The sequence below is a fragment of the Loxodonta africana genome, chromosome 18, assembly GCF_030014295.1.
Source record: "Loxodonta africana isolate mLoxAfr1 chromosome 18, mLoxAfr1.hap2, whole genome shotgun sequence".
Taxonomy (NCBI): Eukaryota; Metazoa; Chordata; class Mammalia; order Proboscidea; family Elephantidae; genus Loxodonta; species Loxodonta africana.
In genome coordinates, this window is record NC_087359.1 from 66620798 (window position 1) to 66872455 (window position 251658).

The following is a 251658-nucleotide window of genomic DNA, read 5'->3' on the forward strand; positions in this document are numbered from 1 at the left end:
TGATTGATTTTTGTGTTTTGATCTCACTAAACTCTAAATGATTCTAATTTTGGATTTTTAGATTTTTAATTATTTTTCGATATAAACGGTAATATCATTTCAAGTAATAGTATTTGTACTTCTTTTGAGACATCGTTTCTCTTTCTTGCCTCACTGTGCTGGAGAGGCTGTCTGGCAGAGCTGCCTAAAAGAGGCAGTAGTGGTCACCCTTGTCTTTTTCTGTTCTTAAAGGGACTGTTTTCTATGTTTCGCTAGTAAGTTTCATGCTGTAGAATTTTTAGTAGATGCCCTTCAACAGGTTAAGGAAGTCCCCATCTACTCCGAGCTTATTATGACTGACTTTTTTATAATCATTCACAAATCTTTAACTCCACCCCAGATCTTTCACCAGAGGTTCAGGTCTCCACATCCAACAGTCTAACTCTGTTTTTATTTATTTAACAAATGTTTATTAAGCACCTGCTAAGTTGTAAGAGCTAGAGGTGATTCTAGGACATGATGTCCAGGAGTATACTAGAAAGACCAGGTCCCAGCCCTCACAGCACTGGTATCCACTGGGAGGGTACCCACAAAAAAAAAAAAAAAAGAAGGGTACAGTCACTAAAAAAAAAAATTTTTTTTAATTTTTTTAAATGAGACAGCATTGGGTTATAAGTCACATGATGGAAATAAATAGGGTGAGTGAATAACTGAGGAATAAGATCAACTCTAGATAAGGTAGTCAGGTGTAAAAACGGCATGGGGGTGGTGACTGACCTCCTCTCTCTTCACAAAGGGAAAGAAGAATCAAGATCAACAGCCCAAGACTGATTCCTATGAAGTAGAAGTCAGATATGCCTCCTCCCTCTGCCATCTTTACCAATTCTGACACCAACCATCCCTCCCACAGCACTCTCTACTTTTCTGCTGGGTTCGATAATTCATTGCAATAGCCACACAGAACTGACAGGCAATACTCACGATTATGGAGTTTATAAGGGAAGTAACAGGTTACGATTCAGGTTGAGGAACGCTCAGGATACAGTTCTTCCATCAGGACTGCTGCTTCTCAGCAGGGCCTGCAAGCACGCCTCTTTTCAGCCCTCGCCCTCTGCCCTGCTCCAGCAAGTGTTACAAAGCTCTTTTAGCTCTGCCAATAAGTGCCCAGAGGCACCCCTCTTCCCAAGGTGCCCAGCTCTAGCTCTGTGGGGCAGCAGACCTAGCTCCACCAAGTACCTGGAGGCACCCTACTCCTCCAGCAATCCTCCTGCCCAAAAGCACTCAGCTTTCTCACTCCATGGACTGGGAAGCCCACCATACTTTCTGCTGCTGCCGGTCTCTGCTGCCAGTCTTCCCTGCTGCTATTTCTCTGTCATCACTTGTCATCTTCAGTGTTACTGCTCTCTCTCTCTATCTCTTGGTTCCAGGAGCTTCTCAACACAGGGATCCCAGGACCAAAGGACGTGCTTTGCTCTTGATCCTTCTTCCTTGGTGGTGGTGAGATCCCCTCTCTACTCTGGAATTGGCTTTCTTTTAAGCCTAGCAGGATGGGAAAACTGACCAATCCCATGGGTGGGCCACAATTACAAGACCATGGTGAGAAAGGCCATACAAAAAAGCAATCTATTGCACCACATCAGGGAAGAGTTGAAGACCTTATTTGGGCTGAGAAATGAATTATTAACAGGAGATGCCATTTGTGGATTCTGGAAGAGTATTCTAGTCAGAGGAAATGGCTACTGCTGAGGCTCTGAGATATGAAAGTTCAACTTGTCCAAAGGCTAGAAAGGAGATCAGCATGCGTGGACCAACTCCACTGTTGCCTAATGAAAAAGGGGCCATGAGAGAAGGCTGGAGAGGCGGGCAGGGCCGTCACACAATGTGGGGCCATGAGAGAAGGCTGGAGAGGCGGGCAGGGCCATCACACAATGCGGGGCCTTGTTGACTACAGCAAAGAGTATGGCATTTAGTTGCAGTAGAAGCCTTGGGAGGGATATGATCTAATTTACTTTTTTTAAAGCTCACTTTGGTGCTATCTGGAAAAGAGACTGCTACCAGCCCAATCACAAGGCTATTGCAGAAGATAAAGTAAGAGATAGTGATGGCTTGAACCAGGATGGAAGCGGGGATGGGGAAAGGAGAATGGGAATGAATCTGGGATAAATTTTGGAAGCAACACAGAAAGGGCTTACTGATGGATTAAATGTGCGTAAAGGGGAAAGAGAAGAATCAAGGATGATGCCTTGGTTTATAACTCTTGGAACAAGTGGCTGGATTTCAAAATGGTGAAGGGAACAGGTTTGGGGGGGATCAAGCAGAAATGTCAAATGAGCATCTGAATACATAAAGTTGCAGCTCTGAGAAGAGGCCAAAGCTATAGACGTAAATTTGGAGAGATCAGCATTAGGGAGAGAGGGTATAGAGATTTAAAAGGGTGAAAATGAACCCTGAAGCACCCAGACATTTGGAGGTCAGTTAGAGGAGGAGGAGCAAGTCATGAAGGCTGAGAAAGGGTGGACAAAAAGGACAAAAATCAATGTTGGCTTCCCAAAAGTCAAGACAAAAAAATGTTCCCAGGTGGAAGGAATAGTCAAACGCCACATGCTACTGAGAGGTAAAGACAGGAGAGGGCAGGGAAGTGTGCACTGAATATGGAAACAGAGAAGCTGTTGTTGACTTTGATGGAAAGAGTTTGACAGCAGTGCTGACAGCAGGCAGACCAGAGCGCTCTGAACGCAGAATGCAAAGCGAGAAGTGTAGATCTCAACGCTGAGTGCCTATTTGAGGTTTGTGGTTGTGAATAGTAGAACCAGTAAGTCCAGTTGAGTAATTTTTTCCGGTAATGTTCAGCTACTCAGGTGCAGGCACAGAAAAGGCTGACAGTTGAGCTCATTCAGGGTTGAGGGTTAGTCAAGTAAAATGGAGAGATGGAGATAGAGAGGAAAATGAAAACAACAGGGAGCCAATGAATAGTAAAAAAATGGTACAAATAATGGAGTCTTGATGAGGTTGAAGAATTGTGTAACATGGACACTAAAGCAAGTGAGATGGAAGGATAGGAAGTGGTGGTGGTTGGAGGTGGCATGAAACCCAGAATTTGGGTGTGGTGTGGTTATGGGTGATGAGGCTGTCTCATGTGACCATAAGAGAGGCTGGCTGGTAGGGAGAAAATCATTGGGGGAGGAAGTCAAGGAGGTGACAGGCAGGGGTGCTGAATGGGTCATGCACATGGGTAGTTAAGTCCCCAAGAGGAAAGGCCTGGAATAGGATGAAGAGGAAGGCTGTGCATCAGGAGCCAAAGTAATCGGCTAAATGGGTCATCAGATAACAGCAACAAAGGGGAGTAGCAAGTGGCATAGCAGGATGGCATTAACTTAAAAGAGCTAGGATTTATTAAGGGAAAAGGAGAAAAGATTGGGAATCAGCAAAGGGAAACAAGAATACCATATGCTAAGCCTTGCTAGCCCTGAGAACCGTGGGGTGAGGGAGAAAAGATAGCCTTCCCTTGAGATGGCTGAGGAAGGTGAGTCCTTAGAAGACAGCCAGGTTCAGGTAAGGCAAGGAGATGGAGAAGTCTCCCACGGGCCCCTCAAACTGCCCAGATCTGAACTCCCTAGACCTGCTCTGCCAGTAATGGTCAGAAACAGGAGAGTCAGCCTTGGTGCTCCCCTTTCCTCACCCCTAAATCTGATTGCTCATCAAGACCTAAAGTTTATTGACTTAGATCCCTCATTTGTGTTCCCAAGGACACTTCTTATCCAAGCCTAGACTGCCACACCTCCTTAAGAGTCCCTTGGCCACTAGTCTTGGTCTATTTTCTGCAGTCAAAGCAAAGCATCCAAAATGCAAACCTGCTGTTGTCCCATCCATGCTTAAAACTCATCAATGGCCCCTGAAGTTCTTATAAAAGAGGCACGGGCAGACATATGCACACCTATGTTCACTACCACATTATTCACAGTAACAAAAAGATGGAAACAAGCACCCAACAACAGATTGATGGATAAATAAAATGTGGTACATACATACCATGGAATACTACCAGCCATGGAGAATAATGATGAGTCCTAGTCATAGTGTATGTTCTACATCCTAGTGTGGTGAGTATATCTGGGGTCTTAAAAGCTTGCAAGCAGTCATCTAAGATGCAACTGTTGGTCTGTACTCATCCAGAACAAGTGAGAAAGAAGGAAACCAAAGACTCAGAGAAGAAAGTAACCTACAGGACTAATAATCTACATGAACCATGGCCTCATCTATCCTGAGACCAGAAGTAGGTTGTGCCTGGCTACCATGTTCTGATCAGGGCCAAAATAGGTGGATTCTAATGGAACGGGAGGAAAATGTGAAACAGAACTCAAACTCTTAAAAAGTCCAGACTTACCTGACAGGTTGAAACCAGAGGACTCCCCAAGACTATTGCCCTGAGATATTCTTTAAACCTTAAACCGAAATTATTCCTTGAGTTCACCTTTTAGCTAAATAACAGGGTGGCTCATAAAACGAAGAATATCACCCATGAGTAATGAGCTCTTTTAAAAAATCATCGAAATGAGACCCAATGGTCAAAAATTACTCTAAATCAAAGATGAGAAGGTAAAGGGCAGGGAAACTAAAGTACTGGAAATGGTACAACCAGAATGAGGATGACACGTTATAAAAAAGGTGACTAATATCACTGAATAATTTGTGTAGAATTGTTAAATAGGAACCTAATTTGCTGTGTAAACTTTTACCCTAAACACAATAAATTATTATTTAAAAAAAAAAAGAGAGATTAAGAAAACAAGGCGGGATTGTAAGCAACTTTGGCCAAAACCAGAGTGCAGTGGCAAAGAACAAATGAGCAACAAGAACTGGAGGAGGTGAGTCAACAAATATTTACAAGGACCTACCACGTGGTTCGGAAACCCTGGTGTCATAGTGGGTAAGAGCTACAGCTGCTAATCAAAAGGTTAGCCATTTGAATCTACCAGGCGCTCCTTGGAAATCCTGTAGGGCAGTTGTACTCTGTCCAATAGGGTCACAACAGGTTTTTGTTTTTGTTTTTTAACTATGTGGTTCAGGAGTCCCTGGGTGGTACAAATGGTTAAGTGCTTGATGACTTGCCGAAAGGTTGGTAGTTTGAACCAACCCAGAGGCGACTCAGAAGAAAAGCCTGGCAATCTGCTTCTGAAAGGGCACAGCCTTGAAAACACTATGGAGCATTTCTACTCTGTAATGCTTGGGGTCTCTGTAAGTCAGAATCAACCTGATGGTAACTGGTTTGGTTTGATTTTTACTAGGTAGTGGAATTCTCTTGCACCATGTGGAAGACCCAGGTTCAATTCCAGGCCAATGCGCCTCGCACATAGCTACCACCCACCTGTCAGTGGAGGCTTGTATACTGCTATGATGCTGAACAGGTTTTAGCAAAGCTTCCAGACTAAGATGGATTAGGAAGAAAGACCTGGATATCTACTTCTGAAAATCAGTCAATGAAAGCCCTATGGATCACAAAAGTCCAATCCCCACCGACCACGGCAATGGCTCAGGACCAGGCAAATTTTGTTCTGTTATGTACGTGAGTTGGGGGCCAATCTGACAGCAACTAACAACAACAACCTTCAATAAATTCCTCTCCTGCTTGAATCTGGCTGAGTGAACATGAAATTAGAGAGTGGAAAGGAGTGTGCTTCTCATTAGGGGGAGAACAACTAGGAGTACATAGAAAGGTGTATATAAATTTTTATATGAGAGACTGACTTGATTTGTAAACTTTCACTTAAACACAGAAAACCCAGTGCCATCGAGTCGATTCCGACTTTCACTTAAGGCACAATAAAAATTAAAAAAAAAAAAAAATTCCTCTCCTGCTTAAACATATTAGGAGAAATTCTGTTCTTTACAACTAAAGATCATTTTGCAATGCTAACCACAATCAAGAATGTAAGCTCCATAAGGGTAGGACATCACCTCTCTTGTTCACTATATATCCCCAGGGCCTGGAACAATGCCTAGTTCTCACTATTTGAATATTGGTTGAATGAATAAATAAAAAAATGAAATGAATGAATAAATGAGAAAAATGTCCTTCCCCAAGAAGTCTCCTGCTATGAATTCTTGACCCAAGCTTCTTTGACAAATTGCCTGGTAGTTGGTATAGCCTTTTATGGCTTTTTCAATATCAGAACCAACTCTAGGGCAGCAGACATGCTTTCAGGCACGGCCTTGGTGGCAACAGTTTCTGGTATGCTGTGGGTGACATGGCAAGAAAACAGGATTTCTCCATAAAAGACAGGCTCTGTGAGCAGATGACTGAAGCTGATGGCTCATAAGAGGCTTGGATTCTCTGCCCGTGAAGGGCATGTGGGTAACTGAGATGACTGTATGGTGGGAATGGCGGGCCCGTCTGGGACTTTACATGGTTCATAGCTCAGGGCATTGGCATAGGATGCCATTCCTCAAACTTGTGGATCGGCTGTAGACACTGGAGTGAGCAGAAATGCTCACTGCTGTTTGGACTAAGAGAACCACCCAGACTTCTGGATTCTGCACAGTTGTGGAAGCCCAGGAAGTAGCAGTGTTGTTCCTGGCTGCTGTGCTTCCTCGTCGCTCTTGCAGGAGAGGTTTCTCCTGATGCTTCCAGATTACTGCTGTTTTAGTGACTGGCTTGCCCAGCACTGTCCAGTGAAATGCGGCGCTTGTGCTGAAATTGCCCAACTGGTAGTGCTGGCTCTGAACGGTTGACCCCTTCACTCCCTGCCCATCAATACTGTTTTTTCAACTAATAAAAAGGGAACACAGCCTCATAGAATTACTGTGCAGATGAAATGTGAAAATGTAGGTAAAGGCTCAGCATGGTGTTTGGTATGCTGTCATAGTTCGTTGCTATGGAGTCGGCTCCAATTCATGGCGACCCCATGCACAATAGAATGAAACATTGCTCAGTCCTGCACCATCTTATCAAACATACTCTGTTTTGATCCATTAGCTAAGTTTTGAAGTAGATCTCCAGGCCTTTCTTCCTAGTCTGTCTTAGTCTGGAAGCTCCACTGAAACCTGGCCACCATGCATGACCCTGGTGGTGGTATAGCTTCCAGCATCACAGCAATACGCAAGCCACCCCAATACGACAAACTGACAGATGGGTGGTGGTTATACATGTTAGATGCTCAGAAACCCTGTTTACTTTGGCCTTCAAGGCCTAACACAAACGTTATCTTCTATGTTAAATTTCCCTAATACCTCTCTCCCACCTGGACACAAACTCAATCCTTCTCTGGAATCCCAAAGCCTTTTGCCCATTCTTTATAATGGCGTGTGTATGCATGTGCACACGCGTGAGCACACACGCGCGCACACATACACATAACATACGAAGAATAAAGGAAACCGTTTCATAGCTGTGAAGAGGCTGTGAGCTGATTTCTCAATGGTTCAGATCCTGAGGGCTGTGGCCACTGAACTTCACGTTTCTGAATCGCAGGTCCTGTTTTAAAAAAAAATCGTTTATATCAGAGGCATCAGAGGAGGCTCATGTATGATGACTCGGTTATATTATTGACACAGTTAAATACTCACTTACTCACTCCTTTAGACAATCATTATTGCATTCATTCACTTAGTTCTCACTCATTCATTCTGCAGGTGTGTGCAAATGAGAACAGGCAGGGATAAAAGGCAATCTGGGAGCATTCAGTACCTAACTGGTACTCTAACACAGATGTAAATCTTGCCCTTAAGAGGCTCTTACTCTCAAAGAAAATCAAAGGCATTTAACCCCACGCTTTAACTATTCTAACTTAGAACATGTACTTTACTTCTTTAGCAGAACTCATCGGGAATGGCGTTCCCCCACAGCACAGCTCCTGACTCTGGGAGGTGCGTGTTGAATTGCATGAGAAGAGCAAGCCCACATTTTTGAAAAAACAAAACAAACAAACCATTGCCATCAAGGCCATTTCAACTCTTAGCAACCCTATGGGGCAGAGTGGGACTGCCCCATAAAATTTCTAAGGAGCAGCTGGTGGATTTGAACTGCTAACCTTTTGGTTAGCAGCCAAACGCTTAACCACTGTGCCACCAGGGCTCCTACCTTTGACAAAACCCCCTATGAATGCTCTGTGTACGAAAGCCCCCACACCCAAAAAAAACAACATAACTACACCTCGTTATCCTATTTAGCTATCCTTTGAAAATGTGTATGTTGATATAATTATAGGATCAACATCAATAACAGTAACTTTTCAAAGGAACTGCAGCAAATGCTACTACCATGGCCCCTTGGGCTTCCCAAGGTGGTGCACAGTGCGCACCACCCCCTGCATCTCTTTGTAGGAGGGCTTCCTAGGGCCGGAGTCTGCTCTGCCAGCATGGTGGGCCAAAGGGACTAAGAACTAACACATCCTTCCTGCACGCCGACCCCCCAGCAGTTCTTAGTAGTGATTGATGGGAGTTGGTTACTTACCCCAGCTTTTTTTCTTATCACCCTTCAGGCAGGAAAATTCTGTGAGCTGGTTCCCAGAGGTCCCCTGAGTAATTAAACCCCATTGCCTACAGAGGAAATCAGCCTGACAAAGCTCTCCTTACTGGCTTTCTTCCTTGTTTCATATTCCCACAACCCTACAGATGTTTCCTGGGATCACCTCCCAAATAAACTTTTTGCATTCAAATCTTTCTTTCAGGGTCTGCGTCTGGGAGAACCCAAACTAAGACGGGGCACATTGCCAAGCATCAACAAAGGGCTCCTGGAAATCCAACCGTTACTCATTTTATCAGAAGCAATCTTTCTCTTACCCCATGAAAGTACTCAGCCTCGAGGAAAATTCTGAGGAATTTTTCACCCACTCGGTGGAATGGAGTGAGGGAATGGTAGGGCAAACTTAAGAAACCCATTGCTGTTGAGTAGATTCCGACTCACGGCAACCCCATAGGTTACAGAATAAAACTGCTCCATAGGGTCTTCTTGGCTGTAATCTTTATGGAAGCAGATCACCAGGCCGTTCTGAGTTACTTCTGGGTGGGTTCAAATTGCCAGTCTTTTGGCTGGCAGCTGAACATGTTAACCATTTGCACCACCCAGGGACCCTAGAGCCAGAGAACTTGGCTGCAAATAACAGAATCTATGTTAACTGGCTTAAGCAGAAAAGGAATGTAAAGATATGAATAGCTCACACAGTCTCTAAAAAGGTTAGAGAATTGAGTTTGGAGGCTATATAGCCAGGAACAGTATCCAAATTTTACTCCTGGACTATTATCAGTAGGGTCTGCTATGTCTACTCTGTCATATTGCAGCTCTCATTAGGGAAGAAGGGACTGTACTACTAAGACCTTCACTCCCACTGCCTCCTAAGGCTCTGTGTCTCTGCCACTCTGCAGCATCTTTTTCCTCATGTAGCTCTCTTCTGAGTCAAAGTCAACTGCACCTGATTGAATGAACCTGGACCACATGCCTGTGCTACAGCTGCAAGGGGAGGCTAGGCAGGCGATTCTATCTTCTACCTTGGGAGGCAGAGCTCATGATATGAGAAATAGTCTTGGCATAGGATGGGCAACCACAAACATGAAAAAAAGCCCACTATAAACCCTATTTAGTAGAGCTTATTTTTTTGGATAGTGAGGAAACTGAGACTCAAAGAAGTTAAACTACTTATGCATGATCACGCAGCTGAGACTTGCCCTAGGAGTCCGTCCAACAAGGTCTTCTGTCCGCATAGCTTGAGCATAGGTAGTTAAGAGGAGTGGAGAAAGCTTGTGTCCCCACCATCATCTGCCCCTTTCACATTAAGACCTGGCTTCCCCTTTGACCCACAGTCATGTCTCAGCACCCCAGAAAGAAAACACTGTAACAATCAGGAAGATGCTATTTCACAGCGCAGGAGAGCCTGAAAAATCAGCCACAGAAGTTATAAAAGGAAAGTCGCAAATTCTGTTTGTCCCACGACAGTGTAAACATCACAGCTTTTTCATCAAGTTAAAGACTAGAAGATAAAGAAAAACCAGACTGATGTACCTCTTGATGAAAGTACCTGACACCACATATGAAGTAGTCTCAGAAAAAAATCAAACCTGAGTCTGAACGAATCTCTAGATCTGACCACCACCTAATAGAAAACAAGAAAAGAAGGTGTTAAATGACACCACGATGATGCGATCAGTAAAATCCAGATCTTAGAAAACTAGAAAGGAACAAATGACGAGGTTTCTTCAACAAATAAATTGCAAGGAAAGGAAAAAAAGAGAGAGAGAGAGTAATGGTGGGGGAAACTATAGATTAAAAGAACAAGACTTAAGAGCCATATCCACCATCAAAAGATATGTGCTCAAAGCATGCTCATTCATAATCACCTTTTTAAAAATTATAGTATAATTGGAGTATAATAAACTGTACATATTTAGAGTGTACAATTTTATGATCTTTAATATATGTCAACACCCATGAGACTATCACAGCAATCAAGATAGTGAACGTATTCATCACCCCTAAATGTTTTCTTAGGCCTCTCGGTAATCTCTCCCTTTTCCCTTCCATCTCAGCTCCTAGCAACCACTGATCTGGTTTCTGTCACTATAGATTGTTTTGCATTTTCTCTAAATGAAATCAAACAGTACGTACTGTTTTTTTTTTTTCTGCTTCCTTCACTCAGCATAATTATTTTGAGACTCATCCATGTTGTAAATATCAATAGATTGTTCTTTTTTATTGCTGAGTAGCCTTATATCGTATGGATATACCACAATTTGTTGATTTATTCATCCACAAATATTGATAGATATTTGGGTTGTTTCCAGTTTGGGGCTATTATCTATAAAGTGGCTATAAACATTCTTGTAAAGTCTTTGTGTGGACGTGGTGTGGTTATGTGGTACGTTTTTAACTTTTTCAGAAAGTGTCGAACTGTTTTCCAGTGGTCGTCATTTTACGTTCTCACGAGCAATATATAAGTGCTCCAGTTGCTCCACATTCTCACCAACACTTGGTATTGTCTTTTTTTCTTTTTTAAGACACTCTAGTGGTATTTCATTGTGATTTTAATTTGCCCTTTCCTAATGACTAATGAGTAGTTTAATGACTAATGATGTTGAATATCTTTTTCAAGTGCTTATTTCTCATCTTTCCATCCTCTTCAATGAAGTATCTACTCAAATCTTTTGCCTACTTTTTAAATTAGGTTGTTTGTCTTCTTAATATTGTGCTGTAAAAGTTCTTTGTATATTCTAGATACAAGTCCTTTGTCAGACACGTGTTTTACAAATATTTTCTCCCAGTCTGTGGCTCATCTTTCCATTTTCATAACACTGTCTTTTGAAGAAGAAATTTTTTATTTTGATGTTCGATTTTACCTATTTTTTCTTTTATAGCTTGTATTTTTTATGTCATATTTAAGAAAGCTTTGTCAAACCCAAGTGTCTTAGTCATCTAGTGCTGCCGTAACAGAAATACCACAGGTAGATGGCTTTAACAAAGAGACATTTATTTTCTCACGGTCCAGTAGGCTAGAACTCCTAATTCAGGGCTCCGGCTCCAGGGGGAAGCTTTCTCTCTCTGCTGGCTCTGGAGGGAGGTCTTTGTCATCAGTCTTCCCTTGGTCTGGGAGCATCTCAGCACAGGAACCTCAGGTCCAAAGGATGCTCTCTGCTTCTGGCACTGCTTTCTGGTGGTGTGAGGTTCCCCTGTCTCTCTGCCCACTTCTCTTTCATATCTCAAAAGAGATTGGCTTAAGACACTGTCTAATCTTGTAGATCTCAACAATATAACTGCCACTAATCCATCTCATTACATCATAGTGATAAGAATTTACGACACATAGGGAAATCACATCAGATGACAAAATGGTAGACATTCATACAATACTGGAAAACGTGACTCAGCCAAGTTGACAAATACTTTTGGGGGATACAATTCAATCCATGACATTTTACCCTTTGGCCCTCCAAAAATTCATGTCCTTGCCACATGTGAAACATATTTACCCCATCATATCATAGCAAAAGTATTAATTCAATTTCAAGTCCAAAATCCAAAAATTCTTCCTTATCTGTGAAATCTAAAATACAAGTTACCTGCTTCCACAAGTACAATGGCACAACAGGCATGAGCTAGACATTACAAATGGGAGAAATTGGAGGGAAAGAAGGCATAACAGGCACCAAGCGAGTCAGCAGAACACATTATATCAGCTCTCAAGGCTCTGAAAATAATCCTCTGTTCTCTGAGACAATTTACACAATAGCCCTGCCCTCCAGACTCTAGGTATTGTCCACACTCTCTGAGTTCTGAGTGGAGATCCCTCAGCCCTGGGCTTCAGCTCCACCTTCCAGGCCCACTGGGACAGCAACTCTGCTCCCTGGGCTTTAGGCGCACCGTTCTCCTAGTCCAGCTGAGTGGCAACTCCACCCTTAGAAACACCAGAGGCCATGGCTCCACCCTTTGAAACCCCAGAGGTCTAGGCCATACCTTTTGAAACGGAGGCAGCTCGGCTTCCTGTGTTCTTGTCTCTTCAGCTTCTGCTTCCTGGTTTCTTGGCTTCTCGGCTCCTTGGGCCACACACCTGCATCTGCCTTGCTGGGGCAAGTGTTCCAAAGCTCTGTAGCTCTACTGATAAGTGCCCAGAGGCACCCTACTCCACCAGGAAGCCTCCTGTACACAGGCACTCAGCTCTGTTGCTCCATGGGTCAGCTCCAGCGCTGTCTCACGCTGGTCTCCTGGTTCTGCTGCTGCTGGTTCTCTGCTGATGCCACTTCTCTGCTACGGTCTGTCTTCTGCCACTGCCGCTTCTCTGCCACTGCTGGTCCTCTGCTGCTGCCAGTCCTCTATCCATTCACAGTTTCAAAACTGCATCCACATTTTAGGTACCTGTTAGAGCAGCACCCCACTCTCGGTATCAAATTCTGTCTTACTTATTTAGTGCTGCTATAACAGAAATACCACAAGCAGATGGCTTTAACAAAGAGAAATCTATCCTCTCACAGTCCAGTAGGCTAGAAATCTGAATTCAGGGTGCTGGCTCCAGGGGAAGGTGTTCTCTCTCTGTCTGGTCTGAAGGAAGGTCCTTATCATCAGTCTTCCCTTGGTCTGGGAGCATCTCAGAGCAGGAACCTCAGGTCCAGAGGACGTGCTCTGTTTCCAGCATGGCTTTCTTGGCATGTGAGTTTCTCCTGTCTCTCTGCTCACTTCTCTCTTTTATATCTCAAAAGAGATTGGCTTAAGACACTATCTAATCTTATAGCTCTCATCAATATAACTGCCACTAATCTATCTCATTATATCGTAGTGATAGGATCTACAACACATAGGGAAATCCCATCAGATGACAAAATGGTAGACAATCATACAATACTGGGCATCATGACCTAGCCAAGTTGACAGATATTTTTGGGGGACACAATTCAATCCATGGCACCAAGATAACTAACATTTTCCCACGTTTTATTCCAGAAATGTTATTGTTTTAGCTCTTACATTTAGGTCTGTGATTCATTTTGACTTAATTTTTGCATGTAGGATGAGGTAAAGTTCAAGATTCACTTACCACAGCAAATATTTACTGATCACTATTACTTGGGTTACAGCCCTGGTGGCTCGGTGGTTGAGAGCTACGGCACGCTACAGCTGCTAACCAAAAGGTTGGCAGTTTGCATCTACCAGCCGCTCCTTAGAAACCCTATGGAGCAGTTCTACTCTGTATTATAGGGTCACTAAACGGTCACTCATAGCGACCCTATAGGACAGAGTAGAACTGCTCCATAGTTTCCAAGGATCGCCTGGCAGATTTGAACTGCCGACCCTTTGGTTAGCAGCTGTAGCACTTAACCACTACGCCACCAAAGTTTTGCTGTGAGTCAGAATCGACTTGACGGCACTGGGTTTGTTTTTTTTTTTTTTTTTTTGGTTATATGGTCACTATGAGTTGGGATCCACTCAACGGCAACAGGTTTGGTTTTTATTACTTGTGTTGGAGCCCTGGTGGTACAGTGATTAAGAGCTTGGCTCCTAACCAAAAGGTTGGCAGTTCAAATCCACCAGCTGCTCCATGGAAACTCTATGGGGCAGTTCTACTCCGTCCTGTAGGGTCGCTGCGAGTACAAATTGCCTTGACAGCAACAGGTTTTGATTTTTTTTTTATTACTTGGGTTGGAGCCCTGGTGGCACAGGGGTTAAAAGTTCAGGCTACTAACCAAAAGGTCACAGTTAGGCGGTTGGAATCCACCATTCACTCCTTGAAAACCCTCTGGGGCAGTTCTACTCTATCCTATAGGGTCACTATAGAGTAGGAATCGATGCAATAGGTTTTTAGGTTTATTATTTGTGTTATCTGACTTAGTACTGACACAATTTTTTTAAATAATTTTTATTGTGCTTTAAGTGAAAGTTTACAAATCAAGTCAGTCTGTCACATATAAGCTTATATACACCTTACTACATATTCCCATTTACTCTCTCCCCAGTGAGTCAGCCCGCTCCCTTCTTCCAGTCTCTCCTTTCATGACTGTTTTGCCAGTTTCTAACCCTCTCTACCCTTCCATCTCCCCTCCAGACAGGAGATGCCAACACAGTCTCAAGTGTCCACCTGATACAAGTAGCTCACTCTTCATCGGCATCTCTCTCCAGCCCATTGTCCAGTCCCTTCCATGTGTGATGAGTTGTCTTCGGGAATGGTTCCCGTTCTGGGCCAACAGATGGTTTGGGGATCATGATAGCTGGGATTCTTCTAGGCTCAGTTAGACCATTAAGTCTGGTCTTTTTTTGAGAATTTGGGGTCTGAATCCCACTGTTCTCCTGCTCCCTCAGGAGTTCTCTGTTGTGTTCCCAATTTTTTGAAGTAGGCATTATTTCACCCATTTTACAGATGAAGAAATGGAGGATCAGAGAGGCTAAACACTTGGTTGAAGGCCCCCTTCCCAAGTTGTTTTGATAAGAATTTGCATGATTCTCCCTACTGTATAATCCTCACCATCTTTCTGTTGATAAAAATGTGAAGATAATTGTGTATCCATTAGGATTCTTTGGTTGTAAACAACAGAATCACCCAACATTAACCCTACTGCCTAAAACAAGCAGAGGATATACACGGTCCCCTGGCCCCAAGGGTAAGACTGATTGTGTAGTAACTGGGGCGCAGGAGTTGTCTCCAGGCCTGGCAGGTCTCCACCTCCCTCTGCTTGGCTCTGCTGCCTTCCTATCATTGGCTTCCTTCTTAGACTTCAGGTAGAAGCTGAATGATGGCAGCAGCTTGCAGAGGGAAGGCCCGCCAAGAGGAGCATCTGCCTTGTTCCCAGAAGCCCCAGACTCCTGCTTGGTCAACTCCGATCCTCAGCTTTTGGGTGGGTAACTCAGGAAGAACGTAAGATAAAACCCTCTTTCCACAAATGTACCAGAGGGCTACTTCTCAAAGCTGGTCAATGGCCACCTGCATCAGGACCACCTGAGGGTACCTGTTAATATGCAGCTTTTTGGAGCCCAAGTCCCCCTTTTAGAGGGGACTAAGACTAATCTAGGACTGAAACTCCAGTCCTCTAGTTCCAAAACCCAGGGAGGAAAGGAGAGTGAATGAAGAGCACGATGTGTATCCAAGTACTGATCCCTCTGATTCCCAGTTTGCTTTGGTGCCAGACATTTGAAGAGCTCCGTGCTGACCCTGGCTGGAGCCTTTGGAGGAGGTAGCCTCCTGCACTGGCCAAGCCTCTGTATGTGCGCAGAGGCTCAGGTTGCTCCGGGAGGCTCTGTGTGGCCGGCAGGGATCAGGTCTCCCAGCCTGTGGCACAGACAGCGTCTGTTAACGGAGGAGGCCCGGCTGGGGGAAGGGCCGGCTGGGTGTGACAGCCTCCTCGCTCAGCACAGTGAGGGCAGGTGGGAGGAGAGTCAAGGCAGAAAGGCAAGCTAGGCAGAGCCTGATTAGATAGGCAAAGAGTCAGAGGGAGGCCAGAACGTCAGCCAAAAAGAAGGACGTTTCACCAAAAACTCAATAAAAGATTAAAAAAAATACATAAAGATGGTTAAGAAATAAAATATTTGTATATATATAAAAAAAAAAAAGGAACGACATGTCTCCTCCCTTTGTCCGGCAGAATCGTGTCCACTGCTGTCCTCAGCTCGTCCCCTGGGCCAGCCAAAGGCCTCAGCGGGCAGAGGCAGGGAGAAGATGCCAAGCCCCTGAGAGCTGACATCTGCAAGACCTTACAGGGTCCCAGCAGGCTCCCCCAGTCCAGGCAGATGCAGCTTTGCCTGTGGTGACCTGCTCAGGGGCCAGGAAAGTGACCTGTCAGTCAGGTGATAGGCTCTGTGTCCTACTTTCATCAATACTCCACCCCCTCCCATCAAATGTCACCTTATGGCCACTAAATTGGTACTCAAGTTTGGTTAGCTGTACAATTTGGGAATAGTTCAGGAATGCAATCTTCTGATGCAAAATTCCCATTGTGCAGATGGAAAACTGAGGCCCAGAACGGGGCAGGGCTTGGCCCAGGGCCATGCAGCCATCGAATACGTTGGTCACCTTCTCTCATGGAGCACTGGAGTAAAAAAGTTACTTTAAAAAAAAAAATTTACACACGCGAAATACATATATATGTTATATACATATATATGAAATTCCATGAGTCAGAGTAGAAATGTGCTCCATGGGTTTTCAGTGGCTGATTTTTTGGAAGTAGATCTCCAGACCTTTCTTTCAAGGTGCCTCTGGATGGACTTGAACCTCCAACCTTTCTGTTAGCAGCTGAGCTCATTAACCATTTGCACCACTCAGGGACTTCCATAAGTTGGAGCTGACTCAACGGCAGCTAGCTTTTTTTTTTTTTAATGAAACATATGCACAAGATACAAAATTCAAAAGACACAAAAAACTACCTCTCCCTCCCACTGCAATCCCCATTCTCCCAGCACCCCACAGGAGGATACCATTGTTATCTGTTTCTTATTTCTCCTTCTGGGGACTTTTTCTACATATCAAACACATACATGTTTTAAATTATAAACTTTATACACTGTACTTGCTGTTCTGCCCTTCGCTTTTGCAAATACTAATAGATCTTGGCCGTCAGCCAATTTTAGTACCTTGCTGTCTCATTCTTTCTTTTTTTTTTGCCTCATTTTTTTTTTTTAATAGTGACATAATATTTAATTGCATGGCTATAGCATAATTTATCTAACCAGCCCCCTATTTAGGATTTAAACTTTAGCTACAAAAACAATACTGCAATGAAAATCCTGGGACACATTATATACCCTTAAGCGCTTATATACCTGTAGGGGGGAAACCCTGGTGGCTCAGCAGTTAACAGTTTGGCTGCTAAACCAAAAGGTGGGCAGTTCGAATCCACCAGGCACTCCTCAGAAACCCTATGGGGCAATTCTACTCTGTCCTATAGGGTCACTATAAGTCAATCGACTCGACAGCAGTGTTTTTTTTTTTTTTTTAATACCTGTAGGAACCCTGGTGGTGCAGTGGTTAAGGGCTTGGATGCTAACCAAAAGGGTGGCAGTTCGAATCCATCAGCCACTCCTTGGAAACCCTGTGAGGCAGTTCTACCCTGTCCTACAGGGTTACTCTGAGTCAGAATTGACTCGAAGGCAATGTTTTTTTTTGTTTTTTTAATACCAGTAGAAGAAATTTCTGAAGGTGGAATTGCTGGGACACACAGTTTGTGTATTTAATTCCTTGATAAAAATTTGCCAATTTGCCCTCCAAAGGGGTTTTACCAATTAACTTTTCCAACATCAACGTGTAACAGCGCCTGTTTCCGACACTTTCACCGGCCAGCATGGGTTAGTTTTGTTTGTTTATTGTGTCAATCTGGTAGGTGAAAAACGGTATCTCTAAGTTTTAATTTACATTTCTTATATTATGAATGAGACTGAACCCCTGAGATAGAAACCCAGAGGACAGTTTGCTCCAGGAGTCCTAGCCCCCCACCCCCGACTCCCCCAGAAAGAGACTGCCTGGCAGCTACCGCCCTCAGCTCTCCCAAGAGCACCCTCCCCCACTCTCTCACCTGGGATGAGTAACAATTTCCCCGGGTGACTGGAAGAGGCATGTTTTATTCAGGTATCCTGGTCTGTCCAGCTTTTCTGTCCATGAGGGCTGGGACTTGGGCTCTGAGATGCAAAACAAAAGGATTTGCAGCTGGGGACTGACAAGATGAGACCTGCTTTTATTGGAAGAAAGAGTGTAGATGGAAACCCTGGTGGCATAGTGGTTAAGAGCTATGTCTGCTCACCAAAAGGTTGGCAGTTCAAATCCTCTAAGTGCTCCTTGGAAACTCTGTGGGGCAGTTCTACTCTGTTAGGGTCACTATGAGTCAGAGTTGAGTCGGTATGAGTCGGAGTCGAGTTGACCACAACGGGTTTTTTGGTTTTAGAGCATGCATAGGTGGGAAGGGGATAGGGGCTCAGGCGATCACTGATGAGGTCTGAGCCAAGCAGAGGGGGCAGACCCTGAGCTATGACAGAGGTGGCCGCCTGACTGGTGGTTGACCAGGCAGCTGATGAGGTGGGGTTGGGGGAGGGAGAGAGGCAGACAAGTGACCTCCAGGAGAGGAGGAGGGGCTTGGGAGGGAAGATGAGTTGAGTTGGGGGTGCCTTTTGGGATGGACAAAGGAGAAATGCTTGTTAAATCAATGTCCTCCCAGAGGCCATAGGAATGGAGCGGTCACATGTCCAACTGAGGGACAGTGAATGCCAGTCTGTCCAGCCACAGCAAGTTAAACCACCTCTGGGTGTGTCCTGGCTTTCTGCAATGACACAATCTGGTTTCCTGGAAGATAATTAACAAAGAGCTGAAGGGACAGAACCTTTCTTAGCTTTGCTCCTTTCTCTGCCTCCTTCTTCTGTCCCTCTGGATTAAGGGTGGGTAGGTTGGAGTGAGTAGGGGTGGGGGTGTCTTAGGCTGTTGGTCAGAGAGGGTGGGGGGAGGAGCTGGAAGAGGCAGCAAGGAAGCTGAAGGTAGGAACAGGCACTTGGATCCAACTCAGCACCCACCCAAGCTTCCAGGGTGTTTGCTGCTGGCCTGAGAGCAGGAGGTCAGCCAGACCTGGAGGCCATTGCTCTTTCCAAACCTCTGTGTTCTCGAGCCTTCTCCTACTTAGGCCTACATTTCCTCCAGTGACTCTTGCCCTGTCTCTCCTAGTGCTCCCACTCCCAAATGAAGACGTCTCTCAAGTGCCAGCAAGAACACTCATGATAAGCTCTTCAGTTTCTCTGGTAGGTTTGCCAGATAAAGTACAGGACACACAGACGGGAACTTCACAGGAATAGTGAACACTTTTTTAGTGTACGTGAATCTCAAATATTGTATGGGACACACTTATACTAAAAAAAAAATTTTTACTGTTTATCTGAAATTCCAATTTAAACAGCACTCTCTGCTTTTATTTGCAAAATCTGGCAATCCTACCTCTCTGGGAGAGAGCTGCCCGAGACAGCCATCACCTCCTGATGCACTTACGGACCTGACCCTTTAGAGAGTTGGCACAACCACCACCCTTATGGAGCTTTACCAGAGTCTCTGGGTGGTGCAAACAATTAACATGCTCAGCTACTCACTGAAAGGTTGGAGGTTGGAGTCCACTCAGAGGTTCCTCAGAAGAAAGCATGGTGATTACTTTGGAAAAATTGGCCACTGAAAACTCCTTGGAGCACAGTTCTACTCTGATACACACGGGGTCTCTGCGAGCTGGAGTCCACTCAGCAATGGCAACTGGCTTTGGTTTACCTTCCTTAGCTCAGCAGATGGTCACCATGACAACATCCCCAGGGGGCGGTCAGTCCCCTTTTGCTGGTGAGAAAACTGAAGCTCTAAGGGGTGAAATGACTTGCCTAAAGTCAGACGGCAAATAAGGAGGGAAGGAAGAGTCCAGCCCTTGCCACACTGACTCCAAAGTTCGAGCGCTTTGCATACCCCACGGAGCTTGGCAAGTCATCCACTCTCCCTCCGAGCAGGAAGGCCTTAGTAGTCCAAGGGGTTCTCTTCAATTCACACAGGACGAAAACGGCAAAACGGGACGAAAACGGCAAAACGGGGTAGAGGCCCCAGGAAGTCAGGTGCGGAACAGACGGGATTTGGTGATAGAATATTCAAAGTGATTTTGAAACCAAGCACCTCTTAGTAATAACAATACTAACCCCAGTCATTTACATAGCTGTGGGCAGTTAACAAAGGATGTCCACAGCAGTAAATTAGAATAACAAAGAATGCAGATGGGCGAGAGAGCCGCCTGGAGACCTCTCCAAGGCCGTGGGACGTTTCTGTGTTCTCACTGGGCTTGGGGGGGGGTGGGGTGCAGCCCCTCTGGGCCGACTTTCAGGAGCTTCCAGGTTAGGAACCTGGACGCACAGGCTCGGAGGAGTGTGAACGTGTGAACGGGTTACAGTTCCTGACACTTCCTGCTGGATAGTATTCCAGACCGCGGCGACCAATCTATGCCCCCAGCGCGCATCTGAAAGCTGGCTGGAGCGGACTTTGATGCTCGGAAACGCGGAGCCCAGGCCTGGGGCTAGAAAGCCGAAGATGAGGGGATAGCCGGAGGGGAGGGGTTTGGGGGCACCTGCAAGTGAAGACGTTGGAGAAAATTTCATCAAAATGAGACTTATGCAAATCTAATCTTATTTCCCTCTTGACACACGGGATCCTTTACATTTCGGATCCTTTCTTTACCTCCCATTCTCAGCTCTGCAGTTGGCAGAGGCTGCTAAATACTTGAGTTCGAGTTTCTCTTCCCCTTTTCACGTGCCATATGGGGCAGGGGGCGGGGCGGAGCGAGGAGGGCACTTTAGGCCACCGGGGTTCAAGAAGCTCCAGGAAGCTGCTAATGGAAAGGTTGGTGGTTCGAACCCACTCAGCGGCTCTCTGGGGGAAAGTCCTGATGATCTGTTCCCATAAAGATTAAAAAAAAAAAGATTACAGCCTAGGAAACCCTATGAAGCAGTTCTGCTCTGTTACAAGGAGTCGCCGTGAGTCAATCGACTGATGGCACCTAACAATAGGAACCTGCTAAAGGAACTTTAGGAAATCTTTCGAAAGAACGTTAAAAAAAAAAAAAAAAAAAGCGAATAGGCTAGCCCTCGCCACACAGTTTAATTTTAAATTTTCTTTTAAAAATAATTAATTGAGGTGAAATTTTCATACCGTAAAATTCACTGTTTTACAGTGAACAAATTCAGGGCACATAGTACATTCACTGCATCGTCCAACCACCATCTCTATTTAGTTCCAAAACATTTCCCTCACTCCAGGGTGAGACCCTTTGGCCATTAAGTGGTTTCTTCCCATTCCCTCCTCCTTCCCCCAGCTCCTGGCAACCACCGGTCTGCATTCTGTCTCTGTAGATTTATCTATTCTGGACATATTATCTAATATGTGACCTTTGGTGCCTGGCTTCTTTCAGTTAGCATAACGTTTTAGAGTTTCCACACAATTTCTTTTTTGTTATATTTAGGTCCTTTCTTACCCAGTTTCTTCCTAGAAGTGGCTCTGTCTGAAAGTGTAGTCGTGTTAAAACTGCGGAAAAGACGTGAGAAGGCATGCTGATATGACCACAAGTTACAGCTTTATCTCAAACTCTGTACAAAGAAGATACCTTGGAAAAATCCAGTGCAAAGATTTTCTCTGGGTAGAAACATTTGATACAAAAAAAAAATTATTAGATAACCATTGTCAAACTGGATTAAAAAATTTGGATAAAGATCATTGGACTGTTTGAAAGATGGAAGGTTAGTTGTGTGTGCAGATCTAACTTTCAGAGGTCTTAATCTCTAAAATATAATTAAAACTACTCAAGTATTTATTTTATGAGGAATGCTAATTAATTCCCAGAGGGTTAAAGAATTACATCAGACAAAAAATTTCTGTCTCAGATGAAGTTTGGGACAATTGCCACGTTGAGGTCCCAATCCAGGCAGGCAGGCCCCTGGTTCTTATCTCTAAAAAAGGCCTGAAATATAGATAGGAAGCCACTGGAACACCTACATAGGGAGATGGGGTATATACAGTGGGACAACCACTTTGGAAAGCATTTGGCAATTTCTGCAAAAGTTAAACATAACCTGCCCTGTAACTCAGCAATTGTTTTCCTAAGAACACACCCAAGAGAACCAAGTGCATATGTCCGCTAAAGACATGGGCAGAAATATTTAGAATAGCAGCTTTATTTAATGGCCACAAACTGGAAATAGCTCAGCAGGAGAGTCCAATCCCATCAACAGGAGAAAGTATAAATGCATTATGGCGTATTTATATCCTGGAATACCACTTAGAATGTTCTGTACCTTGATGTGGGTGGTGGTTATACAGTATAGTCGGCTGAATAAGGGCCCCCAGTATTATCAGGTCCTAGTCTCTGAAACCTGTGCCTGTTACTGTCTATGGGAAAAAGGATCTTTGCAGATAGGATTTAATTAAGGATCTTGAGATGGGAAGGTTGTTCTGGATTATCCTGGTGGGTGCTAAATGCAATCATAAGTGGCCTTATATAAAAGAGGCTTGCTCCCTAGGTGGTGCGAACAGTTAACACACTCCACTGCTAACTGAAGGTTGGAGTCCACCCAGAGGCACCTTGGAAGAAAGGCTGGTGATCTACTTCGGCCACTGAAAACTCTATGAAGCACAGTTTTGCTTTGACACACAAGGAGTCATCATGAGTTGGAATCAACTCTACAGCAACTGTGTGTGTGTATGTGTGTGTGTGTGTGTGTGTGTGCTGTAGAGTTAATTACTACCATCTGCCCCTTCTAGCCATATAGCCCAATCACAAAATGATTGGGTGGGACTGTGCTGCAAATAAGGTGCTTGTGTCCCGCCAAGAGGATTGCACAGCCTGCTAATAATGCAAATAAGGTGCATGGCACCCTTGTGGGGGTAAGACCATGCAAATAAGGTGTATGGAACCCTAACCAGGGGATTGGTCAGTTCTGCCATCTTGCTAGGCTTAAAATGAGCCATCCCAGAGGCTAGGAAGGGGGACCTCACTACCATCAAGAAGAATAGCCAAGAGTGGAGCACGTCCTCTGGACCTAGGGTCCTTGTGCTGAGAGCCTCCTAGACCCAGGGGACAGGGAGAGTGGTAAAACCAGAGATGGCCAGAAGAGACGGCAAACATGGCAGAGTTGAATGGCAGAGAAATGGCAGCAGCAGAAACAGGAGACCAATGTGAGATGGCTATGATGGGCTTCCTGGCCCATGGAGCTAGGCAGCTACAGTGGGCATGTCAACACACAGAGCAAGAGAGCTTGAGCACCTTCAGGCAGGAGGCTTGCTGGTAGAGTGGGGTACTTCCAGCTACTTATTGGCATAGCTAAATAAAGAGCTATAACACTTGCCCGAGCAGGGCAGAGGACAAGCTGAGGGGCTGAGGGGCTGAAGGGCCGAGAGAGAGGTCTGCCTGAGGGCACAGCTGAGAAGCTGTCCTGACTGAAGAACTGTGTCCTGAGTTGTTCCTGATCCTGAATTGGGACCTGTTATTTTCCTAATAAACCCCATAACTGGAGTATAGTCTGTGAGTTCTCTGTGGCCATTGCAATGAATTATCAAGCCCAGCAGAGAAGTAAACAGTGCTGTGGGAGGGACAGCTGATATTGGAATTGGTAAAAAGACTGGAGAATAGAGATTTGTTTGACCTCCACCTCATAGGAATCAGCCTTGGGCTGATGCTGATCTTGATTGTCCTCCCCCCATGTGAAGTTGAATGAGGAGGTCTGATGCTGCCATGCCATTTTTACTCTGTGTGTGTGTGTGTGTGTGTGTGTGTGTGTGTGTGTAGTACCCTCCTACAGTGGAAGTGACTTACGTAATCAATAGGATATTGTAGAAATGTCAGTGTATGACTTCTGAGCCTAGGTCATAAAAGACATTGTGCTTTTTTTGCTTTGTTTTCTTGGCTCACTCAACGCTGGGCGAAGCCAGCCACCGTGTTGTGAGGACACTCAAGCAGCCCTTTGGAGAGGTCCACGTGGGAAGGAACTGAGGCCTCCTGCCAAAAGCCAGCGCCAATTTACCAGGCATGTGAGTGAGCCACCTTGCAAGCAGATCCTTCAGCTCCAGTCAAGCTTTCTGATCACTGCAACCCCAGCTGACATCTTAAATAGAACCTCATGAGAGACCCTGAACCATACCCACCCAGCTAAGTCACTCCTGAATTCCTCATTCACAGAAACTGTGTGAGACAATAAATGTGTATAGTGCTTTAAGCTGCTGAATTTTGGAGTAATTTGTATGCAGCAATAGACCATACACTCTTCTCTTTAAAACTTGACTTTAACTTTTATCCAATGATTAAGATAAAAACATCTAGTGTCCTTTATTGCTTTGAGTTATTTATTGTGTATGTGCCCAAATTAGAGCTTCATAAAAATGGCCAATTTTCACCCAAGTCTTGTTGAGTTGGAGTTCCCAACCTCTTTAGAGAAAACACAGGGACAGAAGAACCAGTTAAATGACATTACAAGGAAACAAGAAAGATTTGGTACATTCTATAAGATCTCTTTGAATAGCCAACATCTTGAAAAAAAGTGGGTAAATAGATTAAAAGAGACTAACGAGATAGAACAACCAAATGAATCTTGATTCAAGCCTGCTTTGAAAAAATTGTGAACCTTGATGGGATTCTGCTTTGAAAAGACCAGCTACAAAAGGTGTTTTTGCAGTAATTGCAGAAATTTGAACATTATTTGATATGAGATGACATTAGTAAGTTCTTGTTAATTTTGTTGAATGTGATAATGGTAATGGGATAGTATAGGAGTGTGTTCTTATAATTGGGAGATACCTGTTGAGAGGTTACATTTCATGACGTCTGCAATTGAGGTTGACTTTCAAATGGTTCAGGCTCCCCCCCAATACACACACACTCTAGATAGATGAAATGAATACAGCAAAACATGAACAAATACTGAGTCAACATGGTGGGAATACAAGTGATCTTTGCATTAAATTTTCAACTTCTCTGTACATTTGAAATTTTCTCAATGAAAAATTAGAAAAAAATGAAAACAAAGGTTTCAGCCTTAGTCCTGAGATGGGGTCATTCATCCCTGAATCAGGGAATTCTCCGGCGTGACTATAAGGAGGGGCTGCAGCTAGCTGTTCCTTCTTCTCCTTGCCTTCTCCAGGACGGCAAGGCCACTGTAGGCCTCCCTGTCTCTTGGTGGGAGAAAAGAGGGCTCTACAGTTCCCTTTCTCCCCAACAAGGGGCTTATAGAACAGGATCGGCCCAGCAGAGGCAGCTGAGCGTGGGCTTGGAGGGTTGGGAAGAGAGTCCGTATACAGAGACTCACACGGTGGTATACATACACAGGTATGTTCACGCACATACAGGTGCACGGGGTTGCATGCACTACAGGCACCCATGAGCACTCAGGTACACCTATGTACCTAGTTGCAAAGAGATCCTCTGGTAGAACTGTGACCAGACCAGCGATGGACTTAGTGGGGCTGGGCAGGGAGGCTGGGAGAGAGAGGAGAGCAGAAAGGAAGAGAGGGAGGTCATCCTGGGGACCAGATGGGTGGGGAGGCTGGACTACACTTGGGTGTCCTAGGAGGGACAGTGGCTCCAGTTCCCTTTCTGGGAACGCAGTCTTTCCCTGGCAGCTAGAGACGAGCCTCTCCCCTGGGCTCTGCCTACCAACGAAGGCATCTGGAACCAAGAAAATGCCATTCTTTTTGAGTGATGGGGTCAGCTGAGAGTTGGCAGGCCCCTGGGGCGATTTAGACACGTGTCCATCCACTCAGACCCAGACCGTGCTCTGGCCTACACAGGCCTGTGCAGTGGGGCCAACAGTGCATGAAGGCAGAGAGAGAAGGAACCCTTCCACCGGTTTGATCTTTCTCCTTCCTGACAACCTCTGTCCACTTGGGCTCCACTCACTCTTAGCCTGACTCCTGCTGATGGCTGGCCCCACCCGCTTGGCTTCCTCCTGCTCGCTTTTCTTCTTGGCCTTGATTCCTGCTCACCTGAGGATTCGGTTATATTCTAGAACTCTCACTTGGGCTAGCCTACCCCTAGGAGCTGGTTTCTAGGTTTGTCTTGGGCCCTGTGTGGCACCCACATGGTAGAAATTCACATGTCCAAGTGGGGACAAAGGGAAGGAAAGGGCTCAGAAGACCTGAGGTAGGGAGACCAGTTGCTGTGGAGTCGATTCCGACTCATGACGACCCCATGTGTTTCAGGGTAGAACTGCGCTCCGTGGGGTTTTCAACGGCTGTAACTTTTTAGAAGTAGATCACCAGGCCTTTCTTCCGAGGTGCCTCTGGGTAGCTTTGAACCACCAACCTTTCAGTTTGTAGCCTAGTGCTTAACTGTTTGTGCCACCCAGGGACTCCTGAGGCAGGGTGAAGCCATTTATAATGAATAGCTTAGGGCATAGCAATGGGTATAAATAATACATGGACGCATTTTTTTTTAAGCATCACATTTTAAAGATCACCACTTATGGCCAATGTCTAATTCAACCTCAAGAACAGCCCCCAGAATTCTACCTCTGTTGTCTCCAGCAACTCATTGGTCAACTTCAAATGCTTTCTTCTGACCTCAGTTTCCCCAACTCTGAAAGACTGTATCTCTGTGTCTCTCCCTGAAGGGGAGAGACGTTCAGCTGAACTCGAGGAAGAGAAAGAAAGGCGAGAAGTGTCTGTGCCCCACTGGGAAGCACAGCCTCCAGAAGCTGTCCCACCCTCCATCTCACAAGGGCCTCCAGGAGGGAGCAGGTATGGTTGGCGGTGTGCTGGAGTTGGCTCGTCCCCATTTGCGTAGGTATCTTCCCAACTCTGTTTAGTGATGTCATGTTGAGAGCTTGGCCATGGTGGGAATATTTACGCCATGGACATATGCAAGTGCTACAAATGGGATATTAAACATCTACCTGTACACCACTGAACAGGTCACCTTGTTTCTCAGACTCCTGCTGAAGCTCTTAGCTTGACCCCATTGTGCCCAGGCTCGGTGGGCAGGATAGAAGTGTCACATGCAGGAGAAATGTGGGGGTGGGGAGTAAAGTAGGAGGTGGGCGTGAGTGTGGGGAACAGACTTCTAGACCTGTGGGTGGGCTGAGTTAAGTGGAACAGGGACCCTAACTTCTTGACCTTGATGCACCTTGGCACCAGGTGTGACTGTTTTCTTTGCCTGGAAATCCTTTTCCTTTTTTACCTACGACAACCTGGCCTTGACAGTCTAGCTGAATTTCTGCCCTCATTGGGAGGGTTCCTGGATGCCCTTGCAGTGTTGGGGGGTGCCACCTGCAGCCACCCAGACCCCCAACTGTGCCACTCACTAGCTGCGTGATGTTGGGTGACTTAATTGTGCAGAACCTGGGGCCCCTCCTCTGTAAAACAGGGTAATGATATTTATGTCAGTACAGTGGGGGCTTTGGGCAAAATGGCCTGCGTGACTTACACAGCACAGGGCCAGACCAGAACCAATAACTGATAAATGGCAGTTCCTTTTTCCTCCTCGTGCTTGGCCGTCCTCTGGATTGCGGGCCCCTCTGATTAGCCTGAGTCACAATTGTAAAGGTATCAACCTGGCCAGAGAAGCTGTCGGATTGGATTGAAAAATCCAAACCCATATTCATGCTGTTTACAAAAGACACACCTCAAAAAGAATGATACAAAAGGTCGAAAGTAAACGGGTGGAAAATACTAACTGAAAGAAAGCTGCTGTATCTATACAAATATCAAACCAAGTAGTATTTGAGGCAAAAGGTATTTATGAGGGACAGCAAGGGTGTCTACGTCATGATTGTGGGAACAACCCACTAAGATGAAAAAATTCTCCAGTTGTTACCTAATAGTATATCCTCAGCGTACGTAAAGCGAACAGTTAACTGTGATGGTTAAACAACATAATGAACAGAATTAATGTCACTGAACTGTACATGGGACGGTTGTTGAAATGGGAAATGTTTTATTACCTACATATTCACCACAATAAAAAAAAAAGTAGCTTGCCTCAAATAACAATCAAGAAAGGGAGGAGAATATATTTGCAAATTAGATATTTGATAGGGAACTTGTGCCTAGAATATGTAAGAACGCTAATGACTCGGAAACACTGGTGACGTGGTGGTTAAGAGCTATGGCTGCTAACCAAAAGGCTGGCAGTTCGAATCTACCAGGCGCTCCTTGGAAACCACATGGGGCAGCTCTACTCTGTCCTTTAGGGTCGCTATGAGTTGGAATCGACTTGACAGCAGTGGGTTTGGTTTTTGGTTTGGGTTTGTTTAGAAAAACCCATTTCTCTCCTCCTCTAGTTGCACCCCAGCCCTTGCAATAGGGATTCTGTGGAATAGGATTGTTTTTACCTCATTACAGGTGAAATGCTACACTTGGTCTGAGATGAGTTCTTGGTGGATGTGTGGCCACCACGTGCACATTCAGGGTCCCTGTCCCAAAGGAAGGGTCTCTGGGAGCAAAAGAGAAAGGAAAGGAAGGGGAGCCTTTTCCTCTTTTCCATCATCCTTCCTCCATTCCCATTTCTGACACAGAGGAAGGGTACAGGAAACTGGAAGATAAGTCTACACCCAATGGACAGATGGGAAGACTGAGGCCCAGAGACAACCCAGGGTCCAAGCCTAGTTTATGTTCCTGGTTGGCTGAGTCACCACTTTAGAAGGTGTGTGCTGACTCAAAGGGTTCTGTAGACCCTGTCTGGTGAGCACATCCGCTGGACACTTGGGCCCTGCCACGGATGTACCCTAAGGCTTAGCGAAGGTTCTCGTCTTAGTCTTTAGCGACACCTAGTGGCCACTGACCATCATAGCTCTGACTCGCCTAAAGGTAGATCCTTAGAAGTAAAGTGCTTATGCAGGCCCATGACTTCATTTCATAGAGAAGGTTCAGCTACCATAGTCAAGCAGAAATTCATTCCTTTGTTTTCTCTAAGCATTGCCTAGAACTCTCTCACTAGCCTTCTCAGAGGCCTGCTCTCTTAGGCAGCTGTGATGCCCTCTTCTCTCCAGTGGCTTGGTGCCGGGGTGTCTCACTTGGAGCTGGGGGCTGGAGGCTCTTTCTTCTCTCTGGTGGCCTGGGTGTTACAGCTGGAGCAAGGGGCATCTGGAGGCAGAGCTGGGACTAGAAGCTGAGCCTCCTCTCCCCTGGCTCTCCAAATGCTTTAATTGTTAGTGAGCATTCTAGTTTGAGCCTCAGCTATATTCTCCTGTGGCTTTCAGTGGTGTTTAGGTACCTGTGAAACATGAGTGTTGTCCATTTGCGTGAAGGCGCAGGTTGCCTCCTGAAAAAAATTCACCCTAAATAAAGAGTCAGGCCCTCAAACTTGGTCTGGAGAAGCCGCTGGTGCTGGAGGGGGGCGGGGAGGTGATGCCAGGTGCAGCATGGCCTATTGCTCAGGTGTTCTCTGCCCCCTAAACTCCAGTCCAGGCTGAAAGGTGGGAGGCTGTGAACATGACTGCAGGAGTGGCTTCTCTACCACCCTGAGAGACTCTGGAGGCCCCACATGGCTCTCTGGGGGGCTTTTCCCCAGAAAATGATGCAAAAGTGGGTGCAGAGAGATGCCCTGGTGTACAAGGCACATCTCAGTCCAGGCCTATTGCTCATCAGTGCTAGGTTCCTATTAACTGCTGGTTTCTATATTCATGGATTCCAAGGGAAAGAAAGAATTTTCAAAACTACTAAATCAGGAGAGTGCAGGTAAAGAAGGGAGTGGGCCTTGTAGGCACCAATTCCTGACCTTTTTGGTGTAGTTATAATACTCAATGATGCTGGAAGCTATGCCAGCACGGTCACCCATGGTGGACAGGTTTCAGTGGAGCTTCCAGACTAAGATAGACTAGGAAGAAGGACCTGGCAATCTACTTCTAAAAAAATTGGCCAGTGAAAACCTTAGGAATAGGAGCGGAACATTGTCTGATACAGTACCAGAAGATGAGCCCTTCAGCTTGCAAGGCAATCAAAATACGACTGGGGAAGAGCTGCCTCCTCAAAGTATAGTCCACTTTAATGATGTGGATGGAGTAAAGCTTTTGCAACCTTTATTTGCTGATGTGGCATGACTCAAAATGAGAAGAAACAGCTGCAAACATCCATTAATAACTGGAATGTGGAATATAAGAAATATGAACCTAGGAAAATTGGAATTTGTAAAAAATGAAATGAACCACATAAAGACGAATACCCTAGGCATTAGTGAGCTGAAATGGACTGGTAGGCATTTTGAATTGGACAATCACGTGATCTAGAACGACGAATTGAGGAGGAATGGCGTCACATTCATCGTCAAAAACAACATTTCAAGATCCGTCCTGAGGTACAATGCTATCAGTGATAGGATAATATCTCTATACCTGTAAGGAACACCAGTTAATACGACTATTATTCAAATTTACACACCAACAACTAATGCCAAAGACGAAGAAATTGAAGATTTTTACCAACTTCTACAGTCTGAAATTAATCAAACATGCAATCAGGATGCGTTGATAATTACTGGTGATTGAAATTTGAAAGTTGGCAACAAAGAAGGATGAGTAGTTGGAAAATGTGGCCTTGGTGATTAGAAATGACACCGGAGATTGCATAATAGAATTTTTTAAGATGAACGATCTATTTATTGGAAATACCTTCTTTCAACAACATAAACAGTGACTATATGTGTGGACCTTGCCGGATAGAATACACAGGAATCAAATCGACTACATCTGTGGAAAGAGATAATGGAAAAGTTCAATATCATCAGTCAGAACAAGGCCAGGGGCTGACTATGGAGCAGTTCATGAATTGCTCATACGGAAGTTCAAGCTGAAGCTGAGGAAAATTAACACAAATCCATGAGAGTCAAAGTACGATCTTGAGTATATCCCACTTGAATTTATAGACCGTCTCAAGAATAAATTTAACTCATTGAACCTCACTATCGAAGGCCAGACGTGTTGTGGGATGACGTCAAGGACATCATACGTGAAAAAGCAAGAGGTCATTAAAAAGGCAGGAAAGAAAGAAAAGACCAAAATGGATGTCAGAAGAGACTCTCAAAGCTGTTCTTGAACGTGGGATAGCGAAAGCAAAAGGAAGAAACAATCGCATAAAAAAGCTGCACAGAAAATTTCAAAGGGAGGCTCAAGAAGATAAAGTATAATGAAATGTGCAAAGACCTGCAGTTAGAATACTGAAGGAAAGAACATTTCTCAAACTGAAAAAACTGAAGGAAAAATTTAAGCCTCGAGTTGCAATGCTGAAGAATTCTATGGCAAAAAAGAGGAAGATTGCAAAGAAGAGGAAGACCCTCAACAAGGTGGATGGACACAGTGGCTGCAACAAGGGGCTCAAACATAGCAATGATTGTGAGGATGGCATAGAATCGGGCAGTGTTTCGTTCTGTTGTACATAGGGTCACTATGAGTTGGAACCGACTCAACAGCACCTAAAAACAACAGGGGCAAAATATTGAATGACGCACGAAGCATCAAAAGAAGATGGAAAGAATGTATAGCCACTGTACAAAAAAGAAATGGTTGACATCCAACCATTTCAGGAGGTAGCATATGATCAAGAACTGATGGTACTGAAGGGAGAAGTCCAAGCTGCATTGAAGGCATTGGTAAAAAACAAGGCTTCAGGAATTGACGGAATACTAACTGAGATGTTTCAACAAATGTATGCAGTTTTGGAAGTACCCACTTGTCTATGCCAGGAAATTTGGAAGACAGCTACCTGGCCAACAGATTGGAAGAGATCCATATTTGTGCCCATTCCAAAGAAAGGTGATCCAACAGAATGCAGAAATTATTGAACAATATCACACGCAAGTAAATTTTTGCTGAAGATAATTCAAAAATGGTTGCAGCAGTACATTGACAGTGAGTTGCTAGAAATTCAAGCTGGATTCAGAAGAGGATGTGGAGCCAGGGATATCATTGCTGATGTCAGATGGATCTTGGCTGAAAGCAGAGAATACCAAAAAGATGTTTACCTGTGTTTTATTGACTGTGCAAAGGCATTCGACTGTGTGGATCATAACCAACTTATGGATAACATTGCAAAGAATGGGAATTCTAGAACACTAAACTGTGCTCATGTGGAACCTATACATAGACTAAGAGTCAGTCTTTCAAACAGAACAAGGGGAAAGTGAGTGGTTTAAAATCAGAAAAGGTGTTTTGTTCTGTTGTACGTAGGGTCGCTATGAGTTGGAACCGACTCCGTGGCGCTTAACAACAATATACTCAATGAGATGGATTGACACATAGCTACAACGATGGACTCAAACGTATCATGTCAACGAACTGAAGATGGCGCAAGACCGTACAACGTTTCATTCTGTTATACGTAAGGTCACCACGAGCCTGAGCCAACGTGATGGCAGCTAACAACAACGACATACGCACGTGTCATTGGCAGCCCTGATCTGCAGTCACATGTACAACACACATTCATATATGTTATTTTGTAACATTATTTTTTGTGATTATAAAAGCTATACGTGCTGCTACTTTTTCTTACGTTGTTATGTAAGTAAGACAGAAGGTAATACAGCACAGAGGGTAAAAATACAGAGTTCTGAGCCAGTGGAACAGTTATTTACTCCTTTTGTGCCTCAGTTTCCTCATCTGAAAAATAGGTTTAATGATTATATCCACTTCACAGATAGGTATGAGTGCTGAGTGAGTAAGGCCCACCCAGCACATGGTAAGTGCTATATTAGTGTTTGCTATTATTCTTATTGGTAAGTAAAGAAGGAAAAAATAAAGAAAAATATCAACTATAATGCCACGATCCTGAAGTATTTCTAACCTGCGATGGTTAAGGTTGTGTATCAACTTGTCTGGGCCATGATTCTCAGTGGTTTGGCAGTTATGATGTAGTTTGTTGGTCGTAAGATGCGATCGCCTCCGTGATGAGATTAAATATAATGTGATCACCTCCGTGATGAGATTTAATATAATGTGATCACCTCCGTGCTAGAATCTGTTGTGAGTAGCCAATCAGTTGAAAGGGAGTTTCCTTGGGCATGTGGCATGCATCCAATATAAGTGGACATTCTGGCAAGGTTTGGGAGCTTTTGCTCATTCTGGATCCCGCAGCTGGCTCCTGATATCTGACTTCTGGTTCTTGGGACTTGAGCTAGCAGCTTACCTGCTGTCTTGCCTGGAATTCATCGGTTTTCGCACTCTATGAGGAAGAGCCCTGCTGTCTGCCCTGCCTAGCTTGGGCTCGCCAGGCCCTGCAGCTACATGAGTGAGAAGAAGCCTCTAGCTTGACCCACGGACTTGGGATGTTCCAGCCTCTACAACCGCATGAGCCATTTCCTCGATATAAATCTCTGTCTATACATATTTATACACTTCACTGGTTTTGCTTCGCTAGAGAACCCAGCCTAAGATATAACCCGTTGGGATATACACTATACATACATATACACTATTCAGGGGCAGTGGTGGTTCCGTGGCAGGATTCTTGCCTTCCATGCGGTTCAATTCCCAGCCAATGCAGCTTAGGCGCAGCCACCACTCATCTGCCAGCGGAGGCTTGCCTGTTGCTGTGATGCTGGGCAGGTTTCAGTGGAGCTTCCAGACTAAGACAACTAGGAAGAAAGGCCTGGCTATCTACTTCTGAAAATCAGCTAATGAGAATCCCATGGATCACAACAGTCTGGTCTGCAACCAGTTATGGGCATGGTGCAGGCCCAGGCAGTATTTTGTTTCATTGTGCATGGGGTCACCATGAGTTGGAGCCAACTCCATGAGAGCTAACAACAACATATCCTATATACGTATGGTCAACTCCAGGAGCCCTGGTGGTGCAGTGGTTAAGAGCTCGGCTGCTAACCGAAAGGTCTGCTAACTGAAAGGTTGATGGTTTGAACCCACCAGCTGCTCTGAGGGAGAAGGATGTGGCTGCCTGCTTCCATAAAGATTTGTTTCTGTTTTTGTGTGCCGTTAAATCAGTTTTGACTCATAACGGCCCTATAGGACAAAATAGAACTTCCCCATAGGGTTTTCTAGGCTGTAATATTTATGGGAATGATGGCCAGGTTTTTTCTCCCGCGCGTCCCTGGTGGGTTTGAACCACCAACCTTTCAGTTGGCAGCCAAGTGCTTTAACTGTTGTGCAACAAGGGCTCCTTCCATAAAGATTACAGCCTTGGGAACCCTATGGGGCAGTTCTACTCTGTCCTATAGTGTTGCTATGAGTTGGGCTTGACTTGATGTCAGTGGGTTTGGTTTTGGTTTATGGTCAACTCTACAGCTTGGTATATAATATAGTCACAACTCCTATTTGCCCAGTTAATTGTACGTGCCTTTTTAGCACAAAATCTAAGACCTTGAGATAACCCTGAATTATCCAGGAACTTTGACTGTTTATACTGTGCCAAGTTTCCAAGCCAGGAATAATTCATGACAGCATGACTCCTGTTGGTTCTTGTGACCACATGGTGTCGCTATTGAAGCCTAGTACTATACGATCCTCAAGATATGCTGGTGAATGAGGTTATATCTTTTTGAAAACTTTTTTTAACTCTGCTAAGGGGCTTCACACTTGAAATCCCAAGTTTGTGTTTTTCACTGCTCAGCGGCTCTCTTTTCTGTACACTGTTCTCGTTTCGTTTCAGGAGTCCTCGGTTAGGACAGCTTCTGGGTCTGCCCCCTCCTAGATCCAGAACCTCAATTTTCCTTCCTCCTTAGGAATCTACACTGGAGGTGGTTTAAACCCTCCAAACATAAGAGGTCAAATTACACCCCCTTTTCCGGGGAATGTGGTTGCTTACTCACTCTTATAAGGGAGGCAGCCCTCTCAGAGTCTGAAGCGGTTAGCTACCTGTGGAAGTCGTTGTGGGCTCACCAACGGCCGCTTTCCTTCCCCTTCTTCCTCACTGACAGGGCAGCCTCTTGTGATACTCTTCTTCCTGGCTTCCCTTGCATCTGGGGTATGGAAGTGTGACCCAATCCTGGCCCCGTGGGCCCTGAGGGAATGCCAGCTGGAGGTTCTAGGAATCTTTTCCTCCCTAACAAAGACATGTGAATATGTTTTAGAAGAAACCCCCTCCCTTCTTTTCAATAAGACAACCAGCTTCCAGACGAAGGCTGTGGTAACCAGCCTCCAAGACGATCCTCAGTGAGCTTTGCCTTCTGGTATTTATGCCCTGTGTAGTCCCCTCCCACAGTGACCAATGGAATATGGCAGAAGTAGTAGTGGATGATTTTCAAGGTGAGGTCTCTCTTGGATCGCTCACTCCAGGGGGAGCCAGCCGCCATATTGTGAGGGCACTCAAGCAACCCTGTGGAGAGGCCTATGTGGAGAGGAGCCAACAGCCAGCACCAACTTGCCAGACGTGTGAGCGAACCACTTTGACAATGGACCCTCTAACTCCAGATGGGCCTTCAAATGACTGCAGCCCCAGCTGAAGTGACACATTAGAGATCCTGAGCTAGAACCACCCAACTAAGCTGCTTCTGAATTCCTGACCCACTGAAACCATAAGAGATAATAAATGATTATTGTGGTTTAAAACCATAAGTTTTGGGAGAATTCGTTATGCAGCAATAGATAAGTAGTCAAAGGTCAACAGTATAAAGATTGTAGAGACAAAATATAGAAAGTGCTGAAGTCTTTAATAATGTCACAGGTGCCACTGAATTGACCAGCCCTGAAACCACCCACTTCCTGATTTCTTATCATGTGGGATAATTAATGTCCTTGTTCAGCTGCTGTTAGGGCTTCGGTTACTTGCAGCCAAAAACATCCTTACTGATTCATCCTCTAAAAAAAGACTCCCTGAAGAATGATTCCAGGTGATTTCTGGTCACTTCCTATTCTGGAAATTTCTCTGTTTTAAAAAAGGACACAAATTCAAACTGTGGTGGGAGTCCCTCTGCAGGGGTCGCCACTAAAAATAATCTTAAATGAACTTCTGTGTTAGAGCTCAGGGGGGCAAGCAGCCAAGTGAGTTCTGATTGGTCGGTTTTTCTTCTTTTTTGTTTTATTGTGTTTACGTAAATAGGATCATCCTGTACGTGCATTTTGTAAACTTTTTTAAAAATAATTTTTATTGTGCTTTAAGTGAAAGTTTACAAATCAAGTCAGTCTCTCTCACAAAAACCCATATACACCTTGCTACACACTCCCAATTACTCTCCCCCTAATGAGACAGCTTGCTCTCTCCCTCCACTCTCTCTTTTCATGTCCATTTTGCCAGCTTCTAACCCCCTCCACCCTCTCATCTCCCCTCCAGGCAGGCAACGCCAACATAGTCTCAAGTGTCCACCTGATTCAAGAAGCTCACTCCTCACCAGCATTCCTCTCCAACCCATTGTCCAGTCCAATCCATGTCTGAAGAGCTGGCTTCGGGAATGGTTCCTGTCCTGGGCCAACAGAAGGTCTGGGGGCCATGACCACCGGGGTCCTTCCTGTCTCAGTCAGACCATTAAGTCTGGTCTTAAGAGAATTTGGGGTCTGCATCCCACTGCTCTCCTGCTCCCTCAGGGGTTCTCTGTTGTGTTCCTTGTCAGGGCAGTCATCAGTTGTAGCCAGGCACCATCTAGTTCTTCTGGTCTCAGGATGATGTAGTCGCTGGTTCATGTGGCCCTTTCTGCCTCTTGGGCTCGTAATCACCTTATGTCCTTGGTGTTCTTCATTCTCCCTTGATCCAGGTCGGTTGAGACCAATTGATGCATCTTAGATGGCTGCTTGCTAGCATTTAAGACCCCAGACGCCACTCTTCAAAGTGGGATGCAGAACGTTTTCTTAATAGGTTTTGTTATGCCAATTGACTTAGATGTCCCCCGAAACCATGGTCCCCAGACCCCTGCCCCTGCTACACTGGCCTTCGAAGCATTCAGTTTATTCAGGAAACTTTTTGCTTTTGGTTTTGTCCAGTTGTGCTGACTTCCCCTGTATTGTAGGCTGTCTTTCCCTTCACCTAAAGTGGTTCTTATCTACTATCTAATTAGTGAATGCCCCTCTCCCACCTTCCCTCCCTCCCCCCTCTCGTAACCACGAAAGAATGTTTTCTTCTCAGTTTGAACTATTTCTCAAGTTCTTATAATAGTGGTCTTATACAATACTTGTCCTTTTGCAATTGACTAATTTCACTCAGCATCATGCCATCCAGGTTCCTCCATGTTATGAAATGTTTCACAGATTCCTCACTGTTCTTTATCGATGTGTAGTATTCCATTGTGTGAATATGCCATAATTTATTTATCCTTTCATCCGTTGATGGGCACCTTGGTTGCTTCCATCTTTTTGCTATTGTAAACAGTGCTGCAATAAACATGGGTGTGCATATATCTGTTCGTGTAAAGGCTCTTATTTCTCTAGGATATATTCCAAGGAGTGGGATCCCTGGATCGTATGGTAGTTCTATTTCTAGCTTTTTAAGGAAGCGCCAAATCGATTTCCAAAGTGGTTGTACCATTTGACATTCCCACCAGCAGTGTAGAAGTGTTCCAATCTCTCCACAACCTCTCCAACATTTATTATTTCGTGTTTTTTGGATTAATGCCAGCCTTGTTGGAGTGAGATGAAATCTCATTGTAGTTTTGATCTGCATGTCTCTAATGGGTAATGATTGCGAACATTTCCTCATATATCTGTTAGCTACCTGAATGTCTTCTTTAGTGAAGTGTCTATTCATATCTTTTGCCCATTTTTTAATTGGGTTATTTGTCTTTTTGCAGTTGAGTTTTTTTCAGTATCATGTAAATTTTAGAGATAAGGCGCTGATCAGAAATGTCATAGCTAAAAACTTTTTCCCAGTCTGTAGGTAGTCTTTTTACTCTTTTGGTGAGGTCTTTGGATGAGCATAGGTGTTTGATTTTTAGGAGCTCTCAGTTATCTAGTTTTTCTTCTACATTCTTTATAATGTTTTGTATACAGTTTATGTCATGTATTAGGGCTCCTAACGTTGTCCCTATTTTTTCTTCCATGATCTTTATCGTTTTAGATTTTATATTTAGGTCTTTGATCCATTTTGAGTTAGTTTTTGTGCATGGAGTGAGGTATGGGTCTTGTTTCATTTTTTTTGCAGATGGATATCCAGTTATGCCAGTACCATTTGTTAAAAGACTGTCTTTCCCTCATTTAACTGTTTTGGGGCCTTTGTCAAATATCAACTGCTCATATGTGGATGGATTTATGTCTGGATTCTCAATTCTGTTCCTTTAGTCCACGTATCTGTTGTTGTACCAGTACCAGGCTGTTTTGACTACAGCGGCGGTATAATAGGTTCTAAAATCAGGTAAAGTAAGGCCTCCAACTATGTTCTTCTTTTTCAGTAATGCCTTATTTGTCTGGGGCCTGTTTCCCTTCCATATGAAATTGGTGATTTTTTTCTCCATCTCATTAAAGAATGTCCTTGGGATTTGGATCAGAATTGCGTTAAATGTATAGATCGCTTTTGGTAGAATAGACATTTTTATAATGTTAAGTCTTCCTATCCACGAGCAAGGTATGTTCTTCCACTTATGTAAGTCTCTTTTGGTTTCTTGCAGAAGTGTACTGTAGTTTTCTTTGTATAAGACTTTTACATCTCTGGTATGATTTATTCCTACGTATTTTGTCTTCTTGGGGGCTGCTATAAATGGCATTGAATGGGGGGTTTCCTCTTCGATGTTCTTTTTGTTGGTGTAGAGGAATCCAACTGATTTTTGTATGTTTATCTTGTATCCCAATACTCTGCTGAACTCTTCTGTTAGTTTCAGTAGTTTTCTGGAGGATTCCTTAGGGTTTTCTGTGTATAAGATCATGTCATCTGCAAATAAAGATACCTTTACTTCTTCCTTGCTAATCTGGATGCCCTTTATTTCTTTATCTAGCCTAATTGCTCTGGCTAGGACTTCCAGCACAATGTTGAATAAGAGCGGTGATAAAGGGGATCCTTGTCTGGTTCCCGATCTCAGTGGGAATGTTTTCAGGCTCTCTCCATTTAGGGTGATGTTGGCTGTTGGCTTTGTATAAATGCCCTTTATTATGTTGAGAAATTTTCCTTCTATTCCTATTTTGCTGAGAGTTTTTATCATGAATGAGTGTTGAACTTTGTCAAATGCTTTTTCTGTGTCAATTGATAAAATCATGTGATTCTTGTCTTTTGTTTTATTTATGTGGTGGATTACATTAATTGTTTTTCTAATGTTGAACCATCCCTGCATACCTGGTATGAATCCCACTTGGTCATGGTGAATTATTTTTTTGATATGTTGTTGAATTCTATTGGCTAGAATTTTGTTGAGGATTTTTGCATCTACATTCATGAGGGATATAGGTCTATAGTTTTCTTTTCTTTTGGTGTCTTTACCTGGTTTTGGTATCAGAGATATGGTGGCTTCATAGAATGAGTTTGGGAGTATTCCGTCCTGTTCTATGCTCTGAAATACCTTTAGTAGTAGTGGTGTTAACTCTTCTCTGAAAGTTTGATAGAACTCTGCAGTGAAACCGTCTGGACCAGGGCTTTTTTTTTGTTGGGAGTTTTTTGATTACTTTTTCAATCTCTTCTTTTGTTATGGGTCTATTTAGTTGTTCTACCTCTGTTTGTGTTAGTTTAGGTAGGTAGTGTGTTTCTAGGAATTCATCCATTTTTTCTAGGTTTTCAAATTTGTTTGAGTATAGTTTTTCATAGTAATCTGATATGATTCTTTTAATTTCAGTTGGGTCTGTTGTAATACCGCCCCTCTCATTTCTTATTCTTGTTATTTGCTTCCTCTCCTGTTTTTCTTTTGTCAGTTTGGCCAGTGCTTTATCAATTTTGTTGAGTTTTTCAAAAAAACAGCTTTTGGTCTTGTTAATTCTTTCAATTGTTTTTCAGTTTTCTATTTCATTTAGTTCAGCTCTAATTTTTATTGTTTTCTTCTATTGTTGCTCTCTTTCTATTTGTTCAAGTTTAGGGATAATTCTTTGATTTTGGCCCTTTCTTCTTTTTGGATGTGTGCATTTATTGACATAAATTGGCCTCTGAGCACCGCTTTTGCTGTGTCCCAAAGGTTCTGATAGGAAGTATTTTCGTTCTCATTGGAGTCTATGAATTTCTTTATTCCATCCTTAATGTCTTCTATAATCCAGTCTTTTTTGAGCAGGGTATTGTTCAGTTTCCAAGTGTTTGATTTCTTTTCTCTGCTTTTCCTGTTATTGATTTCCACTTATATGGCCTTATGATCAGAGAAGATGCTTTGTAATATTTCAATGTTTTGGATTCTGCTAAGGCTTGCTTTATGACCTAATATGTGGCCTATTCTAGAGAATGTTCCATGTACACTAGAAAAGAAAGTATAGTTGGTTGCCGTTGGGTGGAGTGTTCTGTATATGTCTACGAGGTCAAGTTGGTTGATTGTGGCATTTAGATCTTCCGTGTCTTTATTGAGCTTCTTTCTGGATGTCCTGTCCTTCACCGAAAGTGGTGTGTTGAAGTCTCCTGCTATTATCATGGAGCTGTCTATCTCACTTTTCAATGCGGATAGAGTTTGTTTTATGTATCTTGCAGCCCTGTCATTGGGTGCATAAATATTTAATATGGTTATATCTTCTTGGTGTATTGTCCCTTTAATCATTATATAGTGTCCTTCCTTATCCTTTCTGATGGATTTAACTTTAAAGTCTATTTTGTCAGAAATTAATATTGCCACTCCTGCTCTTTTTAGATTATTGTTTGCTCGATATATTTTTTTATTCATCCTTTGAGTTTTAGTTTGTGTCTCTTGTAGGCAGCATATAGATAGATCTTATTTTTTAATCCATTCTGCCACTCTCTGTCTCTTTATTGGTGCATTTAGTCCGTTTACATTCAGGGTAATTATGAATAGGTATGAATTTAGTGCTATCATTTTGATGTCTTTTTTTGTGTGTTGACAGTTTCTTTTTCCCACTTGATTTTATGTGCTGAGTAGATTTTCTTAATATGTTGTCCTTTCCTCATATTTGTTGTTGTTGATTTTGTTTCTGCTGAGTCTGTATTTTTCCCTTGTATTTTATTTTGATGAGTAGGATAGTTTGTCTCCTTTGTGGTTACCTTATTATTTACCCCTATTTTTCTAAATTTAAAACTAACTTTTATTTCTTTGTATCGCTGTATCTTCCTCTCCATATGGAAGGTGTATGATTACATTTCTTAGTCCCTCTTTATTATTTTAATGTTGTCTTCTTTTATATAATAACATTGCCATTACCCTGTGTTGGGCTTTTTTTTTTCTTTTAATCTTGCTTTGTTTTTTGGATTTCTCTACCTGCGTTGACTTCTGATTGCTCTGCCCAGTGTTCTATCTTGGATTGATACCTGATATTATTGATTTTCTAACCAAAGAACTCCCTTTAGTATTTCTTGTAGTTTTGGTTTGGTTTTTATGAATTCTCTCAACTTGTGTTTATCTGGAAATGTCTTAATTTCACCTTCATATTTAAGAGACAGTTTTGATGGATATATGATTCTTGGCAGGCAATTTTTTTCCTTCAATTTTTTAAATATGTCATCCCATTGCCTTCTTGCCTGTACTGTTTCTGCCAAGTAGTCCGAGCTTATTCTTATTGGCTCTCCTTTGTAGGTGACTTTTCTTTTAACCCTTGCTGCTCTTATAATCGTCTCTTTATCTTTGGTTTTGGCAAGCTTGATTATATTACGTCTTAGTGACTTTCTTTTAAGATCTACCTTATGTGGAGTTCGATGAGCATCTTGGAGAGATATCTTCTCATCTTTCACAATATCAGGGAAGTTTTCTGCCAACAAATCCTCAACAATTTTCTCTGTGTTTTCTGTTATCCCTCCCTGTTCTGGTACTCCAATCACTCGTAGGTTATTTCTCTTGAAAGAGTCCCACATGATTCTTAAGGTTTCTTCATTTTTTAAAATTCTTTTATCTGATTTTCTTTCAAACATATTACTGCCAAGTGATTTATCTTCGAGTTCAGAAATTCTAGCTTCTACTTGCTCAATTCTGCTCCTCTGACTTTCTATTGAGTTATCTAATTCTGTAATTTTATTGTTAATCTTCTGAATTTCTGATTGCTGTCTATGGATTTTTCCAGCTTATTAAACTTTTCATTATGTTCCTGAATAATCTTTCTGATTTCTTCAGTTGCTTTATCTGTGTGTTCCTTGACTTGTTCTGTGTATTGCCTCATTTCCTTCCTGATGTCTTGAAGGGTTCTGTACATTAAACTTTCGTATTCTGTATCTGGTAATTCCAGGAATGCACTTTCATGTAGAAGATCCCTGGATTCTTTGTTGTGAGAGCCTGTTGAGGTGATAATGGTCTGTTTCTTTATGTGACTTGATATTGACTGTTGTCTCCAAGCCATCTATAAGTTATTGTATTAGTTTATGCTTGCTTACTGTGTCATAGCTGCTTGCTTTGTTTTGTTTTGGTATACCCCTATGGGTTGCTTGAGTGAGCTAGCTTGATTATTTTTGTCTTCGGAGCTCTGGTGTGCTGTCCCCAGCTGGCTAGAGCTGTTATCAGGTATATTAGTCTAGGAGTCCATTCAGTTTTCTTGTATGAATTCAGCTTAGGTTTCCAGGTAGCTGATATCAAGTGTATGGTACAGGCTCTGTCCTACAGTCTTAGAGGGGCGGGGTGATTGGCATATGTAGTGGTACCTGATTGCAGCAGGGGGGTCATGCTCTGAACAAGGCAGGGGGCTGAGAACCGAGTCCCAAGTGTCTCTGAGGAAAACACGTCTCTGTTCCCTACAGAGTGCTGGTGGGTGGGTTCTGCAGAGGGACCATGGGCGCCCAAAGTTTTTGTCATAAGGACTGGAAGGTACCAGTTATCTTTGGACCCCTGTCACGGGTGGCTTGGTGACCTGAGTGGAGCTACCAGCCCTTAGGTCCCTGTTGTGGGTAGGTGAGAACCTTGTTTAATAGGCAAAGCAATGTCAAACATCCAACGCCCACCTCTCCACCGCACAGCTGAAATGGTTGGAGTTTGCCAGCAAGGGCCTATTCTCCCGAAATAGGCCCACACAGGTCCATGCAGAACAGAAAGGTGCTCAAGGTCCATGGACTGTTTATGCCTGGACAGGAGCCGCTTCTGTCCTGAGCTCCCCTGGTTAATGGAGCTAGCAAATTATCTTTTCCCCCCAGTTGCAAATTTTTTCCTTTCCCGAGGCTGGGAGGACGGTTCCAGGTGCTCACCAGTGTCTATCTCAGGCCTAGGGATTCAGCCGCTGAAGCCGGCTTGGGGGGGCGGGGGGCGCGGTAACGTATACGCAAGTACTTAGCTTTTGCTGAGAGCGCCCTTCTGGTCAGGTTCCGGAGGCGTGAGCGGGCTGTGTGCCTGCTGCTTCTTCCTGAGGAAACTGCGGCTGAACTCTAGTGGCAGCCCGCCGAGCTGCCGCCGCTGCTCTGGAAATGGTGCCTGAGGGCTCCCCGATATTCAGGTCCGGTAACTCCTCTAGGCTTCTGAACGGCCTCTTCCTCCCCCGCCCCTCAGTTTGTGGTCTAAGCTTGCCTTTGATGCTCAGGGCTCCCAACTTGTCACAAATATACTCGTTTCACTTGTTTTTTCAGGTCTTTGTTGTAAAGAGGGCTTGACGGAAGCGTGTGTCTATACCACCGTCTTTCACAGAGGAACACATTTTGTAAACTTTTATTTGCACTTCCCATACCTGGAACATCTTTCAGATCAACATTGACCACCAACATGTAAAGAACTGTCTGGTGCTTCATTGTACAGAGGTACCATTATTGATTTGACCATTTCTCTGGAATTGGAAATCTAGAATGTTGCTTTTTTTTAAACATTTTTATTGTGCTTTAAGTGAAAGTTTACAAATCAAGTCAGTCTCTCATACAAAAATTTATATATACCTTGCTACATACTCTTAGCTACTCTCCTCCTAATGAGACAACACACTCCTTCCCTCTACTCTCTCTTTTCGTTTCTATTCAACCAACTTCTGACCACCTCTGCCCGCTCATCTCTCCTCCAGACAGGAGCTGCCTACGTAGTCTCATGTGTTTACTTGATCCAAGAAGCTCACTCTTCACCAGTATCATTTTCTATCCCATAGTCCAGTCCAATCCCTGTCTGAAGACTTGGCTTTGGGAATGGTTTCTGTCTTGGGCTAACAGAAGGTCTGGGGACCATGACCTCTGGGGTCCTTCTAGTCTCAGACTGTTAAGTCTGGTCTTTTTACAAGAATTTGAGGTCTGCATCCCACTGCTTTCTTGCTCCCTCAGGGGTTCTCTGTTGTGTTCCCTGTCAGGGCAGTCATCGGTTGTAGCTGGGCACCATCTAGTTCTTCTGGTCTCAGGCTAATGTAGTCTCTGATTTATGTGGCCCTTTCTGTCTCTTGCGCTCATTATTACCTTGTGTTCTTGGTGTTCTTCATTCTCCTTTGATCTAGGTGGGTTGAGACCAACTGATGCATCTTAGATGGCTGCTTGCTAGCGTTTAAGACCCCAGATACCACCCTCCAAAGTGGGATGCAAAATGTTTTCTTAATAGATTTTATTATGCCAACTGATTTAGATGTCCCCTGAAACCATGGTCCCCAAATCCCCACCGCTGCTGCGCTGGCCTTTGAAGCATTCACTTTATTCAGGAAACTTCTTTGCTTTTGTTTTAGTCCAGTTGTGCTGACCTCTCCTGTATTGTGTGTTGTCTTTCCCTTCACCTAAAATGGCTCTTATCTACTATCTAATTAGTGAAAACCCCTCTCCTTCCCTCCCTCCCTCCCTCCCTCCCAGTCTCGTAACCATCAAAAAATCTTTTCTTCTCTGTTTAAACTATTTTTCTAGTTCTTATAATAGTGGTCTCATACAATATTTGTCCTTTGGCAACTGACTAATTTCACGCAGCATCATGCCTTCCAGATTCCTTCATGTTATGAAATGTTTCACAGATTCATCATTGTTCTTTATTGATGCATAGTGTTGCATTGTATGAATATACCATAATTTATTTACCCACTCATCTGTCGATGGGCACCTTGGTTGCTGCGACTTTTTTTTTTTTTTTTGATATTACAAACACCACATTTACTTTTAAGGGAATGTGATTTTGAAAATGTCATGCCCCAATTTATGAAAATTGCAGCCTCTGCAGTGCCAGCCAGTCTGGGTCTTGCTATGGCTGGGAGGGGACTGTTACATGTGATAAAGGATTTATAACCAGCACGAGGCAGCCCATCCACTTCCCACTTTCTCCTTCAGGAACACAGTTTCTGACTCCAACTTGGAAGATCGGGGTGGCTTATTTTCTTCTGCCCTGTCATTTCTGGAAAAATGAATGAGATATACTTCCTGGGCTCCGCATGGGAGTTGCAGGAGGATGCCTACCCTCGAGGGGTAGAACTTCTAGGACCACCTGATCCCTCTGCCACCAGGACCACCAATGTTTGAATGGGGAAACTGAGGCCCAGAAAGAGAAAGGGTCCTGTTGGCATCTCTCGGTGTCAGAACTAGACTCCAGGCTTCCTACCCGCCCATCCATGACTCTGTGACCCCCCTCTGCTGGCCTCCTGGGAAGTGATGTTCTTCAGCTTAACTCCCAAGATGCCTCTGGTTAAAAGCCTCTTCATCCAGAAGCCCTCTGGGGGTCAAATCCCTGAGTCGCTGATGGGGAACCTGTGCTTGGAAGCCAAGGAGTCTGGGAACAGTTGGTCATAGTCCAGTGCTGCTCTCCTAACCAATACCCAGCCTCCATGACAAGCCTCTCCCTTATCAATTTTATTAATGATCCAATAATTTTCATTTCCGCCCCAGCAGAGGAGCCATCAAGGATCCTGGGTTGTACTTAATTGCCATATCTCTTTTGTCTCCTTTAATCTGAATGAGTTTCTCAGTCTTTCTCAGCCTTTTATGACTTTGACATTTTTGAATAATACAGTACCTTAAAAAACAGTGCTCTTCATTTGGGGTTTGTCAGATATTTCCTCATGGTTAGATTCAGGTTACGCATTCCTGGCTGGAAAACCGCACAGACGATGCTGTGACCTTCTCAGGGCATCACACCTGGAGGCACACACAGCCCATCTGCCCCTTGCTGGTAATTTATTTTAGTCACTTGGTCAAGATGTTTGATTTCTCTACTGTACAGCTATTCTTTTTTGCTCTTGCTATTGATAAAGGAGCCCTGGTGGTGCAATGGTTAAGTGGATGGCAGCTAACTCAAAGGTTGGTGGTTCAGTCCCACCAGTTGCTCAGCAGGAGAAAAAGCCTGACAATCTGCTCCCGTAAAGATTACAGTTTAGGAAACCCTATGGGACAGTTCTACTCTGTCCTATAGGGTTGCTAAGAGTCAAAATCGACTCGATGGCACACAATAGCAGCAACAACAACTAATGAACAATCTGTGAAGAGACACTTTGAGGCATTGATAGTTCAGTGGTAGAATTCCTGCCTTCCATGTGGGGGACCTGGATTCCATTCCCAGCCAATGCCACATCATGCACTGCCACCGCCTGCCTGTCAGTGGGGGCTTGTGTGTTGCTAGGATGCTGAACAGATTTCAGCGAAGCTTCCAGACTAAGACAGACCAGGGAGGAAGTCCTGGCAAGCTACTTCAGAAAATCAGCCAGTGAAAACCCTATGGATCACAATGGTCTGATCCACAACTGATCATGGGGATGGCACAGGACCAGGCAATGTTTTGTCCCATTGTGCATGGGGTCACCATGAGTCAGGGGCCGACTAAATGGCCAACAACAATAAAGAGCCACTTTAAGATCACACCAATATGCTGCCCTTCATAAAAAATTTCCCCCTGGACTTAGTGTCCATTGATGAGTTTTGCCCAAAAGCTCTCTTTTTTTCTCCAGATAGGGCATCAGGCCTTGAATAAGTGTCAGCCTTGACTAACAATCCTATTCTAGTCCTGCTCTCCTGGCCACCCCATGCCTCCCAGATTTGACCCGGGGTTCAAGCCCCTTGTTCACAGTCTATCTTTAGTGTAGGCTGCCAGCCCGCCTCACAAGGAGCAGGATTCATGGCGACATCTCATTTCCTGTCCCGTGAAGCTTCTTGTTCTTTCTGTAGCCACTGGCTAAACCGAGGGGATCACAGAGTTGTCCAGCCGCCAAGGGTCGGGGTGCAAGGAGACTCAGAGCTGAGGGTGATGAAACCTTGCTAGCGAGCGAGGCTGCGGTGGGCTCTGCTGGAACCTGTGATAAGATGTGCAGCTGTTACTTTGAGGTTGGGAGGCTGGAAGCCCACAGGAAGTGACTCGGTACAGAGCTGATGAGTCTTCATACCGGCACCCGTCCTGGGAGAGGAGCTGCAGGCTGGTGTGGCTGTGGGGATGTCCATGGGGCACTCAGAGCCTCGGCCGGAGGGACAGGGCCGGCACTATGGGGCTCTGGCCTCAGACCAGCGATCCACTGCGACGGCGCCTGCTCCCTGGAGCCTGCCCCGCAGGAGAGCTTACGTGGCAGCTGCAGTGCTTTGCTACATCAACCTCCTGAACTACATGAACTGGTTCATCATTGCGGGTGAGGATGGGTGGTCTGCTGCTCTGCCCACTGGCTGCCCAGCCACCAGCTGGGGGCTACGTTTCCCACAGTGGCCTTCCATCTGGTATCCTTTCTTCTCTTCCAACATGTCTCTGGTGTTCTCTCCTCTGGAGGTGGTTTTCAACCATGCCTGAATGTGGGGGGTGGGCAATTGGAGGTCCCAATCCAGCCCTAAACTAGTAGGGTGTGCAGTGAGTGTAGGGGGAGAGGACACGGTGGGGTGTGCATGGATGAAGACAGCAGAGAGAATGAGTCCTTCAGACAAAGGCCTGGAGGCTCTGGACGGATCTGCCAGGGTGAGGTTGTGGAGGATAGGTGTGCTCCCAGGTAAGAAATTGCCCTTGCTGAGCTGTTTCTGGGGCCGCAGGCTGCGTGCAAATCCTGCACGTTCTGCCTGCCTTCCTGTAGAGGAGGGCTTTGCCTGCTTCTGTCTTCTTGGCATTCACTCATTCATCCATTTACTCAAGACTGGGGCTCAACCTGCGTCTGTCCTCTCGTCACTCACTCATTCATTCATTCAAGATCAATGGGAACTCAGCCTGCTTTTCTCTTCTTGTCATTCATTCACTTATTCATTCAAGACTGACTGAGCATTGAGAATGGAAAGGACCCTCTGGTAGGCCCTGGAGACCCAGGGCGAAGTCAGATTTGTAGGTCCTGCCTCATTTCAGGAATGACCCTTCTGTGGGGCCGAGGGAGAAGCTCATTCAAGGAATCCTTCCAGGCAGAGAGATGCTGCCAGAGGAGGGAGGCTCAGGCCAGGCTGGGGTGCTCAGACGGACTGCAGCGGTCTGGCCTCTCTGAGGCCAGGACAGCGATTCATTGCTGAAGAGGGGCTGTGAATAAATGGAACCCTAGGCTGCAGACATTACCGGACCTGGTTTCTGTCTTCGAGAAGCTCAGTGGGACACAGAATACCTGTCCTAGTAGCTCTGATACAGGACAGAGGGGGGTGAGTGGCAGCCGGGTGGAGCCCAAGGACAGGTGACTGAGAGGTCAGACAGAACACACAAAGGAGGGGGTGTTTAGTTGAGGCCTTTATGGCGCAGAAGATTGGAAAGGTGGGGTATGGGGTGAGGGGAGAGTGTTCAGAGCGGACAGCGTGCGCCAAGGCACAGGGAGTTAAAAGGTGTGTTCCGAGCGGGGATGGAGGGAGGGGATAAAGGAGGAAATTACTCAAAAGAGGGTGTTTGGGCCCAGATCATGGGCTTCTTGGATACTAGGATGGGAGCTTGGTCTTTCTTCTGTGGGCAATGGGGTGGCATAGAAAGTTTTTTTTTAAGTGGGGGGATAGCATCAGGTTTGAGGCCCTGATTGAGGCAAGGTGAGGCAGACAGGTCTGCTCAGTGGTGATGGCAATGGATTAGGCCAGAGTGAGGAGGCCTGAGGAGGAGTTTGGGGGGCAGGGGAGACTGAAGCTGGGGGAACATCGGTACAGAGGTACCAGCTGTCCCTGCCACTCGCCCTGGAGGGCCCCTGGTTGGGGCCTCAGCCCCCGAGTCCTGCTTTCCTGAGGCCCTTCTGTTCACTTCCCCTGGTCTTGGGAGAAGCGAGGCTGTGGTTGCCATTCGGGTGATGGCAGTCCAGAGAAGTGAAACCATGGAAAGGGCCTTAGTGACTGTTGCGGGCAGGTAGCTCACACGCAGAGCAGCTAAAATTCCCTCTTGCAAAACAGCCTTTTGGGGGGAGCAAAAGTGACCAGCACATATAAAAGCAAGGCTGGGTACACACCTGGCCCTGGGGCACCCCTAGAGTGCCATGGGGCTGGGAGGAGCCCAGGAGGACAAGACGAGGGATGAGCCCCATACCTAAAAATGGAAGATGAATGCCATCAGAGAGGATTTTTATCTAGCAATGTATTAGCAAAATACCTGTGTTGTCTATTTTGCATCTGTAAGGAATATGTCTTATTTGTATAATTAAAAAACATTAAAAGAGGAAAAAAGACATAGAGGTTTGTAGTCCTGGGCACCGGGGCTGCAGGGCTCGAATTAAATGTCTAAACAAAAATCCCTTATTTCATTTCTCTTTCTTCCACAGCTGGCAGGTCTTGCGGGTGTGGATGTGGAGATTCCTTCCCCACTGGGGGTTTCTGGCTCCCTCATGAGCCCAGACAGGAGGGTGGGGTGCCTCCAGCTGGGATTTGAGTTCCAGCTCCCTCAGTCCCAGGCATACAGCCTTGCACTGGCTGGAGCCTCTGTTTTCCCATCTGTAAAATGGGAACAATGCTGGTCCCTACCTTTAAGGGTAACAATTGCAAGTGTCTGGTGCAGCCTGGCTCTCAGCCATCTCCAGGTAAAAAGGAAATGATGAGACTTCTTGGTAATAATGGTGGAGCTAGAGCCTCATGGCCCAGAAAAGCAGGTGCCACAGCCCCTGACTAGTCCTTTCTGAACTACCACCAAGGGGCCGAGAGGATTTCAGGAAACAGAGCCCAGCATCTGGGAGCCTGCTTCCTGTGTCTGCATTAGACTCAGTGCCCACTGCGTCAGCCCATGGGTTAGCAAAAATTTGGAGGCTTCAGAGCCCTGGCTGGTGCCAAGCAGGGGCCTGCACCCTCAGGAAGCTGGGGCCAAGGAGGGACCTACGTGGGACCTAAGTCTCTGAATCTATGTGTACACTCACATGTGTGCTCATGTCTCTGGTAAAACATGCTTCTGTGTGCACGTGGGCAGGCCATAGCACACCTGTCTTTGCATGTACACAGTCCTGGGGGAACATGCATGTCTTCTGTGCAGGTCTGGGTGTCTGTGCAGAAGCAGGGCTGCTGTGCTGCACGACTCTGGAGACTTCCATTTACACTATAGTCTAAGTGACTGGCTGCGCACTGTGCAGCGAAGTGAACAGCAGCCCTGCACACGTGCATGTGTGCACGTGCCTGTAGCTGGGTCTTCCTGTGTACATTCCAGTGTATATGTATATGAGTGTCTGGCTGTATAAGACTGGGCTACATATCTGTGAGACAGGCTCCTGTATGTGTATGTTTATTTGTGCCTGGGAGTATTTCTCTGGGAATACTTATTTACAGGCATATTTTTACCTATGTGTGTGTGCACGTCTGTGTCTCTGTGACTATGTGCCGATGACTGTGAGAGTGTGCCTGTGTGTAAGTGTGTGTCTATCTGTGCGTTTGGTCCCTGTGCTGTGCTGGTCAGCTGTGGCCCTGTCCCAAATGCAGGGACAGCTGCCGTTAGAGACCCGCCCGGCTGGAAGACTGCCCATTCCTGAGCATGGCTCCTCTGTCCACAGGAGTGCTGCTGGACGTGCAGAAGTTTTTTCAGATCAGAGACAGTAACGTGGGCTTGCTTCAGACTGGTAAGCAGCGAGTCCCTAGCCCTGGAGCTGGGGCCCTGGGCTCATGCTGGGTGGGGTCTTTCAGCGGGCTCTGCTCTGTGTCCAGCTTCAGCTCTTGGGAAATCAGGTCCCGGCGGAGCACCATGAAGCCTGAGAAGGAGGCATGGAGGATGGTGGGGTTTGGCCATGAAGGGTAGGCTGGGTAGGAGGAGGAGCCAGCACGAGCCAACAGAGGAGGGTGCTGTAGGCAGAGCACAGGAGTGGGCTGGACAAGGTGCTTGAGGGTAAGTCATGGCTCTGGAGTCAAGACCTGCGTTCAGTTAGCGTTTGTTGAGCTCAACTGTGCACAGGAGGCTAGAAATTCTGACCCGTGCCTTCCTTCACAGACCTGAAAAATCTGACTACAGGACATACAGACACACAGACACATCCCCCACACCAGCTTAGGTGGGATCTGGGCCCACAGGGAGCTTACAGCATGCCCCATTACAAGGTGGGGATTGTTGGGGTCACGAGGCACTCACTTTTCTCCTGTGGGTGCCTGGATGGTGACACACTGTCTGCGTTATCTAGTGCTGCTGTAACAGAAATACCACGAGTGGGTGGCGTTAACAAAAGGAAAGCTATTTTCTCACTGCTTTTTTTTTATTTTATTTTAGAAGGCTGGAAGTCCAAATTCAGGGCGCTGGCTCCAGGGGAAGGCTCCCTCTCTGTGTCAGCTCTGAGGGAAGACCCTTGTCTCCTCAGCTTCTATTCTTTGGTTCCTTGCTGACCTTCAGGTGGTGTGGTCTCTGTCTTCCCCCACCTCTGCTTCTCTCACTTGCTTGCTTAATCTCCTTTACATCTTAGAAGAGGTTGTTTAAGGTACACCCTAACCTAATCCTGTCTCATTAACATAAGAACACCCATTCCCAAATGGGATTATAACCACAGATATAAGGATTAGGATTTACAACACACATTTTGGGGGGACACGATTCAATCCATAACATGCACGTACCCACATGCGTATGCACACCATCACAACACATGACACATACGTGTGCACACACCAGCCTGTAACTAGCACACACATGGGTTCCTCTCTGCTGATCCCTGCTTTCTCCTAATAGTCCACCATCTCAAAGCTCTAGAAGGGGACACAGAAACTTTGCAGGTGGTATGTGAGCACAGAGAGTTTTGAGAGAATACATGTTTCTTTCCTACAATGGATCTGCCTGAGAACAAGCCTGTGAGCTGCTGGGAGTTTCCTTTCTCGCTTCCCCTTAATGAGCTCCTTTCCACCATTTTTGCAAATGGCTAACGCGCTCAGCTGCTAACTAAAAGCCTGGCAGCTTGAGTCTACACAGAGGTGACTTGGAAGAAAGGCCTGGCAATCTCCTTCAGAAAAATCAGCTATCGAAAGCCCTGTGGAACACAATTCTACTCTAAAACACATGGAGTTGCCACGAGTCAGGATTGACTCCATGGCAACTGGTTATTTTCCTCCATTTTAAGCCGAAAGATCCATCTCTACCCTGAAATGGATTTTACTATGGTGCCAAACAGAGGGATCTCTGGTGGGCACTTTACCTCTGCTGGGGAGACCTGGAAGCAAGGCCAGGAGAATATCAAGGCCAGGCTGCTTCCTCCTGGCCACAAACCCATGGCGAGACACCAGCTGTTATCTAGCTGACCAGCTGTGTGACTACCTGCTATTTATCTCTGAAGTAAGATTCAGAAGAAAGATGGTTGTCTCAGGGATGGGTCTTAACACATTTATTTCGATGAAAAAATGAAGCCCTACATTTTTCTCACGGAAGGTCAGTTTGATTTGGCCGTTTGATTTGACAAAGGAGAACTGGCTTTGCTTATTAGACTCCAGGGTGGACATTTCCCATAAACGGAATGAACTCCATCTTCAGGACTAAGGAATGAATGAAAAAGTACATTTAAAACATATACAGTAATTCCAGAAATCATATCCTTTGGAACCATTTAAATTTCTGAGGAAAATATTTCAAATGTCAGCTGAAAGCGTGGGAGGGGTACATAGGTCTCTCTTAAGAGTCACATGACCAGAAGTTAGAAGACCACTGCTTTAGACGATGGGTTCTTTTCAGTTGTTCCTCAGTCTCAGGGCTGAGAGGCCGGGCAGCTGGCCGCCGCCTGGAGATACCTTCTAGTCCTATTTGTAGCCAAAGTGAGAACACTCAGCTGAATAGCCACAACCTTCTTGATTAGACAGATAATGGCAATTGAGTAAACTTTGCCCCTACCCTGGTTCTTACCATGGTGAACAGGATTGTTACTACAAGGCCCTTGATAAATGAGACACTGTGGAGGGACAAGTTTGTGTGTGAGGGTGTGAGTTAGTTGTACATGAAGGTGTGTGTCAGTGTGTGTGCATCCATGTGTTAAGGTGTGTTAGTGTGCATGGGTGTATGCGTGTGAGTGTTAATGTGTGTGAGAATGTCGCATGAAGGTGTGTGTGTGGGGTAGAGATGTGTGTGAGTGTGTTACTGTGTTAGTGTATGTATGGCTATGTGTGAGTGTGCTAATGTGTGTGAGTTAGTGCGTGCATGGATGTGTGTGTGTGAGTGTTTGGGATAGATATGTGTGTGACTGTGTTAATGTGTGCTAGTGTATGTATGTGTGTGTGAATGTGTGGGATGGGGATGTGTGTGAGTGTGCTAATGTGTATGAGTCAGTGTGTGGATGTGTGTGTGTGAGTGTGTATTTGTGAGTGGCTGAGGAGAAGGGCCGGCTTTGTCAAAGCCGTCCAAGAAAGTGCTTAGAAAGGGCAGTGGGCCTGGAGGCCTGGTGGCCAGACTTGTCCCAAGCCTAATCACCGTGTGACCTCAGGTGAGTCTCTTCACCTTCAGGGGTTGCTGTGCAATGGCCCTAGGCGCCCCCTGCTACCTGTTCACAGGGCTGCAGGAGGGAGGAAATAACTGAGAGAGAGCTTGGTCAGCTGTAAGGGCAAGGGTAGGGGTGGGGGAAACAACGGTCAGACCTCCCTCCGTGGGAAAGAGAGGCTGTTGAGTGGAGCTAGTTAATTAATTAATAGTATTTAAAACAAACTCTGACACCATGTTCCAGGTACTCTTCTAAGTGCTTTATGGTATAAACTCCTAATCTCCACAACAACCTCATGAGGCAGGCATTATGATTGTCATCTCCCTTTTACAGACCGTGAACCTGAGGTACAGAGAGGTTATGGAGCTTGCTGAAGGCCACACAGCTAGTAAAGGGCAGAGCTGGGATTGGAACCCTGGCAATCTGCCTCCAGAATCCATCTCTTAAACTTTGTGCTCATTAATTACTCTGCCTTGCCACAGAAATGATTTCAAAGGGGATGCTAGGCATGAGGAGGCCTGCCTTCTCCTTGGGGGGAGGTCTCTCCATCCAGAGCATCTGCGTTTGTGTCTTTAAGGGATCTGCGTCGCCCAAAACTGGAAAAGTATTAGAAGATTTGGGGAAATATTTTCTATAACTTTTGGGTAAAGAAGAGACGCATAAAACAAGGCGTGGAACACAATCCACCTAAAGGAATAGTGATACATTTGGCTACATCAGGACAAAACACTCCTGTGCGATGGTGATTGAAACTATAAATGCACTTAATAATAGTAATAAATAACATTTATTGAGCATATACATAAAGCCATTTACTGCCCTTTATTTTATTCAATGCTCTCTGCTGGGAGGCGCAAGTGGTTCATGTGCTTGGCTGTTAATCGAAAGGTTGGAGGGTCGAGCTCACCCAGAGGCACCTCGGAAGAAAGGCCTGGCGATCTACTTCTCAAAGATCAGCCACTAAAAGCCCTATGGAGCACGGTTCTACTCGGACACACACGGGGTCGCCAGGATTTGGAGCCAGCTCCAAGGCAACTGGTTTTCCTGGTTAGTCTAGTCCCAGAACTTGCATTTTTTGACTCTTAAATACAAAGTTCTGAGAAAAAACGATTTCCGAAATGTATTTAAAAAGTCAAACAACAGCCCAATAGAAAAATGGGCATAGGACGCGAACAGAAGAACACTTATTCAAAAACTGGCTGGGAATAATGCAAACTAAAACATCAGTGAGATCCTATTTGCTTTTCAATCATTAAAATAAAATGATCGATCATATCGAGTGTGAGCAAAGGCGCTGGCATCGCCTATTGTAGTGTAAATTGCTACAGCCTTTTTGGGGGCTTCTTCTGGCAGTAGCTATTAAAATGTTAAATGCCATTGGTACCAAAGATCACCCTCTGTGGAAGTAATAGGTTGAACTGTATTAAATCACTATTTTTCTAGGTCAAAATTGCCCTAGTTTTGGCGACTACATAGAGCTCAGCCCAATATTAGAGCGGGTCACGAGGGAGTGGGCGGGGCTGGAACCTGAGCTGGGAAGAATCCGGTCATTCATTGGGCTCAGGGGCTGTCAATCATTTGTGCCCTACAGATGAATGGAGACCCAGGTGCTGGGCGTCTCCATGCCCTGGGACTGGGGTCGCTGGTATGGGAGGGTCCAGACCTTCCCTTTTGCATCTTTGGCTGTTGCTGGCTCTTCACAGCCCGACCCAGGCAGCGGTCCACTATGATGCTCGGCTCGGAGGCAGCGAGCCCACCATCCCCGGAGTTTGGAGGCGATTGTTTTTAAAGAACAGAAGCTTTGTATGCAGACCAAACCCGTTGCCATCAAGTCGATTCTTAATCATAGCGACTCTATAGAACTGCCCCATAGGGTTTCCAAGGAGCGGCTGGTGGATTCGAACTACTGATCTTTTGGTTAGCAGCCTGAGCTCTTAACCACTGTACAAGGTATCCATGTATTAAAGAGTTGTTGCTGAGTCGACTTTCAGTCATGTTGACCCGGTGTGTGTCACCATAGAATTGTGCTCCGTAGGATTTTCCATGGCTCATTTTTCAAAATAACCACTCGGCCTTTGTTCTGAGGCGCCTGTGGGGGTGGACTCCATCCACTAACCTTTTGGTTAGCAGCGAGTGCCTCGACCGTTTGTCACCCAGGGACTCCACGATTACAGCCAAGCAAAAATGTGGCAATTTCTTTGTCTTTACTAAATAGCAAATCGCATTCGTTAATTCAGCAGGTAATATTAATAAGAGTTTAATTTTAAAATTGATTTTATAAATACAACTGTCAGTGTCAGGGGAATGTTTTACCTACTGATGGAAAGCAGCTGTTTGCCAGCCTCCTGGGTCTGTAATCAGGGTGCTCATTCCTGCACTCATCTGCTGTGAAGCAGGCCCCAGGCAGAGACTTTCCTTCCCTCCTTTTTTGTCAGCACCCCCACCCCGGCAGGTGGTGTTGTTGATGTTAGCTGTTGTCGAGTAGCCCCTACCTCATGGTCACCCCATGTACAACAGAACGTTGCGGATTGGACCATTGTCATCTATAGGGTTTCCACTGGTCGATTTTCAGAAAGTAGATGGCCAGGCCTTTCTTCTTAGTCCTTCTTAGTCTGGAAGCTCTACTGAAGCCTGCTCAGTGTCACAGCAACACACCAGCCTCCACCGACAGACGGGTGGTAGCTGTACGTGAGGTGCACTGACCGGGAATTGAACCCAGGTCTCCCGCATGGAAGGCGAGAATGCTATTACTGAACCACCAATACCCCCTAACAACAGGTGTGTGAGTGATAAATCAGACCAACCCCAATACCTAGAAAGGGCAGGGGCGCTTTAGGGCCCCCAGGCTTCCCGGGGTCAGAAGTTCTAGTAAAGATAGGAAACTAGTGTCTACCAAACACGTGAGGCTCTGTGCCAGGACTCTCCCTCCTTCTTTCATCTCATCCCTACCCAGCCTCAGAGGGGGATGTTGACGTCTTTACTGTTGAGATGATGCTCAGAGAGGTGGACTTAGTCACCTAAAGCCACATGTAAGCAAGTGGCAGAGCTGGGATTCGAACCTGGGCCCTGGATCCCCACATACTTCTTAGTTACCCCCACTCTGGGCTGAGTGTTGGGAGGGGATTGGGAGAATCACCTCATCTTTTCTTTCTCATGCCTGGACTCACTACCCTGGTGCCAGCTTGTGGCATCTGGGCCAGCCCTTTCCCTGGGCCTGCTGGGCTGTCTAGGGGGAGAACTCATGGTGACCCTTGCACATCTCCTCCAGTCTTCATCGGCTGCCTGCTGCTGTCTGCACCCGTGTTTGGCTACCTGGGCGACCGACACAGCCGCAAGGCCACGCTGACCTTCGGGATCCTGCTGTGGTCAGGAGCTGGCCTCTCCAGCTCCTTCATCTCCCGCCGGGTACCTTCCCCCACCTGCTTCCTCCCTGATCCAGAACCATGGGAGTTGGGGTGGTGATGGTTCTACTCCATTCCAGGATCCGGGCTTGTGGCTCCCCCTCCAGGGCTAAGAGAGGAGGTGCAGGCTCAGCCTAGGCCCCAGCCTGGTCAGGGGCCAGAGACTGTTAGCCTTTCCTGACAGAAGGCTTCCTCTCTTGCACCTCTGCTGCTGCCTGTGGCTTCACTTCTGCCTGACTCTACTGGGGATGTGGGTGTGGGGTGTCAGCTATTGTTCTGGGGAGCTGGCCTAGTTAGCAAAGGCAGGGACCTGGAGAAGGGCTCCTCTGAATGTGGAGGGAGGTAGTGGCTGCAGGCTGCAGGCACCAGCAGGGGGCACTTGGGTGATTTTGGGAACCTGCGTTTGCCCAGGATGGTGAGATGTCTATAGCCCTGATCCCCTCTTCCTCCCCTGGGGGCCCGTCTCACGAGGTTTCCTAGCCCCCTCTGACAAATCTTTGGGTTCCTTGGCCCCTGGGTGATTTCTGGAACTCACCACGGTCCTGTGCCTGGCCCGCCCAGCATTCCTGGCTCTTCTTTCTGTCCCGGGGCATTGTGGGCACTGGCACAGCCAGCTACTCTACCATCGCGCCCACCATCCTGGGCGACCTCTTCGTGAGGGACCAGTGGACCCGGGTACTGGCTGTCTTCTACATCTTCATCCCTGTTGGAAGGTTGGTATCAACCCTGGGTCCACTTCCCCAGGTGGTAAAACTGAGGCCCAAAGGAAGTCAGAACAGGGGGGCTGAGGGTAGGAGAAATCAAACTAGGAGAGTTGGGATTGAAATCCCAGTCCTACCCCTTTGTGACCATATCACGCTACCTCTGTAAGCCTCAGTTTTCCTCATCTGTAAATGGGGGCCATAACCCCCACCAGTGGGCTGTGGTGAGGGTGAGGCATAGTAAGGATGCTCCACATTGATTTGTTCCCTCCCAGAAGTGGGGAGAAGGGCAGTATGGCATGGGGACTGCTCAGGGTGTGGCCGCTCTGGGGGTGATACAAGGAAGCATGTTTGGGCAGGCCTACACCCCAAAGAGGGTGGGACAGAGTGGGATTTGCAGCCAGATTCCTGAGCTCTGACCCAGGTTTCCTGAAATCGCGTGAGTCAGGCAGGGCTGAGCCTCGGGTGGGGAGTTCTCATGTGGGGAGATAGTGGTATGGGGGGTGGGCTGGGAGCCAAAGGTTACTGGTGAATTGACCAAGGGCAGTGGACATCTGGGCCTTGTGTGGCTTACTTTTCTGGTTTTCTGAAGACTGTGAGTCTGCTGAGGGCCGACTCCTGGGGGTGGGGGGGTACCATGATCAAACTGGCCTTGGGCTGCCTGCCTACCGTTCCTCACTGCCCATTTCCCTTGTTCCTCTGTCGCAGTGGTCTGGGCTACGTGCTGGGGTCGGTTGTGACGGAGCTGACTGGGAACTGGCTTTGGGCCCTCCGCGTGAGTCCAGCTTCCTTTTCTCCCCTCTGCTCCCCCGCACTCCGCCCTGGGCTGGCAGGGACTTTCCAGCCTTGGGTGGCCTTAGCCATTTGGCACAATAACTGGCGCCAAGGGGGTGGTCGGATGTCTGCAGCTTTGGGCATTTGGGGCTCCATCTGGAGAGTGGGTTATGGAAGCTATGACCCTGGGTTCAAATCCTGGCTGCTCAGTTTACTAGCTATGTGACCTCAACAAAGTTGCCTCACTCTTCAAAGCCTCAGTTTGCCTACTGGTAAAAAAAAAAAAAAAAAAAAAGTGGGGGTAATAAATGCCACCTTATAGAATCTTCAGGATTAATAAGACAAAAAAAAGATGGAAAATTCCTGGTCCAGGGCCAGGGCACATAGTAGGTCCTTAAGGATTGGCAGCTAGGGTTACTCAGGTAGTGGACCCAGGATACCTGGGAAAATACTGGGTCAACCCTGTTGAGGGTGCAGTACTGTTGGATCAGACTCGGGCAGGGATATGACCAATCAGAAGAGGAAGGAATTCAATGCCGGGTTGGGGGGTTGGCTGGGGGCTTGGTCCTGGAAGAAGCAAACTAGGAAGTGGTTTCTGGGTGCAGATCTCTGCGGAGCCATCCGGTCCTGAGGGAGCTGGCCTGTATGAGGCTGCAGAAGGCAGAGTCAGGCCTTGGGGTGGGGTGGGGTGGGCTTCCAGGAGGCGGGCCTGAGCTTGGCCTGAATAAGAACTTTCTCATGGTGTGAGCTGTTTGTTTAAAGGCTGCCCTAAGGCTTTTTTTTTTTTTCTAAGGCAGGTAGTAAACTGCCCGTCCTTGGGAGTATGAGCAGGGGGACTGCTAGGAGAGGACACTAGGGCAGGACTGGTGTGGCAGATGGAGGCACAGGTCAAGAAAAGAGACAGTTCTTGGGGCAGCCAGGGTCAGTGTACCCAACAGTTGGGGTCAGCATAGTTGGGCTCCAGCTCCCAACCAGCTTGGCCCATTGAGCCAGATAGACCAGCATCGGCACTGGACAGACAGGTATGAAATCACAGCTGAGCTCTACAGGGGTGAGGGGTGAGAAACAGCACTCAGAAAATGAGCTGTGTCCAGGGTAGAGTGTGTCCCAAGAGCCTGGACCACAGAGTTCCAACACTGTGGCTTGTACAGTGGCTGGTCTCCTGGCTTGGGAGCATGTAGCCCTGAGCTTCCCAGGCCCTTCTGTCTCCAGGTCATGCCCTGCCTGGAGGCCGTGGCCTTGGTCCTGTTCATTTTGCTGGTTCCAGACCCACCCCGGGGAGCTGCTGAGAAGCAGGGGGAGGCGACCACGAAGCGCCCAAGGAGTACCTGGTGTGAGGACGTCAGATACCTGGCAAGAAAGTAAGTGTCCCTGGTCTCTGCTGCATGGTACAGAAAAGCCCCATCTGCTCCAGTAGCACCTTCCTCTGCCACCAGGAACCCTCCCTGATAGTTCCAGCATTCACAGCCCTCCTTCTCTGAGCTCTCACCTTGCTATCTGGGCATGCCCGGGGCTAACAGAAATATGGGCTGTGAGGGAGGCAGGTGGGATGGGCTCCAGTCTTGGCTCTGCCCCCACCTCACCCAAGGGGTCCTGAGATTCAGAGACTCACTTTCCTCGTCTATTCCGTGGATGTAATCTCCAGCCTGCCCACTGCTGGGGGCTGCTGGGAGGGGCTGGGAGCTGATCAATCGCCCCTCCAAGCTCCACAGGACTGTGTCATCCTCTATCCCAGGCACCGCGGGGAGGTGGACAGGAGTCAGCTGGACTATCAGTCCTCATGATTCACCGAGATGTGGGGCACGGGCAGGGCAGAGCTCTCGTTGTTACAGGGCCATGAGACCAGCTGAGGGGACTCAGAGGAAGATGGGGCAGGGGTGGCTTCCAGGAGAATGTGATGGTGGCTGTGGGCATTTCAAGTGGGGAGGTTTGGTCTTGCAGAGAGGAGGGAGGAGGATATGACCCAAGCAAAGGTGTGTAGCTGGGGTGTACAGGTGTTCTCAGGGGATGCCCAGAGGCTGGAGCTCGGAGCCTGGAGCCCTGCAGTGCTGATGGTGATCTGTCTGGCTCAGTGGGCCAAGCTGGTTGAGGGAAGAGGTGCAGACCTCCCCTGGCTTCAGCCAGGCCACCTTCTCTTGCAGCTGGAGTTTTGTATGGTCGACCTTTGGAGTGACAGCCACGGCTTTTGTGACTGGAGCCCTGGGCTTCTGGATCCCCAAGTTTCTGTTCGAGGCCCGTGTGGTCCATGGACAGCAGCTTCCCTGCCTCCGGGAGCCGTGCAACAGCCAGGACAGGTGAGGGGCCTTTGGGAGCCCTGGGCTCCTGGCCTAGGTGAGGGGATTCACGGTGAGGAAGTTCTCTGAAGATTTGGAGCCCCAAAGCTCAGTCTCTCTGGGCAACAGTGCTCTAGAGATGGCAGGGCCTGAGAACTGCCCAGCAGACAGGAGACCTGGCTCTTACTCTGGCTCGGTCCTTGCTGCCCTGGGTCGTTATGGGTAGCTTCCTTGCCCTCTTCGGGCCCCAGTCCTTCTCTTCTCCCTCTTGGGGCAGCTGTGGCAGTCCAGAAGGCAGTGGGCGGGAGGTGAGGGTTTTCTGTGGGGCCTGGGGGGTGATGGCAGTCCTGGGCAACCTTCCTTCAGAGGAGCCCATAGTGTCTTCTGTCAGGCCATCCTATTTTACAGATGGTGAACTGAGGCCCTGAGAAGCACAGCTCACGACCATGACTAAGCTGGTTTAGAGATTTCATGCGTGCATTCATTCATTCTCTGCCTCATTGGAGGCACTGAGAGTCCTGGGAAAGCATGAGCACTCCTCCCTTAGGGGTGCCCTCCCCCACTCCCACCCAGCTGCCCCCACACATTTGACTCCATTCTCCAAAGACACCAATGACTTCCTTGATGTTGAGTCACGGGGCCCTTTTATCTTTTTCTCACTTGTCTTCTCCTCCCTGAAATCCTCACTCGAGCGCCATCCTCTCTGAGGTCCAGGCTTTTTAGTTTCCTTGTGGTTCCCTCTTCCTCTCTGATCCTGCTCTGGAAGGTTCCTCAGAGTTGTGTTATGTACAACACAACATTTGCCGGTTCAACATTTTTCACACGTACAATTCGGTGACATTCTTCATGTTGTGCAACCGTCACCCGTATCCACTGCCAAATTATCCACCAGCGTAAACAGAAACTCACTGCTTCCTGAGCCATGATTTCCCCTCTCTCCCTCCCTCCAGCCCCTGGTAACAGCTAATGAACTTTTGTCTTTATGCAAATGCCTATTCCAGATGTTTCAGGTCAGTGGGCTCACAAAACATTTGTCCTTCTGTAACTGACTTATTTCATTCAGTGTAATGTTTTCAAGGTTCGTCCACGTTGTAGCATGAGCCGGGGCTTCCTTTTTTTTATGGCCGAGTAATAAATATTCCAGTGTATGAATATACCATATTTTGTTGATGCATTCATCCTTTGATGGACATTTAGGTTGTTTCCACCTGTTAGCTGTTGTGAATGGTGCCGCAATGGACATTGGTTCACATGTCTGTTTGAGTGCCTGCTTTCAAGTCCCTTGGGTATATACCTAGGAGTGGAATTGCCGGGTCATACAGGGTGCATCTTGGTGGGGCAAGCTCTTAGGAGCTCAACTGCTAACCAAAAAGTTGGTGGTTTGAACTCATCCAGTGTCTCCGTGGGAGAAAAGACTTGGCGATCTGCTTCCCAAAAGATGACAGCCAAGAAAACCCTGTGGGGCAGTTCTACCCTGTCACAGGAGTTGCTGTGAATTGAAATAGACAACTAAGAACAAAGGGCTCCATGATCATCCTGGAGCTCCATCCTTCCCCAAGGCTTCTCTGATTCTGGCGCTTTGCTGGCAGCTCCTACTTCTAACCCCTTCTGTGCAGCCTCCTCTCTTGCTTCTCTCCTGTTTCCCTGATGTCCAGACACACCTTCATGTATTTTCCAGAATCTCCCATGCACTATTACCTGTCTCTTTGCTCAACCTGTGTCTTCTGCCTGTACCTCCCTCCACTTTTCTCATCATTATTTATTAAACCCTTACTTTTGTTCAGCCTTTACGTTAAGCATTTAACATCAATACATCTGAGGAAGGCTTTCTTATTATTCCTATGAGACCTGGGAACTCAGAGAGGTTGAGTAACTTGTCCAAAGCCACACAGCTAACGAGTGGCAGAGGCAGGATTCAAAACCATCTGACTTCAAAGCCTGTGCCCTTAAGCTCTGCGTCCTGTTGCCTCTGGAGACTGCCTGTTCCTGTTAACTAACGTGAACACCTCTCCACGTCGCCAGGACTGCTTTCTGGCACACAGTAGGTACTCAGGGAAAGCTCGTGAGCAAATGCATTGAGTGTATGGGTATGAGGAAGCGGTGTTTGTCTTGGCTCCTCAGCTTGTTTTCTCCTGGAGGCAAAAACTGAGCACTAAAAGCCCCACAGCAACTCGAATAAGCAGAGGGAAAACAGGGCCCAAGCCCACAGCAGGTACTCACTGGCTTTGACGTTTTGGGCAAGTCACTTCCCCTTTCCTCAGCTTCACCCCCCTCCCTCTAACTCAGCTCCTTCACAGAAACTTTGTGAGAAGCCCACATGGAAGTGCACATGGAAGTGCGTATTCATTTCCTGTGACTTCCTTAACAAATTACCACCAACTTGGTGGCTTAAAACAACAAAAATTTATTCTCTCACAGTTCTGGAGGCTGGAAGTTCAAAATGGTTTCACGAGGCCAAAAGTAAGGTGTCAGCAGGACCCTGCTCCTTCTGCAGGCTCTAGGGGGGAATCTGTGCCTTGCCTCTTCAAGCTTCTGGTGACGGCCAGCGTTCCTTGTCTTGTGGCCAGATCACTCCAATCTCTGCCTCTGTGGTCACATTGCCTTTGTCTCTTCTTCTGTCTCAGATCTTCCTCTGCTTCTCTCTTAGGAGGACATTTGTGGTTGCATTTAAGGTCCACCTGGATAATCCAAGATAATCTTCCTGTCTCAAGATCCTTAATGTCACATCAGCAAAGTCTGAAGGTCTTGGGACATAGACATCCTGGGGGCCATTCTTCAGCCTATTGCACAGTGGGTGGGAGGTCCCGATGTGGGGTTCTGCACAGACCTCAGCTATTAATACACTCTCTCTGGTTAGGATAAGCCCCAGGATGAGGGTGGGGCAGGGCAGGGAGCTGCAGGACACGGGATTCCAGCTCAGTCTGAGGAGGATCTTTGGACACTCAGAGCTAGCCCAGATGAAAGGCGTTGCATTGCGGGTAGTGAGCTTTCCATTCCTGGGGATGTGTAAGTAGGGCTTGGACAGCTGTTTTTCAGGATCATTGTATAGGGGGTTAGAATAAGATTTGCAGGCCTTTAAGGGCCCTCTTGGCTCTGAGGGTCTGTGATTCTGGAAAGGGCTTGTGGGCATGGGGTGGACATTTCAAAAGTCTCTTTCAAACGTGGCTGGGGTGTGTGCCGTTTGACTGCACCTCCTGTTCAGGGTCTGATGAGGGGTCCTTGTCTAGGCTACCTATCTGAATAGCAATCCCAAACCTCACAAAGGTCAGGAGAACATGGCAAAGCTGGCTCTGACCAGGGCTCAGAGGCAGATGCCATTCGTTTGGGATTCGGGGTCACTTGACTGGGCTGAACCAGAAACTTGCACAGCCTGAAAGGCTGGGAGGGTTCCAGGAGCACCTTTAAGCTGCCTAAGGACCCACGTGCTTCTGTCTGGTAGGCAGAGGGCCTAGAGGGCCTGGCTCTGCCCCTGAGGGGCTATGTGACCTTGGGCAAGTTCCTGCCCTCTCTGGGCTCCTTGCTCCCCCCTATGCACTGAGGAGACGGGGCGGGGAAATGAACCCACTAGTCCTCAGCCCATGGGTTAGACATTTCACAGAAGTTGTTTAGGGGAGAGGTGGTTTGTGGTACGCAATACATCAGTAACCATTGTCCTGTGCCTGTTACCCTTACATCTTAGCAGGAACCACAGAGGTAGTAGCAGGGCACCTGTGCCATCCCACGCCATTCTGGAAAGGTTTGGGTCTGGGAGGGGACACTGGTCCAGTGGGGAAGGGTAGGTGTGAGGGGACAGTGCGCCAGGCCAAGGAGCCTGCAAGCATGAGTGAGTTTAGAGAATTCCCAATCATTTGTGCAGGGTGAGGAGGGAAGGGGTAGGGAAAGACGTGGAGGTCAGCAGAGGCCAGTCCTGTAGGGCCTTGAATGCCGGCCAGAGAGCTTGCCCAGAGGCCAAAGAGGAGCATTCAGGGGCCTGAAGCAGGAAAGGGTCGTGGTTAGACTGTGTTTTCAAGAGTTTGTGCTGGTCACAGTCTTAGCTTGAGCTCAGCACTTGGGCTCTTTTAAGACGGAGCTTGGGAGAGCAGGATAGACCAGGAGGGCAAAGATGTGTCATTTAAGAGCTGAACAGTCTTAGTCTTAACCTTTCTCAACCTTGCCTTCCTCATCTGTTCCACCTGGGAATTCTGGGCGGTATCAATGAGCTCATTTGCTCAACACATATGTTTTGTGCGTCAGGCTCTGTGTTCCCAGGAATTCAAAGACTAATGAATGACCCTGATGTTAGAGACACAGAAAGTGCTATGGGAGCTGATGGGAGTGAAGATGGCAGTAAGGGGGCAGGGGAAGGTATCTCCCAAAAGAGGACATTTATGATGGGTCTTGAAGGATGAGTAGGAGTTTGGTAGATGGAAAAACTAGGGAAGAGTGTTCCAGATGCGGGAATGAAAGTATGAGGTGGTGGTGGGTTGGGGTGAGGACAAGAACTAGTCTGGGAACAGAAGAGGATGGAGCTGGGGACTGGAGTTGAGGTCAACCAGGGTCCAACCATAAAAGGCCAAGCATACCGTGATAAGGAGTTGGGACCGAACCCAGTAGGTGCTTAGGAGCCACTGGAGGATTTTAGGGAGAGGATGGGCAAGGACATTAGCATCTGAGAAAGCGCCCTCTGGGGGCCTGTATGGAGGCTGCCCTGGAAGGCAGGTCTCTGCAGGAAGGGGACACTAGGGCAAGCCAAGTGGGGTTGAAGCGGGCTCAGGAGTAGTTGGGAAGGTAGTGAAGTCAAGAGGGGGCTGCTTAAGGCATGTTCACAGATGGGGAATGGAAGGATGTGATTAAAGGAGGGAGTGTGTGTACACTGCCCAGACAAGGACCAGGTATCACACAAACAAACTCATTGCTGTCAAGTCAATTCCAACTCATGGCGACCCTACAGGATAGAGTAGAACTGCCCCATAGGGTTTCTTCCAAGGCTGTAATCTTTATAGAAGCAGACTGCCACATTTTTCTCCTGTTAGTGGATTCAAACCATCAACCTTTTAGTTGGCAGCTGAGTGCTTAACCACTGTGCCATCAGAGTTCAATAGATAAATGTGCATTTATCCCCTTCCTTTAGTGTTCAGGGCTAGGAGGAGAGGAGGTTAGGGCTAGAGTGGGATGCTAGAACGAAGATTTCTGAGTGGGGCAGTTTTGGGTGGTGAGCAGTAGAGTAGGTCACTGGAGATGAGGCAGGCTGGGAAGTGGGGCGCTGGAGTGCTGGGTAGTCACCCACATGGCTGGCGACATTCCCAGCATGAGGCAGGAAAGGGGACGGGGAGGACACAGGCCCCCAATCAGGGTCCTGAGGCCCCAGGAAAGGTCGGGAGGGAGGGGAAGGGGTAGGTCAGGTCAGGGGCACATGCCTGTAGAAACCAGATCATATACCTAGGTCAAGTGGCTGGACCCAGAGGTGGGGTGGGTGAGAGGGACCAAGGGCTTCTATCCTGACCCTTCCCCCACCAGCTGACCTACCCCTTTCCACTCTCTTTCCATCAGCCTGATTTTTGGGTCACTGACCATCATGACTGGCATCATTGGGGTTGTCCTGGGGGCAGAGGCTTCAAGAAGGTACAAGAAAGTCAATCCGAGGGCTGAGCCCCTCATCTGTGCCTCCAGCCTGCTTGCCACAGCCCTCTGCCTCTACCTGGCTCTCGTCCTGGCCCCGACCACCCTCTTGGGCTTCTACGTAAGTGAGGGCTCCTTCGGGAGTAGGGGTGGGAGTGGGGTGGGTGGGGAGCTAAACCGGGTCTTTATGCGCATTATGTTTACTCCTTCCAGGGAGAGCTTGTTATCCCCACTTTACAGATGAGTAAATTGAGGCTCCGGTGGGAGGAAATAACTTACATAGAGTTACACAGCCGGGAAACGGCAGAGCTGGGATTTGAACCCAAGTCTTCCCAGCTGTGAAGTGTATCTTCTGAGCTCCTGGTTAACACTTTGAACTGAGACAACGGGACTCATCTATTCCCAGGACATTCTTGGTTGTCAGCTCGAGAAGCAATAGTGCAATTCTCCCCAGGCTATGGATGAGGAAAGTGAGGCCCAGATTGGTCATAGCCAATGTGGACACTGCTTTAAAGGTGGTGATGTGATGATATCACATTTTCCAGACCCACATTCCATTTCATCCTTTCCTGTGCCCCACACTCTGGCTGTTCCTGCAATTAGTTGCTCACTTCCCAGTGTTTGCTGTGTCCACTTCCTCCATTAGGGGCACTGTTTCCTTCTTCTGTGCACCTTGAAATCCTTTTCCTGCAAGACACAACTCAATGGCCACCTCCTTCACAGAGACTTCCTGGACCACTCTGTGTTCACATCAGAATATGCCATGCCTTTCTGGGCTCAGTGTGCATTTGGCCCCCATTAGGACCCATGGTGTATGCTTTATCCACAGACAGGGAGCCCAAAGGCAGGGACCAGATCCTGCCCCTCCCTGTGTGCAGCAAAACGTCCCTGGCTCCCCCAGCCCCCACCCTGCCTGTCTCCCCAAATGAGAAGAGGCAGTCACTTCTGGGAAGAAGGCACCAGCCCAGACCCAGCCAGACAGGCTGGAACCCCTCCCCTCCCCAGGCCCATGACCTTGCTTGCCAGCCCAGGGGACCCACCCACTGGTGGACCTGAGCCTGGGAGGGCCTATCTCTGTGGATGCTGATGCCTGTGCACATGGGTTCCCTGAGTGGGCTGGGCGCAGAGACAAATCAGCACACAACTTGATTGCTCTCCCACCTGTTCTTGTGGGTCTCCCACCCATGGCCATGTCCCACGACTTTTGCAGGCATGGTCATGAATCTACAAGTCCAGTCCGACTTTGCTCATACTTACAAATGAAGCTGCTATCCAGACCCAGAACGTTCCATTGGGAAGAGGAAGAGCTCTAGCCTTGCGTCATTCTCCTTGTTCCACGTTGTGTCCCTCATCTGTGGCGCTGTCCTTGCCTGCCTCCCCATTCTGACTTCCCCAGGGTTGGGCAGGTGAGGAAGGATGGCAGGAAACGGGCAAAATATCACCTGTGTCTGGAGTTGTTCTTGCTGTCAGTGCCGTCCGTGGAGCAGACACCTTATTCTGGCTTGCCCCTCTTTTGGGCACTTTGGTGGGTTTTTTTTGGGGGGGGAATCTGTCCCTGGCTGTTTTATTAATGTGGTGTATTGCATTGACTGATTTCCCTTGCATTCCTGGGATAAATCCCATTTGGTATCACGGTGTGTAATCCTTTTGCCATGCTGTGGGATTTGGCTCGCTAGTATTTTGTTGAAGATTTCTGCATCTGTATTCTTAAGGGATATTGGTCGGTAGTTTTCTTTTCTTGGGTGTGGCCCTGGCTTTTCCATTGCGTAGTTCCTCTATGCAGGTGACATAACCGCCCATGGTCCTCTCATAGCTTCCCCTCTGCTCCTGTTCATGTGTTGCCCTTCCAGCCCCTTCCTGCTGGACCCTCTTGGCCTGGCAGCCAGCCCTGTGGGGAGCTCCCCTCTCATGACCACTCCAGCCTGTCTCCCCTCCATGGTGCCCATTTGACCCCTGGGTAAGCTCCAAAAGTACAGCTGCCCTCTCACCTCACCCACCCCTGCAGGCTGCTCCATGTGGCACCCCGCCCTCACACTTCCCCAGGCCCCAGCGTCCAGGCCCTCCGAACTCCAGGTGATGTGCGTTGGGTACCCTGAGGATACCTTCTGTGCACGCCCCTCAGGTGGCCCTTGTGCAGGAGGCCAGCATTAGTCAGCATCTGACCAGGGAGGAAGGGCAGTTTCCCTCCTGGCAGGCACTGGCCTCTCCCGGTGGTTCCCCAGAAGCCCCTCCCTCAGAAGGGGACTCTCCCGCCGGAGTCTCTACAAGCTGGTGGGAGCACATAAGACTGTTTCTTTTCTCTCAAGTCCTGCAGACCCTCTGCCACATCTTTTAAGGTGTGGGCACTTCTCACCTGTTGTCATCAGCCTTGGGCTTCAGCCAACATTTCTGGAGTGTAGCAAGCTCCTCTTATCATTTCCTTCTCCATAGGCTTTTACCAAGTCCTCATAACACCCTTGTGGGGAAGGCTTTTACTCATCCCCACTTGACAGATTGGAAAACTGAGGCTCAGAGGCAACAACAGACAAATAACAGGACAAATAAACTCAAACTCGGCTACTCAGACTCCAAAGCCTGTGTCCTTCCTGCCGCACTATCCCTTTCCACCCCTGTGGAGAGAAATAAACCCTGGGATACACTAGATCAGTTGACTCCAGCTCATTGCAACCCCATGTGTGTCACAGCAGAACTGTGCTCCATTGGGTTTTCAAGGGCTGATTTTTTTAAAAAATAGATGACCAGGCCTTTCTTCCGAGGCACCTCTGGGTGGATTTGAACCTCCAGCCTTCTGATTTGCAGCAGACCATGTTAATGGTTTGTACCGCCCAGGGACTCCTGGCATACATTAACCAGAAAAACCAAACCCATTGCCTCAAGTTGATTCTGACTCATAACGACCTTATAGGACAGAGTAGAACTACCCCATAGGGTTTCCGAAGAACGGCCAGTGGATTTGAACTGCGGACCTTTTGGTTAGCAGCCATAGCTCTTAACCACTGCTCCAACTAAGTAAATACATTACTGCACATTGCCTGATGGAGTGGGAGAGGGACCCTCATCCCTGGCTGGTGGGGGCTGACGGGGCCTGCCTGAGGCCTGGGAGACTGAGGCCTGGGCAGATGGAGGCCCCATCAATGGCCTGTCCCTGCATTGGCTGGGACCTGAGACCCCCTGCCAGAGCTATTTCTGCCACTGTCTTGGCTGGTTCTAGCAGGCAGCTCCTTGGCTGTGTGTCGGGGACACAGCTGCTCCCCTCCACCCCTGCGGCCTGGCGCATCTCCAGAGCTGGATGGGCTCATCTAGAAATGACATTGCATCTTGGCAGACAAAGCCAGTTGGAGAAACTCTCCTTTTGGCCTGTCCCAGGGGAGGTGGAAGGTGAGGGCAGGAAGGCGGGCAGGGCCAGGCTTCATCCATCCTTCTGCACTGGGAGCCTGCTCTTCCCTGTGGTCTGGACCTGGGTGCTGGGTCTCTTTGTCAAAACTCCAACCCGAACATCCCCCTCCAGAAGTGAAGCAGTTCCTCCATTTCCTGGCCTGGCCCACCCCATGGCTCCATCTGTGCCCTGAACTCCACTTGGATGTCCTGTCTTGAGATTCAGGCTCCTGCTCCCCAACCACCACCCACCACCCCTCCCCGCCCCCGCCACTGTCAGGAAATGCTGAACACCCCCCAAATCTCCCATCACCATTCCTTCTGCTCTGCCCTGGCTCATGCCTTGCCATCTTTCCCCAGAACCGTCCCTGGAGCCACCTTCCTGGTCTCCTTGCCTTCGTGCTCACCCCTTGCCATCTGTTCTTCCCACTCAGCCAGAGTTAGCTTTCTGACACCACAGACCTTACTGCTCAAAAACCTCACATGGCTCCCTGGTGCCTCTGGAACCAAGTCCAGCTCTTCCTTCTGGGATTCAAAGCCCCTCATGAACTTTCCTGGCAGACTAAGTAGCCTTATCCTTCCACTGTATTCTGCCACACAGGGCCCCCTGTGCTTCCCACCCCTACTCTTCCTCTCCTTCCCACTCCAACCCCTTCTCCACATCCCCAAATCATTCTGGGCCTTCAAGGGCCAGCTTAAATACCATCTTCTCTATGGAGCCTTCTCTGATTGCCAGGCCTGACCTTCTCTCCCAGTCCTTAGAGCTCCTTAGTATTGCCTTCCTTGATGTCAAAAAACCCAAACCAAACCTGTTGCCTTCCAGTTGATTCTGACTCATAATGACCATATAGGACAGAGTAGAGCTGCTCCATAGGGTTTCCAAGGCTGTAATATTTTTTTTGTGTGTGTGCTTTAGGTGAAACCTTACAGAGAAAATTAGTTTCCCATTCAACAATTTATAAAAAAAATTATTTTTGTGAGATTGGTTGCAATCCCTGTGATGTGTCAGCACTCCCTCCTTCCACACCCTAATTCCCCATCTCCATCTGTCCATTTTTCCTGTTCCTTCCCACCTTCTTGCCTTTGCTTTTGGGCAGAGGTTGCCCTTTTGTTCTCTTATATGTGGTTGAACTAAGAAGCGTCTTCCTCACACGTGGTGGTGTTTGTTTTATAGACCTGAAGGGTAAACTTTGGGAGTGGCTTCAGTTCTGAGTAAAAAGGGTATCTAGGGGCCGTAGTCTCAGGGGTTCCTCCAGCTCTGTCAGACCGGTAAGTCTGGTCTTTTTTTTGTGTGTATGTGAAGTTGAATTTTGTTCTACCTTTTTCTCCTGCTCTATCTGGGACCTTCTATTATGATCCCTGTCAGAGCAGTCGGTGGTGGTAGCCAGGCACCATCTAGTTTCTTCTGGGCTCAGGCTGGTGGAGGCTGTGATCCTCGTGGTCCATTGGTCCTTTCGACTAATATTTCCCTTGTATCTTTTCTTGTTTCTCCTTTGCTCAGGAAGCAGACTGCCACATCTTTCCCCCATAGAGTGGCTGGTGAGTTTAAACCGCCCACCTTTCAGTTAGCAGCCTAGCACTTAACTGTGCAACCAGGGTTTCTTGTTGTTAGCTGCCATCAAGCTGGCCTCATGGTGACCACATGCACAACAGGACAGAACACTGCCTGGTCATGTGCCATCCCCATGATCTGTTGTGGATTGTACCGTTGTGATCCATAGGATTTTCAGTGGTTGATTTTTGGAAGTGGATTGCCAGGCCTTTCTTCCTAGTCTGTCTTAGTTTGGAAGCTTCACTAAAACCTGTCCAGCATCATAGCAAAACACAAGTCTCCACATACAGATGAGTGGTGGCTGTGCATGGGGTATATTGATCGGGAATCAAACCTGGGTCTCTAGCATGGAAGGCAAAAATTCTACCAATGAACCACCATTGCCCCCATTGTCTTCCCTGGGCCATGATCATTTATGCTGTGACTTCTCTCCCAGCCCAGTCTGTGAACTTTAGCAGGACCCAAGTGTGGTTCCAATCGCTCTCAACACTCCAGCCCTCGGCGTAGTGTCAGGCATATGGCGAGGTGAGGTGGTCACTGTTTGCTGAGTGAATGGTTGAGTAATAATGAGCTGTTTGCACTCAGTTATATATTCAACAAATCCTTATCGAGTGCCTGTTCAGTGGCATGCCAGTTTCAATGCTGTGGATTTTAAGCAGTGAATTAAACTGACCAAAATATCTCTGTCACTATGGAGCTTATATTCTAGTTGGGGGTGAGAGACAACAAACAAGATAAATAAGTAAAATTCTCAATATTTCAGATAATAAATGCTTAGGAGAAACAGAGGGGGAAGAGAGGGAGTGTGTGTGTGTGTGTGTGTGTACGCGCGTGTGTTGAGGGAGGCTGCAATTTTACGCATTGTGGTTAGAGAGGCCTCATTGATAATATGATTCTGAGTGAAGACCTACAGTAGGTGAAGGAGTGAATTCTGTGGATGTTTGAAGAACAGTATTCCAGGCAGAGGGAATAGCAGCTGCAAAGGCCCTGAGGCACAAGCATACCTGGTAGATCTGAGGAATAGCAAGCGGGTCACTGTAGTTAGTGTGGAGAGAATGAAGGCAGAGAGGCAGAAGAAGGCCGGGAGGTGATGGGGCCCATTCAGGTACTGCCTTCTGGGATCAGGAGGACCTTGGCTTTTACTGGGAGTGAGATGGGGCTTTGTGCAGAGGAGGAGTGGGAGATCTCAGCTGTTTTCTGCATCTATTGAGATGTTCATGTGGTTTTTTCTTTATTCTGTTGCTATAGTGTATTACATTGATTGATATTTGTATGTTGAACTAACCTTGCATTCTGGGATAAATCCGTTTGGTCATGGTATAATCCTTTTCACGTGCTGCTGGATTTGGCCTGCTAGTGTTTTGTTGAGGATTTTTGTGTCTATATTCATAAAGGATATTGGTCTGTTGTTGAAAACAATGTAAATGGCAACTATACACATACATCTAATTGCAAGGAATACACAGAAATCAAATCGACTACATCTGTGGAAAGAGATTATGGAGAAGCTCAATATCGTCAGTCAGAATAAGGCCAGGGACTGACTACAGAACAGACCATCAACTGCTCATATGCAAATTCAAGATGAAGCTGAAGAAAATTAAAACAAGCCTGCCAGACCCAGGTATGACCTTGAGTATAGCCCACCTGAATTTAGAGACCATCTCAAGAATAGATTTGACATGTTGAAGACTAATGACTAAAGACCAGATGAGTTGTGGGATGACATCAAGGGCATCATACATGAAGAAAGCAAAAGACCATTAAAAAGACAGGAGAGAAAGAAAAGACCAAGATGGATGTCAGAAGAGATTCTGAAACTTGCTCTTGAACACTGAGCAGCTAAAGTAAATGGAAGAAATTATGAAGTAAAAGAGCTGAACAGAAGATTTCAAAGGCCGGCTGGAGAAGACAGAGTGAAGTATTATAATGAAATGTACAAAGACCTGGAGTTAGAAAACCAAAAGGGAAGAACACGCTTGACACTTCTCAAGCTGAAAGAACTGAAGAAAAAAATTCAAGCCTTGAGTTGCAGTATTGAAAGATTCTATGGGCAAATTGAGTGACACAGGAAACATCAAAAGAAGGTGGAAGGAATACACACTGTACCAAAAAGAACTGGTCGACTTTTAACCATTTCAAGAGGTAGCACGTGATCAAGAACCAATGGCACTGAAGGGAGAAGTCCAAACTGGACTGAAGGCACTGGTGAAAAACAAGGCTCCAGGAACTGATGGAACACAAATTAAGATGTTTCAACAAAACAGATATGGCACTGCAGGTGCTCACTCGTGTATTCGGAAGATAGCGACTTGGCCAAGTGAGTGGAAGAGATTCATATTTGTTCCCATTCCAAAGAAAGGTGACCCAACAGAATGCAGAAATTATGGAACAATATCATTAATAGGACACCAAGTAAAATTTTGCTGAAGATGATTCAAAAGCGGTTGCAGCAGTGCGTTGACAGGGAATTGGCAGAAATCCAAGCCAGATTCAGAAGAGGGCATGGAACAAAGGATATCATTGTTGATGTCAGATGGATCTTGGCTGAAAGCAGAGAATACCAGAAAGGTGTTTACCTATGTTTTATTGACTACGCAAAGGCATTCAGTTGTGTGGATCGTAACAAATTATGGATAACATTGCGAAGAATTAAGAACACTTAATTGTGCTCATGAGGAACCTAAACAGAGACCAAGAGGCAGTTGTTCTAACAGAACAAGGGGATACTGTGTGGTTTGCAATCAGGAAAGATGTGTGTCAGGGTTGTATCCTTTCACCATATTTATTCAGTCTGTATGCTGAGCAAATAATGCGAGAAGATAGACTATATGAAGAAGAACAACATGGCATTAGGATTGGAGGAAAACTCATAACAACCTGCCATATGCATATGACACAACCTTGCTTGCTAAAAGCTAAGAGGACTTGAGGCACTTAATGATGAAGATCAAAGACTACAGCTTCTGTATGGATTACACCTCAACATAAGGAAAACAAAAATTCTCACAACTGGACAAATAAGCAACATCGTGATAAACGGAGAAAATTTTGAAGTTGTCACGGTTTCATTTTACTTGAATCCACAATCAACACCCATGGAAGCAGCAGTCAGAAAATCAAATGACGTATTACATTGGGCAAATCTGCTGAAAAAGACTCAAGTGTTAAAAAACAAAGGCGTCACTTTGAGGACTAAGGTGCACCTAACCTAAGCCATGGTATTTTCAGTCGCCTCATATGCATGCGAAAGCTGGACAATGAATAAGGAAGAACAAAGAAGAACTGATGCCTTTGAATTATGGTGTTGCTGAAGAATATCGAATATACCATGGACTGCCAGAAGAATGAACAAATCTGTCTTGGAAGAAGTACAGAAAGAATGCTCCTTAGAAGCAAGAATGGAGAGAATTTTCTCACGGACTTTGGGCATGTTATTAGGAGGAGTCAGTCCCTGGAGAAGGACATCATGCTTGGTAAAGGAAAGGGCCAGCTAAAGAGAGAAAGACCCTCAACAAAATGAATTGACACAGTGGCTGCAACAATGAGGTCAAACATAGCAATGATTGTAAGGATAGCACATGTCTTAGTCATCTAGTGCTGCTATAACAGAAATACCACAAGTAGATGGCTTTAATGAAGAGAAATCTATTCTCTCACAGTCTAGGAGGCTAGAAGTCCAAATTCAGGGTATCAGCTCCAGGGGAAGGCTTTCTTTGTCTGTCGGCTCTGGAGGAAGGTCCTTGTCCTTAATCTTCCCTGGTCAAGGATTATCTCTGGCATAGGGACCCCAGGTCCAAAGGACATGCTCTGCTCCCAGTGCTGCTTTCTTGATGGTATGAGGTCCCCCTTTCTCTCTGCTCGCTTCTCTCTTTTGTATCTCAAGAGATTGCCTCAAGACACAATCCAGTCTTGTAGATTGAGTCCTGCCTCACTAACACAACTGCTGCCCGTCTTCCCTTATCAACATCATAGAGGCAGGATTTACGACATATAGGAAAACCACACAATACCCAGAATCATGGCCTAGCCAAATTGATATACACATTTTTGGGGGGACATAATTCAATCCATGACAGCATAGGACTGGGCAGTATCTCCTTCTGTTGCACAATGAGACGGCACCTAACAACAACATTGGCCTGTAGTTTTCTTTTTTGTGGTATCTTTGTCTGGTTTTGGTATCAGGGTAGTGGCCTCATAGAATGAGTTAGGAAGTATTCTTTCCTCTTCTAGTTTTTGGAAGAGTTTGTCAAGGATGGGTGTTAATTCTTATTTAAAAGTTTGATAGAATTCACCACTGAAGCCATCTGGTCCTGGGCTTTTCTTTGTGGGAAGTGTTTTGATTATTAATTCAATCTCTTCGTTTGTTATAGGCCTGTTCAGATTTGCTATTTCTTCTTGAATCAATTTTAGAAGTTTGTGTATATTTAGGGCTTTGTCTAGTTCATCTAGGTTATCTAATTTGTTGACATACCATTGTTCATAGTAGTCCCTTATAATCCATTTAATTTCTATATGATTGGTAGCAATGTCTCTTCTTTCATTCCTGATTTTAGTAATTTGAATTTTCTCCCTTTTTTTTCTTGGTCGATCTAACTAAAAGTTTGTCAATTTTGTTGATCTTTTTGAAGAACAAATGTTTGGTTTCATCAGTTTCCTGTATTGTTTTTCTATTATTGCTTATGTTTAGTAGAATAACTCTGGCACCTCTGTGGAGAATAGTCTTGGGGGACAAGAACAGAAACAGAGAGAAGGGTTAGGAGGCTACTGCCATGATCCAGTTGAGAGACGATCGTGGCTTGGACCACAGTGGCAGCAATGGTGAGAAGTGGTTGGATTACAGATGTGTTTTAAAGGCAGAGCTATCAGAATTTCCTGATGGATTCTCTGTGGGGTGTGAGAGAGAAAAAAGTCAAAGATGAATTCTAGCATATTGATCTGAGAAGCTGGAAGGAGGGAAAAGCCCCTAACTGAGATGAGGAAGTGAACAAGAGCAATGGGTTTTTGGGGGAAGATCAACATCTTGGTTTTGTACATCCTGAGTCTGCAGTGGGAAGTTAACATGCAGGTGGAAGTATTGAGTAGTAGACAGTTGCATACAGGAATCTGGAGTCCGGGGGACATGGCATCACCTTAATATCTCCATGGGTAGGAGCCGGCTGCAAACCACTATGAAGAATGTCATTATATCTTGGGGACTTGTGAGAGTCAGTATCAGAAAGGATGCTCAAAGGAAGCTGAGAAATTAGCTTCTGTTGGCTTCAATTTAGGAAGAGTTACTTTAGCCCCTTCCATCCCTCCCTCCCTCTATCCATCCATCCATCCGTCCCTCCGTCCCTCCATCCCTCCGTCCCCCCATCCCTCCGTCCCTCCGTCCTTCCGTCCATCCCATCCATCCGTCCATCCATCTGTCCATCCATCCACGAATGCATGCATCTATCTATTCATCCATCACTTTCTCAAATACCAGGAATCAAAGTCTTTCCTGTACTATCTTTGCTGCTGCAGAAGCAAGGCCTGGCAAGATTGGTAGGCTCGAAGATCTTCTTGGGAAGGGCCCATAGGAATGCAAGCACATATGTGAATGTGCGTGTGTGCTAGTGTGTGTACGCATCTAAGTGTGAATGTATTCAGGTCTGTGAATATGAGTGCTCATGTATATGTGTGTATTTGTGAATGTGAGTGTGTATGCGTACACATTCATGGTAATTTGTGTGTGTATATGTGTAAGTGGGCACATAAATGTGCGCTGTAGTGTGTATGATGCTTCCACCCATGCTATTATATACATGCGTGTACATGAGTGTGCATGAGTACCAGGGTGTGCAGATAATTGTGTGGGAAGTGTGCGTACATGTGTGTCTACAGCAGAGCAGAGCTTCTCTCACTGCTTTTGTGACTGTAACTACGTTGCACAGGAAGGAGGCATTCTTGGTGGCACCATGTACCTGCCTCCAAATTTCCTGAAGTAAGGGTCAAGTTGTGCAGCATGTTTCATGGAAATAAGGTCCCTGTGCATACAAAGTCTGGCCTGAGGCCTTCCCTGGGGGAGCCCATGCCCCATGGCCCACCTGTAGGTGCAGAGGGTTCCATTTCTTTCCTCCTTGTAGTCCCCTTGGCAGAGGAAGTGGACTTTCTGGCTGTTAATTGGGATCCAGACATGCACAGTAGGTCTTGGCTCATACCTCCTTCCTTGGCCTTCTTCCCAGAGCCGCTGCCCTTCAGAGGAGAAGAGGTTTGTGCTCAGAGAAGGGACCGAGCCTGAGACAGGGGCTCCAAAGAGCAAAGCTTCTCCATTATCATTAGCCTAGTAGTTGCAGGACATGACTGGACTTAGGCACTCTCCCCTTGGGTGGACTTTGTGGTCAAGATAGAGAACTGGGGGGTCAAGATGGAGAGCCGGGAGGTCAAGATGGAGAGCTGGGGCAGGGGGTGTCAAGATGGACAGCTGGGGAAGGGGCAGGGGTTGGGAGAGAGCCCACATCGAAGTGTCTAAAAGACCTGAAAGTCATTCCCGCTTTTTCACCCAGAGCTGTGTGGCCTGGGGCAAGATCTTGAGCTCGCTGAGCCTCAATTTTCCCATCTACAAAATGGGAGTTCTAGCACTTACCTCTTGGTTTAATTGAGGGGATAAATGAACTTTGGTGCCTGTTCTAGTTTACTATGTATATGTAACAAAATCTAGTGGTGTGAAACAACAAAAACATTTATTTCAAAATTGCAATTTGGGCAAGGCTTGGTGAGGATAATTTATCTCTGTTACTCTTAGCCTTAGCTGACCTGTCTGGCGGCTAATGCTGGCTATTGGCTGAGACCTTAGCAGGGGCTGGAAAACCTACCTGTGTGTGGCCTCTCCATGTGGCCTGGGCGTCCTCACAACATGGTGGTTGGGTTCCAAGGACTAGCATCCTGAGAGAGACAGAGCCAGCTGAAGCCGTATTGCCTTTTATGATCTAGCCTTGAAAGTTTCACAGCATCACGTCTGCTGCATTCTCTTCTTCGAAGCAGCTGTAAATTCCTGCCCAGATTCAAGGGGAGAGAAATTGGTCTTTTGGTGGGGAATGTCAGTGATCTGAAAGAGCATGTGGGACTGGGAATAATGCAGTGGCCAGCTTTGGAAAATACAATCGGCCATGTTGCTATGATGTGGAACATGTTTGTATCAGTTATGCCCTGATGCTTAACAAATCACTCCAAAACTTAGTAGCTTAAAACAAGTGATTTATTATTTCCTATGATTCTGTGGGTCATCTGGGCGTTTCATCTACTGGTTTTACCTGGGCTCACTCAGGTGGCTGCCTTCACCTGGAAGATCGACTGGGCTGGAATGTCCAAGCTGGCCTTACTCACATGTCTGTCTGTTGGCTGTTGCTCCTCGGTTCCTCTCCATATGGCCTCTCATCCTCTGATGGCATTTTTTATATGGTGGTCTCGGGGCAGCGTTCCAAGAAAGCGAAAGTGGGTGCTGCAAAGTCTCTTAAGGCCTAGGCCAGGAGCTGACACAGCATCACCTCTGCTTTATTTTATCGATCAAAGCAAGTTGTTAAGTCCAGTCCAGATTCATGGCAGGAGGGGACTCTACAAGGATGTGAATACTGAGAAAACCAAAAAACCAAACCACTGCTGCTGAATCACAGTTCCAACTCATGGCCACCCTATGTGTTTCAGACCACTAGGGTCGTCAATAGCCCTGACCTTTCGGCAGTAATCACCGGGCCTTTCTTCTGAGGCACCTCCGGGTGAATTTGTACCACCCATTTTTTGGCTGATAATAGCAGGGCGCTTAACCTTTCACACCACCCAGGGACTCTTGTGAATACTGGGAAGTATGACTAATTCGGGGCCATTTTGTAACTTATTTACTGCATGTTAACAGAATCTCTCTGGCTGCTGTGTTGAGGATAGAAGGAAAGTACAAACAAAGGCAGAAACTGGGAGACCAATTAGGAGGGTTTTCAAGAACACAGGCAAGAGACACTGTGGCTTGGACCAGGGTAGTTAGGAAGGAAGTGTGGAAAAGTGGTCAGGTTCTGGATATATTTTGGGTGTCAAATCAACAGGATGTCCTGATGGCTTAGGCGTAAAGTATGAGAGAAAGAAAGGAGTCTAGAGTGACTTCAGGTATTTGGGCCTGAGCAACTAGAAGAATGGAGTTGCCGTTTACTGAGGTGGGGAAGACTAGGGGAGAAGCAGGTTTGTTTTTTTGGAGGTAGAAGATTAGGAGTTCAATTTTAGATATGTTAAATTTGAGATGCTCAGGACAATCAAGTGGCAATATTAAGTGGCAGTTGGATATATGAGTCTGGAGCTAAGGAGAGAGGTCTGGGCTGGTTATTTAAAGCCATGAGACCGAGTACGCTCATCAAGAGAGTGAGCACAGAGAGAAAAGAGAAGAGGACCCAGGGATTGGGCTCTGGGGCACTGTACATGTCAAGGGTGTGGGCATGTGATACTGCCAGGGCAAAGTCAAGAGTTGGGGCCAATAATTCACTCTACACACTGGGGCAGATGACCTTGATGTTTTTATTTGGGAGAAATTAAAAAAACAAAACTAAAACAGAAAAGCGCAAAGAAAATAGGAATTATTCATCTCTTCATTGCCCAGAATTAACTACTCTTCACATCTTGGCCTATTGGCTTCCACTTTTTCAATTTAATTGAGTCAGCAGCATTCTACATGTCTCTCTCTGCACAAGTACACAATTTTATGGCGAGTTAGAAACAAATTCTTTGTTTTGTTCTTTTTTCCTTCCTCCCTTCTCTCTTTCTTTCTTTCTTGTAGTGCACATGTTGAATGCTTTACCCTAACCTGGACAGAGATTGAGGGTTCTTTTCCCTCCCTCCCTCCCTCCCTCCCTCCCTTCCTCCCTTCCTTCCTTCCTCTTTCTCTCTCTCTTCCCCCTTCTCTCACTCCCCTCCCTTCCCCTCCCTCCCTTCTCCTCCCCTCTCCTCCTTCCTGTAGTGTGTTTGTATAGTGCGCACGTTGAATGGCTTTCCCTAGCCTGGGCGTGTTCAGCTCAGCTGAGAGATTGGATTTGCTTTGATGTAGAGTGGATAACTCCTTGTTCCTGACTCTCCTCCAGCCTTTTCTCTGACCCTTCTCTTCTCCAAAGGGACTGCCCTTTGAGAGTGGTGCCTTTGGTTTCTGCAGACTTTTCTGTCGCCTGAGGAGATTGCAGGGCTCAGAGGAGGCAGCGATGAGTCTTTGTTGGAACACCTGGGCTCTGCTCTCTCTCCTGGGATTTAGGCAAATGTTCTATAACAGGCTTCGTTCTGCTAAATTGCTGGGTGCGTCCCCCTCCTGGGATGGAAGGTGCCCTCAGGTCTTGATGGAGTCAGTGACTGGAGTCATTGTTCACTTTCTCCACGTTTCCCCCTTTCTCCCAGCAGCTTCTAAAAGTGAGAACTAAGGACACCCTCTCAGTTTATTTTCCTCTAGATATGGGGATTTGGGGAATAGCTTTGGGGCAGAGGAGCCAAGAGGGTTGTACTCTCTATTCCAGAATCATCTGCTTTTTTCTTTGGCTGCCAATATTTAATGTTTATTTCATTAGGTTTTATTAATCTTTGGTAAAAAGCAAATTTTTTTCTGACTTTTATCATTTTTTTTGCACCTGGCGGAAAGGAAAGTCTATGATGCAATTTCAACCCCCCATGTTTACCCAGAAGTGGCCCCAGATGACCTTGAAGGTCCTTTCCAGCCCAAACTTGATCATAACTCTGAGCTCCCTACTTGCTGGGGGAGAGGTGTGGCCACCACCACACTGAGCAGAGCCAGCTGTCACCACAGCCTTTACATCTGCCACCGAGAGGGCGTACCATCCTTCTCAGCCTTGAGGACTCCTGAGCAAGGACCGAGACTGGAGCCCAGTGCCTGCCCAGTCTCGTACCCACAGGGGAGCCTTGGGTGTGCGGCAGGGAACAGCAAGGATGTGTGCCCAGCATCTCTGAACCCAGGGCCAGCCACGGATTCCAGGGTGGCTATGGGATCGGCTCTCTGGCCCCTGGGGTGGCTCAGACAGCTGGGCTGTGAGGCTGCTCCAGCTCTGGGGAGCTCTCCCCCCACTTCCCAGACTAGGCCCTGGGTTGGGAGAGGGCCTTCTAGGATAAGACCTTTTCCTCTTGCTTCCTTGGCTAGATGGTGCAAACTGTTAGGTGTTCAACAACTAGCCGAAAGGTTGGTGGTTTGAACCCACCCAGAGCGCCTCGGAAGACAGGCCTGGTGATCTGCTTCCAAAAGGTCACAGCCTTGAAAACCCTATGGAGCAGTTTTACTCTGCGTGTATGGGGTCACCATGAATCAGAATCAACTTGACTGCAACTATCAACAACAACAGCAACCAGGGGTTGCCTCAGAGGGGCGGAGAGAGGCCCATCTGCTCTTCCTCTGAGGCCCTTACTTTCCTGCCAGGATCTAGCAGGTGTCTCTTCTTGGATGGGCAGCCCAGCCCCCAGGAGGGTCCACAATCTCAAATTCTCTAGGGAAGATATTGAGCTTTGCTCCTTTCACTGTCTGCCTCCCCACCTGCCCGACTGCCAGGTTGCTGGGCTGCAGCCGGCCCCTGGAGACCAGGCGGTACCCTTGTGCCCCAATGCCAGTCCCTAAAATTACAGGTTGGCAGGCCCAGGGGCAAAGTGTGCCAGCCGGCATGGCAGCTTGCAGGTGGCCAGGCTGTGCCCTGCGGCCTGTCTTGATGGCTCAGCCACCCCGGGTGAGGAGTTGATCTGTGAGTGGGGCAGATCGGGTCTCAGCTGCCCCAGTCTCCATGACCCGCCCGGGGATGTTTGCTCTCTCCCTTCGTGGCTGGGACCTTCAGTCCATCTTTGCAGTTCAGAGATCAGTCACTGACCATTGGAAGGCTGGGCTGGACCCAGGTGAAGATGCTGAGTAAGGTCTGCTTTCTCCACCGCACGGGGGCTGACCCTTCCTTGGGGCTGGTGCTCCATCTTCCCTCCTTTCTCCCTCTCTGTGCCTACCTGTGTGTGCAGATGCGTGTGAGGAGAGGTGTGTATGTAGGTGTTAAGTTATGAGAGAGTGCATGTGTAAAAATGGCGTGGTGGTGGGGGCGTCTGACTTCCTCTAACTTCACAAGGGGGATGAAGAATAAAGATCAACAGCCCGAAGCTTATTCCTATGAGGTGGAGGTCAGGCATAGCTCCTCTCTCCACCATCTTTACCAATTCTGATACCAACTGTCCCTCCTACGGCACTCTCTACTTCTCTGCTGGGTTCAATAATTTGTTGCAGCGGCCACACAGAACTCACAATCATACTCACAGTTTTGGGGTTCATCAGGGAAGTAACAGGTTGCAATTCAGGATCAGGAATGAGTCAGGGTACAGCTCTTCAATCAGGACAGCTTCTTCTCAGGTGTGCTTGCAGGCAGGCTTCTCTTTGGCCCTTGGCCCCTCGGCCCCTTGGCCTGGCCTCTGCCCTGCTCGGGGAGGTGTTACAAAGCTCTTTAGCTCCACCAGTAAGTGCCCTGGGACACCCCATTCCATGGAGAAGCCTCCTGTCCTAAGGCACTCAGCTCCGTTGCTCCGAGGGTGGGCACACTCACTGTAACCGTCTTACTCTGTGGGCTGGGGAGCTCACCGTGCTGTCTCATGCCGGTCTCCTGGTTCTGCTGCCACAGCTCCTCTAACACCACTTCTCTGCTGCTGCTTCTTGCCTGTCTTGCGCCATCTCTGGTGTTACAGCTCTCTGCCTGTCTCCTGGGTCTAGGGGCTTCTCAGTGCAGGAACCCCAGGTCCAAAAGGTGTGCTCCACTTCCGTTTCTTCTTCTTGGTGGCAGTGAGGTCCCCCCTTCCTGCCTCTGGGATGGCTCATTTTAAGCCTAGCGGGCTGGCAAAACAGACCAATCCCCATGTTAAGTTTCAATACTTGTTATTTGCATGGTCCCGCACCCACAAAGATGCCACACGCCTTATGTGCATTATTAGCAGGTTGCCCGATCTCCTTAGTGGGCCACAAGCACTTTATTTGCATAGCCCCACCCAATCATTTGGTAGGAGTTACAAGACCATGGTAAGAAAGGCCATATAAAAGCAACCCATCCCACCACAGCATGAATGTGCTCAAGCATGTGTGTGCATGTATATGCGCGTACACACGTGATTGTGTTTCTGTGATTGTATGTGCATACGTTTCTGTGCACATGTACATGCTAGACTGTTATTCAGCAAGCACGCACCAGCAAGCCCTCTGTCTGATTTGTGCCCTTGCCACACACATTTTGATATGCTGAATACTGTATCATTCTCCTTACCTACATCTGGAGTCCCTGGTGGTGTAAACAGTTAACGTGTTTGGCCACTAATAAAAAGATCAGAGGTTTGAGTCCACCGAAAGGCTCCTCAGAAGAAGGGTCGGGAGAGCGACTTCCAAAAATCACCCACTGGAACTCTCACTCTGACACACGTGGGGGCACCATGAGTTGGGGTCAACTTGACAGTAGCCGGTCTTACTAGTTTTTTACCTGCAATGTGAGTGAGTCCACATATGTGTGAGGACTTGAGGTATGTGAGTTTTTGTGTGTGTGTGTGTGTCCCGGGTTGTGAGTGTCCTCGTGTGTCTGTGCATATGCGTGAGTGTGCACATGTTGAGGCTCCTGTGCACACGTGTGAGGTCCTGAGTATGCATGTGTCTGCATGCTCGTGTGGTTGCACACGTAGGTGATTGTGTGTGCATGCTTGATAGTGTGAGTGTGCATGTGTGCTGGCCAGCGATGTTCTTCATTGCTGCCCCAGCTCCAGGGAGAAATTCTCCTTGCGTCTGAGATAGACGAGGCCAGGGGCTTGGGGCTCTGTGTTTCTCAGGCCCCAGGCAGCTTTCCCAGGCCCTATCACCCAAGAGGGACTAAGTCAGGGTGCAGGGAGCATGGCCAGGCTCTGAGGAGACAAGGCAGTCAGATTCCCTTTTGGAAGTCCCCTCGGGCTGGTGGGGAGGAATGGTGGAGCCTGGGAAACTTGTGAGGAGAGGAGAGAGGGTGAGGTCTGGGCCAGGCCAGCTGCAGTGGGCAGCAGGAGGGAGCAGATTTGAAGGGCATTAGGATGAAGAATGGACAGGAGTCAGTGATCTGAGGAGGAGTGAGGGTGAGGAAGACATACAGGAGAATCCCGCCTTCTGGCCTGGGTGAAGGCCGCTTCCTAACCCTGAGGTGGGAGCCAGAGGGGAAGCAGCTTCAGCAGCTTGCTGGCGGCCAGTCGTGATTGGAGTCTGAGTCCTCCCTGGTTCAGCCACACTGGGTGAGGAGGTGATCCCTGAGGGGAGGTCGAGGGGAGAGAATGAGTTTGGTCAGTGGGAGGCTCCTTCGGCCACCCAGGAGTAGCCTGGGACTGCAGGGCTGAGATACGTGGGAGTAGCTTTGAACAACAACAACAAAAAAGTTGCCGTTGAGTCGATTGTGACTCATGGTGACCCGTGTGTGCAGAGTAGAACTGCTCCATAGGGTTTTCAGGGCTGCGACCTTCCAGAAGCAGATTGCCAGGCCTTTCTTCTAAGGAGCCTCCAGGCAGGTTCAAACGAACAAACCTTCAGTTAGTAGTCAAGGTTTGACCATTTGCACTGCCCAGGGACTCCTTAGCTTCGAGCAAGTGCCAAATTCTTCATAATGACCTTATTCTAAACCAGGGTGTTTTTGTTTGTTTGTGTTTTTTAGCTGTGGAACCCATGTCCGAATTGGTCATGCGAGCCACTTAAACCTGAGACCCAGTTTGTACCTGGCCTGTGCGATGGGGTCACCAGCTTTAGAAGCATAGGTTGCTGGTGCTGGAGGAGCGTGTTGGTGCACTTGGGCCACCCCTGCCCTTGTACAATTGGGGAAACCAAGGCCCAGAAGGCAGTGACATTTCCAGGGTTACCCAGCGAGGTAGGGTGGGGCTGGGGTCTGTCCACCTGGAAGCCCTCTGCTGGAGAGCCCCTCCTTTTACTGAGGAGGCCCGGGAGGCTGCCTCAGGAGACTCTGTAATTATGGGATTAGGAGGTGGCCTCTCCCCAGCTCGGCCCTTTGCCCCTCAAAGCCGCAGGGTGGAGACCAGAGTTGGCGGAGCAGAGCCGGTTTCCAGGTGTGTCTGAGGAAACCTGGCATCCGCGGGCAGCTCCTTCAGCCTGAAAGGCCCCATTGTGGCTGCAGCCTCCCTCCATTGGCTCTATTTTGGGGTCTGGATCCACCCTGCTCCAGTTGGAGGAAGGAAAAGTGTATTTCAGTATGTCCTATGGGTGTGGGGGGCAGTGGAGAGACAAAAGGGGAGGTTGCAGCATAAGCAGCATGTGAATAGCTCAGTGGCTGGGGCCTGGATTGTGTGGAGAACTGGCAATGGAGGCTGAAAGCTAGAGGTGTGAGGGGAGGAGCAGCCTGGAGTTCCAGGTGGAGGTGGCCTAGAAGTCGGAGGGGTGGGGGGTGGTGTGAGCCGGGCTGGGCTCTCATGTGGCTCCAGGAGGCCTCTTGGCTGACCCTGCCACACTGGAATGTGGGTCTGCGGCCTGTCTGGCACCCTGCCCAAGACCTGCCTGCCAGGACTTCCCAATTCTCAACCCTGTGGGGGCCTAGCCCTATGCCCTGGAGGGAGACCAGCCCTGTCCTGCAGGGTCTCCCAGGACAGGTATGGAGGGCCTGGGGCTGCAGCTGCAGGGAACACAAGCAGCTCTTCTTCCTTTGGGTCTGTTCTGCCCAGGCTCCACCCCACGGGGCCATATTTGCCCACTCGCCCTCACCAGCATGGCAGGTGCAGCCTGGCCTCTGGGCCTCTGCTCACCTGGTTCTCAGCCTGGCCTGGCCTGGCCACTCCTCCTGGCCTGCCTTATCCTGCCCACCCTTCAGGGCTCTGCTCACTGCCACCTCCATCACCACCCCAGGCTTTCCTCTGATTTCCCTCGTGCCAGCCTTGCCAGGCTCGCAGAGCTCTTCCCCCCAGCAGCCTCCTCACCTCTGCCTTGCACAGGGCCAGCCACAAGGGTAAGGGACTCACCAGGAAGGAGGGGGCTTGATGTGTGCCCTTGGGCCTAAGCCTCCTTGCCTGTGAAATGGGATCGTGAAGTTTGCCTACCAGGTGGCTGACAGATTAGCTGGGGTAATAGGAATGAACATGCCTGGCACATAGTAGGGGCTCAGGCAGTGGTCCTTCAGCCCCTCTGGCCTGGGTGCTTGCAGGGATCTGAACATCAGGCCCCAGGAGCCAGAGCCTGGGCTGCCTAGCCACTGCCCCGTGACTCTAGGAATGACTAATTCCACTCCAGCAATAAGCTCTTGGAAGCTCTGAGAAATGAGATTTTTTTCCCCCTCCTTCTTCTTGTTGCCTCATTAAACTCCTCTTGAGTGAAGGGAATGGGGATTGTCTTGATCCCTTGGCCCGCGGTGGGGGTGGGGTTCAGAAAGCTGGGCAAGATGGGTCTGCAGTGGCCTGCAGTCACGGGAGGACATTGGGAGCAGGCAGGGTGGGCACATAAGGCTGCACCAGCTACACCGTGCCCAGGTAAGGGGCTTGGTGCTGGACAGGAGCTGGAAGTCTTGTGTTTCTGGCTAGCTTTGCCCTGGGCCAGCTGGTGGCCTCAAATAAGCCTTGGCCCAGGCTGGGGCTCAGTCTCACTGTCTGCATAATGGCTGTTACAGGCCCTACTCACCTCTTTGTGCTGCTCTGGGTGGAGGATGGCCTGCGGGGCTGTGCTTGGGGAGGTTCTATTGATGGGGTGTCTGGGCCAGGCACACGGTAGGCACCTAGCAGGGGCAGGGTGGCACAGGCTCTGAGCAGTCCCTTGGCCTTTCTGCTTTTAGAGTCTGTTTCTCCATCTATCACATGGGCCTGGGAGCTCTGGCTCCCTCCTGCTGGAGCTTGGGTGACTCTGAGGGCCAGACTATAAGGGCCTTTCATTAGGGAAAGTGCTGTTCCTAGGCCCGGGCCCGGCACTTTCCTCTGGGTCATGGATGTGGCCTGACCCGGATGGGAATGTCCACCTGCCCTCGAGGCTGCTGGAACTGGAAAAACAATCCCAGACCTGGCCCACCCCAGTATTTCTTTATGGTGCCTTCCTCTGTGGAGCCTCAGTTTCTCCTCTCCAAGGTGGGACAAGACTCCAAGCAATGGGCACAGCTGAGATGGATGGGTGACTGGGGTCTGGGAGCCTCACCCGGACCACCCTCTGTCCACAGGTGTTCCTGGCCCTTGGAGAGCTGCTGCTATCCTGCAACTGGGCAGTGGTTGCTGACATCTTGCTGGTAAGTATGGGGATCAGGGTGGGGGCTGGTCCTGAGGCCTCTTGAGCAAGGAGCTGGGGTCTGTCCAGCTCAGAGCTGGACCTCTGCTGTTGAGCTGCCTGGGGGTGGGGAGGGGCTTCGGAGGCTATAGGGTAGGGAGCCAAGGTCACTGAGTAGTTAGTTACCTTGGTCTACTGATACTCCTCAAACAGCATCTCCTCTGACTATCATCCTCATTTTGCAGATGAGCAAATGGTGGCTCAGAGAGGGCATGTGCCTGGACCAAGGTCACATAGCATGCCAAGGCACTGAGGCAGGACTGGAGCTTAGGCTTTTTGACTCCAGGGCCCTTTTTCATCAAGCCTCCACTCTGGGGTGTGTGGATACAGGGATGCAGGACTTCAGGGCTGCAGCCGCTGAGCCCACATGGATCCGGGCTGCCCCAGGTCCTGTGTCACCAGCTGCAGCACAGGGAGGTTGGATCAGGTGAGAAGGAGGCCTGATGCTGTCCCGAATATATGACTCTGCTAAGTGCAGAGTCCACCACAGCATCTCCCTGAGCCTCACTCTCCTCCCTGTCTCCTATGGGAAGACTTTGATCACTGTGAAGGAAGAGCTGTGCCCTGTGGATAACACAGGGTCCCAGACCTAGGAGCACCGGAGACGCCTCTTCTTGCTTCCTTGTGGAAGGTGCTGGCACAGCCCAGTACTGGGCATGTGGGAACTGAAGCAGCCTGACATTTGGTAGATAGCTGTCCTGAAAGCCGTCCAGTGCAGGGGCACAAAGCTGGGCTCAGGAAACAGGCCTGGGTTTCAGCTCTGTTTCTGCAGCTCACTAGCCATGTGACCTTAGGCTAGTCACTTTGTGTCTCTGAGCCTCAGTTTTCCAATGTGGAAAATGGGGATGATAATTGTACCTACCTCATGGTTGTTGGGAAGCCCGGGTGGTGTAGTGGTTAAGTGCTACGGCTGCTAACCAAAGGGTTGGCAGTTCGAATCCACCAGGCACTCCTTGGGAACTGTATGGGGAACTCTTGGGAACTACTCGGTCCTACAGGGTCGCTATGAGTCGGAACTGACTCGACGGCACTGGGTTTGGTTTTTTTTTTTTGGTTTTTCACGGTTGTTGTGAGGTTGAAATGAGATTATTGGTATGAAACTTTTGTCCAGTGCCTGGCACAGAGTGGGTCCTCTGCTGGCTGGGATTCTGATAGCAATTCTACGTCCTCATCTTCTGTCACCCAAAGGGAATCCTTGAGTGGTGAAACTGAAAGTTCAGAGGTTCAAGTCTACCCAGAGGTGCATCAGAAGAAAGGCCTGGAGATCTAGTTCCAAAAAATATGGGTCGTTGAAATCTGATTTTACTCTGACACACGTGAGGTTGCCATGAGTCAGAGCTGGCTTGGCGGCAACTGGTTTTATTCCCCCAAAGAAATTCTGGAGTCCTGGAATCTAAGTTTGAAAAGCTTTGGGAATCAGGAGTCGTTTAACAAGTCGACCAGTCCTGCTTGAATGCTGCTGTTGATGGGACACTCACTCCCTGTAGAGGTGATCTGCCCCCTTCCCAGGCAGCCCTTATGATCCCCTCCGGGGGGATCCGGCTCACAAGTGTGGACAGGGCTGCACTGCTGTGGCTCCTGGGTGGGGCTATTTGCTGTAGGACTGGTGGGTCTTCTCCACCCCGCCCTCCAGACAAGAGACTTGGGCTCCAGCCCTGACTCAGCCACAGACCTGCCGTGTGGCTTTGGGCCTCAGTTTCCTTGTCCATAAAAAGGGATGATCATAGCCTGCCTGGCAGGGAGAACCAGCCTTTGTGTGGGGAAGCCCTCAGTCAATGGGACCTCGTGGGCACACTTTGTGTGGTTGTCCACTTTTAAGCCCCCTCCTTCCCCCGCTTCCCCCCACCCCTCACCCCCCACATAGCTTGTTCTCTCTCAGGCAGTTCAGCTGGTGCTGGAACTTGCCCCCTGCAGCTTCCACCCGGCCCCCTACCGAGCTGCTCCCTTTGCTGCATGACAGCCCCACAGGTATGTGAAGACCCTGCCTGTGGCCCCCCATGTCTGTGTGTGCAAGAATGATTAACCGGGCAGAGCTGTGAGGGGTGCTGAGGTGGGGGAGGGGCTACAGGGCTGGCCAGCCGTGTTTGGCTGATCTGGCTCTGCTGGGGAGCTGGCTGGACATGATCTCGTTCACCCCAGTGCACCCCACAGTCCCACCTTGGCTGGAGGCTTCCAGACCCCATGCTTAGGAAGGTCTACCACCCCAGGAAGGCTTCTTGGCCACCTCTACCTTCCCACCTTCCTGAAGCCCCTCTGTCCAAGGTTGCCTTTCTGCTCTTCAGCACTCAGAGCTAGACCAAACCTTGCAGCCCATGGAGTTTGGCTCCCCCATGTTGCTGTTTTCCTGGCAAAGAAAGTGGAAGAGGCAGGAAGGCTGGTTGGTTGGGGACCCGGTCTGTAGAGCAGAGGGGCAGACGCCACATTGGAGTGGGCTGAGGACAGGGTGGGAGGGTGAAGAAGGAGGATCGGAGTGTAGTCAAGCCCCTCAAGAAGCTGCATTGAGAGGAGAGGAGAGGAGAGAGAGGGTGGTCTCTGGGGTGGGCAGAGGGTCAGGGGAGGCTGGTGGTGCTCTTCCAGAGGCCAAGCAGCAGCAAGCCCCCAGAGAAGGGAGGGAATGGCTGAAAGGGAGTCCCTGCAGAAAGGGTGAGCAGGGAGTGGGACCCAGAGCTGAGGGGGGAACTAGCCTCAGAGAGGAGGCCTGAAGCTCTTGCACAGAGGCAGCAGGGTAGGGACTGTTTGGGGGCAGGAAGTATGTGGGAAAGGGGGTGGGTGACGGGAAGTGGAGAGAGGTCCCACCTGCTGGCCTGACCTTGAGGAGCTGAGCTTCTCATCCGGCAGGGCCCTGAGGAGAGCAAGAAGGACCCGGAGAGTATGTGTGTATGTATATGTGTGTAGAGAGAGAACAGAAGCTGAGAGAAGAGGGATATTCAGGTGAACAACTCCAGGCTGGAAAGGAAGCCAAGGGTCTGACAGGAAAACAGGTGGAGAGGCTATAGGTCTCTGGAAGGTGGGGAGCCTATGGGTGGGATCAGAGGGTGAGAGGGTAGCATAGCCCAGGAGCTAAGACTCTGGAGCTGACCACTTGTTCATTTCCCATACCTGCCACTCACTAGCTGTGTGACCCTGGCCAAGTGACTTAACCTCTCTGGGCCTCCCCATCCTCAGCTGTAAAATAGGTAGGATGGCTAAAAGAAACAGTTGCCGTTCAATCAGCCCTGACTCATGGGACTCCATGTGTGTCAGAGTAGAACTGTGCTCTATAGGGTTTTCAATGGCTGTTTTTTCTGGAAGTAGATTGCCAGGCTTTTCTTCCGAGGTGCCTCTGGATACACTCAAGGGCATGGCTCTTTTTCGATCCACTTATCCACAGGGAGGAGAATCTAGATTCTCTCTGAGGAAGGGATCTCATGGGCTCGCTGTCCAGTGATTCTCAAACTTCACCGTGCATTAGAGTACCTGGGGTTGTGGGTTGTTGTTAAATGTTGTCGAGTTGGTTCCAACTCATAGCAGCCCTATGCACAACAGAATGAAACACTGCCCAATCCTGTGCTATCCTCACAATTGTTGCTATGTTCGAGCCCATTGTTGCAGCCACTGTTTGTCAGTCCCTCTCGCTGAGGGCCTTCCCCTTTTTTGCTGACACTCTACCAAGAATGATGTTCTTCTCCAGGGACTGGTCCCTCCTGAGAACATGTCCAAAGTATGTGAGACATAGTCTCGTCATCCTTGCATCTCAAGAGCATTCTGGCTGTACTTCCAGGACAGACTTGTTTGTTCTTCTGGCAGTCCATGATATCTTCAATATTCTTTGCCAACACCATAATTCAAAGGCATCAATTCTTCTTTGGTCTTCCTTATTCATTGTCCAGTTTTTGCGTGCATATGAGGTGACTGAAAACACCATGGCTTGGGTCAGGCGCACCTTAGTCTTCAAAGTGACATCTTTGCTTTTTAACACTTGAAAGAGGTCTTTTGCAGAAGATTTGCCCAACGCAATTAGTCCTTTGATTTTTTGACTGCTGCTTCCCTGGTTCGTTCTTTTGGCAGTCCACGGTATATTCAATGAGGTGGATTGACACAGTGGCTGCAACAAGGAGCTCAGGCATAACAACAATTGTGAGGATAGCACAGGATTGGGCAGTGTTTCGTTTTGTTGTGCATAGGGTCGCTATGAGTCGGAACCAACTCGACAGCACCGAACAACAACAACAACAACAACAAGCTTCCGTGGTGTTGTCTGTGGATATAGTAAAATGAAATCCTTAACAACGTCAATCTCTTTTCCCTTTATCGTGTCGTTTTGCATTGGTCCAGTTGTGAGGATTTTAGTTTCCTTATGGTGAGGCGTAATCCTTACTGAAGGCTGTAGTCTTTGATCTTCATCAGTAAGCGTTTCAAGTCTTCTTGGCTTTCAGCAGGCCAGGTTGTGTCGTCTGTATATGGCAGGTTGTTAATGAGTCTTCCTTCAATCTGGATGCCATGTTCTTCTTGTTACAAATTCAGATTCCAGGCTGTCTGTCCTCAGAGTCTGATTCAGTGGGTCTATGAGGGGTCCAGGGATCTGCATTTCAACTTCCCAAATGATTCTGATGTAGGTGTGCCTCAGAGCACACTTTGAGAAACACTGGTCTTTCTCAGCCAGCTCCCCAAGTCCACAAATTCTCCTCAAAATTCCAATGAGTGCAGTTCTGCTTTTGTTTACATACTCCTCTGATGGGGAGCTCACTCCCTGCACCCCGGGCAGCCTCTGCACACTGGCAGCTCTGTTGACAAAAATGATCTAGTTCGGTCACAGCTAAGACAATCTCCCCTGCCCCAGCTTAGCCCTTGGACTCGAAGGGACTGGCTCCCTGGCACACTGATATTGTCTGCCATGCCAGCTTCTCCCTAGGCTGAGCACCCTGCCTCCCCAAACCAACTGATGGAGTCCCCAGTTCCCTCCCAACCCACCTGTCTGTCTGGACCCTGCACCCTTGGGGTGGCCCAGAGCCAGCTTAGGCCACTGCCCCCCTCCCCCCAGCAATGCAGAGCAGAGAGAGAAAGCGTGCCCCCTCTTTCCCAGGCCTGTCGTCTGGGTGTCTGGAATCCAGCCACAAGGCTCAGCTCCTACCTCCTCAGCAGATTTTCCCAAATCCCCCTGGAGGGCTATCACCCCCTGTGCTCCCTCTGCCCCACGTCACCATGTGTCCCTGCTCAGCCTCTGCCCCCAGGGGCTGTCTGCTCACTTGTCTGTCTCATCTCCTAGGGGTGTAGGGGTGTGAGGCTGCGTGGAGAGCAGGAGGCAGGCTGCCAGGTAGTCTGCACCTGGTGGTTGCCGCTCTGACTTTCTGTAGGCCCGTCGGTGGTGCTGGTTTTGCCCCACAGTATAAAGGGAACAGCTCTTCTAAGAAGGGAGAGCCAAAAACAGAGATGTGTTTGCCTCAGAATAGAGTGAGCCTAGAGTTTTGGGAACCCAAAAGCCTCTTACTTCTAAAATTACTCCCTGGGTTGTCTAGCTCCTGGTGGGGGCCAGCCTTGGCCCCCTGGCTGTATGGAGAAATCAGGACACAGAACAGGTTGCGGGGGACCTACCTGTCCCACAACTGGCAGCAGCAGCCAGTCTGGGTCCATCAGGTTGAGGTTTCTGGGAGGAGAGGAAGAGACCGAGGGTCCGAGAAGCCTTGGCCCCCACCGTGGACTTTTTTGGACATCTAGGGCCCACCCTCTAGGAGGCACTGCCCTTCTCCCCAGAACCACCAGTGAGTAATCACATAATTATGGGGTGAGAAGGAAGCACGGGTGGAAGGTGCAAAGCTGCGGTCGATTCCTTCTCAGCCTGTTGGCAGGTCCCAGCGATGGGCGGAGGCTCAACTTTCCTCAGGGCCTGGACAGGGCGGCTCAGGGCCAGCACCCACGGTGACTCCTGCCCCTCTGCCCTGCCCACCCCTCTCACCGGACCCCTGCAGCTCCCAGCCCCTGGGTTACTGCCTCCACACCTTTGTCCCTGCCTGGCCCCTGCCTGAAATGTCCTTCCCCTCCCTCTGCCCGTTGCTGTCCTGTCTACCTACAGGGTGAGGGAGGAGCTTGTCTGCTTTCTCCTTCTCTCCATTTTCCAAGTGTTCTAAACAAACATAGAAACATTTCTGAAAAAGCTCTTCCTTCCCTGTGACACTAGAGTGGTCAAAAGGCCAGGTCCTGGATCAATCTCAGTCATGCTATTTCCTGGCTGGATGACCCTGGACGTATTACTTAATCTCCCCGTGGCCTCAATTTCCTCATCTGTAAAGTTGAGATAGTAATTATATCTCCTTCATGGGTTGTTTGAGCTGATATATCGAATGCATACAGGAAGTACTCAATAAGTGATAGCAAGTATTACTATTATCCTTGTTATTGTTCTCTGAAGGGTTCAGATTTAAGGACACCTAGGCCTTGGGGACGAGCCCTGGTGGCACAGCCAGTTGCTAACCAAAAGGTTGGTAGTTCGAACACACCGGCCGCTCCATGGTAGAAAAGATGTGGCAGTCTGCTCCATTTACAGCCTTGGAAACCCTATGGGGGCAGTTCTACTCTGTCCTATAGGGTCACTGTGAGTGGAATTGACTTAATGGCAAGGTTTTTTTTTTTTTTTTTAGGCCTTGGGGATGGAGCTCTAGGATTGAAGCTCCTCGGTGGCTGCCCTGCGGCCTGTGTCCCAAGGAACCTCCTTCTCTCCCCTCCCCTCCCCCGCTACAGCCCTGGGTTGAGGCAGGGAATTCTCCTGGGACCAGCCTCCAAGATGGTTCTACTTGGTTGCTTTGATTTGCAACCCTTCTGCTAATCCCTCTGTGCCTGGTACCCCGCTGGACCCCAGGGACCTGAGGGGAATTAGACAAGGGGCTTGCGATTGAGGACCTGACTAGAAAGTGCTGGGAGTAAGGGGGACAGACAAAGAAAGGAAACCACCCAGCTCTGAGTGACGTGCGCTCATGCTTGTGGGTGCTCAGGGCAAGCATCTGAACTCTGAGACAGCGTCACAGAGGAAGTGACTCCAGAGCTATGTCCTGAAGGACAAGTAGGGATGCTCAGCTGGACCGAGAGGGGAAGGTGTTCTGGGCGGAAGTCTCCAAAACCCAAACCAAAACAAATGAACAAATAAGCCAACCAAATCAATTGCTGTCGAGTTGATTCGAACTCATAGCAACCCCATCCGTGTGTGTCAGAGTAGCGCTGTGCTCCATAGGGTTTTCAATGGCTGTAATCTTTGGAAGTAGATCACCAGACCTTTTTTTCTGAGGCAACCCTGGGTGGATTTGAATGTCCAACCTTTCAATTAGTAGCTAAGTGCTTAGTCATCTGAGCCACCCAGAAGTCCCAGTGTGCTCAAATGCCTGGAAGCATTCTGCCTCCCAAAGTCATAGGGTGTTATTTCAGTATGATGTCAACCTGAAGCCTTCGGGTACCAGATTAAAAATAATAACATAACCCTGGAGGTAGGTAGTATTATTACTCTCATTTGGGAGTGAGGAGACTGAGGCACAGAAAGGTGAAGTAACTTTCCCAAAGCTACACAGCTAGTGAGTGGGGGGATCTGGGTTTGGAACTCAGACTGACTCCAGAATTCATATTCCTAACGGCCGCCTCCCAGGTAACTGGCCCCATGGAGTGTATGAGAGGGTGGAAGTCCCCGCCTCACCCTCTTCCATGGAGTCATCTGGGCCTCTCCAGCCAGGCTTTTTTGGTCACTGCCCAGCTGGGCTGGAACTTTCTGATAGAACGGCTGAGCCCTCTGCACCGTGCCTGCCCAATGGCCACGCATGCAGACACGTGGCTGTGCGTGGCTTCTTACTCCGCCAGCCTGCACTGCTGCCTCCTGGACCCCTGAGCTGGGCTGCCCTATGACTCCCGTCACAGCCATGCCTGGTCCCTGCCCAGGCTTTTTTGTGTGCGTGTGTGATAAAATGCATAAAACATAAAACTTCGTGTGTTAACCACAAGTGTACAATTCAGTGGCGTTAGTTACATCCACAATGCTGTGCAACCATCACAGCTATTTGTTTCCAAAACTTTTGTGTCATCCCAAACAGAAACTTTGTTTGCATTAAGCATTAACTCCTCTCCCCCTCCCCCTGGCAACCGCTAATCCACCATCTGTCCCTGTGCATGTCCCTGGATGTTTCATGTAGGTGGGACTGTACAGTATTTCTTCTTTTGTGTCTGATTTATTCCAGCATAATGTTTTCAAGGTTTATCCACGTAGTCGTATTGGAATTTCCTTTCTCTTTATGGTTGAATAATATTCCATTGCACGTATACGCCACCCTTCATTCTTCCGTTCATCAGCTGGTGGACACTTGGCCCCTTCCCAATTTGAGAGCAAAACCTTAAGAGGGGGCCTTGGCACCCCATCCCAGGGCACAGGACTGGTGTTCTAATGGTGGCCACTCACTTGGCCAACCTGTCTCACGTCCAGGCCATTGTCCTTGGCAGGTGGGAAACAGGAGGTGGGTGTGAGGGGTCTCCACTGTCTGCTCTGGCTTGGGGAGCTTCCCTGGTGTCCTGTGTGTTTGCAGTCTGTGGTGGTGCCCAGGTGCCGGGGGACAGCAGAGGCGCTGCAGATCACAGTGGGCCATGTCCTGGGAGACGCCTGCAGCCCCTACCTCACCGGACTTGTAAGGCCTGAGTGTGGGACCAGTGGGTGGGAAAAGTCTTGGGGAGGAATGGCATGTGGGAAGGCCTGGAGGGTGGCCTGGTGGGCCTGGCAGAGCCAGTCTCTCTCCTCTGCAGATCTCCAGCGCCCTGCGGGCCAGGCGCCCTAACTCCTACCTGCAGCGCTTCCTCAGTCTGCAACAGAGCTTCCTGTGCTGCGTCTTTGTCGTCGCCCTGGGCGGCGGCTGCTTCCTGCTGACTGCCCTGTACCTAGAGAGAGACCAGACCCAGGCCCAGGAGTCTCGTACAGGTACCCACATCCCCCCCACCCATGTCAGGTTCATGGCTGAACTTCACAAGGCAGGAAGCACCGGCCAGCCCCTGGGCCTCTGACCAGTTTGTCCATTCTTTCATTCAAAAATATCCATTACACTCCTACTAAGTGCCAGGCAGGAGATCCTGAGTGATACAAATGGTTAACACACTTGGCTGCTAACCAAAAGGGTGGTGGTTTGAGTCTACCCAGAGGTACCTTGGAAGAAAGGCCGGGTGATCTACTTGCAAAAAATCAACGATTGAGAATCCTATGGAGCACAGTTCTACTCTGATACACACGAGGTCGCCATGATTCAGAATTTACTTGACGGCAACTGATTTAAGTACCAGGCAAGTTTGCAGATGATGGGGAGTGAACGAATTAGGCCAAGTCCAAGCCCTTGTGGAACTGACCCTCCAGTGGGTAGAGACAGAGGAGAAACATACAGAAAGAGCAAAAAATCTAGTATGTTTGAGGTCATAAGTGCTATGGAGAGACCAAACAGGAAAGGGGGTAGGGGGCAGGTGGGGGCAGGTTGGGATTTTTGACAGAGTGGTCAAGGAGGTTCTTACCACACGAGTGACATTGGAGGAGTGAGGGAGTGAGCCACGCAGAAAGAACAGCCTGTGCAAAGGCCCTGAGGCCCTCTGTGCCTGAGGTGTGTGAGGACCAGTGTGGCAGGGGCAGGAGTGAGGAGAAGAGTGGTAGAGGGTGAGGGCAGCCGTAACCAGGCAGGAGGAGCCTGGTGGGCCCTTGTAAAGACTGTGGCCTTAACTCTGAGTGAGCTGGGAGCCTCTGTAGGGTGCCCAGGGGAGGAGCAGGAGGCAGTTGGCTTTATATTGTAAGAGCGTCACTGGCTGCGGTGTTGAGAGCAGACGGTGAGGGGTGAGAGTTGAAGCAGAGAGGCCCTAGGAGGCGCTCCGTGGTCTAGGACAGCGAAGATGGCGGTAAGACCATGGAGGTGGCAGAGAAGATGGTGAGAAAGGAGCGGACTGGGAATTTACCTTGCAATCAGAATTTAGACAATTTCCAGACGGATTGTGCCCAGGCCTGGTCCCAAAGCAGCGCCTGCCTCCTCTGAGGCTGGCTGAGTGTCTTTCCTCCCACAGGGACCTCGGACAGCAAGGATGTGGAGAGCCAAGCTGTGCTTTCTGGTGGGAAAAACCGTCCAGAGGGCCCCTGAGGCCCCTGACTGCAGCAAGGAGGCCCTGGCCACCCTGCCCGCCCACCCAGCCCTCCTGCTGGCCTCCACAGTAGCAGAGCCTCTGAGACCTTTGGCTGTGGCTCAGAGACCCCGGCCGAGCTGCACCTGCCACTTCCTGGATCCTGATCCCCTGCTCAAGAGCTGGCAGGCCCATCGGCTTGGCTAGAAATTGAGCTGTCAGCACACTCCGCAGGGGGCCTGGGCCTGTCTGCCTGAGGTCCTCGGCCTGGCTGCCGAGGGGCCCTGATTAAAGTGTGGCCAGCACAAAGCCCATGGAGCTCAGGCCTTTTGGACCAGCATGTTATTTCTAGCCTCAGGTGCCATAGCTGGGAACGTGAGGGGGTGAGGTGGGCAATCCAAGGCAAGGGTGCAGGGCTGCCCCCTGAAGTGGGGATGCTGGGGGGCTGCTCGGCATGGGTCTTTCAGTGTCCCCACCCCTGGGCCTCCCAGCTCATGAGACCCACTCTGACCCAGCTTCCCCACTCTGCAGGGTCAGGAGGGCACGGGACACCCCTCTGGGTGAATTCACCATTTGAACAAAAGGTGGGAGCCGAATGGTAGTCTGGGAGGTGGGTTTCCCCTAGGATGCTGGGGTGGGGTGTGTCTCCAAGCTCCACAGACCACACAGAGCAGCTCCCAGGCCTGCAGCTTCACAGGCACAGCTGCCCACAGGGTCATGCTGACGCGCTCACCTGCTGCTTAGCCATACTCCGGGCTGTGCACCCCCTCCCCACCCACGCTCTGACCCCAGCACAGTCCGTGGGGAGGGTTGGCTCTCTGAGACCCACACTTGCCACTGGGTTCAGAGCAGCTGGGCTCAGCAGGCCCCGCAGGAGATCAACAGCTTCCAGACAGGCAGCGATGGGGAGGCCATGTTCTGTCCGCCTGTGAGCAGGAGCTGCTCTCCCCTCCCCTGGTGCCTGGCCAGGGGATGGCTTATTCATTTGCTGATTGTCACCTTGGCTGTGCCAGGCTGTGCCTGCCTCCCAAAGGCTGTGGAGGAGCAGTGACCCAACCCTATGCATACCTCTCAAACTTTGCTTGCTCCAGCCCTGCCTCCGAGTGTCCTCCCTGACCCTGGCGGTTGGATGTGATAGGCTCCAGGGGTTGGGCTCTGCAGCTCAGCCCACGCCTGCCCCCAGTCTCAGCCCTCCCTCTGGAACTGGCATCACAAGCTGTCTAACCCCTTGACCCATAGTTCCATGCTTGGAGTGCCTGAGCTGGGCCACCACTGTAATTACAAGGGAAAGGGTCCATGAGGATATTTGGTTTCTCTTGAGAAGGAAGCATGCAGTTGGGGCTAGAGCCAGGACGCCCTCAGCATCCCCTGGCTGTGTGACCTTGGCCACTTCTGTCCCTCTCTGTGCCGTAGACTCCCCAACTCTACACAAGAGGTGTGTTTTATGTGGCTTTTCTGGCCCACACCTCCTGTGGTTGCCACAGAAGTCCAACTCCAGGCTCTGAACCTTCCTCCCAGAAGTCCTGGGGGGAGAACCTCTGTGAGGCTTATTCCCAGATAAAAATCCAGTGCCATCAAATCGATTCCGACTCATAGTGACCCTATAGGACAGAGTAGAACTGCTCCATAGAGTTTCCAAGGAGCACCTGGGGGGTTTAAACTGCCAACCCTTTGGTTAGCAGTTGTAGCATTTAACCACTATGCCACCAGGGTTTCCAAGATATTCCCAGATAGTTCGGCCAAAATGGTCAAGGGCTTCTCAAGAGTTAAACATCACCCCTCCCCCACCAGAGTCCAGTGGCTGGGGAGGAAAATCAAAAGGCTCCTTCATGTCAGTTCCACAAACATGCACTGGTATCACTGGGTGCCCATCTTGGTGTCAGCAGTGACTCAGACTCCACCCCGCCCCCCCATGTACCTCACAATGCAAGAGAGTAGAGGGAAACACTCAGCTAAGCCGAGTGAAAGGTCCCTGGGAGGTGCAAATGGTTTGTGCTATGCTGCTAACCTAAAGGTTGGTGGTTCGAACTTACCCAGCAGTGACATGTAAGAAAGGCCTGGCAATCTGCTTTCGTTAAGATTATGGCCAAGAAAACCCTATGGAGCCATTCTACTCTGTAACACGTGGGGTTGCCATGACTCAGAATCAACGTCAACTGACAACAACAACAAGCCAAGTGAGGTTCTTGCTGAAGGAGGCACACCTGTAGGCAGAGGAAGGAATTATATCCCAGCCTGAAAAAAAAAAAAACAACCCAAACACATTGCATCAGACTCATAGCAACCCTATAGGACAGGGTGGAACTGCCTCATAGGGCTTTCAAGGAGCAGCTGGTGGCTTTGAACCACCAACCTCTTGGTTAGCAGCTGAGCTCTTAACTACTTTACCACCAGGGCTCCACATCCCAGCCTAGGAGTTGCTAAATAGCAGGAGAAGGTGTCGGGGAGGGACTTTCAGGTGGAGGGAATAGGGCAGGCAAAGGTGGGTAATGAATCAGGAAGGGGTGTAGTGTGGCTGGAGAGGAGGGTGTGAGTGTTGTTGGGGGAGGGAGAGGAGGCAGGAGAGACTGGCTGTGACCACAGTGTCTACCAAAGCCAGGCCCAGGAGCTGGGGCTTTAATCCCATAATCAGGGTTGTTTCTTCTGGTTCAAGTGCATTCTGGTGGTTTGGGTTGCTAGGGAAGGTGGGGTGATGTTTCTTGGGACTGAGCTGGACAAGATGCTCAGCCAGGACTTTGCAGGATATTATGACCCTGGATGGTGCAATTGGTTAAACACTTGACTGCTAAACTAAAGGCTGACAGTTTGAACTCACCCAGTGATGCCACGAAAGAAAGGCCTGGCGATCTGTTTCCGTAAAGATTATAGCCAAGAAAACCCTATGAGAGCACAGTTCTATTCTGTAACACATGGGGTCACCATGAGTCAGAATCAACTGACAGTGGTAGGTTTAGTTTTTTTTTTTAGTCTTCTGAAGTGGGGGCTCTGGGGCTGGTGGATCTTGTGGGGTGATAGAGACCAGCATCTCCTCTGCAGGCAACCCAGGTCCCAGCTTTATCTCGACTCCCACCTCCTGCCTCACTGGAGCCAGTCATGCTAGGCTAAGGTCACAGATGTGGGTCTATGAGCACCTGGGAAACCTGGCCACCCAGGCAACTGGTAAATAAAAACACAACTTCTTGGTCTAAAGGGCAGCTTCTGGGCAATCCCAGTCACTAAGACTTGAGACTTATTTGTTCGGAATGTAAAGGGGGAGAAAACGCTGCTCAGCAGGATGAGGCCCTCAAGCCTGACCCTCTTGCTGAATGTGTTAATTACTCTCCTGGGACATAAGCTGCATTCCAGCTCTCAGGTGTCACCCTGGCATGCAGGTGTCTGTCAGTGTGTGTGCCTGCTCATCTCTCTGCTGGTGTGTGAGCATGGGAGGATGCTGATAAAAGTTCCCCTTCAAACTTGACCTTAGACTTGGAGGTCGAGCATGTGCAGACAGCTGGTTCCCCAACCCTGGCTTGTTCTCCTGCAACACCAGTCATTGGTCTACCTGCTTCATTCCTTGAAGTGTTCCTTTCCTCCAGGCCTGGGTGGGCCTGTTGGTCTAAAGCAGACTCTAAAGACAGAGCTGGCAGGAGGCAGCCAGAAGTTGCTGGAGTCATGCTTCATCCCACCCACAGGCAGGTGGTGTGACTGCGCATGCTCCCTCTACGTGACTACAGCAGTCAGGGTTGTAGGGTTGTATGCAACAGAAACTGACTGTCTTAGGCACGAAAGGAATTTGTCAAAAGCTTATCAGGAGCTCACAGAATAGATGGGAAGGTTGGAGATTCAGGAGCCGCTCCTGGGTCATCTTATCTGGGGAACTTCCCCAGAACTCCAAACTTTATTGCCCTATTCTTTATGCCACTCTGCTCTGGATTTAAAACACTGACCAAAAGAGTTCAGTTGAGCTAGCTTGGATCCTATGCCCATGCCTTGATTTATTGCTCCATTAAAATCAGGAAACCAGGGTGCTCTTAGGAAGAGAAATGGACTCAGAGCAAGAAAACAAAAATGAAAGAAAAACAAAACAACAAAAAGAGTGTCCACTACAGTGATCTTGGGCAGGCTACTTACTGCCCCCTCTCAAAGATGTAGCCTTCCCATGAGACAGGGAAGATGCTGGACTCCATGTTCTTCCAAGGGATTCTTTATTTCTGATAGTCTCCGTGTCCATGTGCAAAGGAGACTGAAGCTGCTGTAATTCAGGAAAATGTTAAAAATATGCAAATGACAGGACAGGAATTTCTGCATTAGTGGGGACCCAGAACCATCTGTTCTGAGCAGGAGAGAGAGGCAGAGACAAAGTGTTCTGAGCAGATCTTGTGAGGCAGACCCAGGCTGGGACCTTCTTTCCACGGTGGGCAGTGACTTGTGGGTAAGGCTAATAAAAGGGTGGAGGAAAATGGCAGGTGGAAGCTAATGGAGGATGGAGTCAATCAGGGAGAAAATAAATGCCTTTTCTAGAAGGACCAGAAGACTCTGCCTGGTTCTGAGTCACTCAGAGCAACAGAGACGTGTTGCAAATCAACAGCCTTTCCTGAGCACCTGCTAAATGTTATTTACTCATTCGATCAACAAACATTCTCTGAGCACCTCCTCTGTACTGGATCAGAGATGAATCGGACTGGGTATAGGCCCTCAAGTCTCATGGTCTGTTGTGGGAAGTGGGTGGTGCACTCATGTACAAACATAATCAGCATAATGAGTCTGGTATGATGGAGGGAGACACAAGTTACTCAAGTAGCCTAGGAGGAAATGACTGTCCAGGTGGGTCAGGGAAGGCTTCCTGGAAGAAGTCATGTCTGCCTGGGTTTCTGAAGGACAAGTAGGAGGAGGGAGCTGGGCAGACAGTATAGACAGAGCTTGACTAAATGGTGCGGGGAGGGGGTTTGTGCATGTGACGCTCTCCGTGGTCCTGAATCACCATTGCATTATTAGGACAAGGGCTTTTCTGTTGAGGGGAGGGCAAGGACAAATGCCCCCAATTCCTGTTACTCCCCCAGGCTCCAGGAAGACTTGAGGGCCTATACCCATGGATACTGTACATGAGTTCAGGGAGGTCCATGTTCAGTGCAGTGAGAGTGTAATTTCCAGAGATGGACAAAAGGATCTGAGGCTGGAGATTGGTATGGGTCTTGAAGGGTCTTAGAAGCCATGCTAAGGAACTTAGATATTTTTTATCCTATAGGCAACGGGGAGATATGAGAAGGTTTTGAGCAAGATAGTGATGGGGTCATATGTGTAATTTAGAAAACTACCCTGGCAAGAAATATGAAGAAAAGACTGGAAGGGGATTCTCATGGAATGAATTATTCCCCCCCACCCCGCAAAATGTGTGTATCAACTTGGTTAGGCCGTGATTCCCAGAATTCTGTGGTTGTCCTCCATTCTGTGATTGTTGTTTTATGTTGAGGGGATTAGGATGGGATTGTAACACCACCCTTATTCAGGTCACCTCCCCGATCCAAGGTAAAGGGAGTTCCCCTGGGGTGTGGCCTGTACCATATTTTTTATCTCTCAAGAGATAAAAGGAAAGGGAAGCAAGCAGAGTTGGGGACCTCATACCAACAAGAAAGCAGCATCAGGAGCAGAGGGCGTCCTTTGGACATGGGGTCCCTGTGCCTGAGAAGCTCTTCGACCTAGGGAAGATTGAGGACAAGGACCTTCCTCCAGAGCCAACAGAGAAAGCCTTCCTCTAGAGCTAACACTTTGAATTTGGACTTTTAGTCTACATTCCTGTGAGGAAATAAATTTCTCTTTGTTAAAGCCATCCACTTGTGGCATTTCTGTTATCGCAGCACTAGATGACTAAGTCAGGGATGCTGGAGTAGGCAGTGTTGAGATTTACCAGGGTCCAGGTGAGAGATGGAGAGGTTTCAGCTAAGTCAATGGGCAAATTAAAAAAAAAAGGGGGGGGGGATATTAGAAGATATTAAAGAGAAAAAATAGGCAGGTCCTAGATGTGGTCATTGATGGAGAAGGAGGAGTCCTGAATGGCTCCTAGGTTTCCTGCTCGGTGACAATGTGGCTGATGGGATCATTTATGAAGAGATAAATGATACCAGGCATGGAAGTAGATCTGGGGGGAAGATGATGAGTGCAGTTTTGGTTGTGCTGAGCTTAAGATGCCTGTGGGATGTCTAGGGAGAAATGTGCAGGAGGCCGTTGGACATGTGGGTCTGGTGCTTAGAGATGAGCTTAGGTCTAGAGACGGAAGCTGGGGTGTCATGAGCATGGGGGTTGGGTGTCATGAGCATGGGGACGATTGTCGAAGCCTAGGCATGGGCGAGAGACTGCCAAGGGAGGCTGTGCCAGGTGAGAAGGGAAGGGACCAGGGCCTGAGCTTTGAGACACTCCCATGTAGGGGTATGGGCAGAGGAGAGGTGGACTGAGCTCCCAGGTACCAGCCCTGGAGGAGCCATTGCATTGCAGGCCAGTGTTTCTCACAGTGTTTTCAGCAGAGCTCTAGTCTTATGACATATTCTGTGGCCAGATTCACGTGGGCAGCATATACCTCTCCCTGAGCGACTCACAGTACACACTCTTATATTAAAGGCTCTGAAAAGTCCCTCAGTAAGGAAACCTGCTTCTCTGTGTTTACTCCACCATTTCCCAAATATCCTTGCCCTTAGAATCATGACCGTTAATGTTCTGTGTCCCATTTGCTTTGAAATCACGGTCTAGACCTAATGAATAAAGCTGAAGACCCTTTAGCTATTGAGTTTAGTCTCCCATTATATAGATGAGGACACTGAGTTCTGAAGAAACTAAGAGCAGCATTGTGGTACAGTAGAGGAAGCACTGGAGGTAGACACACCCCAGTTTAGTCTAGGCTCCATCATTTACTAGGCATGTGACCTTAAGCACATTACTTCTTTTCCCTGGGCCCCAGTTTCTTCATCTGTGAAATGGAAATAAGAACCCTATCAGTCCTACTCTGTGATGGTCACATGATATTACCAGAGGCTTTCAAGAAGACTACTGTGATTTGCCCAGGACCACCCAGCCAGACACGGCTACTGTCCTTCCTATCACTCTGCCTTTGGTAGCCCCTCATCCCACACAAGTACCTGCCCTAGAGGTTGCCTTTGAGTTAAAACCCCAGCAAAACCCACACAGAGGAAATAGCTGGTTTGCTTGGTGGCAGCTCAGAGGTCCTCCAAATTTGAAGAGTTCAAAATTCTGCCCTTTTCCCTTGCTCTGGCCATGGGGACTCCTTGGGCAAGGATGTGGGTGAAAGGATGAGGAGTTCTGGCTCAGAGGGGAGCTTGGGGTTGGCCTTAGAGCCATGGCTGAGCCTCCTTCAGAGCTGGGCATAGGGCCCCAACTGGGCAGCATCCCACAGCCAAGCTGGATGCTGTCCTCTAGCTGGCAACCTCCCACTGTTATGAGGGTCCTTGCTGGGGCCTAGGCCCAGTCCCATCAAGCTCCCAGGTCTGTCCTTGCCTGGCAATCACCTGCCACCCCCCAGCCACCCAGTGGAATCTCCCCCATCCACTTTGCAGGCCTGAGTGCAGCAAGCTGGAAAGAGGCAGTAAGGCAACTTTCAGAATGAAATGTTTTCCTAACCCTCCTGTCACAGTCATTCATACCTAACACGCTGAAGCATATTTTTAGGCACTTTGCAGAATTTAAAATACACCTTGAAGGAGCCAAGAAACACCGGCTTGGGGATTAACTCTGCTCCCAAGAGACGGTGGGGGGGGGTGCTTGTGCTGCATCACCCCTAGGCTATGTCATGACTCACTGCAGCCGACACCTTCAGGAGATGCACCTGCCCATGGACGTGGGGCCTGGAAGCAGCCTGCAGTGGGCACCAAGCTCCTAGCCCAAGGGGCTGGTGTCAGAGTCCTGGGTTAGCCCCAACCCTGCCACTGCATGTTTGTGGTGGGGTCACTTCTGTGCCCTGTGACACAGAAGGGAATGTGACACACAGGGAATAATTATCTGGTTTCTGAGGCTCTGTCCAGCTCTAACATTCTGTCCTCTGAGCTTTGTAAAGATTTTAATTTCAATCAAAGTCCCAAATATGAATGGAGGAGGGTTGGGGGGAGGGCTTCACAGAGCCACAGCACCTCTGAGCTGGGTCAGGTTGGTGATGGTGGCCCTGAACACAGAAGGTATCCACCCACTCACCACAGGAGACAGGACTTTCACTGATTTGGGAGGGGGGGCGCTGCATGTGAACACTCGTAGTGTAAACCCCACCCTGCTCTCTACCCCCAGATGGAGGGACCGAGACCTAGACAGAGAATGAGTCTTGCCCAGGGACCTGCCACACACCAGAGAGGTGGCAAAGCTGAGCAGAAGACAGGAAGCTGGGTCCTGGTGCACAGATGGAAGTCTGAAGCTTGGGATGCTGTGCCCTCGGGAGAGGAGGCCTCTTCTATTGCCCTGTCCTTGGATGGCCCAGTAGGAACTCTCCTTTCCCTGCCCAGGGCTGCCTCTGCGGGGCAGAGGGCGGGCATACAAGAATGCGCCCAGGGGGAGTTTGGGGACTGTCTGGGTTTCACTGGAGAGGTGAGCAACACGGCCTTCTGTGCCAGGCAGAGGCCTGGGTCCTGGGCCAAGACCCCACCTGCCATGCTTCTTGGATCTACGCTGCCCTCTCTGAACTGATAAAATCAGGGTCGGTGGGTAGCTGCTGGAGCCGCCACTGGCTATCCAAAAGGCGTCCCTAACTTAACCGTCTGAGACCCTCTCCAAGATGTCCAAATGCCCTGGGCTTGAGTCCTCAGTCCTCTCCTGGAGTCTCACCAGCAGCCCACTCCCATGGGGGGTGGAGAACATTGAGCAGGTGCTAGGGGTCCTTCCCCTCGCACCCCACTCCCAGCTCTGGGGCTTACCGCAGGCCCCCTCTGGATCCTCACCGGCCTTGGCAGACGCGCGTCTCCGGCGTGACTGCGCCCCCGTCGGGCAGGAGGGGCTCTGCGGCCCGACTCCCTCCCCGCCCCCCGGGGCAGCACGTGCGGGGCGGGGCTGTGGCCCTTAGCGTGGAGCTGATTGGGCGCAGGCCTGGTGGGCGGGCTCGGGCAGCAGCTGTCAGGGACTCGGCGGCGACAGCGGCGCATCGGGTTGAACCGTGGCAGCGCCGCAGCCGGAGCCCAGGAGCCGACGGGGCCGGGTCGGGATGGTGCAGCGGCGGCTCCGTGGCGCACGCACGCACTGAGTGGGCCCGAGCTGGGCCTCGCGCCCCCCGCGCCCCCCGCCGCCCCGACCCCGGCCGGCATGATGTGCCTGGAATGCGCCTCGGCGGCGGCGGGCGGCGCGGAGGAGGAGGAGGCGGACGCGGAGCGGCGGCGCCGGCGCCGGGGGGCGCAGCGAGGGGCTGGCGGTGGCGGCTGCTGCGGGGCGCGGGGCGCGGGCGGCGCTGGAGTCGCGACCGCAGACGATGAGGTGCAGACGCTGTCGGGCAGCGTGAGGCGGACCCCGCCCGGACCCTCTGGAACTCCCGGCACCCCCGGCTGCGCAGCTGCTGCCAAGGGCCCCGGCGCGCAGCCGCCCAAACCGGCCAGTTTGGGCCGCGGGCGGGGGGCAGCCGCAGCCATCCTCAGCTTGGGCAACGTGCTCAACTACCTGGACAGGTACACCGTGGCAGGTGAGCGAGTGCCCTACCCAGGCCAAGAACCAGGGCCCCTGCATCGAGGTAGTCCAGAGAGCCTTTGGTCCCGGTCCCCTATATGCAAGCCCTACCTGGGATCTCTAAGGGACCTTCAGCTAAGGCACAACTGGGCTCCACGGGTCCAATCCAGGCACCCTTTCCCAGCCCAGGGCTAGGGGCTAGTGGAGTCCCCACCCCTGGAACAGCCCGCGCGCCCTCTCTGGCCCTTGACGTCCCAGCCGTTGTCCTCTTCTCCGAGTCTCCCCTGCCTTTCTGCGTTCTAGCCTCCGCGCCCTCTCCTCCTCAGCCGTAGGTTCCCAGGCCTCTCTCCCCCTCCCCCAGCCCAGGCAGTCTGTCCGTCGGTGGCCCGTCAGTTCCTTCCTTCCTCCGCCGCCTCCCCATCCCCTGCGTGCGGGCGGCGAGTGCGCGCGCCCCTTGCGGGTGTGCGCCAGGGAGACCGAGTGTGTGCGCGCGTGGCGGCGCGGATGTGTGTGTGAGCCGGTGGCTGACAAAGGCTCGGGGCTGCGGGAGCAGAGGGAGGGGCGGGGCGGGTCCGCGGCGCCTGGGGACCCACGATGCGGTTTGCAGCTGGCCCCGGCTAGAGGCCTGAAGACGCCGCCCCCGCCCCTGCTCCCTGGTGCTGGGGCCTAGGGTAGGCCACTGGGGCAAGAGGGGGGTGGCCTCATGCTCTCTGAGCATCTCTGGGGACTAACCTTGGGGATGGAGCGGGAGTGTATAGAACAACTGGGCTCCAACCCCCCATTTACCCCTAATAAGCTTGGTGTGTGACCTTGGTCCAGTCTTAGCTCGTGTTTATGTCTGTTTCCCCATTTGTGAGGTGGCTGATCCCTAGGCCCGTTGGGGATGGACAGGATTCTGGAATTCTGTTATGCTTTCTCCCCTCCCCCACGTCTCAGGGGCCTGGGGGTAGGGACTTGCCCTAGATTGAGCAGCCCCTGTGTGGGAATGGTACAAGCCTGAGAGAAAGGGACTCTGGCCAGGCTGGCCTAGTGGGGGCTCCCTGTGGAAGAAGAGAAGTGACTGTGTACCTGGCATGCTGACCCAGAACTTGCCCAACTACAGCTTACTAAAATCTAGAGCTACAAAAAAAAGAAAAGAAAAGAAAAGAAAAAGACAACTACCAAAGAAATTTTTCTTTATGGATGACTTTAAAGGGAACTTTGTGGCACAGGACGGAGGTGAGCCCTAGCATAATGGCTACTTGGGTGGCCACCTAGCACATGCCACCTAGGTCCTCTTCTCTGAGCCTCAGTCTCCCCATGGGTTGAATGGGGCTTTGTGTCATAAGGAAGGGGGGAACCCTCGTGGGAGAGCAGATGCTGCCCCCTGGACCCTGGCTTGGAAAACCTCTTGGTTCTCCCCTTCCTCCACTGGAAGGAGTTGGAGGCGGGTACCAGTGGCACCTGTTTCTGGGTCTGGTTGTTCCCAAGAGACTCTTGAAGAGCAGGCACCCAAATGCACCAACCCCTGTCATGTATGTGTGTGCACCATGGTGCCTGGGATGTGGCAGCTCAGGTACCACCCTGTGGGGAAAAGTCACAGAACACAGGAGACCTGCAGGCAGATCAAGATGGACTTCTGTAGACAGGTGGGGAAACTAAGGCCGCTCATGTCCCTCATCCAAAATAACTCCAAGAGTGGACGAGAGAGTTGGCATGAGGTCTACCTGTGTGCCTCTGCCTGGGAAGAGGCTTTCCTGCCCTTACTCGGCTGGGAACGAATGGTGCCATTACTGGCACCATCACACTCCCCAGCTTGTTTTTTCCAGCCCAGACCAGCCCCTCTGACATTCTTGAGGGAACTGACTCTGGCAGGGGAGAGGGGGAGATCAGGGAGTCTGGTGCTTATCTGCCTCCACCCCTACGTGGGTCCCCAAGTCAGACTGTTGGAATGGGGGAACAAGATAGGACATTTCTGGTGAGAGGGGAGGACAGTGGCTAAGAGAGGAGTGGGGCAATAGGGAGGAAGGCCCGGAAACCCCTGTGCAAACACGGCCCCAGGCTGGGCCTCCCTCCCTGTCCTAGCAGTGCAGGGGCTCCTGTGCCGCCCCGCCCCCCAACACACAACGCACACAGATTTCCTCTCCGGATAAGCCTGGCTCCATCTCTCTCTCTCTTTATGGTAGACTTCCGCGCCCTCTGCTCCCCAAAGTGCAGGAAGATTTACTGTCTCTATAGCAACTGCTATGGTTTGATGTGTCTTGTGGCGGGGGCGGGGGGGAGGGCGGAGGCTGCAGCCAGGGCAATGGCCATCCCAGGTCTGAGTCCACCTGTGGCTGGCTGGCCCAGCAGGGACAGAGGAGGGGATGTGGACACACTGCTGCTCAGTCACCTTCATGTCTGCCCCACTTGGCCTCTGAGACCCTCACAATATGACCCCAGCTCCTCCAACAAAGGATGGCATGAGTTCCCAGTGTCCTCCCTTAAATCCACCCTGCACCTGTTCAGTCCTCATGGAATAGACCAGCTCTGTCCAGGAGGAATATGCTGCAAGCCACATATAGAGTTGAAAATTTTATAGTAGCAACATTAAAAAAAGCAAAGAGAAACAAGTGAAGTTAGTTAATACTATATTTTATTTAACCCAATATAGCCAACCACGCAATCAATACACAAAATTGTTAGTGGGGTGTTTTGCATTCTTTTTCATACGTCATCTTTGAAATCTGGTGTGTGCTTTATGTTTACGGCTCAAGTCGGTTTGGACCACCTGCACTGCAGGTGTTCACTAGCCACACTGGCTAGAGGTCGCTGTAGTGGACAGCACCAGTCTAGAGTATGATGCCGGAATTTGAGTCCAGGCACCTGAACATACCAGCTGTGTGACCTTGAGGATGTCACCTAAGCCTTCTGTGTGATAATTTCCTCCTCCCTACCTCCCAGGTTGTGTGGAGTAAATGAGAATGCATCTGAAGCACCTGGTCCGAGGCCAGACCGGAGAGGGGAAGCCTCCCAAATGTCAGCTGTCTTCTCTGCCGCCTTGGCCACTATGCCCTTCCCAGTTTTTGTTTATGACAGTCTCTTTCAGGACAACTTTGCACATCCCCCCCCTCTCCACCAGGGCTGGGCTCCGTCCTGGGAACTCAGGTAGCTTCTGCCCCTGCCCTAGCATTCCTGGAGCCACCCGGTGATCCAGTTAATTAGGGCCTCTCTTCCTCCCCATGAGAAACCCCTGAGGGTAGCAGGCCTCAAAACCCGGTGATGAGGGCCAGGCTCCCTCTCCTGCCTTTCTTGCTGAGCACGGCTTCAGGTGGCTGAAATGGAGGCAGCCCAGGAATCTCATCTAAGCCCTTCCCTCCACCACCTTAGACAGACGAGGACACTGATGCCCAGAGAGTGTGGACACTTATCCAAGGTCACACAGCAGGCAGAGTAAGACTAGGCTCTCCCCTACCACCACCCAGTGCAGCCTTCTCTCCAGCCCAGGAGCCTTGGGTGGAGGTAGGCCACGCCTTCTGCTTCTGGCCTGGAAACACAGACACTATGTTGGCTGGGGCTGGAGCCCTTTCAGGCAGATGAATTTCAGTTCAACTTAGCTGCGGCAGTGTGGGGGAGCAGGGCACATGGATCCTGCTTCTGTGGCCTTGACCAGCTAGTAGCCCCCCACTCTTCATTCTAAGCCCACCCGTGGCTGCTGGGTCAGGCGAAGGAGGCAGCCCTTCTGGTGAGGGTCTTGGGTCCCCTCTTCCTAGCTCTGCTTCCTGGTGCCACAGCTGCCTCTGCCCCTGGGCTTCCGTACTTCCACCTAGGGTTGTAGATGGCAGTTTTCTGCTCCCCGAGCTGGGCCCAGCAACGGGGAGCTGGCCCAGGCCCTGCTTGGTGAATGACTATTTGAAAACTGAGATCCTTCCCCAACTTCTCTATAGGCACCTGTTCCCCTCCCGAGACCTATTTTTCCTCCACTTGACCCTGCCCATGGTCGATTGGGCATTTGGAGTTGGGGAGGGGATGGTGAGGAGAGTCAGGGCCCTGCCCTGGAGGAGTCCTTTTCTGCCAAAGAAGCTGAGACTGGTATCCATGGCAACCGCTCACTAACACCAACCTGGGAGTAGAGACTAGTACACAGGGACCCAGCTGGGAATACAGGCCTGGCGGGACTTGGGGGCTTCCCCAAACAGCTAAACTGGGTGCAGAAGGAGAGGCCGCCAGTCACGTTTTGTGCCAGGCTGAGCTCACTTTCCTTTTAGCCCTTCTTTATCTACCAGGTTGAGTCTGTCCAGAGCTGACAGGTGAAGAAACTAAGTAAGACCCAGGACTTTCTGCAGGGTCCCTTGGGTAGGTAGAGGCCCATCTATTTATAGCTATCTCTGAGGATGAGATTAGTTTACTAACACTCCCTGCCTTCCTTCCCCCCTCAGGTGGCCTTGCTGGGGCTGTTGCCACCTTGTCACCGTGGGGAAATCCCTAGCTAAAGTCTGAGGGGTGGAGCGTCCAGGGCTGCATTCCAGAGCATGCCTGGCAGGGTTAGCGCCCAGGTGAACCGCCTGGCTGGCCTGGAATGCCAGCGCCCCAGTGACTAACCACCAGCTGCCCATTTCCTTCCTCTTTCCTCCTCCTAAGGCATCTTCTGGCTGCTTCTGCCAGCATTTTTTCTGTGCTTTTGATCTGGCATAGGACGTGCCTTGAAACTCACTCCCTTGGTCTGGGACCCAGGGTCAGTTACCGGTCTGGGCTGTACCTCAGTTTCCCATTTTGTAAGTTGGGCCAGAGGCTGCAGGGCTGCAGTTTACAGCCTGGTCTGAGAGTGAGGCTGCCCCCAACAGAGGCACTCAGAGAGAGGGAGCTGCCGTCCCTTCCCCAGACAGGAAGTGGCTTTTGTTTCTGCCTGGCTGTGAGGACCTGAATCCTGAGAGTAGAAGAGGGATGGGAATGAGGAAGGCAAAGGGGAGACAGGCCTGATCCCCAGGCTCCCAGGGCTGGGCCCCCTGTTGAGCCCTCAAGGTCTCCTGGGCTGAGCTTCCTGCTCCTGGCTTTGCCAGACTTGCTGTGTGACCTGAGGCAGGTCCCAACCCTCTCTGGGCCCTGAACCCCTGAGAGATGGTGTTCGCCTTCCCTTGCTCTGATCAAGGCCTCACTCCCAAGGTAGCCTGGGGCACTTGGTCTCAGGAACTCTGCTTGCATCTCCCTCCCCCACGATATCCAGGTCTGTTCTCCACGAGCTTCAGCAGCTGGCCTCGCTTTCCCTACTGGGTCTCAGCAATGCTTCTGTCCTCCTTCAGGGAAGTCTTCCCTGACTCTCTTAGTTGAATCAACTGCCTGACTCCTGGCTTTCAAACACACTCTGGTCCTCATCCATCACAGAACCTATTCCCAGTCAGGGAGACCATCTCCCTCCAGCCTGGAGGGGCTGAGCCTAGTCACTAGCATGCATGCATGGTGTGGGTGGCACAGGCCCAGGCCGTATTGACTGACTGAGTGGCAGAGTTGAGACTGACCCAGCTCTGCCTGACCAAAAGCCTATCCTTCTGGACTGAAGAAGCATTGGTAGACTTGGACAGCCCTGGATCAAGACCAGCCCCTCCACGCTCCCTTGCTGAGGCTGGAGCTTCTCTGATGGTGGCTAGTGCTGCCCTTTTGTCCTGGGCAGGGCACACAATGAGCACAGGGCCTTGCGTCTCTGGGAGGAAAATGAGAGGAAGTAATCAGCAGTTGTCTCTGTCTGTCTGCCCAGTCCTAGGTGCTGACAGTGTGGCCCCCGCCCTCTCGCCTAAGCTGGGCAGAGCAACTTCTATACACTCAGGAGGGCACTGGGGTGGCTTTGCTGTCTCTTCTGGAGATAGGACATCAAGGTACAAGACTGAGCCCAGGTTACATGGTAAGGAGGTGGAAAGCCTAGCGCTGGTCTCCCCTGGGCCTAGCCATCTCATGGTGGCTGGGAGTTGGTGAAAGGCGTCTTGAAGGAGATATGGTGACAGGAGAAGTGTTTATATCAGAGCAAGAAATAAGCAGGAACAATGCACTGGCCAGAGCCCGGAGCTAGGAACAGGGTCCTGGCCTCCCTGCCTTCCCTCAGTCCTTCGCACTCATGGAGACCATGCTGGGATCTCCTCCTGTAGCCCTACCTCTACTGACAGCTCTGTGAGGTCCTTGTGATCCTAGCACCATCAAGCATGGATTCACTGAATGGAGCCCCAAGGGGTGTGGTTATGCACTGTAGACGGTAAAGGGCGGAGCATGGGAGGGGTAGTGTTCCTGGGAGGGTCACACAACAGTTTCTAGCACCCATATGAGGACAGCTAGTGTGCATGTCCAGAGGGAATTGATTGTGGCCTCTTTGGGGGGTTGTCAGGATGAAGGTAGGGAGCCCAGGCCGGGTCTGACCCATTCACCTTTCTGAATCTCAGTCTCTGGCCTGAGAAGTGGGAGCAAGAAGCCCTGAAATCCCAGGCACTGAAGCAGTACCCAGGAAGGAGGAAGAGAGTTTGTGGGCTTGAGCCTTGCCATTCTGCAGTCTCTAATCTCTCTAATGACCCTCCTTCCCCCCACCCCTGCCTTATCCTCTATCTGTGGCCACACCAGCCCCACCCTCCATGGGTCATGATAAGGCTGTGGACACCTTGTCCCTGGCCCCCGGTGGTCTTAGGTGTCCCTGAGCCAGGACTGGCTGTGGAGGCCGGACTAGGGAAGGAGTGGCTGTGCAGAGCCCCCAAATTGCTAAGGCAAAGTCTGGTTCCAGGAAAGCTGGCCCCAAATGATAGGCTCTAACCACAGAACAGAAGCCGGGCAGCCGTCCCCACCCACTCTGGGCACAGAAACTTGGTGGGGAGGAGGTAGGACACTCTGGCCTCTGGGGGCGGTATCTCTTTAGGGCTGTTGGGGTCTGCAGGCAGGGCTCTCGGGTAGGGAGGGGTGTTGGGTCTTCAGCTGGAGAGCTCTTTGAGGGGTGAGTTCGGAGTCTAGTTTATCTGGGGGTCTGAGACTCTTGGGTAGGGGTCTCATCCTCAGGGTCCCTGCAGGGATGACCACTAGGCTGTCCCAACGTTAATGACCCCGATTTGTGTGGGGGGGCACGGGGGAAGAGTCAGCATATGTAGAATTAAGGCCCAGGAACGGGCCTAGCAGAGATGTATTGGAACCCTGGGCCACTCCTCAGATAGGCAATGGAAGGCTCAGACCAGAGGCCAAATGCCCCTGGAGGTCACCCAGCTTATCCCTAGGGGGTGGGGGTGGAATCTTGCCCAGTGGAAGCTTGGTGCTGGAGAAAAGGGTATGAGTGTGTATGCTGGAGAGCCAGGGCCCTGTCTCCTGGTGGGGGTGTCTGCGGGGCCAGGCTGTGGTTTCCCAGCCTTAGCCATCCAGAGCCAGGCCAGCAGAGCCAGGCCCTCAGACCCCTATAATTACTGGAGCGGGAGCTGCAGCCAACCAAGCCTTGGAGCAGGGGTGAGACTCCCAGAGCAAGCCAGCTCCGAGGCCTCCACAGGGGGACCAGGGTCCTCTCTGAGAGGGACTGGCTGATGGCAGGCACAACCTATCCCGTTGCATCCCTAGCCCCTGCCTTTCCAGACATCTGACTCTATTTGGGGAAAGGAAAACTGAGATGGGAGTTCCCCGTTGTTCTCTGTTGTGGCCAGGGCTGTGCCTTGCCCCCTAGTTAACGACCGGGCACTTTCTAAGCACATTACGTGGATTAACCCATTTAAACTCACAGCAGCAATATGAAGCAGGTCTTATAACTAAGCCATTTTACATAGGAGGGAACTGGCACAGAGAGGTTAAGTAACTTGCCTAATGTCACACAGCAGAGAAGATGGCAAAGCCAGGATTTGAACCCAGATGGTCTGGCTTTGGAGCCCATACTCTTGAGAACTCAGCTAAGCTGCTTATTGCTCTGAGAGAGATTTGGGCCCGGTGAATGTGGGGTGAAAAATCTGTGCTTGGGGATGTGAGCTTGAGCACTGGGTGTCCTGTCCTAGCTAACTGGGGGCTGGCCTGAGCCAGGAGCTGCAAGGTCAGTGTGGGTTTCTTTTCACACTTGCTGATATTTGGGCCTGAATAGAGGAGGGAAGAGGAGGCCAGGAGCCCCAGGAGCTCCTGAGGGACCAGCAATGATGCAGAGTCACCAGGAGACCTGTGACCACCAGGATGAGTCAGTGCCAGATTCGACCCAGGTAGCAGGGGCAGTGGTGGTGCAGTGGTAGAATTCTGGTCTTCCATGTAGGAGACCCAGGTTTGATTCCCAGCTGGTGCACCTCAGGTGTAGCCACCACCTGTCTGTCAGTAGAGGTTGATGTGTTGCTATGATGCTGAACAGGTTTCAGTGGAGCTTCCAGACTAAGACAGGCTAGGAAGAAAGGCCTGGTGATCAGCTTCAGAAAGTCAGCCGATAAAAACCCTGGGGATCGCAACAGTCCGATTCTGTTGTACATGGGGTCACCATGAGTTGGGGGCCGACTTGACTACAGCTAACAACAACAACAACAGGGGTGCCCTCGAGGTTATAGGCATCACTTCACAAGAGCCATGGAAGAGAGGGCTGGAGGGCACCCTGGTGGAGGTGACCTTGGCCCTGGCTCCTGAAGGATGCTACGGATCTTCGCAGGTAGAGGCGGGCACCCCAGGAAGAGAGCACCACCACAGCAAAGGCGTGGAGGCCTGCAGGCTATGTGCAAAGTCACAGGGTCCTCAGACCAGCCAGTCCTGTGGTCTGCAATCACCCGGGCTGTGTGCTTAAACGGTAGGTGCCTGGGTCCCACCTCGACAGAGGGTGATTCTGCAGGCTTGGGGAGGGGCCCGGGAAGCTGTATTTTAACAAGCACTCTCCCACAAGCTGATTGATTTGCTGATTTTCTAAAGTAGATCAAGACCATTCATCTTCCCAGCAGCTCCATTGACACAGGAAGAAACCAAGTACAGGGCGGTGAAAGGTCACAGTTAGCAGAAGTTCTCTTTGCCTGGAGCTGTATGTGTGTGTGTCAGCGGGACTATGGGTGGGAGAGGAGCAAGGTTAGGGTCAGATCCTGGAGGCCTCAAAGCTAGGAGTCTGGGATTTATTTGGGTAGCAGTGGAGGTGGCAGCCATAGTCATAGTACCGGGAAAGCTCTTAGAGCAGTGCCTGGCACGTAGTAAGCACGCAGTACGTGTTAATCAGAAGACCAAACCTGTTGCTGTTGAGTAGATACTGACTCATGGTGACCCCATGTGTTACAAAGTGGAACTGCTCCATAGGGTTTTCTTGGCTATAACCTTTATGGAAGCAAGGCCTTTCTTTTGTGGTGCTGCTGGTTGGGTTCCAACCTTCAGGTTGTAGTTGAGTGCAAACTGTTTGTGCCATCCAGGGACCTTCGATACCTGTTATCTGTGATAATAATAACTGTGTTGTTGTTGTTTTTAGTACTACTGAGCCAGGGGCCTGAGTCTGTGAATGCTGAAGAGCTCATGGGAGATTCTGTGGCCCAGCCAGAGTCAATAACCACTGAGCCACAAGCATTAGTTTCTTGAGTCCAGAAACCATGGCTGTGGTCTCAGGAGCCCCTGCCCCAGGCATGGAACTTAGTAGGTGATCAGTAAGTGCTAGTCCGGTCAGGCTGCAGAAGGGATGCTGGGTAGGCCAGGAGGGGCTGGAGGCAGGGAGCCCAGCGAGGAGGCTGGCTGTGAGAAGAGTGGGTCACCGAGGCCTGGTGACCAGTGTTCACGGGGGTGAGGCTCCCAGGGCCTGGCCTGGGTAATACAGTAGTGCCGCTCAGAGAAATAGGGGACAAGTGAGGAGCCATGGAATCAGAGTCCAGGCTGCTGGGAAATGGAGGGGTGAGAAGAGTCTGTAAGACTGAGCCACCAGGAAGTGGTTGGTTTTAGGTGAGTGATGGAGTCGAGGACATGGAGTTGGGGAGGGGAAATAACTCTTTCAAGAACTTTCTCTGTGAAGGGAGGAGAGAGAAGGGCAGTGGCAGAAGGACAGGACAGGGTGCTTTTCAGCACCAGGAAGAGAGAGGGGTGAGCAGCTTTGAGGGCTATGTGCAGGAGATAGAGCAAAGGAGAGGCTAGAGTTACCCGCCCAAGCCAGGGGCTGACCTAGGGGTGCTTCGCCTGGGGAGGCAGGAAGGACGTTGGCCTAGAGCAGGGGGAGGGTGGCTCTGGACAAGAGGCAAGACCCCTGAGGGTTTGGGAGGGATGTAAATGGAGCGAATGGATGAGAAGGTTCGGGGTACTCCGGCTGTTCCAGAATGTTTTTTTGGCCCAGGATGCGACCCGTGGGCAGAGGGCGATTCTGGATGTGGATTTGGGTGGCTGCCTGGAGAGTCCTGGATTGGGAGCTGTGGGCATGGGATGGCTGGGGTGGGGTTGCACGGCTCAGGGCTGGTGGGTCTGGTGGGATGGGCTGGGCCGGGCCTAAGCTGTGGGAGGCTGCTCCTGGGCGTGAGGCTGGTCTTGTGACCCACCAAACCTCGGCCTCCAGGAAGGAGGCTAAAAATAAGGCTGTGGTGAAGAAGGGAGGGGGTGTGCAGACCCAAGCCAGGCTGGAGCCCAGAGGAAAATCTGAGACAACTGCCCGAGCGGCCGTGACACACGCTTCCCGTGCCAGTGGCCAGTGCGATATCACCCTCCTGCAGCCACAGTCCCTTCCAGGCCCAGAAGAGGGAAAACAAGCCCAGGAAAGCTCAGTCCTGCTCCCTATGAAGCTTTCTCTGGCCTTCTGCCTACAGCTCAGGCCCGAGACCAAGGGAGAGGGCTGTGGGAAACATCCAGCACTTCCTGTGTCCTGGGGTCTAGACCCCATCCAGGCCTTCCCAGGAGTTCCAAGGGGCCTTGGATGCCCAACTGGATATAAAGAAGCATTCCTCCCTCTTACCAGGAGCTGTGCGTGTTAGAGGAAGTCAGGGGAGGCTTCCTGGAGGCAGAGGCAAAAGCAGGGCCTAGCAGTCATTGTTCAGTCAAATGGCTGGGATGTGCTGTGAGGAGGAAATGAGAGTGTTTTGATTTTTTGTGGACACATGATGTCTTCATGGTAACCATCCTGGTATAGCACCCCCCAGACAGCCTGCTGCTTCTGCAGGCCCATGTGCCTCCTCTGGACTGTGGATGGGGACCCTCAGTGCAGGGGCATAGTGGGTACTTTCTACCCACCTACCACCTGCTACTCCACCATCCTTTTATCCACCCAGTACCTAAATTATGACTGTCTTGTCCTGGGTGGTGGAGTCCTTGGGTGGCACAATCAATTAAGTGCTCGACTACTAGCTGAAACGTTGGTAGTTCAAACCCACCCAGAGATGTCTTGGAAGAAAGACCTGATAATCTGCTTCTGAAAACCTCGTGGAGTGCAATTCTACTCTGCACACATGGAGTCACATGAGGTCACCATGAGTTGAAATTGACTCAGTGGCAACTGGCTCCGTTTGGCTTCGCTTGGTTCTGGGTTCTGGAGATGATGTGCCATGGCCCCTGCCCTCCAGTGTGGTGGGGAACGAATGGACGCTCACCCATGCGTCTACACATATACCGCACAGTCACTGAGGGCCAGCTGCGTGACAAACTGGGGGACAAGCGTGAACCATGCAGAGGCAGTGTGGTGGAAGAACAGGTTTTGGTTTTAGGTGACAGGCTCAAGTTCAAATCCTGCCTCAGACACCTTATGTGCTGTATGACAAGTTTTTTTTTACTTCTCAGAGCCTCAGTCTCCTCAAACGTAAAATAGGTTTGATAATTAAAAAACACCAGCATTCTTAATGAGGATAGAGCCTTACACAGTGCCTGGAACTTAGCAGGAACCAGTAAGTCATGGCTCATAGCTCCCAGCAACAGTGGGCCCAAGGAGCTCATATTTGTGACCCAATATGTCTCCCCTATAGAACAAATCAATCCTGGTGTGACAAGTGCTAAAAGAAGGCTAGATGAGGGAAAGTCAGGACAGCTGACTTACTGGGAGTGATGGGAGGGGGAGAAATCAGGGAAGACTTCCCAGAAAAGGAGGCATCTGGACTAATCTTGAAGGACTGATGGGAATTAGCACAGCTGACAAGGCTATACCTGGAGAGAAGAGGAAGTATGTGGAGTTGGAGAACTATGAGTAGTGTGGGGTGATTGGTGTGAGGGGTAGAGGGATGGTATCCTGAGAATTGGACTGGAGGGCAGAGTTGGCAGGGGCAGACCCTGCAGCCCTGTGGCCTGGTGAAAACCTGGACCTTCTCCTGAGGCACTGGGGAGCCACAGGTGATAGTGACGAAGCAAGAGAGGAGTATGCTCAGATCTACACATTAGGAGAGGAAGCAGAGGCCCTGACCAGGGAGGAGGCAGTATCCAGGCTTTGGAGTGGGCTATGGGGTGGGGAGGTAAGTGTGGGTGGCTCTTCAAGGTAGGACCCAACCGTGCCACCTGCACTGGGCCTCTGAGGCTGGGCCAGGGCACCTAGGAGGTCCCACTTGGTGGCTCCATCATCCACAGACCTTGGGACCAGCCTCTGGTTCTGCCTTCAAGGCAAGACCACAGGCCGCCTTAATTATTAAGTCATTAACTTGGCCTCACACGGCCTCCTCATTATGAGTAATTATGGTAAATCCACTCTGGGTATTAACAAGGAGGAGGCCCGCTCCTCTTGGCAGTTGAGCTTCTAGGACACTGGCTGGCCCTGATCTTGTGTCCTGGGAAACTGCTTGGCACCCCAGCCCTAGGTGTCTAGAGGGACAGTAACCCTGCAGCCCCACCCTCTGGCTGTGCTCAGCCCCAACCACCAGATTTGACTCTCATGTAGTACTTGGAGAGTCCACTTCCCCATTGTGTGATGCTGAGCACATGGCTTAACCTTCTGTGCCTCAGTTTCCTCATCTGTCAAGTGATATAATAGTACCAGTCTTATAGGGTTGTGTGAGGATTCAACCAGTAAATCAGTTATTGCTCAATAAATGCAAACTCTCATCATTTTTAATGCCATCATATAAAAATGGTATGGCAGGAACATCAAAGGTCCTTTAATTTCATGAAGGGGAGAGACAGTACCATCAGCATCAGCCCAAAGCTGATTCCTATGAGGTAGAGATCTGACATACCTCCTCTCTCCAACCTTTTTACCAATTCTGACACCAGCCGTCCCTCCCACGGCACTCTCTACTTCTCTGCTGGGTTCCACAAGTCATTGCAGTGGCCACACGGAACTCACAGACAATACTCATGATTATGGGGTTTATTAGAAAAGCAGCAGGTTACAATTCAGGATCAGGAATAACTCAGGACACAGCTCTTCTGCCAGGACAGCTTCTCACCTGTGCCCACAGGCAGGCCTCTCCCTGGCTCTGGGCCCCTTGGCTCCTTGGGCCTCTTAGGCCAGCCTGGCCTCTGCCCTGCTCGGGCAAGTGTTACAAAGCTCCTTAACTCCACTGATAAGTGCCCAGAGCCATCCCACTCTGCCAGTAAGCCTCCTGCTTGAAGGTGCTCAGCTTTCTTGCTCCGTGAGCTGGGAAGCCCACCATGAAGTCTCCTGGTCTGCTGCTGCCAGTTCTCAGCTGAGCTTGCCACTGCTTCTGACCATCTTGTGCTGTCTCTGGTGTTACAGCTCTCTGTCTCCTGGGTCTAGGAGGTTCTCAGCGCAGGAAACCTGGATCCAAAGGACACACTCCACTCCCAGCTCTCCTTTCTGGGTGGTAGTGAGGTCCCCCATCTGCACTGGGATTGGCTCTCTTTTAAGCCTGACAGGATGGCAAAACTGACCAATCCCCTTGTTAGGGTTCTGTACACTTCATTTGCCTGGTCCCACCCCCACAAGGTGCCATGCACCTTATTTGTATTATTAGCAAGCCATCCAATCCCCTTGGTGGGCCACAAGCACCTTATTTGCATAATCTCACCGAGTCTTTTGGTGGGAGTTACAAGACCATGGCAAGAAAGGCCCTAGAACAGTCTCATCGTTATCACCATCACCAAGAGCCCTGGGAGGCCCCTGAAGGCAGGGCTCAGGTCCCTTCTTCTTCTGTCCCCTGCAAGGGGCACTCCTGAGGGCAGTCCCCCTTCTTTCTCCCCTCTTTCTTCTCAGTGCAGATGTTCTGTGGTCAGGGAGCTGAGGTCTGTGGCCTAGCCCCCTGCTGTCCTCAGAGATAAGCCTGAGATGGGGCCCCTGGGGCCTGAGGGGCTGGGGGCGGTGGTTCCTCAGGAGTCCTGGGTGAGTGCTCCCAGAGGTGGGAGGGCTCCAAGAGGCTGGTCAGCCCTCCATACATACAGCCAGCGCTCTGCCTCTCCGTCTACAGTTTTCCCCTTGACATGGCCCTATGGGAGAGCAGAGGTAGCTGGGACTTGTGGATAGGGCAGGCACAGCCTCAAGGGATCCCCTCTTCCCAAGAAAACAGGCGTGGAGCCTCTCTGCCTTCCTCTACATCTTGGGACCTGCATCTGAAAACTGGGGCCCTGGTTACAATCCCAGGACAGCTGGGCGGGGGTGCATGGGTGCTTGTACACACTTGCAGGTGAGTGGCATGGGTGTGGCCTACAAGCCTCTCAGCTCTCCCTGCCAGAGGGCTGCCTCCAGCTTTCAGGGGTTGCACACTTCACCTATCCCCGCTCTGGGCCGTGGGCTTTGTGATTTCCCCTGAGGTCCAAGCACCCAGCCCGGAGTGGGCTGCAGATGGGCAAGAGGCCCAGGCCAACAGATAGAAGGCCTGGCTGTGTGACTAAGGAGCCTTGTCTATGTCTGAGCCTCGCCCCTGCTGTGGCTGAGTGGAGGGTGGGCTGCTCTCCCCAGGGTGAACATGGAGCATGGGAGCCCTCAGTGGAGGCAGGTAGAAGCTTGGCCATGAAGGTCGCTTAGGGGGTCTGGATGGGCTGGGCAGGGTGGAGGTCACAGCAGGGCTGGGGGCTCCGTAGATGGGTGGGAGGGAAGGCTGGGCTGGGACAGGGTCACCTCGGTGGAGTGGGTACTGGGGGCCACCCAGGGTCAGATGTTGCTAATAAGTACCCTCTGTCTCCCTCCCAGGGGTCCTTTTGGACATTCAGCAGCACTTCCGGGTCAAGGACCGAGATGCCGGCCTGCTGCAGTCAGGTGAGGCCCACCTCCCCTCCTGGAGCCCAGCTTCTCACCTGCCATTGTTGGTCCACTTCTCTGAGCCTGTTTCCTTCCTTGTATAACAGGGTGAATAGCACCTGCCCCGAGGGGCTGTGGGAGATGAGCAAGCATGCAGACCAAGGGCCCAGGTGGGCCTTCATTTGGGGAGGCTAGTGAAGTGAACTCCTTAAGTTGCTCAGTTGGGCGGTGCCAACAGAGCCCAATGACTCTTTTACATACCTGCCTCCATTGCTGTCAACCCTGGGAATCACCCCTTCAGTGACAAAGCAGAACAGTCTACCTGGTCAGCCCCAGCGTGGTTCTCAAACCTGGGGCTGGGAGTCTGAGAACCTGAGTCCTGGGCTAGACCTGGGCCTGGGGTGCCCTGCCTCCTTTCCCCCTGGAGTCCCAGCTGTCTGAGCTGCTTGCTAGGCTGTAGGGCTGCCTGAGGCAGAACCTGAACTCTCCTGGACTGTGAGCTGAGCCCGGGCAGTGTGGTGGGTCATTAAGCAGTTAACCCAGCCTATCAGCACAGGTCACCCTTCCCTCGGTGGACTGTGTCTCCCTTGTTTCTGACCTGCCCACTACATGGCCATGCTGGCTATCCCCTCAGCAGGACCCCCCCAGATCTGGGCAGAGACTCAGAGCCAGAGCTGGATCCCAGGCTGGGGAGGAGCCCTGGGCCTGACTCAGCCCAGCCTTGCTGTGTGACCCTGGCCTGGCCCCTGCCTGTCTCTGGGCCCCTTGGCCCTGGAGTCCCTCTGGCTATGTGGCTCCATCAGGAATGTGGGAGAAGGTTCATGGTTGGAATGCCAGTCCTGTCAGCTGCCACGAACCCCTTCCCCTGCCTGGGCTCTCCTGGGAGGGAGGGGCAGGAGCCAGCAGGCTCTGTCAAGGAACCTGCCTGACCTGTCTAGGTGGCATTCCAGTGCATACAATGCCAGGCCTCAGTGCACACACACAGCTCATAGAATGCCATAGCCTGGCCGCTGGCCTCATTTCCCAGGAGGGGTCTTTAGGGCTCAGAGGAAGGGCATGTGATAGCCCAAGGCTCAACCCTAATAAGAAAGGATTGTCTGAGCAAGGGTTGGGCAAGTCTGTGTGGTCCAACACACCCAAGGGTGGACAGGTTGCTGCCCTGGCAGACGTCACCTCTGCCCAAGCCATAAGCCCAAGTCCGTTCCCTGCCCCCTCCACCCTTCCTGGACCTCCCTGGCTGGGCCTGAGCAAATCAGCCTGCTCAGGGCCTGGGGCTGGTCCCTCCAGCCTCCTGGGTCCTGCACACACAGTGACCAGCTCTTACAGATGGAAGCTGGACTTCAAGCCAGATCAGGGGCATGGGAGGGGGCAGGCTGCCAAACTGGTGGGGAAAATGCAGGGAGGTCAGCATCCCCAGTCCCCTCCCTCCATGGCCCTTGAGTCATTCGGGACCTGGCCTGAGCTCCATCCCCTCCTGGGATGCAGACTCAGCCAGAGCCTGTGCTCTCCATGCCTCCTCCATTCAGCACTCGCCGAGTGTGGTCAGGGCCAGCCCAGCCTTCCAGGGAGAGTGTGAGGGGCATCTGGCCCGGGGCAAGGTGTGAGGCTCTGAGTTCCCAGGTCCCTGCTGACTTTATGTCCTCAGCTGGCTTCCTGGCTCAGGAGAGAAAAGTCAGGGCACTCCCAACTCTGGCAGCCTGGCGGGAGGTAGACAAATCAACCACAGGCATTGCCTTGTTGGACTCTCCCAATAGTCCTACCAAAGAAACCAAACCAAACCAGTTGCTGCTGAGTCAATTCCAACTCATGGTGACTTCGTGTGTGTCAGAATGGAACTGTGCTCCATAGGGTTTTCAGTGGCTGACTTTTCAGAAACAGATTGCCAGGCCTTTCTTCTGGGGGGCCTCTGGGTAGACTCGAACCACCAACCTTTTGGTTGGCAGCCAAGTGCCATAATTCTACAGGCTCACTTTTATTAGGTTTACTTTCTGGATGAAAAGGCAGAGTCCAGAGTGGGGAAGTGACTTGCTTCAGGTCTCATGATGAGAGAGTAGCAGTCTGGAGGTGGAATCCAGGATCCTGCAAACACTGGCATCTTGGTGTTCTCAGGGCGGGGCCTCCGGGTCATGGTGAGGGTCTAGTGATGACCCCTCTAGTGCTTACCCCCGGCCCTTCCATACTACCTACCTCTGGCAAACCAGACAGTGGGGTGTCTCCCTAGAATGCCCTCACCCCTTTGGTCATCTGAACCAAGAAGCCAGTCCAGCTGGACCAGGATGTGACTCAGTGGGCAGCCCGGCAAGTCACCTAATTGGCCTGTGCCGCAGACATCTGTCTCTTCCCCAAGCCCTGATAAGGTCAGAGCCAGGTGGAGGGCGCCAGCCCGGTGTTGGTGCTTGCCCGGATCAAAGGGCCAGGGCTGAGAGCAGAGTTGCCTGCCTATTTGTGGTCAATGGGGGCTGCTGGGCCAGGAGACAGGGTGGGGGTGGCTGAGGCTTAGGCCTGGGCCTGCCCCTGCTCTTTCCGCATGGGACCAGAGCATGAGAGTTGGCTTGGGAAGAGCCCACTTGCAGCAGCTCCCTTGCAGATTGCTGCCAGCCCTCTGGCCTGCCAGCTCAGCGCTGGCCCCTAGCTACCCAGTAGTAGCCATAGCGTAGCCTCTCTGAAAGCCCACAGCAGCACTGCAGCTCATGGGTCTTGCTGTTTTTGGCAACCAGAAGCCCCTATAGCCCTCATTTAAAGGAGCATTTGCTGTTGGACCTACTGTGCACCAGACCCTACGCTGAGCTCTGCCACAGACTCAGTCCTTGCCTCAAGTAGATTCTCTCTATTCATGGGGAGGGGACAAATTGCCATCCATTCACCAGCCACAGACGGGGGGACTCTAGGAGCCCAGGGGAGTGGTAGTGAGTGTGCACCTGGCAGGTGGAGAAGCCTTCCTCAAGGACGGAATATTTGACTGGGGCTTTGAAGGATGAGTTAGAGTTTGCTCAGGGGAAGGACTTCCAGTCGGTTTGTCAGATTGAGAGCAGATGTGAGAAGCCTTCTTTTCCGCCTCCAAGCTGGTGGAGAAGCTGTATAAAATAAGTCAAGAAAACATATTTAAATTGATAGTTGGGCTTGAAAGCTAAAGCTAGCAGGGAAATTTCCAGGTGCCAGAAACAAAACAACTGAACTCAGAAGCTCAACTGGGAGCTGAAACTGAAGCCAAGTGATGTAGAGAGTTTGGGGCCAGATCTTAGTCTTAGAAGCTTGTTCCAATTTTTTTTTTTAATATAAACATTTTCATCACAAAAAAATTGAAACGTATGTAAAAAGTGGAGCAAATAGTATGAGCCCCCATCTACCCATTGTCCAGATTCATCAAATTATCAATAGTCTGGCCCAGTTTCCAGGCACAGGTTCCTTTGCTCTGAGGATAGGGTAGTGGAGGCTTGGGTTCTATTGTTACATGGGTGACTCGGTTTTCACCCAGAGCCCAGGGCAAGTTCCCTGATCCCAAGTTGTGCCCTGGGTTGGTGGGCAGTTTTTTAGCAGAGTTCTGTTTCATGTTGGGTGCCTCCCTCTTGGCTTCAGCTTTATGCAGAGAACCTACTTCCAGCCCCTCCCCTGTGCAGGCCTGGCACTTCCACTCACTCCCCATGTTGGCCTGATGTGTCCAGGGGCCCCAGCAGTGGCAAATCCAAAACTGCTCTTTAGGGAAGTCGGCATGACCCAGGGCCTGGGTGGGACACAGATGACAATTCCTGCTGAAGGCAAACTCAAGTTCAAAGTTCACAAAGCATAGGGTGATGGTTGCACAACATGGTGGAGGCAGTTAATGTCACTGAATTGTACACTTAAAGATGGTTAAAATGGTAAGTTTTTTGTTATATATGTCTTACCACCAAATAAATAAATAACAGCACACAAGGAACAGCTCCCATCTTTGAGAGGGAGAATCAGGTGGCCCAGAAAATGGGACAATTGGCTCCTGAAGAACTGTAGAGAACAGAGTCCTCTTAAAGCGACTTTAAAATTAGGTACACTTGATTTCCAAAGCTCTGAAACAAAGTGTAGAATTCATCAAACAGGAACAGCACATTATGAAAAAAGAATGGGTAGATGTTTAAAAGACCCAAATTTAAAATTCTAGAAGTGAAAACTGCCATGATGAAAATAAAAATATAATAATTAGAAGAGTTAGTGAGTAGGCTAGATGCAGCTGAAGAGAAAATGAGTGACTTAGAAGATGGATCCAAGGAAATCACCAATGCAACACAGGGATGGACAAGGACAGCATCCCAGGCAGAGGGAGGAGTGAGAGCTAAGGTTGTTTGTGATACCGTCTGGCTTTAGTGACCTGTGGTTCCTCTGCTGGGCTGGAGCAGGGGGGAGAATGGATAGGGAAGAGGACGGACAATAGGTGAGGTGTGGTTGTGAAAGTCTCAAAGGCTGGGATAAGGCACCTGGGTTTTGTCTTGGGCAACGTGGTGCCAGAGAAGGTTTTGGAGCAGGGCAGGGGCTTGTAAGATGTGTACGTCAGGATGTTCACTTGGGGGCCAAGTGCGGGAATGGACAGTAGAGGAGGCTGGAAGGCAGCTCAAGGCTGGGGTCATTACAAGGAAGTGCCATGATGGGGGGTGGAGGATGGGGAGAGTGGGGATGGAGAAAGAGCCAGCTCAGACTGAAACCAGACGGCGCCTCTGCTTCCGGGCTCAGTCTCCTCTGGCCTTGCTCTCCTCCCCCTCCAGCCAGCCCAGCACCATGCTTCCACTTCAGCCCAGACTCTGTTCTGGAGGCAAAGCTGGGCAGCCCTGTGGCTATTCCCCCAGGGCCTCCTCCCAGCAGGGAGGGCCCAAGAGCCTCCCTCTTTCTGAGGCCTAGGGGGCCGTGCACAGGTTTTATACCCTGAGCCGGGTATGAAGGGGAAGGTGGTCGCCATTCTTGCCTCAGGATTGCAGGCACTGGTGGGGCCGAGTTTGTCCCAGGCTCCTCTGGTGGTTTGGCAGGCTGGGGCTGTTCCTGGTATGGCAGAGCTGGAGTGGGATCCCGCCCCGCCCACTGCAGGGATGGTGCCGACCCTGTGCGAGCAGCCTCCCTGCCCACAGGATGTGGAGGTCGACTGGCCTTCTCCAAATAACAGGCCGGCCGGAATCCAGACTTTGTAAAAATAGCCCTGGTTGAGGTGGGGGCAGAACGTAGGCTCCGAGGCCACAGTGTGGAAGCCCAGGGTCCTCCCAGCTCTGGCCTCGCCCACTTCTGCTCTTGGACCACCTTGGGGGTTGAACAGGGTCACTCATGGGGTGAAGGTGCTCAGTAGCCCCATGGGGAGAGGAGTCTTGGGGCTGCCTCATAGGGCACAGAGTCCTCTGCAGAGTTTATTCTGAGCGTCAGGGTGCTGGGCCCCCTTGCAAGTCCCCAATCTGGCAGTGCCCAGGGAGAAGGCCTGCAGCCAGCAGATGACTGATGAGCCCTACTGGCACCACCGTGAGAGGTGAACAGCGTTTGAGGGAGCTTGTCCTGCTCCCTGTCTTTCAGGGGACTTCTTGCCAGCCCTGTGAGGAAGGGGCGTCACCCCCATCTCAGAGGAGGGAGTGGGGTTAGTGGCCAAGGTCGCTGGTGGGCAAGGGGCAAAGGGCTATAATCTTTGTCTGACTCCTGCCAACCTGCCCACTGGCGGCCCTGCCCCCTTGGCCCTGGCTTTCTGCCTGTGGCTCCATTGTCCCAGACCTGTGGGCTCAGCACACGTGAGCTGAGCGAGGCTTCCCCATGCCTAAGCCACAGGATGTCCTCGTGTGAGAACTGCTGGGAAAGCCACCCCTACCGAAATCAGAGGTGGGGCAGACAGTTGGCCCAGAAAGCTCTTCCCAAACAAACAAAGGCCACGGGTTGGGAGTGGTGGGCACAGGAAGCTTCCAGCCTAGGGGCCTGGGCTGGGCTGGTCTTGATTTGCAGCACAAGTTGCCTGCCGGCCAGCTAAACCTCTGTGTTCCTACCTGGGACACGGCTCGCAAGTCCAGGCCTTTGCCTGTGCTGTCCTTCTGCCAGGAACCTTTTTCTTGCTGCTACCATGGCTGTGTTCAGGGCTTCCCCCAAGCCTGTGACATCCCTGAGGGCCAGATAGGTCCTGTCTCCTGTCTGCCCCTAGCAAAGATGAATCCTGTCTCTCCCGATCGTAGACTCCCTTGTCCCTAGGAGGAAGGCACTGAGAGACAGGCAGTGGTCCACAGTGCACCTATCTTACTATGTCATCATGGGCAAGTTCCTCCACCTCTTGGGGCCTCAGTGGTCCTAGCTGTAAAATGGGAACAGAAGGGGTGAAGCTCAGATGAGCCGAAGGCACGGCATGTAGGTGCTTTGGGCTGCTGGGACCAGTGATGGAGGTGGGGGGTGCTGCTTTGCGAGGAATCCAGCCACAGCCCTGGATGCTTCTGTCCCCCTGTGCCCCGAAGTGAGCAGGCAGAGAGCCAGGGGTCAAAAAAGCAAGACAGGCTACCCTTCTAGATCTGATGTGGCCAGGAGGGCGAGGATGGACCAGCATGGCCAAAGTCTGGCCAAGGGCCTGGGCCACTCCCTTCAGCCCCTCTCCAGCCACCTGGGGGCTTTTCCAAGTGCTCAGCTTGGTGAGGGAGAACTGACCCTGCTGTGGCTCTCCATTGTCCTCTAGCTCAAATCCAAGCCCCGGTCCTGGTCTTTGGGGTCCCGCCTCCCTCCACAGCCTCATCTCCCACTGCTTCCTCCATGACTGTCCCCTGCTGCAGCCTGACCCTTCTCCTTACTGTCCCCAACACAGCCTGGACATTCTCTGACCTTGGAAACATCAGTTGGGACCTTCTTCCTTCCCAGCCTGACAGCCTGTAGTGTGATTTAGAGCAAGGACTCCAAAGTCAGACAAGCTGGAGTTTAAATTCTGGCTCAGCCACATACGAGCTGTGTGACATCACCTCGTTCAGCCTCTGTTTTCTGCCCCGTAACATGACGATAATAGTGAGAATTAACTGAGATAATCTGTGCTTAGGTCAAGGGCTCATCCCTGGGCCTTGCCAATAGTAAGTGCTCCGTCACTTAATCACTGCTTATTGTTAGCAATAAGCACTATGCGTCATTACCCATTGTACATTATTGCTTACAAGATTTCTTGTTTATTTTATTACGAATATTATCAGCACGGCGACCTCCTATGCATCCTTCAATCCCCACTCTGCCATCTCTGCCTCCACGAAGCCTTCTGTAACTCTCCTGGTAGGATTTAGTACTCCTTGCTGGTTCCCCCTGCGTTTTAGCCCTTTAAGCTGGGCAACCTATGGAGAGTGGCCCCTCTCCCTGGTCACACAGGTAGAACAGCTCCTACTCTGGCTTCTCTCTGCCCATTCCTCACCCAGCACAAACAGGCACTGACGGATTAGTTCTTCCTCCTCCCCTTGACATGTGTGACTCCTGATGTGACCTCAGTCTCTTTCCAGCCCATCTCCTGATCTGATCTCAGGCAAGTGCTGGGAGGCAGGCCCAGCGGGAAACATTCTCCTTTTTCCAGATATGAGGAAATATTTTCTGCCTTGACTAATTCAGACAATGGCCAGTGTTGACCGAGGCTGGCCCACTCTGGGCGGGGTGTGGTGTTCAGCACCTTACACGTGTTACCTCATCCTGTTCTCGGAGCAACCCCGGGAGCTGCTATTTTTATCTTCATTCTGCAGATGAGGAAGTTGGCCTGCTGGAGCTGGCTTCTATCGGCTCAGGAGAGTTGATTGTTAAATTTTCAGGAATTGTGTGAGCTGGTTGTTAAACACAGTCATTATTACAAACCAAATTATGTAAAATTACAAGTGAACATAGTATGTTCAAACAAAGGTCATAAATACCCCAAAGTCATCACCTCCTAATTATTTTACCACATTTTATGATTTTGGGGGGGTTTTATGATTATCGATGTTCTGAAGGTTTTTGTCATGACGTGTTGCTGCAAATCTCTTCCCAACTCTGTCATCAGTGACATCACGTTGGTAGCTTGAAATCAGCTGTGATGGGAGTATTTACACCACAGAAATTGGCGAACACTACAAATTGGGGATTTCCCCCCTTTTTTGGAGACCCAGTTGTTAAACATGTACCGGCATACACTGGGGTTGAGGCATGGAGAGACCATAACCTGACCCAGATCACCCAGGCAGGAAGGAACCCAGGCCATGTGTCTCTGGTGCCCGAGTTCTTACACCTTTATGCTCAGCCTGCCCGAGGTCTAGTCACGTGGAGCTGGGATTTGCAGGTTCCCCATGCCCACAGACCCACACCCAACCACCCACCCTCCTCTTGCTAGCGAAGGAGAGGGCAGTCACACTCCTCCAGCCCAGTCTAGGGGACCTCTGCTTAGCCCTCTTCCTTCTAGTTCACCTCCTTCCTCTCTTCCCTCCTCCTCTCCCTCTTTCTCTTCTCCCAGGCCCCTGCCCCTGGGGACTCAGGTCGGTGGTGGAACAGCTGAGTCCCGGCCCACATTCATTCTGGCGGTCAGAGGCCAGCCTTGTCTGCCCACCCCTGGCCTTTGTCTGGCCATCTGCCCGTCAGCTGCAGACCTGTCTTTCAGGGCGAGGGATGGGGGGTTGTCTTGCTGTGTGACCTGGGGCCTCTCCTGCCTTGCTCTGGGCCTCTTCATCACTCCTGGGACCCCTGAGGTCCTTCCCAGCTCTGATAGTAGCATCCCTGTGGAGTTCTGTAAGACTTTGCCACGCTCTTGTTCTGGAAGAACAAAACCAGGTCATGTCACTCCTCTGCTCAGCATCCTCCAGTGTTTTCCTTTCTCAGCCTCAGAAGTTACAGCCCTCACAGTGGGCCTCCAGACCTGGTCTCCTACCCCTCTCCCCTTGCCCCCTCTGCTCCAGCCACTTTGGCCTCTTTGCTGCCCCTCAAACATGTCAAACACTCTCCTGTCCCAGGGCCTTTGCACTTGCTGTTCTTGCCCCAATCTCTGCATAATTCATTTCCTCACCTCCTCCAGGTCTTTACTGAATTGTCACCTTTTTTGACCCTTCTATGTAAAATGTAACATCAGCTTTCTCTCTCCCAGCTTCCGTTTCTGCCCTTCCCGCCACCCTTAAAACTTATCACCATCGGACATACCGTGTTTTTTAGTTTTTAAAAGACAATATTGTTTGTTTCTCCTCACTAAAATGAAAGCTCCAGTGGGGCTGGGCTTTTTGTCTGTTTTGTCAACTGATGCATGCCAAGCATCTAAAACGGTGTCTGGCACACTATGGGCACCCAAACAAAATGTTTGCTGAATGAAGGAATGACAGTGTTTCCAGCTGTTGGGAAAACCTTGGCAGCCACTGGGTGTGAGGGTGACTGTGATCTGGCAGGTCTGAGATCAGGGTTCCAGGCCTAGTTCTGCCCTGGTTTGCTGTGTGACCTTAGCTAGGCTTCTTTCCCTCTCTGAACCTGTTTCTCTGAGTATAATAAGGAGAGCAATGTGACCAAGTATAAGGAACACAGGAGCTAGAATCAGATAGAGGGAGTTCAGACCTTGGACAAGTCACTTTCCTCCTCTGATTCTGTCTCCCCATGTCCCCACCTGCGAGGTGGCAAGACAACCCATAACAGGCAGGGAGATTGGAAGGACGCACAAGATGCTGTGTAATGAGTCCCTAGCACAGTGTTTGACATGTGAAAACTATTCAATAAATACATGCTTACTTTTTTTTTTTTTTAACATTTGATTTCATTTGTTTTTATTGTCAAATTATAGATGACAAAACGTTTGCCAGTTCAACATCTTGCACTTGTACAATTCAGTAGCACCAACGATATCAATCCTGTTGTGCAACCTGGAGGTTTACTCTTTGCATAAGTGCCCAAAGGGCTCACCGTGGACTGAGCAAGCTGTGGGCGCGCATGGAAGAGGGTGGGACTGTGGTACTGCCCTCACCAGAGAGGCCTTCCCCGCCTCCTCTGGGCTGCCCCGTCAGCCCAGGGCCCAGGCATTTGGCCTCAAGCTGGGGCGGTGTTGGCAGGTGGGCCTGGCCCCAGGGGGCCCGAGCAACCCCTCAAGCCCTCCTCCCCCGCACAGTGTTCATCTGCAGCTTTATGGTGGCCGCCCCCATCTTCGGCTACCTGGGCGACCGCTTCAACAGGAAGGTGATCCTCAGCTGCGGCATCTTCTTCTGGTCAGCAGTCACCTTCTCCAGCTCCTTCATCCCTCAGGAGGTGAGGCTCCCCCAGCTTCCCACCTGCGTCTCCGCACATCCTGTCTGCGTGTCCTAGTCCTTCCGGTGGCTGGCTGGTCTGACTGGGGGTTCCAGCCACTTTGCTCAAACCCTAGTGCCTTCCAAGTATGGTAGGACGAGGGCGTCTAGGGGTACTTTTATAAACTAGCCCTGCAGATGGGGCCATCCCCATGCTGGCCTGAACTCAGGGACTTACAGTCCTGTGCGATGGTTCTTTCTGAGCCATCCTCTGATTTGGGGATGATGCAAGAAACAGTGGAAACAACCTGGCCTAAGAATTAGGACCCTCGGGTTCTAGTCCTGCCTCTGCCTTCACCTTGCTGTGTGACCCTAGAAGAGGCACTATACCTCTCTGGTCTTACTCAGTTTGCTTTTTTGTCTGATGACCAGCTAACTCCTTGGGTCAAAGTTCCAGGAGTGGAAACATCAGTTTGACATAAAGAAGGTGTTTCTCCTTTGACTCTGACAGACCTGGGTTTGAATATCTCAGCTCTGTTGTCTACTCAGCTTTGTGACTTAGAGAAAGTTACTTAACCTCTCTGGGCCTCAGCTTCCTTATCTGGAAAATGGGGATAATAATTCTCGTCTTCAAAGGCTTATTGTGAGAAATAAGTGAGCTAATGAATGCCCAGATCCTGGAACACAGCGAATGTTCAACAAATCATTATTTCTATTTTTTTGTCTTCCAAAGCGGAGATTTGTTGCCTCATGAGGTAGTGAGTTTCCTATCATTACGAGTGTTCAAACAGAGGCTGGACAATCACATGATGGCTCCTGTAGAGGGAGATGGAGGAAAAAGAGAAGATCAGGTTCTGTCCTCAAGGAGCTTTCAGTCTGGGGGACAAAGAAGGAGACCCGGGTCCTGTTCCCCGGGAGCACCTAGGCTGGGGGCGGGAAGATTCGGCAGGAGCTTCCCACCTTATAGCCTCCAAGATGTGCAAAGTGTTGAGAGTTCTTAGTGAAGAGAGAAATCCATGGGGTCAGGGAAGGATTCCTGGAGGAGGTGGCCTTCGAGCTAGGCAGGTAGAACAGGGAGACTCAGCCTTTTGGTGAAGACAGGAAGGGTAGAGGAAGCAAACCCACAGATGTAGAAATGGTGGAGGGTATTGAGGGAAGGAGGAGGAGAGCATTTTGGCTGGAAAGGAGGCAAGGAGGAGGCATGGAGAGCCTTGAGTGCTGGCGACATGGCGGGGCACTTTCTCCTGAGGGCTCAGTACTGACGGAGCCCTGTAAGTGTTTGGAGACGGGCACTGGCGGGGTCAGATTTACGTGGATTACGGCGAGGTTGGAGGTAAGGACAGGGAGAAATTGGCAGGTTTGGGGGACAACTTTGCTTCATGGAACAGTTCAGAGAGGAGTTAGGCCCAGGTGAGTTCTAGCCCTAGAGGACCAGGAAGAGCCTGGCAGCCAAAAGGAGAACTGTACTAGAAGCTTCTGGGACTTCTTTGGGCCTCTTCTGCCCCGACCAGGCCTCTGGTCATCTGACTTCTGGGACTGCTTCCGGGGCTAACCCCTGAGCCCAGAACCATGATGCTAAGGCCAGCCCATCTCTGCTGTGTAGAAGGGAGGGAGGGCTGGGGAGCAAAAATGAGCAAAGACAGAGAAACCCACAGATCACCCCCAATTAGTCTGCAAATTCATTGCAATTACTAGCCGAGTCCCGCTGGGTTTTTGCCGGATCTTGGCAACATGACCTTGAAGATCACCTGGCAGAGAAAATGCCCAAGAACAGTCAAGAACACTGTGAAAAATAATAGTGAAAGGACTTGCCCTAACAGATATCAAAATGTAGTTATTCAAACTAAAATAGCAGAGGAATAGACCAAGAGATCAATGAAACAGAGTCCTCAATTCTATGGGGATTGAGTGTACGAGCAAAGTTACATCTCCAATGAACGGTTTTGGAAGAACTGATGTCCACGTGGGTTGAAAATAAAGTTTGATCTGTATGTCCAACCATACTGCAAAATGAGTGCCAGACAGGCTAATGTAAAGTAAAAAGCCAACTGTAAAAAAATCTAGAACTATAAATCAACAAGAAAAGAGACAAATAACCCAGTAGAGAAACGGGCAAAGGATCGTGGCAGGCGATTCCAGAAGAAGATACCCAAGAGAGCCGTGAAGACACCCAAGAGAGCCGTAAATGTAGGGGAGATATTGCAAAGCCTCTCGAGTCATCAGGGAAATGCAAATTAAAACAACAATGAGATACCACTTCACGCCCATCAGATTGGCAACAATTAAAAAGGCTACAATACCAAGTGTTATTAAAGCTGTGGAGAGTCAGGGACTCAGGTGCTGCCGGTGGGAGTCTAAAATTGGTAGAGCTTCTTCAGAGAGCAAAAAGGCAGGCGTTTATAAAATACTGTGCAGATCCCATAGCCCAGCATTCTACTTCGAGGCATAGACCCACAAGAGAAGCTCCAGCTCGTGGACAAGGAGTGACTCATGCAGTATCGTGATAGAAAAAAGCAGGAACAACCGAAATGACCATCGCTGGGAGACGCACAGAGAAAATGGGGTGTGTTCATACTGTGAAATTCTTGACCACAAAAGAATGAACTAGACCTACATTAACCAGCATAAATGGGTTTCCAAGAAAATAGGACTGAAGGAAAAAAGCAAGTTGTACAGAATGGCGCCATGGCTGTTCGTTTTAAGCACGCACACAGGACACTACGTGTTGTTTATTGATGCAGATGGACAAGCCAGAGAGGGGTTCCCGGCAAATGCACACTAAGGCGGGTTCCTGTGGGTGGGGTGAGGGATAAACAGGATCCCCTCATAAAAGAGGCCATATCTGCCGGCTACTGTACAGAGGAAATGGTTGATGCAATCTCTCCGCTCACTTTCTCTCTCTCGAAAATATACCAAACGTGAAACGTAAGAGAATGTTTTTCTGATTTGGGGATGGAGTAGGTCTCCTCTGAGCAAAACGTGAAATCCAGAAACCACTTAGGAAAAACCAGCAGATCTGACAGCATCAACTGAAACGAAACAAGACTTCTGTATGGTGACGCTCCCTGTAAAGAAAGTCGAAAGAAAGATAAGAGAAAATGTTGGTGCCATACACAATAAGGGGTCAATAGCCATGATATGTAAAAAGCAAATGTAAATCAATACAAACAAGCTGACAGGAGCATAGGTGATGGCTGCAGGCAGATGAGTCCCGGGCAGAGAAAAATAGGAGCTAAGGAAAGCCACGGAGATGGGGTGAGTGAGAGAGGGAAAGAGTACAGAAGTGAGCTTGGGTCAGAGATGGATGGGCAGGGCCAGGGATGCAGAGAGAGACCCAGGAGAAAGATGAGCAGATAGAGGGAAGCAGGGAGAGCCAGGGCAGGGCTGGTCGTGGGCGATGCTGGCCAGATGGGTGGTCAGGGTGGGGCCAGGGAAAGATGACCAGGCTGGGTTCTCAGGCCCCGGGCAGCTGGGGCATGGGGGAGGAGGTCCACATCAAAGGGGTAGTACCACCCGCAGCTGGCACAGCCCCACCCTTTCCAGATGAACTGGGCTTTGCCCTTTGATGTGTACATGGGGGAGGGGCCGCTGAACCCACTGGGCCACTCTGCCCACTCCTCACTCACACTGCCAGGGTCGGCCCAGCTGCCCTGCTTGGGGGCGGGGTGTAGGGTGGGGGATGACTTGAGGTTCCCAAGGTGGGTCCAGAACCCAAGGAGGAGATCTCCCAGCAGGTGTCTCCACAGTCCCAGTGCTTATGGGGACAAAGGGGCCTGTCTAGGCTGTACCTGCAGCTCTCAGCCTGAGAAAGCCCAGTCCCATCCCAACAACTGGCCAACCAGGCCCAGACAGACTCACTATACAGAGGGGAAAACTGAGGCCTACAGTGGTCTGGCGGCGTAGGCATTGCTGAACCAGGAGCTGGGCTTCGTGCTCTCCTGTTGCTCCTGGAGCCTGCACGGGGTAGGAAGCAGAGTGGTCCCCCAGCACTCCCTCCCGTCCCCCACAGTATTTCTGGCTGCTGGTCCTGTCCCGCGGGCTGGTGGGCATCGGCGAGGCCAGCTACTCCACCATCGCGCCCACCATCATTGGTGACCTCTTTACCAAGAACACACGCACGCTCATGCTGTCCGTCTTCTACTTTGCCATCCCGCTGGGCAGGTGAGAGTCAAAGACCCCAGGGTTTGGGTGAGGGTCCGGGCAAGGTCCCCTTGGACTTTTGACTATTCCCTCTCCCTGGAGTTTAGCAGGCAGGTGCCCTCAGTTAACTAAATGCGTGGGTGGTCAGCTGTGGAGACATGCCGGAACTGCTCCCTGGCCAGCTGGCTGGGTGAGGGTGGCTGGCCTGCCTTGTAGCGGACTAGTGAGCGTTACCTGCCCCAACCCCATCTCTGCTAAACCTGACCTGTGCCCTGTCTTCTCTGCAGTGGCCTGGGCTACATCACTGGCTCTAGCGTGAAGCAGGCAGCTGGAGACTGGCACTGGGCCTTGCGGGTAAGGCCTGGGTACCCTCCACACAGACCCCCAAAGCAGCCCTTGCCCAGGCCACCACCCCCCCACCCCGAGGTTCAGGGTCACCAGCCCAGGCTAGGACACAGACATGGCTCCAAGCTTCCTGCCTGGGCTCTGAAGTCTCTGCCCTCCTAGGTTATTCTAGGTTGGAATGTCAGGGAGCCCAGGTATGAGAGGAGCCAGGCCTGCCCTGCTCTTGGGAGCCCCCGGTCTGAGGGTTGGAATCTGCTTCCCTGGAGTCCCAGGTTGAAAGGCGAAGGACTCTTCCCGTGTCAGGAAATTCCAATTCCACGGTGGCATTTCCTGCTTGGAGCCCTGGCTCTGGCTAGGGTGAGGCTGGGACAAGACCCTGTGTGGAGGCCCCGAGGGTTTGGAGCCACTTCCTGTCCTGCGGGAGGGTTTGGGGCAAGTTTGCCAAGGCCCCAGGACAGTGCAATGGGAGGAAACAGAGATCCCCAGTCTTGCGGAGGAGCGGAAGCTGAAGACAAAGTGTTTTTTCCTCAAAAGCAGGAAGTGGCCTCCGCGGAATTTCTTGATGGGGGCGAGAGGGGATGGCATGGAGAGGAACTCCCTGGCCTGTGGGCTCCCAGGCCTGGCGGGGTGGGAGCAGATCCCCCTGTTCTCAGGGCTGGTGGCAGGGCTGGTTTATTGTAACCCGGGCTGTCAAGAGCTCCCTTTTCCATCCTGAGGGAGGCCTGGGGCCTTGAAGATTCCATTCTTGACATTGGACTGGACACAGGGAAGACCCAAAGTGGCCCCTGAGCCCCTATTGCCCTGGGGCCGACATGGGCCCTTCCCAAATGTTGACCTGGTCGGTCTACTAGCTGGAAGCCTCATGCCCAGCCAGGCCCTTCCCCACAGGGTGCCCCACAGGGCAAGGAGCTGGCCTGGGGAACTTTCCTAGCCTCAGGGGCTTGGGCAGGATTGTATCTGACTCCTTGCCCTCAGAAACTCTCCTTTCTCTCCCAAGGTCATCATTACATCTGTCTGTCCATGCACCCACCTCCAACCATCCATCCATTTTCTTTCCATTTGTCTATCTCTCCATCTATTCAATCATCTTTCCTTCTTCCTCCATCCATCTGACCACCTATCCCTCCCTTTCTCCCCTTCCCCTCAGTCCTGTCCCTAGCCTAGGCCATCCACTTTAGGCCCCCAAGCCCTTCCCTAACACCATCACCCCAGGGCTCAGCAGCCCAGCCAGGAAGGCTGGCCAGATACTAGCCCAGAAGGGGGACTCTGGGACCCCAAGAAGGTGCAGCTTGCCTGAGCACCCTTTGGTGCAGCAGAGGCAGAGTCACCTGTCCTGTGTCCTAACTTGCTCTCTGCTCTGCCAGGTGTCCCCCGTACTGGGCATGATCACAGGAACGCTCATCCTTGTCCTGGTCCCGGCCACTAGGAGAGGACATGCAGACCAGCTTGGGGGGCAGCTCAAAGCACGCACCTCATGGCTCCGGGACATGAAGGCCTTGATCCGAAAGTGAGTCCCGATGCTGAGACTAGAGGGCCCCTTGCAGGGCAGCCCACCCTGCACCCTCAGCTGGATTCCCTGCACAGAGGCCAGGGTCATTGTCCCCTCTGCCCACAGTGCTGGGAGTGACATTTGGCTGCTAGTGTTTATTCTTATAGCCCAGGGCTCCCTGCAGCCTGAGCCCTCACCCCCAGAGCCTGTAAGGGAATGGATTGGAGGCCTCCGAGCCTGGGGAAGGTGTGAGCCTGCAGGCCAGGGAAGAAGAGGCTGCCTCTTCTGGGATCCTGCCCCAGCTCAGTGCCACTGCCCCGGCCTCTCCCCAGCCGCAGCTACGTCTTCTCCTCCCTGGCCACGTCGGCTGTGTCCTTCGCCACAGGGGCCCTGGGCATGTGGATCCCACTCTACCTGTACCGCGCCCAAGTCGTGCAGAAGACGGCGGAGACATGCAGCACCCCACCCTGTGGGGCCAAGGACAGGTGAGACCAGGCCAGGTGGGCCAGTGTTGGTGCAGGACACCCGGACAGAAGAAAACCATTTTCCCCGGCCTTGCATCCCCCTAACCTGTGCCCCCTTGTCCTCTCTCTCCACAGCCTCATCTTTGGGGCCATCACGTGCTTCACGGGCTTCCTGGGTGTGGTCACAGGTGCAGGAGCCACGCGCTGGTGTCGCCTGCGGACCCAGCGGGCTGACCCACTGGTGTGTGCGGTAGGGATGCTGGGCTCTGCCATCTTCATCTGCCTGATTTTCGTGGCCGCCAAGAGCAGCATCGTGGGGGCCTATGTGAGTGCAGTGGAGGCCCACAGGGTGGGGGGACTGGGTCTGGGTCACAGGGAAGTGTCTGGAGCAGGAGATTCAGTCAGCTTGTTGGACCCTCCCTTCCCACGGGGAGGCTCTGAGCTTCCAGTCCCCTGGCTGGCTGCACGCTCTGCTCTGCCCAGGCCTGGGGCTCTGGGAACCCTCCAGGGCCAGTGGGCATGGCTTGGGGTCTGTGGCTCATTCACAATGGCTTGTCAGTATGACTGCCAGGAGATGCTAACCCCAGGGAGGGATGGAAGGCTTTGGGGGGGCTCCCTGCCAGCAGCCAGCATGCAGGGAGCAGCCTGAGGCCGGTGGTGGGTGGAGGTCCCCTGATGGTTGCTCTGGTCTCTCCTGGACAGATCTGTATCTTTGTGGGGGAGACCCTGCTGTTTTCTAACTGGGCCATCACGGCGGACATCCTCATGGTGAGTGACCAGGCCAAGGTCACCGCATGATGACACAGGCCTCTTGACCTCAGGAGAAGCAGTGGGGATCAACTGGAGAGGGCAGGTGAAGAGGCAGGAGAGCTGTCCAGGCTTGTGGGGGGGGAGGCTGGAGGGAGGAAGGCATGCTGGGAAGGTAACCCTGGAGGCCGGGAGGGCACCAGGAGATAAGAGATTTGGGTGGGGAGTGCATCAATCAAGACACAGGGCTGAGGAGGCAGAAGGGAGGAGAAGTGGGGGCTGGGTGGGGAAGATGTTGCAAGGCTCAGGTTTGTGGCTGGGAGGCTGGCAGTACCAGGCTGGCACTGAGGTGGTGCTGGCTGCCAGCGCTCCTCCCCCAGGGTCTGTGCACCACGGCCCCTGCCCCTCCCAGGCCGTCCTGGGTCCAAGCCGGCAGCCGGGGGCTGTAGACACCCGAGCCAGGCGATCTTGCCTGAGTGCCTGAGGCTGGGGCCAGGCAGACAGAAGCCGTCTTCACAGGGCCAACAATGGGCTCCAGACAAGCCAGCCAGGGACAAAGGGCCATCTGAGCGGCCAGCAGGGGCTTGTATTCCTGGGCAGGGACGGGGGCAGCCTAGGAGGAGATAGGAGGGGGACTAATGACTTGTGGAAGTCTGGGGGAGCTGGGGACAGTGGAGGGGACCTGGGCCTGTCCTCCAGGATCCTCCAAGTCAGGGTCAAGAGAGGGTGAAGAGAGTGCAGGGGACTGGAGATGGGGGGGTGGGAGGGGCTAGGGAAGGCCCTGGAGGCAGGGGGAGAAAGGACTCCTCATGAGTGGGCTGTCAGGGTGCTCCAGGTCTGGTGCTACACAACCTGATGACCCAGGAGAGGGGCATATGCCCAGGCACCGGGGCCCCTGCTTGCTCCTCCTCTCCAGGAAGATGTGCCCCTGCTCCAGCTTCCCTGCTATATCCCCATCACCCTGGGCCGTCTTCCCCCCTCCCCCCCGCCCCCAGCCCATGGGTGGGGGTGGAGGTCTGACTCAGCTCTGCACAGGAACAGGGCTTACCCCACATCCCCATCTGAATCCAGTGCCTGCCTCCATCCCCAGGGGCACTTCCAGCCGCTGACAGGGTCTGGGTCCCAGGGAAATCATGTCCCATTTTATTAAGTGTCACATTCAAGTGACTAATTATTGCTGGAAACGGGGCCACGCCATTTCATTAGATCCAAGTCTCTTCCCCCAGCCACCAGGGTGCCCGCTGGGCGTGCTGCTCTGACTGTCCACAAAGCCGGGGCTAGGTAGGCTTGGGGGTCTCTGAACAGATGAGGCAGCTGGAGCTTGGGGGCAGGGGGCTGCCCAGGGCCACACACTGACCTGGCTCCTCTGCCACCACCCCCTTGAGTCTGACCTTGGCCTCTCAGCTCTGGAACTGCAGGCCCCTGGGGTCAGGGTTGGCTTGGTCTGATGAAGGGGGCCTGTTCTTCTGGGGTCCAGCAGCTCTTGGCATTCCTGGAGGCATTAATGGGTTAAAGAGGAGGCAGGGTCCTGCTCCCCCACCCCTTGTCCTGGTCTTAATGAAGGGGAAACCAGATGGGTCTTTAGCTTCTGGGGAGGAGAAGGCAAGCAGCCGAGAGCCAGGCTTCTAGACCGACTCAGACTTGCCATACTCCATGTGTGGTCCCTCTGGAACTTGGGCCTTTTGGGGCCTCAGTTTCCCCATGAGTTGTGACCAACCACCAAGAGCAAAGTGCAGAACCTAAGGCAGCCTGGACTCCCCATGTGGAGGGTTAGGGTGTCAGGGCAACCCCCAAATTGTTCTCCCCTAGGGGTGAGGGAGGCAAAGGTTTCCATCTCTGAAATGGGTGGCTGCAGGCCTGGGGCCTGTGATGATTCAGCATGGGGCGGGCTGAGTGGTGGTGTTGGGGGCCATCCGTGTGGAAGTGTCTAGGAGGCATCCGGGGATCTGGGTCTGGAGGCCTGGTGGTCTGGGCTGGGCTGGAGGTCAGAGATGGTGACTGAAGCTGCGAGTGGGTGAGGTCTGGCTCTGGGGAAGAGAGGGGACGATGGAGAAGAGCAGCACCCCTGGGAGTGGGCAGTGAAGGAGAGGGTGGTGAAGGGAAGGGCCCAGGACAGGGAGGTATTGAGACAAGGCAGGAGTTCCACCGACCCCAGGGACGAAGCCAGGTGGTAGGCCTGGCTGCCCTGGCCACTGACCGGCCCACCTCTTCTGCAGTATGTGGTCATCCCCACCCGCCGGGCCACCGCTGTGGCCCTGCAGAGCTTCACCTCCCACCTGCTGGGAGACGCTGGAAGCCCCTACCTCATTGGCTTTGTAAGTACCCTGGGTGGGGGGTAGGGCTGCCCTGGGGAGGGGGCAGGGGGCGCACTAGGAGAAGGCTTTGCCGTGACACCGTCCTCCCAATCCCTGCAGATCTCGGACCTGATTCGTCAGAGCACCAAGGACTCCCCGCTCTGGGAGTTCCTGAGCCTGGGCTACGCCCTCATGCTCTGCCCCTTCGTCGTGGTCCTGGGTGGCATGTTCTTCCTCGCCACTGCTCTCTTCTTCCTCAGTGACCAAGCCAAGGCTGAGCAGCAGTGAGTTGGGGCAGGGGGTGGACCTGATCCCCTGGGCCTGCTGTTTCCACTGTGACAGCCCGTCCATCCCCAGGTGGTTGGGGGATAAAGTGACTTGCTCTGGGCTGGTGTAACCTGGCTGATGGGGACTGAGGGCCCTGACTCTGCCACAGACTGCTCCTCAAGCCCTGTGGTCCTTGCGAGGCTGACCCCAGCCTCAGCTTCACATCCAGCCTGTGAGTCCACGTTGCCCAGGCTGGTGGGTGGGAGGCTCCTGTGCGTGATGGTTCTAGACTTGGGTTTTTCTCTGGAGCTAATGGTTTTCAGAGCAGACCCCTGCCCCCCGCTTCCTTTTGTCTCTCATTTTCTGATTTCTTTCTCCTTTCCTCTTGACTCTCTCTCTTTCTCTCCTCTCCCCACCCCTGGGCTCTCCCATCTCCCCCTGGGGCTGACGAGGTCCCCGCCCAGAACCTCCGGTCAGCCAGCCCCCACGACGCGACGTGCCACAGCAGTGCCCGGGCCTGGCCCCTGTTGACCCGCCACCCTGACCCTCGCCCGTCTCTTCCTCAGGGTGAACCAACTGATGATGCCGTCCGCTTCCGTGAAAGTCTGAGGTGGTGAGTGCAGGCCGGGAGGCCTGTGGGGGCTGAGGACCAAGACACCTTGTGGGAGGGGACCAAAAAAGCCAACCAGTGGGCATTTAGTCGATTCCGACTCATGGTGCCTCCGTGTGTCAGGGAATCGTGCTCCACAGGGGTTTTAATGGCTGCTTTAAAAAAAAATTTTTTTTTTCAGAAGTAGATCACCAGGCCTTTCTTCCAAGGTGCCTCTGGGTGGACTCGAACCTCCAACCTTTCAGTTGGCAGCAAGCGCCTTAACCGTTTGCACCACCCAGAGACCCCTTGTGAGAGGGGAAGGGGCCAGCATTTACGGGGAGGGGCTGTCGGAGCAGTGCTTCACCACACCATGGGACTTGCTCTGGAACCAGGAGCAGCACCTCATGAGTCACCCCTGCCCAGGCACACACCAGCTCTGTGCTTGGTCCTTCCTCCTGAAACATTGGCCGAACGTACTGAACTAGGGGAAGGGGAGCAGGCTCCGTCTTCCAGTAAATCAGCTTCCCCTTCCTTCCTCAGAAGGGCTGAAGGCAGGGGTCAGGGTCTAGACTGGCCAGGAACTCCCTCAGAAGCACCTGGAAGAATCGATTTAGGCAGAAAACGGAAGGTCAGAAAGGAGCCTTTGTGTCCCCCTGGAGGTGCCAGGGCTGACTGGCTTTCTGACCTTCCTCAGGGCCTGGCCTCTTGGGGCTACAGCTTCCCAGCAGTGCCAAGACCCAGGGTAGCTGCTTGCCCACTCCCCTTTCCTGCCCCCAAAAGCAAGGAAAATGCAGGAGCAAAGCCCTGGAATGGTCCCTCCCAAAGGCTCTACCTTTGACCTCTGACCCTTCCACCCAGGTGCTGCTGGGACAACGAAGAACCCACGGTCCTACCTAGTCTGGAAGGTGTCCTCCAGTACCCTGGCCCATCTGGGTTGTCCCAGAGCTTTCTGGGTGACCCAAGGCTGGGCACCCACCCTCTCTGGTCTGGGACTGCGGAGTGGCCCTGGATCCGAGAAGAGGCCATGTCCTCAGTCAGCCTGGAAGGTTCCATCGGCTGGAGGCATGCAGTTGGACAGATGCCCAGCCCTGGATTGGAGCTCCAGGGTCCCTGGGGCCAAGGGAGACAACCCCTCCAAGTGGTGGGTGTAGCGGGACAGCCTGGCCTGTCGCCGGCTTATGTGATCTTGGGCAAGTCCCTGCCCTGCCTGGACCATGGGGCCAGAGGGCTGGACTTTCCCACGCAGCGTGATGGGCAAGGCGCCATCTGCAGCTTTGAAGACCCAACAGCCTCTGGACCATACAAAGAAGAGGTGGCCCGGGCCTCAGGAAGGCAGTTCAGGCTCTGAGGATCCCAAAGGGCCTGGAGTGCAGGGCCACTGCTTTGGGATGTCGGACTCAGCCTGGCGAGCAGAGCCGGGTACCCAGACCAGCCAGCTCACTCTAGAGGACAGTGGTCGTCACAGCCTGGGGCTGGCTCTCAGCCTGGCGGTCTCCCAGGTAGGGCCCATGCCAGGTCAGAGCTGGCATCACCAGGGGTGAAGACCCTGGTAACATCTATACGATGCTGCCGCACCTGGGCTCAAGATGGCAGTCAGGCTAATCTCTGGGGGCTACCCCCCCACCTCTGCAGGGCTCCCTAGAGCACCGCTGCTGTCCATGTCTCCCCACCCCCCAGGAGCCAGGAACCCACACCCCCTCCCTGGGGCGGGCTGGGCTTTTCCAGGGGCAGCACCCAGGGGACCATTCCCAGAATTCATGGGGCAGCAGCCAGGGCTCTGGCAGCCAGAGGAAGCAGCCGTCCACCAAGCTTCCTGCTCTAGGGAAAGAGCTTGGTGGAGGTGGAGGTCCTCCCGGATGGGCCAACACCCCAGAACCACCCCAGGCACACCTCCACCCAAACATGGGCTGCTGATGCTTCCACACACTCCACTACGCCCCCTAGCAGCCAGGCCTTCATCGGCCTCTGATCACCCACACACTCATTTGCACACACCCCACCCTCATAGCTAGTGTGCTGTGGCTCCTTGGTGGAGCCCATCCTCCTGCTCTGTAATTCCTGTACACTTGCTGGAACCTAAGGGGTTTCTGTTCTGGGGCATCCCTCGTTGCCAGTAGGAGACCCCAAGGGCCGGCTTGGACAATGCTTTTCCACCCCTTAGTTACCTACCAGCTAGCCCTGGCTTCAGTGGTGTGTAAGCTAGTGGAATACCCACTTCCCACCAAGCCCTGGGGCACCCTGGGGGACCTGGCAAGGGGGTGGGGCAGGGGGTGGTATCCCCCAAGCCCAGCCTGGCCTCCACCCCCTATCCGGACCTCCGCTGGGGCCCCAGGAATGTTTTCTTGTTGTACAAGAACCAGGTCCAAGTGTTGCCTCCTCTTCCTTCCGGAAGCCAAACTGCTCCTTTATTTTTTAGAGCTGCTGATTGTGAATCTCAGCATCTAAGAGAAGCCAAATATATTCCTCTTGTAAATGAAGAAATAAACCTATTTAAATCATGCCCTGGCGGCTCCTGCGGCCAAACAGCCTGGGGTGGGAGGCCATGAGGAATGGTCGCACCTGGGCCTGGCCAGTGTCCGTGGTCCACACTGCCACGGGGCAGCTGTGTACCCACACTGACTTGTGCACAGGTCTGGGTACCAGCCCGGCTGTCTCCACAACAGGACCGTGAACTTGGCCCACAGTGCCCGGGGAGCCAAGGTCCCGGCCCCACAGAATCAGGTGCCGTCAGGTCGACTCTGACTCACGGTGCCCTCGTGTGTGTCAGAGAACTGGGCTCCATAGGGTTTTCAATGGCTGATTTCTCAGCAGATCACCAGGCCTTTCTTCCGAGGTGCCTCTGGGTGGACTTGAACCTCCAACCTTTTGCTTAGCCTAGTGCTTAACCACCTGTGTCACCAGAAGATGTCAAAGCCCACAGAGGTTAAGGTTAGACTGGCCAGCCAGAGAGCAGAGGCAGGGCCAGCCCAGGGCAGGGGTCTACACTGCTCCCTGGGACCCCACAGTGCTTGCTGCTGAGCAGGACCTCCTAGCAAGCTGACGGCAGACCCCTCCCCGGTGCCAGAAAGTAGCAGCATAGATTGTGGCTTATTTATTAAAATTATGGTGGAAAAATAGGAGTCTCTAGGGCTGAAGGAAGCAGGGGCTGGATGTCAGGGCCTGCGTTTAGGGCTGAACCCCCTTCTTCAGCTGCACCTTCTTCCTCTTGGCCCCACTCCGGAGGAGGCTGGGGCTCCCATCGGCCAAAGAGAGCCTTGCCTTTTTCTGTAGCAGGGTAGGCTGTGGTGACTTGCCTGAGGCTCCCTTTTTGGGAAGACTCTTCTGAAGCTTTTTACCAGCAGACTCTGTGCGAGCAGTGCCATTCATCTGGGATAGCTTCTGATGTTTCTTCCGAAGCTTTGGGGTCTTGGCAGGGCTGCTGGGGCTCGCGGTGGGGGTGGCAGGGGTGCTGGGGCTCGCGGTGGGGGTGGCAGAGGTGCTGGGGCCTGTGATGGGGGTATTGGGGGCAGAACTCTTGGCTGCAGGCTTCCCGTTCACCTGGGACTGGGCTGAGGCCGCGGCCTTCCTCCTGTGCCTCTTCTTCTTGCCTGAGCTGGGGGGCTGCTTTTCGCCAGGGGTTGCTGGCTTGGCATCTTGCTCTGTGGCATCTTCTGGCTTGCGTTTCTTACGCTTTTTGGTTTCTGGCAAGAATCCCTTTTTCTTCCGCTTCATGCTAACGGGACTCTGGGTGTCACTGGGGATTTTCTTGGCATCTTTCTTCTCTGACTTGGGGCGCCTGGGAGGAAGTACGCAGGGTGAGAAAGGCCCCAGCGAGGGCAGAAGTGGCCCTCAGCGCCGCGGTGCTATGGTACCCAAGCTGCCCAAAGTGGGTCTTTCCAGCCCCCTCCCGAGGTGCGGGACCTCCTTCCCAGACGTACTGGACTCCCAGGAACTTCATGGCCTGCCAGTAGAGATCGTAAAGGCGGCTGGAGCCGGCCAAGTGTGCCCCCTGCTGCAGGCTCTGCTGCAGGCTTGGCTGGAGGCCCTGCAGCAGGCCCAGGATGGTGGTCAGGTCCAAGGTCAGCTTCTGTGGAGGGGCGAGAGGCTGTGCTGCAGTGGTGATGGGGGCAGAGTCTCTCCAGGCTCCTGGTCCCCAGCCCTGCACAGTGACTGCCCCCTCAATTGACTGCCTGCCCCCTTCTTGGCCCTCAGCCTCTCTGCCCATAAATCAGGCTTTCTCGCCTTGGGAGGAAAATCGCCCTCTCTTGGGGGCACTGCCCTTGCCCCTTTCACAGCCAGGTCCACAGCCTGTCCCTGCTTCCTCACCTCCCACTCACCCCTCCTCTCCAGGCAGTGGCTCTGGCCCGCCCACCGCTGAGGGCACAGTGAAGTGATCTCAGGGACCAAGCCCTACTTCCTGGCTCACCCTCCTGCCGTGTGTAATGGGTCATTCTTGAAGCCCACTGGCTCCAGTGGCAGCCCCTGTCCTGGCTTCTGCTCTGCTGCCCCTTCAGTGCTGCTCTGCAAGGTCTTATCTGGAGCGCTGCCCCACACTCCCAGCACCCTCCTGGCACGCTCACCCTCAGCCTGGCCTTAACCAGCTTCTACACACTGAAGGCTCCACACCCTTCCCTCTTGGCCAGAGTTGGGGAGCCGGGCCCCCAACTGCAGCTGTCTCTGGACCTCTACTTTGACGGCCCAGGAGTACCTCACAGTCCACACACCCCAAACTCAACTCATCACTACCCTTAAACTACCCTTCTCCCAGCGATGGCTCCACCCCCTTACCCCAGTCCTGGAAACCTGGGGCCATGTGGGGCTTCCTCCTAACTGCCGCCTACACCTGGAATCTTCGTAACTCCTCCCACTGCCTGCAGCCCTTCTAGTGCCTTCTCAGCATCGTTACTAGAGGATGGCAGTAAAGCTCTCCCCCCACGCCCAGCCAGGCCCTGGCACAGCCACTCTCCCTGCTGGCTCGACACCACCTCTATCTGTGGCTCTCTAGGCACCCAGACAAAAAAGCCCAAACTCCTCACTCACCCTAGCATTCAAGACCTTAGTCCTGAGCCTTTGCTCAAGACTAGCTCCTCCCCGGCTCTCCCAGGAAGCCTGTTCCCAGAAACCCTCATGTGATGCCCTCCCCTGCCAAGCCCCAGGCACCTGGGCTCCTTTCTGCCTCACCTGGAGGTGGATGGTCTTGAGGACCGTGATGAGCAGCTCCAAGGAGGACAGCTCCCTCTGCTGCTCCGACTTGGTCTGCGCCTTACCCAGCGTCCGCAGGTTCTAGGGAGGAGGCAGCAAGGCTGCTGAGGTGCTCTGCCGAAGCCTTCCTCTCCTTTCCCACATGGGAGACTATGACCCAGAAGGAGAAATGTCTCCCCGGTCCCTACCCCGTGGAGAACCATTCCCTGTACTCCCTATGGGGTCAGGGGGAGGGGTCCATGGCTGTTACCTCAGTGACCTTTGCCAGCACCTGGCCAATTAGCTGCTCCCACTCGGAGTGCTCAAAGCATGGTCTCAGCTCTCCCATGGACAGGGCCTTCTGGAGCAGCAGGCAGGCCTGGGCCTGGGGTGGGGCGATATGGTTACCAAGAGCCTCAGCAGGCAAAACCAAGACTTAGGGAACCACAGGGGGAACCCCAGAGCTCTGGGAGCCTGCTGGGTGCCCAACGAGGCCACGACAACTCCAGGCTGCGGGTGAGGGCTGTCTGATGCTCTGGGTCCAATCTGCCCGTGTTTCCCAATTACCTGCTCCTGCCCCTCTTCTTGTGGAGGCGGAGGACAAGGCTCATGGAGCAGCAAGGGGTCACAGCTGGACAGAGGCAGGACCTTAGGCTACGATAGTTCCTGGCCCTCTTACCAGTTCAGTGCCATCTTCCTCCAGCCTCCCGACACTCCTCATCCCACCCCCATACCTGAGTGGACACTGCGAAGGGCCTCTTGTGTGTGGGCCAGAGCACAAACCCAGGGGGAGGGGCCGGGGGCTCAGGCCAGAGGGGAAATGGCAGCTGTGGGGCGCAGCCATCAGCTGGCCCCACCCCCTCTCCAGCAGTGAACCCACCCCCTCACCAGCAGTGCCTGTGGTGGGGGAAGGCGTCCAAGCACAGCCCTCACCCCCTTCAGGGAGCATGCGCCATGGCCAAGGTGAGTGGGGCAGGGATGAGCCTGCCCTCAACCTTGCTGGGACTGCAGGTCAGCACTCTGGGGCCTCACGAGCACCCAGCCAGGAATCGGTCAGACGGGTAATTCAGGCCGGCCCGGTCTGGGAAGTCCCTTACCTGCTGGCGGGGCCGCGCTGGGCCTGTCACGTGCTGGACCACGATGGGGAGCAGGCTTTTACAGAGTACCTAGCCAGGGGACCAAGGCTGTGAGGTGGGGCTGGGCTGAGCAGGACCCAGGGGGTAGGCTGATCCCCACACTTACTGGGTGCCGGCAGAAGAGGCTGAGGAACATGGGGACCGTGAGTGGGCTGTTGCGCTTGGTCAGGAAGGAGCTCAGGGCTGATGAGTAGACCATGGTCACGCGTTTCAAGTCCAAGCAGCTGGTTGCCTAGGCCAGGTGAGAAAGAGCTGGTGTGGTGCCAGGGAGAACCTGGGCTGCCTTTACAAGGCTGAAGGTTTAGTCCTCGATTTCCCTCTGTGAAATGGGCACATGGTCCGTGGCCTGCTGGCTGGGGCTCGCTCCTGTCTGTCAGCACCTTGCCCTCTGGGCTACCTGGAGCCATCCCATATCTAGCCCTCCTGACCAGGCCTGCTCACCTGTGGGGCCTTGGCCTTGGCGCTGGCTTTCTGCTTCTTTGGGGTCTTGAGGGGCAAGGCATCGGCAGGGTTGCCCTTCAAGACCCGGAGCAGGTAGAGAGTGGCATTGAAATAGTAGAGGGCGACGGAGGAGTCGGCCTGGCGGCTGGCCTGCTGCACCAGTCGCTCCACCTGCGTGTGCAGTGCCTCCACGTGGTTGCTGACGTCGTGGCAGTAATGCCGGGCCCGGCACAGGTGGTGCCTGCAGAGGGAAAAGCAGGGTTGGTCAGAATGTCCTCTCCACCCGTGCCCTGCAAGCAGAGCTAACCCTGAGAGTCGGGACCCTGAGCCCCACTCACAGAGATGGAAACAAAGACCTAGAGGATCTGACCAAGGTTGTGGACAGAGGCCTAGAGCAACCTGTAGACGTGCTCTGAGGCTGCATGGGGCTCAGGGTGCCTGGGTAGAGGGCAAGCCCGAGGGGGAGAGGGCTGCCTAGGCTGAAGCTATGTCATGGGCTAAACGCCCCCACCCAGTCCAGATCTCCCATCTGCCCCTGTCTCTCCTGGGGCAGTGGTCTTTGGGCCCAGGATTAAGGGGGACCAGAGTCTGTGTACCTAAGCCCTGAAAGGTCCTATGGGGCTGGTAACAAGTGGAGGCGAGAGGGAGGACTCTTGGTGAACTGGACTCCAACAGTCCAAGCAGGTGGCAGGGAGGAGTATTCGAGAAAGCGCCACGACGGCGCACACGGGAGATGCGTGGGGGCGGCATGCCAGCCACACGCTCCCCACCACCCGAGCTCCTGGCAGGCAGGTCTGCATCTGCCTCCTGCCTGTCTCTCTCCAGATGCCTGCAGCTGCCCCCTGGCTGGGCTCCCCTTCCAAATCCTTCTCCGCACACTGTGGCCCATTGTCTAAAGGGCAAACCAGCCCCAGCTCCACATGCAGGCACTTGCTGAAAAGGCCTTGTTGGTTCCTCAGTGCTGCCAGGACCAGGGTGCACTAGGCGTTTCCTGCCGCACTGCTGGCCTGACATTCCACCTGCATCTGGCTGGCTCCTGCTGGAGACGCTGCCTTTCTGCCCTGCCTGCACCCTCCCAGCCTACTCCTGGCGTTGCTGTCACTGCTCTGGAGGCCTTCCCTGGAACTACAGTGCTGGCTAAGGGTCCCCAGCACTCTGTTTCCACTGTCTCCTATCCGCCCCTATCACAGCCCACTCAGGCCTGCCACAGCCTGATGACTGCGTGATTTCCCTACACTGACTTCTGAGCACAGGGGCAGGACGGTACCCCAAGGACCCCAGCTCCAGCGCATGTGGCACTAGAAGCAGCAGGGAAAGAATGGGCTGTGTGTGCGTATTACTGTGTGACTGGTGCCCCGTGGCTGCGCACTGAGCCTTGAGTCAGGCAGACCCAGACTCGAACCCCTTCTACCTGTGACCCCGGAGGCCTGGCCCCCCGCCCCCGCTCACGTGAAGATGCGGGCCGTCTTGTGCAGGAGGTCCTGCTCCTGCTTGGAGCTGCTGGTGCGCATGCTGCGCCGGATGACAGTCAGCAGTGGCTCGAGCAGCTCCAGGACCAGCGAGTTCTCGGGCTGCTTCGTCACCAGCACCTCGACAAGGTCCAGCACCTGTGGCCAGGAGGGGTGGGCTCAGCACAAGCTGGAGTGTGTTCAGAGGAAGCACAGGGGCTAGGTGGCAGGGCCAGGGTGGCAAAGGGCAGACTGGGGTGCCCGGCTTGCTCCAGGCTTACCCTGATCTGGAAGTCCCGCCGGAGCACCTTCTCCTTCTGCAGCTTGCTCTTCTCGTCCTTCTTTGCCTGGATGCGCAGCTTCTGCTCAGCGAAGAGGCTGGCGAGGTTCTGGTCCAGGGCCATCATGGCCTCATCCCCCAGCTCCTCTTCCTCGTCCTCACTGTCCACTCCGCCCTGAGGGCCAGATGCCCAGCCGTCAGCCTGGCATCAGGCGGGGCACACAGACGGGTCCCAGAGCCCCCTTCCCTGGCTCCTGCTCACCAGCGCCTTCCCCGCCTGCAGCACGGCCATCAGCTGCTCCCGGAAGCCCTGGTCCACGTCCTTGTCCCGGTCCTCCTCATCACTCTCCTCCTCATCGTCACTTTCTTCCTCTTCCTCTTTCTCTTTCTCCTCCTCCTCGCTGTCTGAGTCGTCCTTGCTCTTGTTCTGTGGGTGGCGGGTGTGTCAGGCCTCCCCACGGCCCACCACGTGTCTGCCCGCAGCAGCTGCCCCACCCTGCCCCCCGGCAAGCACCTGTGCAGTCTTCATCATTACCTGCTTGTCGTCAGAGTCATCCATGACCACCACATTATCGTCCTCGTCCTGGCTCTTGTCAGGGTTCAGCACCTGTGGGGATGCCCAGACTGCTGACCCATCTGCTGCCCTGGCTCCCAGATCACTGGGCCCTCTTAGCCACCTCCCTGACCATGCCCCTGTCCAGTCTTGGCCCAAAGGTAAATGCATTCAGGGAGGCAAACGGAGGCCAGGCAAGAGGGTCACGTCCTCCAATGTCTGGGCCCAGAGCCCTCCTTGGCCTGCCTGACTGCTTCCTGAAGCTTCCTGAGGTGAGGCCCCTGATCCCTTCACAGGAGGCCCCCTCCGTGCCCCCCAGCAAAAACTTGCCCAGTAGCAGACTTTGAGTGAGCTCCCCCGCCCATCCCTGGGGCCGTATCTGTTAAGGAAGGAGATCCTGCCCCCTCTGTAGGACCCTGGTGAGGTGGGCAGGGGGATGACAGCCCCCCCCCCCCAGGACCTAGGTCCCCAAAGGCCCCAACTCACGTCCAGGATTAGCTGCAGGGCACGTGGAGTCAGGTGGGAGCAGATATGGCCAAACACGCTCCGGGCCACCTGGCGCATCAGGTGGCTGGGCTGGGCCAGCAGGGCTAGCAGGATCTCCACCAGCACCTCCACCCACGGTGGCTCCTGGGAGTCTGCAAGCAGGAAGGGGGCTGAGCCTGGTCAGGGTACTGCTAGCCTGACCTGCTAGGTTAGCCCCATGCCGGGTCCCTGCTGTGCTGAGGACATGGCTGCCTCCCCACCTGCCCCAGGGATGAGGACCCACCAACAGCCTTGGAGCGGGTCCGGCGGGGCTTCCCCTCCAGGCTCTTCTCGATGCAGGTCTGGATGTCGCCTAGGAGGTCACAGCTCTCTGCAGGGGACTGCCAACAAGGAGGGTGGAAATCAGGGGCCAGGTCCCCCTCCTCCCAGGCTATGCTGAGCCAGGTAAAGGGCAAGGCAAGAGGGAGTAGCTGACGTCAGAGGCCTAGGATACTTTAGTCGTTTGCTGCCTTGGCCAGTCACCCTCATAGTCCAGAAGAGAGGACACCAGGCCCAGGGGCAGTCTAACAGCAGATGTCTTTTTTACACCTAATATGTAGTCACAGGGTCTGAGCGCGCTCAGTGAGCAGGGAGCCCACCTTCCTTCCCCACTGGACACCCCCAGAGAGATGGAGAGCGGCCAAAGACAGTAAGACCAAGGTCACAAGGCAGCCAGCAGGTCCCAGGACTCCCAGTTCGTAGTTCTGATTATTCCCCCCCATCCTCCACCTAGCTTGGCCTTATGAAGATAGAACTTAAAACCATTAATAAATTCAATTTATTAGTTTTAACCAACTCCAACCCATTTTAACAGGGACAAGCACAGACGCCAGCCACCTAGCAGTGAGTTGGGGGCCTCTTGAAAACATCACTCAAAACGCAGTTGGCAGCTTCAGTGTTTAGACTCGGGGTGTAAAAAGGCCAGAACTGGGGACCAGAGCTCTGTCTTCAACTCCCTGGTTTTGTGGCTGGGCAGGTCCTTGCCCTTCTCTGAACTACACCCTTTCACCCAGGGGTTGGAGATACCCCGAACCGCAGCTGCCTCTGTCCAGACCAGCCCACAGCCCCCGGAAACAGGATCTTTGTAGGTGTAATCAAGTGTCCCAGAAGACCAGGGCCCTGCCAGTCCAGAGGCCCAGGGCCCAGGATCAGAAGGGGCCTCATGGTCAACTATTACCCACATAACTGGCCCACCAGCTGGGCTCAGAGTACTCCAGGCTGGCTTGGAGGCAAAAACCACAGCCAAGAGGCCAGAAGAGAGCACCTGAGAACCGATCTACTCAGGCTTCTCACAACCAGAAGCAGCCCTGACCAGAGCCTCGTGCCATGGGAGAAGAGACCCTCCTAAGACATCAGGACTTGTAGTCAAGAAGAAACCACAGGTCAGAAGACCTGCTGGCACTGAGCTGTCAAGATGTTGAAAGCTTCTTGGTGGAGAAAAGGGCAAAGCAGACCCAACTGGTTCTATAGGAGCTGCTGTTACAGGTGCCTGAATATGAAGTGTGATACAGTGTAACAGAGCACAGAACCCAGTGTCGGGGATCCAGAGAAGAAAACACCAGACTGAACTCATCACTGGTGAATCCAGGTGGAGAGAATGAATTGTAAAAACTGGGACCTTACTATTAATTTTTGCCCAATGGCAGGGGACACACCCCCTTGGGTGACAGGTCTGCCCAGAGGGGGACCTCACTTACAGCACTTTTCCCCTTCTATCTGTTGTGGGTTGAATTATGTCCCCCCCGAAAATGTATGCTCAAGCCCTAACCCTGGTACTTGCGAATGAGACGTTATTTGGAAACACGGTCTTTGTAGACATGATTATGTTAACGTGAGATCGTTCTGGAGTAGATCAAACCAAACCCACTTCTGTCGAGTCGATTTTGACTCATAGCAACTCTACAGGACAGAGTAGAACTGCCCCATAGGGTTTACAAGGAGTGGCTGGTGGATTTGAACTGCTGACCTTTTGGTTAGCAGCCGATCTCTTAAACCACCGCGCGACAATTACTGGTGTCCTTATAAGGAAAAAAGAGACACACACAGGGAAAACGCAATGTGAAGATGGAGGTAGAGACTGGAAGGATATATCTACAAGCCAAAGGACGCCAAGGAATGCCGGCAACCACCAGAAACTAGCAAAGCAAGGAAGGGTTCTCCCCGAGAGCCTTCAGAGAGAGCATGACCCTGCAAACAACCTGAGTTTGGACTTCTGGCCTCTAGAACTGTGAGACAATAAATGAATGTTGATTTAAGCTGCCCAGTTTATGGCGCTTTGGGAGGCCCTGTGGGATAACCAAAACCAAACCAAACCCAGTGCCATCGAGTCGATTCCGACTCACAGCGACCCTACAGGACAGGGTAGAACTGCTCCATAGAGTTTCCAAGGAGCATCTGGTGGATTCGAACTGCCAACCCTTTGGTTAGCAGCCGTAGCACTTAACCACTATGCCACCAGGGTATCCCCCTGTGGGATAGCAGAGTCAAATTCCTACATCTGAGTCCCAGCCAATAGCTGTGCAATTTATAAAGCTGCTTTGCCTCTCTAAGTCTTGGTTTCCCCACCTGTCAAATGTGGGAAAGAAGTGCCTTCCTCCAATCTGTAGGGACTACAAGAGACACTGCCTGGAAAGCTCAGGATGCTGGTCCAAGAAAGGAATGATTTCTCCTCGGGCTGTTAATTCCACCCACGACTGTGTCAGCTTAGGAAACCTTCCAACTTCAACTCCCCAGAGCCTTCCCTGGTCACCCCACAGCCCTCTCAGTAAGAGGCCTGGCGTGCCCCAGAACCACAGGCCTGTAGCCTCCCGAGCCTTGCAGGCCACCATACCTTGAAGAGGTGGATGCCCACCAGGAGAAGCAGGTGCTGGAAGGCTGTGGCCTTGACTTCCGTGGAGTGAGCCTCCAGCTCCTTCAGAGTCTGCAGCATCCTGGGAGGAGGTGGGTAGGTTCTCAGGTCATGGCTGCCAGTGTCAGACCCAACGGTCCCACCCACCCCTGGAAATGCCCTCTGCTCACCGGTCCCAGGCTTGGCGCTGCTGTGCAGTGAAGGGAGTCGTGGTGGTCACGTTGCGGTTGTGGTTCAACAGCATGTCTGTGAACTGCACCAGGCGGTAGGTCCAGGGCTGCCCACCTGGGGTCTGGCCTGGCACCTGCCTGAACTGTGTGCTGAGGGCCTGCAGCAAACTGGGTGAGGGCGGAGCTGGGGTCACACGGCTGAACCTCCACCCACCCCAGGGCTCAGACCCTCCTTCTGATCCATTGGAACTCACTGGTCTTCTGCTGTTCTTCCCAGCTTAGAGTCCTCAAGACCACCTCTGCCCTGCCGCCCTCCCCAGCTGCCCACGCCCACCTGAAGAAGGCGCTGCAGACCACCTCTCGGGTCCGGCTCTCCAAGGGGAAGGAGAGCCGCTGCTCAGTCTCAGGGATTTGCGATGTGGGCTTCTTGGTTTCAAAGAACGAATGGAATAAACAGAACCTGGGGAGATGGGAGAGCCATGAACATGAGCCTCGGACAGTGCCATCATTTTCCCAGGCCCCTCTCTCTGGATGGCATCACCATGCACAGTGCCAGGGGGAAGGTGCTGTTCTGCTCTGGAGACGACTCCCTGAGGCCTGCGGAGCAGGCAGGTGGTGAGAGAAAGGGGCGTCCCTCGGGTGTGAATGCAGCTCAGCCCGAGTTGGGGAGAGAGAAGCAGAGCCCTCATTTAGAACCGAGACTGGCCTAGGCTATGTGGACCCAACAGCCATGCCTTTGCTCCTGCAGAACAGGGCGAAGTAGGTCTTGGGACAGATGAGGGTTAAATGGGCACCTGGTCCTGTGCCTGACACAGATGAAACAGGTGTTGGGAAAAGGCTCCCCAATGCCATCAACATGCAACACTGCCTGTGGGACATGGAGTGTGCCTGAGCCCTTTAGGCCCCTGGACCCCGCCCTCCCTGGGTCCCTTCCCCTACAGGCCTGAGGCATTTCTCTAAATTCCCTGTGCCTCAGGGGCAAGAACAGCTTCCCGTTCCCTATGCAACCTGAAGGCTTCTGGTTCCAGGGGGATGCAAGCAAGGACGAGGCAGTAGGCCCACTTCTTTGGACATCCTGCCTAGGGGGAGTGGGGCTCAGCGCGTCTCGCACCTGGCCACCTCCTCGACCAAGGCCTCCTCCTTCTCGACCTGAGAGTTCTCCACAATGCTGACCAGGCGAAGGATGATCCACTTCCGCAGTCGGAACACGGCCCGCTCAGGCCTGGGGTAGGAGCCGGGGTCACAGGAGCCATTTAGAGAGAATGAACACAAGGCACCCTTTGCCCCGTCTTGGAGACACAACAGCCGAGATCTCCCAGCCCCTACCACCAGCTGGACCACACATGGGGAGAATGAAGCTTTCGTTTTAGAGCTAAGGGGCCTCCCCTCCTCTCCCACAGTTTGGAGCCCCGACATCCTAGGAGGTGGAGTCCAGGCATTCTGAGCTCCCCAGGCCCACTCACACATGGAGCGAAGCATCCTGGTTCTTCTTCTGGTTGCTGGTGCTGAAGTCAACCAACGAGTCCAGGTTGGGCTGGAGAAACATGTCCCGCAGCCAGGCCACGTAGTCCTTGAGGGCGCAGGGACTTAGGAACTGCACGACCCGCCAGAAGGTGGGCACGACGGGGTGGCCCTGGTTGGTGATGGAGGAGAAGGCCACCAGCACGGCCAGCTGCCGCTCAGGGTCAGTCTTACAGCCCTCCAGGAAGGTACCCACATATTCGTCCATCTCTGGGGCAAACTTGAAACGGTCCGGGGCCTGAAAGGAGCAGGCATGATGTTAGCAGAGGGTCCAGCTTGGGGTCACCTGCCCAGACAGGGCAACCCTACCAGCCTGTCCCCCAACAGGCTGAACAGTGGCTCAGGAAGTCCCCTTTCCTTGTGCCTAGGCTGGCTGAGCCTAGAATTCTCTCCACTCCGCTGTTCGTAACTTGCAGTAGCTCCCTGGTGCCCCAGCACTTCTGCCTGGCATCAAGCCTCCCTATAGTCTTCCAGCCTCCACACCTCTGGCTCCAGAAGGCCCCTCCTTCCCACCTCTCACTAGAGCCTGCCAGGCTCTTTTCCTGGCCTGAGGCAGGGCACAGCAGCAGGTAAGAGTACAGTCTGGGTCATCAAACTGATCTGGGTTCCAATTCCACTTCTGCCAGTCCCCTAGCTGTGTCATCCTGGGGCTCAAAGATTCATACCTCTCATGTTTACTACCTGTCTCGTCCCATGCTACATGCTTTCATGTAGTAGCTTTTTAACATTCACAATGACCCTTTGAGTTTGGCCACTACTCCTGCATTTCATGGACGAAGAAAACAAGGCACAAAAAGAGCTCGGAAGTAACTTTCTCAGGATCGGAGCTCACGGGTGGGGAAATGGGATTTGGACCCAGCCAGTCTGGCTTCCCATCATGCTCTTAACCACTGCCTAATACTTTCTGAGCCTGTTCTCTCCTGCACAAAATGGGAATGGCAGCAATCAGGAGTGAGCTGTAAAGATTAAAACGAGACACGGAGAGCAGCAAACAAACAGCACTTACTACACACCAGGCACTGTTTTAAGGGCCCGCGTAATCTTCCCAAAAACCCTGTGAGGGAAGTACTGCTCGTCTCATTTTATAGACAAAGAGACAGGCACAGAGAAGTTAAACAATTTGTGCAAGGTCACACAACTAGTAAAAGGTGCAGTCAGGAATGGAACTCAGCAGTCCGGTCCCCAGATTCCATGTACTTAACTTGTAGGTTGAGCGTTTAGCTTCAGGCACGTGGAAAGTTCTCGCGATAACATTAGTGACGATGAGTATGATCGTTATTACACCACCAGCTGGGTGGAGGGTGGTCTGAAGAGATCACTGGCTGTACGTTACTCTGCTGGGGGTTCCTAAGGGAGAAGGGCCTGACCTTGCCAAAACTCCATTCAGAGGGAGGAGAGGGGGCTCAGGCCACCTGGTTTACCCAGAGGGAAGGGACACTTGCGTCCCAGACCCCTCCCAACAGTATCTATGCTTGCTTTTTCCAAGGCTAGGACCACCAAGGCAGGAAGACCCTTGATGCCAGAGCAAAGGCCAACCCACCTTCCAGAAGCTGGCTAAGTCCTGAGGAGGCCCTCGCCCCAACCCTTTCTTGCAAGGACGCAGTCTGTTGCCCAGCCCTCACTGGCGGTGTTGAGCCGCATGAGGGGCGCCCACCTTAGAAGTGACCAAGTGCTCCCCGTAATGGTGGATCACGTCTCCCCGCATCACCAGCTGCAGCTGCTTCTTGGACAGAAGGGGCAGGGCTGCACCCAGCAGGCGGAAACACAGGAAGCTAAGGGGGTGGAACAGAGCCTGGTTAGAACCCTCGGTTCCCCAGGGGACCTCAGGACCTCCGGCCCACCCTGGCTTAGCAAACAGGGACAGGGAGTCCAGAGAGGACCAGTGCCACATGCACCTGGCCGGCAGGAACTGCTTCTTTAGCAGCCCTTGTTCCAGAACCTCGTTCCAGAACCGTGGGAACTTGTTCTCCTGAAGTGCCAGGCGCAGCAGGTCCAGAGCCACAGCAGGCAGCTTGCGCTCCTTCTTCACAGAGGCAGCAGCCATCTTCAGCACGTTCACCAGTCTGGGGAGGAGGGCAAGGGGACTTAGGGACACCCACGTAACAGACGAGGGCCAGGGGCAGCTCCGTGACAGCCAACCAGAGGTGTAGCAAGGGGGGAGGGGGCCAGAGCGGGAAACATGCCCTGGGTACAAGTCCAAGGGGGAACCAAAAAAGGCGCGGAATGACATTTCGAAGTGCCACAAGTAGGAAAGGTGCCTGAGGCTACCAGACAAGAGGGAGGCGCTTCTGCTGACACGTCGCTGCTATCAACATCTACTCGGCTTGACATTGGGGGAGCGCAACTTATCCTCACCATGCCCCTGTGCTCACCTGGGAATATTCTCATCTGAGAATAGATCTACTGATCCCAGCAGCTTCTCGAGCTTTGCAGGCACCTTCTGTTGGGCTAAGAGGAAGAGTTCCAGGTACTCAGGGGAGCTGAGCACCACACCCAAGTCAGACTTGAGCACCTTCGGCAGGATGTCCTTTAACGTGGCCTCTGGGACCTGGGGGCAGAGAGACAAGTTCTATGAGGGTGGCTCACTCATAGCTTCCTTCATCTCTTCTTCCATGGGGTAAGCCCTACAGATCCCGTTCTACCTGCCAGGCTCCCATGAAGGTCCCCAGCAGAGTGCCAGCCTGAAGTGGGACAGCCACAATCCACCTTGCTTGGTATTTGATAAGAAATTCAAATTCCCAAATCCCAGAAAGCTCGGGTTTTAACAAGCATCCCTGGATGCTAACTGACCTGGGGCTAACCCTTTCAGTAATTCCTCTTTGGTTTTCAGAGGACCAAAAAACAAAAAAATCAAACCAGTTGCCATTAAGTCAATTCTGACTCATGTGCGTCAGAGTGGATCTGTGCCCCGTGGAGTTCTTAATGGCTGCAATCTTTCAGGAGATTGCCAGGCCTTTCTTCCAAGGTGCCTCTGGGTGAATGTGCATTTGAACTGTCAACCTTTCGGTTATAACTGAGCACTTAATTCTTTGTGCCACCTAGGACATCCTTCAGAGGATCAGCCTGCTTCTTATACAAAATTCCCTAAACTGAGGGCCAATGGGAGAGCAGGAATTAGAATCCAGATTTTTCTATCTCTGAGGCTAGGCTGTGCAGAAACCACGATGGCCTCTTGCCTCTTTACTCAGTCCAGAGAGGTGGCAAGGGGTTCTCTGTGCTAGCCTACCTCACTTTCCCAAGTCAGGGCAGTGTAGGTCCCTGAGGGGCCAGCCCTGCCCAAAAGAATGGGCACCATCCAGTACAGTGGCTGCTAGCCACAGGTGGCTGAGCACTTGAAGTGCAGCTACCAGAACAGAGATACACTGTAAGTGTAAAACACAGTGGGTTTATGACAAAAGGAGTGCAAAATCCCTTTTTTTCCTCTCCACACTGATTGCACATTGGAATGATAATACTTTAAAATGTGTTAGGTTAAATAAAATACACCCCTAAAATTAATTCCACTTGTTTCTTTCTGCCTTTTAATGCAGTTATTACAAAATTTAAAATGACACCTGCAGCTTGCCTTCATATTCCTATCAGACGGTGCTGCTTGGCATGTTCTCACCCGCTAACTTGGGCCTTCTCGATGTTTCTATAGCAGGGAGTGCCACCCAAGGTCATACCTCAGAAAGGATGTCCACCAGGGCCTTCTGGGGCTGCTCCTGTAAGTGGTTGTGGTGCTGGGTCAGGACCTGCAGCAGCTTCACGGACTTCATCAGTGCCTCCTGGTCCTGGCATCCACACAGACAGGCAGAGGGTATGAGGAGGGCATGCTGCTGCTCCCCACCACTCCCAAGCCAGGCCACATGCCCCGGGTGAGAGAACCCCCTGGGCCCCCAAAGCTCTTACCTTCACTAGCCGGCCGGACTGAAAGAGGGCTAGCACCCCAAACAGGTGTGCGAAGAGAGCAGGTCTCACCATTGCCTAGAAAAAGATTCCAGGCTCAGATAAGAAGAGCTCAGGTACTACAGCACCCCGCCCCTTTCACTATCCTCCACCTCCCCCCCCGCCCGCTGCTGTCCATCCTGGGGTCACCCACTCTCACCTTCTTCACTTTCTGTAGGTTATATTTTTCTTTTATCTGCTCCAGGATGCTGCATAAGGGAATGTCCTCAAAAGACTGTAGCAGCTGCCAAGAGGTGTGACAGAAGGGAGAGGATTCAGGGGGTGGCCCCACCACATCCCCACATCCCAGCAGACGTCAACCTGTTTCCCCTTCTCCTTGAGACTTCAGCTGAGAGGCCCGGGGTCCCTGATCCCACCCCAAGGATGCCTCTGAAGCTGCTCATGTTGCTCTGATAGAACACTGCTGGTGAAAAGGAGCTGAACCTTACCTCCCTTGGCCCCTAGACTGCTTAACTGAGATGCCAAGATACCCTATCCCCAGAGCCTGCTGAGTCTTCCCAGGCTGATCCCAGAGGTCTGGGTTTTCACTGCCCTTCCCGTTGTCCAAGCTCCTCGGAGGGTAGCTTAGAGTCGGCTGGGTGCCCCTTGGAGACACAGGGCTGTGACCCTGCAGAAGGGGGGGGCCACTGCAAAGCTCATTCCTCCCACCAAATATACCTAAGGGGCCTCACTCCACCCGTGCACCAAAAAAGAAAACATGCTGAGCCTCCCCCTCCACTTCCCTGGGCTTCTTTGCAGTCAGTCTTTGCTGAGGCGCCTTCTCTTCCTCCACGTGGTGAATCTTCCCTGGGACTGGGCTTCAGATGTCACTCTCCCAACCTCTCCCTCAGACACCCCTCTCCTGCCAATTGAGCACCTGCCTCCCTCACACCCACCGTCCACAGGGACCACCAACTCACCTGTGCCAGGGCCAGACTGTAGCAGGGCCGGGCGGTCTCTCGCCCGACCCCGAGCCCAGTGATCAGGCGCATCAGAGCGTATTTCATCTCGGATCCCTAGGGAACCAAGTGCAAGCCTCGTGGGCCAGTGGCACGAGTCAGCTAGCCCTCGCGGACTCCCGCACCTCGGCCGGCGCCCGCCTGGGGCATCCCGCCTCGGGACCAAGTGCCTGCAGCCCCAAGGCCCGGATCCGCCGCCACATCTGGCTGGATCTGCGCGGCCGCCTGCTCCAGGCCCCGCCAGCGTACCTTCGGCCGTGTGCGCAGATACTCCAGCAGCTTCTCTGTGGCCTCAAGCCGCGTCTCCTGCTCCGGCTTCGCAATGTCCCAGAAGAAGTCCAAGAACTCGCGGCTGTGCTGCAACAAGCCATGGCGGTCGGCAGGCGGGGCACCGCTCTTGGTCGCCTCTCCGGGAGACACGGGCTCAGCGACGTCCTGACTCTCCATCTCCGCCATGCTCCACGAACACGTGGGCTCTGAAGACTGCCTCTTCCAGGTCAGGGCGCCGGGCATGCGCACTGGACTGGGTCGGCGGGGGAGGAGCCAGGCGAGGACCTGGGCGGGGCCGGGGCCAGGGGCGGGGCCGTAGCCGGGCGGGGGGAGGCCCGACCCCCCTCCGCTCTCTCAGCACAGCAGTGAGTGCAGCTTCTCCCCAACCTCCCGGTCATACTCCCTCTCCCCGGGCAGCTGAGACATCTGTCCCCCTAGCGCCCCACCGGGCTCTTTTCTGAGGGCCCATCTCGGAAAAGCAATCCAAGCGAAGCAAATCGATCCACCTCGTCCCAGAGTGGCCCCTGCGCCCCGAACATAAATGCATTCACCATACAATCACTGAGCTCCCACTGCGTGCTGGGCGCAGTCCTAAACCGTGGGCACAAAGTCACTGCTCTCATCGACTTCCTTTCTAGTGGGAGGAGACAACTGACGAGCAAGTAACCAAAGACATTTAAAAGCATAATTATTATGAAGACAATGAGAGAGGTAAGAGGGAGACTTGAAATTATTTCCCCCAGTTTTTAATTAGACTTTATTTTTTTAGATCAGTGTTAGGTTTACAGAACAAGGACTTCGAACAGAAAATATAAAAACCAACCATTGCCGTCGAGTCGATTACGACTTATAGTGACCCTATAGGACAGAGTAGAACTGCCCCATAGAGTTTCCAAGGGTGCCGAACTTTTGGTTAGCAGCTGTAGTTCTTACCCATTACAGCACCAGGGTTACAGACTTCTTATGTTTCCTTTTCTTCCCTGAACATTGTTTCCCACACTATTAACAATTTTTCACTCCTGTGATACACTTGTTACAATTGGTAAACCAATACTGATACATTGTTACTAGCTAAAGTCTGTATTAGGGTTCACTCAGTATCGTACAGTCTGATGGGTTTTGACAAATACATAATGTTGCATGTGCACCGTTACAGTGTCATACAGAATAGTTTCACTGCATTAAAATTGGCGTGTTCTCCATCTATCCCTCCCCCCTCACTTCTCTCCCTTGCAACCACTGATCTTTTCACGGTGTCTGCAGTTTTGAGTTTTCCAGAAGGCCATACAGTTGGAGTCATACGGTATGTAGCTTTTTCAGACCAGCGTCTTTCACTTAGCCATATGCATCTAAGGTTCCCCCATGTCTTTTCATAGCCTGATAACTCATTTCTCTTTATTGCTGAATAATACATTCAAACGAAATTTGAAACAGAAATACGTCACCCATTGAAAACATTAAGTTAAAAATAGAACTCAATAGGTACCAAGATACTGATTGGAGAGGGTGGCCAGGGAGGCCTCCATGAAGAGATGGCACTTGGAGCCCCCAGTGGGAAGAGCTAGGAGGAAAAAGACCCTCGGGCAGAGGATACTACTGCTACGAAGACCCCAAGGCTAGATGGGGAGGTTGGCAAGATGGGTGGAAGAAGCAAGATCTGCCAGGACCTTAGGCAGGGATCACGAGTTTGGCTTTTATTCTGAGAGTGATGGGAAGTCATTGGAGGGTTTTATGGAGGGGGCAAGGCTTAATCAGATCCACGTTTTGAAAAGATTATCCTGGCTGCTGTACTGGGGATGGATTGTAGGAGGGCAAAGATAAAAGCAGGAAGACCAGTTAGAAATGATGGTAGATCGGGCCAGGGTGATATGAGAACAGGTCAGATCTGGGCTAATTGGGGGGCGGTAGGCACAGGTGAGAAGCCCTGGTGGTGCAGTGATTAAGTGCTCAGCTGCTAACCAGAAGGTGGCAGTTAGAACCCATCAGCCTTTACGTGGGAGAAAGACGTGGCAGTCTGCTTCTGTAAAGATTACAGCCTTGGAAACCCTATGGGGCAGTTTTACTCTGTCCTACAGCGTAGCTATGAGTCGGAATTGACCTGACAGCAATGGGTTTACTAATCAAAAAGTTGCTGGTTTGAGTCCACCCAGAGACGTCTCGGATGAAAGACCTTTTGATCTGTTTCTCAAAGATCAGCCATCGAAACCCTTATGGACTTTTAGAGACCATCTATAAGGGGTCAAACCGACAATGGCAGTGAGTTGATGTTAATAGTGGAGGAACAATCAGGAAAAGGAGGGTGAGAATGTCTGCACAACTTGAAGAACGTGACCAATGTCACTGAATTGTACATGTAGAAACTGTCGAATCGGTGTATGCTCTGCTGTGTATATTCTCAACAACAGCAACAAAGAAAATCGATTATTAGAACATGAAGGAAAAAAAACCCTAAGGAGCACTGTTCTACCCTGACACACTTGGGGGGTTGGTTTTTCTTCTTTTTAAGGGGTGGGTGATGAATTGGGCATGTGGGGAGAGGAATTGCAGACTTGGAGCCAAAATAACCAGGTAGATTGTGGTACAATTTGCTGAGCTGGGGGAGAATTTTTTGCAAGTGAGTGAGTGGGGGTGGGATAAAGAGTTCAGTTAAATCAGAACTGACTTTTATAAGTGCGGGGGGCGGGGGGAGTGTTCAACGGGCTACCCTGTTTCTTGGGGGAGAGGGCCCGAGAAGCTGGCTCCAGAGGGCTGTGGGCCGAAGAGACTCCAGCCCTCAGGGGGTAGGAGGATCAAGGCCAACTTCTGCAGTTAAGTGCATACACCCAGCTCCAGCCCCTTTTGTATCCAGGGCCCTGGGACATCCCCCCACTCATCCTCTCAACACCTTCCTTGCTCTGCTGCCTGTTTGTGAAAGTCAAATTAAGAGGTTTACCATGTACATGGGGTCCCTGGGTGGTACAAAGGCCTAATGCACTCAGCTGCTAACTGAAAGGTTGGTGTTTTGAGTACCCAGAGGTGCCTTGGAAGAAAGGCCTGGTGACCAATTTCTGCAAAATCAGCCATTGAAAACCCTATGGAGGCCAGTTCTATTCTGACACATGTGGGGTCACCGTGAGACAGAATCAGATGGCAATCTGTTTTCTATGCACATATGGCCTCAGGCTGAGCTGCTCTCTCCTTATTCACCTCAAGTTCCTTTGCTGAAAAAGAAGCCAGAAACTCCATCCAGCAGGGATGCTTTGAAGATCGACTGAGCTAGCCCTGGACACCCAGGACTCAAGTCCAGGTAACTAACCAGGTCAGAGGTTAGGGGCCAGAGCCAGCAGTGAGCATGTATTAGATGCGTGTTCCTTGTGTATTCCATTGCCCTGGGCCTGCCCGGCCCTGCCCCAGGCTCCAGACAGCCCCACCCCTGCCAGACCCTACCTGGTTAGAAGCCCTGGAAGGGGCAGCAGCCATGGGGGACACTGGAGACATGGGCATGCTCTGCGTGGGCTGTCACCTGGAGCAGGGTCCCCTGAACACAAGCGCTGGGGCTCTCTCTTGGTTCTTGCTGGTGCTGGTGCTGAGCCTGGGTCTGGGGCACTGCCAGGTGTCTGAGCAGGGCGCTAGTCATGGCTCTGGTCACTGAGGGGGCCCCTGAAGCCACCAGCCCCAACACATCAGCCTCCGTGTCATCTGGGCTGCCTAGGAAGATGAGGGGGCAAGCCCAGGCACTTGTTGCAGACCTGGTGACCAGATTGCTGAGTAGAACCCCCGTGCTGGGGGACAGGTATCCAGAGCCAAAGGAGCTGTTAAGTGAGGAGGTGAGAAGGAGCACAGAGCCACTGCTGTCGATGGTGGCCAGGATGCTGCTTACGGGGGTCTTGGCAGCTTGCAGGAGTGGTGGGCAGGGGTCAGTGCTGGGCGCCCTGGAGTGAAGAGCTGCCTCCAGCAGGGCCAGCAGTTCTGGGCCGGCTGATGGGCTGGGGGTAGTGAACAGGATGCCCTGGGGCACAGACAGCTGCAGGGCTGGCTCCAAGCTGGGCATGGGCTCAGCTGAGGGGGCCTCCAGCCCCAGGTCACTGGCCATCAGACTCAGGAGGGTGTCCCCGGTGAGGTCTGGGGTGGGGGCAAGTGCTGCCCTGTGTAGCACAGCTGCCAGCCTTGGGTTGGTGGCTCGGGACCCAGGACCCAGGGGGGTTCCATCAGCATGGCAAAGCAGTGGGCAGAGCCCCTTTGTGCCCTGGGCTGCCAGCGCCCTTGCCAGAGGTGGGTCCACCAGGAAGCCCTCCTGAGCCAGCAGGGTGGGGCCCCACAATAGGCGTGGCCAGGGCAGTCGGCCGAAGCGCGTGTGCAGCAAGCGCAGGGCAGGCAGAGTCGCAGGCAGCTCCAGCCCAGGGGCCAGCATCTGGGCTGGGCCCGAGGTCATGGCAGTTGAATTGCCTGAGGAGCTATTGTGGAAGAGACCCCAGAACACGGCACCTGAGGGGAGACAAAGGAGTCACACAGAGGTCAGGGGCACTGGCCAGGATGGGGTCAGAGTCACTGACTGGAGTCAGGGTCACCCAGGAACCCTAGGTGAAGCATCACTAACTTGTTTGAGGTTGAGTTTACTGACTGAGCCTGGGATCAGGAGCAGCTGATCAGTCCTGGAAACAGGGGTCAATGACCAGATTTGGGGTCAAAATCACTGCCTGAATCCTAGATCCTACTCACAAACCAGCCCGAGGTCAGGGCCACTGACTGTGCCTGCGTTCCAGGTCACTAACCAGGTCCGGGGTTGGGGTTGCTATCTGGGGTCGTGGGTCACTGACCTAGCCCTGTGGTATGAGGATGCACCACTGACAGGCACAAAGCTGCTCCAACTCCAGCATCCACGACATTGCCCCCGGCCACAAGCAGCTCTCTGCCCAGGTTGGAGCACGTGGCTGCAGCAAAGAAAGGACCATTATGGGTAGGGGCCTGAGGCCAGCGAACCCTGACCCCTCCCTGCTCCTGAGCCACCCCCAGCACTGACCAGCAGGGCTGATGATGGCGCCGTGGTGGTATACGCCTGGGAGATGGCAGTGCCCAGTGGGTGGAGGGGCCACAGAGCCAAAACTTCCTGTAGAGCTGCCGCTAGTCTGGAGTTGCCTCACAGCCAGGGAGATGCCAACGGCCAGCAGCAGCAGGGCTGTGAGTAGTCGAGCCCGGGCTCCTGGAAGGCCACCAGCCTGGTTCCTGCAGAGAGGGGTGTCCTGAGCTAGGGCTGGGGGGACACCTAAGAGTCCCAAGAGAAGTCAAGAAAGGTTTTCTAGTGGGGTTCAGTCTTGCAAGAGGAGAACATGCTTGCCAGGGAGAAAAGTGTTGCTAACCTGGACAAAGACATGGAGATAAGAAATAGCCCGGGGAAACTGAGCACAGCTAGGGAGTGAGGGAGCAACTAGAGAGGAGGTTGGAGAAGCAGGATGGAGCTGGCTGGGTAGAGGCCCCAGGGGGGCTTGGCAGGTAGGGATAAGAGCAAGCACACAGCAGAGCAGGGCGCAGCCAGGCTCCAACCTGTTTAGCTAGTGCCTCCTGCTCCAGGGGGTGGAGGCTGGGACCCTCTGACTGGGCAGCAGACGGGGCTGGCTTGGTACTAATGTCCCTTGATTCTCACACGCTTTGGTGAGTCTGTAGCCCAGGCTTCTCTCACTCAACCAGAAAGTTCCTGGAGCTGAGTTAAGCAGGGACTACCAACCTCCTTCCCCTCTTCTCCCACACCCAGGATCTCCAGAGAGAGGGACTTTCCAGCCTCAGATCTGAGAAGCAGGTGCCAGACCCCTCCTCAACTTACCTAGAGGAGTCCTGGAGCCTCCAGAGGTGGGGAACCAGCAGCTCTGAGGTCTCCCCCTCTTCCTCATCGGACTCCAAGCCCAGCTCCCAGAGCAGCAGCTTCTGGTAGTGCACAGGCCCTGCTGCGGAGTCCATGGCCCCCAGAGCCACCCCAGCTTCCTGCCTGCCACCCTTCCCAGCTGAGTCTCAGGAAGCCTTGCCCAAACAGGTGGGTGGGGAGTGGAGGCAGCCTTGGGGAAAGGTGGTGGCGAATCTAGAACTGGTCTGGGCAGGGCTCAGGGCCAGGGAGGCCACGCATGAGCCTGCCCCAATAGGGTGCGGGGCCCAAGGGGCTCTCGTGCAGGGCCATGACTTGGTGAGGTTGGCAGCACAGTCAGGAGGAGCCTAGCCCTACAGCCACCAGCCCTGAGAGCTAGGATGCCTGCTGGCTCCCTGCTAGAGATGCAGACCCTTGATGTCCCATGCCTTGCTCAGGACCCTGGTCTAGGGACAGTGGAGCTTGAGTTAGAGCTACAGTTACTTTGTGGTCTGGCTCAGGGCTCAGCACGTGACTAGCTTCCAATGTGGGGGTGTCTGGGCTTGGGATGTGGTGAAGACTCAGCCCAGAGCCACTCTAAGCTCTCTATCTGGGGAACAACTTCTTATGCTGAAGGTAACTCCCAGGGGAGCCTGGGTGGACCTAACATGTCATGTGGCTCTTGTCCAGCAGGTGGTGCTGCAGACCTCTGTGGGGAGTCCGCGGCCGGAAGCAACAAGACAGTTCCCAAGTTGCTTCAACCTGGGCTTCACATCAAGGATCTGTTGTGTGGTAAAATCAAACAACCCCAAAGAGTGCACCGGGACAAGTTGTGGACTCCAGTCTCATTTGTTCTCTAGTCATCTCTTTGCTGACCACGCACTGCTCTGACCATCTCAAACCTCCATCTCTCCTGCCTCCAACCCCGAGCCCTCCAACGTCACATAGACAAACCACAAGAAGCCCCTACAGCTTCCAGCCCCAACTACAAACCCATCTTCTTCCACACTGCTCTCTACCCCCACCTATTGCCATAAAACAGCCATTGCAAGAGGAGTACTTTAGGGGCTCCCTGGCAATCGCGTGCTTCTTCTTGTCCAGGGACCTCACTCTCTCCCCTTCTCCCCTGTGGCTTCAGTCTTCTATGCTGGTGACTTCTCCACAACATTTAAACATGGTCACATCCTGTGTTTAAATTCCTCTCCTAGGTATATACCCAACAGACATGCAGTAGAACGTTCTTAGCACTATTTGGAGCAGCCCCATGTTAGAAACCCCCATCCTCAGTAAGGACTCCCTGGGTAGTACAAACGGTTAACGCGATCAGCTGCTAACCAAGAAGCTGGAATTTCTAGCCTACTCAGAGGCACCTCAGGAGAAAGGCCTGGAGATTTACTTCCCCAAAAATCTGCCTTTGGAAACCCTGTGGAGCCGAGTTCGACTGTGACACACGTGGTTGTCATGAGTCAGAGTTGACTCCACAGCGGTGGGTTAGTTCATTAGTTCGCCCGCTTGTTAGGCTGACTTTGACTCCCCAACCACTGAAGTGGGGGAAGGAGAGGGGGGAAGGAATAGGAAAGGTCTCATTTTGACTAATACATCCCTGGGCTTAGTGTGTGTATAAAGTTGATTCTTCATCTAGTGGGCAAGTTGTTTCTCCAAGACCCCTAGTTCACACCGTTACTGGGGCCTCTGGCTTACAGTTCCCATGCTGTGGGGCGGTGGCTGATGTCTCCCGAGCCCCTGAGCACATCAGCCTCCACCTTTCAGCTTCTTGCTGAAGCCTTGTCATCTCTCCAGGTGGCGTTCTTGGGCAGGTTTTACAGACGGCCCTATGCTTACCCTTGCTCTCCCAAGGCCCACATCTGGTCCACCGGAAATACTCACACGCCCTTTTCCTCTGATAGATTCTAGTGGTATCTGTTTCCAATACAAAGTATTTTTCTCATTTTTTCTCTGCTCAGTCTGGCTCCATTTTATAGATCATGTCAAAGAATCAGCTTTTGGATTCATGTTTGGTATAATGGATTTTCCCTATTTTTCCATTTCCCACTTAATTAAATTCTACTCATATATTATTATTTTCTTCTGCTTATTTAGCACTCTCCCCCTTTCCCTTTCCACCCTGGGTTCTCTGTGTCCATTCATCCAGTTTTCTTGTCCCTTCCTGTCTTCTTGTCTTTGCTTTTGGTCAGATGTTGCCCATTTGGTCTCGCATACTTGATTGAATTAAGAAGCACTTTCCTAACGTGTGTTGTTTGTTTTACAGGCCTGTCTAATCTTTGGCTGAAAGGTGGATTTCGCGAGTGGCTTCAGTTTTGAGTTGGCAGGGTGTCTGGGGGCCATAGTCTCGGGGGTTCCTCCAGTCATGATCAGACTAGCAAGTCTGGTCTTCTTTTGTGAATTTGAATTTTGTTCTACATATTTCTCCCCCTCTGTCTAGGACTGTCTATTTTGATCCCTGTCAGAGCAGGTGCCATCTAGTTTTTCTGGGCTCAGGCTGGTAGAGGCTGTGGTTCATTTGTCCTTTGCACTAATATTTTCCTTGTGTCTTTGGTTTTCTTCTTTCTCCTTTGCTCTGACGTGATAGGACCAATAGACGTATCTTAGATGGCTGCTTGCAAGCTTTTAAGACCCCAGACACTACTTGCCAAAGTAGAATGTAGAACATTTTTGGGTGTGTGTGTGAAATGTTATGCTAATTGACCTAGATGCCTCCCGAGACCTTGGTCCCCAACGCTCAGCCTGCGTAACTCAGTCCTGCAAGGTGTTTGGATGTATCTAGGAAGCCTGTATGACTTTTCCTTGGTCAGGTTGTGCTGACTTCCCCTAGATTGTGTACTGTCTTTCCTTTCACCAAAGTTGACACTTGTCTGCTATCTAGTTAGTGATTTCCCCTGCCCACCCCTCCCCTCCCTTAACCATCAAAGATTGTTTTTTCTGTGTGTAAACCTTTTATGCGGTTTTTACAATAGTGGCCTCATACAATATTTGTCCTTTTGAGAGTGACTTATTTCACTCAACATAATGCCCTTCAGATTCATCTATGTTGTAAGAAGTTTCCCAAATTCATCATTGTTCTTATCATTGCATAGTATTCCATTGTGCGTATGCACCGCCATTTGTTTACCCGTTCATCTGTCGATGGGCACTTAGATTTTTTCTACCTTTCTGCTGTTGTGAAGAACACTGCAATGAATATGAGTCTGCATATGTCTATTCATGTGATGGCTTTAGTATATATTCCTGGGGTGGGATTGTTGGATCATATGGTATTTCTGTTTCTAGCTTTTTAAGGAGGCACCATATTGTTTTTCACAGTGGTTGTACCATTTTACATTCCCGCCAGCAATGCGTAAGGTTTCCAATATCCCCACAACCTCTCCAACATTTGTTATTTTCTGTTTTTTTTTTTTTTATTTGTGCCGATAATATCGGGGTGAGATGGTATCTCACTGTACTTTTGATGTACATTTCTCTAATGGCTAATGATTGAGAGCATTTCCTCACATTTCTGTTAGTCACCTGAATGCCTTCTTTGGTGAGATGTCTGTTCGTATCCTTTGCTCATTTTTTAATTGGGTCTTTTTGCTGTTGAGGTAAAGTAGTCTATAGATTTCAGAGATTATACTCTGGTCAGATATGTCATAGCCAAAATTTTTTCCCAGTCTGTAGGTTTTCTTTTTACTCTTTTGGTGAAGTCTTTTGATGAGTTCCTAGTTATCTAGTCTCTCTTCTGGTGTTTGTGCATTGTTAGTTATGGTTTGCATTCTGTTTATGCCATGTATTAGGGCCCCTAGCATTGTCCCTATTTTTTCTTCCATGGTCTTATTGTTTTAGGCTTTATATTTAGGTCTTCGATCCATTTTGAGTTAGTTTTTGTGTATGGTGTGAGGTATAGGTCCTGTTTCATTTTTTTACAGATAGACATCCAGTTTTGTAAGCACCATTTGTTAAAAAGACTTTTTCCGCATTTAATGGGCTGTAGTACTTTGTCAAAGATCAGGTGAACTTAGGTGGATGGATTGACATCTGGGTTCTCTAGAATGCATCTTTAGACATCACCTTCAAGTGACGTGATACGCTTTCAGGTATAGCAATGTAAGAACTTATGACAGTGTACTCAAAGCCATAAGCTGGGACAATTATGGGGCTGACCTTTGTTTCCCATCTCTTAGGGATTACTGTTCCTTGTTACTTGATGTCAAGTGTCTTAAAAACTGTTATTTCATATATTTTTGTCTCTTGTTAGGTTGTTTCATTGGGAGGGTACATCCAGTCCCTGTTATTCTATCCTGGCTGGAAGCAGAATCTCTCTGGCTGCTTTCAAGATTTTCTTTTTATCATTAGTTTTCAGCAATTTGATTTTGATGTGGCTTGGTATGATTTCCTTTACATTTCTTTGCTTGGATTTGTTGAGATTTTTGGATCAATGGGTTTATAGTTTTCATCTTATTTGGAAAACTTAAAGTCATGGTTTCTTCAAGTATTTTTTCTGCCCCCTCCCCCTACTTTCTCCTCTTCTTCTGGAATTCCAGCTACATATATGTTAGACTGTTTGATATTGTCCCACAGTCCACTATGTTCCTCTTCTTCCCTCCGTCCCATGTCTTTTCTTTCAGTGCTTTATTTTCGGTAGCTTATATTGCTATTTATTTAAGTTTATCGATCTTTTCTACTTTAGTATCTCATCTGCTCTTAATCCTATCCAGTGTATTTTTCATTGCTGTTATTATATATTTAATCTCTAGAAGTTTCATTTTTGTCTTTTTTATGTATCTTCCATTTTTTCCCTTATCATTTTTCTTGAGTGTATTTATAAGATTTTAAATACATGTTTTAAGTTCCTTATTTACTAATTCTATCATCCCTGCCATTTTTGGGTCTCTTTCTAGCAATTTGATTTTTCTTCTGGCTGTGGGTCAAATTTTTATATCTTTTTGCATATCTTAAATGGATATTGAACATTAAATATTTTATGTTGTTGAGTGCTGTTTTGTTATAGTCCTTTAAAGAGTGTTAGATTCTGTTCTGGCTTGCGTTAAGTAACTTGCGGATTTGTTTTGGTCCTATAAAGCTTCCTCTTAAGCTTTTTTTATGGCAATCCAGAGCAACCTTTATTCTGAGGCTAATTAACCCTGTTACTAATGAATGATCCTTCTGAGGACTGAGCTCAGTGCTTTGTGCATTACAAGGTCTCTCCATTTTGGTGGTGGGAACAGGAACTATTTCTAGCCCCATGTGAACTCAGGAATTGTTTGGCTTACTCCTTTCTGTTGGCTATTTCCATGACCTTGGGTAATTTCCTTTTACACATAAGCGTATCAGTTCTTAGCCGAAGCCTCCAGGGACCCCCTCTGTAGGCCAGGTTTTGAGACTCCTTCTTCTTCAGTACTTTGCCCTGCAAATTCTAATTGCCCTGGCCTCTGAACTCCCTTCTTCGCCTCCTCAACAGATTGTGGGGCTCTGTTCGAGATCCACCTTGCTGCACTATGGCCTAGAAACTGCCTGCAGTCTGTGAGCTGGGCCATTCACATTGTTTGTTTCTCTTCTCTTGGGGACCACAATCCTGTGCTACTTTTTGTCCAATCTCTAAAAATAGGTTTTATGTATTTTCACCAAGTTTCTAATTGTTTACGGTAAGAAGGGGCAATTCCTGAGGCAGCTAAGTCTTCATAGGCAGAAATGGAAGTCCTTTTTAAATTTTTGAGACATGAGTCAAAGACCAGTCTACTGTGTTCTCTAAGTTACTAAGAACCCCTATTTCATCCTCAGCTGTACCCTTAGTTCCTGGAATAGTGCCTGGCATATGGTAGGTGTTCAATATTTGTTGATTGACTGAATGATGCATTTGGAGCTTTTTGGGTTGTCCTATTGATGGCCATTTCCCTAGGCCTGAGGTGAGGGGAGAGCACCCTTACTCTCATTGTTGGGGGGCATTGGTGATGGGAATCACTGTGTAGGTCTCTCTAAGAAATCCTATCTCTAATTTTTTAAACCTCTGTTAGTCTCTTGAAGCTCTTTTGTGAACTGGGGGTGGGGTGGGGTGGTCAGTGAAGGATCACAAAACTGGCTCCCAACCACCTCCTTTGCAAGCCCTGCTTTGGTGGTCTTCCCTCACTCTGGAATGTGGTAGTCATTGGTATCTATAGTTTTGGGGTCTTGGCCAATACTGAGACAAGTCCCATTCTCGTGCCCTGTTAACACTTGTTTAAACCACTGCAGGCAGGTTTCTGCCACAATTCCTACCTAACTCATAGAAGCCCTTCTGGGACACATAGATAATTTTGACCGAATTAGGGAAATTGAGTGGGAGACTTGCTATGAGTTGGAATTGACTTGACGACAATGAGTTTGGTTTTGGGGGGATGGGGAGTTAGGGGGTTGAGTCGGGGGTGGATATAATGAAGACGGAGGGAAGGAGTGCACTGAGAGGTACACAGGCTGAGAGATCTAGGGACTGGGCATAGTGGGAGTGACCGGGGAGAGTAGGAGGGCTCAGATGGGCTGGGGCCATGGGAAGAACAGGGAAGGTAAGAGAGATAGGAGAACTAGGAGCTGGAAGGTCTGGGAGAGTGGAAGGGACTTAGATGGTTTGGGGTAGGGTGGATGTGAGAAGAGAGATGAAGCTAAATAACAGTTGAGGGGAACTGAGGAGGACTGGGAGGGGGTGGGAGTGACTAGTAGCTGTTTCTTGTATAGAGAATATTTTAAGCCACAATTTTCTCATCCCTAGCCTTGTCCTTAGAGGAGGTAGGAGGAGCAGGGAAGGAGGGCAGGGCTGGGATAAATGAGAGGGACTGGGGTGACCTAGGGGGTTGAGGAGAGACTGGAAGCTCTGTGGAGAACTATAGAGACCAGGAGGATGGGTGGCCAAAAAGGGCCTCGGGAGGGACTGGGAGGACCTGTCTAGAATGAGAGGAGTTTGGAGGAATTGGGTGATGATGGAATGGATGGGAGGAGGATGGCACAGGGCTGGCCATCTCAGTGAGACCTGGCTTCACTCAGTTAGCCCCTCTAGAGTCAGGGTCCTCTGCCCTTTCCATGACAACCTGCTGCAGCAGGCCCCATGCTCTGGTCTAGTCTGTGTGGGTTACAGCTGCAGAAGCCCTCCTCTGACTAGACCTAGTGCTCCCTGGGTTTTAGGGAGGGGCCTTAGGGACCCTGCCTTTCCTTCTCACTAGGTTCAGGGGTGGCCAGAGGCAACATTGAAATGTGTTTTTGTTTTACTAATACCTGGTAAATTGGGGGTCTCAGTGTAATGGCAATTGGGAAAATAATCTGCTCATGGTCCCAAGTTAAGAACTCGAAAATGAGCCTCTAACTCGAAAATGAGACTGGAAGAGAGGGAGCTCAATGGGGAGACCTGGAGGGATTGTGGGAAATGAGAGGAAGTGGATGGTATTGGAGGGGTTGGAGATGTAAGAGGACTGAGTGTCTAGGGCTAGGAAGGGAGCAGGTGGGGGGCTGGATGAAACAGAACTTGGAATCATTTTGAGATCTGAGTAGATAGAGAAGGGCTGGGAATGGGAGGACCTAGAGAGATCAGCAGGTCTGAGATTCCCAGTGGGGTGGAGTGAGAGAGAATGAAGGGGAATATGGAAGGGAAGAGTGAACCTGGAGAGGCCAGAGGAGACCAGGAAGGCTGGGGGGGGTGGTAACTGGAAGGACGTTAGGGCCTGGAGTAGGCCTGCAAGAACTGATGGCAATGCACAGTGGCTGTGAGGGACTAGAAGGCTCTGAAAAGAAAAGGGACGTAGTGGGAGGAAGTGGGGTAGGAGAGGGATTGGTGGCAAGGGCTTGGGAAAAAGTGGGAGCTATAGGGAATGCGACTCATAGCGACCCTATAGGACAGAGTAGAACTGTCCCACAGGGTTTCCAAGGAGTGGCTGATGACTTTGAACTGCCGACTTTCATGGTTAGCAGCCGAGTTGTTAACCACTGCACCACTAGGGCTCAATATAGGGTTGCTAGGAGTTGGAATTGACTAGATGGCAATGGGCTTTTTTTTTTTATTTAAATAAGGGAGTTCCCCAGGTGGTGCAAATGGTTAAAGTGCTCACCTGCTACCCAAAATATTGGGGATCTGAGTGCACCCACAGGGGACTTGGAAGAAGGGCCCAGCGACCTACTTCTGAAAAATCAGCCATTGAAAACTGCATGGAGAACGGTTCTACTTTGGCACATGTGGGGTTGCCACAAGTCAGAATCAACTCGAAGGCAGCTGTTTTTTTGTTTTGTTTTTGAATAAAGCAACATAGGAGGGGCTGAGAGAGAGGATCCTTCATCTAGAAGTTAAAATTCCCTACTATGATTAACAGATTTCTCGATTTCGTCTTGTAGTTCTTCTAGCTTTGGCATTACTCATTTCAGGGCTGAGTTGAGTGCACACCTAGCTGGAATCTCTGCCCACACTGTGGTCCCACTACATCCACCCTCCATACAGCAGTGAGCCAAAGCCTGCCCTCCCGTTGCTGGAACCTTCCAAAGGCTCCCACGTTCTCCACTGCTGCCCTCCAGGCCACCGTCTTCTAGGCCCTGCCTCCATCTCTGATCTCATGTCTCTGCCCACCTCTGTACTGCTATCCAGCCCCACCGTCCTTCTCTCTGCTCCTTAACACAGTAAACTAGATTCAACCCATTGCTGTCAACCCTATAGGACAGAGTAGGAGTGCCCCGTAGGGTTTCTAAGAAGTGGCTGGTGGATTCAAACTGCTGACCTTTTGGTTAGCAGCTAAGCTCTTAACCACTTTACCACCAGGGCTCCCAACTGGATCCAAAAAAACAAAAACCAGCTGCTGTCAAGTCGATTCTGACTCATGGTGGCTCCATGTGTGTCAGAGTAGAACCGTGTTTCATAGGATTTTCATGGCTGGGGCCTTTCAGAAGCAGATGGCCAGGCCTTTCTTCCAAGGTGCCTCTGGGTGGCTTGGAACTGCCAACCATTTAGTAGTAGAGCACTTAATCCTTTGCACCACGCAGGGATTCCTCAAACTGGATCCAGTCTCAGGCTTTTTCCCCACAGGTCATGCACAGTTATCTCCTTACCCTTCAGGTCTCAATCAAAATGTCACCTTTTTGGAAAAACCTTCTGGGACCACTCTGAATAAAGTGATCCCCTTCACCAGTTGCTCTGAACCACATGGCCTGAGCCCCTTTTCAGGTGCTTATTGGCCATTTATAGATCTTTGAGGAAATGTGTATTCAGATCCTTTGTCTACTTTTAATTGGGTTAGATAAATTCCATATCATTAAAATTAGAAACTTTTGTGCTTCAAAGGATGCTATAAAGAAAGTGAAAAGACAACCCACAGAATGGGAGGAAATATTTGCAAATTATGTATCTGATAGAAGACTTGTATCTAGAATGTATAAAGAGCTCTACCAACTCAGTAATAAAAAGACAATCCAGTTAAAGGAACTGAATAGGCGTTTCTCCAAAGAAGATCTACAAACGGCCAATAAGCTCTTGAAAACGCTCAACATCGCATTACACTCTTTTAAGAAGTATCTACATGGGATCAAAGCAACAACAGCAACTGGAAAGATTAAACAGGAACCTTGGGGGGCAGCGAGTTTATGTTAGTGGGGGAGGAACAACTCAGAAAAGGAGGGTGAGCATGGTTGCACAACTGAAAAAAATGTAAAGTCACTGAACTGTACATGTAGAAACGGTAGAATTGCTGTATGTTTTGCTGTGCATATTCTCAGCAACAACAAAAAGTAGATGCTCAATATCATTAGTCGTTAGGGAAATGCAAACACAAACCACAATGAGATACCACTTCGCACCCACTAAAACCAAAAGAACCAAACCGAGTGTTGATTCTAACTCATGGTGACCCCACATGCATAGAGTAGAGCTGCACTGTCTAGGATTTTCAAGGCTATGACTTTTTGGAAGCAGATCATCAGAAACCTCTGGGTGGGTTCCATTTGCTAACCTTTCGATGAGTAGTTAGGCACTTAACTGTTTTCGTCGTCAACCAGGGACTTCTCACATTTACTAGGATGGCTATAATAAAAAACAGATAATAACCAGTGTTGGCAAGGAGGTGGAGAAATTGGAACACTCATGCGTTGCCAGTGGGAATGTGAAATGGTAGAGTAGCTTCAGAAAACCGTCTGAAAGCTCCTCAAAAGTGTAAACATAGAGTTACCATATAACTCAGCAATTCCACTTCTAGGTAAATACCTAAGAGAACTGAAAATACACAAAAACTTGTATGTAAATGTTCACAGCAGTATTGTTCATACAGCCAAAGAGTAGAAACAACCCAAATATCCACCCACAGAGAAAGGATAAACAAAATGTGGAATATCCGTACAATATTATTAGGCATTAAAAAGGAATAAAGTACCAACACATGCTACAACATGGATGAACCTTACAAAACACGCTGAGTGAAAGAAGCCAAGCACAAAAGGCCATGCAGGCGGTCCCCGGGTTACCAATGGCAGACTTACACACAACCTGTGGTTACGAACCAATCCCTAAAGCCTATTATATTCAAAATTTGAGGTACATACAATGGTTTGTAGTAACTTGGTGCACGCATCAAAATACTATTATTATTACTATATTATTATGTTAAAAGTGTTTTATTGTATCTGGAAGTATTTTTTTAAAAAATTTATGCGTAGAAAGGTACACTATATGCTAAGACAAACATTTGACTGACTGATGTTAGATACAAACCATACCTAACTGTTCCGACTTGCGTACAAATTGGACTGAAAGGCAGATTTAGGAATGGAACCCATTCACAATCCAGGGACTGCCTGTATATGGTATGGTTTAATTTACACGACATGTCCAGAATAAGCAAATCCATAGAGACAGAAAGTAGATTAGTGGTTGCCAGGGGCTGAGGAAAGGGGACAGTGGGGAATGACGCTATTATGGGTCCAGGTTTCTTTGTGAGGTGATGAAAATGATGTGGAATTAGATAATGGTGATGGTTGTACAACTCTGTGAATATACTAAGAACCACTGAACTGTATGCTTTAAAAAGGGTGAATGTTATATGTATGGATTATGTCTCAATTAGGGAAATCCATCAGTGTCTGTGTGATCCTCCTGAAGAAGACACGGATCTTAGCTTCTTGGCTTAGAGTCTTCATGAAAGCAAAACTGAGATAAGGACTTGTCTGCAGAAAGTTTATCTGGGTGTGTGGTAAAATGAGTTCCTTTATGTGGCCTTTCCCCTTGGTTCTTTGGAGATTTTTCCCCTCAACCCTGAGGAGTTGTTTTGCCCTTTTTTTTTTACCCCAGAGGGTTTGTTACGTTGGTCCAGACTGGTTGACATTTCCTGGGTAAACTATAAACAACTTGGTCTGACAGTTTTTGTCTGGTCCTGGGCTGCAGCCTGCCCTGGGATTGGTACGCACTTTACAGGGATTGGTAAATAGACTATGCAAATGAAGTGTCTGAGCCTACTACATAAATGAAGTGTCTGTGGCCTACCGAGGGGATTAGTCCGTTTGTGGCCCCCACCCCCACCCCTGGGAGAGGCCATGCCTTGAAATTGGCAGGGAGTTGCGTACATATGCAGCCAGCCCCACAGAAGTCTCAGAGACAGAAAGAAGCAGGAATAGAGGCAGCAGGAAGAAGCAGAAAAGGAAGAAAGGAGAGAGAAGGAACAGCAAGAGAGAGAGGAGGCAAGGAACCTCCTAAAAGAGCTATAACATGGGGCAACGGCTGTAACGCTGAAGACAGCGAGAGGTCCAGAAGGGTCCCAACAGCAGAGCTGGTGGTGACTGAAGAAAGGGCCAAGAGGAGCCTGTCCTCTGGGGCCCGAGAGGAGCTGAGAGAGCTGTCTTGTACTGAAGAAGGAAGACTTCGCCTACATGCTTCCTCATACTGACCCTGAGTTGTGGCCTGTTGATCCTGATCCTGAGTTGTACCGTGTTACTTCCTTAATAAACCACTTAACTGTAAGTATGGTCCATGAGTTCCGTGTGGCCACTGCAACGGATTATGGAATCCAGCAGAGAAATAGAGAGTGCTGTGGGGAGGGCGGCTGGTGTCAGAATTTGGTAAAAAGTTTGGAGAGTGGAGGTGTGTCTGACCTCCACCTCATGGAGATCAGCTTTGGACTTTATCTTGAGTTACATTACATCCCCTGAAGTTAGGCAGGTTCTGACGCTAATATTGCTACCACCATTTTACAGGGAGGTAACCCCAGGAGCTGGAGAGAGGACCAGGAGAGTGAGAGGTGAAGAGAAAGCCAGTTAACGAGGTCTCTACTGTGGGCATTTTAGGCTCCATCCTGCGGGGGACCTTCTGAGGAGTGTGTGGAATTGTCCATCCGAAGATGGAGCCATCAGCTCCCATCCTCCATTGGGTGAGGGCTGCCTCTGGAGGCATTGACCCAGATGTCCTAGAGCAGAAAGGGAAATACACTGGTGGCGAGAATCTGTTACTGTGAGACCTCCAGGAACGACTGGCTGGAGTTTCGGCTGCAGTTGGAGGTGAGGGTGAGAGAGGAAGGACCGTGGATTGGAATACCAGTAGCACTGAAATACGAGAACCTTGACTGCCCTCCACGGTCTTCCCTCTCAACTCTCACCTTAGTACCAGTAACTAACCACCACTACTAGCTGCCGTGGAGTCAGTTCTGACTTGCGACGATCTAATGTGTGACAGAGTAGAACTGTGCTTTGTAGGATTTTTAATGGCTGATGTATCAGAAGTAGCTCATCAAGCTTTTCTTCTGAGGAAACCTGGGTGTACTCCAATCTCCAACCTTTTGGTTAGCAGCCAAGCGCAATAAACATTGAAACCACCCAGGGACTCAACCGGTAACTAAACATAACACAATTAATGGTTACAGGTAGTCCCCGATTTACGTCGGGGTTCCATTCCGATGACTCCATCGTAAGTTGGTTCTGACATGGGTCAAACGCTTCATCTTTTTTTTTTTTTAAGTTTTCATTATTATTGCTTTTCATTATCAATATCTTTATAAATCTGGTCTTTATTTGTCTTTGGGAATTGACATGAGAATGATAACATCAGCAAATTACGCACTGCAATGTTGTAAAAAGAACATATTACTAAAGAACAAAATGGATATACGTAAGAGCAGTTTGTCGTAACTCAAATGAGTCGTAAGTCGGGGACTACCTTTACCAATATGCTTAACTGATTTTTTTGCTTAGTATTGCTCCTTACATCTCACTGCTTCTCTGTAGGTTCATTTTTTCTTTTAAGTTATGTCTGAAAATATATTTAATTTGCCATTATTCTTCAAGGAGAGTATAGCTTTGTGCACAGCTCTAGGTTCGAACTTATTTCCCTTTCTGAAAATATTATCTTATGTCTTTCTGGATTTCAGTGTTGCTGATGAGCACTTTGATGTCAGATTTTTTTCCCTGTTTTGGGTAATCGGCCTTTTTCTCTGGTACTAGAGTTTTTTCTTCATCCTTGGTGCACTGAAGTTTTACTGAAACTTGAAACTAGATATGGATTTTTTTGTTGTCATACTTGGCACACGGTAAGATTTTCCTCACTCTAAGAATTTATGTTTTTTTTAATTTCTAGAAAATTCTCATCCATTACCTCTTTAGCAATTTCTCTCCACCTTTCTATCATTTCTGGATAGATCTGTTTCTAATTTTTGTCCAACTTTTCAGTCTCCTTGTGTCTAGTTTTTCTTTTGTATTTTCCATTTTTTGAGGTTTTAATGCTGGGATAGTTTTAATTCTGGGATATTTTCTCAATCCAGTCTTCTAGTTCATTCAGTCACTCTCCAGATATTCAGCCCACTGTGAGTTTTTTTCAACTGTACTTTTAATTTACCAAATTTCTAATGAAATCTTTGTCATTTGTCCTGTTCTTATTTCATGCCCTCTTTTTCTTGTTCCATGGTTGCTTTTCCATTTTTATTTCTTTGAGGATTTTAAAGATACCTGTTTTAAAGTCCTTTTCAAATTGCCTTAGAACTTTATTTTCTCAACTGTAAGTTCTTCTGCAAAGAGCCTTCGTGGTGCAGTAGTTAAAGTGATTGACCACCAGTGGCTCCACAGGAGAAAGATGTGGCACTCTGCTTCCGTAGAGATTTGCAGCCTTGAAAACCCTGTGGGGTCGCTATGAGTCGGTATTGACTCGATGGCAGTGGGTTTGATTTTTTTGGTCTTGGTTAAGTTTTTCTGTTTGCTGAGTTTGTTTCCATGGTGTTGATCTTCCTCAGTGCTCTGTGATTCGTGATTGTGAGGTTACCTCAAGATTCCATAAAACCCAAGGCTGTCTTCTAGTGGCCTCAGTTTGGTCTGTCTTGGGCCTGGTTCCAGACCAGGGTTTTCTTAGAAGTTTCTACTATGGGCTTTTACTTCATGTGGGACAGTCCCTGTGAGCTTGGTGGCTCTGTGGAGGGTACAACCACGGGCTCGTGACTTGGTTTTTGCCACGACCTTGAAGAGTGGCTGTAGCTGTTCTGGTCTATGTTCTCCAACTGGCAGCCTGGGCCCGGATGCCAGCCAGGCTCAGGCCCAGCCCTGCTTAGCATCTATCCCATGGCCCACACTACACACGTTCAGCCATTTTTTTTTTTTCCTGGCACCCTGGGCAGTGCCAGCTTCAGCCCCTGCTCTCCCCTGTGGCTCCTGTCTCCTTTCTCTTCAGGGAAAGTCTCCACTACTTGTCTGCAAACATGTCCGTCTCACATTTGATCACATTTGTAAGATTACTGATTTTTCTCCATGTCTCTGTGTTTGTAGCAAGAGACGGTTTCAAGCCTCTTTAACCACAAGCAGTGTGACACCTCTACCTGTGATATGGCCACTGTGAACTACATCTTGTGGCACAGGCAGATCTGTGTGCATGTTTTACACACACCCCAGAGCTGTATGTTATTCCTCAACCTGAATTACAGCTACTCAGATCAGGCCTGTTTGGATCTGTTGGTGACCAGGGTCCAGCTCAGCCTGAGGCAACAGGATAAAGGTGAAAGCAACCTCTAGTTTCTATTGAGAGCCAAGATTTAAGCATGTATGTGTATTTATATATTAATTTAATTTAATTTATGTATATATATGTTATATATACCCAGCCACTGCTGTCGAGTTGATTCCAACTTGTAGCGACCCTGTAGGACAGAGTAGAACTGCACCACAGAGTTTCCAAGGAGCACCTGGTGAATTCGAACTGCTGACCTTTTGGTTAGTAGAAGTAGCTCTTAACCACTATGCCACCAGGGTTTTCATATATCATATCTATATTAATCTGTGTATATATATCCATATATACAGGGAGCCCTGGTGGCACAGTGGCTAAGACCTATGACTGCTAACCAAAAGGTTGGCAGTTTGAATCTACCAGCAGCTCCTATGAGTTGGAATCGACTCAATGGCAATGGGTTTGGTTTGGTTTATATGTATATACATGTACTTATTGTGTATATATAATACATATATTGTAGATATATTTACATATACATAAGCCAAACCAAACCTGTTGCCGTCGAGTCGATTCCAGCTCATAGCAACCTTATATGTAGTGCTTACTATGTGCCAGACATTGTTCTATGGGCCTTAACTAATTTAATCCTTGTAACAGTTGGTGATTTTAGCAGCAGGATTTTCACCTTCCATGTGGGGACTCGGATTCAATTCCCAACCAATCCGCCTCATCACAGCCACCACCCATCTGCTAGTGGAGGCTTTGGTGTTGCTATAATGCTGAACAGGTTGCAGTAGAGCTTTCAGACTAAATTGGACTAGGAAGAAAGGCCTGGTGACCTCTTCTGAAAACCAGCCAGTGAGAACCCTGTGGATCACAGTGGTTCCATCCCTTCTGTTGCACGTGGGTTGCCATGAGTTGGGGGCTGACTTGATGACAGCTAACAACAATCGTAGGAAGCAGATACTATTATTATCGTAACCGAATGCCACTCGGGTTCTTGTGCTGTCTTATCAGCCAATTGAAATAAGACAGACATTAATTGCAAGGGAAACAGAAAGTGGCAAGTTTATTGTCTGCACATACAAGGAGCAACGTGGGGGTCTAGCAACCAAAAGGCCACATGCTCACCGTCTGAGGAGGCTGGGGAGCTTTTTGTTTCCAATGGCGTTGGGGGTTGAGTTTGGTACCCGGAACTCCCCGCCCTTAGCCCACCCAGGCCCATAGCTGGAGGTCGAGATATTAAGTCATCTTCCGTCAGCTGTGCGTGTAGTGGGAGCCTTCGTCTCTAAAATGGAATCAGGTGAAATCATGGGCTGGGAGATATTGTTCTTTCAGGTGACAATTGGGTCCGGGGTCAGTTGAAGGATGTGATCTCTTCAATCTGCACATGCTTCGAGGTGTAGCTGGGGCCAGTTCAATGGATGGAGCCACTACCCGCTGCAACTTCCTGAAAAATGTTGCTCAAAACAAGTTCGTGGTTAGGAAGACAAAGAAAGGGGGAAAGGGGTATTGATTAGGGTTTTCATTATGGTCTCCATTTTACAGGTAAGAAAACTGAGGCGCAAAGAGTAGTGAAGCCATGACTGGGCTCCAGAGTCCTGTGCTTTCAACTACTACTCTGTACTATGTGTGTGTATCTGTGTGTGAGCTTTCACATGGGAGTTGTGGCATAGTCAAACGCTGACAGTGGCATGACTTTGCACATCTAGGAGTGGGATGAGGAGAGAGGACAGAAGAGCAGCACACTCAGGGACCTGGCCCAGTCACACCTGGCCTCCTGCACCAGGTCAGCTCTGCCCCCTTCTTCCCTGCCTGCTCGCATGTGGCCATTGGGCTGGCCTGGGCCTGGCTCAGACACAGTGTCCTGAGGGTACCAATCAAGCTGGCTTCAGCAGGGGCCATGGGGTCTGCCGTCTCCCACCCTACCTTCAGTCTGTTCATTGCAGACTACAGGGACTTGGACAGGGCTCCTTCCATAAAAGAAAGGCAACATGTCACTCCATTGTCCTTCTCTGGGTCCAGAGAGATCCAGAGACAGAAAGCTGGAGAGTGAGACAGAGAGGCAGGGACACAAGGACTGAGTGGGAACAAAGGATACAGAGAGACATAGAAAAAGCGAGAAATCAAGTCGAGGCAGAAAGGAGTGAGAACAAGGAAACAATAGACACAAAGACTGGAGACAGAGAGAGAGGCAACCAGGTGTCTGAGGGTGAAGGTGAGAGAGATTGGGGGTGGGGGAGGGGAGTCAGAGCAGTTGAAAGAGGGTGGGGGTGCAAGGAGCCAAGCCCCCAGGGCCCTGGGGAGCTTGGAGTCTTGGGGAGTCTGGGGCAGAGGGACCTAGTGCTCGGAGTTCTCACTGTCCATCAGAGGGTGGGGCTGCAGTGGGGTGGGGGCTGGGCCTGGGAGTAGGTGTGTATACAGTGTTCAGTCCCCTCTCTGGGCTGCTGGCCTGATGTCCCTAGAGCTGGGGACAGGTGCCCTGCCTCTCGGTACCCTCCCACTGCATGTGGCCAGCTGGCCCAACCCCCCAGTGCCAGTGTCAGGTTCCGGACTGTTCCCTGGGGGAACTTTGATCTGGAAAGAATGAGAGTGACCGATCTGGCAGCTGCCCAGGGTGGAGCCATGTCACTGAGACCTGGCCTGGGCTGCCCTGGCTGCCTTCTTGCCCACCGGGGCTCAGCAGCTACAGAGGGGGCCTTTCCTGTTTTCCTTCCTCCCTTGCTCTCTTGGTCATCCATTCATTGCTCCTTCACTAGTTCACTCACTCACTCATTCATTCAGCACTTGTCCCCCAGCATTTACTGATCCAACAAGCATTGGTTGGTACTTAAGCTAGGCAATGGGGACAGAGAGATGAATGAGATAAGTGCCTACCCTTTCAGGAGCTCCTAGCCTGGTGGGGGTGGGGGGGGTGGCCCACATGGACATATCCAAACAAAATCATTGCTCAAGAGAAACAGAAAGCCAGTGTTGGAGGAGCAAGGGAAGGAAAGGGAGGGATTTATTTCAGTGGCGATAGGGAGGAGTGGAGATGAGGAGTGGTGACAGGCTTCCCCAGGGGGGCTTCCTGGAGGAGGCAGCATTTAAAAGTCAGCATTTGGAGAACTAAAGAATGAGCAAGATGGCAAATGGAAGGGATGCTGCCGGCAGAGGGACCTGCACAGGCCCAATCACAGAAGTGTGAATGGGCTTTGGGCATTTGCTGGGTGTTCGGCAACCGAGAGATGGGATGGTAGAGAATTGGGTGGGGCTTGGTTAGGAAGGGTCTTGTGTGCCATGCTAAGGAGCATGGACTTCATCCTGTTGGTGGGGAGGATTCACTGGGGAGGGGGTCAGCTTTGTTTAGTGAGATTCTCTGGGGACTTGGTTGGGGGAAGTGGCAGCCTGGTGGGCACTGATGCTGGTCTTCACTCCCTAGGCCTCCCCAAGGAGGGGCTGGTGCCCCTGGGCACCTCCCCTACAAGGCCCCAGCCCCAGTTAGTCTCCAAAATGCTTCTGAGGAAGCCCAGCTTGTCAATGGGTTGCAAAAGGCTCCATCCCCCACCCCTCCGCAGGTCCTTCCCACCCCCATCGCCAGTTCTGACGGATGTGGCCTTTTGCTGGGGTGAAAGAGGACACTGCACAGCCTGTGAGGGGCCCCTGGGGAAGTCCCAGTGAGCACTAGCCTGGAGCATGGGCTTTTCTTGTCCCAGAAGCCACTGAGCCAGGCCCTATAAATAGCCCCTTCCCAGCCCCTTCTCTGGGAAGCAGAGAGGGGAGGGCTGGCTCAGGCTGGGCTGATGAGGGGCCTGGCTTGAGGTGAGGGGTTATGGAGGGGGTAAGGTACTTGGCCAGGGGAGAAGGAGCCCAGAGTTTTAGGTTCTGCCCCCAGTAATGCCCGCTTGCCCCCCTGGGTCTTAGGGTCCTCTGAGTTGAGGGAAGCCGCTCCAGAGGGCAGCCAGAGTGTACATGTGCACTGTTGTTGTAAGAGGAGGGGCCGGCCCTCCTTCCTCCCGTCTCTGGGCGGGTTTCCGGAGGCCAGAACGTCCGGATATGAGCCGGGAGGCCCCCCCCAACCCCCAGGCTGGCCCCTCCCGCCCCAGATTCCCCTTCCCCAGTCCCCAGTGGCCCAGGGCAATCGGCTGGTGACTACTCTGCCCCTTGTTTGCCTGAGGCCTTGGGTGAGGGCTTGCTCTCCCTGCACCTCAGTCTCCCCTCCTGGCTCTGCAGGGCCCAGGGTGGAGGTGGATTGCTGGGGTGAGTCAGTGCAGAGGCTGCCGGAGCTTTGGGGCTGGGACCCCAATGGGAGGATCCTGGAAATGGAAAATGTGAGCCCAATGGCCTTATCTGGGCTAGAAGCAGCTTCTCCACCCCACACCCTCCCCCGCCCCCACTCTGGGGGGGAAGAACAGCATGGGTAGCTCCTCGAGCAGGGATGGGCATGGATGATACTTGTTCTCTGGGTAGCTGGGCCTCAGGGCAGGCTGGTGGGAAGGTCCTCCTCCACTGAGGCCAAGAGGCCCCAAAATTGGGGGTGCTGGAGGGTACGAAGCCCTGCTCCTCACTTCCTTCCCCAAATCAGGGACATCTTAGAATTTTGTATATAACGTCTCTGCTGAGTAGGCCCCACAGCACCCACGACCTGTACCTTCCAGATGCCCACTTCTAGGTCTGGTTAAAGAGTTCACCAGAGACGGGTCATACGACATACACGTTCAGACTCATGCATACACTAATGCTCACACATGCGTTACAACACATACATTTAATATACGTAAGCATACGTAGGCATACACATGACACGTACAAGCATGTGATCACATGTGGGCTAAGAGAACACTTTTTTGGTGGGGGGCTTTAACCGAACAAATTTATTCTCTCACAGTCTAGGAGGCTGGAAGTCTGAATTTAGGGGTTGCCAGTTCTCAGTGAACGCTTTCCTTCTCTGTTGGTTATGGGGTAAGGTCCTTGCTATCAATCTCCCCTGGTCTGGGAACTTCTCAGCACAGGTACCCCAGGTCTGAAGGGCACACTCTGCTCCTGGCACTTTGTTGGTGGTATAAGGTCCCTTTCCTCTCTGCTTGATTCTCTCTCTCTCCCCCTTTTTTTTTTTTTATAATTTTTATTGTGTTTTAAGTGAAAGTTTACAAATCAAGTCAGTCTCTCACACAAAAACCCAGTACACCTTGCTACACACTCCCAATTACTCTCCCCCTAATGAGACAGCCCGCTGTCTCCCTCCACTCTCTCTTTTCGAAGAGGACACATTTTGATGTACTGTGTATGTGTGTATACTTATATATGTTCACTACCTGTGGGTAAATGCATAAGAAAACCCTCCTATAAACATGAGTCCTTGCAAATGTGCACATACCCTCCACATTGCATGTATGTGTAGCTGTGTGCACAGATATATATAGACTCCGTAACTCCCACATTGTTCATCTACACAGACAAAGCCACACTCTCCACACAAGGGCAAAAGTGACCATCCAGCAGAGTGTCCTCTGGGCTGGAGGGCTGGAGTTGAAAGTAGGGTTTGGTGGCAGGGAATTGGAGTTATCCAGGAGGCAGGAGTCTCTTTCTGAACTCCCAGAACTCTGAGGTTTCAGGGGTTGGTTCCTGTGGCTCCCCTCCTGCCAGGCAGAGCTGTGGGGAGGAGGGCAGAGACCCAGGTGCCCCAGTCCTGGGCACGGCTCCCATCTCTGCTGGAGATGAGACCTGGAGTCTCTGAGACCTGCCCACTCTAGGGCCTTCTGCTCCTTCACAGCCTCCCACATGGCTTCGATCTCCCTCCTTATCATTCCTTTTGGCCCCTGAACCCAGCAACCTGGCAGGAAAAGATAAATGTAAGCCCTGTGTCCCCACCCCTATGGATCTCATAACAAGGCAACCGTTTCCAGGGGCAGAGGCTGGATTCAGGATCTGGGAAGAGGAACGTGGGATGGCATGTTTGCAGAGGTGGTGGGGTTCCATCCTGGAGTACACTTCTCTGAGACCTAGTTAGGTTGCTCCTCGTGGGTACCTTCAGCTGTGGACCCTGAGCGGCGGGGTATGCTGTTTTCATGCGTTTTCCCAGTTATGAAACCTGGTTTCCAGGCCTATTACCTGGCCAGCTAATCAAGGACTCCTGGGAGGGTGGGGCAGGGGCAATCAGGGCCAATCAGGGCCTGGCAGATAATGGTTTCTGGCCAGGCTCATGACCCTTCTACTGGAGGTCTTCCTGGTGGAGGGGTCTGGAGGGATCCCCAGGGATCCCCAGTGAGATCAGCAGCTGTCTTTGACCTTGGAGACAGGCCCTGCATGGCCCCTGTAAGCCCCACACAGCTCACAATTCCCTCCACAATTCCTTGCAACGCAACCTCTCTGTGACTCGCTTGAGTGAATGGCATCCCTATGCCCCCCAGATGCCCAGTCCAGGATTTGGGAGTCACCCTTGCCTCTCTCCCCTCCCTTGACCCCCACACTCACCCATCCAGCCATCTTGCTGGTCCCACGGGCTCTCTGATCAGTCCCCTCCTCCCAGGCTTTCCAGCAACCAGTGTTTACTGAGTGCTTACCTGAGCCAGTTGTCACGCCAGGTATGGCTCCAGCGGATGGGTCTGATGGGTGCCTGTGAGTGTGTGCACCCATGCACGTGAGCCTGTGAGGCAGAGAGGGAGAAAGGTGGTGCTGTGCAGTGGGCAGCACTGCTCCTGCCTGGTGTGGGGGATTGAACACACCACTGCTCACATCCTTACCCACCCTGTAAGCCTGTCTGGGAGTCCACTCAGGGCCTGAGGCGTCTGAGGACCACATAGGACCTTCAGGGGAGAGAGCAGCTCAGGAGAGAGGCTGGGTAGACCTCGGCATGGAGGTGGCAAGCACCCATGCATGTGGGAGTGGAAGACGCCACCCAGGGAGGGTGTGTGGAGACCACAGCAGTTAAGGCATGACTGAGAGAGGAGTCACTCAGGAAGGTCACTAGGAAGGAAAAAGCAAAGAGGTGGGAGGCTGCCTCCCCTGAGTCAGGAGAGTGAGGCCACCGGAAGAGCTTGGAGGAGGGAGCAGTTCTTGAGGGCTACTGCTGCAGGGCCATGGGGAGTCACTGGAGACCTCTGAGGAGCAATTTCAGGGGCATGGAGCCTCCAGCCAACGTGGGGAGCAGGGAGCACCTGCCTGGACTTGGCTGAATTTGTCTGCTGCCCTGGGAGCTGTGCGTAGACTGGCACGCAGGAGAGAGAAACACCTCAAATCCCAGGCCAGGACCCTGGGTTCCAGTCCTATCTTTGCATGGCTTACGTGGTCTTGAGCCAGTCCTGCCCCTCTCAGAGCCTCAGTTTCCCCATCTGAGGCCCGTGACTCTACCTCCCCTGACTTTGCAGTTTCTCTCTGGCACGAATTTGATGTTGAGAGGTGACTGACTGAGGGACTCGGTAAGCCTTGTCACACATCCTGCTTCAAGCCTAAAACCTGAGCAAAGCATGGAACCAGCAGGTGGCTGAGGGGTCAGAGCCAGGTGAGGGGGAGCTGAATGGGCAGGGCGGCAGGCTCCAGAGCCCCCAGGCTTGGTGGGAGGTTGGCCTTGCTCCTTGCTGACATCAGGGCTGGTGAATGTGAGGGCGTTCAGGCTAATTCATCAGCCCTCACCTCCCTCACAGCCTAGCACTGGGCAGGACCTGAGCCAGAGGAGAGTGGGGGTGGGGGGACAGCCTCGAGGAAGGGGCCAAGAGGAGCCCCCTGGGCCCAGGAGCACAGCCTAAGCCTCACCCTAGTTGTCACAGAGCCAGCTCATAGGGTGTCCTGGTGCTCGGTCCAGCCCCTTCCTCACCCCAGAACCACCACCTCCCTCCATCCCTCTTTCCTCTCCTCCCTTCCTGGCCCTCTGACCCTCTTCCTCATGCTCCTGGTTCATCTTTCTCTCTCTCCTAGGCTCATCTCCAGCTCCTGACTCAGTGGTCTGATTGCCCAGGGAAAGGTGCCAAGGAGGATGGTTTGATTCTTGCACAGTCTGCTTTCCAAGAACCCACAGCAAGCCCCTTTGCCCTTGACACTCTGGACCTCAGCTCCAGATGGAACCCTGCCCTGCCCCAAGAAGCTCCTCGCAGATATTCTCAGGGTGCATCAGAAGGACCAGATAACTGACCTGAGGTTGGGGAGTGTGGATGGGTCCTGGGAACCCAGTCTCTACTATCTATCGCCTCCTCCTCCTCCTCATGAAAGTTCCTGCCCCAGAGCTCAGCCAGACATCATTCTCTTGGAGGACTGGCAGGAAGGTCTGCCCCCTGCCCATGCCCGTCTGATGCTGCCCACCCAGGCACATGCTCAGGCACTTGCCCAGGTGCATGGCAGTTGTGGGGCCAGGGATAAAGCTGTCCGGTCCCAAGACTTCCTCACATGGCCCTTCCTTGGGTCCTGCAAAGTTAGGAACTGGACTTTTCCGGCTGAGACCAGGGTCTTTGAACTCCAGGCTACTGTGCTCAACCTATAGGGGCTAAGAGTGTTGTCTGGGGCAGCCATTGCTGCAGCTGCTCACTGTCTCTATCAAAGATTCCACCCAGGGAAAGAATGCGGGAGCGGTTTGGCTCGCCCTGTCCAGACGGCTACTTGGAACACACACACGCGAGCACACACACATGCATGCCTTTTGGCACTCAAATTTCTCATGAAATAATTGCTGGAAGGCTCCTTGGATTAGGATTCCTTCCTTACCCTATCGGCTTGGGGGGGGGGGCGGGGAGGGCGGAGTTGGTCAGCACTCAGCATCTGATCCAGCTTTTGCGACAGTGTAGGCCAGTCCACAAGGACTGGCCTCTAAACATCCTTGGAAGTGGAACTCGACAGGAACAAGCCTTCCAGACAACTCATTTCTGCAGGTCATCGGGCTGTGCCTGCCCAGCCACTGGGCGGGCCTCCTTCCAGGTGGGCCAGGCCTGGAGGAGAAGTTCATCAGAAAAGGCTTTTGCACAGAGAAGGATGGGATGCTCCTTTTTTTTTTTTTTTTTTAATTAGTTTGACAATATACAAGGAAACTTACAGTATCTTTGCCCATCATCCCATCACCCTCAGGCAACAATTGTTTCCATTCTTCCCCTTTCTTGTAATTGTTTCCATTCTTCCCCTTTCTAGAAAGGGTGGGCTTGGAAGCAGGGTATCTGGGTTCAGATATAAAAGGAGTGTTGAGAGGTGATGAAGGTGGGAGCCCTGCCCTCCGGGTATAGACCAGTGACTGAGACCCTGATGGGGTAGGGAAGTGATTAGTCCCAAAGTCGCCCACCCAGGAGCTGGAGATTCAGCCCCAAGCACACCTTTCCCTCCCTGTCTGCCCTCAGCCTCCCCCCAGCTCCCTTAACGGGTATCCCTTGGTGAACCTGGAGCCTCTCCTGAGCACTGACGGGAAAGGGCACAAAGATTTTGCTGCACAGAGTGGGGCTGGGAGGGGAGAGCACATAATTGCAGGGACAAGGAAGGCATCGCATCACCTGCCTCCTCCTCCCTTAAGTCCCTCAGGTAAGTATGTGTTTGTGACAGCCCTGCTCACAGCGCAGGGAGAGCGGTGACGGGCACAGGTTACGGTAGGGCGGCAGTTCTGGGGCTGCTCTCAGGTCTCCTTGAGCAGTAGGGGAGACGTCACCTCCAGCAGGAGCCGGGTCCTGCAGGTGAGAGCCCTGAGGGAATGCATAACCCGCGAGTGTTGTCTCCAAAGTAAAGTCTACGGGGGAACCCGGGCCTTCTTCCGGGGGCCCATAACCCCTCCCCAGGTCGCAAGCTGCTCCTCTGGGGTCAGGGAAGGCTCGGGCTCGGCACATCCCCCGCGACTCCGCACCCTGGACCTGCGGCATCCCCAACCCGCACCACACCGCGGGTCTCCAGGGTAGGCTTGTCCCAGAGCCGACCCGGAGCGAGACCGGCCCCGCCCCCGACGCCCCGCCCCCCGCGCTGCGCCCACTCCCGGGGCTCGCGGGCGGGTCCCGCCTTCCTCCTGCCCCTCCGGCCGCCCATCGGCTAAACCCAGCCTCGGCGGCCAGTCGCGGCACAGAGCTGCAGAGCTCGGATCCTCTTGCCATCCCTGCCGGCTCGCAGACCTGTGCGCGCTGCCCGGCCATGGAGCCTGCCCACGAGGCGGAGGAGGCGCGCACGGTGCGCGAGGCGCTGGGCCGCTACGAGGCGGCGCTGGAGGACGCAGTGCGCGCGCTGCACGAGGACATGCAGGGGCTGCAGCGCGGCGTGGAGCGGCGAGTGGCGGAGGCGCTGCGCCTGGCGGGCCCGCTGGCGCGCACTGTAGCTGAGCTGCAGCGCGATAACCAGCGGCTGCAGGCGCAGCTGGAGCGGTTGACGCGCCAGGTGGAGGCGCTGGGCTTGGCAACCGGGCTGCCCCCCACGACTGGCACGCCTAGTCCCCCGCCCGCGCCCAGAGTCCCGGATCGCGCGCCCCGACTGGGCACCGCACGCTTCGCCAGCCACGCCACCTTCTCACTGTCCGGCCGTAGCCAGGTAAGTCTGTGGGAGCGTGGCGCACGGGCTTGTGTGCATGTGCGCCTGCGCCAGGCTAGTGGGGGCACCGAGCTTTGTTGCGGCCCCCCAACCCCATGCCGCCTCCGGAGTGTTGCTCCTGCGCGCGTCTGTTGGGCCGGGGAAGGTGCTGGATGGGCCGCTAGGATTTGAGGATGGGGGTTCCGGCCACCTCTCCGGAGTTGGAGGTCAGAGAAGCACTGTCTTAGCCTGCCCCCTGCACCTGTCTCGGGCCCCCTCCCGTCTTCGGAGCTGGGCTTTGTTTGCCCCAAGTTCTTACCCCCTTTTCTCCATGTCCCATGACACTAAGAGCTCGTGCGCTAAGGCGCGGCCCCTGGACCGGTCGGTACCGCCTGGCCCCGCCGGGGTGTTGGAGGGGTCAGCACCAGCTGCTGACCTCCACTCGCTTGGCCCCCCGCGTTGTTGCTTCACTGAGGCCTGACGGCTGAGGTTGTTGATTAACCCAGAGAGAGAAATCGACCCCTGTTCCCCACCCCCGTGTGTGTGTGTGTGTGTGTGTGTGTGTGCCCGTGTGTGTGTGTGTGTGTGTGTGCGTGCAGCCCTGGTGCCTTCTGGGAACCCCACATAGCAGGGGGCAAACCCCTTACAGTGAAGGGAGGGAGGAGTAATATGGCCTTGGGCAGTCTTTGGGTCTCTGGGGTCAGTGACTGGCCAAAGAGAGTTTTTTACCGGGTGGTGGTGGGGCAGAGGCTGGAGGGGAGCAGTCACAACCCTGAGCATGAGCCTCCCAGAGTGGCACACCCAGGTTAGCAAATTTCCATGGTGTGTGCAGTGGCCCTTTGGTGGGATTTCCTGCCCTGGGCAGACCTCTGCTCCGAGTTGGGTTTGCAGGGTCTGTTCTGAGGATCCTGGATGTGCCGTCCCTCCTTGGTTCAATCCTTCATGCAGCAGATCCCCAGGCTGCACCCCTGGGGCCGGGAGGAGGGGGACCAGCTTAAGCTTTGGTCCTGCAGGCCCCAGCCTGGGTGGGAGACGGATCCAACCGAGCAGTACGGACAGCGTGGGGAGCGTTGCTGTAGACTGCTGCTGTAGTAGCACTGGACTACCAACCCGACTTCCCAGTGGGTGTCCAAGGAAGGCTTTGTGCTGGCGTTCAGGGCTTGCTGCTGTAGATGGAGTTTGGGGTGGAATGGGGTTGTGCATGCAACCTCAGAAACCCCTGGAGTCTGGAACCCTAAAAGTTCTCCTTGGGCAGATTGAAACCTCATGGGTGTGAGAGAGTGGAGGATGAGTTGTGAAGGCCCCTGAATGCTGGGCAGGGGAGTTGGGCTTTGTCCTGGTGGCAGAGCTCTTGGGCGTCCCAGTGCTCATTGTGGAGTGTCTGGAAATCTGGATACACTTAGTTTTGTCCTGTGAGCACGACACACTACACACCCAAGGTGTGCCGTCCCTGGAAGGCCACGTGTGCTCAGTAAACTGTCATTGGTTGTTTCTGAGGCTTTAGTTTAACACATGGAGTCACTATTAGTTGGGCTGACTAGATGGCAGCTAACAACAACCATTTAACACTTGTTTGCTACTTGTCTGCTCATGGAAGCAGCTGCCCACATTTTAGGAAGAATCATCTCAGAGTCATATATAAGTATAACCGTGGCTGTCGAGTCGATTCTGACTCATAGTAACCCTATAGGACAGAGTAGAACTGCCCCATAGGGTTTCCAAGGAGTGACTGGTGGATTTGAGCTGTAGACCTTTTGGTTAGCAGTGGAGCTCACCACTGTCCCACCAGGGTTCCTATATATGTATACATATATCCAAAGCCCAAAACCAAACCCTTTGCTGTCAAGCTGATTTCGACTCAGTGACCCTGTAGGACAGAAAGAACTGCCGCATAGGGTTTCCAAGGCTGTGGTCTTTTAGGGAAGCAGACTGCCATAGCTTTCTCCCATGGAGCTGCTGGTGGGTTCGAACCACTGACCTTTTTGTTAGCAGCCCAGCACTTACACACTTAGCTATCTAGTGCTGTTGTGACAGAAAATACCACAAGTAGATAGCTTTAAAGAAGAGAAATCTATTTTCTCACAGTTTAGGAGACCAGAAGTCTGAATTCAGGGCACTGGCTTTAGGAAAAGGCTCTCTCTGTCAGCTCGGGGGAAGATCCTTGTTTCTTTCAGCTTTCCTCGGCTCCTTGGCCATCTTCACTGGCGTCTATCCTCCTGCCTCCCCTCCCCATTTGTGCCTCCTTCTCTGTCTCATCTACTCTTGTTATAACTCAGAAGCGATTAGGGTTAGGACACACCCTGCACTGATAAGGCCTCATTAACCCAACAAAGAAAACCTGATTTTTGAAAGGGATTACATGCATAGGTATAGAACAACAACAACAAAAAAAACACCAAACCTGTTGCTGTCAAGTTGATTCCAATCCATAGTGACCCTAAAGGAAGAGTAGAACTGCCCCATAGCGTTTCCAGGGAGCACCTGGTGGACTTGAACTACCAACCCTTTAAATCTGAACTGTGACCTTTTGGTTGGGTTAGCAGCCGTAGCTCTTAACCATTACATCACCTGGGTATCCACAGGTATAGGATTAGGATTCTATCACCTATTTTGGGGGTACCCAATTCAATCCATAACATACACATATACATATATATATACACACGCACACATGTACATATGTGAGAGGATTCTCTCCAGTCATGTCACTTTTATTAACCTGGGGTGAGCTAGTCCTCTTGGTTATGGGGGTGGTGGGAGAAGGGGAGCGACAGGGTCCTCCTTGTATTTGGCCAGGTCCCTCAGGGTGAACAACAGGTAAGGTGAGATTGGAGACAGGGTCACTTAACTGTGATAGTCTGCGGAGGAAGGGTGGGTCTGAGCAGGGGCAGTGGCATGGGGATGGAGCGAAGTCTGGGACCCGGGTGGGGTCAGCAGGACTTGGTAGTCTTTGGATGTGAGAATGGTGGCAGAAAGAGGAGGTCAGAGATCTGGGAGGAGAGGCCAGGTTCAGTTTCGGTTGTGTTGAGCGTGAGGGGCCTGTGAGACATCCAGGTGGAGGTGGCCCAGAGCAGATGGATTCCTGGAGCTGGCATGTGAGAGAGTGGTCCAGGCTGGAGGTTAGGAGATCTGAGGGCAGGGGCGGCCGTGGAAGTTGTGGAGCGGGTAAGGTCTTCCAGGGCAGCTGTGCAGAAGAGGAGGGTGAGCAGGGGCCAAGGAGCTTGAAGGAAACCAAAACCAGGGCATGGAGCTGTCAGAGAAGGAACACTTTTGGAAGAAGGGATGTTGAAGTCTGTGGGGAATGAGAATGAAGACCTTGTTGGAGGGTCAGTTGTGGACTCCAGAAAGGCCTCTCGGGGCTAAGAAGAGGTAAAACAGCAAGTATAGCTGAGGATCGTGGCTGGAGCTGGTCAAGGTTTCCAGCTGGGTCAGAGGCTCTGCTGCCCTGTCCCTCCTCCCCAAGCACCAGCTCCCTGGGCCCCAGACAGAATCCTCCTGCCTAACCCTGGAAGCCTTGGTCCCCACTTCCCCTGCAGCCCACCCCCTCAGGAGTGCTGATAGGCCCTGAGCCATTTTCTGGCAATGCCGGGGGAGGGGGGTGCTTTGTGGAGCCACTCCCACTTTCTGGCACATACACCGCGAACAGCAGCGCGTGATCAGGTGTTGGGTCATGGATGAGGAACCAGGGCTTCAGGACAAGACCAGAGTGTGGGCGATGGACTGAGAATCACAACTGGCCACTGGGGCCACCGGTTCCCGGCCTCTCGTACTTCCATGCCTGTGCCACAGCAGGATCATCCAGCGCACGTGGGCCAGTGGTGGCTGTGCTACTTGGCTTGTGGTCAGGCATTGTGGAGGCTGGTGTCACGGCTTCCCTCAGTTATAGGCTGTAAGAGCCAGAGTTGTTTAGACCCATTGGCTTCCTGAAGTTCCAGTCAGGACTGCAGAGCTTGGAAGTGGGTAGTACACAGCATATAAATATGTCCTGAACTCAGTCCAGCAAAGGCTGGTCAAGTGTGCACACCTCAGTCATGTCATGCTGAGTCACAGGGAGACAGAGGATGGTCAGGGAAGCTCTGGGGCAGACGGGCAGAACATCAACAGGAAGGACTGCCTGCAGGAGGCCAGAGACTCTGGACAGACAGAAGCTGGCTCTGGAGGTATGTGCTGTGAGGCCTTGGGTGGATCTCCCCCGTGCTGGATTTCAGTTTTCCTGTTTTTAAATGGAGCAGGTGGCTGGGGGTGGGGGGGGGGGTCCCTAGGTGGCAGAAACAGTTAAGCATTTGACTACTAACTGAAAGGTTGGAGGTTTGAGTCCATCCACAGGTACCTTGAAGAAAGGCCTGGCAAACTACTTCTGAAAATTCACAGCCTTAAAAACCCTATGGAGGGCAGTCCTACTCTGACACACATGGGATCACCATGAGTTGGAATCAAGTCAATGGCAGCTAACAACTGCAAATGGAGGGATTGGCCTGGTGTTGTCGGCCCCTCATACCATATGGGCTGGGTCATTATAGCATTAACAGATGTCCATTCCTTTGGGCACACAAAGGCATCCGTGTAGGCTCAGCCATGGTCCAGCAGGAGCAGGGAACCAGTTGGGTGCCTGAGGTGGATGGGGCAGCCTGAGGCCAGGCTGGAGCCCAGGAGGCTGGGGCCAGAGCCATTCCCTTGATGGGTTGTCCTCAGCTGAGCTGGAGCCGCTGGGTCCCTCAGGAACAACTGCCAGGACCTGAGTTGGAGGCCCGACAGTGAGAGAAACCAGACTCACCTTATCTGCCTTCCTTTCCCAGACACACTGTGCGATAAGAGAGTTAAATGCTTTAGGGAGAAGTTTGAATTGAGTCCTTTAAAACTGTGGTGTGAGCGGAGGAGGCCGGGCGAATGTGTTCAATGTCTCAGGCCTGGGGTGTTGGCCCCACGTGGGCTGTGCCAGGCACAGTGTGGGCTCCTGTGTCCACGGATAAGCCCGCAAGGGCTCAGGCGGTATCAGGTAGACCTGAAATGCTGTTCCTTCCCCTCATAAAAAATGTTTGGAAACTTCCCCCGCGAGAGGGTCCCGTCTCCCAGAATCCCTGAAATCAGACTTATCTCATCCCTGCCTCCCCACCCTCCTCGTTCCCAGGCCCAGGTTCCCTCATGGTGGACCTCCCCACTTCTTAAAACAAAGCCAGACAGGGATCTTTGAGGTACTAGAGCCAGCTGGAGACAGAACCTGTCCCCATCCCCGGGGTTCTCTAGTGATTTCTCTCCAAGCCTAGCACACAGGCGCCTCCCTGGCCCCTTCCCTGGGGCTGAGGCAGGCTGCCCTCCACCAGTGGAAGTCTCTAGGCCATAGGGAGAATATACCATAATCCCCCACAGGTAGACTTGAGGACTGGGGGAGGTGCTTGCTGCAGCTCAGCCCAGCCTGGTTCTTTGGTTTAAGGGGTCTGCGTACCAAAAAGTCTAGCTGGGGGAGTCACCCCTTTTCCTCTCCCTCATCTTGTTAAGACAGGTCTGGGGGGCAGGGCCTACCTGACCCAGGTTCTGGGAGACAAGTGTGTCGATCTGTCCTCTCTGCCCTCTCAAAGACCAGAGAGGTTAGTGGACAGAGCTCTGGGTTGGGGTAGGAGACTTGCACCCCAAACTTTGGTTCTGACGTTGCTTTTAGCAGTGGTCTGACTCTAGGGGCACCTCCCATCTGTGTGATGATGGGTTGGAAGGTGCTTTCTGTGGCCTTTGCTTCTTTGCTAGCTGTGGGCCTGGGAGTGGGCAGAGCCCCTTTCCCTGGTTGAGGAGTGGTCTTGGTCTCGAGGCTGGGTGGAATGAGGGGCAAGGGGCACCTGGGAGTCAGACCGCACACCCCAGCTACAGCCTGGCCTCCCAGCCTGAGTTATCTCTAGCCACTTCCCACCCTCCCTTTGCTGAAGACCCTTTGGCAGGAATCTGGCTGGTTCAGAACCTGTTTCCAGTCTAATTGTAGCGTCTGGTCCCCTGGGGCATCATGGGGGCTGGGGAGACTGTAACATACAGGGACAGACGTGTGTGTGAGGGGGGGCCCATAGACCCACATTCCTAAGAAAATGGTTTCTTCATCAGCCTGTCCCTCCAGGCCTCTGTCTGGACCTGCAGAACCTGATGGATCAGAGCAGGGTGGGTGGTGGGACATGAGAGACCCCAGAGCAGAGACAGTGCTGGTGCCAGGTGGGGGCTAAGGTCTGGGATGGACTGGTTGGTTCTCTTCCCCGTGTGGCTTCAAGTTAGCCACAGTGTGGCTCTAGGGATACCCTCTCCTTCCTGGGGTGCTGGCAGGGGCCCCACACCCTTCTTCAGCGTTCCTGTGTATAGGCCTGGCCCCTTGCCCTGCATCCTTCTGACTCAGAAGTTGAGGGGTCTGCCTCCTTGCCAAGGCCAGGCTCTCCCTAGGCTCTGGGTCCCGTCGTCTCTTGCCTTCCCAGGGACCCTGCCCTATTGATGATCCCTCTACCCAGCTGGAGCCTTCCTCTGAGCCTGTAAATGTGTTCTCCCCTCTCCCACGTGGAAAAACCCCTCAAACTCCTTTTACCCCACGTACTGTCTCCTCAGGGCTAAGATGACTCATTCTTGTCTAGGTCCAGTGTCACCTCCTTTCTCCCCAGTTTCTCCCCCAGCCTGTCTCCTACCCTCACCCCACCTGCAGCTTAGTCCTATGGCCATCACTAGTGACCTCTGCTAAAGCCAGTGGACACTTTTTAGATCTTGACCTTCTTTGCTTTGACCCCTGACCACTCTGGATGCTGCCAACACACCTGCCATCTTGATACACTTTCTTCCCTGGCGTTCTCAACATTCCTCTGGTTTTCTCCCTGCCTCTCTGGCTGCCCCTTCTCATTCTCCCCTGCAGATGCCCCTCTGCACCCTGTTGCTTAAATGTGGGGTCTTCTCAGTGCCTCATCTGAAGCTCCCAGCTAGTCCCAAACCAACGCTTCACCTGCTGGGCTTCAGGGGCCAGATGGACACCATCACTCCTGTGTCCCCATCATTTGCCCTTCTTTCCTCTTAAACTTCGGACTTAAATGTCCATTATCTCCTGACCTCAGGTCCAAGATGACCCAGGGGACTTTACACTCATCATGTCTAATGCAGAAATCCTTTTTTTCCCCACAAAACCTGCTTCTGCCCCCCACCCCCTAATTACTCAGGGCTTAGCAGGGTCTGGTCATTCTCCCCTTCCTTCACATCCACTCGGTCTCACTGCTGGATTCATTTCTCCTCCAGCCCTCTTGAATCCTTCTTGCCCTTGGCCTTTCTACTACCCTATCTCTCCTCCTAGGTCCCAGAATTGATGAGGTGATTTGCTATCTGATCTCCCCCTTCCACGCCACTCGCTTGCTGGCTTCTGAAGTATATTTCTGAAATACAGAGCTGATGACCCTCAGCTCCCTCTTGTCCAAGGAGTCAAGTCCAAGCTCTTGGGGCTGGCACTTTGGGCTGCTGGATGGTGTGTCTCTGGCCATGGGCTGCTAGCCACCTGTGTCCCAGTCGTGTGTGATCAGAAGGCCTTGTGCCCTGATGGCTCTGCTTTTGCAGCTTTTTTAGTCACCCTGCTGGGAACAGCCTCCCCTCCTTGTCCAACTAGCTAACCCCAGACTTGACCCAGGCACTGCTGATCTACCTGGGCTAGATGCAGTCTGTCTGGGGCACACTCATGCTGGCTTGGTGCCAGCCGGGGTCCCCCACCAGGCTGACTCCCTCTGTGGAGTGTGGGACCTCTTATGCTGGTTGCAAAAGGAGCTGAGCATTTGGGGCTGGGGATGGACTGTGGTCTGTCTAGGAACCTTGTGGAAAAGGGAGCCAACCGAGACATGTCCAAGGAAAGGCATGGCCAACCTCTCAAGCCACTCGCCAGGGGCTCTTAGTCATAGCCTGGGGTAGGGGTCTACCTTTGTGCCTCCTTGCCAGGTGGACCCCACCAGCCTCAGACACTCTGAGCCCCACACCCGTCTCACTGTGGGGAGAGCAGGACCAAGGTAGAAGAGAACTTCCACCCTGGTCACAAACCCGCTGTTTCTCACAGTAGGATGTAACCTTGGGAAGCACACATTCCCTCTCTGAGCCCTCAGATACTGTCTGTAAAGTGGGGCTGGTGGTACCTACTTGGGGGACAGACGCAAGTTGGTCTGTGTGGCATGCCCAGGAAAGGGGCCTGGCACTTGGTAAATACTCGAGTGGCACTTGTGTGGCTGCTACCATTCCTCAAACAGGCCAGCTGAGACCCAGAGGGGCACGTCCTGACCCTGGTCACACAGTGGGTTGGTGGCATGGCCAGGATACCTTTTTGGTACCCCAGGCTACCTCACTGGGTCTTGATATTGCTCTCTTTCTATTCCCTGCCACCCCACCTACTGATGCAGTGACCTTGTGGGCCCAGGATGGGGGGTAGTATAGAACCCATTAGGGGACAGGGGCCTGCATGGAACCCATCAGGGGATGGGGGCTGCAGGAGCCTATGGGGGATGGGAGCTGCAGGGATTGGGGCTGGAGGTGTCCATGGGGGATGGGGGCTGCAGGAGCCTGTGGAGGGTTGGGGACTGCATGGAGCCAGTCAGGCCCCTGTACTCTGGATATCGGGTGAATCTGGTCCCCTTTATCCAGTGGTGTGAGGAGGCACCGTTGCCCATCGTGGGCCCAGAAGGACCTTGTGTCACTGGGTACCTGCTGCTTCCACACAGGCAGCCACACCGGCCTGGCCCAGTTGGAATGGGCAGGGGGCCAGGCTCCCCTACTTCTGGCATCAGTTGTCAGGTCTAGCCCGAGGGGAAGGGGTAGGGCAGCCTGGGGCACTCTTCAGGAGCCCTCAGCCTTGACCTTTGTTCCTAACCTTTCTAGACTCTGGGTCCAGCCAAGCAAGGGTGTTTGCGTGGCAGGAACCTGGAGGCTTAGCAGCTGAGGCTAGGTCTACCCCAGCTTGCTGTGTGACCTTAACCTGCCACACTACACACCCTGCAGCTATTTTCTCATCTCTGCCAGAACCAGGAGAGGCTTTGAGGAGTTATTTTGAGGATGACCTGGGCCTCAGTGGTATCTCTGTTTTTGTAGAGTGTGGATCACGACGAGCCCAGTGAGTCAGAGATGAGAAGAACCTCCAACTCGTGCATCATGGAGAACGGGCACCAGCCAGGGGCAGGTAGAAGCTGAGGGCAGAGGAGGGTGGCTGGGTAGGTTTGGGGCTCAGGGCTTACCCCTGCATCTGTGCCAGGCCATCCCTTGGCCTTAACCCTGAAGGGCAGGGAGGCCGCCAGGAGAACAATCTCATTCAGGGTGAAGAACTTTTTAGACACAGAGGACACATGGGAAATCTTGGAAAGGGGTGAGCTTCCTCATTTCTGGAGGAATGCAAGCAGAGGCTGGGAAATTGCCCAAGCACTGAATAGGGTAGAGAGTAGGCTGAAAAGCCAACTGGTATTTTTTGAACCCAGCTACCATGGGAAGTTGGAGAAGATGTCAGCAGTCAGGGAGGCTTCCCTGGAGGAGGTGGAGGAGGGCTCAGGGAGGCTGGAGCCCTCCTGGGGGCTTCTGAGTCCCTGATGGATGCCATGGCTGACCGCCCCCTGCTGGTCAATGTTCCAGGTCCAGGCGATGGGCCCCCAGAGACTGCCCAAACCTTCCTGGCACCAGAGTCCCCCAAGCCTCGCCCAGTGAGCCTCTCCTTGCAGCTGCCCCACCAGCCAGTCACTGCTGTCACCCGAGTCTCTGAGAGGTTCTCTGGGGAGACCTCAGCTCTATCGCCCACATCTGCTGCTGTCCTGGGGGGCCTCACCCTGAGCCCCAGTGAGACCACCACACCCTGGACCCCAAGCCCAAGTGGTATGAAGGAGAGTGTGGGCGTGGGATAGACCCACCTTGGGGTTTGATGGGGAGAGCAGGGCTGGGTGGAGGAGGGCTAGAAACTCAGGAAACCCTAGCCTCAGCTCTGACTGTCCCTGTGACCTTAGCCTGCTTGCTCCATCAGATGGGGCCCACCCTTGCTGACTCCTTTCCCAGAGGTGCTATGGAATGGCTTCATCCCACAGGGGAGATGATAGGGGCTTTTGTGAGAGGTCCAAGCTGGATTAGAAGGGGACTTCTTGCCCTGCACATCATGGAACAGCCCCCTCCCTTAGGGTCGCCCAGACCTGCTTTTGGGCCTGTAGTCTGGCCTCAGAGATGCTTCCTGGGAGGGGGCTGTTAGGCTTCCAGCTTAGCCCAGGGTACCTGGCCGTCCGTGGGGCTGATGCTGGGTGGATGCGTAGGCCAGGTCAGAGGCAGGAGGCTGGGCTGGCCCTCTCTGAGGCCAGGGATTGCTCTTTCTCACCCTCCCATTGTCCTGCAGAGAAGAATTCCACTTTCCCGTGGTCGAGTTCTGGCTATGGGGCAGGGACGGCAGGCAGGGGCAACAACAGGTGAGTCTGGACCCCTGCCCTCTGACCCATGTCCCATTGGGGTTGTTGCTCCCCAAGTGGCTTCTCTGCTTGGCCCTGGACCCTGCAGAGCGCTCCCTGTACTGACCTAGGAATTGGCACCCTCTTTGGGTTGGGGCCTCCATGGAGGGCCTGGGGCTGGGCCTGTGGGAACTCAGGCAGTAGGATTTGAGTGGGGAAATGAGGCAGCGGGCATTAATTGTAATTTTGCTTGGAGAAGTAAGGCTCCAGGCTGGTTTCTCTATGGACCCTTCAAAGCAAGCCTGTCAAAACATTGGAGGGAGGAAGGAGGATAGGAGAGTTCCTGCCTGGGGCCCCTCGGAGGCTAGGTTCCTTCCTGCCTGGGGGCTAAGGAGGTACCTGGAAAAGCTACAGGGCTGGGGCAGGTGAGCAGGGGCTTCCTTGTGACACAGGCCTCCTTGCCAGCCTGCGGTGTCCGCCTGTTCCCCTAGGCCAGCTGGACCATGCTGCTGGTGGTGGGGTGGCTTGGCTTTTTTTTTCCTTTTAATAAAAGAAGGATTGTGACCTTCTGGCAAACTTTTTCCAGGGGGAGAACAAAGGGGGTCTTATCTAATGGTTGTGGAGGAGGAAGGCCTAGCCTTTTGGGGCTGGCTCTGGGTACACCCCTGCCCAGGGAGGGTGCCTCCTGCCCACTCCAGGCATCGACACCTACCAAGGGGTGATTGTGCCCAGAGAGGAACCCACTCCCCTGGCCCTGAGAGAGACCTGTTCTTTGGAACAGCCAGTTCAGTTCAGAAAACCTGGCAGGCCTGTTGGAGTCTAAGTGGTGTTTACTTTCTGAAGGTCATTGTGATGCACCCCTGCCCCAATCATGGATGCAGCCCGTCTGCGTTGTTTCAAATGCTCTCTGTTTAGTGGGGTGACTTGGGCAGTGTGGCCCAGCGTTTGGGGAGGGAGGCCCTTGGGCCTGTGTGAGCTGGCAAGGGCCAGGTCTGTGTTCCTGACTAAGTGGTTCTCTTCTCAGCTCCCCACTGGTGACACCATCCCAGTCACCCCCGTCCTCACAACCACCAGCTACCACTCAGGCCCATCGCCAAGGGGAGCGTCGCAGGGAGCTGGTGAGGTCGCAGACGCTGCCCCGCACATCAGGGGCACAGGCCCGGAAGGCGTTATTTGAGAAGTGGGAGCAGGATACGGCGGGCAAGTATGGATGCTTACCCCCAGACCTGGCCCAGAACCCCCAGAGTAGGCCCAGGCTCCCCCACCACTACCTTCCAGAGTAGACTCAGACGCAGGCCCAGACCCAGACTGGCATTGGGCAGACTCAGCATAGCAAGGCTGGGCCCTCTTCTCTTCCCTGGGGCCCATTTCCCATGACTTGACCTCTCAGGCAAGACACAAGGTCAGGGCTGGGCCACAGGGTGGGTTGGAGGTCCTGTGGCCCCAGTGCTGGGAGAAGAGGGCTGTGGGGCAGGGAGCAGGCAAGGCCTGGTGAGAACCCTATCTTCTTCCCCCAGTCTCCTGTGCCCCTAATGCCTCAGGCCACCCTCACACCATCCATCCTAATGGAGTGTAACTCCTTTAGTTCTGGGTCTGACTGGGGAGGCCAGAGGGCAGCCAGTTGGCACTCCTGGCTAGAGCTGGGGCTTGCCCGTGGCCTGCTGAAGTCTCTCCTCTAGTGGCCCAGACTCTAGCGCCCTCTGGCCCACCCTAGACCTGAAGCCCCACCACTAGAGACGGGGGCCTTGGGCTAAGCCTGCCTTTGCGGATGTGTGCAGTCCTGTCTGTGCGGGGCATTGACACCTGCTATCACAAGGTCCAGGCTCAGCCTGGTGTGATGATGCAGATGACCAGCCAGTCCCTGATCCTGAGGCACTTACTCTAGTGAGGGAGACAGACCTGAGAATGTCTGTCCTGACCCCAGATGACCTTATCTTGGCCGTTAGGGAGTATTCTTGTGGTCTATGGGAAGAAACTGTCCATTGTGGCTTGGAAAGAGCTATCGGGGAAGGAGGCCTTATGAGTGAGACTCCAGAGGAGGGTGGGGTGCAGGGAAGGAGGATATGGGTGGGATGAAGGGAAGGGGTGGAAGGTGGGATGAAGGGAAGGGATGGGAGGGTGGGATAAAGAGAAGGGGGCAGTGGGGGGGGTGGGGGAGTGGGATGAAGGGAAGGTTTCCCGGCAGACTGGAAAACTTAAGCAGTAGTGTAGTGCTGTGCCAGCTCAGGCCCTTGGTTCCAGGATTTCCAGGTGACCCCTGATTCTTTGTGTGGGACCTAAAGAGGGGACCTAGAAGGCTGGCAGGGGGTGGAGGGTTCTGCCAGATACCATCAAAGGAGACTGTATTGCTGGCACGGTGGGAACTATGCAGGCAGGGAGCTGTGAGCGGCAGCATCTCCCGCAGGAGAACAGAGCAGGGGGATCCTTCTGGTGGTGTGGGAACCCCCTGGCCAGGATGGGGCTCCCTGCCTCTCCAAGCTATGGGGCTGGAGTGGCTGCCCCAGCAGGCCTATGTCTGCCCACAGGGGGAAAGGGGAGACACGGGCGAAGCTGAAGCGCTCGCAGAGCTTTGGCGTGGCCAGCGCCAGCAGCATCAAGCAGATCCTGCTGGAATGGTGTCGCAGCAAGACTCTTGGCTACCAGGTGAGCCCAGGCTTGCACCTGCCACTGAGCCCCCTGGCCAGAGGTTTGACCAGGTGTTGCCCCCTGCCCTTGCTCCTCTGGCCAGGCTGAGAACCCCAGGCGCAAGGGAAAGAGGCGGGAGCTAGACAGAATGAGCCTTCGAGTTGGTACTGGACCGTCGCAGCACATGCATAGAAATCCCAAGGATCCCTTATTGGAGCCTGAGCAGACTAGTGTAGCGCACCTGGTGGCTGATGGCTTTCTGCTGAGTTGGGTGGGTGGTGGGCCTCCGTAGGGGCTGGGAGGATCTGCTGCTGGAGGTCCATTGGGTGGAGGAACTGGGGCGGGAGCTACTCTCAGAGGCCCACTCGGCACCCGCACTACTGATACCACCTTGCCTGCAGCACGTGGACCTGCAGAATTTCTCCTCCAGCTGGAGTGATGGGATGGCCTTCTGCGCCCTGGTGCACTCCTTCTTTCCTGACGCCTTCGACTACAACGCATTGAGCCCCACACAGCGGCAGAAGAACTTTGAGTTGGCCTTCACCATGGCTGAGTGAGTATGGCGGCTCCTGGCAGCCAGTGCCCCCAGCCCAGCCCAGCCCCTGAGCCAAACTTCTGCCTCGGGGGGAACCCAGGGAAGGAGGATGGGGACAGCTGATCACAGAGCTGAGAGGGCTGAGGCCATGCAGCCTGTCTACCGTGTACAGGTGGGGAGTCTGAGGCCTAGAGAGAGGATAGCATTTGCGTAGGTCACACAGCACTCAGTGGTGGAGCTGGGCTTTGCTCCTGGTATGCCCACCCTCTTTGCTGGTTGCTAAGCCTCTGGTGAGCTGACTGGGAGACCAGCCACAGATAAGGTGGAAGTGGCAGTGGGATGGGGACCCCCGAGCACTGAGCGTCCTCTCTGGGCTCGCCTGCACTCCCCACTTATTCCCGACTGACCACTTCCACCCTGGCCTCCGCCCCCAACGCCAGGCCCTGAGCCTGGCCCGGGAAGGAGACAGAGCCAGTGGGTGATGAGACCCACATGTCCTAATGCGAGTCTGGCCCTGAGCAGAGGAGGCCGCCCCTCTCTGGAGCAGCGGCTCCAGCTCTGGGGGCAGGCTCCAGACGCTGGCTTTGAGCTCCTTGGCCTGAATTTTTGGAATCTCAGCATTGCCCCTGTTATGTTGTCTTGGATGACGTGCTCGGCTTCTCAGCCCTCTTGGGGTCATAAGAACTCCTTGTATACTTGAAATGCCTTCTCTTTCTTGGCTGCTTGGGATTAGCTTTCAACCTAATTGCAGAAACAGCTTTGAGCAGAGTACATTATGCAACTGAACCCTGACCGAGGAGAAGTGGAGCCGAGGGCAGCAGAGTGATGTTGGGGGGGGGGGGGTGGACACAAGGAGGAGGCCCAGCTGCTGGAAGCAGGCGGGTGACTGTCAGAATGAGACCTAGAGTACATGAGGTCAGTGCTCTGACATGGGCACCCCAGCACTTACCCAGGCCAGGGGAGGCCACACCTTGCTCACAGAGTTCTTTACTGTGTAGGTCCAATGGGCCAAATGGTGCCAGTTCACACCCTGGCCTCCCGGTCACCCATAACCCTGGCTCCTGGGCCATGGCAGGGACAGTGAGGCCCTGGGCCACGGGGCAGCAGCCCTGCTCCTCAGCTCGCAGGGAACACAGCTTCCCTTGGCAGCTGGAGCTGGAGCGATTCAAGGCCGCACTTTCCCAGCACGAGATTTGGGTTCACGGAGCCTCCAGACTCCAAACAGATGTTTCTTCTATTTCCAACCTGGTGGGGGTGGTGGGGGCTGCTCTAGGTTTTGCCTCCCTCCTCCCCATAGCAAACAGCGGGATAAGAAACTTGGCCCTGCCTCCCTGTGGCCTGAGCCTGCTCCCGGCTGGAGTGGGGAGGATGGGTGGACAAGGCTGCTGAGTTGTGTTCTTGCTTTTCTGCTGACTCAAGGGGGCTGGGGGTGGGGCACAGCAGGCCTGCTGGGGGGCTCGCTTAGAGTCTGGGAAGGTACCTCCCGTCATGGCTATGTGAGATTATCTTGAAGGTCAGTGGGGGAAAGGGCTGGGGGACGGCCTTGCCTGCCTGGGGGGGCCTCTTGGGAGGCAGCAGCTTGGATCACCTAGTTTCTTAGATAAGAAGATGGTCAGAAAAGCTAGAAAGCAAGCACAGAGACACCTGCTTGAGGATACTGGTTATTCACATCTTAGGCAGATTTTTCTTAGGCTTGCCAGCAAAAGCAAAGCAGACATGTGATGCTGCTGGAAGCTACCAAGAGCCACGCAGGCAGCTGAGCAGAGCTGAGAAAGGCGGTTTGGGGTTGTGGAATGAGAGGAGCCTGGCCCTGATGAAGGCATAACCTTTTGGAAGGAAAAGGAGCAGGCTGGGCCCCCAAACCACAGGTCTACCTTGCGTCCAGACGGAAATCTTTCCAGACCCTTCCAGGCACCAGTGCTGTAAAAGCACAAAGATATGCCAGAAATCTGTGGGGTAAAGTGGTGTATACTCCCCTCCCCAAACGCTTTATGGCCCCGAGAGTCCTTTGGGCATAATCTGCGTGAGTGATGCAGTGTTGACAGAAAGTGTAGCTCCCCTGGTTGCAGACAGGTGTTCCAGCCTGGAAGGTGGGAGGGCCCGCCCCTTTTATGGAAGGAGCTGGAGCTGATGCTTGACCCCCTGCACCCTCCTCCCCACATCTTGCCCAGGGCCCAGGCAAGTGGGGGGGGGGATGGGACGTGGGGCCCGAGGCTCCCTGTTTGCCCTGTGGGGAATGTACCCTGCTCTCGAGTTACCGTGCAGCCGCAGCCTTCCAGGCTATTTGTAGCGCCCATGTGTCTCCGTCTAATACCAGACAGAGGCTGTATTCCAAGCCCTGGCATCCTGCTCTGCACTTAGAGAAGGCTTAAAAAAATAAAAATAACCCGCTCCTCCAAACACCTCCTCCCTCACAGGCCAACTTTGTGGTAGCTGAAGATCACAATATGGAGGAGGGGAAAACCCTTTTAAGTAGATTCATTTAGCAGTGGTAGTTGGCAAATTCCCCACGTGTCTGTCAGTTTGTCGCGCTGCGGGGGCTTGCGTGTTGCTGTGATGCTGGAATCGATGCCACTGGTATTCAGATACCAGCAGGGTCACCCATGGAGGACAGGTTTCAGCTGAGCTTCCAGACTAAGACAGACTAGGAAGAAGGACCTGGCAGTCTACTTCTGAAAAGCATTAGCCAGTGAAAACCTTATGACTAGCAGCAGAACATTGTCTGATACAGTGCTGGAAGATGAGCCCTGCAGGTTGGAAGGCACTCAAAAGGTGACTGGGGAAGAGCTGCCTCCTCAAAGTAGAGTCGACCTTAATGATGTGGATGGAGTAAAGCTTTCGGGACCTTCATTTGCTGATGTGGTGTGACTCAAAATGAGAAGAAACAGCTGCAAACATCCATTAATAATCGGAACCTGGAATGTACTAAGTATGAATCTAGGAAAATTGGAAATCGTCAAAAATGAAATGGAACGCATAAACATCAATATTCTAAGCATTAGTGAGCTGAAATGGGCCGGTATTGGCCATTTTGAATCAGACGATCATATAGCCTACTATGCTGGGAATGACAACTCGAAGAGGAATGGCATTGCATTCATTGTCAAAAAGAGTGTTTCAAGATCTATCCTGAAGTGCAGCGCTGTCAGTGATAGGATAATATCCATACACCTACAAGGGAGACCAGTTAATACGACTATTATTCAAATTTACACACCAACCACTAGGGCCAAAGATGAAGAAATAGAGGATTTTTTATCAGCTGCTGCAGTCTGAAATTGATTGAACATGCAGTCGAGATGCATTGATAATTACTGGTGATTGGAATGCGAAAGTTGGAAACAAAGAAGAAGGATCAGTAGTTGGAAAATATGACCTTGGTGATAGAAACAAGGCCAGAGATCGAATGATAGAATTTTGCAAGACCAACAACTTCTTCATTGCAAATACCTTCTTTCACCAACATAAATGGCAACTATACACATGGTCCTTGCCAGATAGAACACACAGAAATCAAATTGACTACATCTGTGGAAAGAGACAATGGAAAAGCTCAATATCATCAGTCAGAACAAGGCCAGGGGCCGACTGTGGAACAGACCATCAATTGCTCATATGCAAGTTCAAGCTGAAACTGAAGAAATTCAGAGCAAGTCCATGAGAGGCAAAATATGACCTTGAGCATATCCCACCTGAATTTAGAGACCATCTCAAGAATAGATTTGACGCATTGAACACTAGTAACTGAAGACCAGATGAGTTGTGGAATGACATCAAGGACATCATCCACGAAGAAAGCAAGAGGTCACTGAAAAGACAGGAAAGAAAGAAAAGACCAAGATGGATGTCAGAGGAGACTCTGAAACTTGCTCTTGAGCTTCGAGCAGCTAAAGCAAAAGGAAGAACTGATGAAGTAAAAAAACAAGATTTCAAAGGGCGTCTCGAGAAGACAAAGTAAAGTATTATAATGACATGTGCAAAGAGCTGGAGATGGAAAACCAAAACGGAAGAACACGCTCGGCATTTCTCAAGCTGAGAGAACTGAAGAAAAAATTCAAACCTCGATTTGCAATAGTGAAGGATTCCATGGGGAAAATATTAAACGATAGGAAGCATCAAAAGAAGATGGAAGGAATACACAGAGTCATTATACCAAAAAGAATTAGTTGATGTTCAACCATTTCAAGAGGTGGCATATGATCAGGAACCGATGGTACTGAAGGAAGAAGTCCAAGCTGCTCTGAAGGCATTGGCAAAAAACAAGGCTCCAGGAATTGATGGAATATCAATTGAGATGTTTCAACAAACAGATGCAGTGCTGGAGGTGCTCACTTGTCTATGCCAAGAACTATGGAAGACAGCTTCCTGGCCAACTGACTGGAAGAGATCCATATTTATGCCTATTCCCAAGAAAGGTGATCCAACTGAATGTGGAAATTATAGAACAATGTCATTAATATCACATGCAAGCAAAATTTTGCTGAAGATCACTGAAAAACGGCTGCAGCATTATATCGACAGGGAACTGCCAGAAATTCAGGCCGGCTTCAGAAGAGGACGTGGAACCCGGGATATCATTGCTGATGTCAGATGGATCCTGGCTGAGAGCAGAGAATACCAGAAGGATGTTTACCTGTGTTTTATTGACTATGCAAAGGCATTCGACTGTGTGGATCATAACAAATTATGGATAACATTGCGAAGAATGGGAATTCCAGAACACTTAATTCTGCTCACGAGGAACCTTTACATAGATCAAGAGGTGGTTGTTTGGACAGAACAAGGGGATACTGATTGGTTTAAAGTCAGGAAAGGTGTGTGTCAGGGTTGTATTCTTTCACCATACCTGTTTAATCTGTATGCTGAGCAAATAATACGAGAAGCTGGACTATATGAAGAAGAACGGGGCATAAGGATGGGAGGAAGACTCATTAACAACACAACCTTGCTTGCTGAAAGTGAAGAGAACTGGAAGCACTTACTGATGACGATCAGAGACCACAGCCTTCAGTAGGGATTGCACCTCAACATAAAATAAAAATCCTCACAACTGGACCAATGAGCAAGATCATGATAAATGGAGAAAAGATTGAAGTTGTCAAGGATTTCATTTTACTTGGATCCACAATCAATACCCATGGAAACAGCAGTCAAGAAATCAAAAGACGCATTGCATTGGGCAAATCTGCTGCAAAGTGTTGCAGAGCAAAGATGCCACCCTGAAGACTAAAGTGCGCCTGACCCAAGCCATGGTATTTCCGGTCTCATCATATGTGTGTGAAAGCCGGACAATGAATAAGGAAGACCGAAGAAGAGTTGACCCCTTTGAATTGTGGTGTTGGCGAAGAATATTGAATATACCATGGACTGCCAAAAGAACGAACAAATCTGTCTTGGAAGAAGGGCAGCCAGAATGCTCCTTAGAGGCAAGGATGGCATGACAGCGTCTTACCTACTTTGGACATGTTGTCAGGAGGGATCAGTCCCTGGAGAGGGACATCATGCTTGGCAACATACAGGGCCAGCGGAAAAGAGGAAGACCCTCAACGAGGTAGATTGACACAGTGGCTGCGACAGTGAGCTCAAGCATAACAACGATTATAAGCATGGCGCAGGACCGGGCAGTGTTTCGTTCTGTAGTGCATAGGGTCGCTATGAGTCGGAACCGACTCAACAGCACCGAACAACAACAACAGTTTGCAAATGTTAACCCTGGTTTTTGCTGTGCTGCAGGGTTTGAAGTGATATGTACTTTCTTCCTGGGACTTTTCTATGTTGTTTGAATTACTTAAGCTTCTATCATTTTTACAAAAGCAGTTGAAAAAAATGGCAACTGGTACGGCTAATATTTTGAGACTTAAGTATTTTTATAAAAGCTAGTGCTGATATGCATTTTCCTCTTGTCCAGTTCTGCCCTCCTGAGCTTAGTGCAGCCTGTGTTTGCAGCTTCTAGACATCTTGTCTTTACTGTCATCACTGGCCCCAGAATACCTCTGAGACAGTGTGCTCTCTTTGCAGGAAAAAGCCAGTATTATCGTCTGGGGTGGACGGCCAGGGTCCCTGAGGATCTGGGTGGGGGCAGTGCCTTGGCCTCGAAGAGAGGGAAGCCGGTCTATACATTGGAGGGAGAATTTGGCTGAAAACCTACGGGTCACAGCAGTCCACTCTGCAGCCAATCATCATGGGAATGGTACAGGACTAGGAAGCCTTTCGCTTCATTGTGCATGGGGTCACCATGAGTAGGGGCTAATAACAGTAACGGGAGAAGTGGGCAAGGGGTAGAGGTGGCCTTGGGGGAGAAGAGCAGGAGCCAGAGGATGGTGGGAGGCTGCGTGCTGTGTCTGCCTCCTCAGGAACCTCCATACTCCCAACTGCTCCAGGTAGAAATAATGGGAACGGGGTGCTAAGCCATAGGGAACCACAGCTGGGGTGGGTGGTGGCCCAGTCCCCTGGTTGCCTGCTGGGGAAGGCAGTGCCTTGCCCCGGCTTCCTGTCTGGGTAGAAGAGGGTGACACCGGACAGGGCCTTAGCTCCTATCCTGACTGCCATCCTGGTCACAAAGACTTGCTGTCTGGGTAGGGCCAAGTGTCACTAACTGGAGCATAAATGCAGCCTTGAGAATGAAGAAGGGGGTCAGCTCGCTGTCCTCTGTGTAGGCTGGACCACACCTGGGAAATGCCAGCAATTCTGGGTGCCCCTGTGAAGAGGGCTCGGGAGAAACCAGAGCCAGCTCAGAGGGAGGGTCCCAGGAGTCTTTGGAGAGACAGTTAAGGAGCCAGAGAGATTTAACTTCAGGGAAAGACATGGCTACGCCAGCTCTTCAAACACTGAAGGGCTCTCTTGTGGGGAAAAAATTAGCCCTAGGGGACCAGTAAGTAGAAAGTACAAAGAGCAAAATAGTATAAAAAACATATGGAAAGCTTTCTTATGGCCAGAGCCATCTGCAGAGGGATTTGAACTGCCCTTAGAAGAAATTAGGTGGAGCCCTGGTGGCACAGTGGTTAAGTCCTCAGCTGCTAACCAAAAGATCTGCGGTTCCAACCCACCAGCCGCTCCTTGGAAACCCTATGGGGCGGTTCTACTCTGTCCTGTTGGGTTGCTGTGAGTCAGAATCGACTTGATGGCAACATGTTTGGTTTTTTTGGGCTTAAAAGAAATTAGGTCCCCATCCCCGGAGGCGAATAAGCCGAGACAGGGACTTTATAGAAGTGATTGGTGCTTCTGATGGAGTCTCTGGGTAGTGCAATTTAATGTGCTTGGCTGGTAACTAAAAGGCTGGCATTAAGTCCACCCAGAGGTACCTCAGAAGAAAGGCCTGGTGATCTGTGTCTGAAAAAAATCACCCATTGCAAACCCTGTGGAGCACCAGTTCTACTCTGATGCACGTAGGGTTGCCCTGAGTTGGGGTTACCTCGATGGGAACTGGGGTGATGGTACTTCTGATGAGGGCAGTGTTTTTACTGGGCAGCATTTAAGTTCTCTTCCAGTGCTGAGGTTCTAGGGTTCAAATGTGTTCTCATTTCACGGCGGGAAACTCTGAGGCCATTGCAGATAGCGGCAATAACCTGGGCACGGCTTACTAACACAGACACAGCCTGCTCGCATACCTCGGGATCCTCCGGACAGCAGCCCTGTGAGGGAGGGCAGGTGGGAAGGCATTCTCCCTGTGCCAGGGGTGAGGAGGAGGGCACCAGATGCAGCGATAGCTCGGGAAGGTAAACTCAGGTCCCCGGCCCCCTGCAAGAACTCAGACTTTCAACCCTTCACTTTCGACAAAGCACCTCTGCACGCCTGCCCTTGTCAGAGTGACCCGAACCCTGCCCTGCCTGTCCTGGGGAGAGAGGGTGCCTGCTAATTGGGCCATACCCACTCCTCACCGCATGGGGCCTTTGGATTCCCTTACAGGCTGCCTGTTCCAACCCCCAAAGGGAGGTGGCGATAGGATCTGTGACAGATGTCTCCATTTCACCCTGTCATTTGGTTTCTGATAGGAGGCCTGGCGTCCAGCCAGCATCGCTGAGTAGGGCCCCGTGCTAACATTATGGGCTTTGTCTCTGGAGCATGTTGGCCGTGGAGCCAGCTGGGACCTGGGTGGCCCCTGTGCTGTGTCCTGCTATAACGTGTTGTGGAATCTGCTGAACAGGCTCGCAACCTCTGGGGTGGGTCAGGGGAGCCCATCGACTGCTGGCTGAGTCCTCCCCTCTGGCTGGGCCCTCTGGGACACCCCGATGGGAGGGAGAGCAGAGGTGATGTTCTGGTTTTTCTGATAAGGAAGCAGGCACAGAAAGATGAAGATACTAGCAGAGCAGGGATTGAAACCCAGATGTTTAGATGTAATGGCGACATTGGTGGTTTGGTGGTAGAATTTTTGCCTTTCATGTGGGAGACCTGGGTTTGATTCCCAGCCAATGCAGCTCCTGCACACCCACCACCCGTCTGTCAGCAGAGGTTTGAATGTTGCTGCAATGCTGAACAAGTTTTAGCGGAGCTTCTAGACTAAGACAGACTAGGAAGAAAGGCCTGGTGACTTACATTGGAATATCAGCTAGTTTAGACCCTGTGGAGCACAATGGTTCCCAACTGACCATGGGATGGCTCAGGACCAGGTGGTGTTTCATTCCCTCGTGTATGGGGTCACCATGATTTAAATTCCTTTCCTCCCCTTGCCTTCCTCTTCTGTGACCCCTCTGCTTCTTAAAGCGAGGCCTGATTTCTACTATTTATTGAGCTCTTCCTGTATACCAGGCACTGCTGCTACTGATCTTTGTGTTTTAGCTCATTTAATCCTCACACCACCATGGGAACTAGATATTGTCGGTTTTCCAGCTGAGGAAACTGAGGTCCAGAGAAGTTAAGCGTCTTGCCCAAAGTCAAATAGCTAGGAAGGAATGGAGGTAGGATGTGAAACCTGAAGCTGTGCACTTATTGATAGGGGGGAAAAAAGACTGGGGACCCCTGGAGCTACAAAAGTACATATCGCTGTTGAAGAAAGGACTCTGAGGCCATCAGAAAGTGCAGCCATTTTTGCCCTTTCCATCTGCCTGATCATGGCAGGCCAGCTATGTCTAGCGCCCAGGGGAGCCAGGCATACTGTGAGTAAAGAGTCAGAGAATATACGGGTGCTTGGAGTTGCAGAAAAAGTCTGCATGTGACATCAAGACTCAGGGCTCAGATGTGCGGTGTGACGTGTCTCACCTGTTAACGTTCTCCTTCCTACCTCTATGAGGCCTTGAAGCCTCGTGGCCTTGAGCTGGGAAGTCTGGAGGGAGCAGCTTTCCCTCCAGCTTGCATGTGTCTGCACCACCGCTCCGAGAGTGAAATCTGTGTTCCCCAGAGCGTGGGACACACTCGGGGCCCTGGAGGTTCCCAACATGGTTTTAGGAGATCTTTCAAAATGCAAGTTATGACCCATAAGTAGATTGTAAAATCAATTGAGTGGTTCATGACCAGCACTCAAAAAAAAAATAGGAGGGGAGAAATGAAAATGAAATATTACAGAGAAAATATTGGGAGTTAGGGTAAGTGTTTTATGACATTGTACTTCCACATCCATGTATGTGTGTGCTGAGTCATGATGAAAAATTCTTTCTTACTGTAGGTCGTGGTAAAAAGGTTTAAAAAACACCATTTTAGGAGGTATATGAAAGAATTTATTTTTTGCTTTAGTAGCTTTATTTTTATAGTTGATGCTGATTTTCCATGTATACTTTTGACTTTTTTTTGCTTAAATTGAATTTTTACTTTTAATGTAAATAAAGTAAGTCTTTTAAGTAAAAATAAACTTAAAAATATGAATTGTAGAGGGGTTCATGGATATGGGGGTGTGGGAAACTGCATCAGACTGAGGGACTCTCAGGGACCTACCTTTTATTGAAGTCCCATAGAGCTTTGAAGGCCGAAGTTCCCATTGGCTGGTATGAGAGTGAAAACCTCTGCCTCCAGGCTGGATTCTGTTCCTGGGATGGTGATGAGTGCTCTGTTGGGGCCTCAGGCCTGCCTGGTTGCTGGGACTGTCGTTCTCATGGGGGCTTCTCTGTTTCAGGAAGCTGGCAAACTGTGAGCGCCTCATCGAGGTGGAAGATATGATGGTGATGGGCCGCAAGCCGGACCCCATGTGCGTCTTCACCTACGTGCAGTCGCTGTACAACCACCTGCGCCACTTTGAGTAAAGGCCTGGCTAGCCGAGCAGAAAGCCCAGAAAGAGACCATGGGGCTGTTCGGCTCATTTTTCCCACGTCAGGATGAGCCTCGACAAGGGAGTTGTGTTTGGATGTCGGCGCGCTGTTTGTTCTGCGGTGTGTTACTGGGCTCCCTTCACGCCCAGCTGCGTGACTGATTTAAAAGTACTGCCGAGCTGTGCTTCGACAGTGGTGATCACAGCCAAGGGCTCAAAGAAAGGAGAAAAATTACCAGAGAGAGAGAGAGAGAAATTGGTGCTAAGTAATTATCTTCTTAAGACAGGCTTGTCGTTGTAGATTCTGGAATGCTGAATTACCCATTTTCCCTCTGGTGAATTTGATACATTGGCTTTGCAGGGTCACATTGATTACCAAGTGTTTTTTTTATCAAAATACCCAGAGTTTTTTACTTCCTCACACTATTGTAGGTTCCTTTCCTCCCTCCCTCTGGGCTGCTGCCAGGAAACAGAGAGGCCGCTTAATCAGCAGCTTGACAATCAGCAGCTTGACAAAGAAGGCCCAAGTCTTGGGAAGAAACACTTTAATCACTCCCAGGTCCTGGGCAACAGATGACCTTCAAGTCACCTCCACTCTCCGGGGAGATGGGAGGGCTCTCGCCCTGGCCCCAAATTGCTTCTGTTTTCCCCAGGAGGCCCCACAAGTGTTCGGCTAAGAATAGGATCTCGGGAAGTTAACACTTTTGGGGAAGGACAGGCTCTTTATGCTGAGAGGTAGTTTTTATTCATATCTCTTTTAGAGGGTTTGCTGCAAAATATTTATGAAGAGAAAATAACTCTGTCTGTACTGGTGACTGTTTGTACATAAAAAGATGTGTCAAACTTCACTTGGAATTCGTTATTTCTGCCCGGGAGAGATGGAGCCACATGAAAATCTACTGGAATTCTCCCTTAGCTGTTTCTGTACCTAGATCACTTGCCTTTTGTGGTTGTTGTTCCTTGTTGTCGAGTTGGCCCCTGACTCATGGTGGCCACCCGCACAATGGAATTTGACAACTCCTGGTCTAGTGCCATCCCTGTGATCAGTTTGGGATTGGATCGTTGTGATCCGTAGGATTTTCATGGGCTGATTTTTGGAAGTAAATCACCAGGCCTTTCTTCCTAGTCTGTCTTAGTTTGGAAGCTCTGCTGAACCCTGTGCAGCATCATAGCAACATGCAGGCCTTCAGTGACACATGGGTGGTGGCTGCACATGAGGTACCTTGGCTGGGAATTGAACCCGGGTTTTCATCATGGAAGGCAAGACTGCTGCCACAGAACCACCGCTATTCTTACCTAGAAAGCCGAGAATTACATTTCTTGCTCCCTGCTTGCCTCTTAATCCTAATCTCCTTCTTGTCAAAGGAGCAGGAACAAAGCTCCCTCAGTGGACCTGTCCCTTCGATGCTGACTAATGTATCTAAAATAAATAGTCACCCAAGACAGCAAGGTTCGGGGTGGTCCCATACTTGGAAGAAGCCCATGAGGGAGGGCTGGTTTATTTTCACAGCTGTTTGGTGGTAGGATTGTAATAGAAAAATCACAGAGTCTATAAAGCCACACTGCATTCTTAGTTGAGAATCATTTTAGAATTGTGTTGGATTTTAGCCGCCAACTTCTAAAATTTCCCTTTAAGGAGCTAATATGTATCTTCATCTTATGCAGTGAGCTCTGAACACCAGCTCCTGTGTGCCTTCTTGGAGTCACATGAGTGTCCCTTGTGTGTGTGAGTTGGGGGGGGCAACGGATGATTCTTGGTGGTGTCCAGGGCTGCGGCGAAGCCTGCCAGGTGGGCGAGCAGGAGTCTGCTTGTTCAGGCTGCAACCTTGCTCTGTCTTTTGGATTTCCCTGTGGTCAGAGTCATCCCGTTCCTAGCTTTCTCATCTCTTGCAGGCCTGGGAAGGTGATCCCTATTATTAGCAGGGACACAGCGCCTGGGTCTTTTTTCATCCTGAAGCTTAGGGTTTCAAACCTAAAGCCAATTTGGGAACACAAGGGCTCTAAAAGAGCATGCCTGTATGTTGCTGAGGACTCACACATGCTAAGTGGAACTCTCCCGGGCCACGGGCCTGACCTTGCACCTCTGCGTGTAAACCAGAGCCCATCCTGCAAGAATAGGGACTAGTGTCCTTCAGGTCTCACAGTCAGAATAATACAGACTAGGTATTTCTAAAGTAGGTTCTGTAATGTTTTTATCTGTGCTCTTGTGGGGAAAAGGAAGGATCCTAAGATTTAGTGCGTTTTAAGCTTGATTACCTGTAGGACAAAGCCTCGAGATTCCAAGGCCTGGGGAAAAATGCCAGAAGGTGGCGCGATCTCCGAACATTAGGAAACCACTGTTTCAGATCAGGGTTGTCCGAAAGTTCCCCATTTGCGAAACCCAATTCCAAACTGCCCTCTACTGTGGTACAGATGGTTTTCAGTCTTTTTTCCTTTCTGGAAATTATTTCTCAGAGCTGCTGTTAAGATTCTCCTGCTTTTCCAGAGAGACTTCTTCACCTGGATTTTGTTAAAACTTATTAAGTCTGACCAAACTGGCTTGTGTCTTTCCCCCAAGGGAGTATTTCGCCAGAGCCGAGGTGGGTTTTAGCTTTTCTGACAGCTGAAGAATATTTTTCGAGGCAAGCAAGAGCCTATAAGCACTTTCTGAATATGATATAGCACGCACCGGTTAGAGGAGAACGTACAGGCCAGGTGTTTGGGGAACAGTTTGTTAAAGCCAACGAATTTCGTCAACGTGCTAGATGATGAGAGCTTCTCAGCTTTCCCGGCTGCAGTGGTCAGTGCTCTGTAACTAGAGGAGACCAGCATGAGTGAACATTTTATTTTCTGCCGTTGTAACCAGCTCTCCCAGCAATCGGATGGATGACTAAAAATGCTGATTCACTTGATCATTTTGGGGTGGGACATCATACCCTTTGAGTAGAACCAACTGTGGTTTGGCTTTTCCAGCTGGTGACAGCCAACCAACTCACTTATGCCTGTTGAGACAGTTTGGTTCCGATATCCCCCCTCTTGGAGCTGGGCTCTCCCTTTTGCACTGCTGGCTCTGCTGAGTGATAAATGCGCTAGCTATGATTATTTCTGAGCCATCTTATCTCTCTTTCTTTTAAAGTTGCCTTTGATCTCTTATCTCCTGGTGCTTGGACTTGCTTTGACACCAAGCAGCCCCATAGCCTTTTGAATGAACACATTAAAAATCCCTAGGCCTGTCTCCTCCCTAGAAAGCACCAAACAAGGAGGCACTTCCAGGAAGACTGTAGCATTCTCTGTGGTATCCAGGCAGCCTGGGGTGGAGGGAGGTGGTCCAACCAGGTGGAATAAAGAGCTCATTGTTGTTATTGTTAGCCGCTTGTGAGTCTGTCCCTGACCCCATGCACAACTGGATTAGACCATTGTATGCATAAGGCTTTCGTAGGCTGGTTTCTTGGATGTAGACCCCCAGGCCTTTCTTCCTAGTCCATGTTAGTCTGAAAGCACCGCTGAAACCTGCTCAGCATCATAGCAACATGCAAGCCTCCACCGATAGATGGATGGATGGTGGCTGCACATGAGGTGCACTGGCAGGGAATCAAACCTGGGTCTCCTGCATGGAAGGTGAGAATTCTACCAATGAACCACCAGTGCCCTCAAAGAGCTGGTTGTTAGGTGCCATAGAGTCAGTTCTGACTCATAGAGACCCTACGTACAACAGAGCAAAACCCTGCCCGGTCCTGAGCCATCCTCCCGGTTGTTGCTGTGTTTGAGCCCGTTGTTGTAGCCACTGTGTCGATCCATCTCACTGAGGGGCTTCCTCTCTTTCACTGACCCTCTACTTTACTAAGCATGATGTCCTTCTCCAGGGACTGATCCCTCCCAATAACATGTCCAAAGTATGTGAAATGAAGTTTTGCCATGCTCGCTTCTAAGGAGCAGTCTGGCTGTACTTCTAACAAGACAGATTTGTTCTTTGTTCTGGCTGTCCATGGTATATTCAGTATTCTTTGCCAACACCATAATTTGAAGACAGCAATTTTTCTCTGGTCTTCCTTATTCATTGTCCAGCTTTCACATGCGTATGAGGCAATTGAGAATACTTAGTCAGGCACACTTAGCTTGTAAAAAAAAAACCAAAAACCGTTACAAACAAGTCGATTCTGACTCATAGTCACTCTACAGGACAGAGTAGAACTGCCCCGTAGGGTTTCCAAGGAGTGGCTGGTAGATTCAAACTGCCAACCCTTTGGTTGGTTCTTAACCACTGTGCCACCAGGGCTCCGATACTTAGCTGGTAACCCGGGGGCTTCAAATCAGTCAGGGACAGGCAATATGCTTGGGGCTGGAGCCCTCGCTGGTCTCTGGCACCACAGAGATGCTGCCAAGCAGTGTTCTGTGCATCCTGACTTTCCACCCTCATGCCTTGAGTTGACCTAGCTTTCTGCTGCCGTGGAGGCAGGGATAAAATATATCTATTTCTTTAAAACCCACTTTTTAATCGCTTGCAGTAACGTGGCACTTGCACAGTTGGTTCCCCCTCCCAGGCATCAGTGACCCCACCACCTGGCTTTCCCCACCTCTCTGGTTGTTTCTTTTTAAACATTTTATTTTGACAAAAATATATATAACATAAAGTTTGTTGTCTTAACCGTTTTTCCATGTGCAATTCAGTGGCTTTCATTATATTCACCATGTTATGTTGTGTGCCCTTCGCCCCAGACACTCTGCAAGACTCTGTGCCCATTGTCTGGTGGTTTCTTCCCAACCTCCTCTTAGAGCCTCCTTTTCTTCTAGCTGTCACTCCTCTGGGCTATGTCCTAAGCTCAGCGCTCCTTTTTGTTCTGTGTCTTGGGTTCATGACCCAGGGTTTGCATGGCTTAGGAGAGTCTGTGAGAAGTCCGAACTGAATCTTTTATCTCTCTTTTTCTCCTCTAAAACTGCCTCCTCCTCTGGTGTTTGCTACCTCAGCAGAATCACCACTAGGTCGCCCAGGCTGGAAACCTAGCAGTCACCCTTACACCTGGGCGTGGGGGACCCCCTACCAAAGCCAGTTCACTTGCTTCCCTCCACACTACTGAAGCGGGCATTTGCAAAACCCTTGCCAGTGGGGTTCAAGACTTCTGTTGAGGTATTGAGTGTCCTGAAGGATCAGAGATGATAGCTTTCCCCCAAATTTTATTTTGTGAAAATTTTCAAATTTATGGAGAAGTTGAAGGAAGAGTCCAGTGAACACCTGTATTCCTTTGCCTTGAGTGCTAACATTCCGCCATGTTGGTGTTAAGTCTCTCTCTGCGTATACTTTTTTTTTTTCCTGAACCATTTGGGTGTAAGGCACCCATACCATGACACTCATCCCTAAATTCTTCAGCAGATATCCCCCCCAGGATAAGAACATTCTCCTAAAGAAGCACAATATGGCAGGATACCTTAGAAATTGAGCATCAATTCATCTAATATAGAGTCGATATTCTAATTTCCCCAGTTGTCTGCCATGTGCCTTTGTGGCTATTTAAAAAAAAAAAAAGGCCAGGATTCAAAGTTCACATAGTGTGTTTGGTTGTTATATCCCTTCAGTTTCTAGAACAGTCCCCCCCCCCCCCCCCCGCCGCTTAATTTACCGTTTATTTTTCACTTGGCTTTTCTTGACGAGTCCATCCAGGCCATTTGCCTTGTAGACTGTCTCACATTCTGCATTAGTCTGTTTCCTCCTGATTTGATTCAGGTGAAACATTTTTGGCACCAGTACTAGCTTCTTCTTGTTTTTAACTGCCATTAATAGTCAGCCTCAACTCATGGCAACCCCATGCATGTACAACGTAACAGAACCCTGCCTGGTCCTGCGCCCTCCCCATGATCGGTTGTGGATCAGACCCTAGTGATCCACAGGGTTCTCACTGGCTGATTTTTGGAAGTAGATCTTCAGGCCTTTCTTGCTAGTCCATTTTAGTCTGGAAGCTCTGCTAGAGGCTGTTCAGCATCATAGCAACTCCCAAACCTCCACTGACAGACGGATGGTGGCTGCAAATGGGTTATTGGTGGGGAATCGAATTTGGGTCTCCCTTGTAGAAGGCAGGAGTTCTGCTACTGCTACTTGCTGGGTGATGTATATTTGCACTCATTGCATCACATCAGGAGACACACGCTGTGGGCCTGCCCATTACTGGTGATGTTGGGTAGATCACCTCAGTGAGGTGGTGTCCTCCAGGCCTCTCCATTGGAAAGGCAACTTTTCCATTTGTAAGCAGTTCAAAATCTGTGGGGTGTTACTTTGAGACTGGGTGAATATCCTATTCCCCAACAACCTTTCACTCAATGGTTTTAGAGTTATCAATTGATGATTTTTGCCTGAATCTGTTATTCTACTGGGGATTGAAAAATGGTGATTTTTAAAGTTTATCATTTCTTCTAGGTTTACTAGCTGGCATTCTTTTGTAAGAGAGGGCTTTCCCTCCCCATACCTCCTTTCTTGAGTACAGTAAGTCCCCGGGTTACAAATGTCCAATTTACAATGCACTTGCCTTTTAATGTTATGTAAATTTGACCTCACTTTGAGACAACTGAACCAATCCCAAATTGCAGCGCCTTTGTTTGCTACATGTGTGGCTTTTAAATCATTGAAAAGGCTTTGAGCCTTTTCTTTCACTAAAACCAAAAAATTCACTGCTGTCAGGTTGATTCCGACTCACAGTGACCCTATAGGACAGAGTAGAACTGCCGGACAGGTTTCCAAGGCTGTAATCTTTCTGGAAGCAGACTGCCACACTTTTCTTCTGCAGCGTGGCTGGTGGGTTTAACCTTTCGTTTAGCAGCTGAGTGCTTAACCACTGTGTCACCAGGCCTCCTTCCTGCACTGAAAAAAAAAAAAAAACTGCACTGAAGTAAGGTTAAATAAGAACCGTATGGATCTGTTCCGACTTACCTACAAATTCTTAAAAGACACACTTAGCAACGGACCTTGTTCATAACCAGACTCATGGATTCTTTTTCAAAAATTTCATGTGTTGTAATCCCTTCCTGTCGTTTTTATTTTTGATACTCAAATTGTCCAAAATTTATCCAGTGGGAGACCTTTCAAGACAGTTCTATGTCCTTTGACATGTTCCCACCAGTCCTTGAACACTTTCTTGCTTTCTAGCACAAAATATTTCAGGTTGACCTTTTTGCTGTAACCCGAAATCAGCCATTTCTCTAAGAAGTCCTGGTTTCCTTTAGTGGGGAATCATATATATCAGTCAAGATCTGGGAACAATGAGGTATACTCATCGCCACTGGGATATCATACTTCTAGGCCCTTTCAGTGAACAGAGCAAGGAAACACACACACGCACACGCACACACACACGGGATTGATCCTGATACCTCCATTTTAAGTCCAGCACCATAGGATCCATGTTCCTATATCCGTTCCCTCCCGTTCCTTTAAGCCAGTTGCTCTGGTGACCCCACCTGTGTCAGAGCAGAACTGTGTTTCATAGGGTTTTCAATGGCTGATTTTTCGGAGGTGGGCTGCCAGGTCTTTCTTCTGAGGCATCTCTAGATGGATTCGGTTAGCAGCCCAGCACGTTAACTATTTGTACCACTCAGGGACTCCACCTACTCCTTTAGTCTTTGGTGTATCCTCCCTTGTGCATGCCTGCCTGCCTGCCTGCCTTCTTTCCTCCCTCCCTCCCTCATCCCCCTGTCTTTGTTACCTAGTGCTGGTGTAACAAATACCACAAGTGGATGGCTTTAACAAAGAGAAATTTATTCTCTCACAGTCCAGTAGGCTAGAAGTCCAAATTCAGGGCGCCAGCTCCAGGGGAAATCTTTCTTTCTCTGTCAGCTCTGGGGGAAGGTCCTTGTCATCAATCTTACCCTGGTCTAGGAGCTTCTCAGAGCAGGGACCCCAGGTCCAAAGGACGCACTCTGCTCCTGGTGCTGCTTTCTCGGTGGTATGAGGTTCCCGTGTCTCTCTGCTCACTTCTCTCTTTTATATCTCAAAAGAGATTGATTTAAGACACCATCTAATCTTATAGATTGAGTTTTGCCTCATTAACATAACTGCCAGTAATCCCACCTCATTAACATCATAGAGGTAGGATTTACAACACATAGGAAGATCACATCAGATGACAAAATGGTGGACAATCACACAATAATAGGAATCACGGATTAGTCAAGTTGACACACATTTTTGGGGGACACAATTCAATCCACAATACCCCCTTCCTTCTACAACAATAAACAAATACATATCTATATTTTTATTTTCCTTTCTTTCTCTTGTATGCCTTGCTTCTTATTTTCACTTAACAAGTGAAATCATTTCATAGAGATTCTCCTTATTTTAAAGAATGGCTGTATGGTACTCTGTTGTGTGGCTACTCCATGGTTTATTCAACAAGCCTGTGATGTAAGCGCATCTAGGTGTTTCCAATATTTTCCTATTACAAACAGTGCTGCAATGAACAGTATTGTGTGTACGCTGTTTTGCGTTTGTGGGGGAGTAGCTTCAGAGTTATTTCCCAGAAATGAGATTGCTGGGTTAAAGGGTAAGTACGTATTTTGTTAGATATTGCCAAATTCCCCTCCGTGGGGGTTGTATCATTCTACACTTCTGTCAATAACGTAGGAGAGTGCCTGCTTCCCCCCAGTGGGTGTTGTCAGACTTTTGAATTTTTGTCAGCGTGTTAGGTGACAGACGGTGTCAGTATAGTTTCAGTTTTACTTCTCTGGTGAATGAAGATGAGCATATTTTCATAGGCTTATGGGTCATTCATGTATTTTTTTTTCTGTGAACTCTCTGTGTCTCTTGTCCATTTTTCTAATTTTTCTTTATTTTTAAAGAGCTTTTTATATATTAGAAAGATTCCTGTATCACTTGATCCCTGTTCCCTCCATCCATTTTGCCCACAGCCTTATCTTGCTCAAATCACATCTCACTGAGGTTACAGCTGTTTCCTAAAACTGGTTTCCGGCTCTTTACTCTTTTCTTCTCTAATCCATTCTCTATATGGCAACTGTGAGGGGACATAGGTGGTTCAGTGGTAGAATTCTTGCCTTCCACGTGGGAGATTCGGCTTCCATTCCTGGCCAGGGCCCCTTATATGCAGCCACCACCTGTCTGTCAGTGGAAGTTTGTGTGTCGCTAAGATGCTGAACGGGTTTCAGCTCAGTTTTCAGACTAAAACTAAGATGGATTATGAAGAAAGACCTGGCAATCTACTTTCGAAAACCAGCCAGTGAAAATTCTGGGGATCACCAAGGTCCAATCTGCAACCAATCAGGAGGATACTGCAGGACCAGACAGCATTTCAGTCCATTGTACATCAGGTCGCCGTGAGTCGGTGAGGGTAGAGAGTGGATCTGGGTTCCTACTGGGAACCTGTGGGTTATGAAGTGCCTGACACATAGTAAACCCCCCCCCCAAAAAAAAACATACTAGGTGTCCCATAAATTATTTCCTGAATGGATGAAAAGTGCTGCCACATCAGCCTAACACGTCACTTGGTGCCAGGTAAATACAAGAACTGGCTGAAAGAATTGGTTGTCCTGGCCCCAGGGACGAAGCCCAAGTTTTTGAAGGTTAAGTGCATTCTTTCAGAATTAATCAGGTGCCGTTGAGTATCTTTCCAGTTGGACATTCTTATTCAAGATTGCTTCAGTTCCAATCACCAGAGAATCTTGAAAACCGGTGGGAGGAGGCTCCTGGGGATCCGAGTTCAAACTCCACTCAGCATTTGTTTATTCAGCAGATGTTAATAAATGAAGCTGAAGGTAACGAGCTGTAACTTGGCTTCTCCCAGCTTGACAAGTTTCAGATTTCAGCCCCCAAAGTGCAGCGTCCCTGCCTTGAACATGATTTGGCAAGAGGGATATTAATTAGTGTCACCAGGGAAACTGCCAGTCTCATTTCTTTCAGCCATTATCGTGAGATTGGAAAAAAGGAAAATCAAATTCAAGATAGAGCAGAGAAATGCTGAGAAGCCTGGGCAGAGGCCCTGTGGGGCATCTGTTGTACTTAAAAAACAACACTGAGCAGTGGTCTGAGCAAACTCCGTCCTGAGAGTCCTGGGCCTTGAGGGGGAGCAGATCATGGCTCCCCAACTTGCTTCAGAACCCAAAGAATGATCAACATGGTAGTACTTTCCAATGAATAAAGCACCACCCACAGCAGAGAGAACAGCCCAAACCTATCCTAACATAGTTTATCAAATTGGGTGAACCACATGGCATGTGGCAGAATCACGCAGCAAACAACTGATACTGCTGCTGAAAAAACGAATCGATCCTAAGCTACTCAGAGCTTGCTGAGTCCCCAGGGAGCAACCTGGGGGCAGAGACAGAGCTTTGTTCAAGTCTGTTCCCACTCCTGGGCCTCAGACAGAGGTTGGCACTAAATAGTTGCTCAGTGGGTTTCTGTTGACCCAAATGCAGAAAGATTGTTTTGCTCACCCATTAAAGCTGTTCCACCATCATGGTTACCAAGGTGCATTGCACATTAGCAAATTTGGGGGGGGCGCCATTTTCCAAGGCCACTTAAATCACTTTAATGAAATGTTTGACATAACTAGAGCAGGTCCTGGGTCTGATTCCTGGCTAGTACAAGCCATGTGTGGCTACCACTCATCTGTCAGTGGGGACTTGCGTGTTGCTATGATGCTGAACAGGTTTTAGCTCAGCTTCCAGGCTAAGATGGACTAGGAAGAAAGATATGGTGATCTGCTTCAGAAAATCAGTCAGCAAAAACCCATGTTATAGGCTGGGTTCTCTAGAGATCTAAAACCAGTGAAGTGTATATATATACCTGGAGCCCTGGTAGTGCAACAGTTAAGAGCTTGGCTGCTAACCAAAAGATCGGCAGTTCAAATCTACCAGCCGTACCTTGGAAACCATATGGGGCAGTTCTACTTTGTCCTGTAGGGTCACTATGAGTTGGAATCGACTCCATAGCAACGGGTTTGTTTTGGCTTACATGTATATATATTTAGAGAGCGAGAGAGATTTATTTCAAGGAAATGGCTCACACAGTTGTAGTGGCTGGCAAGTCCCAAGTCTGTGGGTCAGATATCTGGCTGGAGGCTTTTCCTGACTCATGAAGCTGCAGGAGCTGGTGAATCCAAGATCTGCAGATCAGATGGTAGGCTCATGGGCTGTGGAAGCTGACAAATCCCAAGGCTGGCAGGCAATATGGCAGGCTGCTGGCTCAAGTCCCAAGAACTGGAGGTCAGATGACGAGCTGGATGCAGGATCCAGAAAGAGCAAAAGCCAGCAAGGTGAGCTTTGCCAGAACATCCATATATATTGGATGCAGGTCACACCCCCAAGGAAACTCCCCTTACAACTGATTTGCTGATCACATCAAATCATATAATGGAGGTGATTAAATCATATCACAAAATGGGAGATGACTACATCATTTTAACTGCCAAAGTACATCGCTACATAACTGTGAAACTACGTTATTACTGCCAAACCACTGAGAATCATGGCCCAGCCACGTTGACACTCAAACTTAACCATCACCAACTCTATGGATCACAATGGTCTGATCCACAACCCATCATTGGGATAGCACAGGACTGGGCAGTGTTTTGTCCTGTTGTGCATGGGATCACCATGAGTCGGTGTCTGACTTGACAGCAGCTAAGGAATGAACAACCATAGCCATAATAAGATTCCTGGGTGGTGCGAATGGTAGTGCACTCAGTTGCTAACTGAAAGTTTGGAGGCTTGAGTTTCCCAGAGATTTCTTGGAAGAAAAGTCTCGCTATATACTTCCAAAAAAATCAGTCATTAAAAACTCTGAGGACAACTTGGCCAAGGCAAAGCCATAGAAGTTTCATAGACACATCCAAACTCCCTGAGGGACTGAATTACTGGGCTGAGTGCTGGGGATCATGGTCTCGGTGGACATTTAGCTCAGTTGGCATAACAGTTTATAAAGAAAATGTTCTACATTCTACTTTGGTGAGTAGCATCTGGGATCTTAAAAGCTTGTGAGCAGCCATCTAAGATACTCCATTGCACTGGTCCCACCCCATCTGGAGCAAAGGAGAATGAAGAAAACCAAAGACATAAGGGAAGGATTAGTTCAAAGGACTAGCGGACCACAACTACCACAGCCTCCACCAGACTGAGTCCAGCACAACTAGTTGGTGCCCGGCTACATCCACCAACTGTTCTGACAGGGATCACAATAGAGGGTTCTGGACAGAGCTGGAGAAAAATGTGGAACAAAATTCAAACTTACAAAAAAAGACCAGACTTACTGGTCTAACAGAGACTGGAGAAACCCTGAGAGTATGGCCCCCAGACACCCTTTTAACTCAGTACTGTAGTCACTCCTAAGGTTCACCCTTCATCCAAAGATTAGGCAGTCCCGTAAAACAAACGATGGTACATGTAGCTGAACCATGTGTATGAGACTAACTAGGCACAGTAGCCCAGGGGCAAGGATAAGAAGGCAGGAGGAGACAGGAAAGCTGGACGCATGGAAATGGGAACCCAAGGTCAAGAAGGGGAGAGTATTGACATGTTGCGAGGTTGGCAACCAATGTTACAAAACGATATGTGTATTAATTGTTTAATGAGAAACTAATTTACTCTGTAAACCGTCATCTAAAGCACAATTTAAAAAAAAAGAAAAGAAAACCCTATGGAGCACAGTCCTACTCTGACACACATGGGGTCCCCATGAGTCGGAGTTGACAACAACCATTTTTTGTTTATTTTTGGGTTATTTTAACCCCCGTCAGGTGGTTAGTTAGCTCTGCTGGTGGTTTCTAGTCTGCAGAGGGTTAACAGTGATTGACAATAACCTTGCCTCACGGTGGCTATCTCTAGGCACAGTAGGCTCACACCCTGAGAGGCGACTAGTTCCCCAGGCCCCAGACTCATGCCTGCCTTAGGGCAAGAGCAAAATCCCCACGTTCTGCCCAGAACCTTGCCTCCTGCCCTCTCACTGGGTTTTCCTCTCATCAAGAAATTTCATTCCAAAGATCTGTTTGTATCCTCCTGTTACTTTATCCAGTTGGCTTAAAATGACCTGAAGGAGGGTGACTAAGGGGAAAATGGAGTATTTTCAGCCAGGGGCCATCACAGTTGCTGTATCAAGTATCTTTTTGGGGCAGTGGATTTCACAACAGGTGTGTTGTGAAAACACAACAGGTGTGTTTTTATTCAGGAAGAATAATGTACTTAATTTAGCGGATGACTTCCCTTACAGGAACACCCCCGCTACCAAGTAGAATCTACATTGATGGCAACCCTCCTTTTTCAGTGTGAAGGGACCATTAAACTGTAAACCAGGAGGCCTTTGGGTTCTTGTCCCACTTACCCTTTATTGACTATTGAACTCACCCAGCCACAGTTTTCTCCTTTTTAAGATGGACATCTGCCCTGCCCTGCCTGCCTCCAAGTGCTGGAGAGAGGGACCAAGTGAGATACCATCTGAGCCTCAGAAAGCTGCGTTGGTACACACCCAGAGAACACAACGGGAGTGGTGCCCCTGGGTTGTATGTGGTACGTCCCTGCAAGTCTGAGCGCTCCTTCAGGCCTGGGAAATGACGTAGAAGGGAAAGACAGAGTGGACAGGGTCCTGAGTTGGGATATTTCCTCAAACTGTACTTGATATGGGGTGGGGCATTTTTTTCCTACACATTTTTAAAATAAATTTTACTGGAACAAAGCTCACATCCTTTTAAACTCTGATTATTATTTTTAAGTGCATATAACATAAAATTTGCATTGTTATCATTTTAAGCATACACTTCAGTGACACTAATTGCATTCACAGAGTCGTGCCACCATCACCACCATTTATTTCCCAAACTCCATCAACATCCCAAACAGAAACTGTTCATGAAGCATTTATTTCCTATTCCCTGCTCCCCACAGCTCCTGGTAACCCCTAATGTACTGCTCGTCTGTATGCATTTGGTAAGAAAAATTAAAAAAAGAGTTATTTTTTATCAAAGTAATACATGTACATAGATTAAAAAGTCAAATAGTACTAAAGACATAATGAGAAACACTCGCCTCCTTCCCCTCCCTCGGGCCCTGTCTCGGCCCCTAAAGGGAATCATCCTTACCTTTTCTGTGTATTTACCACTGTATTGGCAATGGACATTATTTTACTCACATCTTGATGGCTCCTTTGTATTCATTTATTGGTTCCCACCACGAAGCTTGAGAATGCACCTCTCCCACGGTGTGATTCCCTCCCTCTCCCCAGTGTGGTCATACCACAATTTTTGGTTAAATCGTTAGTCAGTGTTTATTATCACTAGGCAAATAGTGGTTAACTTACAATGACCCCCAACTGAATTCTTATCTTCTCCCCTAAACCTGCTGTGGATTTTTAAAAAACATGTCCACAAATGATTTGACACTCCTTCCAGGAGTTGCTATGAGTTGGAATCGACTCGACAGCAATGGGTTTGTTTTTTTTCCCGAAAAAGGAGGACTCGAATCCCCTTTTCCCCTTGAATATAGTGACTGGATTCTAAGGAAGGGATGAGAGAACACAGCTGAAGTGGCCCTGTGTTACTTCTGATGTTAGGCCATAAAAGACAGTATAGCTTCTCCCTCTCTCTCTCCATGCCCTTTGGAATCCTGAGCCACCATGTAAGAAGTCTGGTTATTCTGAAGCCACTATTCTGGAGAGATCATGTGGACAGATCACATAAAGATAGAGAGAGAGAGATCTAAGGAACCCCAGCTTGTCCATTCCTCAGCTGTTCGAATCTTCTAGTATCTAGTGAGTGAGGAAGCCTTTGAGATGACTCTAGGTCCAGCCACCAAGTGAGAACTGCCTAGCTGATCCCAGTCAACTGCCAGAATGAGAGCAAATGACAATAAATGATTGCTGTTTTCCACCACTAAGTTTTGGATGATTGTTACATAGCGACAGCTAACAGGAACACTGCTCCTATTGCAGTCTCCTCCATCTCATTTGACTGCAACTTCATCCTTCCAGCTGCCTCAGAACAAAAATCTTGAAGCCATTCTTGGCTCCTCTTACTTTCATACCTCATATCCACTATGTCAGGAAATATTTTGGCTCTGTCTTCAAAATACACTCAGAATCTGACCGCTTCTCACCACCTCCACTGCTCCTACCCATTGCCTTTCACCTGGACCACTGCAATGGCCTCCTCTTCCTTCTAGATGTTATCAGCACATCAGGCAGAATTATCCTGCTAACACATAAGTCAGGTCATGTCACTCCTCTGCAGAAACAACGCTGCAGCAGCTCCCATTTCACTCAGAGTGAAAACAAGAGCCCTCACAATGGTTTACAAAGCCCTTCGTATTCTGGCTCCTTGTGTCTCTCTGACATTATCACCTTCTCCTTTTTGCTCCCCAGTTCTGCTCCAACCCCACTCTCCTTGCTATTCCTTGATTGCGCTGTTCCTCTAAGGTAGGGTCACTTCTACCTTAGACTCTTCGCGGGGGTCATTTTCTTCATTTATTTCCTGGAATTATTAATTGCTTTTGTATTTTTATTTACCAGGTATTTTATGTACCAGTTGCTGATTTTGTCCTCTCAAGTGCTCCAGTGTTTCTGCCTTTGGATTCTATTTTCTATATGCTCAAGTATGTCATTTGCTTTTATTCCTTGGGTAGCTCCCTCCTAGAACCTATCATCCTCCTGCGTCCCTCTGGACTGGTTGCTCTCTATTAGCTGTCATCCTGGCATTTTCTGTCACTGCTCTCTTATATTGAATCCCATACCTCCTGGTTCCACATCTTTCTTAGTTTACTTCCTCATTTTGCTGGAGCACATCCTTCAGTACCTATTTAGAGAGTCTATACAAGTGACAAGGAGCCCTGGTGGCATAGTGGTTGAGCACAGCGGTTAGGTGCTTGGCTGCTAACCGAAAGGTTGGCGGTTGGAACCTACCGGCTGCTCCTCCTTGGGAGAAAGACATGGCAGTCTGCTTCTGTAAAGATTAAAAGAAAAACAAAACCCAAACCCATTGCCATCGAGTTGATTCTGACTCAGCAACTCTATCGGACAGAGTAGAACCGCCCCATAGAGTTTCCAAGGAGTGCCTGGTGAATTCGAACTACCACCTTTTTTGGTTAACAGCCATAGTACTTAACCACTGCACCACCGGCTTTCCCTTTAAAGATTACAGCCTTGGAAACCCTACAGGGCAGTTTTTACCCTGTCCTATGGGGTCACCATGAGTTGGAATCAACTCAATGGCAGTGGATTTTTTTGTTTCTTTATACATGTGAGATAAAATTTGAGTCGTTGCATGTCTAAAATGTCTTTATTTCACCTTCGCACTTCGCTGATTGTCTGCTTACAAATATTCTAGGTTGAAAATAATTTTCACGAGAAGTTTGAAGGCATTATTGCTCCATTATTTTCTAGCTTCCAAAAGTGTGGCTGTTCAGAAGTCCAAAGCTGTTCTGATAGCTATCCTTTGTATGTTTTTTCTCTCTGGAAGCTTTGAAAATCTTTTCTTTATTCTGGGTATTCTGAAATTTGTGATGATGCATCTGGAGTGGGTCTTTGTTCATTGCTTCGGGGACTTAGCGGGGACTTTCAATCTGGAGACTCACGTCCTTCAGTTCTGGGAAATTCTATTGGTTTTGCTGTCATTGCCTTCCTTCTACTTTTTTTTTTTTTTTCTTGTTCCTGCTCTTGCTTCATAGAATTCCGTTAGTTGAAATTTGATCTCCCAGACTGGTCTTGTTTCTTTTCTCTCCTCAATTATTATTATTTTTAAATCTCTTTGTCTTTTTGTTCTATGCTATCTTCCAGACTTTCTTTTAAATATTTTATTCTTACTGTCCTTTTAAAAACTTTCTCAAAAATCTCAGTCTTGTTAATCCCATAAGATAACATTCAGTTTATTTTATTTATTTTTATTGTGCTTTAGGTGAATGTTTACAGAGTAAATTAGTTTCTCACTAAACAGTTAATACGTCACTTGTTTTGTGACTTTGGTTGCCAACCCCATGATGTGTCAACACTCAGCATTCTGTTCTTGTTTCATGAATATGACATCTTGTTTTACCTTCCTAAAGAAACTTCTTCACTTTTTTTCCCCCCTCTGGCTCCCCACATCATTTCTGTTTTCTCTAGATTCATTTTCCTGTTTGTTTGGATCTCTATCTTTCAAGGTGAAAGCTTTCCTTAAATATGTCCTGATCCTGGGCTGCCCATTCTTGTCTAAGCATGGTTCACTCAAAAGACAGTGGAAGCCCTGAGGGAGTGGGTGGGGCTCGTCCCTGGGAAGGATTTACTACAAGGTGATTGGGCAGCACACTGGCTTTTTAATTGTGGAAATTCCCGAATGTTAGAATTTGGAGGCCTTTCCTCTGGAGCCATGCAGTTTTCCAGAGACAATTCTCAAATTCCTGCTGAGCAGTAGGTGAGGGGGGGGGCACAACAGGTAGGTGGAGGGCTGAGTGTGAGCCTGCCTGCCTGCTATGCCTGCTAACTTTCAAAAGCAGAAGGAGGAAGGGAGTCCAGCCACTCCCTATACAGGCCCTTCAGCCCCTCTCTTTTCAGTCCCATGCCTCATTCCACCTTCTGTAGATCTTGTACCTCTAGCTCCTCAGAATTTACAGAGTTCTACAAAGCCAGTTCTCTTGCTTCTTGTTGGTATCCTTGTCTACAGGAACCCAGGTTGCGATTCTTAGCCCTGCCAAATCAGTTAACGATCCTCTCTGTCTTCCAAATATTTGTGGAACTCATCCAGGTTTATCTTTTCTACAATTTCCCTTTTTTTAGGCTTAACCACTATACCACCAAGGTCTCCTATATAAGCCTAAAAAAAAAATTAAAAAAAAAAATTTTTTTTTTTTTAAGGCTTATATAGGAGACCTTGGTGGTATAGTGGTTAAGTGCTGTGGCTGCTAACCAAAAGGTCAGCAGTTGGAATCCACCAGGCACTCCTTGGAAACTCTGTGGGGCAGTTCTACCCTGTTCTATAGGGTCGCTGTGAGTCAAAATCAACTCAGCGACAATGGGTTTTTGGTTGGGTTTTGGGCTTATATAGACTGTATTTTATTCCTTTACCGCCATTGTAGTGGGGCTTTGGGAAGGGAAAGTGAGCGGTGTACCATGTTTACTCAGAAGTGGGTTGCATTTTAAGAACAGAATTGGCCGTATTGCTCAAAGATAAAGGGGTGGGGAAGAAAAACCAACTCACGTGCAAGTCGTACACTCTCACTCATACGTCTACACGTGCCTTAAACCATGAAGCCCCTGTGAAAGAGCCAGCACACCCAGTTCCCGGACAGTGGACAAATACCCATCCCACAGAATTGTCAGGAGGATTAAAGGAGCTAATACAGGTAGTGCAGTGCCTGGCATGTGGTGAGTACTCAAATGGCAGCGATTGTAATTATTCTTACAATTTTGGGATGTTCTTGACTAAAGGCTTTGGGGATTTAGGTGAACTTCGACCTAGCCTATTCTGCGCCTGAAGCAAGAAGCAGCTTTCTGTGGGCTTCTCCTGGGAAGCTGACCAGTGCGTGGGTCTCAGCACTCTCTGGATTTTGTGGAGGCAGTGGGGAAATTCCTCTGGCCTTGGCCACTCCTCCGCTGTGCATAACTGGCATATATGGGACATCCCAGCTCAGCCTGGAGTGTTCTTGTTTTTGGGCCCGAACCCATCTGTTTGCAAACAATCATTTTGTGTCTTTTTCCTTGGCCTTTTCTAAAGTTTTCTTCTACCCATTAGTGCTCACATACATCTGCCTTAGTTTCACAGGGCTGTCATGACAAGATATACCACAGGTGGGTGGCTTTAAAGAACAAGAATTTATTATCTCACAGTTTTGGAGCCTAGGACTCTGAATTCAGAGCATCTGCAGGGCTAAGCGCTCTCTTTTTCTGTTAGCTCTAGGGGAAAGTCTATACCTTGTCTCTTTCAACTTCTATAGCCCCACGCATTTCTTGGTATTCCTTGGCTGTTTGTAGATGTATCTTCACATGCCATCTGTCTACCCGCTGTGTGTCTGTGCCTATCCGGCTCTTTTTATAAGACACCACTCAGAAGGAATTAAGTTAGGACCCACCCAATTCCTGTATGGCCTCAATATAACAAAAGAAAACATCTATTTCCAAATAGGGTCATATTTACGGGTACAGTGGATCGGGCTTCAACATAACTTTTTGGAGGTCACAAGTCAACCTATAATGTATTTTTCAACATTAAAGTCACGCTTTAATTTGTAACAGAGAGGCCCGGATTCTAGTTCCACCTTTGCCCCTCATTGCCTAGAAATAGTTCAACCATGAGATCTGGATTCAGTCTGCCTGGGTTTGAACCCAACTCTGCCAGTGACTGGCCGTGTCCCACGGGCAAGCACTCATTCCTCTATGGGTCTTAGTTTCCTCATGTGTAAGATGAGATGATAATAATAGTACCTAACTCATAGAGTTGTTGTGGGGCTTAAAGTGCCCGGGTTGGCACTCAGACTTCAAAAAAAAAAAAAAAACCCTTGCCGTAACTGTTGTTATTTTCCTAATTTAAACCCTCCTGCAAACTTTGCAGCTCCAGGCACAACTGGAGATGAGGATTCTTAGGGATATGAAACTTTTCAAATGGCTGAGGCAGAAGAAATGTGATCTCCTTGATTTTGTTTGTAGCTTATACCAGACCACATAGCAACAGAACAACATAGCAACTAACAGCAGCTCAGCTTTGCTCAAGTCAGTCAACTGTTCTGTACCCTATGTATGCATTAGTCAGTTTTTAAAAAAGCTACTTGAGTAGTTTTCATGCAGTGTAGACATATCCTTAAAAGAAAAAAATATTTTATTTTTGTTTTCATGCAAAACTGTTCTCATCTCACACAAAAACTGCATTCACCCTTTCTTCCTACCCTTGCTTTATAAACGTACTCGATTGCTACCACGCTGCCCTCTAGTGGAAGACAGTGATTTCCTTGCGTTTCGGTCCTTGCTTAGATTGTTAAACAGGACCTCATTTATTATTATTTATTACTCCCAGTATTAGGCTCATTTGAAGATATGGTTTATCCACATATTTCACACGGCTCTTCTAAAATTACTTTTTACTTAATTTTCCATCATTTGAACTACGAGACTTGATTTTCACCATCTAAGATTCTTTTTTTTTTTTAAGATTCTATCTTTCTACAGAGCTGTTCTACCTGGTGGGCACGTTAATCTGTATCCTACGGTTACTTGTCCTCAGCCATTCAGGTGCTGTTGGGAGAGCAGGGGGCCCTGGTGGCACGGTGGTTAAAGGATTTGGCTGCTAACCAAAGGGTTGGCAGTTTGAATCCACCAGCCACTCCTGGAAACCCTATGAGGCAGCTCTCCTCTGTCCTGTAGGGTTGTAATGAGTTGAAATTGACTCAATGGCTATGGGTTTGGGGTTTTTTTGGTGGGGGGAGAGCAGCGGGGGTCACCAGGACTCAGGCCAGTTGTTCTGTACAGCGATTCCGGTTAGAATGCAAAGGGACTACCAGAAGTCATTCTATGATGCCACCGCCTGTCCAGCTTCTCCCCAGCCAGAATCTGTTAAGAAAGGGGTAGGGGCAGGGGCAGCAGCCTTCACTCCACCCTCCAGGGAGCATCTCGTAGTGGGTTCGACTGTCATCCAATTCGGCAGCCTTAGCCACTGCACCTGACACGTGACCAAAGACAAGAAACCAGCCGCACAAAGAGCCCAGTGTGCACTCTGCCCTGCCTCAGCTCCACTTGCCAGTAGTTTTATGTGGTCGAAGGAGCCCTGGTGGCGTAGTGGTTAAGCACTTGGCCACTAACCAAAAGGTCGGTGGTCCTACTCACAAGTTGCTCCATGGAAGAAAGACGTAGCAGTCTGTTTCCATAAAGATTACTGCCTTTGAAACCCTATGGGGTAGTTCCACTCTGCCCTATAGGGTCGCTATGATTCAGAATCGACTTGATGGCAATGTGTTTGGTTTCTTGGCTTATGTGGTCTATGAAATGTTAATCCTTAAGAGTGAAATCCAAGCTGGTTTATCCTCAGAGCCACCAGGGCCAGTGGTGATGTGAGCAATGAAGCACTAAATTTCTTCTCCCAAAACACAAGGGATCTATTCAGCCAACTCGCCGTCCCAGTACAAACAGCTATTCTTATATCAGATCAGCAAAGGGAGCTGGTCCAAGTGCAAAAACAATTTTAGTTTTTTGTCTTGTTTCCTGTGAAAAAGTGAAACCCAAGAGAAGACCACTGATATGACAGAGCGGGTGTCCCTTAAACCTGAAAACAAACCTGTTGCTATTGAGTCGATTCCGGCTTGTAGTGACCATATGGGGTGTCCCTTAGGTGCGGTGTTTCTCAAACGGAAGCTCTGATTCAGCAGGTTTGCAGGGGTCTGGGAACCCACACTTCACCAAGCACCACTGAGGATTCTTTTTTTTTTTTTTTAATTGGAATAAAAATATATATAACAAAACATTGGCCATTTCAACATTTTTATGTGTACAATTCAGTGGCATTTATTATGTTCATCACGTTGTGCTACCATCACCACTATCTGTTGCCAAGGTTTCATTGTCCTTAGTAGAAACTCAGCGCCCCCTAAGCAATGATGCCCCCTGTCCTCCTCCCTCCCGCCCCTGGCAACCACGAATGAACTTTGGTCTCTATAGCCAAAAGCCTACGTTTGCCAAATCCTAGGTATTTTATAGAAGTGGGATCAGTTGTTCTTTTGTGAATGACTTATTTCACTCAGCACAATGTTTTCAAGGCTCATTCACTTTGTAGCGTGTATCAGGACTTCATTTCTCTTTATGGCTGAGTCCCTGAGGGGTTCTGATGCAGATTGTTGGAGGGCCACCTACATTCTGAGAAACATTGGGTGGTGTCTTGCCAAGATTCAATAGCGGACACAAAGCCATGACTCAGACAATATAATAAGAGAAGAAGAAATCTATTAACATTTTCCAGTGTCTGGCCCAATCGGACTTGCTGGGCCCATGTAAGTGCCAGCAGGTAGGTGTCTACGAACAGCGAACATGTTCACTGTCCTGAACTGTTGAATAGAACATTCATAATAATTATTTGTGCAATTAACAAGTCTGCAGTTAGCATAACTCTACCAACACATACTATTTACTAAGCAATACGAATTTAAAACTATTTTTCACAATTCGCAGGATCAGCCTGTAGTTAAATCTTTTGTAGGAGGCCTGACTGGCGACTGTATCAATGACCATCTTCCTCTCTTGAGAACTGGGTCTTCAGATCTTGTTGATGTGTTTGATACATTCATCACGAAGAATAAAGACAATTGCTATATCCAGACACGCTCCGCCATAGTGCGAAATTCTTCTTTGTAAATAAAATGAAAAAAAAAAAAGCTTCAAAGAAAAGAAAGCCCTGGAATTTTACTTTTCTTTGAAGATTCTGATATTTTTTAAATTAGGAAATACAATCCATTTTAACCATATATTTTTAATGTTTTGACATTCATTCATTTCAAAGGAGGTACCTGATATGCCAAGGACTTTTCTCAGTATTTGCCTAACTCCATTTTTAAAGCAGTCTTCAGAGAATGTAATATCTACTGATTATAGAATATGTAAAGAGCCGTGGTGGTGCAGTGGTTAAAGTGATTGACTGCTAACCAAAAGGTCAGTGGTTCGAAACCACCAGCAGCTCTGTGGGAGAAAGATGTGGCAGCCTACTTCCAAAGAGATTTACAGCCTTGGAACCCTATTGGGTTGCTATGAGTTGGCATCGACTCTTTGGCAGTGGGTTTGGTTTGGTTTCATGTCATATGTACTTTTCTTTGACATAAGATAGAACAGTTAATTTCAAAGGAAATTCTTTTCTTGGGCATCATTTTAGCGTAGGTTCTGTTTCTTCTCCCTCCTGCAGGGGAAATGAGTTTTCCCCTGATGCAGAGGGGAGAGAAGCTTTCTCTATCCCAGCGAGCAGCCAAGACAGATTTGCTTTTTTTCAGCTTATGGATGCAAAGGGCCAACGTTATTCTAGCAAAAGAGACAGGTAGCAAAAGCGTCCTTGTGTTCTAGTTGCTGTCCCTGAAAGCTCAGGAGTTTGCCTGGGATTCTGTCCTGAAAGTTATACACCTTACATAATAGGTATTGGAGAGAGATCAAAACATTTCCAATAAAAAAAGATACAAAAACCAGTGCTGTCTTCTTATTCAAATCACTTCACAAAATATATGCTGCTTTCATTGACATGGAGACCCTCCCTATGTGGCACAAATAGTTAAGTGCTCCACTGCTGACTGAAAGGTTGGAGGTTCGAGTCCACTCAGAGGTACATCAGAAGAAAGGCCTACTGATCTACTTCTTAAAAAGCAGACACTGAACACTCTGCGGAGCACAATTCTACCCTGACACACGTGGGGTTCTCATGAGCTAGGACTGACGCGATGGCAACTGGTTCTGGTGGCTTAGATGGTTACACAACGTGGTGAATATAATCAATGGCCTGAACTAGACACTTAAAAATGGTTGTTGTTGTTCTTAGGTGCCGCCGAGTCAGTTCTGGCTCACAGTGACTCTATGTAGAACAGAACAAAACTCTGCCCAGTCCTGCGCCATCCTCACAACTGTTGTTATGCTTCAGCCATTGTTGCAGACACTGTGTCAACCCATCTTGTTGACGGTCTTTCTCTTTTTCGCTGACCCTCTGCTTTACCAAGCATGATGTCCTTCTCTAGAGAGTGATCCCTCCTGATAACATGTCCAAAGCGTGTGAGACGCAGTCTCGCCGTCCTTGCTTCTAAGGAGCGTTCTGGCTGTACTTCTTCCGAGACAGGTTTGTTCATTCTTTCGGCAGTCCATGGTATATATTCAGTATTTTTCGGTAGCACCGTAATTCAGAGGCGTTAATTTTTCTCTGGTCTTCCAGCTTTCGTATGTGTACAAGACAATTGAAAACACCATGGCCTGGGTCAAGTGCACCTTATTCTTTAAGGTGATATCTTTGCTCTTTAACACTTTAAAGAGGCCTCGTGCAGCAGATTTGTCCAATGCGATGTGTTATTTTGATTTCTTGACTGCTGCTTCTATGGGCGTTGATTGTGGATCTAAGTAAAATGAAATCCTTGACAACTTCAGTCTTTTCTGTAGTTATCATGTTGCTTATTGGTCCACTTGTGAGGTTTTTTTTTTTTTATGTTGAGATGTAATTCATACTGAAGGCTGTGGTCTTTGATCTTCATTAGCAAGTGCTTCGAGTCCTCTTCACTTTCAGCAAGCAAGGTTGTGTCATCTGCATAACACAGGTTGTTAATGAGTCTTCCTCCAATCCTGATGGTCCATTCTTCTTTATATAGTCCTACTTCTGGGATTATTTGCTCAGCATACAGATTGAATAAGTATGGTCAAAGGATACAACCCTGATGCACACCTTTCCTGACTGTAAACCACAAAGTATCCCCTTCTTCTTTTCGAACAGCTGTCTCTTGATCTAAATACACGTTCCTCATGAGCACAATTAAGTGTTCTGGAATTCTTATTCTTAGAAAGGTCCTAATGCCAGGCCTGTCTTTTGAGGCATCTCTGGGTGAGTTCATACCACCAAACTTTCAGCTAGTAGTTGAGCGCTTAACCCATTTGTACCACCCAGGGAATCCTCCTTAGGCTTTAGGGTGTACCATTGCGTACACCTGGACAGGACAGAATGGTGGTCTCTCTGGTATTAGAGCTGGCAGCAAATTTAGAAGTCCAAATCAATTGTTTTTGACGCTTTGTTGTTGTCATCGTTTAGCAGTAGGACCTTTTTAGTTTAGTTTTTTTTTTTTTCCAGTTGAAATCCTATGCAGAACCCCAACAGGTGAAAGAGATGAAAGTGATATTTTGTTTTTTAAATATAAAGTCAAATTTATAACATACAAGAACAATGAAGCTTTTTGTACATAGTAACATTTGTGAAGTGCTTGGCTGCTAACCAAAACGCTGCTGGTTCAAACCCACCAGCCACTCTGTGGGAGAAAGACATGGCGGTTTGTTTCCATAAAGATTTACAGCCTTGGAAACCTTATGGATCAGTTGTACTCTGTTCTGTAGGGCCACCACGAGTCGAAATTGACTTGATGGCAGTGGGTTTGGTTTGGTTTTTTAACATTCATTAGCTCTTTATTGTGTCTTAGGTCCTTTGTAAGTGCTTTACATATGTTAATCCATTAATACACACTGTTATCCTGTAAGTTAGTACTATTATTATCCCCATTTTACCTATGAGAAAACTGAGAGGCTAAATAATTGCTCAAGACTACTCATAGGTCCCAAGATGGCACAAATGGCTTATGCTCGACTGCCAACCTAAAGCTTGGCAATTCAAACCCACCCAGTGGCACCACTGAAGAAAAAGCCTGGAGATCTGCTTCCGTTGAGATTACAGCCAGGAAAGCCCTATGGAGCACTTCTGCTCCATAACACACGGGGTTACCATGACGCGGGATCAAGTCGATGGCATCTAGCAACAACAGCAACAAGACCACTCAGCTGAAAAGAGGTGGAGCTGGGATTCTAGCTACAATAGTGTATCAGCTTCACTATCTACTACTTTTCTCTATTTAAAAATGTTTAGCTGCATCATAATGAGAAAATCCTGCAGATAAGTGGTAGCACATGTTAATAGGTTACTTTCCAGACTTGCAAAATCAATGTATTCTTTAGCCAAAAACTGATTCTAAAGACTGAAAAAGGAATTAGTAGGACATTTTTGGTTTTAAAGAAGACGTAGTCATAATATCTAACAACAGCCCCCATCCCTTGTCATAATTATAAATGCCAGGCTAATAAAACCCTAAACTTAATAAGCACGAAAACTAGTAGTAGCCCTCTTGTGGTTCTCCAGCTGGCTATCATACCGTGACAGGAGATCACATCCCAGCACGTGGCCTGAGCCTTGCCTGGCATTGATGCCGGGTGGCATATCTGTCCTCACTAGGACATTTTTATATCAATAGACACACACAGGTGTGGATTTGGAAAGGCTGCTGTCCAAATACAGCCTGTCACCTTTCCCCGTGACCCACAAATGAACTTTGTGCTTAGGATCAGATGTGTCAGCATGGCTTCTTGGATGGGGTGAAAATGTAGGCTGACTCCCTTTTACTGGGCCGTCTTGACCCAAAACACATCCCATAGCAGGTGAAGGTCTACCAGCACATTCCTCTCCTCTTGCCCTGAGTATATATCAAAGTTCCCAGGAACTGCTTAGCTAAACGTGTGTGTTATATGGCACCAGGCCAACCCTACTTCTATATCTGTTCCTGGTGGGGAGGGAATGGGGCTCTTCTCTTACAGCATAAGAGGGGTGCATGCCGGCCACTCCCCTACTTCAGCTGCTGCAGGGAGTGGCCATGGGAGACTGATGCCCACTTACTCTGACCTTACTGTGTCTCTTCTCTATGTGAATGAAGTATTGTTCTACCCAATGCCAGTGTATAAGTCGTGTCTTTCTTGGCCACCTTGGACCTTGGCTCAACAGTTCCAAAGAGCTAAATTGACATATAATGTTTTAATATATGAGACACTTAGTCGTATATATATACTTTTATTACAGTTTTAAATAATTCAAAAACAAAACTAGAATCTTAAATTTGTGAAACCACTGAAACAGCTGTGTAGAACTCTGGAATTCTGTGGCAATATAGCTCCCTCCTTTAAATTTTACATATGGGAGAAGTGAGGTTCAAAGAGGGGAAGTGACTTACTCAAGGTGTCATCTGCAGGACTGGAGTTAGAAGTCAGGACTCCAGACTGCTGATCAGGGCTCCCACCACTCGATCTCTCCCAGGCAGTTCCTTTCAGGCTCGGTAAACAGCCACGGTCAAGTCAGTTGTGCTGCAACCTAAAGCTCTCATTCAGAGTATTTCGATGCTAAGAAGTCATCCTACGAAACATACTCCGTCAAAATAATCTCTCCCCCCTGCCCCCGCTGTGTATTATTAAAATTTTGGACTGCAGACAAAAGGAAACAAATTGTGAGGAGAGATGGTACGCTGGAGGGCTAGAAACACTGTCATATGAAGAAGGGTTGAAGGAACCACCAATATTTAGCCTGGGGAAGGGAATTCTTAGAGGAGACAGGACAAATGTTTTAAAATATCTATATGGCATCATATAAAGGAAAAAGCAGATTTATTCTGTGTGGCCCAAGCTATAGGAAGACTTTTCCAGCAGAGCAGCCCCACGGATGACTGTCTTTCAGGACTGTGAGTTCCCCTTGACTGGACATGTTGAAACACTGGACAACTGTTTGGCAGGAATGGTGTAGTGGGAATTTCAACATCAGATTGGACCAGGTAACCTTTCAAGTTCCTTATAATCTTGAGAATTAGATTCTCTAAAAAGATATCTCAAAAATTCTAAAATGGAGATTTAAAAACGATCAAGATTGCTCTCCAAAGCTTTTTCATGCAAAGTGAAATAAAAGTGAGTAGTAACTCTAGTGATTGGTACATATACTGAATGCTTAAGGTTTTAATGAATAGAACTAGAAGATGTACCTAAACTCCCAAAATGTACATCAAAGTAAGAGGAGTGTGAGAATGAAAGAACAATGTGATATAGTATGGTTTACTGATTTTACAAGCCACGAGGAACAATAAAAAGAAAAAACTACTCTCAAATTGCATGCTTTCTAAGATCTTCAAGTATTTTAATTTTTTGATAATGGGGATTCATAAAAACGTAATAATCTTTAAAAAATTATAATTAAATTGACTCTTCAAAGAACAGCAAAAGCGAACACAATGAGAATTTGTTCCTCATGGCCTTTTCTGTCTGGAATAAAACGGTACTTGACAAAAAGAAAGTAAACAGTGATTGGGTAACATAGGTCAAAGAGAGGTAGCGCGTTGTTTTCTTTTGCTGAGTAGTTTGTTTCCTGATATTATCCCTAATTGAGGCAATGGGACGTTCTCAGAAGTCTCCCTGTCACTTAGGAGAACTGGGTTCTTACGTCAATTTGGCTCACTTTCATTATGGCTGCGTAGCTCAGTAGGTTACAGCACATTCATTCGACCTACATTTTTTGGGGCCATACTATATGCATACAACGTGACTATGGAGGACACCGTAAGGTTTAGTCTTAGCCCTCGAGAAGTTTACAGTTTAGTGAAGAGAATGTGCTTGGTACAGGGCATAAGTTCAATCTCTGTGAAATCCTGTTAGCTTCATGGTCAGCCGTCTTACAGATGCATGCTATGAGTAATAAAGAGAACTGGTCGAGTTTGGGATGCATAGTAGACCTTGGGAACATACTACTGAGGAAATACTGAACTTGTTGATTTGCTGTGACCACACGGAAAAAAGATGGTTGAGAGCACCTCTTAGTCCTTACTGGCAGTGGGGATATGTTATTTCAAAAGAGAAACATGTATCACGTCTTCCTTATCTTCTAAAGTCTTCTTAAAAATACACAACAGCATTTGCTAGGTTACTGAAAGCTTAAAATTCCAAGGAAAAGCTTTCAAGTTATCACATTACTTAACTGCTGATTTGGGAATAGAGCCATACAACAGGCGACTAAGTCCCTGGTACAGACCCAGAACACCTTGGTCTTCAATAGTCAGCTTCATACAATGGCCTGTGATACCGAGACAATGTAAAGAATATAATAAAGAGACCATAAAGAATGTAGAAAATGAAAGACCGATGGTCTCTTATCAATGAACTCTCTGTCCTACAGTGAAACCCAAGATGGAAAACAGTTCACATCTTACCATTACCCTTACATGGAGGAAGATTCTTTTCTCATTGAGTTGTGGCTAGGCATGGAACCTAATACAGATCCCAATACCACCGGCAACGCTACCTAAACAGGTACAAAGAGTAAAAGGTTCATAGTGGCCAACTTATGAAAGTTAAGTGAGAAATTAATAACAGCTGATGTTTTGGCAGTATTTTTTTTTTTTTTTCTATCCATAAAATACTTTCCTGTGACTCTCAAGACTTCATGGTAAGGCAAGCAGGACAGATATTATTGAGCATAAGAAAACTGAAGCTAGTGATTAGTCAGATAAACACTGGAAGCCAGTCTTCAGGCTCCTGGCTAAGTGTGTTTTCCACTCCACCTCCTCCATTAATTTCTTCTTAATTCTTTTGGCTTCAGAATGACAATTTTAGGTCTGCCCCAACTATTTCCATACCTTCTACTCTTCTGTTGGCTACCTATTTGTCATCCATTTACTTAAATAATTTATTATCATGAGTTTTTACGTTTTCAAAAGATATTTTTTAGCGATACTGTTTTTTTTTTATAAGAGGTAGAAAAGCAGTAGGTGACCCCCTTCCATCTAGATCCCTTCCCAGACACATCCGGTGCTACCAGTTTCTTATGCATCTTTCTAGAGATATTCTAGATGGACACAAGCAATTGCATTTTATTGTTTTCCATCACAACAATGGGGAAATACTATGTATATTCTTCTGAACCCTGCTTTTTTTGTTGTTTAATATATCTTGGTGACTACTCTGTGTCAAAGAGAAATAAAGAGATTCCTGATTATATTTTTTATAGCTGCAAAGTATCCCGCTCTGATTGTTTGATAGTTTATTTAATCATTCTCCTCTTGGACATTTAGGTTATTTTGAATTTATGTTCTATTAAAAACAATGTTGTAATGAATAACCTTTTACATACCTATTTTGCACATCTGCAGATGTATCTGTAGGGCAAATCCCTAGATGTGGAATTGAATTGCCACATGAAATAGCATGTGCAGTTTATAACTTTGATAGATACTATAGTTATTAAAAATAATATAATAACATGAAACTATTTATGGAATGCACACTGTGGAAACATTTCTTGCAGGTTATTTTTGGGTAAATGCAAAGATAAATAAGACTCCAGCTCTTCTCTCCAGGAAAATACAAGATGTAAAAAGTAACCAGTTTGCAAGGTTGATTGTGTCATTTGAGTACGACAGCTAGGTTATAAAAGGCAGAGACTGTGTCTTGTCTTCTTCTGTATCCTCAGTGCCTATCACAGATCCTGGCACGTCGTAAATACCGTATAAATCTTTGTTGAATGAATTAATGACTGAGTTCAGAGAGTGAATGAGCTCAACTGGGGCGATCCATAATAGCTTCTCAAAGGGGGTGGTGACATTTGGCACTGCGTCTTATATTCCACATATTACTCCGAAAATTACGTCACTTTTTCGATTTCTTTGTAGTGAGAACTTTCCTTGCAACTTTTAAAATTTTTCAGAATTTCTGTTTTTCTTTTATTTGATCAGGATCAGAAGAGACATGTAATTTCAACTCATTAGGAACATGCGATTGGACTCCTGGGTTATGAATCATGTAGTTTGTGTAATGCTTCTTAAAAATATTCTTCAAGGACTATTGTGACTTTCAGTTATAATTTGGACTGATTGCTTTCCAAGCCTACTAAATAGCTATTATTCTGAGGTTTCTTTTCTTCCTCTTTCTGGATTTGTCTTTCACATTTGCTCTAGTATTTCTTCTTTTTTTTTTTTTTCAAAAGGAGCGTATACTCAACTTTTTGAGTACTTGCATGTCCAACAAACTTTTTATTTTGCTCTCACATATGAGGTTCTTTCTTTTTTGTCCTTTAAAAAAATTTTTTTTATTGTGCTTTAGGTGAAAGTTTACAGTGCAATTTAGTTCTCATTCAAAATTAATACACAAATTCTTTTGTAACATTGATTGCAATTCCTGCAATGTATCAGCACTCTCCCACTTTCCACCCCAGGTTCCCCATGTCCATTTGTCCAGTTTTCCTGTCCCTTCCTGCCTTCTCATCTTTCCTTTTAGGTGGGTGGCGCCCATTTGATTTTGAATACTTGATTTAACTAAGAAAGACATTCCTCATGTGTGTTATTGTTTGTTTATAGGCTTGTCTAATGTTTGGCTGAAAGGTGGGCTTCGGGAGTGGCTTCAGGTCTGAGTTAGCAGGGCATCCATGGGCCTCAGGGGTTCCTCTAGTCTCTGTCAGACCAGTAAGGTTGGTCTTTCTTGTGAATTTGAATTTTGCTCTACATTTTCTCCCCTTCTGCCTGGGACCCTTTACTGTGATCTCTGTCAGAGTGGTCCGTGTGGTAGCTGGGCACCATCTAGTTCTTCTGGGCTCAGGCTGGTGGAGGCTGTGGTTTATGTGGTCCATTAGTCCTTTGGACTAATATTTTTCTTGTATCTTAGGCTTTTTTTCATTCTCCTTCGCTCTGGATGGAATGAGACCAGTAGATGTATCTTAGATGGCCGCTCACAAACTTTTAAGACCCCAGATGCTACTAACCAAATTAGAATGCAGAACGTTTTATGAACTGTGTTATGCCAGTTGACCTAGATATCCCCTGAGACTATGGTTCCCAGACCTCAGGCCTTGGTCCCTCAAGATGTTTGGATGTGTCTAGGAAGCTTCTACAACTTTGCCCTGGTCAAGTATTGTGTGTTGTCTTTCCCTTCACCAAAGTTATGACTTATTTACTGTCTAGTCATTTCCCCTCCTCCATCCCTCCCCTCCCTCGTAACCATCAAAAATTATTTTTTTCTGTGTGTAAACCTTTTTTTGAGTTTTCATAGCAGTGGTCTCATACAATATTTGTCCTTTCGTGATTGATTTATTTTACTCAGCATAATACCCTCCAGATTCATCCATGTTGTGAGATGCTTCAAAGACTCATCATTGTTCTTTATTTTTGCGTAGTATTCCATTTGTGTGTACTTACCATAATTTGTTTACCCATTTGTTGATGGTGACTTAGGTTATTTCCATCTTTTTGCTATTGTGAATAATGCTGCAGTGAACATGGGTGTGCATATGTCTATTCGTATGACGGCTCTTATTTCTCTAGGATATATTCCTAGGATGGGGTTGCTGGATTGTGTGGTATTTCTATTTCTAGCTTTTTAAGCTTTTTTTTTTTATATAGTGTTGTGTCATTTTACATTCCCATCTGAAATGCATAAGAGTTCCAATCTCCCTGCAACCTCTCCAACATTTGTTATTTTCTGGTTTCTGACTACTGCCAGTAATGTCAGGGTGAGATGGTAAAGGGGAAACAGGCTTTGTGAGGCCAAACATGAGTGCCCTCATGTGGTTCACTGGTTCATTACCATTTCCTGAGTCACTCTTATGTAAGCTTCTGGCTTATAGCCACTATTGTCCACCACCACTATAAAACTTCTGCCCTCCCACTGCGGGGTGTGGAGATCTGCTTTGGTCCTGAAGCTATCCAGGACTGCCTAATATGTATACCTCCCTAATAAATTCCTTTGACACAACACTGGAGTTGCCCACCCCTTTCTTCAGTCTCTTGGTGCCCTCCATTTCTGGAGGCAAATTTCACATTACTTGCTCATGCCTCAACAGATGGTATCTCATTGTGGTTTCGATTTGCATTTGTCTAATGGCTAATAATTGTGAGCTTTTCCTCATGTGTGTGTTAGCTGCCCGAATGTCTTCTTTGGTGAATTGTCTGTTCATATCCTTTGCCTATTTTTTAATTGAATTATTTGTCTTTTTGTTGTTGAGGTGTTGAAGTATTTTATAGATTTTAGAGATTAGATCTTGTCGGACATGTTATAGGCAAAAAAAATTTTTTTTCCAGTCTGTAGGTTCTCTTTTTTACTCTTTTGGTGAAGTTTCTTTTTTTTTTTTTAGTTCATTTTTATTGTGCTTTAAGTGAAAGTTTACAAATCAAGTCAGTCTCTCATACAAAAATTTATACACACCTTGCCATACACTCCTAATTGCTCTCCCCCTAATGAGACAGCACACTCCTTCCCTCCACTCTCTCTCCTTGTGTCCATTCGGGCAGCTTCTGGCCCCCTCTACCCTCTCATCTCCCCTCCACACAGGAGATGCCAACAGTCTCATGTGTCTACTTGATTCAAGAAGCCTGTTCTTGGTGAAGTTTCTTGATGAGCATAAGTGTTTAATATTTAGGAGCTCCCACTTATCTAGCTTATCTTCTGGTGTTTGTGCATTGTTAGTTATGGTTTGTATTGTATTTATGCCATGTATTAGGACCCCTAGCATTGTCCCTATTTTTTCTTCCATGATTTTTATCATTTTAGTTTTTATATTTAGGTCTTTGATCCATTTTGAGTTAGTTTTTGTGTATGGTGTGAGGTATGGTCCTGTTTCATTTTTTTGCAGATGGACATCCAGTTTTCCCAGCATCATTTGTAAAAAAGACTGTCCTTTCTCCATTTAATGGACTGTGGTCCTTTGTCAAAGATCAGCTTATAGGTAGATGGATTTCCATCTGCGTTTTCAATTCTGTTCCATTGATCTTTGTGTCTGTTGTTATACCAGCGCTAGGGTGTTTTGACATTGTGGTTGTGTGGTAGGTTCTGAGGTCACGTCATGTGAGGCCTCCTACTTTGTTCTTTTTCTTCATTAATGATTTGCTTACCTGGAGCCTCTTTCCTTTCCATTTAAAGTTGATTAGCTTTTCCATCTCATTAAAGAATGCTATTGGTATTTGGATTGGGATTGCATTATCTCTGTAGATCGCTTTGGGTAGAATTGACATTTTCACAATGTTGAGTCTCCCTATCCATGAGCATGGTATGTTTTTCCATTTATGTAGGCGTCTTTTGGTTTCTTGCAGTAGAGTTTTGTACTTTTCTTTGTATAGGCCTTTTATGTCCCTTGTTAGATTCACTCCTAAGTATAATATCTTTTTAGAGTCTATTATAAATGACATTGTTTTCTTGATTTCCTTTTCAAGGTTCTATTTTTTGGTGTATAAAAATCCAACTGATTTTTGTATGTTGATCTTGTATCCTGCTACTCTGCTGAATCTTTCTATTAATTCCAGTAGTTTTCTTGTGGAATCTTTGGGGTTCTGTATGTATCGTATCATATTGTCTGTGAATAGGGATAGTTTTACTTCTTCTTTTCCAATTCTGATGCCCTTTATTTCTTTTTCTTGCCTTATTGCTTTAACTAGGACTTCCAGCACAATGTTAAATAGGAGTGGTGATAAAGGACATCCTTATCTTGTTCCTATTCTCAGGTGGGGTGCTTTCAGCCTCTCTCCATTGAGAATAAGGTTGGTTGTTGGTTTTGTAAAGATGTGCTTTATTATTTTGAGGAATTTCCCTTCTATGCCTATTTTATTGAGAGTTTTTATCAGGAATGGGTGTTGGACTTTATCAAATGCCTTTTCTGCATCGATTGAGATGATCATACACAGGAAGCATTTTGACTGGTTACAAAATTCCAGTTTTGAAATAATTTTCTCTAGAATTTTGAAGACTTTCTAGCATCATTTCTAGTGGTTGTGGTAGAGTTCTGAGAGAATGTAAATACACACAAGCTTTGTTAGGCATTGGCTTGGAATTGGCACATAGTTACTTCTACTACATCCTATTGCTCAAAGCAAGCCACAAGTCCAGCTCAAATTCAAGGGGTGGGGAAATAGGCTCCACCTCTTAATGAACAGAGCTGGACGGTCATAATTCAAATGGCATGGATACTGGACAGGAGGGAGAACTCCAATCAATCTATCACATGGTCAGATTTGGAATGGAAGCATGGGTGGGAAGAAGTGTGTGTCTGAGAAGTCCTCTTAAGACCACCTTCAAAGGAAAGGAAAAAGGCTAGTGAGTGAACAGTGGCCAACGTCCTTTTCTTGGTATTGGGCTGAGAGTAGCAGTCATATTTGTATTCGCTCACATATATAGCCCTTTTACAGAGGCTCCAATAGCAGCCAAAAGGTCTGCCACCAATTTCTGGGAAATGGTGAGGCCACAAGTGTAGAGATTGTCTCTATAGCCAACTTAGGTATATAAGGAGGGCCCAGCCCAAGGCTAAGGCTAGGTGTTCTGGGAAAACCCATAATCCCAATTCAAGTTGCACTGAGGCAGCAGAACAGAGACATTTAGGGAAAGGGCTCTGGAATTAAGTGAATCTGGGTGTCATGGATTGAATTATGTCCCCCCAAAATTATGTGTATCAATTTGGCTGGGCCATGATTCCCAGTACTGTGTGGTTGTCCTCCATTTTGTGATTGTAATTTTATGTTAAAGAGGATTAGGGTGGGATTGTAACACCCTTAACTAAGATCACATGCCTGACCC

General features: G+C 50.1%; 5 protein-coding genes and 1 long non-coding RNA gene across 16 annotated transcripts; 4 read left to right on the forward strand and 2 right to left on the reverse strand.

The window, feature by feature from the left end:
* Window positions 1–46876: 46876 nt before the first annotated feature.
* SPNS3 (SPNS lysolipid transporter 3, sphingosine-1-phosphate (putative)) lies at window positions 46877–104235 on the forward strand. Of its 5 annotated transcripts, none has more exons than XM_064271605.1 (13): window positions 46878–47314; window positions 50585–50650; window positions 56736–56872; window positions 57430–57581; window positions 58278–58344; window positions 59556–59704; window positions 60485–60637; window positions 66146–66335; window positions 84806–85015; window positions 87293–87358; window positions 95928–96026; window positions 96142–96313; window positions 103041–104235. In XM_064271605.1, the coding sequence occupies exons 1-13, from the start codon at window positions 47125–47127 to the stop codon at window positions 103142–103144; spliced, it is 1755 nt and encodes a 584-aa protein (XP_064127675.1). In that variant the 5' UTR covers window positions 46878–47124; the 3' UTR covers window positions 103145–104235. The 5 variants fall into 5 exon arrangements, with proteins under 5 accessions (XP_064127678.1, XP_064127675.1, XP_064127676.1 ...); XM_064271606.1 differs by lacking the exon at window positions 103041–104235 and adding an exon at window positions 96530–97420 and having other exon boundaries at window positions 46879–47314; XM_023556316.2 differs by having other exon boundaries at window positions 46882–47314; window positions 97429–103149.
* Window positions 104236–106731: 2496 nt separating this feature from the next.
* SPNS2 (SPNS lysolipid transporter 2, sphingosine-1-phosphate) lies at window positions 106732–145058 on the forward strand. The gene is made up of 13 exons (XM_064271610.1): window positions 106732–107116; window positions 122033–122098; window positions 132123–132259; window positions 136247–136398; window positions 136665–136731; window positions 138087–138229; window positions 138544–138696; window positions 138811–139000; window positions 139378–139443; window positions 141639–141737; window positions 141837–142000; window positions 142550–142596; window positions 143434–145058. The coding sequence occupies exons 1-12, from the start codon at window positions 106747–106749 to the stop codon at window positions 142590–142592; spliced, it is 1650 nt and encodes a 549-aa protein (XP_064127680.1). The 5' UTR covers window positions 106732–106746; the 3' UTR covers window positions 142593–142596; window positions 143434–145058.
* A 593-nt stretch (window positions 145059–145651) lies between these two features.
* On the reverse strand, window positions 145652–162038 carry MYBBP1A (MYB binding protein 1a). 2 transcript variants are annotated; one of them, XM_010596518.3, is made up of 26 exons: window positions 161793–162038; window positions 161505–161600; window positions 160745–160828; window positions 160549–160623; window positions 160323–160430; window positions 159030–159205; window positions 158553–158720; window positions 158312–158429; window positions 156600–156895; window positions 156248–156358; window positions 155471–155596; window positions 155137–155304; window positions 154949–155048; window positions 152363–152459; window positions 152080–152231; window positions 151576–151647; window positions 151303–151467; window positions 151042–151215; window positions 150762–150919; window positions 149313–149553; window positions 148978–149103; window positions 148833–148901; window positions 148007–148120; window positions 147736–147837; window positions 146493–146641; window positions 145652–146350 (listed from the first exon to the last, which is right to left on the reverse strand). In XM_010596518.3, the coding sequence occupies exons 1-26, from the start codon at window positions 161997–161999 to the stop codon at window positions 145741–145743; spliced, it is 4062 nt and encodes a 1353-aa protein (XP_010594820.2). In that variant the 5' UTR covers window positions 162000–162038; the 3' UTR covers window positions 145652–145740. The 2 variants fall into 2 exon arrangements, with proteins under 2 accessions (XP_010594820.2, XP_023412086.2); XM_023556318.2 differs by lacking the exon at window positions 148833–148901.
* Window positions 162039–165243: 3205 nt separating this feature from the next.
* GGT6 (gamma-glutamyltransferase 6) lies at window positions 165244–167753 on the reverse strand. 5 transcript variants are annotated; one of them, XM_064271611.1, is made up of 4 exons: window positions 167611–167753; window positions 166813–167015; window positions 166610–166723; window positions 165244–166277 (listed from the first exon to the last, which is right to left on the reverse strand). In XM_064271611.1, the coding sequence occupies exons 1-4, from the start codon at window positions 167742–167744 to the stop codon at window positions 165244–165246; spliced, it is 1485 nt and encodes a 494-aa protein (XP_064127681.1). In that variant the 5' UTR covers window positions 167745–167753. The 5 variants fall into 5 exon arrangements, with proteins under 5 accessions (XP_064127681.1, XP_064127682.1, XP_064127683.1 ...); XM_064271612.1 differs by having other exon boundaries at window positions 166610–166701; window positions 166809–167015; XM_064271614.1 differs by having other exon boundaries at window positions 165608–165686; window positions 166606–166701; window positions 166809–167015.
* Window positions 167754–178212: 10459 nt separating this feature from the next.
* On the forward strand, window positions 178213–191201 carry LOC135228116 (uncharacterized). The gene is made up of 3 exons (XR_010318436.1): window positions 178213–179562; window positions 179800–179972; window positions 190421–191201. It is a non-coding gene; the product is annotated as an uncharacterized LOC135228116 (long non-coding RNA).
* Window positions 191202–192592: 1391 nt separating this feature from the next.
* Window positions 192593–220561, forward strand: SMTNL2 (smoothelin like 2). 2 transcript variants are annotated; one of them, XM_003416850.3, is made up of 8 exons: window positions 192593–192982; window positions 202025–202112; window positions 202556–202792; window positions 203298–203367; window positions 204371–204550; window positions 205872–205989; window positions 206373–206524; window positions 216549–220561. In XM_003416850.3, exons 1-8 carry the CDS (start codon window positions 192593–192595, stop codon window positions 216673–216675), a joined length of 1362 nt encoding a protein of 453 aa, XP_003416898.1. In that variant the 3' UTR covers window positions 216676–220561. The 2 variants fall into 2 exon arrangements, with proteins under 2 accessions (XP_003416898.1, XP_064127686.1); XM_064271616.1 differs by lacking the exon at window positions 202556–202792.
* The last annotated feature ends 31097 nt before the right edge of the window (window positions 220562–251658 follow it).

What these genes read in the sequence shown, in the direction of transcription:
- MYBBP1A (XM_010596518.3), bottom strand. Translation starts at nt 161,999, where the DNA reads ATGGCGGAGATGGAGAGTCAGGACGTCGCTGAGCCCGTGTCTCCCGGA. An exon ending in AGTCCGGCCGGCTAGTGAAG is followed by an intron (nt 160,431 to 160,548) that starts GTAAGAGCTTTG and finishes TGTGGATGCCAG; the next exon opens with GACCAGGAGGCACTGATGAA. An exon ending in TGGGCATCCACCTCTTCAAG is followed by an intron (nt 152,460 to 154,948) that starts GTATGGTGGCCT and finishes CCTTGTTGGCAG; the next exon opens with TCCCCTGCAGAGAGCTGTGA.
- SPNS3 (XM_064271605.1), top strand. Translation starts at nt 47,125, where the DNA reads ATGTCCATGGGGCACTCAGAGCCTCGGCCGGAGGGACAGGGCCGGCAC. An exon ending in CGTGGGCTTGCTTCAGACTG is followed by an intron (nt 50,651 to 56,735) that starts GTAAGCAGCGAG and finishes CATCTCCTCCAG; the next exon opens with TCTTCATCGGCTGCCTGCTG. An exon ending in ACTGGCTTTGGGCCCTCCGC is followed by an intron (nt 58,345 to 59,555) that starts GTGAGTCCAGCT and finishes TTCTGTCTCCAG; the next exon opens with GTCATGCCCTGCCTGGAGGC.
- SMTNL2 (XM_003416850.3), top strand. Translation starts at nt 192,593, where the DNA reads ATGGAGCCTGCCCACGAGGCGGAGGAGGCGCGCACGGTGCGCGAGGCG. An exon ending in CACTGTCCGGCCGTAGCCAG is followed by an intron (nt 192,983 to 202,024) that starts GTAAGTCTGTGG and finishes CTGTTTTTGTAG; the next exon opens with AGTGTGGATCACGACGAGCC. An exon ending in CGGGCACCAGCCAGGGGCAG is followed by an intron (nt 202,113 to 202,555) that starts GTAGAAGCTGAG and finishes TCAATGTTCCAG; the next exon opens with GTCCAGGCGATGGGCCCCCA.
- SPNS2 (XM_064271610.1), top strand. Translation starts at nt 106,747, where the DNA reads ATGATGTGCCTGGAATGCGCCTCGGCGGCGGCGGGCGGCGCGGAGGAG. An exon ending in ACTGGCACTGGGCCTTGCGG is followed by an intron (nt 136,732 to 138,086) that starts GTAAGGCCTGGG and finishes CTGCTCTGCCAG; the next exon opens with GTGTCCCCCGTACTGGGCAT. An exon ending in TCACGGCGGACATCCTCATG is followed by an intron (nt 139,444 to 141,638) that starts GTGAGTGACCAG and finishes CCTCTTCTGCAG; the next exon opens with TATGTGGTCATCCCCACCCG.
- GGT6 (XM_064271611.1), bottom strand. Translation starts at nt 167,744, where the DNA reads ATGGACTCCGCAGCAGGGCCTGTGCACTACCAGAAGCTGCTGCTCTGG. An exon ending in CGCCATCATCAGCCCTGCTG is followed by an intron (nt 166,724 to 166,812) that starts GTCAGTGCTGGG and finishes TCTTTGCTGCAG; the next exon opens with CCACGTGCTCCAACCTGGGC. An exon ending in TCCTCATACCACAGGGCTAG is followed by an intron (nt 166,278 to 166,609) that starts GTCAGTGACCCA and finishes GTCTCCCCTCAG; the next exon opens with GTGCCGTGTTCTGGGGTCTC.